This window comes from Sebastes umbrosus, chromosome 16, assembly GCF_015220745.1.
Source record: "Sebastes umbrosus isolate fSebUmb1 chromosome 16, fSebUmb1.pri, whole genome shotgun sequence".
In the NCBI taxonomy this organism is placed as follows: Eukaryota; Metazoa; Chordata; class Actinopteri; order Perciformes; family Sebastidae; genus Sebastes; species Sebastes umbrosus.
In genome coordinates this window covers 866,882-1,155,239 of record NC_051284.1, presented here as the reverse complement: position 1 = coordinate 1,155,239, position 288,358 = coordinate 866,882, and the positions used below count along the sequence as shown (strand labels likewise).

Below are 288,358 nucleotides of genomic sequence, written 5' to 3'. Positions count from 1 at the left end.
ACAATGGTTACTGTACAATACCCCCAATAATCCCATTTGCCTGCAATACAAATATCAGAATACTGTGTGGGTGAGTATGAGGGAAATGCATGCACAAATGTCATGAATATCAAACAATGTCGTTGCCACGCCGACAGTTGTCACGGTTGACCTCATCTAACTCCCGGTGCTAAATGGTACAATAGTGGATCTTAGAATTGTGTCTCAAGGTCAATCCGTCTGTTGCCTGAAAATAAATAAATAAGATGTTGAAAGAAGCACATATTGCACGGAAGAGCACAAAGGCTTTGTACAGTCGATGTGCTTTAAATGGATGAGGTATGAGCGACATGGTCAATGGCCTCATTACTGAATGAGTATCAAGCTGTGCTTCCTATTGTTTTCATGGTTATCATTTTGTATATGTAGAAACACGTATGTTGGAGTGGTTCAAAAAGTACACAAATTAAATGTAAGTCCTACCAGTGGCGTAAATATCGGCGGTGCAACCGGGGCCCAGAAGCTGTCAGGTCACCTTCCTACACCAGTGTCCACACTGAATAGGTTAAATGCACTTCTGTTACGCCATTTAAACAAACCACGTAGGCCTTAACCCGCCCTGTCCCCATCAGCTGTGCGATTGAGATCAGACTGGAGATGTAATCACGTATCTTCCTTTGTTTGCTCTTTTAATTGTTCAGTACATAGGGACATGGCTTGGGAACCGGAGGGTCGCCGGTTCAAGTCCCCGCATGGACCAAGTACTGAGTGTGAACTGGTCGCTGGAGAGATGCCAGTTTGCCTCTTTGGCACTGCCCGGGTGCCCTTGAGCAAGGCACCAAACCCCTGACTGCTCGGGGCAGCCCCCTCGCTCTGACATCTCTCCATTAATGCATGTATATAGGTCCTGTTTGTGCATGTGTGTGTATTTCGAGCCTGTGTGTACTGTGTAATATTGAACTATAACAGAGTGAAAAATTAGAATTTCCCCTCGGGGATTAATAAAGTGCCTTTCTTCTTCTTCTTCTTCTTCTTCTTCCTCTTCTTCTTCTTCTTCCTCTTCTTCTTCTTCTTTCTTTCTTTCTTCTTCTTCTTCAAGCAGAAAACACACGTTTAATGACGTTTAATTTACTGATAATGACATATAATATAGCCAATGTAGTGATGGCTATATATAATATAGCTATATAATATAGCCATTGTAGTGAAATGAGGAGGTATCATGTGATAACTCCTCATTTCAACTTCACTAATCAGCTGCTCCTGGTCCATTGAGGCAATTTCAAGGGAGCGACAGGAATAAATAGAAACAGCTGGGCGTCTGACAAAAGTTCAGCCCCCCACGCCGTGCCACGCCGCGTCGCTCATGGCCAGGACATTCCAATAAAAAAGGACATGGTTCTTAAGCAGTATTGTTAATGACTTTGCGGAGCACAAGTCCTGTAGGATGAACTTCTAATGGGTGAGTACTGGTTTCTCTTTGTTATTATGGAGTGAGATCAGGGATTTCAATCTGTAGCACTGTAACTGTTACATCTCATATGTTGGAAGATGTGCAGCTACTGTAATCTGTGTCTCTGATAACATTTGGCTGCTGAGTCCAGGGCAGACTGTTAAATTAGTGTTGATAAATGTGGCTGCTGTCCGTGGTGCTGATCTAAGGCTGGTTTGCAGTATGGGAGTTGCATGGTGACTCTCTCCGTGGTGGCATAGCAATTGTCCTGAGTGGCTGTCTGTGTTTTTCTCCAAAAGGAAAGTATCTGAACAAAATGTTGTAATGTCCAGTTCACACTACACGTGAACACACTACAGTCCTCAGATCGTTGTACTGTTCACAATACACAACTTGCAATTGGGAGTCTTTAAGTTGTTGTGGTTTAACACTACATGACTGACTGGCGACAGGTCACACACTACACAATCTTTCACCACGAGGAATATCCAAACTACATTTAGTCACAAAAACTCACAAGAAGTGACACGGGAAATGACGCAATAGGGTCGCAGCTAATGGTCCTAACAGTGCAAACAGAGGTGATAGTGCTGACAGAGATAACAGTGTTAACCTTAACCCCTAACCCTAACCCTAAAACTTGAAAAGTTTCAGATTCAAAATCAGTTTGAGTTATCTCAACTCTTGTTTTCATAGTTGAAATGCTCAAAATCGATGCAGCAGAACCAGGGATATTGTCCTATTTATTCCATGCATTCTTTTTCCTTGTCACAGCCTGGCACCTACATTACCAACAATGCAACTCGACTGACAGTTGTGTGTCACGTTAGTGGCAGCTAGCCTCAAACAGAGATGAGCAGCGGGTTACAAAGGTCTGAGGCCTGTACTACGAAGCAGGATTTGGCGTTATCGAGGTAACTTCAGGGTTAACTCTGGGTTTTCGGTACTACGGAGCTGGTTTACTTCTTACCGGGGTAGATCACCATGGTAACTTATGCTGAACGGCTAACCTGGTCCGGAGCAGGTTATGTTCCAGATAAGAGATCAACTCGTATAAAAACACCTCCTACTGACCAATCAAAGCTCTGTGCGGTGATTGTATGATAACATTACACACATACGAAGATGTTTAAGTCATAATCCAGACTAAAATCAACACAGTTTAAACTGACAAATGCAAGAAGGACAGCTGGATTTATGTTGTGGGTGTTTACCGCTTTGAATTATGTTTTTATATTTATTTGTTTTTACTTGCTCTCGAGTCCGTTTCACACCGTCACAGAGGGGGAAAGCAGGTGAAAGGATATTTAATACTCATTAACGCAACTACATCTTCGCAGGGTAAGAAGATGAGTTATCCTATCATCTTTTACACTCTGAAAAGCTATCGAGCTTAAACTTATTTAGACGAGTATATTCGACTTTGAGTGTTCCGTTAAATTAATAAGTCTGTTAATTTACGCATTCACACATCGGGAGTTTTTTCTTTTTTTCCAGCTGTTCTTCCTGCATTTAGCAGCTTCAACTGTGTTACTTTTAGCCTGGATTCTGTGTTTAACTCTTTCGTATTTGTCTAATATAGTTTACTCTTTGTTAAATCTGCCTGTCTGCCTGTCAGTAGACTTGTTCATGTCTGTGATTGGTCAGAAGCTGCAAACACCGCCTCGTTCATGTGAACGCGCTCATAACGAGATTGGAAAACCTGGGTTGATTTACTGAGTTGATAACCAGCTTCGTAGTACCGTTTAGCCGAGATCTCGTTTGTTTGGGTAAGTGAAGCCAGATAACGAGAAGATACCCTGGGTATGTTGAAACTCGCTTCGTAGTACAGGCCTCAGGTAAGATCACTTCTTTCCAACTCCAAATCCCCAGATTGGTTTCATTTTAAAACTTGTGGTCTTCAGAGCCAACTGGACGCTGACTCAAGTGACATCACTTGGGGCAATTTATCAGACTTCACACAGCTCCTGTGTACAACTTTTTTCCACATAAACAATATTACTCCCTAACAATTATAAACAAACTTTGATGTGTAAAATGGGTGAAGTTCCCCTTTAATAACTGACTAACATAGCAGCAAGGTGAGAGGTTAATAGTTACCAAGATTTCAGCTGCTGATGAATTGCTCTCTTAAGGCTCCCAAATGGAGATATTCTGATGGATAAGTGTCAGATATTCCAAGTATGCCCACATTTATTTACAGTGGTAGGATTTGACTAAGCACAGTACCTAGCGTTGCCAGAATGAGTTTTGAAGTGGGGGGGTATCCAGCTTTGGATGACATGATAGCATTATTTTCCGCATAGAGTTTAGTGAGACAGTGGTGGGTGGACCTCAGACCCTCTAGGGGGAGTCCTGGGGGCATGCGCCCCCAGAAGAAATGTTGTGCATTTAAAGTTGAATGTACTATCTGGTGCATTTTGAGAGTCAAAATTAAGAGGGCTAGATCTATGAAGAAACTTCGTGCTCTTGTAAATAACTTTATGCTCCAGTAAACAATTTAATCAGACTGGGTCAGCGCTTCAAGATGGGTCGGGGTGGGGTTGACAATATTGCCGCTGACCCCTGAAGCACCGAGGACAGTCTGCCCGGTTGAAAAGACACACCGGATCTCCGACCCTCCCCGTCCGGAGAGAGGGCGCACATGCGCAGCGAGCATTCACAGCCCCGGGAAGCGGCGAGGGAACTCACGGTTGGAGCTGTGAGCCACCTTCAGCCTGGGCCTTTCCAAGCCGACTGCACCAACTGAGAAGTGGAAAATATTTTTGGTTCATTCTGAAACTGTAGTGGGCTGGATGTCAGAACACTTGATTCATTTGAACCAGGCTCCACAATGGTTGATTGGATAAAAAAGTCCAACGTGTTTACGCCATATAGACATTATCGCCAGCGTTCTACCTGGCTTAGACCACTGTAATTTGATAACACCTGAAAATGTGGGGACAAAAACTCTTGTTGTCCCCCTATTCCCGGTTTCTAGGACAGTAACTGGTCTTTATTTTCATCATGCTCTTCAGCGCTTTCTTTACCCCTCTAGGTAGATGACACCATTCACAGGAAGCTCAGAAGTTACAGCATCCAAGTTAAAGCTGAAATCATGAAGACAAAGCGGTGATGGTGGACGCTCACAGCGATGCAGCTGATTACCTTTCCACCGCTCCCGCAACCGGCCATTCCTCCCTTATCACCAGCACGATGCTCCTCCTTTTCTCATTCCATCTGCAGAGGGGAGGAGCAGCTGGACGGAGGGGAGGTGGGGAAACCGTCCATCAGAGGCGGGCCGAGCCGGGACAGACTGGCCCATAAGGAGCAGCACGAAGGCCTGCAAGTTATTACCCCTGCTGCCCGGGCCCATTTTGTCTTCATCAATTGTTAAACTCATAAGACTCCCTGCCTCTCTCCTTTTCCAAATTGTACCATACTATCAAGCCCGCCGCTACTCTTGCTACCTTTCCCTTCTTCCTCTCTTGCCTTGTGGTTTCGTCTCTCATGGTTCTCGCTCTCACTGCAGAACAAGGCAGGCGGCGGCGGATCGTCAAAATTATCCCCCGGCATGAGGAGCTTTTTTTTTTTTACAGGTGGTATTGACTACAGCACCCTTCCTCATTACCGCTTTCTTCCTTTCTATCTTTCTTTCTTTCTTCCTTTCTTCCACTGTCCCCATCTCTTCCCATTATTCCCTCCTTCCTCTCCCCAACACCTCCTTCCATTCAGCCCCCTTTCCATCTCACTTTATCTTCCTCCCTCCACTTTATCATCCTCCCAGCCCTCCTCCCCTCCTCTCCTCCCCTCATCTCTCTCTACGGCATGTCTTTCTTTTATCTTCTCCGTCTCGCTGCTGGTTTCTCATTGTGGTAGACCGGCTGGTCTTCTTGTCTCTCTCCCTCTTCCCTCTCTTTTCTCTCCATCTCTCTAATTACGTGCAGAGAGCAAAGGCGTCTGATTTCTGCCTCCTCCCACTCAGAGCTGTCAGGCCTGGTGTGGGAGAGAGTTTAATTTCACACTTACTGCATGCTTTAATTAAAAAGGGGTGAGGGGGGGGTGGGAGAGGGAGAAAAAACAAGAAGGGATACATGCGCTCAGTCACACATCATACAAAGGGTTGGACTGTGTAGTGTGTGTGTGTGTGTGTGTGTTGTGAACATGCATCATATTTGTGGCTTGTGCCTACAGGTATGTGCGCACTGAGCCAGGTGTGTGTGTGTGTTTTTATATCTCTTTAACTGTGTAGGTGGTGGCAACGCAACACGTGCACAGTTCACTTCTTCGCTCCTGAGGTGGATGACACACGTACTGTCTCTTCCTTCCCTCAGCGGCAACAGGCTGTATTTTTAGCCGGAGGCTTTAATGAGGAATCATATCGGATTGTAATGCCTTGTTTAGGAGGGGGGGTGCAGTCACAACACACACACACAACACACACACACACACATACACACACACACACACACACGCACACACTGGCATCACTGCTTTGGATCCTCTGCATTGGCAGCTGGAGTGTGATGTTGCACACGACACACACACACACACATGCAAATACACAACATTTCACACATACTTGAGCATGTGCAAAAACAAACAGCACACTCATAAATACAGATATGAATTACAAAACATGCACACACACACTGTACGGTACCACTCCCACCCCTACAATATTCTCACCACAGCAGCAGATGAATAACCCTTGTTAAGCTATTGAGATATGGATGATAGTGGTTACACCCACCATTGTCAAATCGGGTAATTTATCACCCTCATCCACTGCATGTAGCAGCGAGACAGTGATCTAAGCAAGACGTACACATGCACTATTTCACATATCCCTCTCCGCTGGCCGGTCATTGAAATTCTTCGGTGATATGATGTACTCTATTGCAAACAATACTGTCACCCGATTCCTTTATTTCTCAATGCAGCTTTGCATTATTTATCTCCCCCCACCTACAGGAGATAGTGTTGATGTGGCGCAGTGGCGTCGGTTGTGCATATACAATGAGGACATCTGTGTGTTTTGTCTCTAAGTGCTTGTGCATACGTGTTTGTGTAGACCTGCAGATGTGTGTTTGATTGACAGGACACGTTGTCATAATACACCTGTCCTGGGGCCCCAAACATCCGAGGGCCTCATAAAGCCCAGGTTCACTGTGTGTTTGGGTGTGTCAATTGTTTTTCTGAAGTGCAATCAGGATATGTGTCAATAATATTTTTCCATGGTGGGGGGGGCTGCTGCATGTGTGGATGTACAACATTGGTACTTGAAGGCAAAAACGTAGACAATGCACAGAGAATAGGAGGAACAGTGGGGGCCCTAGGGGGTTGATTCAGCCATGGTGACAGGGTTGGTCAGGTTGAACACCTGAGCATTTATTAACATTGTCAGCTATTAATGAAAAGAACTCCATGGAACTACCTGTAATGAACTACAGTGTGTTTACACTGTAGTTCAGCTGTTTAGCTGCAGTGAATAATGTAATGTAGAGATGGAGGTGCTGAGGCACAGTGAGGACAAATTCATAATGTTGTACAATTGGTTAGATAGCTTCTCCTTCTTATTTTCTTGAGGGGCGTTTCAGCATCATTAATAAATGCATCGCTGAAGAGATCTGCTTCATACATGGACAACAGCTGCACCAGTACACCCCCATAACCTTACATATAGCAACGAAGCAGGCATCCGGCAGATATTAGAATAAGCTCAGGGAGAGGCGTGCTGATTCCAATTAGCAGTCTGTTGTTTCACACTGTGGGCGATGGAGCTTGTTATTCCTAGCATGGAGAGAGTCTGAGGAGCGGTGCTCTGTGCTCCCACCGTGCAATCAGCCTCTATGACTCTTTCGTACCCACCAAGCACTGATTGCCACATTCATCTGGCACTATTCTCACTCTGTGAGGTGGCTGCAGAGGTGCTGCAGAGGGTGCATTTGTTAGAACTGTCTCGGACACCTGTGGAATGAGGTACAAATGGCCCGACTTGAGGGCTGATGTCATATCGCTGAGAGCTATAAGGAGCTATAATGAACCCGGGCAGAGAAAGGGTTAGATCCAGGAGAAGGAAATAATCACAATTTCTCTGTGCAATCATAATTTAGGGTATGAGTACTAATGCTGTATTATAGGCGGTAATTATATGCCTTGATTAAAAACTAGGGGATTACAATGGAGGATTCAATTGGCAGGTTGACGACGCGGACTCTTGTTTTGCTCTCTCACTGTTCCATGCATCGAGGGATTCAGAGAAGGATCCAGGTGCTGCATCTAGAACGGCTTGATTGTGTGCTTGTCAAATAATTGTGTTTGGGTGGGTCTGATTGTTCCTCTGAGGGAATTATTTTTACTGAACCCAGTCCACAAGTGCGCAAGACACTTTTAATCAGGGTTTGTCTATTTATGTTAATATTTGCCAGTATCCATCATTGTGAAAGCATAGATTCAGATATAATAACAAGCAAAAGGCTAATGCTAGGTTAGCAAGCAGATATCTGCAATAATATCTGAATCATGCCATCACAATGTTAAAAATGCTGCGTGATGTCAAATTGATGTTTGTGTCGTCAAGTTGGTGAAGATGTTCTTCATTGCTTGTGTTGTGTCTGTGTGCACGTGGGCACAAGGCACCCTTGAGCGCTGGTATGAAAACGCACCGGGTGTTCCATTAAACTATAATGTAAACCCATCCGCGGCAACAGTGAACGCTAAGAGAAAGTGCACCGGGAGTTTGGTCTCGTAGTTTTAAGAGTGAAAAGACACCCTGGGCGGTGGGGAGGGAAGGTTGATGGGTCCAACAAACACAGGGCTTTCATCCAGGAAATCGCTGTTAGTGCCCCATGCGTCACGCTACAATCAGCTGTTTGTTCGTGTTCACAACGTTCAGCGTCATTTTCACTCTACAAACATCGCAGTTTTAAGCCCAACCATGTAGTTCTTTCCTAAACCTAACTATAGTGGTTTTGTTGCCTAATCCTAAAGTGACGCCAAGGGGCGTGACAAACAGAAGTATGTGTCCAAGTTGGGATGAGAATGTGTTGGTAATTTGTAGTGCGTTGAGCTCTCGGGTCCACTGTAATAATCCACAGACGAGTGTTGGGCGAATTACAAAAATCCTCAATATCTCCTTGACATTGCGTACAGTTGCATCAGCACAGAGGCATTAAGATTTGATAAAAAATACAGTAGAAACAAAATGCTCCATCAAGTAATGTCGATGAATAAATATATGAGAGCATTAAAGGAATAGTTCAATATTTTGCTTCCTTGAGTTTGAGATGAGAAGATTGATATCAAACTCATGTCTGTGTGTTAAATATAGAGCTGGAGTATTGGGTAATATGTTTGCAAATGTTTGCAAATTTCCCCCGCTATGGGACTGATAAAGTATTATCTTATCTTATCTTCTATTACTTATTGATTACATTTAGTTTATTACTTTTGAAGACAAAATTAGTTAGCCACTACTCTTTACATTGATTTTGTAATTCAGTCCGGCTCTGTCAACTCCAAAGTTTACACGTCACAATATTCTATATTTAACTGTAGAAACAGAAAACCAGACAATGTGGTTTAAACAGGTAGTCAGTCCACAGTTTTAGAGGTATTTTTGGACCATCAACAGCTAGCTTAACGTTAGCCTCGATGACTGCACATAGATCTCCAGAGAGGACTCTCAGTAAAGCAAGCACTCCATCCAGCTGTGAACAAAACCAGGTGGTTCTTGAATGTAGCCTTAGCAGTGGCTACTTTCAGGAAGCCAGCTAAGAACACACAACATGTCAATAAAACAACTCTGGAGTCACATTTCTGGTATTTTGGTTTTGGCAGAGGTTAACCTCCTCTGAGGTACTTGTACTTTAGCCTACTTGGGTTTTTTCCATTTTTTGCTGCTTTACACTTCTACTCCATTATAATTCAGAGGAAATATTGTTTTTACTCCACGGCATTATTCTGAAATGGGCACATTCTGCAAAATGAGTATTTTTACTTTGGTATTGTAAGTATATTGTGATGCTAATACTTTTTGTACTTTCACTTAAATAAAAGATCTGAGTATTGTGGATGAATTGGTAAAACATACCATGGCATGTAACCTACCAACAGGATGGGAGGGGTAAAATGAGGGATGTCAAGGAGGACATAGGAAGGGAAGGAAGGGAAATAGGAAGGTAGGGAAGTAATAATGGAAAGCGGAGTGCGGAATTGCTGAAGGTATGGAGAGAGGAATAAATGCACTGATGGATGGAGGAAGACAAGGCGGATGGATGGGTGGCAGGAGAAATGGTGAAGGAGGAGGACGTGTTGATGGATGGACAGGTGTAGACGGGGTGAGTGAAGTATTTAAGGGAGGGGGGCAGATGCACGGATGGTTCAGGGGTAATGGAACGATAAGCTAAAGGATTAGGATTTTACGGTCTGCTGACAGCGGAGATAGACAAATATGTAGAAGTCAACATCAGATAGGCTAACAGAAAGACAAAGTATAGATGTTCAAATGTGTGCTCGTTTTAGATTGTCTAGCAGTATGGAAGAAAAATACATCTGATAAGCAACCAAATACCTAATTATCGAAATTAACCATTGCTTAATATTCAATGTTATTTGTAGTATTAAAATGCTTTACTTATAAAACCATCTATCTGAATTTATGTGGTTTTGAATTCCCAGATTTCCAGAATTCAGAAGGTAATTTCAGGACAGGACAGGACGGAGGTCTGATCAGTTTCATTCAGGCTCAGATGCTCGATTGCTTATCCTTGGTAGCCCTGATCAACTTCTACATATTCTTAGCCACGTTAGCGACATGGCTCTATGGACGCATTGTCGGTCGGTCAGTCCACCACTAGTGATCCAGACTGAAATATCTCAAACTATGGAATGGCATGGAATTTTTTTACAGGATTTTAATTTGTCCAATACTTTGGTTTATGACCAAATGCCTGCAAAATAATGACATTCCATCAGCCTCAGCTGTACTTTATGTTTAATCCTAATAAGCAAATGTTTAGAATGCTAACATGTTAAACTACAAAACGGCGAACTTGGCAAATATTGCACCTGCTAAATATCAGCACGTTGACATTGTTATTGTGAGCATGCTAGCATGCTGATGTTAGCATTAGCTCAAAGTACTGACTGGGCTTAAAAGAGACATCATGGCGGCATCTAGCGGTGAGGTTGCAGATTGACAGATTGATGACAAACTTTACTAAACAGTTAAGTTTAGGCACAAAACGACTTGGTTGAGTTTAGGAAGAGATTGTGGTTTGGGTTAAAATAACTACGAGAGTGGCATAACTTAAGTATGGAAGTTACGTGACAAATAATCAACGTTGACTTCTGGTTTCACATTGGACATGAACCAACGGTCTCCTGGTGAAAGTCTGGTGCTTTTTGACCCATCGATCCACCCCGACCTCTTCCCTATGCAGCGTTTGTCGCTCTTTATACGTTCTTGTTCAAGATTACGTGGATTCATTTTGAAACAATTTTGTGGGATATATACGAATTACAGTGCATTGCTTTTCATAGGTATAGCTACCAACAGTGGTATGAGACCAGATTGCAACCAACTGAAACTTCTCCCGTGTGCCCAATAGGAGAACCACGTGGCTGATGTGAAAACGCAAATGGCCATCTCTAGAGCCAGTGTTTGGTTTGTCCGTTCTGGGCTACTGTAGAAACATTGCGGCTCATTCTAAGCTAACAAAAACACAACTATTCCTTTGTTCAGGTGATTATACACTAAAGAAAACATACTTATTAATATTATGTTACATTTCTGCCAATAGGTCCCCCTAAATCCTACACACTGGCCCTTTAAGTAAAGCTTCACAGAGCTGCTAGCATATGGATTCAGACGCATAGACTCCATTTACGTTGGGTATTAAACATGTGATTTGAATCTACATACATTATTGAATAATGACATCTGATCCATGTGTTACCTTTCCAGCTTCGTGGCTCCGAAACGTAGCTGGAGACACGACCTGGTCCTCAAGCCCATTGCTGAGGCAAGTATGGATGTACTGTATAAAGAGAACGTGATCCAGCGTTGGAGGCGGCTCCTGCTCATTTCCTATGAGAGTGTCTCAGTGGCGCATGAAGCAAAAATGGCTCGACTGCCGAGTGATAAAGTACCCAGATCTACCGGCGATCTTCCTCATCCACTGGGCCCCATAGAGCAGGAGTCAGTACGTTTCCTTTAACTCACATGAAGTGAGGAAGGGAATAACTCTGGATTCAGCTATTGCGTTTACAACTTTTAGGACATAATGATTTAAGTAAGGACTATTAGAGTGTTCATACTGGGGAGTTGATTTACATAAAAAAAAAATATCCGCTGAGTTACAGAAGTCCTCTTTCCCAATCTAAGTTTATGGGTGAAAGTCTTTTGGGCCCAATGGCATCACGTGACGGACACAGAAGCTGTAGTACCGCCGTTGGCCACTATGAAAATTTGAATCAAAGCCAGACACACTTCCTTGGGGCTTGAAGACGATCAGCAAGGTGCTCAGCACCAGCAGATATGCCCATGCTGCAGCCAATATGATCGTTTTGGTCAAGGAGGGAGAGTGGCTGAAGAAACAACCCAAGAACTGCTCTGTTGGTCTGCTGTCCATGGCACGAGACTGGGTGATGACAGTTGACTTGGAGAGGCAGCTGAAAATTCCACCACACATCACCCAGTCTTCGTTGAGACGCAGACATCATCTTGGTCTCTGAGGCCATAAGACAGCTCATGCTGCTTGAGCTAACTCTGCTCTGGGAGGAGAGGATGGAGGTGGCACAAGAGAGGAAGACGGTGAAAGACTTGAAGTTTAGGTATTTGGTTGCTTTTACGATTTTAAATCATTACAGCCTTTATACTTCAATATTGCAGATACTGACATTATGATCTTAGCACAAATTAAACCAAGAAAGTGCTAAATAGAATCAGTAAAGTGGGTAACATTTTACTGAATTGCCATGTATTTTGAGTTATGACAAATTAATTTCAATTGCATTGCATTTCCTCCTTACTGTTGGACCGTTAATTGTTACCTACAGTAATGTGACTTTTCTACTTGAGCCCACCCTGTCAAGAGAATGAATGGATGCAGAGAGAAAGTAAGAGGTCCACATGGAGGGGAATGTCCAGAGGCTTAATCCACCCTGAAAGCTATGGGACATTACTGATGCTGGCGGGTGCTCCAAATCGCTCCCCTCGGGATCAAGGGAGCGTTGCACCGCTGGAAGACCCCATGGCTCATTGAAAGGGGTCAGAGGCGAGGCGCTCTGCTCCATTTAGCAGCCCACTCATGATGGATGAATGGAGGGAGGGAAGGATGGAAGAGGAGGATCAGTGCCCTACTGAGCGCATGGGGAACAGGGTGCCACCAGGGACCTCCTCTTGGGACGGCGAATGGTGATAATGGGTGGTAATGGGTGGTAATGGGAACAGACACAGGTGGAGTCAGAAGTGATTTTAGGTCAGCATTCCCATACGCTTTTGGCTCTTACTGATGCAGTGCTTGTAGAAGCTTTGTGTGAAGGCAATGGAAGGGGATTTCAAGATTTCACAAATATTTTATACATGTTTTAAACATTTCCAGTAATGAATTACATGATCCAATCTGGGGTAGTGAGGGAGGGTACAAGTCCCAGGGCAGCACCAATTGTCTTGCTCCGCAAAAAGAATGAGCAATTAAGATTGTGTGTGGATTTTTGGAAATTGAATTCTGTTACACATAACGATGTTCATCCTCTTCCTAGAATTGAGGAAGCCCTGACAATACTGACAAAAGCCAGCATCACGTACATGTCTCTCTTTATTTTGTGCATGTTATCACTTTGTTTTTTGAGTTTGATCAGGATCCAAATGTGAGGTGCGTGTAGCATGAAAATTACCCCGACGTGAAAATGCAGAATGAAGGACGCCTCCCACGCACAGGTGTTAGGTAGTTCAGTTGCAACTATCTCGCTGGTGTGAAGTGTTGGGTGGTTGGGTGGCTGTCCCAAAGCCTGACCTGTTTCTTTTTACCTCCGCCAAGGCCAAAGGCCTAGGAAGGAGGTTATGTTTTCACCGCCGTTGGTTTGTTTGTTTGTTTGTTTGTCCGTTAGCAGGATTACTCCAAAAGTCTGCGATGGATTTGAATGACATTTTTTGGAGGGGTGGAGTGTAGCACAATGAACAATCCATTAGATTTTGGTGGTGATCCGGATCATGATCTGGATTCAGGAACATTTATAAGGATTCCGATAAGCCTGAGCATTAAGGCCACAGGGTATAACACATGCGCAGTGTGACTGATGACGTGTTGATGACGCATGACCCCGTCTCCTCCTGAGAGCAGAGAGATACGTGTGTGGATGTGTGTGCGGGCGGGAGCTGCTGTCCGTCCGCGGTGAGAAAGAACAAAGCGGTAGATGACAGGATGAGAGAAGAACGTTATACAGACATAACAAGGCTGCTGAATGAGAGAGGCATCCGCCGATACGTTACACGGAAACACACCGTGTTAACAATAAGCCGACCACCTCACGGTACCGCCAGCTGGGAGCTGTGATCTGTTTTTAAAGTCAGGCGTTGGTGGAGGTCTGCGCTCTACGAGTGCCATTCTAGTTTTAAACTACAATTGATTTTAAATAGAAGGATGGACTTTTAAGAGTGGATGTGGACAGGATTAGCCCTCAGTTGATTTTATGTGAATTGAACAACAAACTAGCAAGAACATTCTGCAGATTTCCTGCCAAAGGAAGTCCAGCAATTAAAGCAGCAGTGGGGAGAAATGGAGCAAATATGATAAAAAAGTTTTTATTTTTAAACGGTCACTATATTCTGACAGTAGTGCATGAGACAGGTAATCTGAAAAAAATCATGTGCCTCTGTGTCAATCACTCGCAAACTCCAATCAAATGGTCAAACTAGGCAGCGCTGATCAAATATAAATCAATATTCTGTTACTGTAATGACTATTTCTCTCCTCAGATGTTTTCAGAATCATCTTGTAGTGTACTGTTTAGCTGTAAAATGAGAAAGTTTGTTACCCGGCAGCCATGTTGAGATCAGTTGAGGAAATACCAAGCACCGTCCACCAGCCGGAGCACAGCCAATAGGAACGCTCCCTCTCTGAACTAACCTGTGATTGGTCAAAGTCTCCCATCACGGGCTAGATGTTCTAAAGCCTGTAAACAGAGCCATGAGGAGGAGCAGAAGTCTAGTTTTCTCTCAGAACCCTTGAATTACAATATGCTGAAAGGTTATTATGGAATTTTTGTCCAATGATGTCAAAAATGTACTGCCTACCCCCACTTTAACAGGAGCCACTACGGCAAGGTTAACCAAACTTTTCCCTTGGAGGGCCAAAACTGGAACTCAATGGAGGGCCACGGGCCAAATTCAAACACCTATTGTATTGTATAGTTAAGATGCAAAATGGTACTAGGATCCCAAGTTCCCATGTATACTGCATTCAAAAAACTGTATGTTTTCCCCAAAACTGCATAGGATTATTATAAAGTGGGCATGTTTGTAAAGGGGAGACTTATGGGTGCCCATAGAACCCATTTTCAGTCACATATCTTGAGGTCAGAGGTCAAGGGACACCTTGACAAATGGCCATGCCAGTTTTTCCCCCACAAAAATTTAGCCCAACTTTGGAGTGTTAGCCTCATTCCTGACAAGCTAACATGACATGATTGGTATAATGGAGTCCTTAGGTTTTCTAGTTTCATATGATGCCACTATCTTCGAACCATAAACCTGAGCCTGGTACGGCCTCCAAAAGACAGTAAAGTCGGTTGGGCCTTTAAATAAAAAAAAAAAGAATTTGCTAAAATCTTGCGGGCCAAATCAAACCTGATGGCGGGCCCCACTTTGGGCAGCCCTGCACTACGGCATACAGTCGTCCTGTCTAAGGCAACCAGCTGCTGGTGAGAGACACTCTGCCCAGGACTACCAGACACCTGAGTGTAAGTCCTTCCTTCTGCAGACCAGGACCTGCCCAGGTGGGTCATAGTTTTTATGGACACAAGTAGAGTGACTGAAAATAAATACATTGAAGCTCTTATCTAATCATACACTCTCCCTGCGCCATAGAGCCTGTACCAGTTGGAGTACAGTCCCCCCCACCCCCAAACATCAAATCATATGCTGATGAAGACCAAAAGATCTGGATGAAGGTTCTGGAAAACCAAGTAAGTTGACCTTATGATAACAGTTTTTGGTCAAACTGCTTCAAGCTCAAATATTACAGGAACAACAACATAAGAAATAAGTTGAGATTTAGTTTCTACTGAGGCAGGAGTGTGTTCTTTGGTATTCTATTAAAAGTCTATTTTATCAGCCAATTTGAATGAGGAAGCAAGATCAGCAGTCATAGTCTGCATAACCATCAAATGAAGTTTAAATATGGCACGAACACAGAATAACTCAATGACACACTGCCATGAAGGGGAAGCTTGGCTCTCAGCCCAGATTTTGGCTATATCCAATTTATTGTACCAGGTTTTGGGGTCTCTCCAATATTGCTAAAATATATATTCTAATGTTGTTTTTTTTCCTGGTCCAAGATGCGTGATCCAGCGGTATGAGTAATCAGATAAATGGGAACCATCTCCGAGGAGAGCAGACAACATGGCTGACTGGATCAAAGTCCCGTCGTCTGTGTACCATGACGCTTATCTCTGCTAGCCTCGCCACCAGATAGCATTGCTAATTTGTTGAGCCACTGGCGACGTCACAAGGTGACTCTTTACTTCTGTCGTTTGAAGGAAAACTACTTCAGAAACTGTCTGACTAGAAAATACCACTAGGGTTAATCATGAAGTATGCAACTGCAGCGTGCAGGTAGTGTGCACAAAGTGCAGCCTTCTAGCCCGACGTGCTAGCATAACTAATGGTGGTACTACAGTGTGGATTCCCTGGCTTTATGGCTGAGAGGACGAGCAGGAGTGTGTGCGCCTAGACTTGAGAGAGTCTAAGAGTGTGTGTGTGTTATGTGTGGTTTAGGAAGAGGGAGGGAAGGAGACAGAGAAAGAGAGAGGCTGTGTGGGAGGAGGCAGCTATGCTAGCTCCTAGGAGAGACTGAGAGGGCGAAGGGTCATTATTGACTGAATGAATTTTTAAAGAGGGCCCTCGTCGGGGTTGGGAGGGGCCGTGAGTGAGTCTGTGTGTGTGTGACTGTATGTGTGTAAAGTCATACTATTCAACAACATAGCACTTCTTTCTTCTTCTTCTTTCCTCTCTTTTCATTGTGCCAATGTACATAAATGCCCACATACACCTCCTCAAGCCCCGTGACCAATTTAGACCCTCCTGCTTTTCCATATAGGCGCTATATTTTCAATGCACACCAGGCAAGCCTTATTGATTGCCCTTTCACACCCTTTAACAATCAATGGCAGACCTGGTCTTAGGAGGACAGCCTCTGGGAGGACAGAGGGAGCGAGCAGAGGTGAGGAGTGTGGTCGGAGAGGAAAACAACAGCAGTGAGTCCTTGGTTCTTTTCCTCGGGTGGTGGTAAAAGGACAGACAGGGGGGCTTACTTAAGGCCATAACATCCAGCTCTCTGGATGTTGGCAGCCAGGCCAGCCTCGCTGTAAGAAGTGCCCAGAGGCGGTGCATGTTTTGCGGGGAGAAAGATAGGGAGAGGGTGGGGGGGTGGATGTTGTGGTGGGTTTGGAAATACTCTGTATGTTCACTGACCCTGGCAGATAGCAGATGAAAGAGGGAGGGGGGTATTCAATCATACTAATCCCCCCCCCACCACCACCTCCCCACCCTCACTGCATCAACACACACACACACACACACACACACACATGCACACCGAGAGCAGCCACACTCATTAGCGCCAGTGAGACCCGCACTTGGATGGAGCTGAAACACAGGCTCAAAGCTCCCCTCTTTCTCTCTCTCTTTCTTTCATTCTCTGCTGGTGTCCCTCGCCCCCCTTGCTCGCCCAGTCTCCCCCTCTTGTCTGTCTCTGCGCTCTTTCCATCGCTGTTTTCACTCCATCCTTCTCAGCCAATTTGGCCCTCTGTTGTTTCGCCTTTCCTCTCCTTTGTGTTTGTTCCCCTAGCTTCTCCTTTATCACTTGATTCTCTACACAATGCTCAGCTCTCATCCGTCCATCCTTTATCTTCCCTTTGTTTCTTTCTTCTTTCTGTCTTCCTTATCCATCCATTCGTCCTCCCCACTTTCCACCCTCTCCCTTGTTTCCTTCCCTCCCGTCTCCCTATACATCACCCGTCATTTGATTCCCTGCACAATCCCCCCCTCCAATCCTTGCTTGTCTCTGCTCCCGTGGTGGAGGGGTGATTTGGAGGATTAGGCCGGTGGCAGGGTTGTTGCTGTGTCAGTCTAACAGGCAGGGATCTGGACCAGAGCTCAGTCCAAATCCCTTCCTCCACGCCTGCCTGCCTGGCCACCGAATTAGCGGCTTCCCCTCTCTTCCATCTTTCTTCCCGCTCATCCTTTTCTCTTTCCAAGCCTGTCGTCCCCTCCTCCTGTATGTTCTCTGTCAACGTGTTTGAATCTTCCGGCATATTACACTGCCACTTTTGTGAATATTGTTTTCATTATTTATGGCTCTTCTATCCTACATATTCAGAAAAAAGAAGGCACAAGTTTTCTTGCTGAGGGTATTACATTTTGATACCTCAACCAAGAAACATGATGGCATCACCCCTCATATAACTAATATATCAAACCAATACAGGTGAGCCATGTCTCCTCTGACAGAATAGTTCATTATTATATCGACACTGCAAGCCAAGGCACTGATTCGTCATGGCAATGTTAGCTTGAAAGTTAGCTTCTTGCCAACTTAATTTAGCCAATGTCATATAGCAACACGCCGGGTACCGGTGGTCTTTACTTAAACATCCTGCTGAAACCTTCATTCCAGTTGCTGTATCCCTCTGGATTATTTCGGGGATCTTTACAGAGGTACAGTATCTGTCATTATTTGATTGTTTCAACACTTACCTGGGTGCACAAATCAAATGTTTGTACCACTTCGCCAAAGCTAGCTCTCCTCTATCTTTGTAGCTACTATTTTCCGTGTTCACCCTGTGCGTGAAGTAGATCATACCGTCGTGGGGACACGATCAGGTGATTGGCTGAAAAGGAGGGAAACATCTGATTGGCTACAGATAATTCCCTGTTGAAAAAAATGCATTTGTGAGTCTCAAAAAAGCCACACACAAACACAGTGAAGTTCACACAAGACAAGCAGTTTGTAAATGCAGGTTCAACAGTTTGTATATAAATATAACATCCAACTATGTTTTGATGAAAATTGAAAAATACCTATACATACAGTACATTCATACTTCTATTACATTTATCAAAAAAAAGAAATATTTGTGTGTGCATCAGAAATATATTTATGAACCTAATTTTTTTTATATGTGGATTCTTTTTTTTTTACATTTATGTACAACGATAACTATTTTTGTGTGCAGTGGAAAATATATTTTGTGGATAGAGTCATTCATATATAAATGACAAAATACATTTGTAAATCCTTCTGTGTGCATTCATTAATTTTGAGACTGATCGGACTCCATTCACGTCTAGTCCTTCACTGCAACATTGACCTTTTAACCTCAAACACAATCAGAAATCCTTAGCAAAGGTATTTGGATCCATGTGAATGACCAGCTTTAAATCCAATGATGTTGCAGTGTTTCTATAAGAGCTCATAGTCTTTGCAGTAAGATGATGGGAATCTGTGAGATCAATTCCAGTTCTACTCCTCCAACCCTTCAGTTAGAGTAATACATTTGGTGATAGCCCTCTTTGTATGCCAAGAAAACACCTACTTTTAAAAATCCTTAGCAGGCTTAAAATGTCACTCTTCGTCATAGCCCAATCCTTCTTACAGTAAAATATCAGGGGGCAAATGCTCTTTTTTAATTGCAGCTCTAGGGAAGTATACAGTCAATCCTCTTGGATAAGTGACTTCTTCCTTTAGCAGCTGTAAGGAAGCTAATGGAAGCAGGTTAGCTCCGCTTTACTGAGGATTTTCAACATGCAATAGGTCATAAAATAGGGATGTTTGGCAGGCATCCTTTGGGCTATTTCTTTAAAAAAAAGGTGGAGACTGAGCTGAGAGAAAAGGATAATTCTGGTTTACTGTATTTCAACTTGGATCTTATTTTCATAATTCATTTCTATCCATTACGTGATATTGTGCTACTGTACGCAACAACATTTCCATGTCAGACGGGGTAAGACACACTGATGATCACACAGGTTGTAAACGAGTCAACACTTTAGCCGGAGAATTATAACCAGAGATGAACACTACTGAAAGGTCAGTAATAAGCCCTTACTTCACAGGAAACCTGCGTGTTGCACATTTAGCCCAGAGTGGTTGAATGATCAATCAGCAATAAATAAATAAATAAATCTTTGAGTTAATATTCAGATCGTCATGGATAATCAGCAATACATAAACAGATACATCTCTGAATATTCAGAACATCATAATATTGCACTAAAAATAAATAAACCTCATATACTGTATGTTTAAGATAGTAGGCTCGTTCAAGATGAACTGTGCCTCGCCTGGAAAGTAGACGAGCTCAGGAGGCAGCAGCAGCGGGGTGGTGACAAAGAGCTGCTGTCAAGTCGGACAGTTTCCAGCAGCCTTCACGTAATTTACAGGAAGTCACAGAAAAAAGTTACTTCCTGTTTGATCCGATCTGTAGGCCACTTGTAGTTTTCAGACCACGTTGGGATTTATTTATATTTGTTTGTAAATCTATGTGGAAATGTGCGTGTGTCTGGCGTTTGATTCTATCCTTCATTATTTTTATGTCCACCTTGTAAAGCACATAATGAGCACTCGTTTTGATAAGTGTTATATAGATAACCTTCATTATTATAATAATTATTATTATCAACCACACAAGATGTGTTGGTTAACAGATGAAACCTTCTTTGCAGAGCATGAGACTAATACAATCTAGCGTTAAATATTACAATAACACAGAAAGATGTGACTTTCTACAACACGTGGTGTTGCTGTCAAAACTAAGAGCCAATCAGCTCTTTGATCAGGCGTTTTCCCATAATGCCCTGGGTCTTGCAGTCGATGGAGAGCAACTGTGGCACCTGCACACGCCATTTTGTCACAGCGTGGATAAAATCAGAGAGAGAGACAGCTTCGTTCGACCTAGCCATGGATGTATTAAAAGAACTGGATCCAGCGTTGGAGGCTCCGGTCATTCCTGTGAGAGTTGCTCATTGGTGCATGAAGCCTAAATGGCTCTACTACATCTGGAAAAGTACTCGGATCTTGGCGGATCTTGGCCATGACTCGGTCACGGGGTCCCAACGTCACGCCGTCGTCACGGCTTGCGCTCCAGCCTCGGTCTGGGTCTCACTCACATGAACCGAGGAAGGGAAATAACTCTGGATTCAGCTATTAGTGCGTTTTACAACTTTAAAAATGTAACTTTTTAAACAAGGACTATTAGAGTGTTCGTATTGGGAAGTTGATTCACCTCAAAAACATTATCCGCTGAGTTACAGACGTCTCTTTCCCAATGTTAGTCTATGGGAAAAAGTATTTTTGGGCCCAATGGCATCACGTGACGGACACGGAAGTTGTAGTACCGCCGTTTGACCACTACGAAAGTTGGGATCGTCGTCCGATGCCATTCCTGGGGGGCTTGGTCCTAGCGGGTGCACTGAGGCCTGACGCCATTTTCCGTGCACTTGAATTCATTGCACTGGTGAGTCGAGCAAACTGTTGACATGTAGCTTGAAGTCCGCTAGCCGTGATGCTAATTTTTGCTATGTTAAACTCCATTAACTTATGCTAAACGTTAGTGATATAAAGTCCGCTAGCTTAGAGGCTAATTAATGCCGTGTAGATCCCATTTGGTTCGGCCAAAAGTATTAGTAGTTTGAAAAGTTAATGTTAAGGAATACTGCTGAGAAGTGGACATGTTCTGCCATGTTGATATATTGAAGAAGACTGTTTTATGTTGCTTTATATGTATTTGTTTGGATTATTGTGTAAATTGCTGCAGTTTAGCTGCTGACTGGGATATAGTTGCTAGTTAATTTCACATTTAGCACTAGTATCTGTGCAGCTCACAAGAGTCTAATACATTGACTATAATTGAGTTGCTATTGGTGTTTTTTCATTATGCACCTTAACCAACACTACACTTGAGTTGTACTAAAGGTATTAGCTCTCTGAAATTATTTTGGTGGTTATTACTGAAAAATATAATTTTTGAAATGTGAAATTGAAATGACTTACTTCCTGTATGTTGTACAACAGTAATTGTGAATTGTACTATGTTGATTACATCAGCTTTATCCTATGATCAGAAATGCTCATGGAATTAGCATGAATTCAATTTTATTCTGACCTTATTTATAGGTCAACTTTTTCAGTGGGGTCATCTTTTATGACGGCCCGAGACATCAGAGGAGATTTCAGAGTAGAGATTCTAGAGAAACCCTTTTCCAGTACTGGATGGCAAGCCCAGCCCACAAGATAAAGAACCTGTTGCCTTCAGCCAGCGGGCTGTGACTGAAGAACACTCACGTATTTCCCACCTTTTTCTTACTGGAAATTTCTAATTGAACGTTGTAGTTGGATTTGCATTGTAACTTGAACTTACCTTGGGTCCCACCTGATTATTACCTGGTTTACTTTTCAATACATGCAGTTACAATGTATAGCTGTGTCTGTGTCTCTGTTTCATTGTTGTCACTCATCCTCTTGGCTCCTGATGATCCTAAATTCTTCTGAAGCTGGACCAAATCCTTAAAGTTACTTATAGCTTATAAAGCCTATTATTTTTCACACTGAGCTTACTGATAACACGTACTGGTTACACACACAACTAGTAATGTACATTAAGTCATTTTCATAATTTATCTTTGGCGGAGATCCACTGATAAACATCACATAAGAGTAGAGTTACTCCAAAAACAAATGACAGTGACACGTTTGTCATCTCAAGCTTTTCGATTTATTTTCATGTGAAGGTGTATAAACACTTTTAAGGACAATCCACTTGTCATGATTACACATTTTAAGCCGAGGTTAATGTGAAACAGCTTTTCACGTGTCATTTAACGCCACGTCATTACTGTGAAACAGTCGCGGTTATGTTTAGGCAACAAAACTACGTAGAGTTAGGAAAAACATCATGGTTTGGCTTGAAATAAGTACCCAAAATAAGTAAAATATGTATGGAAACAATGTAACATAAGTACGGAAAACACATATAATAAAATTAACATCACTAACCTCACTTCAAATAAGTCCAACTAAACTTTTCCGTTTCACATGAGCATGAATATCGGTCTCGTGGGTGAAAGTCCTGTGTTTGTGTTTGACCCCTTCCACCTACCCTCCCATCTTGAGAAAGTTTGCTCCGGCTGGTATGCGGTGTTTGGTATTTCCTCAACTTGGCTGCCGGGTCACAAACTTTCTCATTTTACAGCTAAACCGTGCACTACAAGATGATTCTGAGAACATCTGAGGAGAGAAATAGTCATTACAGTAACAGAATATTGATTCATATTTGATCAGCGCTGCCTAGTTTGACCATTTGATCAGACCGTTTGATAGTTTGGATGTTTTTGAAGTGGGGTTGTATATGAGGTACTTATCCATAGTAGGTGTATAACTTACAGTAGATGACAGTTGGTGTGTTCTCAGTTTGGAGAAACGGACGGGAGCACCGACACCGGAGCAAAGGCAATGTACTGCTGTGGATGGGGGCAGCAGCTAAACATATTTTAGCCACCTAAACAGGCTCATCTAAAAAAATGATATCAGTTTAAGTGTACACTATATTAAGAACGTTTTCACTGCTTTATCAAGCTGCCAGACAAGACTTTCCTTCTCCTTTCCGACAGGGAACTGAACTGAAAGTTCAGAGAAACTCATCTATGCTCTCTCCAAAGCCAGCTGGCTCAGATGATAAAAACAGTATAGATAGGTTTCATTTTCAGTTCAGTTCATCATCTGAAAATATTCTAAATATAGCATACACTTAAACAGATATACATTTTTTTTTTAGGTGAGCCTTTTCTTTTAGGTGTCTAAAATATGTTTTGCTGCCTTCCCCATCCACAGCACTGTATTGCTTTGCTCTGGTGCCAGTGCTCCTGTCTGTTTCTCGATGCTGGGGGCACGCCGGACCGCCATACTGTAAGTGATACACCCACTATAAGTACCTCATACAACCCCACTCAATGCACCCGAACTATCCCTTTAAGTGACAATGGCCCAAACATACAAAAATAATATCCAAGTTGTAATAAACCAAAATGATCCTTTACTTTACAGTGATATTTTGATTTATTTTACTTTCAGTTAAAACTCTAAACTGCATTGGAAGAAAAGTGACGTGAGAGTGAGTAGTGCATACGGTATGCATCAGTAGTCTGGTCAGTTGATGTCCATTGTCAGTAGTTTTGCTGCTGTATGATTGAGCTGAGTGTCTGACTGTGGCCCAGCGGTGGAGGGACTTACACACTCATTTCATGGTGCTCTGTTACCGTCTCTGCCTCTCTGTGTACGAGCCTCACCGGGCCGGGCCCAGGGGAGGGGAGCAGGTTACACTGGTGCTGTCTGAAGGACACTGGGACACTGTGGAAAAGTGAGTGTGTGTGTGAGAGAGAGAGAGAGAGAGAGAGAGACAGAGAGACAGAGAGAGAGAACGGTTGCTTTCTCTATGCGTCCCTATTCATGTATGTGTATGTGCATCTGTGACAACCTGCCTGTATTACTGTGAAAATCCTATACTGCTACCCAGAACTCAACAGACAGCACAATAGGCTTTAGGTGGATAGTGACAATGGCTGAGTGGAGAGTCCACAGCTTTGGAGTCCCTTTACTTGCACAGCAGAATAGTGGGACTGATACAATACAGCGGTAGTCACATGAATAGCAGCCTGATCAAGGCCAGCACCGCAGCACAAAGAGACAAGTCTTGACAAGAATGTTAAACAGGTGTGTGCTCACACACACAGCACCGTGTGTGGGTGAAATTATATTTCTGATCTTTTTTTATGTAACATGTGCTTTGTGTGGAAGCACACAACAAAGAGACGGGAAGACAGAAGAAAGATAGAACATGGCATATGACATACTGTAGGTCACACTTTAGTCGAACATTCAGAGAAAATCATTTCCACCACAAAACAAGTTGTTTTTAACTTAGAAATTTGTTCCAAGTTATTCTTTGAAATCTGACACAGATTTCACCAAAATCTACATTTGATTCCATATTTCAGAAACATTGAAGTCAGTTTTATGCATTGCACAGTGGTCATAATGCACCATTAGTGCTTATGTTTTCATTCCTTTAAAAATCATACTAATATACATTTTAGTGCCGTGATGTGTTATGAGGCAGGCCTGGTATCACCAAATAACGTATGAATAATATGCCAATTTCTCAAGTAATTTTGCGTATCATTTCATCCCGCAGCAGTATTAGATGCTTTATTTATTTATAATGCAAAGGGAAAATTGTGCAGAAATAAATGTATAAATACATAAATTAATACAAACATTAAAAAATACATATAAAATAAATAAAATTGAATGCACATATAAATAAATAAATAAAAATAAAAAATAAATAAAATGGAAGAAAATTAAATATTAATATAAAGATAAATATATAAAGAAGCAAATTAAAACAGAAATATCAATTCATGTCAAATTTTATTTATTTTATCGAATCATTTATTTATTCATTTATTTTTTATTTTGGCAGGTTCCGTCCTCCATACTCCGGAAGTCAGATGACGTATTACAAAGAGCAAGAAAAAGCACATAGGGAGGAGGTTGGGGTGAATCTATGGGTCAAACAAACACACGACTTTGACCCAGGAGACCGCTGTCCATGTCCTGTGGGAAACAGTCATGGTTGACTTATTTACGTTTTTATTTACACATGCAACTTAATTTACAAAACAAACGTCCCTATTTTAACTCAAACCACAATCTTTTCCTAAACCTAACCAAGTAGTTTTGTTTGAATTCACGATCTTAACCACATGTTTAAAACTACGACCGTGCGTCTGTATGTGACCGTTTACTTTGACTACTTCGGAATTAAATTACATAACTAATGTACTTATTTAACCCAAACCACAAGCTTTTCCTAAACCTAACCAAGTAGTTTTGTTTGAATTCACAACATGTGTTTACAACTGCGACTGTGCATCCGTATGTAACGAATTAGGAATGAGAATGGGATGTTAAATGACACGCAACAAGCTTAAAATACTTAGAAATGACACGAGAAATGTCCTTAAAAGTGGTGTGATATTTGTATGCCTTGCTATGAGATCACGTTGGACATTGCATTGTGGAAAACACTGGTTGCAGTGAAAATGACACACTACCTTATGTGACCAACGGTGAATTAACTTATTAGTCATTCCGAGCAACATCCTTATTGAATTGAACCTTGCTATTGATAAAATGTAAATCAAACAACAAAAAAAAACATAAAAACATCTCACTGATCAGTGATGTCAGAGCGAAAGTTCTCTTTTCAACACATCAGTTACCACTTTAATATAAGAGCACCGGCTTGTATACATTCTTATTAGGATGCAACCTCAAGCTCTATAGACTTCTAATTGTCCTAGATTTCTCTCACTCCATCATATGTATACTGTGTAGTGTTCTTTGGGTGGGTGGGTGTGTTTCGTTCTTTTATCTTCAGTTTTTTTCATTTCTAGAAAATAGTTTTACACTTAGATTTGGCATTGTGCTCTATGAGGAGGCTCTCAAAGAATGTGAGCAGCAGCAAGGATTGTGCTGGGAGAACTGATCCCCCTAACAAACACATACATGAACAATAAATATTATTAAAGACAACAATAAAAAGCTTAGGATATAAGGAGTAGGTTGGGGCTGCGGAGGGAGCTGCAAACAGCTTTGACGTGAGTGTACAGTGGTGGGAAGTGTAAGGTTATAATTGCTGTGCTGGACACTTGCATGGATGTGATTGGACGTTGCTAGTCAGCTGATAGCAACAGAGCTGGTGAATGTGATTGTGAAGCATGAATGAAACTGCAGATGCTAATCAACTAGTGCAAGTGCAACTTAAGCGGTCTGTCTGAACTAACTATAGCTGTCAAATAAAGAAAGACTGGTTACATAGAGGTAGAAATGGAGGCCTAATCCAAATGAAACTCAAGCACTACTTAACAGAATCAGCTTTTTTTAATTCTCAATGTTGACTTGCTTTCACCACTGGCATTATTTTTGCGGATAACAATATGTGTCTTTAATCAAAGTGACTTCGGTGTGAAAAAGGTGTGAATGCATTTTTTTAAGAATACTTTAGTACGTTAGCATAATCTCGGGTTAGCATTAGCTAGGCTACATACTGTATAAACATAACATAACGGAAATGGACATTTTTCTATGGAGTCAGATCAGTCTCAATATCAATGAATGCACACAGAAGGATTCACACATGTATTTTTATGTGTTTATATGTCAATTACTCCACAAAAATATTTTTCAATGCACACAAAACCATAATATATATTGTTATTATATAAGATATAATAAGTTTAAAAAAAATCCACATATAAAAAAAAATTCACTAATATGTTTCTGATGCACACAGAAATATTTCTTTTTTAAATAAAAATAATAGAAATCAAAAATATATGTATTTAAAATAGGGCTCTTAATCGATTGAAATAGTTAATCGCGATTAATCGCAAATTAGTCAAATTCTTTATTTGTTCAAAATTTACCTTAAGGGAAGATTTGTGAAATATTTAATCCTCAACATGGGAGTGGGCAAATATGCTGCTTTATGCAAATGTATGTATATATTTACTAATGGAAATCAATTAACAACACAAAACAATGACAGATATTGTCCAGAAACCCTCACAGGTACTGCATTTAACATAAAACAATATGCTCAAATCATAACATGGCAAACTGCAGCCCAACAGGCAACAACAGCTGTCAGTGTGTCAGTGTGCTGACTTGACTATGACTTGCCCCAAACTGCATGTGATTATCATAAAGTGGGCATGTCTGTAAAGGGGAGACTCGTGGGTACCCATAGAACCCATTTACATTCACTGATCTGGAGGTCAGAGGTAAAGGGACCCCTTTGGAAATGGCCATGACAGTTCTTCCCCGCTAAAATTTGGCGTAAGTTTTGAGCGTTATTTAGCGTCCTTCGCAACAAGCTAGTATGACATGGTTTAAAACTGTGTCCGCTACAACCTAAAAATTGCAAGTTGCGTTAATGCGTTAAAAAAATTAGCCATTAAAAAGTCAAAGTTATCACGTTAACTTTGACAGCCCTCAAATAAATGAATAAATAAAGAAAAATGACGAGAGTTGAAGAATCCCCCTTACGTGTGACAGGCCTCTACACTGCAGCCCCAACAGGGGTTTGTTAAAGGGCATACGGAATGTGAGCCTGGCATTTACTCACACGGCCAGCAGCCCCGCTAGATATACAGGAAGAGTCCGTAGATCAGAGAGAGAGAGAGCACGGAGCAGCGTCAAACAGACTTTAAAGATGATGTTGACTTTTCTCACACCACACATGCCAGTATAGTGGGGGCACACACACACACACAAAGGCCTGCACACAGTCAAATCCATGCATACAGATTCAGTTGAGGGAGCAGGTACACACACACACACACACATACACACAGATGCCCACAGGCACAGACTCACTAGCAAACATACAAAGCACATAGTCACCCATACACATACAGATATACATGATAGGAAAGTAAGCTGGTAAAAGGTGACAGGCACACACACACACACACACACACACACACACACACACACACACGCACACACACACTCCTTTCTGCATGCCAACAGTTGTTTGATCAGAGCTGCTTGCCGGCGATAGAATGTGCTCTCCATGCATGTGTGCTCCAGCGGAAAGCCCAAAGACGAACAGAGGAGCGTCTCAAAGCCCACAGGCTGGAAGAAAGAGAGTGCTGACAGTGACAGAAAAACACCCAGATGGTAGCTTCAGTCTACCATGGGATCACATGTACAGAATTAGATCTGGAAGTAGCTGGCGGTAACAAGAAATGATGTCACCATTGCCGATAACAAGACGTGCATATGTGTGTATTGGTATCCTTTAGTGAATGACTATTTCCACATGTACTGTGTGTGTCCTTATATACCAAGTTGTGTGTGTGTGGTCCTAAATCACAGCAGTCTGAGTCATCAGTGGAGCTCAGAGTGTCCCATCGTCACTATAGAGTTGGGAAGTGGGTTGAGCTACTGGTTCTGGAAGTGCTTTTCTCCACTGTAAAGTTTTCTTTTACTGACTCTGTATCCTCAACATAGAAATACAGGGGTCTCCTGGAGAATTTAGGCCTTTTCAGATCAAATCATGTTTTTTTCAACCAACAATATCATGAGCCTTTGCCGCTGTAGCGATGGACTAGAACACAGAGGGGTGAACCAGAGCCTTTGCTGCTGTAGCGATGGACTAGAACGCAGAGGGGTGAACCAGAGCCTTTGCTGCTGTAGCGATGGACTAGAACGCAGAGGGGTGAACCAGAGCCTTTGCTGCTGTAGCGATGGACTAGAACGCAGAGGGGTGAACCAGAGCCTTTGCCGCTGTAGCGATGGACTAGAACGCAGAGGGGTGAACCAGAGCCTTTGCCGCTGTAGCGATGGACTAGAACGCAGAGGGGTGAACCAGAGCCTTTGCCGCTGTAGCGATGGACTAGAACGCAGAGGGGTGAACCAGAGCCTTTGCCGCTGTAGCGATGGACTAGAACGCAGAGGGGTGAACCAGAGCCTTTGCTGCTGTAGCGATGGACTAGAACGCAGAGGGGTGAACCAGAGTTGTAGAAAATTCTAAATGCTGCAATTGCGCACAAACACCACACCAGATTCATATACAATTGACACAGTATTTGACAGAGAACTGATTGAGGCCCTGATCAGACAGAGAGCGTTTTGCAGTTTATTTGAAGTAAACTGCTTCTTTTTTTTCTTTACTATTGTTGCTAGGCAACTACTGAATGAGTGCTAACGTTAGCTTAACACAAACCATAAACTGTATGCTACCTAATAGTTAATAGTAGGCTAGTTTAAATGAATGAAAACAACTTACCCAAAATCTCAATCTACTGTACTAGTGTGCCTCAAGGCCTGCTGCTTTCTGTTCATGGTAACTACGGTTGGTAAAGTCATATAGCTCCGGGTATCCAGTAACAGTCACCACAATGAGAAAAAAACGCTAATGACTGATAGTTAAATTTTTTTTCAACATGAGGCGTTCAGGGCGCTCCTGTAAAAAAACGGAGCATAGAGCGGAAAAACGTGGCGCGCTCAGCAGCGCAAATGCAGCATATAAAACACTTCACTCTCATTGAAAACAGTTACAGTACGAAAACGCTAAAATGATACGGAAACGGCCAGGGCTGGACTGGCCATCTGGCACTTTCCTGATGAGCTGAACATAAAACAGGTAGTTCGGCCATTGTTTTCTGAATTGACACTGTGGGCTGATGATGATTGAGATCTGTCTCTATCAGTACCGCCCCCAGATGCTCTATAGGCTACGAATGTGTGTGTTTGGACTTTTACGGCCCAAATTTTTCTCCCCCCAGGTGGCTACTTTTTCCCATTGGCTAGCTACTCCATATCCCTGTTGATAGCCTTGTTCATCACAGTGGAGTATACAATTTTGCAATGCCAGTTGTTGAAGGAATTTATCATATTCCCTCTCTCTTAAACCTTCTGTGATTCCCTCTCTCTCTCTCATTACACCGCTTTAGTGTTTTTAGGGAAAGTGGCACAGCTGGTATTCATAGGGAAGCGCAAAGATGGATGGTGTGTGTGGGCCGGTCTGAACCAAAATGCCAGGGCCGACTTTTTTGTCCCAGTCCAGCCAAACAAAGCATTAACTTCTCACGATGAGCTTCTGCTTCTGCTCGCCGTTACGGTGGACACAACTGGATTTTAAGCTTGGAAATAAATGGTCTTTGGAAGTCATAGTTAACCTTGCTCAGGCTTTGACGTTTTATTAAAGCTGTAATCTTTGATTATATTTTTTTGGCCACTTGGAGGCAGTATGATATTGCATAGCCAGACCTATCTCCACAGAGCTCTGTATGATAGCATTATTGAACCCATCCTCCTGTACTGCGCCACCTGCTATTTCACCGTTCTCACCCTCACCAATAGAAACGAGCTCCTGAAATCACCGACATATCCTCTAAAATAATTGGCCTCCCCACTCCCAACCTGCCGGCCTTCATTGACACTGACACCAGAGCACTGACCATAGCACACGACCCCTGCCACCCCCCTCAACCCATGCTTCACCCTACCCCCCTCTGGTCGCAGATACAGACAATGACAACTGAAAAAAAAGAATGGCTTTGGGAGGAGTTTTGTGCCCTCAGCCATTACTGCCTTAAACATCCTAGGTACACTTTAACAGACTCGTGTAGTGTTATGTTGTCGTGATGTTCTTGTTGCTTCTACCCTGTCTGTGGGTGTTACTTGTCATGAGTGTCTGATTGTGTACGTACTGCGAAAACAAATTTCCTCTACAGACAATAAAGAATTAATCTGAATTTGTGTCAGCAGTAAAGAAAGGTCTGGCTCCACCCATTATCATTCAGGTATAGGGGGAAAAAACACTCTGGCTTCTTTGTGATTAGTTTAAAGAAATACAATCGTCTTGGGCGACGCTGAGCACAGGATGCGGCGACGGTGCACTTACAAAATAGATAGCGCAGATAGAGGAAGGGGAGGAGGATGGCGGCTGAAATAGGGGGACAATGGCAGACTTATACCCACAGTCTACATCCGGTGAGTCAAAAAGGTAACCCACAATTTGCAAAAACATGCGAAAAACTCTTGCGAGACTTGCTGCCCTACAACCTATACTAAACTTAATTATTGAAGGTCAATGCCTAACCTTAACTATTCAAGATTAATGCCTAACCTTCTCCATCCAAGGTCAATGACTAACCTTAACTATTCGAGGTCAATGCCTAACCTTAACTATTCAAGGTCAATGACTAACCTTAGCTATTCAAGGTCAATGCCTAACCTTAACTATTGAAGGTCAATACCGAACCTTAACCATTCGAGGTCAATACCTAACCTTAACCATTCGAGGTCAATACCTAACCTTAACCATTCAAGGTCAATGCCTAACCTTAACTATTCAAGGTCAATACCTAACCTTAACCATTCGAGGTCAATACCTAACCATAACCATTCAAGATCAATACCTAACCTTAACCATTCAAGGTCAATGCCTAACCTTAACTATTCAAGGTCAATACCTAACCTTAACCATTCAAGGTCAATGCCTAACCTTAACTATTCAAGGTCAATGCCTAACCTTAACTATTCAAGGTCAATACCTAAACTTAACCATTCAAGATCAATACCTAACCTTAACCATTCAAGGTCAATGCCTAACTTTAACTATCTCGCGAGAGTTTCACAACTTGTGGGTTACCTTCTAGACATAACCCAGACTAGAGGCAGGTGACCACTAGAGCAGTGGTTCTCAAACTGTGGTACGCTAGCTCTCGGAGGAATCTCTGAAATATATATTTTTTTAATTAATAAGAAATAGGGCTGACCCATAACTCGTATTTTCATCGTCATCGTGATATGAACATGCGCGATGAACACATCGCAAAAGGCTGTCTGGAACGCGATGAATCAGAACAATCATTATATTTATGGATGGTTAACGCTGCTTCCTCTCCTCTGCTGCGCTGTCGGAGCTCTCCACTCACATCAACACACAGTCAGTCAGTCTGTGAACAGCTGATCAGAGAGGCCGCGGTGGAGACGGCTACAACTACTCCTTACTGTAAGTTAAATAAAACTTTGCAAGTGTAAAGCCAAGATACGTCATTACACCTGTTCAACAAGCATAAACATGATGAAACGGTTAAACATGGAGGAAAGCAACGTTTTCAATATGCTCTGTCTGCAGTCTCTCATCCCTCCACCGCTTTAGACAGGCACAGTGCGTTAGCTAACAGCTAACAGTAAACACGTGTAAGTTATTGAGTTGAGTTGTGACTGACTTTAGTTCCCTGGTCAGCAGTGATCCAGTGTTCAGTGTCTGGGGAGTTTATTGTGAAGGAACGGAAGGCGTGAAGCGGTGATGCGCTGCAGAATGAGCCTCTGTGTTATTCATTTATTACCTTCATAAACTATCGGAGAAGCGTCACCCTCGGCTACACCAGCTAAAACTAAAGCTGGCAGCAGGCTGTGTAGTCGGACTGTTTAGGTTAGTTTGTCATGTATCTTACTAGTAAACTCATCAGCTGGCTGAAACCAAACAGACCCTCTTCCCTCTATCAGCCCTAATGTTACCTGCAGCAGAGGGAGGAGGATAGAGGACAGGAGGACAGAGGACAGGGGGACAGAGGACAGAGGAAGGACTGATACTGACTGATGTCTGTGTTCTTCAGTCTTTATAAACTTCACTCAGTATTTTCATGTCAGGAATCTGATTTATGTTATTAACATGTTAGATTGTTTCCAGTGAGATATTAAGGAGTTGATATGGTGACTTTGCTGTTGTAAACATTACTGTTGCTGCTCTAGAAACAACATTCAGCCTAGTTATATATAAAATACAGTACATGTATATGTTTAGCTAATATGCACACGTATTTGTTTATTTATCACAAGTCATATTGTCATCGTAATATTGAACAGTGTTATTGCACATGGCAGATGTTCCTCATATGGTGCAGGCCTAGTGTGAGAGGCTGCCCCTTGCGTAGTAATGAGAGTTGTGTGGATGAGTTACAGTGCCAGTTCTAGTGCTCCCCCTTTGACAAAAGTCAACAGTAAGTAATATTCTTATTAGGAATACATTTGCCTCCTGTGTGAACTGTGCATTGCTGAATAGGGTAGGCCTACGCTACTGTATTTTAACATCGGTCAAAATGGTGGTACTTGGAGAACCAAATATTTTCTGAGGTGGTACTTGGTGAAAAAGGTTTGAGAACCACTGGTCTAGAGGATGGTGAGCTTCTTAGTAAACAGTTGCTTATTGACACTTCCAGCAGACATTGAGCAACATTAGCATTCATCTGGAGATATGTTTTAGGCCACCTGATGAATGTAAGTTCAATATTCACTCTCCTTTTAAGCTCTGTTTTTGGTCTCAACCAACTCCTTAGAAAAAAATATGTCTCTTTGGCTGATAAATGCTTCACCATGTTCACCAGCTACTCACTAACTGTGTCTGTCTGCTGTTTGGTGCTTGGCGGGTAGAGTACAGTGGGTTTAGAGGAGCTGCCTGTTGCTGCTGGAAACAGTGCTGATGAGGGCTCTGAGAATGAACTAAAACCAAAACAATGAGCTGAAAGATGCTAAAATGCTCCGTAGAGTTGAGGGAACTGCAGAATCGGTTGATAATTCTCTGTGGGTTTGAGACTACAAGTGACTCTGTTGACATTACACATAATCATTTGATCCATTGTTAATATGAAATAAATATTGAGTGCAGCTTTAAAGACCCAGGACAGTTCCTTTTGCACTGACGATGCAGCCATGAAAGTTTTCAAATCTCAGTCTTATGGTTTGAGCATGTTTTAGCTGTTTTGTGGACCTACGTTCAGTACATGATATCTGTACAGGATTTCTGTACTGAACGAATACTGAGCCATTGCTGTTGTTAAGGCTCCGGCATGCTGCTGCTCAGTGAGGGTTTATTGTGGAAATTTTACAAAATGTTCCGATTTGCAAAGCACTTATTTTTTTTTTGCACAGCACCTCACAAAATTACCCGTCAATCAAACTGTGTAATCAAAACAGTGAAATACAAGACAATGCAATTTTCCACCATGGTGGAATTGTTGTTTTTTTTTTTGCTCCAAAGGGGCATAATTACAGACAAATACAGTACTATTGATTTGTGCACATCAATTCGTCATTTCATAACACAATGGCATCAAATTACCAATAAATATAAAAAGAAAAGGTTAAAAATCTTTATTTTATTTACTTACTATTTCATTAATATATTAAATTTCTTGCTTTTTAGAGATCTTTTTCTTTGTCATTCTTAATATTTTATGAAAATATAGATTTATATTATTTGAAGGTGTTTCATTTGTGTTTGGAGGCATTTCGTCAGCCGCTCCAGTAGATACAAGGCTCCTGTGATGGAACAAACGAGGTAGGCCTTGTGTTGTATTCAATAAGATGAATTGGCATTGCCATTTTGACCATGTGTGGTCCCCACCCCAGGCCTGTACTCTTGATCTATGGGCTAATGCTATCACTTATCTCTCCCCTCAGATCACAGACATGGAGGGAAATAATCCCTGGTGGTGGTGTTCAAACTCCTACAGATGCACACACACCTGCAGCCACACATGGACACTATCTCACTCTTACACACACACACACACACACACTGATGGGACGGGTACACATACAAATGAAAAACAGTCCAATAGACAGACAGTTGCATGTGTTAGGCACAGATGTTCACATGCTTTTCAGGCATATTCAGAACAGATGTGCGTGCTGTTTATGCGCTCCTTAAAGGCGGAAAACACACCTTCTTACACTTCATGGAAAAAATGTAATCCGCACACAAAGCACATTATGACCTCCCCCTTTACACACACCACACACACACACACACATAAATGAATGCATTTGGATACGTGTTTCTGGATGGATGGACATCTTATACAATGCATGAGCCCTGTTTACATGTTGGTACATACTGAAGCACTTGAACTTCATTATACAGGAGGATCTGGTTGATAACAGAGCTATCGTTCCTGTCCATTGATCTTTAAAGGGCCTGTGCATTCAGCATACAAATTCTTCTGTACTGATGGTAAAGGTTGTTAAAGGACAACACTGGGAAGTTTTAATTTGGAGAGGTGTCCAGTCTCCAGGTTCACTGAAATCATAAATTAAAGTCTGGGTTCACGCAAATTATAATACCATATTTTCTGTTCTGGTACAAGAGTTGATTCTGAGATGTGTATCTATGGAAGTTTTTTATTGGACGTTATTAGTTGTAATCCACGGAAGACAATCCACAAATGATACCATGATTTCCAAATATTTCACTATCCACAAACATGTATTTTTGTATTTGTGTTGTGTTAAAGTTCACATCCACAAAAATAAAGGGCAATTTGCAAATACGCATAACTTACTCTGTAAATACGCTATTTTAAGGTTTACATGTTAAGTGATAAATAAGCATTTGTGCATCTATTTCTACACGTGGAATGATTATATTTTGCGCATTTTCAGATCGCTTCGTGAGGATTTATGGGTCACGTGACATTTGTAACTTTCCTCCTGTTTGTATACGGAATTTTGTCCGATTCGTACCGCAGCAGATCTGTAGATAATAGTTGTAATCACAGAAGACAATCACAAATATTCAACCATGATCTACAAATATTTCACTACCCACAAACGTATTTTTGTATTTGTGTTGGGTAAAGTCACATCCGCAAAAATACAGGGCGATTTGAAATAAGCATAACTTACTCTGAGAATACGTATTTTAATTCCACATAAAATGTTATAGGTTTACATGTAAAGTGACATATACGCATTTGTGGATCCATTTCTACATGTGGAATGATATTTGCTCATTTGCAGAACGCTTCCTGGACATTTATGGGCCACGTGACATTTGCAACTTCCCTCCTGTTTGTTTACGTAATTTTGTCCAATTGGTACCGCGGCAGATCTGTAGAAACAATCTGTAAGTAAGAGGTTGCATTTACTAGCTCCACCAGGAGGGGGCGACCATTCCCTCACATGAGCTGACGGAACTACAGTCTAACGCTATAGAAGAAGCTGCGCAGCGTGTGTGTTTTGTCAGATGCCCTGTTTCTATTTATTCCTTATTTCAAAAGATGAGGAACGGCTGATTGGTGAAATTGAAATGATATAAATATATATAAATGCTGTTATTTGATACGATACCTCCTCATTTCACTACAAACACCCTAAATAAGGGAACTTATTACTTATTACTAAGTACTTTACTTTTACTTCAGTACAATATTTCTAGTACTCTTTCCAGCAGATCAAACCAATGGCACCAGACAGGAATATATGGGTAATGTTATAATGTTGTAATAATGTTAATTAACTGTTTCCTCTTTGTTTCCTCTCATTGCATTGTAATTACAAAGCAAACTGAAAGAACTTCAAAGGCAACAAGCAGTCCTATAATAGCATTTTGACTGGCCTTTAATTAAGTGCTGACACTAGTTTTATATTGGGCCAAAACAATTAGTGACGTCAGTTCTATTTACAACTGATGATATAAATTGTACTATTTCAGCGATGTGTGTGAAGGATGAGTGTGTGCTGCTTGACCCAAGATGCACCTCTGTTCCTTCTTTTCAAGGCGCATACACACAAATACATAGAAAAATATAATATCACACACAAAAATACACAATATTCCTACATATGCAGGAACACAAATGCAAAGAGAGAGAGAGCAGGGCTGACCGCAGGCTGCAGAGCTCTGCCAAATGATGGGGTTCCTAAGAGGCTGTGGCTGTGACCTTGGCTGCCCTTGTGTGTGCCTGACTCCAGCTGGGCGTCCATTAGAGGGCTCTACAACAGACGCTGGCCTCTGCTGTGAGCCAAGGGTCGGATGCTATACACACACATACACACACACACACTCACCCTTGTACATGTGCCACATGAACGCACACACCACACACAGACAGACACACAAAGTAGCGCACCAACGCACAGTTAGGTATAGACGGCATGTGTGCATCTATAAGCATGTGTTCGTGAGGGCATTTCATAAACACGCTCCAATGTAATGTTCATGCTGTGGGTAAACAAACACACACACAGCGTCACCACATGTGTGTGTATTTACCAGTGCGTGTATGATGGAGAGTGACAACGAGTGGGGAGCGAGGGATGGGAGGTGTGACCAGTGATTTGGAACCTAAGCTTAAATGCTTAAATTGAACAGGTGTTGGGATGGGATCTCATAATGTGTCAGGAATTTCACACAAATAAACTGTAACTTTGCGAGATGCCCAGCTGATTGTGTAACTCAGACTGTTGAAGTCTCGTAATAACTTCAGAATAAACTTTGCATGTATAATATGTTTTTACTAGGGCTGTCAAAGTTCACGCGTTGACGCAAATTTGTTTCAACGCCACTAATTTCTTTAACGCTTGCGATTTTTAGATTGTAGTGGACTCAGTTTTTAAAGCTAGAGTGAAGATACATCATCATCATGTGAAACTAAAAGACCTAATGAATCCATCGGTACCAACCATGTCATACTAGCTTGTCGCAAAGGAGGTTAAATAACGCTTTAAAGTTGCGCTAAATTTTGGCGAGGAAAAACTGTCATGTCCATTTCAAAGGGGTCCGTTGACCTCTGACCTCCAGATCAGTGAATGTAAATGGGTTTACGGGTAACCCACGAGTCTCCCCTTTACAAGACATGCCCACTTTATGATAATCACATGACGTTTGGGGCAAGTCATAGTCAAGTCAGCACATTGACACACTGACAGCCTGTTTGTTGCCTGTTGGGCTGCAGTTGCCATGTTATGATTGGAGTATATTGTTTTATGCTAAATGCAGTACCTGTGAGGGTTTCTGGACAATATCTGTCATTGATTTGTGTTGGTAATTGATTTCCAATAGTAAATATATACATACCTCTGCATAAAGCAGCATATATGCCCACTCCCATGTTGAGGATTAAATACTTCCCAAATCTCCCTTTAAAGTACATTTTGAACAAATAAAGAATTGACTAATTGCGATTAATCGCGATTAAATATTTTAATGGACAGCCCTAATTTTAGGGATAGTGTTGTAGTGGCTGTCTGTGGCAAGGCTTCAACGGTGGTGCAGTGGTTAGCACTGTCACCTCACAGCAAGAAGTTCGCAGATTCAAACCCGGCTTGGGGCCCTTCTGTGTGGAGTTTTACATGTTCTCCACGTGTTAGTGAGGGTTTTCTCTGGGTTCACAGGTTTCCTCCCACAGTCCAAAGACATGCAGGTTAGGTTCATTGTTGACTTCTAAATGTCCCGTAGGTGTGAATGTGAGTGTGAATGGTTGTCTGTCTCTATGTGTCAGCCCTGTGATAGTCTGGAGACCTGTCAAGGGTTTACCCCCCCCCGCTGCATGGATGGATGGATGTCTTTGGCAATATTCGCTAATATTCACTTACCTCAAAAACAATAATAAAAGGTGGTCAGCCAGATCTTAGCTTTGGATGGTAACAGTAGTTTTCAGGCAGCTCCTCCAGCTGGCTGGCCTTTCCCTTTCTCCTGACAAAAGAAGAGGAAGGCTAATTTTACCCTGTCTGCTGTCTGCAGTGGAGCCACTGAGCCACAACACTGGAGCGCTGCAGACACACCACCTCACAGCACGCCATCTCCCTCTCCCTCTCTGTCTCTCTTTGTACGCCGGTCAACTCCGGCCACCACAACCATCATTAAAGCGTTCTGGCTGATCACACCCTTTAATTGGACCGTACAAGCGGCCCGGGCAAAATGGCGCCTTGTTAGCTCAGCTGCAGAGCAGAGCGAACGCACAAACAAATAAATGAGGACATAAACAAACCCCACGGAAGCTCACTTGGAACGTGGAAACCTGGTAAGAAGCAACGGCGAGGACATGGGAGACATGTCAGGGGCTTTCCTATCTACTACCTTTACTTTCACTCATGTTTGATGGTTCTGTGGAACCAGTTTATATTTCATTAACTAAGTACTAACAGAACCCCTGATATACCTTAACACAGTTGTCATTTGGTAGCCATTTAGAGGCAAATTGGAGTCAAATGAGAACCAAGCATTCATCATTAACATGGGTGTGCCCCAATGGGAATTCTAATGTATGCAGTAATGTTGTGGTTTCACACAAATCTCCCTTTAAGGTATATTTTGAAAAGATAAAAAATGTGTGATTAATTTAATCAATAGGACAGCCCTACCATCTAAACGTAATAATCACATACCTTTCTACATAACTAACACATAGCTTCCACTAAATACTGAACAATAGTTTGCTCTCCTCCTCCTCCTCTTCCTCTCAGTGGTGTTTACTTTGGAGGCAGGAGTGTGTTCATTGTAATATTTCCCATTTAGCGCTGAGGGACTTGGAGAATTCAGTGGGTCGTTTCACTTTCACGCTTTGCTGAAGAAAAAGTGAGGACCATCTGACAATAGTTGCCACAAGTCACCTTGGTGCTGCCTTTACGCTAACGGGGTGGCAGAGAATTCATGATTGTTGATGCCGCACAGTCACCACTACATTTAAGTCCAATGCAGCTGCGCTAATCCACTGACAGCGGTATGATGTTGATGCTTCACTGATTTTACAGATAAGAGTTATGATATCCACACATTGCTGATTCTAGCTGTAGGAATCTTAAGAAACCTGTCAGATCAGGTGTTGTATTATGACGAGCTTCAGCATGTTGATCAGTACCAGTTGTAAAATGGCTTCATGAAGGGGTCCAAGTAAAAAAATGTGTCATGCTAAATAATGTTTAAATGTTTTAACTTTAAAGCTTAAAGGGACAGTTTGTAGGATTTAGTGGGATTCATAGGCAGAAATGGAATATAATAGTCAGAACTATGTTTTCTTTAGTGTATAATCACCTGAAACTAAGAATCGTTGTGTTTTCGTTTCTCTAGAATGAGTCCTTCATATCTAACATAGGGAGTGGGTCTTCTTCACAGAGTCCTCCATGTTGCTCCTCCATTTTCTACAGTAGCCCAGAACGGGACAAACCAAACACTGGCTCTAGGGAGAGCCTTTCATATTTTTTACGTCACCTGAAGGCCACCGTAGTTCTCCGACACGCTTGAAAAGGGAGGAGTAAGGGGTCGGGGGCGAAATTCAGTTGGTTTCAACTTGTGGTCTAAAAATGGAGTCCGCTAATTCCAACAAACAACCAGCCCCCCACCACAGCTCAGACAAAACAGGACTGTGACCGACGTCGGAGGAAAACTAGTGTTGTGGGAGACATAGCAGAGTCAGTTGGAAGAGTGTGTGTGAACGTTAGAAGTGAGTGGTGAAGCGAGAGAGAGAGAGCGGCGGTGGTGGCGAGTGTGTGAGAAAACGAGCGAGCAGTGGAGCAGAAGAGAGTTAGTTTAGCTTTGAGAACACCAAGGGAATGTTCAGTGGAAGTTGCAGTTTGTGCAGAAATAAATGCCGCAGGCTCCTCCAGACCAACAGAGGTTTCCTGTGTCTTGTTTCCTGCTGCTGAGTGGAGTGACGGGGGTGAACTCCGGAGCGAGTAATGTTATCGACTTCGGCCCAGGAGACCAAACTACGGTGTCTCCCCTGTTCCTTCTGACCGCGGTCGGGTGGCTGAAGCAGGAAAAAGTTAACAACATCGACATCGATTCATGGAGGGACCTTTCGTTTAGTAAACTAACATTACTGCCAAGCATGTGAAATATATAGTGATATTGTAGTTTTAGCTGCTAATGTGCTAACGTTGGCTTAACATGCAGGCTCCTTCTGCTAGCCTATGCGTCTACAGCTACCCATAACACCCTTCTATGTGTAGGTTCGCAACATTTACGTATACCTTCAGAGAAACATAATTACAGCTTAATGACATTATTGTCTTGTTTTTGGTTGTAAAAAAGGTTGTGAGTGGACCGTTCACATATATGGTGTTGTCCTTTCCACATTCAGTAAAGGTCTGCCTGGATTTCAATTCTGTCTCGTTGATTTTCAACATTCGGACCTCACAAGAACCAACATGGCAACACATTCTCACTACAACCTGTCAAATACCTGCTCAGTCGACGCACAGGGTACCCGTCTTGTGTTACTTGGGACAGCGTGTCAAAATAAAAGCACCAGCACATCCGTTTTTTACAGGAAGTTAGGTTTAGGCAACACAACCACTTAGTTAGAGATAGGAAACGGTCGTGGTTGACGTTAACTTCACTGAATAGCGATTCACGTGACTCACATGACTAAGACTGACGTGACAAAATAAGTCAACTTTAGTTTTGCACGGGACACAAACAGCGGTCTCCTGGTTGAAAGTCTTGTGTTGTTTGACCCATCCGCCCCACCTCCGGCCTGCCCTGAGCAGACTCTCATGCTATTAATACTACGGCACTTGCTTGGACCGTCAAATAACGCTGCGAGTGGGTTTACATTGGAGTAAGTTGAAAGCTCGTGAAAGTTCGTTGGTTTCCAAAGCCGAGAGGATCGTACCAAACGGCGGTATTTGACGAGTTGGGAGTGAGAACGGGTTTGCCACAGGAGGTGAGAGGTTTGGGTGGCACAAGACTTGTAATACCAATAAAAAAGAGCACAGATTTCATAATTGAAATGTTGTTCAGTCACAGCTATTTAAAGATGTATAACTACAGTGGAAGTGTTGTTAATAATTTCTTGGATTCAGTTGTTAGAGGACCATACTGTCCCTCAGTGTGTGTTTTCAGGAACAGCCCTACTGGTGATCTGAGTCATGACAAGCTCTACAGTGGAGTAAGTAATGAAACACCATCGATTGTCATATCTGCAACAACTAGAAAAATAAGGCCCAAGTTGAAAATGACTGTAATCATCCCGTGAGCACACTCGGTAGTTGAGAGGTGTGTTGTTTGGTTGGGAAAGGTTGCGTTCAGGGCTCGGCTGTAGTGCTCTCTATGTAGTGCACTAAACAGGACACCTTATTGAGGACAAAGTGAGAGAGGAGAGGAGTGATCCCTCCCTTCGTCTGACTCTCTGACCTTCTCAAAATGGGTTAGAGCAAGAGAGAGCAAGCAGAGGGAGGAGTGGAGCGAGGGAAGAGGCCATTTATCTCGCTATCCCCCCCCCCTGCCCCCCACCACCAAGTGGGGCAGTGAAGCTGAAGGTGAGAGTGGCTCAACCCTGCTGCCAACACCACAGCTTCAAAAGCAAACCTGTCCCGTCTTAGCGCTGTCATTCTCCACCTCATGTACACCTGAATTTACACTCTACACACATTCAAACATGCAACAGCATTAACACAGAGCAGATTAATCCTCAGATTGAAGATCATTCAACACATACACACACACACCATAACACTTGCCCATCCATCACAGCCACCCTGGGCTCTGCTGATCCTCCTCCCGGCAGCCAAATGTGTGTGTGTGTGTGCGTGCTGTGTGTTGTGTGTGTGTGTGTTGTGTGTGTGTGTGTGCGTGTGTGTGCGTGTGTGCGTGTGTGTGTGTGTGTGTGTGTGTGTACACGGAGCTGCATAGAGCAGACATGCCTGGCCGATCACACTGCGCTAGGGCCTCCCAGACGAACTGTCATCACCAATTAGCACACATACTAACAACTGACAGGCCATAATGTAGACGCAGTATCATGGCAGAGCAGACTTAACGGCTAGTTTTTAATCTACAGAAATACCACCATACGTTAAAAGTAGTAAATTTAAGTACTGACCTGTACAAATGTGAGGTATGTGCACTACGGGAGAAGGAACCTGCTAAAATAAATGCATAAATAAATAAATTAATAAATAAATGACTTGATAAATAAATAAATAAATAAGTATGCCATTAAATGTAGCAAAAATAATATTACAAATTAATGTAGCCATTAATTAATTGATAAAATGTCACATAAATTGATATTTTTGTTTTAATTTGCTTCTTTATTTATTTATCTTTGTATTAATTCCTTTATTTATTTACTCTTCTGTTTAATTGAGTGACAGCCCCACCATTTGCACAATGAGGCAGAAATGTAAAAAGAAAGGTATAAAGAAATGTATGAAGAAATGTATAAAGAAATGGTAAAGAAATGTATGAAGAAATGTATGAAGAAATGCATAAGAAAAGAGGAGAAATAAATAAGTTTGGGAAAATAAATAAGAGGTGAAATGCAAGGGAAAATCATGCATACATAAATAAATAAATGCATAAATAAATGACTAAATAAAAATAAATGCATAAATAAATAAATAAATTAAAAATGAATACAAATAAATACATAAATAAATAAAAGGTATACAAAGATAAATAAAGAAGCAAATTAAAACAGAAATATCAACACCCAAACACTCCCCTTTAAGGTCCTCCGTTGTCATGGTTACAATAACAACCACGTGCTTAAGGTTATGAATCGGTTAGTCAGGCTTTTTTTTAAAACAAACGTTGACTGTCTGTTGGAAACGTGAAACAATCAGCAGAAAAACACCATGTTTTGAAATACTCATTAAGGTTAGTGGACCTGCGTCGTCATGGTTACAATAATATCTCTTGCTTGATTCAAGATTCAAGAGTTTTATTTGCCATTTTGCACCTAAGTACATTGGAATTCTGAGCAGTTTACTTGAGGGTAGGGAACGATTGTGGTCAGGAACAGTGTGCTAGGATGTGTCGGTATTAGGGGTGAGGTTGCAGAATTACAATTTCTCCCGGGTGCCAAGCGTGTTGGAGAGCTATGGTGGCAACGTGAAAAAGTGAATGGGCCCTCTTAGAGCCAGTTGTTGTATGAGTAGCACAGTTCATTTTGGAAGCAGAGCCAATGCGTAGAGTGTGTGTGTATGTGGGAAGTGAGTGGTGAAGCGAGATGAGAACGGCTGTGATCGGAGTGAGTAACGTTATTATCAGAGTTTTGTTTGTCCGTTCTGGGCTACTGTAGAACACATGGTGGTGCAACATGGCGGACTCTGTGAACAGGACCTGCTCCCTATGTAGATATGAATGACTCATTCTAAGAGAATGAAAACACAACAACTCTCATTATCAGGATACACTAAAGGAACATACTTATTAATATTATATTCATTTCTGCCAGTAGATCCCTCTAAATGTTACACACGGTCCTTTAAAGAAAGCAACATTGACTATCGGAAGGAAATGGACAGCAAACAGTGGTCTCCCTGAGGTTTAAGCCCAACATTGATGTCAACGTTGTTGACCATTAATCCACCTGACTAGACTTGTCGGTCACTGCAAAGACATCAAAGAACTCCCAGCAAGCATGTGGGTGCTGTGTGATACCAACGCCACGGGCATCGATCACAGGGACGTCCCACACCAACATACATGACGTTACTGAGGAGAGATGCTGAAGAGTTGGATCTCTAAACTATAGAGTACGGTTTAGACCTGCTCTATATAAAAAGCGTATAACTTCTGTTATGATTTGACGCTATATACAAATAAATTTTAATTTGAATTGAATTGAATCTTTTGAATCTCCTCCCTCTGTGGCCTTTGTGGCTCTAATGTCACACTACTTCCTCCTTTACGTGTCCACGGCCTTCGTCCTTTCCACGCTTCCCATTCATTGTCTATGCAAGCAACCGTACAATGCATTCTGGTAGCGTGGCGGCGCTATTCGAGAGACGGGGCGTCACGTGGGCCGCTCATCATTTGCATAAAGTTGAGGTTCTAAGGCTAACTTTAGCAAATCAGGGCATCTGGAGCAACTCGCCACTCTGGAAACTCCCTAGAAACTTTTAAACTAACCTCTGTCGATCCAAAATGAAGACAGATTCATCAACTGCAGGCATTATTTCTGGCATAAAATGTTTTCAGAAACATTTCGGTGAACATTTTTCGTGATATAAGAGAAGAAAGTTTCCAAACGAGCCGCCATGTTGGTTTTCGCATTGAAAGCTGGGAGCAGCAGCTCACGGAGGAAAGGGTTCGTCCAATCAGGTGCCTAGTGTCTAGTGTCTAGTGGCAGTCCATCAAGCGTCCAATGCTGGGAAACGAAGCGATTCCTCGCGATAAAACACCGCCCCTGTGGACACGTACCATAGAGACTAAGGAGCACTGAAGCTGTTCTGGAGGCTTTATTACAGAGACACTTTCTGTTTATTTTCCTTTTTCATTCATCAGCCATTACTGAATCCATCTCATTTAATTTCACCAAACCATAAATAGAACTTTACCATCATCAGGGTTGCTCTGACTGTGTTGACATCCAGTAGGTGTACAGCACAAGGTGAAAGAGGAGCAAATAAGCTGTAAGAGTAATCGGCGTAAAACCATCGCCCCCACATGCCATCAGCTGCAGCGCTCTCTGCCACCAGAGCTATCAAACTGTGCAGCTTGGCTTAATTAGCAAACAGTTAACTGTTACAATCCGCTTGAGTGGTCCCCTCGCAGAAGCTCACATCTCTCCCATTTTGATGCTTGGACGTGGCCCAAACGCAGCGACATGGAAAATAATAACAATACTGGGCTCTGGACTTGGATGTGAAACCCTCACACTGATGAGTGTCTGTGTTAACTTGTGCTGTTAATGTGTGGCATTGTGTGTGGGGTGAGGGAGTGTGTAAGGGGGCTTGAGGCCATTGGTGCTAGATAAGACTCCATCCGCACTGCAATGTATAAATAGCTTTGCCCTGGTTTGGTTGCTGGCACCCTCTAAAAATCACATACACACACACACATCCCGTAACCATGATACAGCTGCCACCGTGCAGCCGTTCTGTGGGTTTGGCTGCCCTTCAAGAAGAGTGTGTGTTTGGGAAGGTGTGTGTGTGTGTGTGTGTGTGTGTGTGTGTGTGTGTGTGGAGCTGTCTCTATCTGACCCTCTGCATGTGTGAGTGTGTGGGAGTGTGTGTCCGCGAGGGTCCATGTGTACACTTTAATACCCTGTTTGGCTCTCTCTGCAACAGATGGAAAAAAAAATGGGTAACTGCTGTAAATTACGATGTGGACGCGTAGTGTTACACCTGTATTTTTCTGCAGCAATGGGCTCGTACACACACACAACAGGTACCCCTCCACAAACACACCTACATACACGTGCAAATGTCAATTAAAGGGACTGTATGTAAGAATCAGAAATGTCTTGTTAACAGCGAAACCTGTGGCCGTTAAGTCAACTAAAGTCAGCGTCCTGTTGCTGGCGCTTGTGCTCGCTCACATAGACATGAAGGAGCATCGCTCAAAACAGTGAGGAGACACACGTCAGCTAAAAGCACAATATCACTCTATATTTCAGCTGCTTGGCAAATGTTATCTGACCAGACGAAGGTCTCTCCATGAATCAATGCTGATCCTAGTGTTGGCTTTTCCTGCCTCAGCTTCCCGACCGCGGCCGGAGGGAATGGGGGAGACGCCGGAGTTTTGGTCGGAGACGATAACGTTTCTCTCTGCGGAGCCCCGTCACTTCACAAGACACGGGAAACCTCTGTTGGTCTGGAGGAACTGCAGCAGTTATTTCTGCACAAACGTCCACTGTACATTCACTAGATATTCTCAGAGCTAAACTAACTCTTCTGCAGTGTGGAGTGTGAGCGCATGCACGTGAGAGGTGGAGCGAGAGAGCGAGAACGAGCGCGGTGTGTGAGTGAAGGCAGGCAGAGGAGCAGAGGAGCAGAGTACAGCAGAGACTCCGGTCCTGGAGACCAAAGCTACATCTCCCCTGTGTCTTCTGACCGTGGTCGGGGGGGCTGGAGCAGGAAGAGTTAACACTGTTTAACAGACGGGCTTCACTAGATACAACTTTGAGGTTTTGGTGTTTCCGGGTAGTTTGTGTTGGAGTCTGAGTCTGAACAGCGTAGCCACACGCAAACACGCATGGCACACCGACCCGCAATGATTTATGTACGATTTATGATTTATGTGTACGAAGTTACAAACAAGTACCTTTAATACAAATGCATTTCCCCAAATTTCAGTCTCAAATGGATTCTAACTTTTTCCCTTCCTCATTCAAACTTTTTCATCTCTCTTTAGGAAGGGATGTGAAATTCTGCTAAATCTCCTCTAATCCCTAACAGGTTTTCTGTTTCCTCCTGCGTCACAGCCATATTGTCCTAATCTTAAAGCCTCTCACCGGACTGCTGGAGTCTCCGTCTCACACACTGAAGGGCCAGTAAACCACCGCAAAAGACGCAGTTTTAGAGAGTCAGACAGGGAATCAAATAGTATGAGATCACTTCAGAGTGTTCTGAGAGACGGTCACAGTAACTGTGCAGCTGTGGAGAGTGCAGACCAGACCGAGTCCTAATCCGGAACACCACCACAATGTGTTGACTGCAGCTGAATGTCAGAAAGAGATGACAGAAGGCGATAGATTTATAACCCATTTTTAAAGCGTCTTGAGATAAATGCTGTTGTGATTTGACGCTATATAAAAATAAATTGAATTGAACTGAATTGAATTAAATAACTTGATTTCTTGTGAACAGATCATGTGACCATTAAAAAAAAATAATAATAATTAATGTGAATGTTCATTTTATTCTAATATTTGCATTTATCTTGTTTTTTTATATACAGCTCTGGAAAAAATTAAGAGACCACTTCAAAATGATCAGTTTCTCTGGTTTTACTATTTATTGGTATGTGTTTGAGTAAAATGAAAGTTTTTGTTATATTCTATAAACTACTGACAACATTTCTCCCAAATTTCAAATATAAGTATTGTCATTTAGAGCATTTATTTGCAGAAAATGACAACTGGTCAAAATAACAAAAAAGATGTAGTGTTTTCAGATCTGGAATAATGCAAAGAAAACAAGTTCATATTCATTTTTAAACAACACAATACTAATGTTTTAACTTCAGAAATCAATATTTGGTGGAATAAGCTTGATTTACAATCACAGCTTTCTTGCGTCTTGGCATGCTCTCCACCAGTCTTTCACATTGCTGTTGGGGGACTTTATGCCACTCCTCAGCTGGGCTTTGTTTGAGGGCTTGTGACCATCCATCTTCCTCTTGATCACATTCCAGAGGTTTTCAATGGGATTCAGGTCTGGAGGTTGGGCTGGCCATGACAGGGTCCTGATCTGGTGGTCCTTCATCCACACCTTCACTGACCTGGCTGTGTGGCATGGAGCATTGTCCTGCTGGAAAAACCACTCCTCAGAGTTGGGGAACATTGTCAGAGCAGAAGGAAGCAAGTTTTCTTCCAGGACAACTTTGTGAAGGACGCATGAATCAAGTCAAAGTACAAAGACAAGGCTTGAAGGCCTCTCGAGGTCTCCGTCTAACCATTAGACGACCAGGTGTTGGGCAAAGCTGAAAATTGGACTCATCAGAGAAGATGACCTTACTCCAGTCCTCCATGGTCCAATCCTTATGGTCTTTTGCAAACCTCAGCCTGGCTCTTCTTTGCTTCTTTGGTGCTCTGACAATGTTCCCCAACTCTGAGGAGTGTTTTTTCCAGCAGGACAATGCTCCATGCCACACAGCCAGGTCAGTGAAGGTGTGGATGAAGGACCCCCAGATCTGGACCCTGTCATGGCCAGCCCAATCAAGAGGAAGATGGATGGTCACAAGCCCTCAAACAAAGCCCAGCTGAGGAGTGGCATAAAGTCCCCCACCAGCAATGTGAAAGCCAACACAAATTCATACAACAGAGCAAAACAAAAAAGATATCTGTCTAAAAAGCTGTCCATTGCATGTAGAGATTCTTGCTCCATTGTAATAACTTTATTGATCCACTGACTTTTCATCTAGCGCCGTCATCTGGCCAATATTTCAAATTGTCTTATACCTTATGACCCAATGCCCACAGTGTAACCCACTCAACATACCCTATAACAAGGATGTTTTGATTTCCAGACTGTTTCTTATCTGCAGTAGCTACTTTAATCCAGCAGGGGCAGTGGCTGCAGAGAGAAAACAACAACAGCACTTCCTGGTTGGGAGAGTAAAGCCTGGAGCACACAGCCCGCTTCATGCTCGCAAGACGGCAACGTCGCGTGTTGTTTTTTATTTCGGCGTCCATGTTAACAGGTTAGAGTGGACACACTGCCCGCATGAGACGCGCGTCAGACGCGCGTAAGATGCACGTCTATTTTATAGAATAGAAGGCTCGCCTATCTTACACGCGAGCCGCTTACCTCTCGGCTGCGTCTCCCAGCAGCAACAGACAGTGAAGGTGATCTATTGACAGTATATGAACATCATACCAGCAAGATTACTACAGTTTCCATGTCTAGACATCTGTAGAATATGTCACTGACCATCAATATTTTACACTTCCTATCTAGATTTCAAAATAAAAGGCCTCTAGCGTTTTTAGTGCACAGAATCATGCATTCGTTAACACAATGCTTTTATTCTGAAATACTCTAAATAAAGCAGTGGTGTACTTGCAGGTTTCCATCAAGTTAATATAGTACAGGCTTTTAATTTTGTAAACACTGTAGTAGTCATAGCAGAAACCCTACATATGCTATAAATATAATAGACTGGGTTAATAGGTTATAAGAACATCAGGTGATGGGCAGTATTTTTTCCGATGCGCTCTCTTTCTCTCTCTCTCTCTCTCCCGCTCTCTCTCTCTCTCTCTCTCTCTCTCTCAACAAACACTACATAACTTTATTGTTCTTTCTTTTAGAGGTGTTATTTAATTTTTTTTTAAGATATTTAATAATAATTTTCGTTTTCTAAAGGTTAACAAATAACAAAACTGTTTATTTTGCTTTGTTTTATAATAATACAAAAAAACACTTTACTTATATTTACTCTGGTCTTTATTAATACAGGTCCATAAATTGAAATAGTTATAATTACCTCAGTGTGATGGCAAGCCGCTGTTTCGGTTCAATGGCAGCCCTGTAAGTTGTTGTCTGCCTGGTCAGGTCAGCTCCAATCAATGAAAGTAAATTGTCCATTTGTTCAGCGCTCATTCTGAAATACTTCAGGTGTTTTTCTCCATCAAGGCGCAGTTTTTTGTATTAATATATAGCCCACAGAAATCCCTCTTCACTGTCAATGAAGAGGGATTTATATATATATATATATATATATATAAATCCCTCTTCCCCTCTAGCCCATAGAAATCCCTCCTCACTGTCAGTGAAGAGGGATTTATATATATATAAATCCCTCTTCACTGACAGAAAAGAGGGATTTATATGGGCTATATATTAATATTTATGTATGAATTTATTTACTTGTTTTTAATAATATTTACAAATTACCACATAGTTCTTACCCTTTTTTGTCTTAAATAAATATAAATCACATTTATTATGAAGTTAAATGGCCATTAAAAGGCAAACTCTATGTAGAAAGAAAGGGCTGTCAGCAACAGCAAAAACACAGCAGGTGGCTGAGACGCTCCCGAGACGTGGGTAAACTCGCGTCTAGTGTGAACACCCTAGGTGGGCATGACGCGGCCACGACGTGACGCTGCCGTCAGGCGAGCCTGAAGCGCGCTGTGTGGCCCCGAGCGTAAGACAGCAGGCAGGTGGCGTTAGCAAGCAAGAACAAGTAGAGAGGAAACCAACCACGCACAGTAGAACGTCTGAACACAACATAAGAGTTAGTTTCAAGGTTCTTCTGAGTGAAATCCGTCCTAAAACGGCTTACAAGCAGCAACCGGTCCAAGTTCTACAGAGGATTTAATGATTCACGTAATTCATTCTCTGGTTGTGTATTTACCATGCTGCGCTAGCTAACATAGCTAACACAGCTAATATAGCTAACATAGCTAACATATGTAGAGTAATCTTGAAGGTACTGTACATTCATTCATTTAGATTTTTGAGTGGTATCTGGTAATATTTCATCATTTAAAAGAGAATGATCAGATGTTGCCCTGCTTATGGTTTGTTTTGCACCTGATGATTTGTGATGGACTTTGCCATGGAAAAATCATCGATGGACATACAACAGACTAGCAGAGGACTTAGGACAGAAAAGCTGAGGACGTAGAGCGGGTGTGCGGAGGAACGTCTCACCAGTCAAGAGGACTGGTTGACTCCGCAATCTTCATCACACCTTACAGGTAAGAGCTGCGATCGCACCACATTCCATTTAAAGGGTAAGAAATCACCCTACATGATGAACATAGGTTTTGTTTGATTTGGTTTGTTATTTAGTGGAGATACTCAGATGGGGGAGGTATATTCTAATGAGCCTGCATGTGACATAGGAAGGGCAGCCAAAATCTGAATGTTGTTGAGCTTGTAGAGTCACATGTTTTCTGATCTAGACAGCCCACAAAAACTGACCGGGGTTGTCTTATTTCACAGTTTGTGGGTTGGTAGGAACTTCAGATACCCACATGTATGAGCACAAGCACTGAAAAAGTGAGTTTTTCATGATATGTCCCCTTTAAAGGACAGCATAAGGGAAAAATGAACAGAGAACTGTACTGTTTAGTGTTACTGTTAAATAAATGCCAGCGATATGTTCTGAGTCATATTTATCACCCCATAGTAGGGGTGTGACGATTCACTCAGCTCACGATACGACACACGATATTGGGGTTCCCGATCTCGGTACGATATTATAACAATAATTTGAACAAAACTTGAATGATGAAAATATACTGTATGACTAAAAAAGTAGCCTTTTTTTCAAAAGACATACAATGCAAAACAATGCTGTTGTTTGCCCTGTAGTTCCATTTTCTATGGTATCAGTCCTTCCTCCTGTCTTCCTGTCCTCTGTCCTCCATCAGTCAGTATAAGTCCTTCCTCCTGTCCTCTGCTGATGTCACTCACTGCTGCAGGTAACGTTAGGGCTGGTGGGGGTGATCAGTTTACCAGTAAGATACATGACAAACTAACCTGAACAGTCAGATTACACAGCCTACTGCCAGGCCAGAACATATTGAAACGTTGCTTTCCTCCATGTTTAACCGTTTCATCGTGTTTATGCTTGTTGAACAGGTGGAATAACTTATCTTGGCTTTACACTTGCAAAGTTTTATTGCACAGCAACGAGTGTAGCGTCAACTCGTCTCTCCACCACGGCCTCTCTGATCCGCTGTTGGATGTGTGTGGAGCTCCGACCAGGCCTATGAAAGGAGGTTGGGTCGCGGGCGGACATGGCTCTCAGGGTATGACACATGCGCAGTGTAACTGTAGCTGTGTCCGTGCGTTGCGATTGTTCAATTTCGGCAAGGGCAGACCAGATTTTACTGCCCATGTGTTGTAACCCAAAGATATGACTTGTACTCAAACTCCTTCCATAGGCCTTGAACAGCAGCAGGAAGATGCTGCAGCTTTGCTTTAGCCCCGGAGCCTGTATGTACGAAGTACCTATTATGCCTTGATATCGCGATTCAGCTTTTTGTAACGACGATGCATATCGTCACATTTTTATATTGTGATATTTCGTGGCACGATATTTCGTCACACCCCTACCCCATAGTGTGCTAATAAAGTGCTTACACCTGCAAAACTAATGCCATTCTCATCAACCTCAGCTGTACCTTGCCTTTAGTGCTAAACAGCAAATGTTAGCATGCTAAAATGCTAAACTAAGATGATAAACATTACAGCATGTTTGCATTGTCATTGTGAGTATGTTAGCACCAGCATGCTGACTTTTGCATTTAGCTACAGCCTGGTTGTAGTATGGCTGACTCTTAGCCTTACAATATTCACATTTGATAGATGTGTAAATTACAAAGTAGTAACAAAACTATGATAAATACGGCGGATAACTTTTGGTTTCACACGAGACACCTGACAGCAGTCTCCCGGGTGAAAGTCCTGTGTTTATTTGACCCATCCATTGCCCCTGATTGCCACCCTAAACGGACTGTGCTGCCTCTTTATACGATGTCAACTGACTTTCACATTTGCTCCGTCATAATTATTATGGCCACTAGAGGTCGGCGTCATCTTCTTTAGTTCGTATCGGTGATCAACCATGTGAATAGATGATCTATCTATCTATCTATCTATCTATCTATCTATCTATCTACAGTATATACCTACATGTCTATCTATCTATCTATCTATCTATCTATCTATCTATCTATCTACAGTATATACCTACATGTCTGTCTGTCTGTCTATCTACAGTATATACCTACATGTCTGTCTGTCTGTCTGTCTGTCTATCTATCTATCTATCTATCTATCTATCTATCTATCTATCTACAGTATATACCTACATGTCTGTCTATCTATCTATCTATCTATCTATCTACAGTATATACCTACATGTCTGTCTATCTATCTATCTATCTATCTACAGTATATACCTACATGTCTATCTATCTATCTATCTACAGTATATACCTACATGTCTATCTATCTATCTATCTACAGTATATACCTACATGTCTGTCTATCTATCTATCTATCTACAGTATATACCTACATGTCTGTCTGTCTGTCTATCTACAGTATATACCTACATGTCTGTCTGTCTGTCTATCTATCTATCTATCTATCTATCTATCTATCTATCTATCTATCTATCTATCTACAGTATATACCTACATGTCTGTCTGTCTATCTATCTACAGTATATACCTACATGTCTATCTATCTATCTATCTATCTGTCTATCTGTCTGTCTGTCCGTCCGTCCGTCCATCCGTCCGTCCATCCATCTTATCCTTATGCAACCCTCTGCACCCTCAGCCTCATTCTTTTCTATACATAAATATATACTGTACAACATTTTCCTGGTGAGCACACTCTGACCCCAGTACAGAATAAGTGCCAAGTGTGTGTGTGTGTGTGTGTTTGTGTGTGTGTGTGACACAGACTCGTCTGTCCCTGCAGCCGTCTGGCACCCCTGCCAATGACATGACCACTGCTGTTGCCAAGATACTGGATCTTGTGTGTGTGTGTGTGTGCGTGTGTTTGCGTGTGTGTGTAGACGTCTTTTTCTACATTCACATACAGTCTTTTTCCATTCTACGTTTTAGCCTATATGTTTGAGCTCTGAACTTCCACACACTCTCTGTCAATCAGAAGTGTACACCCACACAGTCAAATCTAGTGCCTTACCACTGCTGAGGGGATCATTGTGAATTCCTATCATGGGGTGGCATAGTGAGTCATGGTCATGAGTCAGAAAAAAGTGATTTTTAAAAAACTAATTTCCTGCAATTTTACACTCCTCCATGTGCATTTCGCTGTTTAGACTGCTAATCCATGAAATAAATAATTCACACAAGTCAAAAGAAAGCAAAAAGCTACCTGACCTGTGGGGGGAGCAGTTCACTGTGCACAGAGACGATGATCTAAAGTTCCCTGCATGCATAATATCATAGGAGTGTACTGGAAATATCACAGGAGTTTATCAGTTTATTTCATAACACTTTATTGTGAAAATTTACTCAAAATAAAACTGTTTTAACTGAGACTCTTAAAGGAGCACTCAACCAATTTTACATACCAAAGTCAATTTAACAGTGAGTATTTACCAGGCAGGGATCCCTATGATGAAAGATCATATTGAGTTGCATGCAAGTGTAGGATCCAGTGTCTTTGCTGCTTGACCCATACTACTGCTCAGGGCTCCAGAGTGCGACCATTTTGGTTGCATGTGCGACCAAAAAGATTTGATCCTCATCTGAAAGGGCTAGTGTGACCTGCAGCAGGACTTCCTTAAGAGCTAAGCTTAAGAGAGGGGGATACACTGTATGCATAAATACAATAAGCATGTGCAAGACAAGTAGTCTCCCTAACTTAACTTTTGCCATATGTAGACACACACACACACACAAACTGCCTACTCATGGAAAGATGGACTTCCTGAAACACAAAAAGTCCAAACTTAACTTAAACAAACAGTATAAAAACCTAGAGGATTCTGTTACCACCCACATGCCTGCACACATACAAAACTCAGTAATAACTACAAAACTTGTTTTCCAAACCACTATAGTGCTGGAGGTGGCATCCCACTCAAGCACATTTGACATTTAAATGCATACAGTCAAACCCTCATCTCCCACCACACTTATTGCAGTTTGCAACCCTACCTCAAACTTTCATAAATATGACAATATTATTTCTGAGGAACATGTGAATATATTCACTCAGATGTGTGCAGAGGCGAGCCCCCGATATCCAAACAGAAAACTCAATAATAGCACTTTACTCTTATTTGATGCACAACACACATGGATCCATGTCAGGTAAAGTTTGACTTTAACAACAGGGAGTGCACGTATGGTTGTAGCCGTTTTTCCAGTGTCCCCAATAGTTCCAAACAAACTTTTACTAAATTCCCGTATCAGTGCAAGAACCTTCCTGTGAACCAGGAAACCTTGCATTTTGTAGAGGAAGTAGGGCTGTCAATCGATTCAAATATTTAATCGCAAATTAATCGCACGTTTTTCTAGTTTCTAGGGCTGTCAAAGTTAACACAATAGTAACACGTTAATGCTAATTCATTTTAATGCCACTAATTTCTTTAACGCATTAACACAACTTGCGATTTTTAGGTTGTAAAGTTTTAAAGCTAGAGTGAAGATACTGGCATCATATTAAAGTACAACCTAAGGAATCCACTGGTATCAATCATGTCATACTAGCTTGTCACGAAGGAGGTTAAATAAAGCTCCAAAGTTACGACCTCTGACCTCCAGATCAGTGAATGTAAATGGGTTCTATGGGTACCCACGAGTCTCCCCTTTACAGACATGCCCACTTTATGATAATCACATGCAGTTTGGGGCAAGTCATAGTCAAGTCAGCACACTGACACACTGACAGCTGTTGTTGCCTTTTGGGCTGCAGTTTGCCATGTTATGATTGGAGCATATTGTTTTATGCTAAATGCAGTACCTGTAAGGGTTTCTGGACAATATCTGGTTCTAAATTCTTGAGTTTGGCAATTTTGGCAGAATGATATGACTTCGGATTAGAAGTTGTAACAGTGTGAGGAGTTCTGCAAAGGGGGCGTGCTTGTTAGCAGTTAGTAAAACTAACAGCTGTTTCCTCTCTCTCCTTTTGTTTCCTAAATGTTTGTAGTCTTTATGTGCTTTGGAAAACAAATTATTCCACTGCAGCAAGTTGGACTGAACTGAAGTGAACTGAGGGAGAGGATAGTTTTTGCATATGGGTATCACTGTGAAAAAAGCCTGCAGAATGTGCTGTAAGCCGGCGTTGAGCTTCTGGGTCTTGTTGGAAATCAATAATAAAGGTGAACAAGCAGTGAAGTGTAAATAACAACAATCTTTCCTTTAGTGTGCCATTTACTAAGAAGCAACCAGCTGCTGACAATGATTTATGAATTCTTTGTGTGTGTTGGCATGTTCTCCTTTTATGTGTGTGTGTGTGTGTGTTTCTCTGTGTGTATGTGTCTGCGTGTGTTGGAGGAAATGAGGTGACCTGCTGCGTGTGAACGCGCTCTGACAGAATGCCTCGTCAGATGTCTGGCAAGAGTCGGCCAATCGGCTCTCCTGTCTGTCTGCTAGCCCAGCTATGGCCCAGACACACACACACACACACACACACACACACACACACACACATACGCGCACCAGGATGAAATATGTGTGTATGAACACACATATTCAAGATGAAACACACAAGGAAGGACGCACATTAGAGCTGTGGGCACATGTGATATGAAATACACATATTATATATATGCAGCTTATACATGTCCCGCCCCACACACACACACACACACACACACACATAGAAGTGACTCAGAGACACTCTTCCCTGACAGAAGCCCACGTTCTCTATTTGTTTGAACATCATATGGCTTCCACTGATGGATGCCTGTGCTGGAGTCATTAACTGCTCTCCTTTCTGCATGTGTATGCGGTACGGGCGGCTGTAGCTCAGTGGGTTGAGCAGGTCAACCTGTATCCACAAGGTTGATGGTTCTATCCCCGGCTCCTACTAAATATTCCCTAATAACCTTTCAGCATATTGTAATTCAAGTTTTCTAAGAGAATACTATACTTCTGCTTCTCCTCATGGCTCTGTTTTCAGGCTTTAGAACATCTTGACAGGAGACTTTGACCAATCACAGGTCATTTCATTGAGAGAGCGTTCCTATTGGCTGTGCTCCGGTCATGTGACCGGAACTTGGCGTTCCTTCACCAGATTTCACAATGGCTGCCACGTCACAATCTTTCTTATTTTACAGCTAAACCGTGCACTACAAGATGATTCTGAAAACATCTGAGGAGAGAAATAGTCATTACAGTAACAGAATATTGATTCATATTTGATCAGCGCTGCCTAGTTTCACCGTTTGGTCGGAGTTCGTGGGTGATTGACAGCTGGCTCTCATAGACAGCAGCTGGACAGCAGACCTCAGGTCAGCTCTGACTGCTTGTTTTCCTGCGGTCTGTGAAATCTGGCAGATGCCGTTAGGAGCACCGGAGGACACCGGTGGACACAGAGGAACATGATGTTTTTTCAGGTTATCTGTTTCATGTACTACTGTCACGATATAGCGACCGTTTTATAAAAATAACTTTTTTTTAATATATTTTTTCCAATTTGTCTACCTCAGCTTTAAGTTGTTTTGTTTCAATTTACAACGTAACTCATGTGTTTAAACTGCGACCGTAATCCGGGAGAAAAATACATTCCCTTGAAACGTGATTGAGAATGCAGTAGGGATGCTAATTTTGACATTTTTTTTAAACCGATAACCGACCCTCGTTAACCGATTATTAACTGTTAACTGACAAGATTAGTGCGTGGCATGCAGCGGTGTGCAAGCTGCAGTGTATGAGCACAACAGACAACTGAGTCCCCAGTTCACCTGTACGGGAGAGTTACTGTATTTTACCTATCTACTGTATTTTATGTTACCTGTATTCTGAGAGGAGAGAGTCCTGGTTGGAGTATAAGGTTTATGTAGATCAGACAAGTAGAAGGGGCGTGACCATTTACAATTTTAGAGGTCATCAGAAGCACTTTAAAGTCTGATCTGACATGGATCGGGAGCCAGTGTAATGAAGCTAAAACTGGTGTAATATGGTCACATTTTCTAGTTTTAGTTCAGATTCTTGCTGCAGCGTTCTTCTTCTGGTACTACAACGAGGCAGAACTGAGAGCAAAACATTACAATAATCCAGTCTGGATGATACAAAGGCGTGGATTAGAATCTCTGGATCAGCCATGGATAAAGAAGACTTGATTTTAGCGATGTTGCGTAGGTGAAAGGAGGCGATCTTTGTGATGTCATTAATGTGCTGGTCAAAAGAAAGAGTTGAATCAAACATGACGCCAAGATTCTTAACTATTGAAATCTGGGATATCACACAGTTATCTAGAGTTACTGTTGCCTGGTCAAACTGATGTCTATGTGGAGCTGGCCCAATGACCAGCATCTCTGTTTTATACGAATTTAGGAGCAAGAAATTACTTGACATCCAGTTTTTCACCGCAGACAGGCAGGCCTCTAATAAACCTCTTAATAATTTGTGATCGGTCCTCCGCTTTTATCGGCAAAAACAGCTGTGTGTCATCAGCGTAGCAATGGAAATCAATTCCATAACTACTTATAATTTGACCAAGAGGTGTGATGTATAGGGAGAAGAGCAGAGGGCCAAGAACTGAGCCCTGAGGTATGCCATATTTCACCTCAGAGAATATCAATGTCGTATTATTAAAGGAGACACACTGTGTTCTTTGTATGTGTGTCACTGTGTCATGTCTCCATGACTTCATCCATCCATCCTTTGTGAATTTTCAGTACAAAGTAGTAGTTTGTTCATGTTTGATTGCGAGAGATTTTGCAAGATTTCCGTTTTTTTAGTCAGGGCTTGTCTTGTTCATGAATGAATCTGTGTGTGGTGTGCTGTTTTGGCCAAAATCGTTAATCGTTTTCAAAATCTGTTAAGACTTGAAAAATCTTTTAGTGTGGGCCAGCCTTAACTTAACTTACGTATATAACTTAAAATAAGTCAACGTTGACTTTTGGTTACACACAGGAACATGAACAGTGGCCTCCCGGTGAAAGGCCTGTGTTTTTATCTCCCTAACCTCTTGCTTACTCTGACTTTATCACTGTTTATACCACGTCATCTGACTTCCTCCTTTACTCCCGCAATAACTACGACCATGTAGAGCATCATAGTTTGATGCGTAGGGCCACTGATTAAGCTGCTGTATTTGACAACTTGAGATGAGAATGGGCTGCCCAAACACACACACCCACCCACCCACGCACACACACACACACACACACACACAGCAGGCCCATCCAGCAGTAGCAGATCAGGAGCTCCCCCTGAGAAAGCCCAGCAGGCAGACTCTGCAGACATTACAGCAGTAGCATAGCAATACACGCACATGATTACACAGCAGCTTAACAGTCTGGAACAGCTGCATACAAAAACAAAGACCCTCCTTCAACCTCAGTCCTATCTACACAGCAGAGCTTCTAGATACTGTCAACTCAAGTAGATAATATCATAGCATGGTAACAAGTGGGGCAAGTGGGCAAATCACTTAAAAAAATCTTATTATTCATTTTTTAAAAGTAATTATTTTATTTTAATATTCACAAAACAGTAGAAGTAACAAGTTACATTATTTGTTTTTAAGGCTGTCAAACGATTAAAATAGTTAATCACGATTAATTGCAAATTAATCGCAATTAATCGCACATTTTTTATCTGTTCTAAATGTACCTTAAAGGGAGATTTGTCAAGTATTTAATACTCTTATCAACATGGGAGTGGACAAATATGCTGCTTTATGCAAATGTATGTATATATTTATTATTGGAAATCAATTAAGAACACAAAACAATGACAGATATTGTCCAGAAACCCTCACAGGTACTGCATTTAGCATAAAACAATATGCTCAAATCATAACATGGCAAACTGCAGCCCAACAGGCAACAACAGCTGTCAGTGTGTCAGTGTGCTGACTTGACTATGACTTGCCCCAAACTGCATGTGATTATCATAAAGCGGGCATGTCTGTAAAGGGGAGACTCGTGGGTACCCATAGAACCCATTTACATTCACTGATCTGGAGGTCAGAGGTCAAGGGACCCCCTTGAAAATGGCCATGCCACTTATTCCTCACCAAAATTTGGCTTAAGTTGGAGTGTTTTTTAACCTCCTTCATGACAAGCTAGTATCACATGGTTGGTACCAGTGGATTCCTTAGGTTGTACTTTAATATGATGCCAGTATCTTCACTCTAGCTTTAAAACTTTACAACCTAAAAAATGCAAGTTGTGTTAATGCGTTAAAGAAATTAGTGGAGTTAAAACGGATTTACGTTAACAAGTTATTATCGCGTTAACTTTGACAGCCCTAATTACTAGTTCCCGCAGCTTGTGCTTGCAACCCTGCCCGTACTACTTTCTGTCCCATCTACTTTTTCCTAAACCACACGATTACATTTCACGTTTTTCTCTATACTTTATACAACTCTCTCCACCATCACAACCTCCTTGTGTGTTTTGGTATTGCTGATTTAAGTAAGATTTAATTTTCAAGAGTCCTTTCTACCAAATCTAACTATAGAACCAGAAACTGAATGAAACTAGATATCGTCTTCAATTTGGATATGGTAATATCGTAATGAATGTTGTCTTTTGCTGGTTTTAAAGGCTACATTACAGTAAAGTGATGTAATTTTCTGAACTTACCAGACTGTTCTAGCTGTTCTATTATTTGCCACTTATTCATTATATCCACATTACTGATGATTATTTATCAAAAATCTCATTGTGTAAATATTTTGTGAATGCACCAATAGTCAAACTTACTATATCGTCACAATATCAATATCAAGGTATGTGGTCAAATATATAGTGATATTTGATTGTCTCCATATCGCCCAGCCCTAGTGTATAAATAGTAAAGGAGACATTGCGGTTTAACAAGCAGCCAGCCTTTGGGCTGGAGGTTTTTATTGACCATCAGCAAACCCCCCCCCCCCACAGTGAAGCTACAGGGTTCACACTCTGCAACTGTGAACAAAGCCTGGTGACGTTGGGATGGAGGCTTACCACTAGACAGCAAGGAAAGAATTGAAGACAGATACTAAACTGATATAAATCCTTCCATCAAATTCCCAGTTAATCAGAACATAAGACAACCCCCCAGAAATGTAGTGATTTCATTTCAAATTGTAATCCCTACTACTACTACTACTGAAAAAGGTCATTACAGTAACGTTTTATTTGACTAATATGTTACTGCTCAACACTGATGGTAACAGAGGTGCAAGCAGGGGTCATTATGAAAACACATTATGAGTTATTTTCTAAGACAGTCAGTCACTGAAGACTAAATGTGACTGTGGTCATTTCTTGGGCTGCATGATTATGACCAAAACGATAATCACGATTATTTTGATCAATATTGAGATCACAATTATCTATCACGATTAGTCATAGATTTTAGGGACAAAATATTTTTACATTTGAATAAACAGAGTGCTGCTTTCACTTCCATGTTGTTCTACATTACAACTGTCAAAACTACTTTGTTATTGTCATCTATAGTGGTTGTTTGCATAAAAACACACAAATCAAATAATTAGGAATTAAATGATGGTATTTTTATTTAAATATTTTCTTTGATTAAAAAAAACCTTAGCATCAGTAGTCTTGATTATGTATTATAAGTTGCTTTGAGCTAGTGTTAAGCAGGAAGTTAAACGGGTCATATTTCTCTCTCTCTATTATAACATCAACTTCAAACAACTGGATTTATTCAAGTTTCTCGCCCATAACTATATTTTACAAGATTACATGTGAACTCATCATGATAGCTTTATAATTTACCATCGCCCAATACTTGATTGTACTGAGCAGAGCATGAACGCACCATAATGTCACTGAATGGAACCTCCGTTAACGTGGCTCTTCAGCTCTGTACTGTTGGCAGACGAGCCCAGTCACTGCGATTACTCTGATTCCGCTTGGTTTATGCAGTAGAGTTTTCTGTGATTGGAGCATTTCAAACATCAATACCGCAGTCGATCATGTTCATTTAATTGTGGGAAGCCAAAATCGTGATCGCAATTAATATTCGATTAATTGTGCAGCCCTAATCATTTCTTCCTAATTATTTCCAGCTGTAAAATCTCCGATTGTCCTTTCACAGTTCTCAATATAGTCCCTGCTCACAACTGCATCACCACATCAACAGTTTGGGACAAAATGTATAGGACAAAAATGCTCACAGATGAAGAATCGCCTATGACAGGGGTTTCCAATGACCCCTCATAATCATAATGGTAAATGGACTTGCTTTTATATAGCGCTTCCGACCACAAAAAAAAGCACTTTATGCTGCATGTCAGCATTCACTGATGGCAGAGGCTGCTAAGGTGCCAACTTTGCCCATCAGGATCTAATATCTAGATACTAATTCACACACCGATGGCTATGCCTTCGGGAGCAATTTGGGGTTAACTGTCTTGCTCAAGGACACATCGACATGTGACCTGGAGCGGCCGGGGATCGAACCACCGACCTTCCGATTGGTGGACTACCTGCTCTACCCTCTGAGCCACGGCCGCCCCAATCATAACACCGATTAAGCATAATGCTTTCAACCATTTGTACTCTTAGATGCCATTGGAACTATTTGTATTCTAAAACTTTTCAACCTAAATACTTGAGACTTGTTTGATAGTGATGAACAGAAACACATTTCAATGTGAATCATGTTAACACCACTTTGTTTAGCTCTGATATTCCGGGTGCTTTGTAATCAGATGTCTCTTTAGCTTGGCCGGCTTCATGGCTTCGTTCGCTAGCACCTGAAGACACAGATTTTAGTCTCCCGTCGCTGTCGCTCGATATAACTGTCGTCATATTTTCTCAATTTAGCTGGTTTGGTCTTAGTATCACTGGACGATGTGGACTGACTGAAATATTCCTCCATGCTCACCAGCGAGCTAGCTGGCTAATAAGCTAAGCTAAGCAGCAGCAGGGACGGTTCGTTGCTCCCTGAGTGAAGTGACTGATTCATGACAGGTTGACGTGATGTGTCATAAACACATCAGAGTTTCTGTTGGCCCAAAGCTAACGTGGGTGGGAGTAATGGACACGATGTGCATTTTTTATTGGCACAAATCATCCCCATCTGTAGATATGTACTTTTTAATGATACAGCACAATTTTAAACTTATAGGTTATTATTTCGTGGACGCCTGGGGGTCCCCGGACCCCACTTTGAGAATCACTGGCCTATGATATGCACGTCTCTAAGTCTGATTTCTACATTATGTATAGTGAAATAAATGGCAACCAGTAGCTGCCTTGATGGGTGGACTTCAGTCTAAAGCCTTTTGATGGTCAACAGTACATTTTACATGTGTGTTGTTTTATGTGGGCTAAAACATGAAAACCACTGGAATAGTCCTTTAATGCTGGGTTAACATGCTCATAGTCCTGGGGTACTGACTGACCCCAGAATGTACAGGTCAACATAAAGTACAGTTCTGTCCCCAATTCTCCACAGAGCATACCCACCAAAGCAAGAAGAGTCAACATAATATGGTTTTATTAAATAAAGTCATTAACAGTCTCAGAATGACAAGGGGCCCCGTGCAGCATGCTGCGCTGTAGATCCCCTGATCTGTCCTCTAAGAAATCCCTGCCGCTGATTCTGTCCGACGTCACGCAGAGACCTTATGTTTCTAACCCCCACTGCAGCTGCAGAGAGTAAAACTTGCCCTTCACTTTCTCCAAACTCTGCAGTAGAAAACACAGCAGCATCCCACCCTCCTCCTGCCAGCCTTCTGTCTCAGCTCACAATCAACAGTAAGGGGGGGGGGAGCAGGAGGCTCCTCCACTCATGAATAGTTGAATATAGGCAGTGCATCCAGGATTTGACTTCAGGAGAGTCCGTCCTGCTTACCCTACCTTGTTGCTTTGTGTTCATAATGCTTGCGTGCGTGGAATAGCTTAGCCGTCCACAGAGTCGGGACTCTGTACCCCTACTTATGTAGACCAGGGCAGACAGCAGGCTTTCAGTGCTGAGGTTTAGATGTCCAGGATCATTAGAGAAGCTCAACTGATAGCTCTACTTCAAGCCAACAGCCCTCCTCAGAAGAGCCAGCGCTAGATCCCCTAAGCAGATGTCTGCACAGCATGGCATCCTTTGAGGTGCCTGGAATGTAAAAGCTGACACCCTGCACTCGAGGGCCACCAGTCACTGCCTATACTGCAGGGCAGAGATTGAACTACTGATCCTTTTTTAAAGGACAGGGTAGTGCAAAGGTCAAAAGAAATGTTCCCTTTTTTGATTTGGTTCCAGGGATCTCCTGAATGATCCTCTCTGTCCCCATTGCTGCTTCTATTCTTCTTTATTTCAGCTAGGGCTGTCAAAGTTAACTCAATAATAAAGCGTTAACGCATATTCGTTTTAACGACACTAATTTCTTTAACGCATTATCGCAACTTGTGATTTTAGGTTGTAGTTTTATAGCTAGAGTGAAGAAACTAGAAACCTAATGAATCCATTGGTACCAACCATGCGAAAGGAGACTAAATAAACAGCACGATGGTACATTTTAACTATAAAAAAATGTGAGTAATTTGCAATTAATCACGATTAACTATGGACAATCGTGAGTAATCACAATAAAATATTTAATCTAGTGACATCCGTAATTACAAGTTATTCAATATACTTTCAGATAGAAGAGTTTCAGAAGTCCTTCATCCAATGTCTTATACAGGGCAAGGACGCAAGTACCATTTTAGAAGCTACTGTCTGTTATATATATAATTATAACAAACAATGCCATGCAAATTGTCAACCACATGGACACATACAGTGGTTATAGCAAAATTATACAGTATGGACTTTGCAGCCCTTCCAGAAACTAGTGCATTATGCCTTTTCTCCTCCAACACAAACATAACAACAATGCCTTATGGGCCCAGTTAACATTATCAGAGGAAGCACTATATACTTTATACCTACAGGTTGTTCAGGCCTGCAGAGGACCGAGGCAGTCGTCTCATAGACAGGGACAGTGATGGCTGTAATTATCCCCAGTTCTGCAGCCTTCACTCTGCAATTTTTCTGTGCAAAAGATAAGTAGACGCCTGATAGCTACAGTGCATATCTACCTCAATAGCTCGGACCCCCCGCGAGAGCGACAGAGAGGGAGGAAGAGTGGGAGAGATGTCGGAGGTCTGCGGGAGATGAGGAGGATGGAGGGAGGAGCAAGGGAGGAAACACAAGTGAGGAGGAGAGAGGCTATGATTGCCAGCCAGCATGTAGCCGGTAATTACAATTTGTGTTCCCTCACTCACTCACTCTCTCACTCTCTCACTCACCTCACCTCTCGCGCTTTCTCTTACTCTCCCAGCCATTCACAACCTTCCTTTCTTACATGCCTATGTGTTCAAGGTTAATGGGAAGTTAGGGGCGATTGGCTAAATTAAGACACACAAGCACATGACATATACGGGGAACCAGACACTTCTGTGTGCTTGAAAGTACAGGCAGTGTGACAGCATTAGTCATAGTCACTGTGGCAGTTTCTTTATGCACCTAAATTATGTAAATGTAAGAATTAAGTGTGTTATCGAGTGAAATAATGGTTTATTTTTCTCTTTTGATAGATCAACCCATTCTCATTCCCAACTACTGTCAAATAACCGTCGATTGGGCAGCGCCCATAGCATTGGGAAACTGATGTACGGAGGCACCCTTAGCAACAATATGTGACCTGGCCCTCAAACTAATTCCAATGTAAACACACCCGTGGGGTTATTCGAGTAGTATTAGTTTATTAGTAGTAGTATTATTATTCATAGAGTCCGGTCAGGGTGGGAGGAGAGGCGTGGTGGATGGGTCAACGAACGCAAGACTTTCAACCTGGAGGCCGCTGTCTGTAAATCTTAACTGATCAATATTCTTATATAACTGTAACAATGGATCATTTTACTACATAAGCATTTTAGCATCCTTCAGCTCATTGTTTTGGTTTTACGGTTCACAACTTTACCGTTCTGGTTCACACTCCACGCTCTCCGCCAAGAGATTATGTATTTGGTGCGTGAGTGTGTGTGTGTGCGTTCTCTGACCGTCTGTCTGTCCACGGCTAATCTCGCATACTGCTGCACCCATCAGCCTAATAGTTATTGTGCTCATTTATGAATACATGCTCAATCACCTGTCGTGATTGCAGTGATTCACACATTGTGAAAATCTATTTTATTGATTTTTATACCGTTATTGACTGCTGACTCCTCAGCAACTCTTAACTGGCCAATGGGGACCGCAAGTGATCAACAACTGCTTCAGTTTGGTCTCTTGTTTCCATTATGGATTACAAATTGTTCTTAACTTGATTAGCACACCTAGATAAGACAATAGCATGTTGTATGTATGTATGTATGTATAACTACTACTACTTAGCAAATGACAAACTGAACAGCAGCAGGCAGCAGCAGCTGCTTCAGTGTAAAAATCTCTGATAAACCCACTACTACGATACACTACCTTCCCTGAACCAAACGGACAATCATCGGCAGGACACATTGCATGTGCTTCCTCAATCATACAAAACAGGGACCCGCTCATAAAAACATTACTACATAGATAGGCAGAGGAAGTCGATAGAAATACTATAAAAAAAAAGAACAACTCTAATACTCAAACATTAGCACTCCTCTGAAGTCAATGTTTCTGGCCACTTGACAAGGTAAGTCCAAGTTACTTGACTTTTATCTCTGTTATGATCTTTTACCAACTTTTAGAAAGTGTCCAGGTCTTTAAGTTGCTAAATGCTCCACTTTCACAAGCTTGTCTGCTGGCTTTATCTGAAAACAACTGACTCTGCTGCTGCTTAAGAGCAGAATTGGTGGCCTGCAAAACAATGAGCTAAAGAAGTCTAAAAAGCTCTGTAGGGCTGCAGAGTGATAATTCTCTGCAAATCATACTGCTAGCAACCCCTGCTACATTACATCTTGTCATTTGATCCATTGTCAATATAGAAAGTATTGATCAGGGAGCTGTAATTGAGTGAATCTTAGATTAATCACAAATTTGGTTTATGACCAAAGCAATTTGTATTTGTGTGTTTTTTGTAGCACAGACACACTTTTTGGTTAATTATTGTGCTATGCCAAAGCCTGTCAAACAAATCAGGTAATGTTTTCGAGGTGAGCTACAAGGCGAAATGTGTGCGTGTGCGTGCATTAGGGGTGTCACGATTTCAGAAATCAATCAGAAATTAGCCTTCCAATCTCCATCCATCCATCTGCAACCGCTTATCCCGTTAGGGGGTCGCGGGGGGCTGGAGCGATCCCAGCCGACATTAGGGGACGAAGGCGGGTACACCCTGGACAGGTCGCCAGTCCATCACATCAGCCTCCAATCTCGATAATCGAAAATCAAAAGCAAGGAATGAAGGAAAATCCAGCTGTACTCAAGAAATGTAACAGCCTTCTCACTCATGGTTAAAACTACACTGCTCCAAAAAATGAAGGGAACACTTAACCATCCCAGTATAACACCAAGTCAGTTAAACTTCAGCGATATCAATCGTGATTGTGAATCACTTCAGCTGCTTTGTGCAAATGAAAGTGACAACAGGTGCAATGGAGAGGCAACAGCAAGACAACCCCCATAAAGGGAATGGTTCTGCATGTGGTGGCCACAGACAGCTGCTCTGTCCTCATCCTTCCTGACCGGTTCTTCTCTAGTTCTGTGTTCTGCTGGTGTCCTTGCACTACTTGTAGCATGAGACGGTACCTGCCAGCCCAATCAGGTTGCATAGGTGGTCCGCTCCTCCAGATGGCACATCCATAGGGTGGACGGTCGCAAGAAGGGCTGGATGGGGGCCGTAGAAGGGCATCGACCCAGCAGCAGGACCGCTATCTGCTCCTTTGTGTGAGGAGGAACAGGAGGAGCACTGCCAGAGCCCTACAAAATGATCTCCAGCAGGCTACCGGGCACTCCATTGGCATTCGCCAGAGAACACCAGAATTGGCAGGTCCGCCATTGGCGCCACGTTCTCTTCACAGATGAGAGCAGGTTCACACTGAGCACATGTGACAGACGTGAAAGAGTCTGGAGACGCCGTGGTGAACGTTATGCTGCCTGTAACATCATCTAACATGACCAGTTTGGTGGTGGGTCAGTGATGGTCTGGGGAGGCACATCCTTGGAGGGTGGAACAGACCTCCATGTCATAGCCAATGGTATCCTGACTGCTGTTAGGTACCAGGATGAAATCCTCAGAGCGATTGTCAGCCCTTACGCTGATTGCAGTGGGCCGTGGATTCCTCCTGGTGCAGTGGGCCCTGGGTTCCTCCTGGTGCAGTGGGCCCTGGGTTCCTCCTGGTGCAGGACAATGCCCGGCCTCATGTGGCCAGAGTGTGTAGGCAGTTCCTGGATGACAAAGGCATTGATGCCATGGACTGGTCCTCACGTTCCCCTGACCTAATCCAATTGAGCACCTATGGGGCGTTGTGTATCAGTGCATCCAACGCCGCCAAGTACTGCCACAGACTGTCAAGGAGCTCACTGATGCCCTGATCCAGGTCTGGGAGGAGATCCCCCAGGACACCATGAGCCGACTCATCAGGAGCATGCCCAGATGTTGTCGGGTGTGCATACAAGCATGCGTTGAGTATGAGTACAAGTATGAGTATTAGTACAAGTATGAGTATGAGTACAAGTATGAGTATGAGTACAAGTATGAATATTAGTACAAGTATGAGTATGAGTATGAGTATGAGTATGAGTACAAGTATGAGTTGCTGTGAGAAAATTCCCGCAAGTTGGATCGGCCTGTGATTTAAATTTTTTACTTTGATTTTCGGTGTGATTTTGAATTCAGCCCTCAATGGGTTGATGATTTTGGTTTCCATTGACACATTCAAACAAATCATATAATGTACATCAGTAAAGGGCGGCACGGTGGCAGTGGTTAGCACTGTCGCCTCACAAAAAGAGGGTTGCAGGTTCGAATCCGGCTTGGGGGCCCTTCAGTGTGGAGTTTACATGTTCTCCCAGTGTTGGCGTGGGTTTTCTCCAGGTTCTCCGGTTTACCCCACAGTCCAAAGACATGCAGGTTAGGTTCATTGTTGACTCTAAATGTCCCGTAGGTGTGACTGTGACTGTGAATGGTTGTCTGTCTCTATGTGTCAGCCCTGTGATAGTCTGGAGACCTGTCCAGGGTGTACCCCGCCTTTACCCAATGTCAGCTGGGATCGGCTCCAGCCCTCCGGCGACCCTGCATAGGATAAGTGGTTACAGATAATGGATGGATGTACACCAGTAAAGATTTCCAACTTAAATAACTCGCTCATCAAGATCTGAAGTGTGGTTTAAGGTGTTTTGCGCAGTGTATAAACCAGCATAGAAATCACAATTACCAACATAAGTCACCATGTTCTGAACAGATACATTACATTACAAACACTAATAAAATTAACATTTGCATTGTGGAACATAAAATAGCAAAAAACTACTCAGTCCAGCACTCGGAACTAGGCAGGCATGATGGAAAATGTGGGCCGTACTGTCGCTACGATACTCAGGGCACTTCCTGCATGTCTACAGGGAGGGTGAAAAGAGGAGAGGTCACGCGTCATCAACGCGTCATATTTTTGGGGGTACACACATGCGCAGTAAAATCGGGTCTGCACTCGCCAAAATCGAGCTAATCGCAACGCACGACCCGCATGTGTTATACCCCATACCCCAAGACCCGTGTCCAGCCTCTTTCAATAGGCCTTGCATGCCTGTGGCATTTTACACTGCATGAATGAGCCTAGCGGCTAGCGGACTTTAGTAAGTTAGTTAGTTACTTTCATAGCTCTTCAACTCTTACTCGGTTTAACATTAAAGGTCACCTATTATGCAAAATGCACTTTTCCATGTCTTTAAACATCAATATCTGTCCCCAGTGTGTCTACAGGCCACCATAGTATCATAAATGACCATCCTCTCTCTTTTTCTCCTGCTCCGTTTGTCCGGAAATGGGTGTAGAAAATCACTTTGCTTTTTTTCCTTCTCTTCTGACGTCATTAGAGAAATGCAAGCCATGTAAGGGTTTCCTGGTCGAACCAGAGAGAACCTTCAGTAGCTGACCCCGCCCCACAGCACGTCACTGTCTCTCCTCCTCAACCGAACTTGAGCAAAGTAGCTCCTACTGTTAGTCTGCAAGAACCAGCAGAACAGGCTTCATGTACTCCCATCATCTAAATATAACATGTTCTTTCACAAAGGCTTTATGTAATTACACTGTTTAAACAGGTGATATTTATATATTATATATTTGATGTCATGCATGTAGAAGAGTACAGGTAGTAAATAGTGACTTGTAAGCAACACAACACATTTCTGTTTCACAGTCAAACTTTATTTGAGTAGACAGATGACAATATTAATTATTCACAGCATTTGTAATCATCCCACCTGTTAGTTAGTTATGTGACATGGTACAGGAGAAAGTCTTTCAGCTCCAGTACACTACGGTAAACTAAGCTCCGGTGGTCTGTAGTCATGATAACACAGAGACAGCTCCTACAGTAATTAATATACCATTACTCTGATCTTCCATATATTTATCAGGTGTCTTTTAGCAGAAATAATGAACTGACTACTGTTTCACATCTTCTATTTTCCACCCTGATGGTCGCTGTGTTTACACACCGTCTCATAGCGGTAGCATGTAGCTAACCCGTTAGCATGTAGCTACATGCTAACGGGTTAGCTCTGTATCTCCCATCTGCTCACAGCTATCTGCTCTCAGCTGTCTGCTCACAGCTATCTGCTCTCAACTGTCTGCTCTCCTCTGGGATGATTCTGTCGGTCATTTCTCACAGATGGACCTGTGAAGACAGACGTAAAACAGAGTGTATGTTTACGGTTTACAGAGTTGATGCAGAAGGTAAACACTGAGCTAACTAACAGAGATATAAATAGTATTATTTACCTGAGAGAAACCGTCAGGAAAACCTGGAATCTGGACCGCAGATGTTGTTCATTTGTCGCCGATTTCTGATCAGATTCCTCCGGTAACGTGCGCTGTGTGAAGTTTCTGGTTTATAAACTTTAAAGTGGTTTATAAGCTCTATTCTAGCTGCTTCTCCCTCTCCTTACTGTCAGAGCTACAGGTTGCTCTATCTCTCTATCTGTGATGTTGTGTTGTTGAGGACGTTTGATTGACAGAAACGCTGACCAATCAGAGCAAAGTGGGAGGAGACAGGCTGTAAATCAGGATCTCTCAGACAGAGGCTAAATGCAGGCTGAGTGAGAGAGACGCTATGAGAAGAATAAAGGTTTTTTTGAACATTGTAGCATGTAAACATGTTCTAGTGCAACATTAAAATACATCTATTAACCTCGAAATGAGCATAATATGAGACCTTTAAGTCTCTGCATCTCCCGACAGAACAACACCACGGTTGAATTTCAGCCCACCTGCAGGTTCTTTCAGCCCAACATTGTTGAATCAGAGCAGCTGATAGTAGCAACAAGCTAACTGGACTGCTGAGTGCCATATCTCAGCACACACAGACTGTGTCCAAAGCTCCGCCTCCACCCTCAGTGACAAACAGTGATCAGAGGAAAGAGGACAAAATGAGAAGAGAAACAAGCACGACCGTATATTACAAACAAACCCATATTTTTGTAGATTACAGCACACTTGTGATGCACTACAGAAGGATTTCTGTTGTGTTTTTGTAATGATTATGTACTGCGGTGGGTCACACAGACACTGGTATTGAAAAGATGCAACTTTTTATATTGCAGACTGTTGTAGTCTAATTTATGTAACAGTTTTTTAAATAAAAAGGGAGCTCAGTTCTCTTTTTAAAGAAGAATTTGAAAGTGTAAATGACAGTTGTCAGAGCATAAAACCAATGATCTGTTGATCTTTACAAATCAAGACTCCACAGTCTAACAATGGCATGTTTTAAATCAAAAATTTAATTGAATCGTGACCTTAAAATCGAAAGTGGAATCGTGAATTTGGAGAATCGTGTCAACCTAGTGTGTATGTGCGTGTTTGGTCCCTCCAGCCATGAGATTAATTATTTATGAGTGGTTAAAGTAGGACAGCCTGGCCTTCAAAGCTACCTCACTGAGAAGCCCTGCTATCTTCTTGTGTCTTGCTCTCCCTTCTATCACTCATTTTCCTCTCTCAACCTCTCTAACCCTAGCCCTCTCCTCCTTCCTCCATCCACCACTTCACACCACTCTGTTTTTTTGTCTGCCTCTCATTTTCTCAGCCTCCTCTCTCCTGCTGTCTTGCATCATTTCTTTCTTTTTCCCCCCTCTCATCTTTCTTTTCTCTCTCCCACTGTCTTGCTCATTGCCTTATCTCTCTGCTTTGCCTGATTCATCTCTCTCTCTGCATTGCTCTCTCCATCACACACACACACACGTACACAAGCTGCTCTACATGAGTGTGTCCTCTCCTCCCTCCTTCTCTCCTCCCACTCGTTCACCCCAATCTCCATCTCTCCCCTGCCCCTCACTCATTTTTATTACTGTCACAGGAGCCTTTCTCTCACCCTCTCAGCTGGCCTCTTTCCTCTCTCTCTGTCTCTGTGTTTATGAGCAGAGCTATATTGAGATCGTCTGGCTGGCAGACACAGAGGAGAAGAGGGGGCGAGAGGGCATGATGAGGCTAGAGGAGAGAGGGAGGCAATCTGAGGCAATAAAACAGAGACCCAAATAGGACAAATATGGCAAATAGCTGGTTTCAGACTTGCAACAATTCTTACAAAAACTGGCGACTTGGCACGAAAAATAAAGGAGCCCCTAAGGAAAAAAAAAAAAAAAGATAAATACTTTTGCGTTTTCCCGAGAAAACTTTTGCATTAGGGTCCCCATGTCAGCTAGCCGTAGGGCTGGGGCTATACATCTATCTCCCGATTTAATACTATCACAATACTTGGGTGCCGATTCGATATGTGTTGCGATTCTACAAGTATTGTGATTTGATATTGTGATTTATTGCAATTTTTGCTAACTTTTTTAACACTAAACCATGGGAAAAAAGTTGAATCATACACTTTTACTTTGGAAAAAAATCTAAATTAATACAGTAAGAATGTTTGATTTTTAGCATGTATATAGTCAGAGAAGTCAAATATATCAGTCATTGTCAGAAATTACTTATTGAGTTTTTTCCAGTAACCCAAAAATCAAAGAATAAAGACATTTCCCTCACAGATTAGTGGTATTTTCTTTTAATTTATAAGGGACATGTAATGTTTTATATACTTCTAGTGAATATAATCAAATCAATCTTATTTCCATAGATGTATTTATTATCTACAGTTTCCCTTTGTTAACACCTTATTTTGAAACCGAACGTAGTCCCACATGTCTACTTCCCATGTGTCTACTTCCTCTAACTTCTCAAGGTGGTCTCTAGCTCTCCATTCAGCTCCGTTCTCTTTATCCATCCATGGTCAGCTACATTGGGGCCGTTTGAATGCAGAGAACAGAAATGTCAGTATCTGGGTGTTGTACAGTTGTAGCGTCGGCCCATTTGACCACGGAGATTGAGAGCGACGGCCGGCTCCACCGCCACGTTACCGCCATATGCTAACGTTTCCTGTCCATGACAGAGTTAGCATCAGCTTTAGCTGTGATGTCTAAGCTCTGCTTTTCCTGTCAATGTGTGAAACCCAAAGTGTTTCCATCCTTTACTGGATGTTTCGTGTTTACCACGCTGGATTGAACATGTGAGGGTGCAGGTCGTATTAACGCGGATCTCCGCCGTTTTCTACTTTTTTTGTTTCAGCTGGCTGCGGTTTGTTTTGGTTGACAGATACGGAACGGATATGACGTCACGCTACTTCCTACTTCCTTCTACCTCTGCATTGACTCATATGAAGCAAATATGTTGATTCTGGCATAAAAAAAATCAATTTCAAAATCGTAAAAAGAAAAATTGCGATACATAGGTGAATCGATTTTTTCCCCCCCACCCCCACGTAAGTTACGTACTTAACTAATGCCACATGTGTAAGTTTACGTAACAAAAGTGAGGTAAAATAAGTCAATGTTGACTTGGTTTTCACACGGGACATGAAGAGAGGTCTCCTGGGTGAAAGCCCTGTGTTTGTTTGATCCACCAGACTTCCTTGAGCTAAGTTCACACTATACGGCTTTCAAAGTGGGCAGATCTCTGTACTGTTCCACACTACACAACTTGCTGTCTTGCAAACGGGAGTCTTTAAGTCGTGGTTTTCACACTACATGACTGACCGGAGGCATTGTGTGACCACACACTACAATATCTTTCACCAAGAAGAATCCCAATGACGTCTCCAAACTACGTTTTGTCACGAAAACACATGCAAGAAATAAACGGTAAATGACGTGATACCATACATGAGACCCATTGATGATGTTGTTGTTGGCACATGTTCACAAAATAGCCTGTTTCCACACTCTTTATTCCTCTCGGTGCAACACAACTTTGGCTCCCATGTTGCAAATGGCAACACATACAGTACTTCCTTTTGTTGCAGGCGACCCCTCCTTCCCCAGGTGTCCCCCTCAACATGTGTCTCGTACTCTCATTGGCTGTAGCTCCCTGATAGACTCCCAGACAGGAATGTGTCTGTGAGGCATCAACCTCGCGTCGGCGAGCCTCTCGGTCACGTCTTTAAGCAGCTCGTATGACGCTTGAGCGCTGATGTGCGAGCCAAAACGCCATTTGCCTCTGATCTGAGGCTTTTGTCAGGGAGCTCCAAAAACTATTGGGGAGCAGAAAATCTGGGCTAAAGTCGTGTAGTGTGAACTAGGCTTTAGCGGCAGCACTGCACGTCCTGGCTCTCGATTACATGGATTATATACAAATTACAGTCCATTACTTTTCATAGATATAAGTGTGGAACAGTGAATGAGAACAGCCGGACTAGTGGCTAGACTCCATCGAGGGATATATTCTTTTACACCTCATTGGCATGACTAGGCCAACTAAGCCTTGCTTTCAATTAAGCATCTCCTGATTGAAATGAGGGAACATGACAGCCAGTGCAACAGTGTGGCTCACTCGTGTGTTTTCATTGGACGATAATGGAGCTCTATGACACAGAGGAATAAGATCTTTGGATACTTGTTAGTAGGATCAATTTGATGCTGGTTTGGGTCTTTTAATGGGATTTGTTGATAATAAGAAAAGTATCGAATATCACAATCTCACTCATGCAGAAAGTCCTTGTATCTGACGCCATAGCACAGACGCATAACTGGTTGAAGGAGCTCAAGACCTGGAGCCCTGAGCAACGGAAAATCATCTGATGAGTTCATCCCTCCATCCAGATGGGTTTATATTTGGAGAAGCCCCCGGCCCTTAGCATCTATTAAAGTTGGAGGTGGGGTGTGTAATGGCAGCAGCTACAGTGAATCATTAGCTTAGAAGTTTTTTGTCTATGATTACCAGAGCCACACTTCCCTACAGGCAGACTAGAAGCCATGACTGGAGGCCGTTTTACAGAGGCCGGCTGCATCCTAAGATGCAAATACAGCTCCCTTTTCATGGTCCTATTATTGTTGAGTTCTCCTAAAGGTCTCATGAATGGAGACAAAACGTAGATGAACACCAACAAGGCGAGCCCGACCAGAGGGATATGAATCTATCACTTTAATTGTCTTGTTGTGACCTCATAGCCTGGGCTCATCATTTACATGTGTCCCAGTAAATAGTTTAAGTGAGCACATAATTATCCCTAAAATAAAATACAAATAGATATGCAACCCATATTATGGTAACGATAGACAATCATTTGATATGAAAATGTAATTCTGGGGGTGACCTCTAGCTCACTCGCTAGAGCATGCGCCCCATAGGTCCTTGGCAGCGGCATAAAGCAGCATATTTGTCCACTCCCATGTTGATAAGAGTATTAAATACTTGGACAAATCTCCCTTTAAGGTACATTTTGAACAGATAAAAAATGTGTGATTGATCGTGATTAACTACGGACAATCAATGCAAATAATTGCAATTAAATATTTGAATCGATTGACGAGCCCTAGTTTTAAACAAATGTTATCATGCTAACATGCTGAACATGGTGACTATGATACAGCTTACACCTGCTAAATATCAGCAAGTCAAAGCTATACTCATCAAAATTATTATTTTAGAATAGGGAAAAAATGACAAGGTGTCAATCATAATGATGAAACCACAGAGACTTTCCACCCGACTTCCACTCGACAACTTTACTGTTTGTTCAGTCTCGCCGTCGGACTCTCATCAGCGTCATTTCCGGCAGCAGCAGGCAGCTGTTTTTAGAAAGAGAGCTCCTATAAACCCACAGTACACTACTTGCCCAGGACCCGACAGCAGAGAAGTTAGTGACTAGCTGGTGAACACAGTGATGCATTCAGCAGCTTAAGTGCCAGATAGTTCTCTCAGGAGTTGGTGGTTACCAAAACAGAGCTAAAAGAGTGGAGATTGGCTTGTGAACTACTTGGATGTGTAAATGAGCAACTGTTTGTTAACATGATCACCAAATCAACTTTCTAAAGTTATGAAATGTGGTAGTAGGGGCCCATATGAATAAACTAATGCTTAACATTTATCATTTCATCATCTTCTCTAACAAGACTTGGTCAAAACTATTTGTTTGTTCCACTAATAGTCAGTGGTCATGTCTATAATGTTAAATCCAGCTCCACACGTCCACCAGGTCCGACGAGGACACTAGGGGGACACGCTGCTTCACTCAACTGGCCGTTCAAGCGGTGATGTACCCTCTTGTGGAATCTACCTGATTGGTTCCTGGTTCTCCGCTCGTCGTTTCAAACAGGAAAACAACATGGTGGCCTGCTCGGTAAACTTTCTGTTATTTCGTCTAAACAATCCACCAAAATCTACTTCTGAAAACATATTAAGGAGAAACAGGGCGATGCCACTGCTGAATCTGGTTTCATTTTAGAACTACATCGCCTAGTTTTGACTGCTTGGTCCAGGTTTTGTGAGCCGGACACGTTGCGCTAGATGGACTGAAGGACTGTTTCCGCCTTTTCGTTTTGAAAGAGCAACGGCTAATGAGGAAACTCCAACACTCAGCAGACTAATCGTGTAACTTCATCACTCAGTCAGTGACAGACATCTGCGTTTGTAGGACTGCTAACCCTCTGCGGTCCCAGACAAAAATGTTATCAGATAGAAACCATTCAAGATATGTTATATGTCTTTTATGTACAGTTAGTATATGAACTTCTAGACAAATTTAATTGCTTTATTAATCGTATTGCTCCTCCCAGCTTCTGATTGTACATTTGTTTTGTCACTTTTATCTGATTGTAACTGTAATGGTTAACGGCTGATCCCACGTGGAAAATGAAATACAACCAACAGAGCATGTGAGCTCACCTGAGCCATGTATTGGTAGCCACGGGATGGCCTCATTAATCAAGTGTGTCCCAGTAAGCTCTGATTACGATCCACACACTTGCAGTCTTAACAGCACTTGGGCACCGTGGCAGTTACCAGAATTATGTCACACAAGTATGCACTTGACTAGCCGCAAATACTGCAAGTGTGCGTACTGGGATGGAACACAGTCTTGTTTGACAAAGCGTGAGGCAGAGGAGCCAGACACCTTACTACTGCTACCGATAGTGAAACATGATGAAACTGGAGTGGCATTCCAAAGTATGTGTAAATAAATGACACTGCATGTTTCACAAAGAAAGGTACAGGTTTCTGTGCTTAACGTAAATAATTACATGAGCCTGAGAATGGAAGGTGCTATGGGCAAAGCTGTGTCCATTTACATGAGTCAGTTGGTTGCATTTGCCAAAAGGGTTTGTGAAAAATCCGAAGAGCTCCTTGCTCTGACACCAAATCATTCTAAGTCCAAGTAAAATTGAAGTCAACACAACATGACACAGAGACCTCAAGTTGTGCATTTGAGGTGAGTCAGACTCAAGTACCAGACATGGCGATGCCCTCTTATACCTGCTGCTGGTGTCATCATCAGAAACAGTGCAGACAACTCCTTCAACGGGGCCTCTACAGTCAGCAGATCTAAACATCTTTCACCCTTTACAGGAAGCACGGAAGGATGGATTTCCACTTCCTTTATCACTCAAAGAGCTGGAGGCTTTTTTACTGAAAGATCCATCACACACAGTTTCAGACTGCAGTGTGACAGCAGTACAAAAAATAGAGTAACAGGTGAACTACTAGTTTATTGATACTTCATATATTAGGACGTTGACAGTTTTTTATGTACATATATAAACGAATCAGCTTAGAGAGATCTAGTTACAGGCAATCCTGCAGCGACAGGAGAGAGAACGGGTCATTGACCAATGTGTGTTTGTGGATGAGTGTTTGAGCAGTAAAGAGAGACAAAGGCACAATCCAGGCAATAGAGCAACCGTATGGTATCCGTGCTTGAGCAGGTGGTCTGCTGAAGCGAGGGGACGCATGAGTACTCAACAATATGTGATTGAGCAACTGGTCAATAAAGAGAAGATGATGTTGAAAACACTCCCAAGGTCACATTATAAGGAAATCACACCGCCACACTTCTACACATCTCAGTCTCCCTGCATCTTTTGAACAATTCCTCTCTTATTCTGAGCAAGTGAAAGTTCAATTCCCCAGCCTGGCCCATACTTGGGCGATGATCACTGTTTTCATCAAGACCAGTGTGGCTAGAGCTTGAGATTAAATAATGGAGCAAATAAATCAGCTCTGTAATTAGACAAACTGTGGTGCAAAAAGGATTGAGCTCCAAACTCGGTCTCATTTTCTCTGTGCCCCAAAATCGCCTGGAATTTACAGATTCAACTATTCCTTGAAGGAGGACTCCTTTCGCTGCTTAATGGCACACTAACTTTTGTCCGCTGCCTTAAAATGAAAGGAACAACACATTTGATTGAATGTATATATACGCTGGCTCAGCTGTATAAATTCCATAAGTTTAAAGTAATATAGGTGTACTTGCCTCTGTCAAACCACTCTTTTCAATTAAATCTGGTGCACAAAGTGAATGAAGCTGCTTTCAAGAGTGGGTTACTAGATTGATCTGATCTGCATTAAAGCAGCAGTGGGTAGAATGGAGCAAATAGGATTTAAAAAAGTTATTTTTATAAAACGGGTCCCTATATCGTTGACAGTAGTGCATGAGACAGGTAACCTGAAAAAATAATGTGCCTCTGTGTCCTCCGGTGCTCCTAACAGCATCTGCAAGATTTCACAGACCGGAGGATCACAGCTGATCAGGAGTCTACCGTCTCTGAGTAGCTGTCAATCACTCATGAACTCTGATCAAACAGTCAAACTAGGCATCGCTGATGAACTATGAATCAATATTCTGTTACTGTAATGACTATTTCTCTCCCCAGATGTTTTCAGAATCATCTTGTAGTGTACTGTTTCGCTGTAAAATGAGAACGTTTGTGACCCGGCAGCCATGTTGAGATCTGTTGAGGAAATACCAAGCACCGCCCACCAGCCAGATCAAACATTCTCATTTTACAGCTAAACAGTACACTACAAGATGATTCTGAGAACGTTGTGAGGAGAGAAATAGGCATTACAGTAACAGAATATTGATTCATATTTGATCAGCGCTGCCTAGTTTGACCGTTTTTGATCGGAGTTGGTTGAGTGATTGACAGCTGCCTCTGACGAATGAAATGGAACAGCCAATAGGAACGCTTCCTCTCTGAAATGACCTGTGATGGGTCAAGTCTTGTTACAGGCTAATGATCATTGTATTTTACATTGTTGGAAAGGCCTGTTTATTTACCTTCACAATGATGTCCAACTTGTAAGGATCATGCATTGTGGGATGAGCAGCACAGCTGATTATGTGGGTAGCGCCCAAGAAAAATTTGCCAAAATGCCCTGCCAATGGTAACAGTTGTATTCTCCTGTTGGTGTGTTGACTCTTGTTTTGAGTTGTTTAGTGGTATGGATGATTAACTCTCTATCAGTAACAAGGAACAAACAAGACATATTGACTATTTTACACTTTATTCATTTAATACACCGTCAGGAGCCTCAGTAGCGGTGGAGGAAGATCCATACGCAGCCACAACAGCCTGCACCTCCTCCCATCGCTGGTCACCAACCTGGTCACACGTTGCTGTGGGATGGCGTTCCATTCCTCAACCAGGATTCATTGCAGGTCAGCCAGCGTGGTTGTGTTGGTCACTCTAACACGTACAGCACGCCCAAGCTGATCCCACAAAGTGTTGAATTGGGTTGAGGTCTGGACAACTATTGGCAGGCCCGTTCCATTCTCTCTACTCCCACATTGTGGAGGTTAGTCTGTGATAACCCTGGCTCTGTGGGGGCGAGCGTTGTTTCTTGGAGGATGAAGTTAGGTCCCAGATTGTGGAGATATGGGATCAACACTGGCTGCAGAATCTCATCCCGATATCTCACTGCATTGAGATGGCCTTCAATGATGACAAGCCATGTTTTGCCAGTGACATCATTGAGGGAACACATAGCCACGCTGGCTGACCTGCAACGAATCCTGGTTGAGGAATGGAACGCCATCCCACAGCAACGTGTGACCAGGTTGGTGACCAGCATGAGGAGGAGGTGCCAGGCTGTTGTGGCTGTGTATGGATCTTCCACCGCTACTGAGCTCCTGACGGTGTATTAAATGAATAAAGTGTAAATTGCCAATATGTCTTGTTTGTTCCTAGTTACTGATAGAGAGTTCAATCATCCAATTCCACCAAACAACTCAAAACAAGAGTTAACACCAACAGGAGAATACACTGTTTACCATTGACGGAGCATTTGGCAAGTTTTTCTTGGGCGCTCCCACATAATCAGCTGTGCTGCTCATCCCCAAATGCATGATCTTACAAGTTGGACTCACGTCATTGTGAAGGTAAATAAACAGGCTTTCCAACCATGTAAAATACAATGACCATTAGCATTGTAACAACAGAGAAATAATCCGCCACCACACAAATTTCCAAACTTTTCTTTCCAAGTTTAGATGTTTTTTCTTGCATACAAACATTACTGTGTGTGTGCGCATTCAGGGAAAAAAATGCTTTGGCAGCCAGTCACAAGATTGTATTCAACCGTTGTAATCAACGTAGATTTCGCATAGTTTGTTCATTCTTGTTCACCTGTTATGAAATGGTTACTGTTAGATCAGACGTACTGTAAATGTGATGTGACTTGGGGGACTAGGATCTGTTTGGTTGACACTCCGGTCGGAGTTCAAGTTACGTGAGTCCCTCTTGATGGACGCCGCCAGACACTTTTTCCTCAGCGATTCCTCAAGAGGTTTAACATTAATATAAAACTTGGATTTAGTCTTGTTATTGGTACTTAGTAGTATTATACACAGCCGCTCTTTGTATGTCGGGCAGGTGACATTAGACATTGACATTAGACCAAAATGTAACGTTACGGCATACCAGAGTGAGCTTTCCCCGCTGTAGTCTCGTGACGTTACAACAATTTAGAGTCGTAATGAGGTCTTGCATCACTTTTAAGTTTTTAAGGCATAGTCGCTAAATTTATCCAAATATTTACTTAGGTAGTGGGTTGATCACCCGGTTGTTGATCAGTTCATTTTTATCGATCTGTGGAGCATGACCAGCTCGCCGTGACCACCACCGCTGCTCTGCTAGCGCTGTGTGACCTAGAATGCTTTTACCCCATCAGGCCTGGATCCATAATCTCCTTCTGTTTTCAGCAAAGTCATGTGATCCCCTCGAATATTAAACATTTTCACTCCATCTTTTCTGCGGTTGGTGCAGTTTACTGCACAACACACTCTCGTCATCTCTGCTCTGCCAGACATGCCGTGCCTTTCCTGCCCCCTAGCTGTGCTCACATCTCTGTGACGACCGTCACACAGAAACCCGTCAATAAAGTTAAATGTTATAAAGTCACAATCAAATATGGCTTTATTGAATCCCCTGAACACTTGGTTTGAACATTGTAAGTATTTCAATGTACATTCTATATTTATGACTTAATAAGCAACCCATTGAAAGTTAAAGTTTGGAATACGTATTATTCAGTCAGAAACTCAGCTAATCTGCTGCAGCTAATCAGACTTGTGTGGATGTTTTGATCAGATTTTGATTGACAGTGGGCTGGTAACATTCACAAACTGTCATCAGATTCAAATACTGCTAAGCTCTTATTGGTGCACACTGGCATCTCTCATGTGACACACAGCAAAACTGTTCTAACTTACTGTATCTATGGTAGAACATTTGTGTTCATGTATCAATCAGTCAATCAAACTGTATTTGTATAGCACCTTTCATACAGGTTATTGCAGTTCAAAGTACTTCACAGATGACTGACAAGAAGAAAATAAGACAGAACAAGGGTGGACCATGAAAACAACAGAAAAGACAAAAACAATTAAGAAATTTAACAATTTGACATTTGTGACCAATGGACGTGAGACAACACGATACAAATGTAGTAAATAGAATTAAAGCTATAATAACAGTAATAGTAGTAAAACAGCGTGAAATAAAAACTAGATTAATGGAATAACAATAAAATAGAATAAAATTATACAGCTAAGACCCATAATAAGATGCTGATTGAGAAAATAAGTGTTCAGGGCCTTTTATAAGCCAGTGATAAATAAACTAGTGGGTTGCAAGGTTGTGAAAATCCCTTTGGCTGGGCTTTATCCTCCTTATTTATGACACTTGATTTTCCTTCTTGTTGCCACAGAGCAACCTGAACCAAATCAGTTTACTAACAACTAGCGCTGTCATATCGATTAAATAGTTAATCATGATTGATCGCGTGATGGTCCATAGTATCATCACGATTAATTGCAAATTAATCACACAGTTTTGTATCTGTTCAAATATACCTTAAAGGGAGATTTGTCAAGTATTTAATACTCTTATCAACAATGGGAATGGACAAATATGCTGCTTTATGCAAATATATGTATATATTTATTATTGGAAATCAATTAACAAAACAATTGACAGATATTGATCCAGAAACCTCACAGGTACTGCATTAGCATAAAACAATATGCTCCAATCATAACAGGGCAACTGCAGCCAACAGGCAACAACAGCTGTCAGTGTGTCAGTTGTGCTGACTTGACTATGACTTGCACCCAAACTGCATGTGATTATCATAAATTGGGCATGTCCTGTAAAGGAAGAGACTCGTGGGTACCCATAGAAACCCATTTACATTCACTGATCTGGAGGTCAGAGGTCAAGGGAACCCCCCCTTTGAAAATGGCCATGGACAGTTTTTCCTCGCCAAAATGTAGCGTAAATTGGTGGAGCGTTATTTAGCCTCCTTCACGACAGCTAATATGACATGGTTGTAAACCGATGGATTCCTAACTTTAAAAACTGAGCTCACTGCAACCTAAAATCGCAAGTTGTGTTAATACGTAAAAGCAATTAGTGGCATTAAAACAAATTTATGTTAATGCGTTATCGCATTAACTTTGACAGCCCCACTAACAATTTTTCATAACATCACAGGGTTATAAACAGTGATGTGTTATCACTTAACCGATGTACGTCCTGATATTTGAATGGTTAGCAGTCGCTTAGCTTATGAAATAAGTGAATAAACTACATTAGTCCTAACTGTGATTTCTGTGACCTGAACTGAACGAACCGATATGAATCAGCTAGGTGAATCATAATTTTCCACCCCTAATTGTTGGATTTCTCACCTTCTAATAAGCTATGTCTGCAGTTATATACGTTAAAGGAATAGTTTAACACAGACATTTGGGGAATTATACTTATTTGCTTAATTGCCAAGAGTTAGATGAGAAGATCAATATCATACTTGTTTCTCTAAGCTAAATATAAAACTACAGCCAGCAGACGATCATGCGGTTAGTCTGGTTGTCTAATAAGTCCTGGTGTCCCGTGTGGAGCCAAAAGTCAACGCTGACTAATTTTTTCTTTACGAATGCAAGTTAATGTTACTTTTGTTTGAATTCACAACGTTAACCATGTGTTGAGTCTATCGGACTACCCTTGCATGTTGAAAAAAAGACGCTAAAGGTACCCAGTGTGTTTAAAACACAGGTGACACCACAGGGCCCTGACTAAGCCTCTGTATGTGAGACGAGTTGGGAGTGTGAACGTGTTGGTATAAGCATCGTGAAATGCGATGAATGGATTACAACAGTCCATCAGTGTGTGTGGTTGTAAATGTTAATAAGCCGTTGATAAACAGATTGTGGTCTGTCCAGTTTATTCGCAGCTCTTTCTTTGTAAGGTGAGGGGTTGAACAGTTCATTAGAGCGGTCAAACATAATCAATTAAAGACGTTTAAGCAAAGCACTTTGTCATTTCGGAGGGAGATATAAACAGGAAATGAGATTTTCACATCCCGGCAACCCAGAAGTTGTTCTTATTAATGGCATTGACCTTTCAGGATGGAACAGCCCGGTCGTACGAAAAAGCGTATGAATGACACGGTGACACGACAATGCGTAAGTCAGTAAAGTCAGTCAACAAGAGAGTCATACAATATCGGCAAAGCGTTTCACAGATGGAGAGAAATGGTTGCCAATAATTTATTTTTTACTTTTACTTTTCTTTATTGTTTACTCACTTATTAATTCTAATCTGTTCTGTTTTTTACTGATGCCTCTTGTTATTTGCATTTTGCTGCATGTAATCCTGCAATTTCCCTGCTATGGGACTAATAAAGGATTATCTTATCTTATTTAGCGTTCTCTTAAACACAGCCAATGGCTCACGGCTAAGGTTAGCAGAAGGCTCAATTATTAGCAACATTTTCTCTCCATCTCTGAAACGCTTCTGAGTATTGTAGCTCGCTAGAGCCTCGAATCAAGTTTGTCAGCTCAAATGTATGTGATATCTGGATTCTGGCACCCAACACACACAGCAAGATGACATTTTAGATGTTAGTGTTAGCCTCCAGTCTTTCCTTTGTTTTGCCTCCAGCTAACACCGTGACATAATCATGAAGTTCGGCTGTGAAAAGGTCTATATGACCAATCATTGTTGCTCTCGGTGTGTCATTTGGAGGCCATGTACTCTGTACTGACTGCAATGTAAATGCATCCGCGTAAATATGCTACGCTCAGAGTTAGTGACTTAGAATAAAAAGTGAGAAAGACTGCTTATGCTGGGCGGGAGGGGAGGTGGGATGGCTCCAACAAACACAAGACTTTCAACCAGGAGATCGGTGTTCAACACCAGTGTTTTGTTTTGTAGGTTATGTTATTGAGTGGTTTTCCATATTTATGTTACGTTGTCCTCTAGAGATGTTTATAATGAACGCGTTAACCGACATTAGAATTTTAAACCGACTAATGCTATCGCTTAAACTTTAAAAGAAATTTTTAAAATATATTAAAAAGCTGAGCAACACTCAGAGGAGCGCGTAGTCACTTTAAAGAGAAAGCTGTGCCACCTTTAACAGCCCACCTTAAGTGGAGCCTGAGCCGGTTTTGCAAGATACAGGAAGTTGGCTTCGGTCTTGAGGAGATGTGGCATTTATTCACTGACAAATAAACTGTACACACACTGCTACTGACTACCTTCACAGCTATAACACCACTGACAACCCCTCCACTCACCGCCGCCACACACACACGGGTCTGTCGGACCACTCGCTAACGTTACGCCGCGCTGACAGACCGTACGTGTGTGATGACAGAGAGCACGAAGCCACCAGCAACGCTACATCTCTGAACGCAGAACAAACACACACGGTCTGTTGGACACTCAGTATCGTTACGCAGCTCAGAGTAGAGGGCAGACACACAGCTGAAAACCTCGCAGCTAAACTAAATGGTGTGGTGGGGACTTACTGGGACAACACCAGCAGCATCGTGGCCTGCTACAGTAACTCACCCAGACGGGTGAACTGGAACTGCACTGCAGTCGGCGCTGACGCACGCTGCATGCGACGCCACTAATCTTGTTGGTTTAACGGTTAATAATCAGTTAATGAGGGTCGGTTATCGGTTAGACAAAAAAATTCAAAATTAGCATCCCTAGTTTGTTTCTGTACGTATCTTTACTAGTTTACATGCAGTACTTATTTTAACCCCAACCATGACTTTTTCTTAAACCTAACACATAGTTTTGTTGTGAAATGCCTAACTGCGGTGTGTTACCATAGTTTTGTTGCGTTGCGTACAAATGACACACAAAAAGCGGCGTACAAATGACACGCAAAAATCCTAAAATGTGTCCTCATATGACACGCGGAATGTCCTTGTAATGTCGTGCTATATATACGAGATGGGGTTGGATGGAAGTTAAAAGCCATTAATAAGAACACACGGTGATGTTTATAAATCATTTACTTATGCTTATAAACCTATATAACGGCTGACTTAGTAGAAAGTAATCCATTAGAAAACTATTGACTATTGAAATACTGATAGTTGCTCTATTAAGCAACACCAGCTCCTTTTGTAACTCAAACGTCCAGCCTCAGCAGACCTCCCACAGTGCCCTACAGAGTCAACCAGAACTTTCTGAGAGACTTCACACCCCCCCATGCCCTATCCCATCATGGGAGGTTTTGATTCACAGGACTGACAAACCTTTATTATGCGGCGCACTTATTATTGATATTACGCCGCAGAGGCGCGGTTTGCCATGGTCACCCGAGCGAGAGACATTTAATTTTCTCTCCTCCATCATCATTATCTATGGGGCCATCTGTTGTGGCAAAATGAATTCAGCCTCATTTGCATGACTGATAAGCACATTCTTTATCTGTCCCACAGAAGGTCATATGCCATGGATTTGGGGCTAGAGGAGATGAGAAAGAGAGTGAGGGGGTGAAACGATGCGTGGTCTCACCTCTGATGAACGAGGTAATGGGGTGGCATGTGTGTGTTTGTGAGTGTCTATTGGAGCTTGGATTGTGTGCATGTGTCTGCATCAATGCATGGACATGTAATGTTTATGTATGCCCTCTTGTTTATACCCATGCCATGGCTTTGTTCTCATGTGGATGCTGTTGAATTTACATAAGCACGTGCCTGTGTGTGTGTGTACCCACCATCCATTACTACATGCAGTCATTTGTGTGGTGAAATGCATATATTTCCACAATGGTGGTGTGTGACTATTGTTTTGTCTTATAGGTCTGGGTTGTGGGGACTAGTCGGTATTTTGAGGTTTAGACCTCAGGAGAGAGGGTGTTTTTTTAAAGTATTAATTTAGTCCAACTTCTTCAAGGGCTACGTTTTGGGCTTCGGTTTAGTGCACATGACTTGCCAACTATGGTGCAATGCTAGAATAAAAGCTGCATTCCAGCAGCCCATTGACTGGCCTGGTTGTCATTCGTCATTCCTAGGGCGTCAAATACCCCCAAATTTGTCAAAGCTGTTGGCGTTCGATACTGCTGCACAAGGCACCCTTTAGCGTCCGGTATGAGACGCACAGGGCTTTCCATTAACTGCAATGTAAACCCATCCACGTCATATTAAACGCTGAGAGAAAATGCTGTGGTGATGTAGTTTAAAGAGCGAACCAACAAACAGACCTCCTGTTTCCCGTACGCGTGTGTGTGTGTGTTTGTGCCGGTGGAAGAGTACTGCTGGCGTTGCTTGACTGCGCTTCTCCCTCTGTCAGCTGTCTTTTTTTTTCGTTATGTTTCGTTGTGGTTGCTGTTTCTATCCTGTCCTCCTGAGTTTTGTTGTCTTCTGTCTCGATCCCTCTCTTGTTTTCCGTATTTTGGTCCTGCTCACTGAAACCTGGCAACAACCCGAGCAGTTTCCTCTCCCTTAACCAAGCATCCCCCCCAACTTTGGCTACCTCTGTAAACCCCGCCGCTCCCGTCGTGAGAGGGATGTGTTATTCACACCGGAACCTCAGGGACCACAGAACTCACTTTCCCTACAGTCACCCAATTCGAATTCCTTGCCTTTAAAACCTGCTCCACCTCAGTCATCCTCATTTATCGCCCACCTAAACCAAATTCATCCTTCCTCTCTGATCTGTTCCGAACTCCTTACCCTAGCATCATCCACTTACCCGTACTGCTACATGGCAACTTCAACATTCACATAGACTGCCCTACCTGTAAATTTGCTTCTGATTTCACCACTTTACTACAACTTCAACCTCACCCAGCACATCACCTTCCCCACACACAATAAAGGCCATATTCTCGATCTTGTCTGCTCTGTCAACGTCCAGGTTCTCAACATTCACCCATCCTCCTCTCCCCTATCTGATCACAAACTCATCTAATTCACAATCCTGTTCCCAACACCCCGTCCTCAACTCTCCAGAGTCATATCATTCCGTAACACTAAGGACATCGATCCCTTCCATCTCTCCGACCTGCTATCTACTGCCCTCCCCCTGGACCGACCCCTCACCTCACCTGATGATCTCACCAACCACCTCAACTCCACCCTGTCTGCCTCCCTCAACTCACTGGCCCCCCTAAAAATCAAAACTGTTTCCTTCAACACCTCCTCCCCCTGGTTCACACCCCACCTCAGAAAACTCAAACAGACCGGCCGCCAACTAGAACGCCTCTGGGAAAAAACATTACTCACTGTTCACCTCGAAGCCTATAAATCTCACCTCATCACCTACACGGACGCCATCACTGTTGTCAAGTCTGCCTACTTCTCCAGCATTATCAATGACCCCACCCGTAACCCCCGAACCCTCTTCTCCACTGTCAACACTCTCCTCAAGCCTCGTGCCAACACCCTCTCTGCCCCTTTACCCGATCTATGTAACTCATTCCTTCAGTTTGTTGCCGACAAAATCACAAACATCAACAACTCACTGTTCCCCGTGTCTGACCCAGCAGCAACAACACCGGCCCCTTTTCTCTCCATCCCTCTGGATCCCCTGACTCCCCCCCCCCATCACCATCTCTCCTGGTTCGACCCAGTTGACTCAACCACCATTTCAGCTCGTCCAAACCCACCACCTGCTCCCTGGACCCCCTCTCCACTCCCCTGCTGAAGTCCTGCCTCCCTGTCCTATGCCCCTACCTCGCCAACCTCTTCAACTCCTCACTGTCCCACGGAACTGTCCCCTCCGCCTTCTAAACCGCTGCTGTCAGCCCCATGCTCAAGAAACCTGGTCTTGACCACTCATGTCTCAATTACTACCGTCATATCTCCAACCTCCCCTTCCTCTCCAAAACCCTCGAACGCCTCATCACCTCACAACTCCAATCCCACCTGCACTCCAGTAACTTATTTGAACCCCTTCAATCCGGTTTTCGCCCCCTCCAAAGCACAGAAACTGCACTCCTCCCACTCCTCAATCACCTCCTCACTTCTGCCGACACCGGAGCCCTCAACATCCTTGTCCTCCTGGACCTGAGTGCAGCCTTCAATATCGTGAGTCACAACATCTTACTCACCAGACTCCAAGACATCGGTATCGAAGGTACTGCACTCAGCTGGCTCCGGTCCTACCTCACCAACAGATCACATTTCATCTCCCTTCAAAACAACTCCTCTACCACATCTACAGTCACACAAGGTGTCCCCCAAGGCTCTGTACTCGTCCCACTCCTTTTCATAATCTACATATTCCCCCTCGGTCAGATCCTCCACCCATTTCAACCTGGACTTCCACTGCTATGCCGATGACACACCGATATATTTCAGCACCAACTCCCCCCACAACCCACCCCTGTCCCACATCAACTCCCGCCTCTCTGCAATAAAAACCTGGATGCAAGAGAATTTTCTCAAACTCAACAGCGACAAAACTGAAATCCTTCTCATCGGCTCCAAATCTACCCTCAGCAAACTCAACAACCCCACACTCACCATTGATGGCACCACTGTTTCCCCCTCCTCCCATGCACGCAACCTTGGCGTGTTATTTGATCCCAGCCTCTCCCTTGAGCCCCACATCCGCCAAGTTGTCAAAATCTCCTTCTACCACCTGCGCAATATTGCCAAGATCAGACCCTCCCTCACACCCCCTGCTGCCGAGAGGCTTCATCTCCTCCCGCCTCGACTACTGCAACTCTCTCCTGTACGGCATAAGCACTACCTCCATCGATAGACTCCAACTGGTCCAGAACACAGCTGCCCGACTCCTAACTCACACCAAATCCTGGCACCACATCACCCCAGTCCTAAAAGACCTCCACTGGCTCCCTGTTTCTCACTGGATCACCAGAGCCCTGCACCAACTGGCATCCCCCTACCTCTCTGACCTCCTCTCCCCCTACCAACCCTCACGGTCCCTCAGATCCACCTCAGCTCGTCTACCCCCACGTCCAGCCTCCGCAGCTTTGGGGACAGAGCATTCTCCAGGTCAGCTCCCAGGCTCTGGAATTCCCTCCCACAACACATCAGAGACTCTGAATCCCTCAAACTATTTCAGTCCCGCCTCAAGACCCATCGCTTCTCATCTGCCTGCTCCTAGCCTCCCCCCGCCCTTACCCATTTGTCTGTCTATGAGTGTGCGCATTTATTTTATTAATCGTCTTTGAGTTCCAGAAACGACTATATAAGTTGAATTTATTATTATTATTATTATTAGGCCGCCGTTCGTGTCCCATGCGTTACGTTTCACTTTCACTTTACAATCATCTGATCATTCATGTCCCGTGTTCACAACATCAAGTAACATTTTCACTGTACAAACGTAATAATTTTAAGCCCAGTCGTGATGTTTTTTCCTCAACATGTCCACAAGGACGTTTTTTATCGCGAAGGATCGCTTCGCTTCCCAGCATTGGATGCCTGATGGGCTGCCACTAGACACAATGCACTCGGCACCTGATTGGACGAATGCTGCTCCCAGCTTTAAAACCGGAACTAACATGGAGGCTCGTTTGGAAACTTTCTTCTCTTATATCACGAAAATAGTTCACCGAAATGTTTTTCTGAAAACATTTTATGCCAGAAATAATCCCAGCAGTTGATGAATCTGTCTTTATTTTATTTTTACAACGGTTAGTTTAAAAGTTTCTAGGGAGTCTCCAGAGGCGACGAGTCACATCGGACGATTTGCATAAAGTAGCCTAGACCCCAACTTTATGAAAATGAGGAGTGGGCGATGTGACAGTCCGTCCGACAGGCCGCCACGCTACCAGAATGCATTGCACAGCTGCTAACATAGACAATGAATGGAAAGCGTGGAAAGGACGGAGGTCGTGGACTAGTACCATAACTGAGTGATTTTGTTCCCTGAAACTAAGGAGTGTTTTTGTTTAATTCACAATATTAAGCACGTGTTTACTGTGACCGAAAAGTGACGCCGAGAGGTCTGACAAAGCGTCAATAAGTGATGAGTTGGGATGAGAACATGTTGTGGGGGCAGATGAACAAGCTGAATAAACAGCACCTGACATATGATCATCAAAGTTGCAGCCCGTTCTCATTCCCAGGTCGTCAAATATCGATGCTTTGTCACGGCCGTCGGCATTCCACCGCACAAGGCACCCTTGAGCGTCGGTATGAGACGCACCGGGTTTTCCATTAACTACTATGTAAACCCCCCCGCGGCAACAGTAAATGCTCCGGGAAAGTGCGCCAGGAGTGTGGTGACGTAGTTTAAAGAGCGAAAAGATACACACTGGGTTGGCGGTAGTGGAGGTGGTGGGTCCAACAAACACAAGGCTTTCATCCAGGAGACCGCTGTTTGTGTCCCGTGTGTTACGTTTCATTTTAACTTTACAATCAGCTGATCGTACATGTCCCGCGTTCACAACTTCAAGTTACATGTTCACTGTTCAAACGTAGTCATTTTAAGCCCAGTCATGTTTTTCCTAAACCTATCTGAGTGGTTTTGTTGCTTGAACCTAAGCAAGTGTTTTTGCTTAATTCAAAACATTAAACACGTTTACTTCGACCGAAAAGTGACGCAGAGGGGTCTGACAAAGCGTCAATGTGTGACGAGATGGGATGAGAACGTGTTGTGGGGATTTGTCACTCTGAACTATACCCTTCTCACATTACACATAGCTTAGATTAGGTATTGGCTTTTATAGGACTGGGGATAGGCATGTAGTCGTGGTGGTTAAAGTTCTCATAGGTTTTGGGGCTAAGAACGGATATAGTCACTGCAGGTCCTCACTAGTATAGTAAAATAAATATGTGTGCGTGTGTGTGTTAGTGTGTATCCCCTGAAGCCACTGTTGTGTATATGTTGTGTGCTGTTGCTTTGTGTGTATGTGTGTTTATGTGTGTGTGCAGGTAAAGTGGCTCCCTAAGGGTTTGTATGTGCTCTGGTCTTTCATGTCTGGCACATTTGTCATCCCATTCCAAAGACAGAAGTCTCTCTCTCTCTAACACACACACACACACACACACACACACACACAGAGGGAGAGAGAGAGAGAGAGAGAGAGAGAAAGACACCGTACTGTACATAAGTAGGCTGAAGCTTGTTATTCCTCTGCTCTCTTACTCCCAATACGCCAGCAATGCAACCTCTCCTCCCTTATACATCTCTTTCTGCTCCCTTAAGGTATCACTCTTTCTCTTCTTCCTCCTCTCCTTCCCCCTCACCCCACCCGCTCCTCTCCCTCGGTCCCACTGAACAACAAGCCTTCACCTTCTCCCACGCTATCTTCTCGAGTCCCAAAACACACCGATTCTCTTTTTCCTCCTCCTTTGGCTCCCTGGCTCTAGCTTGCTTCCACTCTGCAGCATCAACACCTCTAACCTCAACAACATCCCTCTCCCATGCTCCCTCCATCCCTCCTGCCGCTGTGGGTTTCCCTTCATTTCTTTCACTCTGTCTCTACTCACTCACTTCATTCTCACTCTTAACTAAGAAGTTGTACTTTGGTTTTAAATTTACAAATGCATTTGCAGTATGTGTGCACAGTTCCCATGTCTGCTAGAGTACATCCCTCAAAACATTTTGTTTGAGCGAGAACATTTCTCTAAAAAAAATTGTACTGTAGTGCATATATGCATGTGTGTTGCATATGTGAGGTTGTAGCCTGAGAAAGCAGTTCATGCCACATACGCAAGACTTTCATGCAGAGGAACATGTGATTTAAAAACGGCCTGCAAATAGTTGAAGTGCTTTAATTTCAGCTGAAGGGTTTAATTCAAGAAGGTATTCACGTTAAGTAGACTCCAATGTAATTACATCCAAAGATGATTGAGAAGATTACCTGAAGTTCAAAAATATTTTTAACGAAACTGCAACTTTTCAAGCACAATTGTTAAAAACCTATAAGTGATACCTTCAATTACTCTACTTTTTGTAACTTTTATTTTGAGATCGTGCAGGTTTGTTGTGTTTACTGGCAGATTGAATCTCACGGTCCACTTACCCACTTGTTTCCACAACTTTTGACTAAATACACAATGCGTCATCTGCAGCTGAAATTTGCTCAGCTGTCATTGGAATACTAAATATTTAAACTTTCCTTTGTCCTAAAAATTTTTAGGACTTCTTTTCATGTTGGCCTAAAAGTTGAGCATGACAGTCTCAACCCCTTACTTAGCTTTCGACTGTATCGCGCAGTCTTCCTCTGCAAATGAATGGGTGCTTTCACATTAGGGACCTGGGCCCGGATCCGAGTCCACTTGTCCACAAAAAGTCCAGTTGGTTTGATTAGTGGTGGAACGCTCCGTACCGTACTCGGACACGTTCGGTAGATCCGTACCCGAGTCCACTTGAAAAGGTGGTCTGAGTACGGATCATGTGGACTCGGGTATGGGGTTCACATCAGGTATGTGAAAGCCAACCGTACCCAAAACACGGAAGTTGACCGCTATTTAGGTCGAGTACGTTAGCAGTTAGTCGAGTAGTTTTGAAAGGGCAGGCTTTTTTCAACGGCGCCGGTCTCCTCCAAAATCTGTATACATAACAAACTGTTTCATATCTATGGTCTGTGGTCTGCGCGCATCATGCACCGATCTCATCCTCAGTACTGTACAGCCGTGATGATCAGCAGTTGTACAGAGTTTATTTCGGCCAAACCAGAGTTGGTGATTGGTTGGAAAGACTAACGACGGGGTTTAGGTTGAGTTTTATTTAGTTTCTGTCTGTCTGTTCTACAATGCTGCGCTACGTCCAGCTGATCTCAAATATAAACAAATACACGTGTTGATGACGCAGTGTACTCGGGTAAGAACTACTTTACTAATGTGAAAGCTGACCAAAGAGAGGGGGGGCAATGGTACTCGGGCACGGTACGGATCATCGTACCTAATGTGAAAAACAGCCCTAAGTTCGCCCTGCCCGTTGAGATAGTTTTGTCAGTTTTTGGTTTCCAAGGTCAGAATTAACTGTCAAGCTCATACCATATGTTGCTTGTTTGCTGGATAAATCTTATACATAATTTTATTCCATCAATTTCATCCAGGTGTGTGAAAACGTCAATGCTGTTCCAGATTTACTGTAAAAAAACATACAGTATATCTTTATGAGTGTGCCAAATAAACACAAATGTGAATGAAAAGTAAAATCCTTCAAAATATATTATCATTGACGGTATAAATTGTCCAACATACGATAACTACAGTATTTTCTACACATGAAGTAGCAAAAATGGTGATAGGAATTGGTTTCTCAAATGTTTAAAGGTGAGAAACGTGTCCAGCCGATTACTCTAAAAAACAACACACTGTACTATTTTAGTGGATTCTACAGTCACATTCATTATTACACATAGTACTGTACTTCTTTGTAAGAATAATGGTCAGCTGGGTCTTGGGCTTTAATAAACAAGTGTATTCACTGACCACTATCTGATTTTTATTTTCTTGCCGTGCCTGGGTTGACAGCCAACCGTTCAGTGATTAGACTAATTCAGTATTAATTTTGGCACTGAATTGTATCTGTTTGGTTTCGTCCAATTTTCAGCATGCACAAAAAAAGTGCATTAAAAAATGAGCACTGCATAATCAGCCTTTAATTTTCTAAACCAGTGGAACATAATGATGTAGGCAAAATATTGTTTAGCTGCCTGTTCAGGAAGCAACAAGAACCTTGTTGACATAAATGATTTTTTGAAAGAATTTGAAAGAAAGTCTCGAAGCTTGCCTCCATTCATTTACATCTCTAGCTCTCCCCCTTCAGGAACACCATTAGATGACGTTAGCTGGTCGGAGTGTTTAGAGCACGTGATGATGTGTGATAGTATTCGTATTCATATGTCAACTGCAATTTATTTTGACTTGTTTTGTTTCAATTTCAATTTACCCTTTCATTTTACGTCATTGATGTAACTCTATAGCAAGCTAATGTTAACATAACATTAGACTGTTTCACAATTAAAGCTATTGTGTATATTTCATCAGACCCACTGACGGATAGTCAACTTATAACTTAATTTTTCTTCTTTTTCATTTAGTTTCTGTTGTCGTGTGAGGCTTTTTGAAGCGTGTTTCTGTATTGGTTGTGCTTTCTGATTTGCAGCTATGTGTTGTCAAATTGGGTGAGAGTGCGTAGAGCTCTCCAGGGCACTGTATTACTGGCATTCATCTATCAACGAGTTGCTGTAACATTAGCGGTACAGTGTCCGCAAAATATCACATTTAAGACAATTATAAGCTGAAATAGTTCATAACATAGCTTAAAATAAAAACAACACATAGCTTCATAACATGCATAACACATATAGCTTAAATAAAAACCAACCACACATAGCATTAAATAAAAAACACACAACACATAGCTTAAAATAAAAACACATAACACATAGCTTAAATAAAAAACACATAACATACATAGTTTAAAATAAAACACATAACATACATAGCTTAATAAAACACATAACAATACATAGCTTAAATAAAAAACACATAACAAATACATAAGCTTAAATAAAAGCCATAACAATACATAGCTTAAATAAAAACACATAACACATAGCTTAAATAAAAAACACATGACAATACATAGTTTAAAATAAAACACATAACACATAGCTTAAATAAAAAAACATAACACATAGCTCAAATAAAAACACATGACAATACATAGCTTAAATAAAAAACACATAACAATACATAGCTTAAATAAAAACACATAACATACATAGCTTAAATAAAAACACATAACACATAGCTTAAATAAAAACACCATGACAATACATAGTTTAAATAAAAAACACATAACACATAGCTTAAATAAAAACACATAACACATAGCTTAAAAAAAAACACTTGACAATACATAGTTTAAATAAAAACACATAACACATAGCTTAAATAAAAACACATAACAATACATAGCTTAAATAAAAACACATAACAATACATAGCTAAAATAAAAACAACAAATACATGCTTAAATACAAACACATACAATACATGACTTAAATAAAAACCATAACAATACATAGCCTTAAATAAAAACACAATAACATACATAGTTTAAATAAAAACCATAACACATAGCTTAAATAAAAAAACACATACAATACATAGCTTAAATAAAACACATGACAATACATAGCTTAAATAAAAACACATAACCATACATAGCTTAATAAAACACAACAACACATAGCTACGTAAAACAAAAGCTTCATAACAACACATTTCAGGGGTAGATAAAAGTCAACAGTAGATATCACATAGAAGTGGTGTACATCATCCTGAAAGCTGGAAACCCTGAAAGATTATTTGAGATGCAGCTCACACTGTGTGTCAGTTGTGTCTAGTCATTAATAAGAAATAAAAAATAATTATTAAATAAATTGTGAAAGTATATCAGGGCTTAAGACATGATGATATGAGTTTGTGATATGCTATATTATTTCAGGTTTTATATGAATTTGAAAGAAATTCATGTAATAAATTAATTCATATAATACATTATTTCTCAAGTTAAACGATTTTAAAAAAGCAGCCCTTAACAACAAATAGGGAAAAAACATGTCTGTGATCTTCTGAAGTCTGATCTAATCCAGCTTGAACACACCTTGGAAATCAACCAAGAGTCCTAAAAATCAGTTTTCTGCAACACTTTGAAATATTAAGCCCAAAATGTCTGCAACGCCCTCAGGCCTTAAATTAGTAGTGCCCCAATATCTATATCTTTCATAACATATAAAACATACATCTGTGCCAAAATGTGTTGCTTATATCACAAAAATGCCCATTTGTTTGTGCTTACTGCCCCGCTAACTTGTTTCTTGAAGAGAACTTTACCCTTATAACTGGTAGGTCATCTTAACTTAGCTAGAGAAGTACCCTTACTAATGCGATCCTCAAACAAAGCATTATTGTGCAGTAATGTTAGCGTTAGTTTTCCATTTATTTGGTAGGTAGGCTAAATTAGCTAACTGAATATATTCTTGAGAAAAAGGATAGACAAGAACTTTGACATAAACTCAGTTTGGTTAGTTTTAAGTCTAAACCTTTTTTTGACACTTACATTGCTGTAAAAAAATCCCTGTAAATATTGCGATTTAATGGCTGTTTCATGACATTGCTATCGGGTTTAAGCTAGTTTTTGTTGAGAGAACTTAACGTTAGTTGTCATACACCTGGTACAATACAACATTGTGTTAAAAATGTATTCTTAATTGGTCACAAATATGCTGCAGTCTTCATGCACCAATAACAACATTAAAGCTTTTAAATGGGCCTTTCTCAAATGGCGGACATTTTTGGCTCGCATATGCGTAAAAGATAAAAAGCACAGGTGTAGCTTTAAACTGAGCCAACAGGCACATAGCAGGGCCCTGGCTCTTGCACACATAAATGGGAATGCAGCTATTATTGATATCAGTTACACCTTGTGTTTGACAGGGGGCAAATGGCCCACTGTGAGAGAGGGTTATATAGTTTTGGATTCATGTAAAAAAAGAGTAACACCAGCTCATATTCATCTAAATTACAGACTAAAATGTGGGCCCTAGGGAAACCATATCAGTGAAAGTGGAACATAGTGCACCTTTGTTTATAAGAAACTCATTTTCTATTAAAAAAAAAAAAAAAATGCAATTAAAAGAGGATATTCTGTTCATTTTCAAGTTCATACTTGTATTTTGGGTTTCTGCTAGTACATGATTACATGCTTTAAAATTAAAAAAACACTTGACTTTTCTCATACCAGCAGCACCTCCTTTTCTCCCTCTGTTCGAAAAAAACCCCCCGTCCACTGTTGTGATTGGTCAACCAACCAAACTCTTCAGACTCCGCTCCATCTCCGCTCTACTAGCTTGTGGTTGAGGGGAGACTCGTGGGTACCCATAGAACCCATTTTCATTCACATATCAGGAGATCAGAGGTCAAGGGACCCCTTTGAAAATAGCCATGACAGTTTTTCTTCGCCAAAATTTAGCGCAAGTTTGGAGCGTTATTTAACCTCCTTCACAACAACTCTGTCGGATTCCGATTCATCAGGTTTTCTAGTTTCATATGATACCAGTATCTTCACTCTAGCTTTAAACCTGAGCCCGCTACAACCTTTGAAAGATCAATGGCGTTAATGCGTTAAAGAAATTAGTGGCGTTAAAACAAATTTGCGTCAACGAGTTATTATCACATTAACTTTCACAGCCCTACTTTTAATGTGAAAACCTATGTATTGAAATTAATAAGAGCAAATACATTAATGCACGTAGAAGTTTCTAAATTCCTAAGTGGTGGAATTTTCTGCAGCCATTCTAACCACCGACCGATTCACATTGTTATCACCTGAAAACTGAAGGGAACCCACTGCTTAAAAAAAAAAGCCTATTCACGTCCAGGGTTTTATAACAGTAAGCAGTGCTTCGGCTGTATTAGTGGATAAAAGACCTCTGCTGATACATGATTCCTCAAATTACCGACATTTTCCTTCTTCATGACAAGTTGTGTATTTGGTTTAAGAGATGTGGGCTAAAATTAAATTGTGCTTGATTGCATTAACATAGCCAAATAAGGAATTTGAAATTGCTAATGTTGGACGCCCCGAGGGCATCTGTGTCCCAACCCACCAGAGTACTTATCAGTCATGCCTTCCTCACTGCCTGGCAGCATTGTTGGAGAGAGCGGTGCTTGTTGGTTCTGTAAAATACTGCTGTATGGCATTTGATTTGTTTGCTGTTGTAGGAAGAAGTCAAAACAATATGCCCCGTATACATGTATACTGGATCGGAGGAGCACAACACAAGGCCCGTGTCATTTGAATGGTAGTCTGAATATTTACGTGTAAATATGAATTTATTTGAATATGTTATTGCTTGTACGCTGTCAGATATGAGAGTCCCCATAGTCTCTTCTGCCTATAGGGTGGCTGCTGCATTCTCCAGCTGAGCCTCCCCCCCACCCCCCCCACCAGTGGAAAATGAATGAATTTAGCACCTCTTGTCCGGTAAGAAATGAACCTAATTTATAATCTAATTATGATGATGTCTCAGTGATGAAAATTAGCATTCTCTGTTTGCATATCTGGATAAATATGGAAAATCATCACGTTGTTATTCCCCATTTTCATTCACACAAGAGTGCGCATGATGTCACCCTCTTTATGGTTGGAACTGATTATATTGTAAATACTGTCTCCTGTTTGGGAGCCAGTGCTCATCACTGACACATGGCTACAACTAGCCTGTTTCAATACTCATTCATCTTCTAGCGCTCTTAATTCTGAGTGCTCAGCCAGCCTCGAAGCTTGGAATGGGGGGGTTGGAGGGTGGGGACCAGTGTTAATTAAAAGCAAGGCAGCGAGACTTCCTTTAAGTTTGCATCCTCGTATCTCTCATCAGCTCTCTGAATGATCCCAGGCCAAATAATGTGCACTGAACCACGAGTGGAGCTCATTTCGCCTTTTTTAAAGGCACAAATTTGTGTCTCTCCCATTTGAAATAAATGCACTGCATCATGTTCCACATGGCTCACTATCACCCCCATCCTTCCTCTATTTTCCCATTCCCTCCTCCCTCCCTCCCTCCCATATCTAGCCGGGCCCGTGGGAAGAACGACCTCTGGGAGCAGACAGTCTGCAGCCCTGAATAAATGTATAGAGGTGAGAAAGGGGAAAGGGAGGGCACGATCAGCAGGCAGAGAGAGCGCAAGGGCAGAGGGAGAAGAGAACGTATTGAGTGGTTGGAGGACATACATGCACAGTGTACAGAGAGAGTGAGATACACAGATAGAGGGAGAGAAAGAAACAGAGAGAGAGAGAGAGAGAGAGAGAGAGGAGGAAACCAGTTCAGCTTATAGGGTCCTGAGAAAGGAGAGGTTTTAGCTTCCTTCAACCGTCTCCTCCTTCGCCTCCCACACAAACACATGCTCATACACACTCCCGACCCTTTCTCCATGACACTCACACACACACATTGCACGCAAACACACACACACACACACGCACCGCACACACACGCACACGCACGCACACACACCACACACACACACACACACACACAGACACACCACATACACACAGGCACATTGCTTTAGGGTATACCAGTCGGCTTTGGCAAGTCCTCTCCTTTGTTGTTTTTTGCTTTTGGTTAGTCTCCAGCGGCAGCGCGGCGTGTGCCTGTATCGCCGGGGTGGGTGCGTGTAGCATATGTGTGTGTGGAGTCTGCGAGGATGCCACTAGCAGTACCCAGGTAATCAGTTTCCTTCCTTCTTTCCCCTTCCTCTTTTCTGCTTTCTCTGTCTTTTTCTTTCTCTCCTCTCTGATCTGCACTTCCCTCCATCTCGCTCGGGATGCTCTCCTCTCTCCACACTTCCGCGCACACACCCGCTACGCACACTCTCTCTATTTCTCTATGTGCTTTCTCTCTCCCTCGGCGTCTTTCTCGGTCTGCGTTACACCGTCTCCTCCCGACTGTGCTCTCGCCATCCCTGCTTATCCCTTGCCTGTTTCCTCTCTCTCTCTCTCTCTCTCTCTCATCTCTCCTTCTCGCCTCTCTCTCCAGGCTGCGCCTCATTGGTGTGTCCTGATTCCCTTTTTCCATTAGGCTCCAGGCCCATTGTCGCCTGCCTCCCAACCATTATCTCTACTCCTCCACCCCTCTGTCATCCTTTCTCCCTTCGCTCATCCCTCCTTCCCTCATTCCAGTCATCTCTCAAGTCGTAAAAATGATTTGCATGCAGGAGGAGAGCAGAACTTTGCAGCGAGCACAGTAAGTGAGAATCGGGAGAGAGTAAGGCAGAGAAGTAAAGGAAGACTGAAAAAAGGAGAGGAAGCGCATTCTGGAGGGCAGGAGGAAAAGTTTACAGAGAGACTGCAGTGGTAGGTAACTTGTACTTGTTTAGGGCATCTCATGCCTTTGCTTTGATGCGTTGATTGAAGATATAAGGTACATCTACAGTCTGGCAAAGATGATATTTGAGTGGAATGACCCAAAAAAGATATTTCCTGCTTTAAAACTGCAGGTAGATGAAGAAAATTAGGAGTCTTAATTCTTCACAGTTTTCTTGTAGCGTTCATTGCTCTAGTGTTACTAATTGTTCAGATAGGTTTAGCATGTGATCTGATGGTACTTGGTGCAGTAAGTGAGTAGAAGTAACAGCTGGTTTGAGGTGATTTGGTTAGTTTATTGTTCAGGTGGTTGTGCTCTGGATGGCTAATAGTGTTGTTCCAGTGTATTTAACTACGCCTTAGCAAAATTGCTTTACTTACTGAAAATGAATATTTTTCCCTCTTGAATACAATTTCATTCCACAAAGAAGCTTGTAAGTACGGAATATGTGAGCACCCATTTAAAAGTTTGCTCTGTAAGTTTGGTGCTCTTCCTGTACAGTAGATATTGCTGCACATGCAAAACTTCAGCCTGTGTAGGGGAAGAGGATCATTTCTGAAGGTATTAGTTATCACTATACATTTGTTTAACTGTCAAATAAAAGCAGTTTTTTGTTATTATTATCATAAAATAATAATGAAAATGTTAGTTTTATTTGGTTGTTCCTGAATTGCCTTTATACTCAGCTAAAATGTGCTCTGTTTGCTGTCCACTCTCTGAGGTCTAGGGGTAGCGAGGACACTGTTTGCATCCGGGGTAAGGGAAAGCGGCGTGACTGCCAGAAAAACTATCACAAGTAGTGACAGTAAGAAGAGAGTGAGGGGAGGGAAAAGGAGAGATTTGAAGTTGGAAAGAGTCCTCATCTTTAAATACAGTAAACTCTTTTGGTTGAGTTGCATGTATAGAAACAATCACACACTAGTCCCTTCGGTCTGTATGTCATCTTACACTCAGTATTTTCCCTGACTTGCGTGTAAGAAAAGACATGCAGATGTTGTCGTGCGCGCCCGCCCGTGCCTCCCGTGGGTGCGTGTACTGTATATACACAGCAGAAAGCAGATGCGCCGCAACATGTTTCATTCTGTCAAGACAAACAAAAGCTCTGATACAAAGTGATCTACTGTGTTCTGCTCTCCCTCGCCCAAGTGTGTCAAAATGACTGTTTCTCATGTCAACAAATGATGGAGACGATGTTTGGGTGACATCTGGGGACACTGTGAGGCATCGTAGCAGCGCGTTCCCCATACCAAGGAGATGCTTTTATGACAACCTACAGGATGTAAGCTGAGTAAAAGTCTCCCAGTATCCATCTCTGTGCACCTTTTAGTTTTATAGATTCAGTCTGATCTCAGACTTTTATTGTAAACAGAGAGAACTGGTGAACACTGCAGCCATTCAATCCTCTCACCATTTCCACCGATAGTTAATGTTTTCACTGCAGTTTCTGTCACGCTCTTGTATTTAGTAGAAGTGTCCTTCAGTGCCCTGCATGTGTCAGAGGGGTTGTGTCCACTTTATTGAGGCGGTCAGGACAACACCTTGCCACGAGGTGAACTTCTGTTCTTCGGAGGTTCCTTTAGCTGGAAGAGGAAAGGAGAATGTCTTGCTCGTTAGGGGGAGAGTTGTGTCGGTGTGCCGAGACTGTGCGCCGACCGTGCGCGTGTGCGTGCCACCGTGGTGCCTGATGTGCTTCTCTGCGCGAGCCGAGGACAGGGAGACAGCTGAAATGTGATTAAATTATAAGGGAAAGCACGCTAACCCGGGTCCTTGCTGCGACACATTGCGGGACTCCCCCCCCGTCCCTCCTCCCATCTTTTCTCTCTGTCTCTCTTTCTCTCCCTGCTTTGAAAGTAAAAGAAAGCCCGAGCAGCCCTCCATAATCACAAACAGTCTAGTCCAGAGCTGGAGGTAGAGGGAAATTGGGTGTTGATGGGATTGCTGAATATGGACTGTAAGGTCATAAGAAACGTACTGATGCACTGTACTTAGGTACTGTAATGTGTGACAGTTAGATATTGATCACATCTCTGTCTAAATACAGTATTATAATGTGATGAAAAAAATGCCGATTTTTCAAAAACCTGTATGTCTGCAGACTGAGTCTGATGGATGGATGGATGGGTGGGTGGGAGTCTTTGCTCCAGCCTTGCGTGGGAGATACTGTAAGTCCCCTTATTCCTCAGCAGCCTAATGAATGAGCAACAGAAAGCCTCCTGGGGATCCCCTGCATGCAATCGGCAGGGCTGGGTTGCAGGGTGGGGGCGGCGTTGGGGGGCAGCCATGCGCTAATATTAGCCTCCATGTTGAGTGCTACGCTTAGCCATGTCTGAGCCATACACCGCCATAGCATGACTCTGCTTCTGCTGGACTGTCTGCAGGGTCTACTGTAGTAGTCACTTTTGCACGTGCCTTCACATATGGAAACACTGTGTACACAAAACATTACATTTAATCAATAAATATTCTGGCAATAAATATATATACATTAGGGATGTAATGATGATATAATTTCAAATTAATCACACATTTTCTATATGTTGGAAATGTACCTTAAAGGGAGATTTGTCAAGTATTTAATACTCTTATCAACATGGGAGTGGGCAGATACGCTGCTTTATGAAAATATATGTACTGTATATATTTAGTATAAAAAATGAATCAACAACACAAAACAACGACAGATATTGTCCAGAAAACCCTCACAGGTACTGCATTCAGCATAAAACAATATGCCCAACAGGCAACAACAGCTGTCAGTGTGCTGACTTGACTATGACTTTTGCCCCAAACTGCCATGTGATTATCATAAAGTGGGCATGTCTGTAAAGGGGAGACTCGTGGGTACCCATAGAACCCATTACATTCACACATCTGGAGGTCAGAGGTCAAGGGACCCCTTTGAAAATGGCCATGACAGTTTTTCCTCGCCAAAATTTAACGTAAGTTTGGAGCGTTATTTTGCCTCATTTGCGACAAGCTAGTATGACATGGTTGGTACCGATGGATTCATCAGGTTTTTCTAGTTTCATATGATACCAGTATCTTCACTCTAGCTTTAAAACTGAGCCCATTACAATCTAAAAAGTTGCGTTAATGCGTTAAAGAAATTAGTAGCGTTAAAACGAATTTGCGTTGACGCGTTATCACATTAATTTTGATAGCCCTAGTTTCAATACTTGTAAATTGTAAATAATAATACACATATAATATGAATAAATAATAATACATACATAAATATGAACATATTATTGAATTTTAATTCTGAGGGAAACAAGGTGCAGTATACGAGAAGTGATGTTAAGATGAACTTTTAAATGAAAAAAACACCAAGCTAATAAGCAGAAATAGTTTGTGGGTGGGAAGTCGGTGAGGGATCACATCCTCGTCGCTGCGCTAGCAACTCCTATTCGTTGGTATGTTTCCTCATAGAGGGGGATCGGATCAGGGGGGAACAGTGTAAACCTTGTGGAGCTCCTTGCTGCTTGTGAAAAGGAAGCAGCTGCTGACATCACGTGTATCAGAAGAAATGATGCATTTCAAACTAGGGAGAAAAGTTGTCAAAAATAAAAATAGATATATACAATGCAACAATGACAAAAACTACGTAATTTAAAATTATATTTCACCAACAAACTGGTGAAGGTGATTTAACCTTGGATTGCATCCCTGTATACACCTAGAACTTGTGGCCAGTCTCTCAAAATAACTTTGATCTGCAGTCTCTGCTGTGCAGGATGCAGCTCCCGGTAGATCATGCTACCTCCAGCTCCACCAGGAGCATATCTCCCCAACACAGTGCAGATCACCCTCTCTCCCTGCGGTGAAGGCTAAGACGGGCTTTACAGGCTGGCCTTCTAACATAACCTGCCCTTGACGCCAGACTGTGGTGCACCTACAGAAGTGCTGGCCTGCAGTATATTTGCCCACGCCATGGAGGCTGTCTGCTCTCTCTTCATACGATGAATCTTAGCACGACACAAATCGATTAAGCAGCAGCCGGGATTATTTTAAACATTTCCTCTCAAATATTAATTTGAGTAGAGTTTTATTTTTCTCTTCCTAACTTGTACAAAATCCAGAAGGCTCAGGCTGTGGCTGCGTTGTAAACGTGTATCCTTGAATCGGTGTGAAGATACCATAGGGAATCAATGTGTTCTTCCAATCAGCCTGCATGACGTGGTCAGGCTAGGGCAGAGAGGGGATTGATCTATTTGAGCAGACACAATGTCAATACTGCCGTCTACTCAGTGTAAGATGTAGCTGCTCTCGTGTCCTTCACACATGCATCCTTGCTACGCTTGCTGCTACGGGCTATTAATTATGGCACATTCATCACTCAAATCATCGTTCAAATTCATGGTTTTTAACAGCCACTGGAAAACTTAACTTTGGTCATATTGCATTTTGAAACAACTGTATGAAATAACTAAAATGTCTGTCTTGACAGGGACTAGGTGAAACTAGACAAAAAAAGACACAGAAACATCCCTACTGGGGAGAACCCAAAAAAAAAAAAAATTCTGAATCAGGGCTGGAGACTAACGCGTCCCATCATCCCAGGGACAATAGAACATTTCTCTGATACGCTGTGACAACAAATCTGCGTTGACATTGGCAGGAGGAGAGCTAGTAACGTTAGCTGTTAGCAGCCAGCGGCCAGCACAGTCTGCTTTGTTAAATAATGCAGCTTACAGCTAACATACGGAGGTTACATTGAGTTACATTATGATAAGTTCAAGCTCTATTCAGTAGAAATTAGATTTTTAAATCATCAGTTTCATCACGATATGATATATCTATTTAATGGATGACGATACAATATTTGCTGATATCACAAAGTCTGCCACGATATGATTTTGATTTGATTCAGGGACCTGCGATTGATACGAGACAATATCATATGCCCATTTAAAACAATCCTTTACAGTTATATCAACTCACAAAAAGCAACTAAAATATGACTTGACAATTTTATTACTGGGCTCTGTAGGAAAGAAGTGCGCTTGGACGGAAATGGTGACACAGACGTGCCATGGGAATTTTAAAATAAAAGCGTATCTTAAAGGTGGCGGTATCTAGTGGTGAGGTGAGGAGATTGCAACCAACTGAAGCCTCTCCCGTGTGCTAAGCGTGATGGAGAGCTACGGTGTCCAAGGCGAAAAGCGAATGGCCTTCTCGAGAGCCATTTGAAGCAGAGCCAGTGCGTAGAGAGTTTGTGTATGTGGAAAGTGAGTGGTGAAGCGAGAGAGAGAGAGAGCGGCGGCAATGGGAGCGAGTAACGTTATCAACTCTGGCCCAAGCAGGAAAAGTTACAGTGTTTGGTTTGTCTGTTCTGGGCTACTGTAGAAACATGGCAGTGCAACATGGCGAACTCCATGGAGAGGACCCGCTCCCTATGGAGATATAAACGGCTCATTCTAAGCTAACAAAAACACAACAATTCTTATTTCAGGTGATTATACACAAAAGAAAACATACTTATTAATATTATGTTACATTTCCATCCCCCTAATTGTTACACACTGGTCCTTTAAAGATGATATGTATCGATGTTTTCACTTTGCATTGATGACATTGGATTGTTGACTATTGAATCAATACATCGATGTAGCGTTACACCCTTAGTAAAAATGAGTATTGGGCGAAGGTAAATTATAACGTTATCATGATGTGTTCAAATGGAATCTTTGAAATACGCAAGAAATAGTATGGAAACGGTAATAAAGGAATGTAAATTGAAGTACATGGGACTTTTTTACCGTTGTATCGACAACTTAATTTCTGATATCCCTAATCCCTCCTACTTCAAAACCAATTTCAATCTGGTATGTAGAGGGATGTGCTTGTATAATTACTGGCATAATTGGTAGCTGTCATGTCACCACTGAAATTTTCACTTGTTACTGGCAAAAGTAGTAATATTACATGTGACAGGTGACCACCTAGATCTGATTGTTCATCCCTCCTGTAAAATAGATGCATAGAGAGAATTTGAGTGTGGGTATCCCTCCAGAGATAGCTCGGGTACCCCCCACCACACACACACACACACACACACACACACACACCTCCGTGCCTTTCCTCGGGGAAAACATGATCTATCTCCTGGCGGGCAGGCCAATTAAAAACCAATCAGCCTGCTCGGAGTGCGCTGGTAATGGGAAAGCCACGGCAATGGAGGAAGTGGGGCTGATTAATGGACATTTTCACCTTGTGGCATAACAGCCTCCCACAGGGATCCATCACCCCTGGGGACAGCGCTCACCTACACCTCAGGCCCCACACCTATCCAGCACTGTCACACATAGTGTATGAGTTGCAAATGTCTGAGCATAAGATTATGAGCATAAAGTGCCAGACTAGGTTATTGTAGCTTTATGTTAGCCTGTCTGACCAGTAGGCCACTGGGATCACTTATTGTAACTAAGGCTGTCAAAAGTTAACGCGATAACGCGTTAACTAAATTTTGTTTTAACGCCACCAATTTCTTTAAGGCATTATCGCAACTTGCGATTTTTAATTAACCTCTTAAAAATCCACTATTCGTTCTTTCGGAGGTTGTAGCATTAGGCTCATTTTAAAGCTAAAGTGAAGATACTGCCATCATATTAAACTAGAAAGCCTAATGAATCTATCGGTACCAACCACGTCATACTAGCTTTGCCAAACTTAGGCTAAATCTTGGCGAGGAAAAACGGTCATGGCCATTTTCAAAGGGGTCCCTTGACCTCTGACCTCCAGATCAGTGAATGTAAATGGGTTCTATGGGTACCCACGAGTCTCCCCTTTACAGACATGCCCACTTTTTGATAATCACATGACGTTTGGGGCAAGTCATAGTCAAGTCAGCACACTGACACACTGACAGCTGTTGTTGCCTGTTGGGCTGCAGTTTACCATGTTATGATTGGAGCATATTGTTTTATGCTAAATGCAGTACCTGTGAGGGTTTCTGGACAATATCTGTCATTGTTTTGTGTTGGTAATTGATTTCCAATAATAAATATATACATGCATTTGCATAAAGCAGCATATTTGTCCACTCCCATGTTGATGAGAGTATTAAAGTTTCAGTAGGCAGTATATTTTTGGCATCATTGGGCAAAAATTCCATAATAACCTTTCAGCCTATTCAGCGCTGCCTGGTTTGACCGTTTGGTCGGAGTTGGTGAGTGATTGACAGCAGGCTCTCATTTAAAGTACATTTTAAACAGATAAAAAAATGTGATTAATGGTGATTAAATATGTTAATGGACAGCCCTAGTTGTAAGGTGGCGTCCTAACTAAATCAGGGCAGCTTTGCTCTACATCTTTTCATGATTAGACATTAGAGGCCATTTCAGATGGAGGTTATGCTGGTCAACTACTCTGGAAATGCAGCTCCTGGAATGTTCCTAATAGTATTAATAGCTAAACCTCTGCCCTGGTATTTACAGGCTTTGGAGTTGATGTCTATAGCCTATTTATTTGTTTTGTCAGCTAAAAGCTGGACTTTCCCAGAGGGTGCAGACACATTTTTAACAGTAGGGTCAAGACTTGCTAAGGAGGAGTGGAGAAAAGTGTGTCTGTGTCTTTCCCTCAGGTGCCATTGTAAGGCAGCGAGCATTCAAAAAGAAAAGTATTAAACGGTGCGAGCGAGGTTCGTTCCATTTCAGGAGCCGCTGTGACCTACTTCACACAGCCAGGCAGCTAGCTGTAAATAAGGATTTTCATAACCTGGTTTGGCCTTTTCCCATTAGAGGCACAACTGTGTCTTGAAGAATATTACAAAGAGCACAGGAGCAGCTGTTTGGAGCGCTGCTACGATATCATCAAAGCACTGACCTTGAGACTGCTTGTGTTGTTGTCATGCCATTACAATTAGCTTCGGTACTACATTTAGTACGGACTGAAGGTTGCGTATGCAAACCGTGATAGAAAGGGAAGGTACACAAGCAGGCAATTCAATCTCGTGCCCCCTGCCAAACCTTTTGTTTTCTACGTCCAGACCCCTCCCACCCTTCATACAAACACCATCAGCTAGTTTACTAAACTAAACCTCACATCCATCAAGTTGTAGCTGAAAGTCGACAAGAAGTTCAATGACGTGCGCAACTGTTAGATGTTTGCCTGATATGTTACTGAACCGGGTCTCACAGGAAGCCGTAGAAATACCACGACATTACACAGACATTCCACGTGACATGACTACGCATTTTGGCGTTTTCGCATGTCATTTGTATGCCACGCAAACGTCCGCAGTTGGGTTTAGGCAAGAAAACCACTTAGTTAGGGTAAGGGAAAACATCATGGTTGGGCTTAAAATAAGTAAGTATACTAAGTAAAACACAAAATCAAGAAAGGCATACTTATTGCACGCTAAACGCCTTGCGCATTATCGTGGCATTTATATGCGGTTTTGTGCGAACGGGCTGTGTTACTATATGTGTACAAGGGCATTATTAGATTTCTAAGCATGCAGTATTTTGATAAAACATGGCAAGCATAAATATTGATTAATAATTCAGAAATATAGTTTGTCTGTCACACTTTGACTTAGATGCGTCTTTGACATGGCTCATAATTATAAAAAGTAGAAAGGCTGCAACCATTGGGATGGGCATGTTTGGATCAAGCAAAGCATAGCTTCAACATAACTTTACTTTGTTTACGTGTTACTGTAAAATGAAATTCACTTGCTGTAAAGTCAAATTTATTTATTATAGGTTCAGCCTGCTTATTTTGCATAAACTTGTACAAATTGAATCAACTGTAACATCCGCACCTGTTGACATTTTCTCTCTGGAAACAATGACAAGATGAATCAGAAAACTAAATGTTTCGATCAAAACAACACCCGCCTCCTCAGTAGTGACGCTAGCACTGTAGCGTCACTACTGACGGTCAAGAACGTCCCCACATACATTGGGTCAAAGAGACAAAGACTTTGTCCGTATGTCTACTTAAATCTTCCCATCACAGCATATCAAGGTATACAGGAATGTAGGAGAAAAGAAAGAAAGAAAGAAACAGGAAAGAAAAGAAAAAAGAAGAGGACTGCTAGGCCGGTCTAGGGGAAAGTGGTGTGATATTGGAAAATGATTACCAAACAGGCATCCATTATTCAACAGGGCAATCAGGGAGGGCACAATCTCCTTATTTATGCTAGCTCTGTAAATCAGATTTGTCGGTTTTGATCACTCTAAAATCTCCCAGTCACACGCCGGCAATATTGGGGGAATATTACACTGTCTAATGGGTAATTGATGACGGCATGTGACACCGGCCGAGACGAATGGACGGCCTACAGGAGCAAGGAGGGGGGAGGTTGGAGGTGTGGGGAGAGGAGAGGAGCTGACTATTGAGTGTAGCGTTGCATTCAGCAGGCGTATTCCAGGTCTCCTCATATACAGGCTGCATCCTGGTTTCTGCACTGATGTGCAGGACAGAATGAAGTGTATGTGCAGCTGACGAAAGAGGGCATTGTATTGCTTCAATCAGGACTCGCGGCTGGTGTTTGGAGTTTATGCAATCTGGATGTGTGTGTATGCGAATAAATGTGTGGGATTGTTTTATGCATGTGTGTGTGTGTATGTGTGATGGTCCGATGCCTATACTACAGTGTTGGGAGGCAGGCAGGCAGACATGATGTGCTCTGAGTCACAGCGTCTCTTTGAGGGTGGCCTGACCTCTGCCTTCAGCTCCGCTTCACAGGACAGCAGCAAATAAGAGGTGTCATCGCATGACAGCAGCATAGCCCCTCTTTAGGACTGACGGCTCATCGAACGCACACACACACAAACACACACAAACACACACACACACACACACACACACACACACACACACACACACACACACGCACACATACACACACGCGCGCACACACACACACACACACACTTATGCGGTACCAGACATTCGCCAGTGCGGGCAGGGATATGTGTACACATGCATGCAAGTCTAGGCAACAGTTGGAACATAAATAGACATAGATGCCTAAATATTGACACGCACACACATTTCCACACAAATTGCCAGGAAAACACAGCGCAGATCAATAAGTTTGTTTTGTGAACATACAGCTTTTGTTTGGGGAACAATGATTTGGATTCAGTTTTGACCACTTAGTGCTTATGGCTTGCTTTGACTAGCTCCGAAAATCAAACTCAGATGCAGAAAGGATTGTGTCAGACAACAATCCGAGAACACTCATTTTTGATTTGGCTCCTTTTTAAGGGGTTGTCAGTAGGGATGTCACCATACCACACATTTAGTAGTCAATACCAATACCAGTGAAACTGCATGATGCTCGATACCAATTCCATACCACGGTAAAAAACTCTAAAACTCTAAAACATTAAATGGCATGTACCTCAACATCCACTCCTTAATTACCGTTTGCATACTGGTTCTTGTTATGAAGTTAAACAGGTCATAATTCCCTCTCTATTATTTATTTTAAATTGCTGTGAAAACATCTCCTTCAAACATCTGGATTTATTAAAGTTTCTCACCAAAAACTACATTTTATAAGATTACATTTCAACACGTCATGATGGCGTTATAATTTACCTTCGCCTCATACAAATTTTTACTGGATAGAGCCTGAACGCATCAAAATGTACATCAATAGAGTGCTCCAGGGATGAAGTATTTTCGTAGGCCAACCAGGAAGTTAGCATCACCTCGACAAAAAGCCAACCGGATTGTTCCATTGGGTTTTGGATTATTGCAGAAAATCAGCTCTGAGGCAAACACACATTTATGATGCTTATATGTTTTGTTCAGCAAGATAACCTTCACAAATGAACACCACTTTTATGATTTTTGAAGTGTGAATGCAATCAGCAGAAGTAAAAAGCTAACGTTAGGCTGTAAACCAGCTACACCACGGTCGCATGAACGTGAGTTTACACAACGAGGCTGTAAAGGAGGACGAGTCGGCGTGATGACGTTTAGTAGTCTCATTTAGACACTTGTTAGCAACCGCCTTTTTTAAGACACGTAAAAGCTTCAAAAATCACGACTGGAGTATTTACTAACGCATTTTATATCGTAGAACAAAACATTAAAATCTCTTCAGCTTGTGTTAACCACAGACCTGATTTCAGGCATCTAACTAAAAACCCTCTGACGTCTAGACGAGGGAACCAGAAGTGCTAAAATGCTAACTCATTTCTGGTTTTAGGACTCATTCCTGTAGCACTCTATGGAACCTCCTGTGTTTAAATCATTAGCAGTTAGCAGTCAATTAGCAACACAGTCCTGCACAGAGTTAACTGCTAACGTTACCTAGCTCTCGTCCTGATGATTTCAACACAGATTTGTTGTTCGCAATATAGCATTATCAGGGAATAAATATGGTGTGTCCCCTGGATGACAGGACTCCGTTAGTCTCGAGTCCTGAGGGTACCTACTGTAGAAAAACGAGTACCGTCATGTTTTCAGAATTTTGGCATTGACTTGGTAGTAGTGCGTCATCACTAAGTTGTTTGTTGCTACTTTTAGGGAATTACAAGAAGCAGAGTGAGATGAAGTCATTATCCTGTTTTGGACAGGGATGCAATTTATAGCCTGACATTTACAAAAAAAATATGGTATGTTGAAAACAACAAATAAAGCTTTTGATTACACTTAATAGCACTGTTCTAAGAGGAATAATACATGATGAGGGCTGTGCTCTGTTACTACATGTACTTTGGCTAAGTAAGGTTGCAGGGACGTCAGTGTTAATAATCAGTGTGATGAAGGTGTACGAGAAGTCTTTATGCACACGCCTCCTGTGTATGTGTGTTTTTGAGTGTGTTAGTAGGCAGAGGCGCCGCTCCTCAAACTAGGGCATATTCACCTGCTACCTGGAGGCCTCCTCAGACACGGCCCCCTGAAACCGCTGACAAGGCACCTCTGGGCCTCCCTGCTAACTCCCCCCAACACACACACACACACACACACACACACACACACACACACACGCACACACACACACACACACACACACACACGCACACACACACACAGTCTCTCCTCATGTACCCTCTCCCTGTCTGTCCTTCCTTTGCTCTCTCTGTCATTTCCTTTATCTCAGCCTGTCTCTCTCTTTCTGTCTCTGCACTCTCTCCAGCCCCTCCCTCGCCTGTCTGTCTCCCAAAAATGTTGTCTCTCCTCCCCCCGTCCCCTCCCTGTGTCTACGGTTTAGCTCTGGCTCTGACTGCAGTGCATCTCTGTGTCATTGTTATCCCGGTGTCTGTAACAGGATTTTCCCTCCTAGTGGATGATTAGTTCAAATAGAACTGCGAAGAGGGGGGTGCAAGTTTTGCCTTCACTTCTTGATCTCAGTTCAGCGGTTAACGAGGCGGATGGATCACATATTTGCTGTTAACAAGGAGGATGCCGTCGTTTCTCATTCTCCCCTCACCAATTGCGCCCCACAGTCCCATGCATAATAAATCAGACTCTCTGTGTCAGCGTCGGTCTCTGCATACAGACAAGAAAGTCACAGTGTGATCTGCAACAAAATGCAGGAGGAATTCGAAGCTCCAGATTTTTGTTTCCCTTCCATCGCTGCAATGTATTCAGGTCATTGCCAGGTCTCTGTTAAAACGGTTCTCTGCTTTGCCTGTGTTAGGCTCCCGCATCTTGTTCATTTTTACTACAAATTTCTGCACCCCCTGCCCTGAATAAACAGCGCTACACATTTTTATTTCTTTAGTCTTAGCCCTCGCCACCGCTCCGCTTCCCGAAAAGAAGGCACTGCCCTGCTCTTGTAAATGACCTAATTTTCCTGCTCGGCCCAGCGTTTTCTGATGTGAGCCGTTCCAAAATAGCTTGGCTACAGCAAAGCGTGGCAAACTCATTTCCATCTTGCATAACAGGGACCAAACATCCCCCCCCCCCCCTCTCCTTCCTAAGCTCATTGGCGAGATGGCACATACTCTCACAAGCTGAATGTCAGCTTCCCACCTCATTGTATGAGGATGTGATATTAGGCATTTCACTAATTCATTTGCATCCCAGTTTGTGCATTATGTCTCTTCAATGCAGTTTGTATTGAACATATTGAACTTAAATGATCAAACTAATAGAATGTATGGCTTTGTCCAAAATCACATACTATGCTCTACATACCCAATAGGTGTACTATTGTTCAACATACTTTTGTGTGAATAAACAGTAGTATTTATCTTTTTGGACCCACTGACCAGTAATGTACGTCGTCACGTCCTAAGAGCCTCCTTGCCGGTTGAGATGTGTAACCATGGTAACCCGTGCCAACCTCATGTGGCCAAAATGACAATTTGTGAGAATCAAAGTCTGAATTCATTTAAAATATATATATTATGCCTAGCAAAGTGAAATCTTATACGTACAGTTAAATTGAAGCGTTATTGATGTTACAGAGCTGTCCCTCAACGTCTGTTTTGAACGTTGTCATCACTACCACATTGCATTGTGGGATATTTATGCCGCCGTAGTGTCCAGCATTGTATACTGTAATATTTCACCGGAAATAGTACTCAATTCGCGTACTATTGGTTTCATAGACCTACTAAAATATCTCACATTGTTTTAGCGTACAAAATAGCATTTTAGTGTGGAATTTAAGATGCAACCAATGTGTTCGGTCCAAAATAAAGAATAAAGGAATGGAAAAGGACACATAGTAGTCGCACTGCAAAGGTAGCAAAACAGAATCAAAAGGATTCCAGAAGGATTCAGGGCAACATATTCAGACTATGATCTATATTTTATACCATAACATCAAAATAACTGTTCATGCTATAAAAAACCCATTACAGCACAGTACTGTACATTGCAAGCCCTGCATAATATCACAGTAAGACGGCATTACAGAACAGTATAAGGACCGTACATGCAATTGGCCCATATCTACTCCCTGTCATTGAATTGGCTTTGGATGGAGATAATGAGGAGTAGGGGGTTGAGAGAGGAATCATTATTTTACCCATGGCTGCGGCGCTTCTTAACGGGGTCTGTAGGGCGCCTTCACAAAGCTAATGTAGAGAAATGGAAACAGATGGAAGGCATGATTATTTGATCTGCAAAGAGCTCTTGGTGGGCTTTGTAGTAACTGGACTAGACTGCTTAGAGGCAAGAGAGTGGGTTGTATACGTCTGTGGGGGTGTGTATGTGTGTTCTGAGGGAAGTGCGTTAATGTGCCTTGGTTTGTGGGTGGCTATTGTTTGTGCGTGGATGCCCGCATGCCAGTGTCCATCTGTTCCAGTGCTTGAATGCATCTCACGTGCCCGCATACTCCTCTAACGATACGATTATTTGTTTCACACATCAAACATATGGCCTTCTAATTAGGATTGAGCAATGAGCGGCGATACAGGTAGAAAACGCAGTATATGCAGTGTACAGGTCTGTTGTTTGGTGCTGAAGGCTGTGTGTGCGTGTGTGCGCCGCTTTGCTACACACCACCTTGCCATGCTTCCTGTTAATTTGGTAGCTGTGCAGAGCTGTGTACCTGAAGGCAGAAGCAAGGCTGAGTTTGTGCAAGAAGGACGCTCCATTCTGTTCATTCACAGATACACATGCGCACGAATACAGTCACAGAGTGCAGGTCTCATCTGCTTCACTCCTACACACTAGGGGTGGGAAAGAACACTGATTCAGCTATGCATCGCGATTTTTGTTTTTACGATTTTTAAATAGATGTTTTAATGCCAGAATCGATATATTTGCTTCATTTGAATCTATGTGGAGGTAGAAGGAAGTTACCGCTTTTATTGTTGTAGTCTGAGTAACGTGACGTCATATCCATTCCGTATCTGTCAACCAAAACAAACCGCAGCTGGCCGCAGTGCGTTACATACATGCTGAAAATCAAACATTCTTATTGTATTAATTTAGATATTTTCCAAAGTGAAAGTCCCTAGAAGTGTACGATTCAACTTTTTCCCGTGGTATAGTGTTAAAAAAGTTAACAAAAATCACAATAATTTGTAATATCGAATCGCAATACTTAAAAATCACAATACATATTGAATCGGCACCCAAGTATTGTGATAGTATCGAATCAGGAAATAGGTGTATCGTCCCTGCCCTACTACACACATGCTGTATATACTGTAGATGTGTATTTATTAGGGCTGTCAATCGATTCAAATGTTTTAATTGCGATTAATCGCATGATTGTCCATTGTTAATCGCAATTAATTGCAAATTAATCGCACAATTTTTAACTGTTCAAAATGTACCTTAAAGGGAGATTTGTCAAGTATTTAATACTCTTATCAACATGGGAGTGGACAAATATGCTGCTTTATGCAAATGTATGTATATATTTATTATTGTAAATCAATTAACAACACAAAACAATGACAGATATTGATCCAGAAACCCTCACAGGTACTGCATTTAGCATAAAACAATATGCTCCAATCATAACATGGCAAACTGCAGCCCAACAGGCAACAACAGCTGTCAGTGTGTCAGTGTGCTGACTTGAGACTTGCCCCAAACTGCATGTGATTATCATAAAGAGGTCAGAAGTCAAGGGACCCCTTTGAAAATGGCCATGACAGTTTTTCCTCACCAAAATGTAGCGCAAGTTTGGAGCGTTATTTAACCTCCTTCCCGACAAGCTAGTATGACATGGTTTCCAATGGATTCATCAGGTTTTCTAGTTTCATATGATACCAGTATCTTCACTGTAGCTTTAAAACTGAGCCGCTACAACCTACAAAATCGCAAATTGCATTGATGCGTTAAAGAAATTAGTGGCGTTAAAACGAATTTGCGTTAACTTTGACAGCCCTAGTATCTATGCATAGACACCACTGTCAGTGTCTGTACTGTAATGGCTGTCAAACCCAAAAAGAGCATTCCCACTGTGATGAATACATTCACACACATCAAACATACAGAGGCATATGGCTCTATATTGTACAACCCGCACACAATAGAGAGAGAATTAGTCAGGCTCTGTATTATTCTATTGATCTTGCTGCAATGCCAGAGCTGTCTCCATGCCTCTCTGCACAGTATTCACAGCTACAGCTGCACTCCCCATATACTAGCCCTGTGTGGATTGGCTGCACAGAGCGGCACACACACAGACATCAAACTACTGTATGCAAGCAGATAAACCCAAGACAGTACAGGGACACACACAAAACATACAGCCTCTCGCTTCATCCCGACACACATTCACCGAGTGGGGTACATTATCACATGTGGTTCCCCGTCAGGCGAGGGGTTGGGGGACGTGACTGGCTGGTATGTGTGTGTGTGTGTGTGTATGCGTGACTGGCGGGCCACACCTGTCAACAGTACTCTATAGGCTGGGTGCTGATGCTATCTGACAGCCTGGCTGCCATGGCAGTGTGTGTGTGTGACCGTTTGGATGAGTCATTGTTATGCCCCCACTGCTATTTTCCCCAGAGGACCCTCCAGTGTCTGACTGGTGGTTTCAATGTGTGTGTGTGTGTGGTTTTTGTCTGGCTGTGTGTTCAGATCCTATTAACAGCTGGCGTCTTACTCACACGGTAAACAAACACGTTGAACCATCAAAATTTGTAGTGATCTAGTCTCTAGTAGTGTTTGCACCGTGCCTCTGCAACACATTCAAATCTGTGATGTGCTGCAACGCTTGTATCTGTAACACATCAGTCTGCTTGCATTCATAGGAAGGATTTACATTAAAGAACAATACCTTTTCACCAAATTGGCTCATTGTAATGCAAATCACGTCGCCTTAAACTTTATGTTTCAGCCCACTTCACATTGTAGCAAACGACTACTTTCTGGATGCGACTCTCAGACACCATTCTTCAATCATGGCCGCCACAGACCCAGCATTATGAAGCAGCTGTACCCTCCAGTGCCTCTCAGCAGCACATGCATTTGGCTGAAATATTCAGCCCAGCTCCCAGCGTTACCTTGCATGTATAATTACCGGATATGCTGCCTGCCGCTGATAACTCTCCCAAACAATGTTTGAAGGGGGAAGGCGGCGATGAATTCCCAATGAAGTGTGAAAAAGACTGATTAAAATTGCCGTGGTCAAAAGCCAGCGCACCAGTGTGTTCTGCTCTCGCGGACCAGGGGAGATGGGGAGACAGGTTCTGCAGTCGAGATAGCTAGCTTTTTTTTTTTTCTCTATACTGTGCTTGGGATTGGTTTTTGGTTTCTATTTTGGTCCACAGTGGAAATTATATTGGCATATATTTTTATGTTTTTGGCTGAGCTCGTCGTTATGAAAGAAACGCATTTGGTGCAATCCTTGAGCGGTTCCATTCAGTAAAGGGTTGGTTGTACAGCATAAATTCTCAGAGTGCAAGAGGTTCACAGGTTCATGTTGTTTATAAGGAAAACAGAAGAGTAACAAAGCTATGTCTGCTGCTAAAATCAATCAATCATTGTTGTTAGCGGGATGCAAGATTGGCAGGAAGATTGTCCTCAAAGACAATCGCTTCATGATCCCCAAGATGAGTGTGTCTCTGTGTGTATGCTTTGCAGCTGTATGTGTTGTTAATTGTTAATGTATGATTTAGGGCTGTCAAAGTTAACACGATAATAACTCGTTAACACAACTTTGTTTTAACGCCACAAGTCTCTAACGCATTAACGCAACTTTTAGGTTGTAGCAGGGTTTAAAGGTGGAGTGAAGATACTGCTATCATATGAAACTAGAAAACCTAATGAATCCATCAGTACCTGCCATGTCATACTACCTTTTTGCAAAAGAGGCTAAATAATGCTGCAAACTTGCTCTAAACTTTGGTGAGGAAGAATTGGCATAGCCATTTTCAAAGGGGTCCCTTGACCTCTGACCTCCAGATATGTGAATGTAAATGGGTTCTATGGGTACCCACGAGTCTCCCCTTTACAGACATGGCCACTTTATCAAGATACAGGAGGTATAAAACATCACAGAGACAAGAATAGAGCAACCTGAAACTATTATAAACAGCAAAACCTAAAAAAAATGTAAGGCTGTCAAAGTTAATGCAATAATAACACGTTAACGAAAATACATTTTAATGCCACTAATTTCTTTATCACAACTTAATATTTTTAGGTTGTAGTGGGCTCAGATTTAAATCTAGAGTGAAGATACTGGCATCATATGAAACTAGAAAACCTAAGGAATCAGAACCTGGCAAAGTTTGTCGTGAAGGAGGTTAAATAACGCTCCAAACTTGCATTCAATTTTGGAGAGGAAAAACTGTCTGTCCCTCGACCCCTGACCTCCAGATCAGTGAATGTAAATGGGTTCTATGGGTACCCACGAGTCTCCCCTTTACAGACATGCCCACTTTATGATAATGACATGCAGTTTGGGGCAAGTCATAGTCACGTCAGCACACTGACACACTGACAGCTGTTGTTGCCTGTTGGGCTGCAGTTTGCCATGTTATGATTGGAGCATATTGTTTTATGCTAAATGCAGTACCTGTGAGGGTTTCTGGATCAATATCTGTCATTGTTTTGTGTTGTTCGTTGATTTCCAATAATAAATATATACATACATTTGCAATAAAGCAGCATATTTGTCCACTCCCATGTTGATAAGAGGATTAAATACTTGACAAATCTCCCTTTAAGGTACATTTTGAACAGATAAAAAATGTACGATTAATCGCAATTAAATATTTGAATCAATTGACAGCCCTAGTATGATTACATGTATTATATGACGTTTGTGTGTGCGAGTTCTTCTTGTGTGCTTGATGATACAAACTGTATATACTGTATATGTGTGTGGCTGTGTACCACAGCTGAGGCGCCCGGGAGCCTATTTGCAGAGGGGAGGGAGGGATGGATGGCGTCTCGTTCGAGGCGTGTGGGCGTCAAGCTCAGGGCACCTAATTACAGCCCCGGCTCCCACAGCCTGCCTGCGTCTCCCTCAGCCCCCATGTTTGGGTGCATCTTTCCCTGGCAGAGTCAGACGATACGCTCCTCTCGTCTCCAAAGCTTTGGTCTCAGGAGGGCTCCACCTTAGCACAAAGCACGGCTGTGTCTGATTAGCCGCCTTAAATGAGATCCCTAGCTAGCCGGCTATATTGTCATTCTCTTTGTTGACAGTTATGAGACGGGCTGCCAGACAGACACCCGGTGCATTTAGCGCGGTAGCTTGATCAGGATATTTCTGTATCATGTCTTTGGCATTACAAATCTGAGGGGACCTCATTTGGGCTAGTTGAGAAACTAGTTAGCCAGCTAGATAGCTATGAGCCTCAGGGCTAACAAGCCCTGACTAATATAGCTTTTTTTTTATTTTTCTTCCATTCTCTTCTTGTACAGTTCAATAATTGGTAGTTATTAGTGAGCTTGCTGGAAGCGGAGCTGGGTAGCTGGTTAACCCCTTCCTCCCTAAAAGGACGGCAGCTGTCTTTCATCTCATTTCAGAGGATTAAAAGATGGATAGAGAGAGTAGGAGAGAGAGAGAGACAGAGATGGATGCCTATAGTGGGGGTTGGTTATTATTTTTTGCCAGCAGCAGATGCCAGGCACAGTGGTTTCAACCGGGCACACTTTAAAACACAACGCAGCTGCCTGCTCTGCATCTGGGCACCGGATAGAAAGAGGAGGGAGGAGAGGAGAGAAGAAGGAAATAAGAATGAGAGAGAGCAGGAGACAGACTGTGTAGGGAGAAATAGATGAGGCTAGAAGAAGGAGGAGAGAGGGGAAGAAACAAAGGCTGACACAGATAACATCTATCAGCGCAGCAGAAACATGGGCCGGGTATACCATTCTAAATAGAGAGATACCCACGTCCCCCCTCCCACCTCATCCCCAGTTTAGTATTCCCTTCCAAAAGCTGGGAACCACTAACTGGGCCAATCCACAACAGGGATTAGCTATCTCGCTGCAGAGGCATTTAAATGTGCTCATAGCAAACTCTGCGCTTTATGTGGGAGTGACTGTAAACACAAACACATACTGAGGTGTCAGAGAGAAGAAAGAGAAAAAAGAAACACACGCTTTACTATTGTTTTTACTGTTTTTTAAGGGATGTCACATAGAATTTTAATACTATAAAGAAGACATGTTACAAAGAGAATGCAATATTATAGCATTACATTCAAATATTGAGATGTAATGCGATGTTCTCATGAAACAATCGGTAACAACAGGACACTGCACACAAAGAAAGAAGGAATATCAAAAGCAGAAAAATGGACCAAAAATTGACAATGGATGCAAAATAATCATGTGAGTGAAAACTTATGAATATCCAACACATTAGAAAGATCAAAGTCTGTGGAGACAAAGGCTGTATTCCAAACCTCATACTATACTAGTGGTACAACCTCATACTATACTAGTGGTACAACCTCATACTATACTAGAAGTACAACCTCATACTATACTATTAGTACAACCTCATACTATACTAGTATTACAACCTCATACTATACTAAAAGTACAACCTCATACTATACTAGTAGTACAACCTCATACTATACTAGTAGTACAACCTCATACTATACTAGTAGTACAACCTCATACTATACTAGTAGTACAACCTCATACTATACTAGTATTACAACCTCATACTATACTAAAAGTACAACCTCATACTATACTATTAGTACAACCTCATACTATACTATTAGTACAACCTCATACTATACTAGTATTACAACCTCATACTATACTAAAAGTACAACCTCATTCTATACTAGTAGTACAACCTCATTCTATACTAGTAGTACAACCTCATACTATACTAGTAGTACAACCTCATACTACACTAGTAGTACAACCTCATACTATACTAGTATTACAACATCATACTATACTAGTATTACAACCTCATACTACACTAGTAGTACAACCTCATACTATACTAGTATTACAACCTCATACTATACTAGTAGTAGGCTACAACCTCATTCTATACTAGTAGTACAACCTCATACTACACTAGTAGTACAACCTCATACTACACTAGTAGTACAACCTCATACTACACTAGTAGTAGGCTACAACCTCATTCTATACTAGTAGTACAACCTCATACTATACTAGTAGTACAACCTCATACTACACTAGTAGTACAACCTCATACTATACTAGTAGTACGTACTGATTTGGCCAACATGTAGCATGTAGCATGTAGCATGCAGTATGCGAACAAAAGCAAGATCTACAGTATGCCACAAACACCCGGATGTCGTACTGATTTGGAACCAGTCTACCTCGCCTACTGTATCCCACAATGCAAAGCTCTGGACCGCTACAGGCTACCATTACAACAACAGCAGCCCAAAACGGCTAGTTTTTTACATTTTTCGTAGCTATTTCATCACTGAATCAACTTCTGAGAATTTTTGAGGCAAGAAATAAACTGTGTAGATTTAGAATATTGAGAGTTTTACAATATTAGATGGCGACTCGAACATTTGTTCGGAGTTTAGAAGCTCCACAATCTGCCGTGACAGCTAGCTAGCGCCTGCTGGGTTCACTAGGTATCCAGCCGTGCAGCAACACTCACAGACCGCTATGAGCTGCTGGAGCTCTCTAGAGACCGGTCTGTAGACAAGAGGCTTTGATTTCATGTTGAAGGATAGTTTGTTTAAATATCACAACTAGGGATCAACCGATATGGGTTTTTTAGGATCGATACCGATACCGATTATTAGTAGTCAAGGAGACTGATAACCGATATTTTTAACCAATATATACATCTGCAGTAAAAATTAAAATCTTGGTGTCAAAAATGTGAATAACACAAAACTTTGTTGAAATACCTTAAAGTATATGTTTAATTTAAAGAGAACTTTTCAATAGCATCTTAAAACAAAAAGGGCAGGGAGCTCCCAGCTTCTTATAAAGTTACCTGAACAGTTTAATAAATAAATAAATAATATCTCTCTGAAGTTTTATAAAGTGTAAAAATAAATAAAACTTAAATTCAACTATTCAACTCTGATAACTGTACATCATCTATGCAGTGTCAGTATGGATTAACACAGGCCTTATACAGTATGCAGTTCCATTACATTACATTACACTGGGCCTCTTTAACAGCAAGATGTGACCGGTACTGGTTTCTATTTATTTATAAAGCCCTTAACTTGCCATCATATATCACATTACATATTACTGATATTATAACACAACTGAACCAATATGTCAATTTAAAACCATGTTAATCAACTATTCTACTCTTTAATGTAACTGATTATAACTGTGTTCTGATTTTGTCTGTTTGTTTTCTTGTTAATTATTTTTTTTGTGCGTGTGTGTGTGTGTGTGTGTGTGTGTGTATTTATGCAGTTCTAATTGTACTCTGAACATCATTGAAAACGAGGGTATGTCCTCAATGATTCCTCGAGATTTAAATAAAAGTTAAATGAATGAATTACGTCTAAAGTCGCTAACAACAATATCCAGCACAAGACAGCCTCCTGGTTTAGACTGAGAGGACCAGCCTTGATAAGTGACGTGTAAGAAATAACGTTACAACCGATCAAATGTTTTTCTAGTCAGCTGGCTAAATTATGGATCAACAAATGAACTTGTTGACATTTGCTACCGCATTCAAGCTCTACGACGCTCCACATCAGCTCACGTTGTTCATGTAAACGTACATGTAAAAACACCAACACATCATACGGGCGAGTAATGGTACATTCGCAAATTAGCAGCCAAAGCAAGTTTCAGTTGCACCGCCACCAATATTACTCAGAGATATAACTAACGCTACTATATTAAATAAATAAACGCTATTATCTCATTATAGTTGACTGAATATCACTGCAACAACGTGCATTTTTCAGACATTTTCAGCGGTGTAACTGGTAAACAAGGCATGCTTGTCATCATATAAATAGATCATAAGATCGTGGTGTTTTTGAAACTTTAGCATAAAGGATTGGGATGTTTATTGGAACTTGCACAACAATATCTTGTGTCTTACCGAGAGGACTCCGTTCCGCTCACCGGAGCTGAGTCTGTATTTTTCTCTTCACGTCTGAGGCATGGTAACCCTCTGTGTTAATTGGTTATTGCTGATGCCGGTAACCAATCAGATAGTGCTTTGGGCGGGACATTGAGCTAGACTGCCCAGTGGAGACTGAGTGGAGAGCGCTGACAGAGAGGAGGCTGATCAGAGCAAAAGTACCGCATTTATAAATTAATTTATTTTATCGGTTATCGGTTTAAAACAATGCCAATACCGACAAAATGCTGAATATCAGCCGGGTCGATAATCAATCGATCCCTAATCACAACACAGATGTCCATTATAAATTAACAGGAACCTGTTTATTTGACTTTTTGGAGTTGAAAAGCTCCACAATCGCCCGCGGGTGTAGTTCGCTGGAGAGCCGGCCACAGAGCAGCAGAGTGGAGAGGGAAGAGGAGAGGGAAGCGGAGATAGAAGAGGAGAGAGAAGAGGAGAGAGAAAAGTAGAGGGAAGAGGAGAGGGAAGAGGAGAGGGGAGAGGAGAGAGAAGAGGAGAGGGAAGAGGAGAGGGAAGAGGAGAGAGAAGAGGAGAGAGAAGAGGAGAGGGAAGAGGAGAGGGGGGAGAGAGAAGAGGAGAGAGAAGAGGAGAGGGAAGAGGAGAGAGAAGAGGAGAGAGAAGAGGAGAGAGAAGAGGAGAGAGAAGAGGAGAGGGAAGAGGAGAGAGAAGAGGGGAGGGAAGAGGAGAGAGAAGAGGAGAGAGAAGAGGAGAGAGAAGTGGAGAGGGAAGAGGAGAGGGAAGAGGAGAGGAAGAGGAGAGGGAAAGAGCAGCCTCTGACGGTGCAGAGAGATACCTGCTGAGACAACATGACCAACAAACAAAAAAATCAAAGTTGTATTTTTCGATAATATTGCAATAGTGCTACGAGTTTGTTCTTTGTCCAGTGCTTTAAGAGCTGCTTTAAAGGCTAAAGCCTGGTCTAGCATACTGCAAAATATATCGCTTTAACTCTTCCATGCTGCATACTACTGAGGAACGCAGTATGCAGTATGTACTGTGTACTGCATACTGCGTTAGTCAGTAGTATGAAGTAGGCGGTTGGAATACAGACAGTGTTGACCTTACATATATTTAGTTTAATGAATATACTGTATACAGCTGTGTATGTGCTTGATGCCCAGGGGAAAATGTGGTGCGTCGCTCTTTGAAAGCTTCCTATCGAGCTGTGTGTGATATGCAAAACAGGGCTAGATTGAAATTTCCTTTCTCTCGCTCCCCACCTGTGGACAGTGGTGCAGGGCAAAAATCAGCGCCACTGAAAAAGGGAATTACACACTATTATTATTTTACGACATGTATAATTTCAAAGACCCTTGCACCACAGTGTGCTTGTTTCTCTCCGTAGGTCTCTCTCTCCCCGTCTCCCTCTCCCCTTTTCTTTTGTTCTACCTCTATTAGAGTTGTCCTTGACTGCCGAGCGTGCGCGCAGTGCAGCCTTTGGTTGAGAGGAGCCAGTCAAACGCTCTCTTGCTCTCCTGTTGAGACAAGAATAGGAGAGGACATGGGAGTGGGAGAGACAGAGAGGATAGCGAGGAAAAAAAGCAAACATCTTCTGTGAATGAGACAGGAAGAGCATTAGCAGGAAGTTGGCTTGATGACTAAGCGTCTAACGACAGGGGAGAGCTTGTTGAATGGATAGACGTTGTCTGCCAAGAAAGAAAGCCTCAGAAATTGTGGTGCATCATCCCTGGAGATGTAGATCTTTTGGTCCTGAAGGACCTGCTCCCCATCGTGGAACGGCAAGATGGCATCCATTAGACTGTTCGCATCCAATATGTGTACTTATAGCTACGGAAGGTAATGCACTGTAATTTGTATATTACCCACGCAATCATGAGCCAGGAGGTGCAGGGCTGCCTCTAAGGAAGTCAGATGATGCAGTATAGTGAGGAGTCCGCGTATAGTGAGGAGGTCCGGCTGGATGGTTGGGTCAAACAAACACAGGACTCGAACCCAGAAGACCGCTTTTCCAAAGTCAACATTAACTTATTTTACCTTAAGGCTGGCCCACACTAACACATTTTGAAAATCTGTCCTTTAGTCGCGATATCAAAATTCTGACTTTGATAAGATACCCTGCCTAAATATCTCAATACCGATACTGAAATGATACCACGGCAAAAATCTAAAACATCAGGAAAAGCAATGGAATAATAGATGACAGAACATGGAACTTCAACATATTTCTTTATTAATTAAAAATGTTTGAATGTTTGAATGTATTATTTAATTATTATTTTAATATTTATGATTTGAGATCGCGCGGCCAGGATGGACTTCTGAGTCGATTGGGGAATGTATAAAACACTCTTAAAATACCTCACACCACAGGAACATCTGGAAGATCATCTTTAGAACCATCAAACAATCAGTGCTTTGCTGACCGTTGACGGGGGGGGGGGGGAGTTATTTTAACCCATACCACGATCTTTTCCTAAACCTAACCAAGTCGTTTTATTGCCTGGTTTTGCACTGCAGGAGCTTGGACAGACGCACTGATCGCTCGTGTTGTTAGACATTCGTAGGTAAACGCATGCAAAACGAGAAATAATTTTTTGTAAAATACAGTGGAGGAAATAAGTATTTGATCCTTTGCCGATTTTGTAGGTTTGCCCACATACAAAGAAAAGAACGGTCTATAATTTTAATGGTAGGTTTATTTTAACAGTGAGAGAAAGAATATTAAAAAAAAAATCAGAAAATCACATCATATAAAAGTTATAAATTGATTTGTATTTTATTGTGGGAAATAAGTATTTGATCCCCTAGCAACCAGCAAGAATTCTGGCCCCCACAGACCGGTTAGATTAGTCCTCTCGCTTTAAGAAAGTACTCCGAATCTCAACTCGTGACCTGTATAAAAGACAACTGTCTCAACTCATTACCTGTATAAAAGACACCTGTCCACAATCAGATTCCAACCTCTCCATCATGGGCAAGACCAAAGGGCTGTCTAAGGACGTCAGGGACAAGATTGTAGACCTGCACAAGACTGGAATGGGCTACACGACCATCAGCAAGCAGCTTGGTGAGAAGGAGACAACTGTTGGTGCCATTATTCGGAAATGGAAGAAACACAAAATGACCATCAATCGCCCTCGGTCTAGAGCTCCACACAAGATCTCGTCTCGTGGGATATCGATGATCATGAGAAAGGTGAGGGATCAGCCCAGAAATACACGGGAGGAACTTCTTAATGATCTCAAGACAGCTGGGACCACAATCACCAAGAAAACCATTGGTAACACACTACACCGTAATGGTTTAAAATCCTGCAGCGCCCGCAATGTCCCCCTGCTCAAGAAGGCACATGTACAGGCCTGTCTGTTTGCCAATGAACACCTGAATGATTCAGAGAAGGCCTGGAAGAAGGTGATATGGTCAGATGAGACCAAAATCGAGCTCGTTGGCATCAACTCGACTCGCCGTGTTTGGAGGAAGAGAAATGCTGACTATAACCCCAAGAACACCATCCCCACCATCAAGCATGGAGGTGGAAACATTATGTTTTGGGGGTGTTTCTCTGCTATGGGGACAGAACGACTTCACCGCATCGAAGGGAGGATGGACGGGGCCATGTACCGTGAATGTTGGACGACAACCTCCTTCCCTCAGTCAGGACACTGAAAATGGGTCGTGGATGGGTCTTCCAGCACGACAATGACCCAAAACATACGGCCAAGGCAACAAAGGAGTGGCTCAAGAAGAAGCACATTAATGTCATGGAGTGACCTAGCCAGTCTCCGGACCTTAATTCCATAGAAAATCTGTGGAGGGAGCTGAAGCTTCGAGTTGCCAAGCGACAGCCTCGAAACCTTAAGGATTTTGAGATGATCTGCAAAGAGGAGTGGACCAAAATCCCCCCTGAGATGTGCGCAAACCTGGTGACCAACTACAAGAAACGTCTGACCTCTGTGCTTACCAACAACGTTTCTTCACCAAGTACTGAGTCATGTTTTGCTAGGGGATCAAATACTTATTTCCCACAATAAAATACAAATCAATTTATAACTTTTATATGATGTGATTTTCTGGATTTTTTTTATATTCTGTCTCACACTGTTAAAATAAACCTACCATTAAAATTATAGACCGTTCTTTTCTTTGTCAGTGGGCAAACTTACAAAATCGGCAAGGGTTCAAATACTTATTTCCTCCACTGTATCATATGGACGGTTGAATGAGGATACGTTGCATTATACTGTACCAGATGTGAATACAAACGATGAATACAGAAATAGATCTATCAAATACGGCTTAAGCTTCTGGTGACAGTGTGGTGGCCTCATGATCAAATATGAATATTACTCACTAATCACTGACTACGTTTACATGAACACTAATATCCCACTATTATTCCAAAACAGACAATATTCAGAATTTGATACGGGTCATGTAAACATGTATTTCGTCGGGATATTCTGAATAAGGCCATATTCTGAATGGAGCATTTTCCGATTAAGACATGGGATATGGCCATATTATTCTGGTTTTAGGAGCATTCTGTGGACATGCATACAGCTCATTCACAATATGAGTCTCAATCGGGGTTTTTATGGCCTTTTGCGACACACGGCCTCTTGTCTTGCCTGTTTACAGCCAGCTCTGTGCATTGTACACAAACCAATTAGCTGACAGTTTGTGGAGATGCATGCCCAAAAGAAAAGCCCATATTTCCGGTCTGAAGTAGGGATGTGATGGTGAGGAAATTTTCCCACCGGTTAATAAACTCGTGACAACACCGGTGTTACAGTTCACACCAGACATTTGACAAGAAAAGATGACGGTCAGTACGTGTAGCGTGCTTACTTTGATCTTTACCGTCGGGTGGCGGTGTGTCTGGCCTCTCCGGTCCAGCTTTCGCTGCGCTGCAGCGCAGGTTTACACCCTGTGCTGCACCGCCGCGCACACCGTCTGTGACCGCTCCGTCCTCCTCGCGGCGAATACCTCATTAATGTCATGGTTCCCTTATAGCATTGAGTTTAAATCTGAAATATTGCCAAATAGGCACTTTTGCTTTTCGCTTCGACACCAAATCCTCCGCCATCTGTCTGTCAACTCTCTCTCATCCTGTGTGTGAAATCTGACTCCTCTGAGCTGAGACTCCGTACGGAGCAGATGCATTCACTTTCAGTTTTTAGCGTCTGTCGTCCGACTATGTATTGATAACACGCTGCTGATACGCAAGAATTAACTAAATGGGTTTTATTTCTGTAAAAAAAAGCAAAATGACGGTGGGGGACGGTGGGGACGGTGGGGACGGTGGGTATGTAATGTAATCAGTGTGTAACACTACCGCGGCAAGCCTAGTCGGAAGGAGAAACTACCTTTAAACATTATGAAAGACTTGGATATCAACAGGTTATCGCCACACCAACCTTTTCACATGATGTTAATCGGATGTATATATTAAAATGTTACTGGAATATTCAGTTTCATTTGCCATGTAAATAGCATAGAAGGGATATTGTCTTTTTCGGAATAAGGGGAAAAAAAATAATATTTTGTGCATGTAAACGTAGTCAGTGATCCAATTGTGTCATTTTGTTAATCCAAGAAGGTTTCAAAGTGTTGCTTGTGTGTTGAAAGGTCATGTAGTGTCAAAGTGAGATGAGATTTAAGCTCCAGTGAATGCTTCTGAAATTGAAGTGAGCACTGGCTACTATAGAATGGGGTCATGGGTTCATGTTTGGCGTTTTACTAAGCACCTCGACGCAGTCACAGACGGGCGAATAAGCAGATAAGAGACAGATGGACAGACAGACAGGTAAACAGTCAGATAGGCGAGCAGGCAAACAAATAAAGACACAAACAGATGACGAATAGACAGGCAGATAGTCAGGCAGATTGGCAGAGCGGCTGACAGCCTGGCCGCTTTCCTGCAGAGAGGTATTGGCTGCAAAGAGTGGCTGGCAGGCAGACAGGCAGATGGACAGGCAAGCACCCATGCACACGGAGAGACAGAGACACAGACAGAGACACAGACAGACAGGAGGACTGGAGGAATAATAGATAGAGAGAGAGAGAGAGAGAGAGGAGAGAGAGAGAGAGAGAGACAGACAGACAGAAAGGCAGGCAGAGAGGTTGCCAGACAGACATGCACCGTTGGTAGCAGGACAGGCAGTTGGCGTAGGAAGGAGACATGGGGACAGCAAGTGCCTCTGGCAGAGAGGGAGAGTGAGATAGAGGGAGAGAGAGAGAGAGGGATGAGGTCAGTGCACGGCTGGCTGGCTGACTGTTGATCTGTGGCACTGGGCTGGCAGAAGAGGGTCCTCAGGGAGCGAGCAGCTCCACACAGCCTCCGTCTACATCCCCCCAGCCCTCCACCCAACCCTCAATCCCTCCATCCCTCCATCCCCCAGCTGGGACAGAGAGACAAGCCTAGGAGAGGAGAGACATTTAGCAAACAGTGGCACAGACTGGTGGAAGAAGGCAAAATTAGGAGTCAGATAGGGATGCTCATTTTAAAAATGTTCTTAACTGATAACCGTCCCTCGTTAACCGATTATTAACCGTTAACCGACAAGATTCGTGCCTCTCATGCAGTGGTGTACCAGCTGCAGGAGCACAACAGATATTGGTTGACGGGAGTCTCCAGTTCACCGTCCGGGAGCGTTAACTTAGCAGCTATGATGCTGCATCTAGTGTCACGGACATGCAGCCACTTTCCCAGTGAAAGTCTCCACCGCACATTTAGTTTAGTTCAGCAGGTTGTCAGCTGTGTGTCTGCCCGGCGGAACTTTAGCGAGTGTTCAACAAACAGTGTGTGTATTTGTGCTACGTTAGCAGCTCTAGCATTGTCGGAGGCTTCGTGCTCGCCGCCGCTGCACACGTAGTCTGCATAGCTTTAGTGAGTTACCAACAGACCGTGTGTGTGTGTTGGTGGTGAGTGTGAGGTTGTCGGTTGTCTAGCTGTGAACGTAGGTGTAACAGTGTGTGGACAGTTTATTTGTCGGTGAATAAATACTACGAAACTACAACTCCTCCGCTCCACTCAAGCGAGTCAGAGACCGGAGCCAACTTCCTGTATCCTGGACCAGCTTTTCTACTTAAAGAGACAAGATGCTCCTCTGAGCCGCTCAGCTTTTGAGTTAATTATTAACATTTCTTTTAACCGATAGCGTTAATCGGTTAAAATGCTTAATGTCGGTTAACGGTTAAACGGTTAATTATGGACATCCCTAGAGTCAAAGTGACGTATGCCATTCGGTAATATTTGGGAGAATGAAGACAGGTATCAGAGGCAGGAATACAGTGTAGCAACACAACCTCCTCTCCTCTGTAACAAACACTTGAAGGACATTCTGACAAGACTTGCTGCCACATGGGGCTCCACATGTACCCTAGGCTTTTAGAAAGGGGGACATGTGATATTCATTGTGTCTCCTGACTGATGATAAAATGGAAATATAAACTCTAACTCTACTCTGCAATAACGGGTTTTGACGCCACTAATGTCTTTAACACATTAACGCCATCTATCTTTCTGAGACCGTAGCGAACTCAGTTTTAAAGTCATAGTCATGTGATACTAGCTTGTTGTGAAAGAGGTTAAATAACGCTCCAAACTTACACTAAATATCGATGTGGAAAAACTGTCATGGTCATTTTCAAAGGGGTCCCTTGACCTCTGACCTCCAGATCAGTGAATGTAAATGGGTTCTATGGGTACCCACGAGTCTCCCCTTTACAGACATGCCCACTTTATGATAATCACATGCAGTTTGGGGCAAGTCATAGTCAAGTCAGCACATTGACACACTGACAGCTGTTGTTGCCTGTTGGGCTGCAGTTTGTCATGTTATGATTAGAGCATATTTTTTATGCTAAATTCAGTACCTGTGAGGGTTTCTGGACAATATCTGTCATTGTTTTGTGTTGTTAATTGATTTACAATAATATACATACATGTATTTACATAAAGCAGCATATTTGTCCACTCCCATGTTGATAAGAGTATTAAATACTTGACAAATCTCCCTTTAAGGTACATTTTAAACAGATAAAAATTGTGATTAATTTGTGATTAATCGCGATTAAATATTGTAATTGATTGACAACCCTAGTATTTTTCTGCATCACAAGTTCAGAAACAGACTTCTAAAGTGAGCTACCCTCAGTTTGCCATATTTATTTTTATATATAATATTTACTTTAATTGTACAAACTTGAAAGCATTATACTGATGCTCCTATCTAGAACAACGTACAGTTACGGCAACAGATCAGCAACATTTTAAACAAGCAGTACTGTACCAAGCGGCAACCTCCGGTGCTGAAAAATGAAGCCAACATTGAAGTGCCAAAAACTGCAGTTCCTCAAATGGCCACTTGAGGCTGGCTCCAAAAGCGAATCAATCCCCATAGAGCGGTGCAGGAATGACATATTTTTGTAGACCAACCCAGAAGTCAGCATCGCCCTGGTTCCCCTTAACAAAGAGCCAATGGGATTGTTCCATTGGGTTTAGATTATTGCGGAAAATAAGCTATACATATATAAATAAACAATACTTACCGTAAGATACTCTCCATAAACTTTATGATTTTTGAAGCGTGAATAAAATCCCCAGAAGTAAAAAGCTAACATTAGGCTATTAATGAACTACACCACGGTCCTGTGAGCACGAGTGTACACAACGAGGCTGTAAAGGCAGAAAAGTCAGTGTGATGATGTTTAGTAGTCTCATTTAGCCACTTGTTAGTAACCGCCTTTTTGTAAACGTAAAAGCTTCAAAATTCACAAGTGGGATATTTACTGACGTATTCTATATCGTAGACAAAAACTTTTAAATTTCTGTGTTAACCACAGACCTTATTTCAGGCATCTAACTAAAAAAGTCATTCAAAATACCGATTGACTTCCAGACGAGGGAACTGGAAGGGCTAACAAGCTAACTCATTTCTAGGGTTTAGGACTCATTCCTGTAGCACTCTATAGACCTCCATGTTCAAATGACCAACTACACAGCACAAATAAACATATTTACAGCCTGGTACAAAACAACAGTTTTGGTCTCTATAGCTAATTTCCCCTGTTCATGACAACTGTTCGGGGGTGAGGTTTTATATAACTCACCTGTTTAAGACTTAAAGTTCGGCATAATTGAGGGCGTGGCTGCTTTGAGTGACAGGTGGGTGCCGTCTCAGGTCGCTAGCCGCTACCTGTCTCCTCTGTTGCGTCACCAGGGCTATGGGTGATGTCACCAACAATACAGCCATATTTTATACAGTCTATGTACTTAACTAATAAAATGCAGCAGTGAGGGCCAATGAAGCAAACAGTTCTATTTCTGGAATCATCATATATTACAGAGAAGTGCAAAGAAAGTCAAAATAAACTGAAATGACAATGTAGAAGAAGAAGGTTTCACTTATTTGAACAGAACTAAGCATAGCTGTTATTGGTACATGTCATATAATATTTCCTGATCATATTTCCAGCAGGGTAAATTCATTGCATTATGTTGAAAATGCTTGAATACCAAAGGAAAAGTCTGTGGTTTGCTAAAAAGCCTGTGGAGGTATTTTCAGGACACAGATGAAATATTAGATTATTATGGTCGTTTTGACTTACCCCGTGTTTGGACAGTTGAAATATTGGATAAGTATGTCGATACGTGATTTGAGGTGCTGAGGATGTTTTTTTTATGGCTTTCTCTCGGCTAGAGTTACACAAGGTTAATGTTACAGCCGTGTGTGGGAGTGTGAATGTATGTGTGTGTGTGTGTGTGTGGGTGTGTTTGTACGTTTTGCTGCAGGGTGCAAAGCTGCTCCAAATGTCCATCTGCCGAGTTCACAATCCACCTGAGCCCACTCACTCATGCACATGTGCACCCACACACACACAAACACATGCAATTGCACCCATGCTCCCATACACACATTCACACAGGCGCATGCAGAGATGTAGCCTACCCCAGAACCTCAAACATTCAGTTCATCCTCCGCGTCTGAGAAGTGAAGCTAATGCGGTAGAGCCTTAAACTTGCATTCTCTCTAACAGCCAGCAGGGGGCGACTCCTCTGGCTGCTAAAAGAAGTCTGATTGTATAGAAGTCCATGAGAAAATGAGCCTACTACTCTCTTGATTTATTACCTCAGTAAACATTGTAAACATGAGTTTATGGTCTCAATCTTTAGTTTCAAGTCTTCTTCAATACAGCATGATGTTCATTTAGTAAATGATGGTCCCAATTAGAGTCAGATAGACTATAAATCATGCTTTAGGGCGGGGGTACCTTGTGATTGATGGGCGCTACCACGGCGTTGTCCGGTCTGGGAGTCGTCCATGTTTTCATCTTAGAACTTTAACCCTTTCACTAAAAATGTCTTATTCAGCGTTCAGTTGCACCCTCACGTGTCACTTCTGGTTGCAACAAAACAATATGGCGATGGCCAGAAACCAAGATGGCAGCTAAAATACCAAACTCGAGGCTTCAAAACCATAGTCCACAAACCAATGGGTGATGTCGTTCACTTCTTACATGCAGTCTATGGTATAAACCTGTACCGCTATGCTGAGTGTTTTACTTGTTTTAGCTCTAGTCAGACCTATCTTCATTCTCAAAGCCATTTGCATAAAAACATCCCACCTTTTCTCAAGCTGCCACCTTGATGTAGCTGCAATACGCAGTGTGATATCAACATAACAAGTTTTCTGACAAGAATCCAGAAATGCACATATACATATTTCACAACAGGTGTTAAGAGAAGTACGGGGAAGAGGAAAGAATGCAGCGGAAGGGGCCGAGCATAGTGTATGCCTGTGTGTACGTTTACATATACACACAGTTTGTGTTTGCAGATTATTGTTTTTTCAGCTTGTATTTCAGTGTGGGCATGTGTGCTTGGCACGCCGAGTGCCAAGCTGATAATTATTGAAACGAGCTTATGACTCGCTGTCGCTGGTATGACTCTGGCAAGATCTCGGAATCAGATTCATTTACAAGTGCCACATTAAGCACCTGTTTCTTTTCTGAGGATTTGGTATATGGTTTTCAGTGACACTAGTCATGGTTCAATCACTATATTCATCCATCCACTGAGTACAGAGCCTGCCAATATCAGCTCTGCAATAGCTCAACAGGTGCCATGTAGCTGACATTTTATAGGTCTCTGATAACGTACAGAAATTTAAAACCCTTTATTCCACTTGGAGTCTAAGATTTTCTCTTGGAGGGAGGGGTTTGATTGTTGGTACGCATTTATTTACACTAGGGCTGTCAAAGATAACGCCATAATAACACATTAATGCAAATTTGTTTAATAATAACTAATGTAACTAATTACTTTATCTCAAGTTGCTGTTTTTAGGTAGTTTTAAGTTTTACAGCTACATTGGTACCAACCATGTCATACTAGCTTGTCGCGAAAGAGGCTAAATAATGCTCCAAACTTATGCTAAATGTTGTCGAGGAAAAACTTTCATGGCCATTTTCAAAGGGGTCCCTTGACCTCTGACCTCCAGATGTGTGAATGTAAATGGATTCTATGGGTACCCACGAGTCTCCCCTTTACAGACATGCCCACTTTATGATAATCACATGCAGTTTGGGGCAAGTCATAGTCAAGTCAGCACACTGACACACTGACAGCTGTTGTTGCCTGTTGGGCTCCAGTTTGCCATGTTATGATTGGAGCATATTGTTTTATGCTAAATGCAGTACCTGTGAGGGTTTCTGGACAATATCTGTCATTGTTTTGTGTTGTTAATTGATTTACAATAATAAATATATACATACATTTGCAATAAAGCAGCATATTTGTCCACTCCCATGTTGATAAGAGTATTAAATACTTGAAAAATCTCCCTTTAAGGTACATTTAGAACAGATAAAAAGTGATTAATTTGCGATTAAGTGTGATTAATCATGGACAATCATGCAATTAATCGCAATTAAATATTTTGACCGATTGACTGATTAATTGAATCAGTTAGTGGAATACTTTCATTCGAAGAGTTATTCTGTTTAGTCTTATGATATGATTGTTCAAAGTGTCCCATAAAGAGGCATGTAGCTGCTAGTAGCCATGAAGGACACATTAAGTCCCTCCATTGCTCCTCAGACCTTTTTCACAGCAGACATTTTGACCTGTTGTAGTAAGAAGAGTACAAGTGTTACTAATAACTAACACATGGCTCTATTCTAGTCAGGTGTCCCAGTATAATAAGCCATCACAGTGTGACAGTCAACCAGTGGGCACAATACAATAGGTGTGTAAGAAAATATTGAAAATATCGAAAGAAAAGATATGCGCCATATCAGTGTATGTGCCCTCTCAATGTAGTTCTATGATGTTGATGTTACAGGGACTGTAAATGCAAATGCAGATCCCACTGTGCTGATTGCATTAAAAGAGTATCGCAGTATATTGAATGGTTACCCGTGTCATGATACGTATCGTATCGCCACATTCTTTCCAATATACAGCTCTACAATACCGGGACCCTGAAACTGAATCAACTTAATGGAATTCAGCATTTTTTTTCGCAATTTACATTCACATTATTTTCATTGTTTTCAACTGTGCTTTTCCTACTGTGACATCTCATAATGTCTTCCATGAAAAGGCCCATGGTGGACATTGTGAGAATTTATTTGACTTTGTTAAAAAAAGCTCAACAGAGCTTTATTCTTAAGAACTTGCTTAATATTTGATACTGGTGCCTTTTAACAAATTGAGTAAAAACACACTGTGAATGTTCAATACATACAAAATAAAATGCCATTGTTACTTGTTGCTTGTAATTTGTTATTTTTTGAGCTAATTTGCCTTTTTAGACAGCTAAAGTGACGGGAACAGGGCTGAGTATCAAACCTCAATACTTTCTGGTACTTTCCATAGCACCAAGTATCTAACTATCCAAAAGCTGGTCTGCACTCTGTGAGGGTACACATAGTTTATTTCTGTGGAACATCTTATAGATCGATATGTTGCCTTGAAAGAGAAACAGAGAAATAAACTATTTATTTGGAGCCTAACAGTGTGCAGACCTCCTTTGTTTTTTCTTTGTCTTGCACCTGAGTATCTTTGCCTGGATGTGAGCACACTTAATCCCTCTTCTTAAATATCAAAAGCTGGCATTGGTCAAATTCATAGACTTCTGTGCTTATTCTTTTCCCTCATAGTTCCTTATTTAAATCAGAGTTTTGACAATTTTAGAATATTTTATTGAAGCTAAGTTCTTGTAATACTTATTTTGTTGAATGACGACATGTTTTTGCAGAAAAGCCTCACATATATCCCCAGAGCAAATATTAATGACAAGTATTGTTTGGTATATGTTGGCAAAAGTATACAAAAAAAGGGGAAACATAGGGAGTAAGAGAGAAATGACATACAACAGACCATAGGCTGGACTAAACAGCATATCCAGTACATGGTGTGGACCTCAGACTACAGCCAAGTTCCCTTGTCTTTAGGGTTTTTCAAAAAAATCAAAAATATATAATCCATTAATGACACAATGGCTGTAGGGGGAAAATGTAGCATATGCATGTACAATTTTCACATCTTAATGAGAAGCAGCTTGGAAAGCCGAGCCTGGAGGCGTGACGACACAAAAATGCAAAATTCTCGCCTGCCAATATTTCGCATTAAAATTGTTTATATCGGCAGCAATGCAGTTGCAACACTTTTTCAATAAAATGTTTGAAGGGACACAGACAGAGGCCAAAACTGGGATCCTGTCTGAGGTAAATTGTTGCCTAAACTACTGTAAGCTATGTTATTGCGTTCTCTTTTAGCAAAATCCTCTGTGTGAATTTGAGTTCCCTCTGGTAAATAGTTACTTATGTCTAGGGCTTTTATTGTGAAAGGTAAGAACGGAAGGAGTGGATCTGGTCTGCCCTGCGTTTGTCAAGGTGGAAAGGAGTAATATAGTTTGCCGTCTTGGTTTGGACTACAGAGCCTCCGTGTTGTTGTACAATTGACCTTTGCTAAGTCCCACCCCTCGAACGCAGACTGGCCAATCATAGCGTAGCATCGGCCAGCTCCCACCAGGCTCTGCTCCATAGACTCTCATGCAATCCTTTCAGGTTACCTTCATTTTTAGGCTGGTTTAGAGGATTTGGAGCTACTCACAGTAAGACGTGTAATAGTGATACTCATTCTACGTAAAAACCTGTGGAGCTCACATTGGCAGAGTACGTTAGCCCATCATTAACTAGCATTAGCACTATGCTATGCTAGCTACTGAAGGTATCCTGAATGTATACACATGCTGCTTTTGCTTTGTAATGATTGTAACAGTGAATAAAGACCTACCCGGCCCTGTTGTCACTGCTGAATCAGTTTGACATCATGGATATATATCATGCAAACGAATATTGTAGACCCTTCTCTCTGCTTCGCTCTGAAATCGCTTTTTAGTTTTAGATAATATTTATGCAAGGAGTGCAGTTAGTGAATACAGTAGCTCAGATGGCTTGATGGAGTAGCAGCAGGGGGGCGGGGGGGGGAGGTCTGTTCCGTACAACATGATTGGTTGATGCCTTTATTTATAAAGCTCCAAAAAATCAGCCTCTTCCCAGAAATAAATTACGCCAACTTTTTCGTCGCATAATACTTACGTGTTGTGTGAAAGTACTGATAACGAAAACAACAGTTCGAAAAACTATATTGGAACACATGGAAAAAACGCCCTGGTCTGTAAAGGCCTTTAGATTATTGGGCGTATTATACCAGTCTCGATTAGCACGACTCTTTCATTTAAGTTAACACTACACAATATTTTGTTTCAGTTCAATGATTATAAGCTTATGAGACAAATAATAACACAATCAGAAGATGATAATGAATAATAACAAAATAACTAAATCAAGGAAAGGAAAAAATTCATATGCAGCTTTTCTGTTTTTGTTCAGACTTGTGGGGTGACTTGTGAATGGCTGTCTGGAACCTCCAGACAGGGCGGTAGGTAATAAAGAGGGCGCAGTCTGGGGCTTTTTGTGTGTCTACCTCTGTAAATGGTCTCTGGCTTTCGGGGAGCTGTTTTGAATTACCGTGTGATTCATTCAAATCGAAACAAATTCTGTCTCATGTTGTCCAATGCTTCTGACTCCCACACTGGAAATACAGGTCCTATTTGAGTAGAGAGTGAGGGGACATTTTCTATTCCGTTCTATTAGGCTGCTATTTTTGGTGCCACAGGATACCCAGTGACTGTGTAGAGCCTTGTCAGTGACGAATGTGTTTGTGTGAGAAACAGGGGTGGGGTGCCTTCCCACAGGAAGATGTGTGTGTGTGTGTGTGTGTGTGTGTGTGTGTGTGTGTGTGTGTTTGAGATGGATGGAATTGGGGGGATATTCAGTGTTTTTCTATCTTGCCTGCAGGACTGTGTGTGTTACAGAGAGAGAGAAAGAGAGAGAGACAATGTGTGTACAGTGGTGGGGTGTTCTCTCTCTCTCTCTCTCTCTCTATCTCTAGCTCTCTCTTTTTCTGGCTCGCTCGCCTGCGGTGATTCAGTGTGTGTGTGTGTGTGTGTGTGTGTGTGTGTGTGTGTGTGTATGCCCATTAGCTTGCCCGAGTGTGTGTATATCTCTGGATGTGAATGTCTGCAGTGATGTGTGTGTGTGTGTGTGCGCTTTCCTGCCTGCTTCAGTGCCTATGCTGAGATACAGCATGCCGAGCTGGGGGTACCTTTGTGTGAGTGTGTGTGTGTGTGTGCCTGCTGTCATCCTGGGGTAAAGCCTCAGGACATATAGGGTCATGTGACAGACAGCCCTATCTATCTATCTGCAGACTGCATCATTGGTATTCTGGGTAGACACTGGCAGCCAAGCAGGGTGTGGGGGGGGGGCAGGGGAAGTAAGGAGAGAGGAAAGAAGTGTGTGTGTGTGTGTGTGTGTGTGTGAGTGAGAGAGAGAGAGAGAGAGAGAGAGGAAAAAGGAAAGAGAGGGAGAGAAAGAGGGGGATTTTGTGGAGAGAGATCCAGGGAAAAAAAATAGAGACGAGAACAATAGAGCTCATCAGTGCATTGAGACCTGGATGCAATCAGACACACACACACACACACACACACACACACACGCAAGCAGACAGAGTCACACACACATACACAAATGAGTACATGTGTTTATACACTGTATACTGACCTGTGCACTCATAAGCATGCCTGCTCATGCACACAAACTGTCATCCAGTCATACATCAGTAACGTTAAATGCACGCATGCACACACATCCTGTAAACACACACACAGTGATGTCCTTGCCAATTCATAAGGGAGATCTGATATGAATAACGAGAAGGACGATGCAACGAGGACTAAATGTTGGAAAATGTCATCAGCGGCAACACAAAAGGAGCTATTTCATTAGCCGGGGCAAAGCACTCCAGCACGGCACAGTTTATCATAGCTTAGGGTTAAACTCTCATCTGATGCGCTAAAAGACAGCTAACCTTCAAAGACGCTTCGCCATCCTTTTTACTGCATAGATACTGCAAACTGCCTCTCCGGATTGATCCCCCTGTCTGTCTAGTGAGGACAGATTGTGTATGCCTTCGCTGTAAATAAGCATTCAGCCTTCATTGACAGGCGGCCACATGCAGGGGTATCAGTTCACTAACCAAACGGCCAGGATCTAATATCATTTGCCAGCAAAACATTCAGATCTGCTTATATTGGAATTTCCGAGGACAAGCGGAGGAATGAGTGACATGTATTATACCAGTCTCACACACAGGAGGAGATGTTATGTTTTTATTGGTCAGTCTGATAAATTGGTAGATATTAGGGTTTACATTTTTTTAGGGTCACTTGTGGTCCTTGATTAAACATTTTAGGTGCACTGACAAGAAGCTTGAGTTCAATAAATGTTTTGGAGAGATCAGATTACCACGTTCAAACAGCGTAGAGCCTGCTAATTGTTTAGAGGCTTTGCTAGTGGGTTTGGGGTTTGTTAGCATTTATCAAACCTGAATTAGAGGCCAATAACAGCGTGTGTGTTGGCTGATAAGTAACAAGATGATGCCATTATGTCAGTTTATTTTTCAACTGTAAAATGTTCCGTTCAGTGCATCTTGGTCAAAATTGTTAAATAACTAAATGTAAGGCATCCTTATTAAAACACGTTTAGGGTATGTGTTTATGTTTAACAATTATTATCTGCCATTAACTGTTTTTTTTAGAGTGTCATTATCAGCCTCAAAATCCATTATATGTTGGGTTATAATCTGAGTTGTATATCAAATCTGATAGTACCTGCATTGATTCAAATCCCTTATCAAATATAGTATTTTGGTTTATATTTCAGAAAACAGATGCTTGAGAGCACACACTGAGGCTATTATCATAGGTTTTTCTGTTTTACAGACAGCACATTGTTCAGACACCGCCAAGTTTCCATTTCAGCTTTTGTTAAGTCAATCACAAAATGAACCTTAATTAGCTACAGCGAATATAATCTGTAGTCGACCACTTTGATCATTCTAACCAGTGAAATCAACACCCAGTGCTGGGTAAAACTGAAGCTTACCACTAGAGCTGTCCCGAATACCATTTTTTGGGCTTCAGTAGTGATCAACTGTGAACAAGTATATTAACGGCTGCCCAAGAATATTTGGTGACCCATAGTAGCATTTTCTATTTTTATTTTTTTATCCGTTTGAGACAACAATGCCACCTACGATCAATAAACTAGTGGACTAGTAGCGCCAAAATGCTGGCAGGGAGCAGATAGAGAGTTCCACTCTGCTGGCGCAACCTTGGGCCTTGCTGCCTCAGCTGTCCAGGCTGGATCCACGATGGGACTATGGTGGCGTGCCGCGGCCCGACGAGCTGCTGCACTTCACTCATCCGGGACTGGATCTTGGTATGGACAATGGACTGCTGCACTCCACTCACCCGGAACTGGATCTTGGTATGGGCGATGGACTGCTGCACCCCACTCGCCCGGGACTGGATCCTGGTATGGGCAATGGACTGCTGCACCCCACTCGCCCGGGACTGGATCCTGGTATGGGCAATGGACTGCTGCACCCCACTCGCCCGGGACTGGATCCTGGTATGGGCAATGGACTGCTGCATCCCACTCACCCGGGACTGGATCTCGGTATGGGCGATGGACTGCTGCACCCCACTCACCCGGGACTGGATCTCAGTATGGGCGATGGACTGCTGCATCTCACTCACCCGGGACTGGATCCTAGTATTGGCGATGGACTGCTGCACTCTACTCACCCGGGACTGGATCCTAGTATTGGCGATGGACTGCTGCCCCCCACTCACCCGGGACTGGATCCTGGTATGGGCGATGGACTGCTGCACCCCACTCACCCGGGACTGGATCCCGATATGGGCGATGGACTGCTGCACTCCACTCACCCGGGACTGGATCTTGGTATGTGATGGACTGCTGCACTGTACTCACCGGGGACTGGATCTTAGTATGGGCAATGGACTGCTGCACTCTACCCACCCAGGACTGGATCTTGGTATGGGCAATGGACTGCTGCACTCCACTCATCCGGGACTGGATCTTGGTGTGGGCGATGGACTGCTGCACTCCACTCACCCGGATCTGGATCTTGGTTTGGGCGATAGACTGCTGCACTCTACTCACCCGGTACTGGATCTTGGTATGGGCGATGGACTGCTGCACTCCACTCACCCGGATCTGGATCCCGATATGGGCAATGGCCTGCTGCACTCCACTCTCCCGGGACTGTATCCCGGGACTTGATCCCAGTAGGGGGCGACAGACAGCTGCACTCTGCTCACCCCTCGTTGGACTGACAGGCTTCTATTGGCACATTACACACACACGAGGTTCATTCCCATCCTGAGCCTGCAATGATTGTTTTTAAGAAATCTTTTAAGCCATTGTTTTACTGCTACCAGCCGCTACTGGTTAAATCTTATTTAATTGTAGAGCTGCATGCAGTGCATTGATTCGCTCCCCAACCCCCCTCTTTCTCTGTCTCTCTCTCTGTGTCTACACACACGCACACACACACACACACACACACACACACACACACACACACATACACAACGGCACAACGGTGACAACAGATCTATCTGTGGAAAAAAAAATAAAACGAATATCCAAATCCTAAATTGAACATGAATACGTACCCAATGAACAAATATCCAGTCGAATACTCGGGTCTAGCCCTACTTATCACCTAAAGGTTTTGTACTTTGATCTTTTTGTTGGACACAAATCAGCCAGTGGTAGTCTGAGTCATCACCCACATCAAATGTTTGCTACATTAGGCAGCTGTACCTTTAATTGAGTGACTGAACTCATAGTCATTTGCAACATTTTTAAATCATTGTTCATGTTAACTCTTTCTAATTGTCATTCACATATGCAAGAAAAATGCTTGCACTTCAGAGGCCTGGACATACTGCAGCTCACCATGCTACATGCTCAGAGAGAATATCTTGAACACTCCCTCATGGCATTATGTACAGCAGCATGAATACTGTGGTTTTCTATAGGTGGAGGTGGCGTACAGCTCTGTGTTTTCCTGTGGCTATTTCAGATCTCGGCTCCCTCACTCCTCAACCTTGGTGTTCTATAGCTGCTGGGGATGAGAGATGGTGTTAACACTTCTAAAGGCGTAAATCACCTCTCTCTCTCTCTCTCTCTCTCCCTCACTGCAATGTTGTTCCCTTCACTCGCTATCTGTGCTGAGAGGTGATTGGAGTCTTCCCAGTCTGATAATGGGCACTCACACGCACACACACACACACATACACACACACACACCTTTTTACAGCCACAGAGCAGAGAGAGAGAAAGAGAGAGAAGGAGACTCATCAAGTAATTAAGGCCCTGGCTCTCCCTTGGAAATTAAAGGAATGGCCCTTTGCTCTCCTCTCTCCCTCTCTCTCTCTCCGTCTCTCTCTTCCTCTTCCTGCTGGGCTGATTGCTGTCTGGCTTCTCTCCTCACCTGAGTATTTCACTCTCTCTCCCAGGCAGCCAACCCATAGTGCATTGTGCTGGTGATTACCCCACTGTGGGTAATTGCGGCGGTGGTTCGCTCAATGTTATTTCCCCCACTCTCTGCCCTTACAGAGGAGGAGGCACCTCCCTCGAGAAAGCACAGGGGTGGGGTGTGCGCTTTTAGCCACTTGTGTCTATGTGAGTCTCATTGGGAGGGGGTAAGCTAATAATGAATGCACCGCATGTGTTCCATCTGTGCGTTATATATTTATTTAGTTTTACTTCCTTGAGTAGGCGTCATCTATTTGTGTGTGTGTGTGTGTGTGTGTGTGTGTGTGTGTGTGTGTGTGTGTGTGTGTGTGTGCTTGTGAGTACAGTGAAGCCCAGCAGGTCATGCACGCGGTCAGTTCCATCTCTCACGTCCTTGAAGAGAAAAGCGGGTCAGAAAACTGCTTTTACCTCGGCTCACTCTTCCTCTTTGATCGGAGTAGGGAAGTCATAAAGAGCCAGTCCACTTCACTACCTGACAGCTTCTTTCACCCTTGAACCTCAGTGTCTCCGCCATACCACATTTTGTGAGAGATTCAGAACAACAGGCAGATTCATTTTCTTTAGCTGTTGTTAAAAGAAGCACCCAAAGGTTACATTGTGATATGTGTTGATTTTATATACATCAGACCGGCACATACAGGTACTTCGCAAAAAGTTAAGGCCCTGCCCCCTTTTGGGGGATAGAAAACAGAAGATCTCATAGACTTCAATGCAATTTGACGAGTGTTTGGATTTTAATTTTGACAAGTTCGTATGCAGTTATCTCTTGTTATACAAACGTTTGTTTTATACACACGTCTAATAATTATTCTGGGATCTTGCCTGAACCTGAGCGTTAGTGATACCTTAATAAATGAAGGTTGATCACCGCCATGTCCCTTCAGTCTTCCCCCGTCCAACACAGTGGAGGATATTACTGATCCAGACATCTCTACATATCTGATTGAACCCTGTTAGGCTGAGTGTTGTCTGTAAATTACCAACATGTTAATAACCAACTGTTTGATCTATAGGCTGAGATTTAGTATGCTGCTATAACATTAATGTATGACTGTATTACTGCAGCAGCCTCACACTCAAGCTAACGTTAGCTAGCCATGCTAGTCACTGTCACCAGCATCATTTAGCCATTTTCCACACTTCCACACTCTCCTGTGACAGCGGGTGTCTTTCCCCCAAAAGAGATCGCAACCTCAGCGATGACACCATGCTGGTCTGGTCTATAGCTTGGAGCAATAAAGTCATGCTGGTTTGGCTCTATGAGATCTTTTTTAGGACATGGCAGGGTAACAAATCAGAGATCAGCGTTTTTGTTTTTATTGTTGGTGCAACCAACTACACAGCAACTCTTCAGCATAGCGTTATTACTATTAGTGGTTTGTTTAAAGTAGAAGTTTGAGACATGAGCTAATGCTAAACATGGAGCATAAAGTAGTAGTAAGATGGAGCGCAGAAATGGAGTAGTGACTTGTTAATTTGTGGCAACAACACAAGTGTTTATTTAACATGTCTCCATGTCTTCATCCATTATTTTTCTTTCCATTCAGTACAAAGTCAGAACTAACATCGCTAATTCTTCCTGCATGTCGTCCGCCATGTTTGTTTACTTTTGATCATGAGAGATTTTGCGAGATTTCCTTCAGTTTTTTTTTTTTGTCAGAACTCTTGTTGCTCATGAATGAATCTGTTAGTGTGTGGTGTGCTGTTTTGGCCAAATCGTTGATCTCCACACACTATAGGAACAAAGCTGTTAGATTTAACATAATATGTTGTTATGTGTGGGCGCTCTCACATTTTCAAATTCTGTTAAGATTTGATAAATCTTTTAGTGTGGGCCAGCCTTAAGAGGCCTGGCAACGGCACTGTCATCAAAAAGATTTTGACATCAGAAAGTCTATAATGAAAGCACCCAACAGTTAAAAACAGTTTTAGGGAACTGAATTTCTCATGCTTTCTGTTGTATTTTCACTCTACTCGCAAGAGGATTTGTTGGAAAAAATCCTGCAATATTAAAGTTGTCTGGATGCAGGGTCATGGGATTTCTTCCGTTGGTTTCTGCTGTATCACTGTTTTGACAGTGTGGTCAGTGTAATGCCTCAGTGGGATTTAGAGGGTTGGGGTGGTTTAGTTCAGGGATATAGTGGATCAAGTCTTTTTTTTTATAAACTGAAAGCTTTTTGAATTACTAACCTCTGTGCTGTCTGGGCACAAAGAGAACTCCTAGATATAGACACTCTGAGCAGTCTGCCAGCTAAAATAGCAAGGGAATAGTCAAAATATGGGTATGAAGCATGGCAATGGATATGGACACATGAAGACCACTTCCATAGACGGGTTTCTTGTATACATTACTGGGTGTGTGCGCATTCAGGGAACAAAACTGCCTTGGCAGCTGTTGTAATCAACGTAGATTTTGCATTGTTTGTACCTTCTTGTTGACTATACTAGACCCCTGCAGAGTCCAACCACCAGATACCATTATCATATGACATATTAGTATGAGATTTGTTTATTATTATCACCTGACGTTAGATCAGACCTAAGTGTGATTTGACTTGGGGGACCGAGGTCTGTTTGGTTGACACTCCAGTTGGAGTTCAAGTTACGTGACACTTTTTCCTTAGTGATTCCTCAACAGGTAGAATGTTAATATAAAACTGGAGACTTGGATTTTGGTCTTGTTATTAGTATAACCATCACACAGCAGATCTCTTTATGTCGGGCAAGTGAACATTAACATCAGACGACTCTCCATTAAATAGCGTGTTGCTGGTTGCTAGCTAACATTAGCGGAGTGAGCTTTCCCCCGCTGTAGTCGCGTGACGTTACAACAATTTAGAGCCGTAACAAAGTCTTGCATCACTTTGAAGTTTTAAGGCATACTCGCTCAATATATATATAAATGGTGGGTTGATCACCCGGTTGTTGATCAGTTCATTTTTATTGATCTGTGGAGCATGACAGCTCGCCGTGACCACCCGCTGCTCTGCTAGCGCTGTGTGACTAGAATGCTTTTACCCATCAGGCCTGGGTCCATAATCTCCTTCTGTTTCCAGCAAAGTCATGTGATCCCGTCGGAATATTAAACATTTTCACTGCATCTTTTCTGCGGTTGGTGCAGTTTACTGCACGACAACTCCGCGTCATCTCTGCTTGGAGCTTGGCTCTGCCAGACATGCCGTGCCTTCTAGTTGCTGTGATGTTGCTCAGAAACTCGTATAAGGAGACAGATGATATGTGTATACTGTTACAATGTACTGTACATCGTCCTAAAGAAAATTGGAGATGAGACAATTAATCGACCAGTCAAGGGGAAGGAGGGAATTGGCAATGTTCCCACTAGACAGAAAACCCCACTAACACCAACAATCTTCAGCGGGAAATATTATAATCAGCATTCGTTCCCAGGACAAATGACTCTGCAGTAGTCAAGGCTATTTATCAGCTCCAGCTGATGCCAGGTGACATGCATTGAAGTGAATATATAATAATAAAATCAACAGGATTTTAGACAATTATTATAATTTATTAATGTACAAAACACACAATTAATATTCTCTCCTTAAAGCCACCAGACTCCAGTTAGACAACAGTCATTTTACCTCGCTGATCATCGAACCACACTTCATTCAAACTTGAAACAAAATAAAACTTGTTTTAGTTTTCCACTGTTCAAACAATTACCAATTCTTGTTTGGTCGAAATAAACCCTTAATTCACCGAGTTAGATGTGAATAGAAACTGACTTTATGAGTGCTCCTCAAAGCCACCAGACTCCATTGAAAGTCAATAACCTTGGTGATCGTCATAAAACACACTTCATTCAAACTCGACAGAAACGACGTCTCGGTTAGTCTTTACAGTGTTCCAACAATTACCAACTCTGGTTTGGTAATAATAAACCCTTAATTCACCAAGTTAGATGTAAAAAGTGAGTTTTGAGTGCTCCTCAAAGCCACCAGACTCCTTTGACAGAAACAATAATTTTACCCCGCGGATCATTGTAAAACTCACTTCATTGAAACTTGACAGAAGCAAAATAAAAACATCAAAACCTTCTTGGTCAGTCTTTCCACTTTTACAACAATCACCACCTCTGGTTTGGTCGAAATAAACCCTTAATTTTACCGAGTTTCACCGCACGCATCTCTGTGGTGACGTTGCTCAGAAACACGTCTATTGTATCAAAATGATCCCTTTAAGTTAAAATTGAGATGTGTACTATTTCTTATCTTTTATCTTGGTCTGTGTTTGCAGTCCAGTCCATTGATTTCACAGAACAGTTTCAGGAGGAATAGATAAAGCTGCCAGCTGGCTGTATTATCAGACCAATCCCATCTCCTGCTCTCTGGCTAATCAGACCAGTAAACACACGTGTACACAAACACACATTCATTTCACTTCTCCTCGTCAAGTTATCTCGTTCTCTACTTGCATTCCATCACTCCCCTTCTCTCACTTCACCATTCGTTGCCCTGAGAAGTTGGCTTTTGGACTTGACATGCAGTATTTTTGGGTAGGGATGCACCGATACCACTTTTTTTCAGACCGAGTACAAGTACTTATATTTGGGTATTCGCCGATACCGAGTACTGATACGAGTACTTCTCTGTGCCAAAAGACCCTGGTTAACAGCCAGCTGGAGGGTGTGAGCGACACACGGCAGGCTGGGGAGTCCCGCATACGAGGTGGTGCGCCGCAACCGGTTCTAGGTCGGCTTGGAAATGCTCGGGGTGAAGGTGGCTCGTGCTCTCCGCCCGGACCTCGCCGCACCGTGACGGGCCTCCCTGCTCCCTCTCTCTCCGCCGGGGACGGTCCCCTGCTCCCGGTGCGACTGTCGACCGGGGCGGTCTTTCCTCAGTGCGCCCCAACCGCGTCGTGCCGCCAGATCAGGACTAGGTCCATATAAAAGGCGCCAGGGGTCTGCGGCGATGTCTGCAACCCACCCGACCCATCTTGAAACACGGACCAAGGAGTCTAACGCACGCAAGAGTCAGAGGGTGCAAGCAAAACCCCGTGGCGCAATGAGGGGCCGGAGGGGCCAAGTGAGGGCCGGTGCCCGCCGGCTGAGGTGGGATCCCGGCCCAGCGGGGTCGGGCGCACCACCGTAAAGTGGTATTGGAGCCGTTGTATCGGAGCCGTTTTGCGAGTACGAGTACATGAGCACAGTGTCGGACCCGATACCCAATACTGGTATCGGTATCGGTGCATTCCTATTTTTGGGGATGTAAATATTTTATTTCCATGCATAAAGAGCACAGGGTAGTTTGAGGATCTTCCATGTGCAGCAGAGGAATGACAGGATATACAGCAATCCTGTTCTCACCTCAGTCTGACATCCATCAAACACATGGAGCTGTACTCTTACAACGCTAGTTTCAGCAGCAGCACGAGGGCATTCAGGCCAAGAAATCATAGTCGCTACTTCACCTGCACTGTGTGTGTGTGTGTGTGTGTGTGTGTGTGTGTGTGTGTGTGTGCGTGTGCGTGCGTATACATGTGCGTGTGTGTGTGTCTAACAGGCACCAAAAAGAACACAGGATATGGAACAGAGAGAGGGAGAGCAATAGAGAGTGAGATTTCATCTCCTCTCTGCCTGTATACATATCTGCTAGAATGTAGGTCAGGCAGCCCCAGTCACTCTCAGAGCCTGGGAGAAAGAGATTACTGTGTGTGTGTCTGTGTGTGTGCATGCACATCACATGAATAACCCATGTGTCTCTCTTGTAATATGTGCTTATTTGTGTGTGCCCCTTGTCCTCACGTGCCATATGTGTGTGTCTTTATGTGATGGCTGTAATTTAGCTTTCTCTAAAATGCCTGTCATGTACAGTATATGTCATAGAAAATGTCACAGCGGACATCACAGCCCACTTTCCATACTGCAGTGTACATAACCATACAATAGGATTTTCATTACAGTGTGTATGTGTGTGTGTATGTGTGTGTGTGTGTGTGTGTGTGTGTGTGTGTGTGTCTACTTGTTCAGCTATATTTGTGAGGACCAATTTGAGTTTTAGACCTTCAGAGTGAGGACATTTTTGGAAAGTGAGGACATTTTGGCCAGTCCTCACTTTCGGACAGATCTTCAAAGGCCTGTTTGAGGGTTCAGGCTTGGTTTTAAGGTTCAGGTTAGAATTAGGTTTAGGTTAGGTTAGGTGAAGAACGTTGTATCCAAGTTGGGTGCACCGAGGGGCACGGGCACAGGGGGTAGTAATATGTCTTGTGGGCATTTAGAAAGGGTTCTTAATTGAAACCATAATAGTTGATTAAATCCCATTAGAAAAAATAAAAGAATATAAAAAGAATTAAAAAAGGCAAGAGAAGGTAATAAAATAATAAAATGAAGGATAAAAGGTTAAAACATTACAAAATGTTGTTAAAAATCCCCTCCCCCCCAAAAAAAAATGTAAAGTTGTGTGAGGGATAGAAGAACTTGTTCCCAAGGCTAGAGATGGTTAAGGTTAGGGTAAGGGGCTAAGGAATGCATTATGTCAATGAGTGTCTTCACAAAGATAGAAGTACACGGCTGTGTGTGTGTGTGTGTGTGTGTGTGTTTGTGTGTGTGTCACAACAGCCGGTCTTCCCAGACTATTTGCAATGTGCGTACCTTGGCTTTGATAGGAGCCCAGTAAAGGGCAGGCATGGACCCCTATCAATCTCCACGGAATAGACTGTGAGAAGCACACACACTGGTAGGATTCTGGGCTGAGAAGAAATCTCCCAGTCCTTGGTCATATATTCTAGCTTTGTAAGAAGAGGAAGAAGAATAGCTTGTGTATCTATAGATGTCTTTGTGTATGGGATTGTATATAAGACTTGAGATTGTGTGTTTGTGTGTTTGTGTGTGCGCGCGTGTGCTTGCCTTCCTGTGAGGGTGCTCCCATTGCAGTTGAAGACCTAGGCTGTATTCTAAACCTCATACTATAGTAGTAGTACGTACTGATTTGGCCAACATGTAATATGTAGTATGTAGTGTGTAGTATGCAGTATGAGAACAATACCAAAATCTACAGTATGCCAAAAATACCTGGAGGTCATACTGATTCGTAAAAAATCTCCAGTCTGCATCGGACGAGTGTACCTCACCTACAGTACCTAAAAGAGGAGAGAGAAGAGGAGAGAGAAGAGGAGAGGGAAGAGGAGAGAGAGAAGAGGAGGGGGAAGAGGAGAAAGAAGAGGAGAGGAAGAAAAGAGGAGAGAGAAGAGAAGAGAGAAGAGAAAGAGAAGAGGAGAGAGGAGAGGAGAAGGAAGAGGAGAGAGAAGAGGAGAGGGAACAGTAGAGGGAAGAGGAGAGAGAAGAAGAGAGAGGAGAGAGGAGAGGAGAGAGAAGAGGAGAGAGAAGAGGAGAGGGAAGAGGATAGAGTAGAGGAGAGAGAAGAGGAGAGAGGAGAGGAGAGGGAAGAGGAGAGAGAAGAGGAGAGGGAACAGTAGAGGGAAGAGGAGAGAGAAGAAGAGAGAGGAGAGGAGAGAGAAGAGGAGAGAGAAGAGGAGAGGGAACAGGAGAGAGAAGAGGAGAGAGAAGAAGAGAGAGGAGAGGAGAGAGAAGAGGAGAGAGAAGAGGAGAGAGAAGAGGAGAGAGTAGAGGAGAGAGGAGAGGAGAGAGGAGAGGAGAGGGAAGAGGAGAGAGAAGAGGAGAGGGAACAGGAGAGAGAAGAGGAGAGAGAAGAAGAGAGAGGAGAGGAGAGAGAAGAGGAGAGAGAAGAGGAGAGAGAAGAGGAGAGAGTAGAGGAGAGAGGAGAGGAGAGAGGAGAGGAGAGGGAAGAGGAGAGAGAAGATGAGAGAGAAGAGGAGAGAGAAAGAGCCTCCTCTGATAGGTCAGAGAGATACCTGCTGAGACAACATGACCCTTTTTAACATTCCTGAAAAAGCAGTTTGAGTAACGTAAATGTTGTGGATGAATATTTGATATTTCCCGTCTCCCCTCGTTGATGATCCTGTTTGTCTCACTTCACTAAGAGCTGTTAGAATAAATAGTTTAAACCTGCAGTATCGTATAAAGTAAACTAACAGAACATAAACAACAAAGTCAAAGTTGTATTGTTAGATAATATTGTAATAGTGGTACGAGTTTGTTTTTTTATCCAGTGCTTTAAGAGCTGGTTTAAAGGCTAAAGCCTGGTCTAGCATACTGCTAAATACATCACTTTAACCGTCACATACTGCATACTACGGAGGAACGCAGTATGCAGTATGTACTGTATACTGCGTACTGCGTTCCTCCGTAGTATGCAGGAGGCGGTTTGGAATACAGCCCTATACTTCCCCGGATGCGCTCTGTCTGTCACTGTCCTTGGTGCTGAAACTAGCACACTAGCATACCACCATGCACAAACACACATTGCCACAGTGTGCTCTATTGTTGTATTGTATATTCTTCTGTTGTCTAGTTAGACTCTTGCCATTTGTCCCCCCCTGGTTTTTTCCTGATCCGCAGAGATGTACGGGGGGAATGTGGGCTGTGTTCTGATGAAGAGTCAGAGAGCTGTGATTTGTCATCAGCCTCCACATGAAGACCTTCATCAGAGGACAGACCCATCACTTACACTCTGATTATAATGACCAATGGGCCAGGGATGAGCATGTGTGTGTGTGTATGTGTGTGTGCTTGTACTTTATGGGGTGAAAGCAGATGGAATTGACCCGTCGCTAAGTCCAGGCAGATTGGCCAATCACAGGGTAGCATCGGCCAGCTACGACCAGGGTCCGACAACTTTCCGGCTCTGCTCCATATAGACTCTATGTTATATTAACTCAGACTGGGGGGCGTGCAAGTGCAAAATATGTCTTATTTATTTATAGATCATGATCATGGACGTTTGTTGTTGTCTCTGTTGTTCTGTGTTCTAATTGCCCCTTAGGGGACATTAAAGTTTTCTAAGTCAAAGCGTAAGTCATGCAATCGTTTCACATTTTCTTCATTTTCAGGCTGGTTTTGTGGATTTGGAGCAAGTCATGGTTAAACATTGTGTGAAAGTGATACTCGTTACCTGTAGAGGTTGGAAGGAGATACACGTTTCTAAAAGCTTAGCATTAAAGCTGCAGTAGGCAGAAAGTTTTTGGCATCATTGGGCAAAAATCCCATAATAACCTTTCAGCATATTGTAATTCAAGTGTTCTGAGAGAAAACTAGACTTCTGCTCCTCCTCATGGCTCATGGACTTTGACCAATCACAGGTAATTTCAGAGAGAGAGCGTTCCTATTGGCTGTGCTCCGCCTTTCTCATTTTACAGCTAAACCGTGCACTACAAGATGATTCTGAGAACATCTGAGGAGAGAGATATGGCATTAAAGTAACAGAATATTGATTCATATTTAATCAGCGCTGCCTAGTTTGACTGTTTCATCGGAGCTTGCGAGTGATTGACAGCCGGCTCTCATAGACGGCAGCTGGACGGCAGACTCCAGCTCGGCTCTGATTGGTTGATTTCCTCTTGTCTGTGAAATCTTGCAGATGCCGTTAGGAGCACCGGAGGACACAGAGGAACATGATTTTTTCAGATTACCTGTCTCATGCACTACTGTCAGGATATAGTGACCGTATTATAAAAATAACTTTTTTAATCATATTTGCTCCATTTCCACCCACTGTAACTAGCGTTAGCACTTCTATGCTAGCTACTGAAGGTATACTGAATGTGTACACATGCTATCACATTTATATATTTTTTTAGGCTTTTTTCTCAGTAATTTTTTCTTTAAAGAGTGATGTTCATTTTGCACTCAATTTCTTAAAACAAGAAAATACTCAGTACTTTTCATTTATCAAATATTTAATTCACACAGGAGTATACAAAATATGATTTACCATGTGTTTTTGTCATATAGACTATTTATTTATTGAATTACCAGAAAACATGCTATATTGTGATGTATACCGTCATCGAGATGAGACGAAATGACCCATATCGTGATAGAAGATTTCGGCCATATCGCCCATATATATATATTTTAATGATTGTAACAGTGAATAAAGACCTACCCGGCTTCACAGGAACAGCGTTGCTCCTTAATTTCATTGTCTTCTGTCTCGATCGCCAGGTGATGGTGGTTCACTTTTACACTGTGATCTGTAGGCTTTAGCTTCTATCTTTATCTTTGTAACCTGTTTGCGCTGCTGAATCAGTTTGACTTCCTAATATATCCTCCAAACGCATATTGTAGATCCTTCTGTCTGCTTCTCCCTGAAAGTGCTGTTTTGTTTTCCAAAAAATAGATAATAGTTATTCAGGGATTGCAGTTAGTGACAGTGTTGACTCCATGGTATCTCTGACAGCTTGACAGAGTAGCAGCGGGGGGTGGGGCTTAGCGAAAGGCCAATTATGACACAAATTTGCTAGAAATTATTCAACCTGCTTTGGAATTTGTTTAATGTAAATGCAGTTAGAAATGATAGGAGTGTTCCATTTACTACCAGGGCCACTATGTTCTCTGAAATTATATGTTTGTTTGCAGCCGGTCGCAGCGAAATTAAACGAGAAAGTATATAAAATACATCTATGGAAATCAGAATGATTGGATTATATTAACCAGAAGTATAAAACATTACATATCCTTTATAAATTAAAAAGAAAATATCACTAATCTATGAGGGAAATGTCTTTATTCTTTGATTTTTGGGTTACTGGAAAAAATGGAATAAATAATTCCTGACAATGACTGATATATTTGACTTCAGAACATCTCTGACTACATACATGCTGAAAATCAAACATTCTTACTGTATTAATTTAGATATTTTCCAAAGTGAAAGTCCCTAGAAGTGTATGATTCAACTTGTTCCCGTGGTCTAGTGTTAAAAAAGTTAACAAAAATCACAATAATATGTAATATCAAATCGCAATACTTAAAAATCACAATACATATTGAATCGGCACCCAAGTATTGTGATTGTATCGAATCGGGAGATAGGTGTATCGTCCCTGCCCTACTACACACATGCTGTATATACTGTAGATGTGTATCTATTAGGGCTGTCAATCAATAAAAACTTTTTAATTGCGATTGGTCGCATGATTGTCCATTATTAATCACAATTAATTGCAAATTAATTTTCCAAAGTAAGCATTCCTAGAAGTATATGATTCAACTTTTTTCCATTGTCTGGTGTTTAATAAATCAAATCGCAATACTTGTAGAATTGCAATACTTAAAAATTGCAATACATATTGAAATAGCACCCAAGTATCGTGATAGTATTGAATCGGGAGATTGGTGTATCGTCCCAGCCCTAATTTCTACCTGCGCAGTTTGCAAGCTACCTTTGCGCCAAAGCACTTTGTCTTTGTTATACCGACATTTTTTTCTCTGAATGAAAATGCTTTAGGGGTGCACCGGTGGCTATAGCCTAATTATATTCAAACCAGCTTTTGATGCTGATTTCAAAGACATAAAAGACAGCAGGACCATAGTCATAAAATGAACATATAGTGTGAGTGGCCCATTGTTTGCGCTATCCCCTTACAACTTTACAGCCTGGCCACACTCAAGAGTCACACTACAGAGGAAGTGGATAAAAAAAGGTGGAAAACAGAGGTGTGTGTGTAATGAATGGTAAAAAAAGACCCCCTGCTGGTTCAAAGTAAAGTCCGCTTATGCACGTAACAACTACTGCTTCTTTTACATAACGCACAACAGGCACTCTGAGCACTCACTGTGTGCCTACGGTTGTGTTTGTCCTGAGGGAGCAGCTATTGTTTTGATTTAAGCTGCTTTGAAATAGGTTGGGAATAGCTGTGTGTGTGTGTGTGTGTGTGTGTGTGTGTGTGTGTGTGTGTGTGTGTGTGTGTGTGTGTGTGTGTGTGTGCGTGCGTGCGTGCGTGCGTGCGTGCGTGCGTGCGTGCGTGCGTGCGTGCGTGCGTGTGTGCGTGCGCGTGTGTGTGTGTGTGTGTGTGTGTGTGTGTTGGTGTGTACGTGTTATGGGCCGTCTGGTAGGCTCCCTATGGGGGCCTTCATTCTTTGTGATGGTCCCTATACACCATCAACACCTCATCTGTTCTCTCCCATACGTTCTCTCAATTAGCAGCACCGGATGGACAGAGACAAAGACAGGCAGCGTACACCGGCAGTGTTTGAGTGCATATGTTCATTCACACCTCCATCTCTTTCCCTTGCTTTCTTTTGTCGAAGGTTATTTTACCCTTTTTTACAAAGTAGGACATCGACCCCTTTACTCGCTCCTCCACCACCCTCCCTCCCCTTCCCTCTCCTCCTCTAACTCAGCAAAGGATGGAGAGCTGAGGAGAGAAATCATGGAGGCAGGCACGGATCATTAGCTATATTTGTCCCCACTTCCTGCAGAAGATGATAAATCTAGCTAATTACCCCATGTTGCCAAGCCTATCGCGCACGACAAGCGGCCGTCGTTATGGCGGAAATCAACGTTCGCTTGGCGTGTGCCGCATAGCCGATGCTATATGACTATTCATGAGCCTAGAGTCAAAGGAGAAGAGGAAATTTCAGATCCTGTCATGGCTGCATGCGAATGTGATTGTTCTGGAAATGATTTTAATGATGCATGTTCTCCGTCTTCTTCCCTCCCTCTGTGTAGAAAATGAGTTTGGGGGAGACGTGGTGAGCCGTTCCTCTCCAGTTGACAACAGTAGGTCACGGTGGAAGCAGAGGTCCGGACCAAAGAGCTGTCTCGACCCCCAAACCCTTTCAGGTAGTGTAGCACATCCTGTTGTTCACATAAACCTCTTCAGATGTGATGCTTGTTTTGATCATGTTCACCAACTGCTTCTGATGCAGGTTTGCGTGAAAAATGTGAATTGTACTAGTTTTTATTGCCACATTTTTCATTATATTTCATACATTTTATATTTCATAGCATAGCATCATCAGTATCAACAGCACTAGCACCAACAACAAAATAGAATGATTTTGTTTTTTAAAAAAAGAAGCAAAAAACAAAACAGCATTTGTCTATAACAATGTACTGTATATCGTCCTAAGGAAAATTTGAGATGAAACGATTAGTCAACCAGGCAAGGGGAAGGAGGGGATTGTCAACTTTCCCACAGAAACATAAAACCCCACTAACACCCACTGAAATCTGGCTTCTGTCTTCAGTGGGAAATGTTATAATCAGCATTCATTCCCGGGACAAATGACTCTGCAGTAGTCACGGCTATTTATCGGCTCCAGCTCTGATCGGCAGTGATGGAAACATGTCACCCGGGTGGACACGCTAATTGTTGTCCCTTTTCTGGCGCGATGCTATGTGACGCACGTTGAAGTGGATATATAATAATACCCCTGCAACAACGTAGTCGGAGGTATATAGCGCTCCGTGTGTCCGTCCTTCCGTCCGTTCAAACTCTGAAAATATTTCACTTAGAAACTACAAATTTGGTGTGATGGTTGACAGTGTGGTCTAGTTGTGCCTTTGGGGGTTAGAAGTCCAGGGTGCCAATTAGTGAATTAGTTAATGCACATTAATTCTATTATTTCCTAAAGGGCAAAACCTTTGGCCCTACCTTAGTAGGAGTCAAGCAGTGAGCGGGGGGATGTGAGCCATGCTCACTTTTACCTTGTAAATAAAATCACCGGGGATTTGAAAAAATATTATCATTTATCAACGTACAAAACATACAATTAATATGCTCTTCTCAAAGCCACCAGACTCCAGTCAGACAACAGTCATTTTACCTCGCTGATCATCAAAACACACTTCATTCAAACTCTACAGAAACAAAATAATAACTCATCAAAACCGTCTTGGATAGTCTTTCCACTGTTCCAACAATCACCAACTCTGGTTTGGTAATAATAAACCCATAATTCACCGAGTTACATGTGAAAAGAAACTGCCGTTACATGCTCTCCTCAAAGCCACCGGACTCCTTTGACAGAAACAATCATTTTACCTCGTGGTTCATTGTAGACGGAAACAAAATAATAACTCATCAAAACCTTTTTGTCTTTCCACTTTTCCAACAATCACCCCCTCTGGTTTGAGAGGGACTGAATAAGTAGCCTGGTTTAAAAAGAGAAATGACCACCGTAATATTTTCACTGTTGATGACGTCAAAAACATGGAAAATGTAGAATTTGTACGTTCAAAAACATGTGTTGTGTTTAATCTTAAATTATTGAAATGACAGGGGAACGCCTCTTTACAAAGGTCTCCAATAGTTTAAACCCCTCTTGTGTGTAAGTTTCAAATATAGATCCTCCTTAGCCAGAAAGTTTTGTTATTAATTATTAGATGAAAAGTTTCCTGAACCTGCATGTTTGGTAATATGAGATCAATGTGTTAAGATCATGTTATACTAACCCTTTTATTGACCTATTAGATTTTAGAAAACCACGGTATAACATAAGCCAATACAAACTAGTTTTTACAGCCTCCTGACACAACAGCTGACCTCCAATAGCAGTTTAATTTATTCAATGAATGCAGCAGCAGTGCAGTTTTCAGAGATAAAATGTTTTCAATAAAAGGCACTAAAGCTGAATAGAATCAAGGTTTTATGAAGGAAAAAGTATCCAACATGACCCACTCAGGCTGTATAGCAATCATTTAAGGCTACATCCAGACTTCCATATGTTTTAAAACGCATAACTTTTTCTACATTTATGCTTAGCGTCCACACTACTCCGGCATACTGAAAACACTGCTGACCCCGTTTTAGTTTTAAAAATCCGGGGTTGTGTTTAAGTCTGGACGGAGAGAAACAGAGACCTTTAAAAACGATCATGCAGATGCCCACGTTCGCTTCTTGATTGAGTCTCATCAGTCATGACGTGTCCTTCGCTGATTCGTCATGCCATATCACGTGAACCTTTTCCGGAAGAAAATAAACAACATGCAGCCTCGACCACCAGCAGTTCATTTCAACATGGATAACCAGTTACAGGCGTTGCTTACCTTGTTGTCTCTGCTAGCAGCAGTTAAATACTGCATTTCATAATACTACTACTGCCTAAATGCGCAGGAGGAAAGCTATTATTTTGAGCGCTTTGCATCAATTCACGTGTCCAGCGCTGCTTCCTGTTTACACCGGCATAAGCAAGCCCAGTGGTGTCATGTGGTATGTGGTTTCAGAAGTTGTAGTATGGACGGAGATTAAGTCTGAAACGGCCCTAAAACCCTCGTCTGGACGGAGATCGTTGGAAAACGTATTTGTATGGATGTAGCCTATAAGGCCCTGTCTACGTATGCAGATATTTCTAAAAACATACATTTTCCCTTCTGTTTAAAAAAAGAAATCAGTCCACACGGCTTTCGTTTTATAAAATATCTCCATCGACACTCGAACGCAAAAACGACCCCAAACTCCGCTCAATGTTATATTTACACGTCACCACAAGTTAAGGGTCAAGGAATTGAGTTACCGCCCTTCTCACTCCCTTTCCTTCAGCTTCATTACAGTCAGTTTGATAACAGTTATTGTTGGTGGGGGGGCTGGGATTCCTGGTCAAACTGCTGTCATCACTCTGCTGTCATCATCTGCACATGTCTAAATGACAAAAGGAAGGTCATTCAGGTTTATGTCCACAGCCCTTCTGAGTGGTCCAAACCTCACCTTCAATCGCCCAAAAGCTCAATCAATCACCATTCAGCCTCCACATGTTTAATGTGTTCCCTGCATTGGCCTCCAGTGACTGGAACCTGTTTCAAATGTAAAGTAGTAATAAGTAGGGGTGTCACGATTCTCCAATTCGATTGGACTTTTGATTTCAACATGTCATTGTTGAACTATGGACTCTTGATTCATAAAGATCAACAGATCATTGGTTTTATACCCTGACAACTGTCATTTACACTTTCAAATTCTTCCTTAAAAAGAGAACTGAACTCCCTTTTATTTAGAAAGAGTTTTAAAAATTAGACTACAACAGTCTACAATATAAATAGTTGCATCTTTTCAATACCAGTATCTGTGTGACCCACCTCAGTACATAATCATTACAAAAACACAACAGAAATCCTTCTGCAGTAGTGTGCTGTGATCTATAAAAATACAATTTGTTGTCATTTATTGTCGCGCTTGTTTCTCTCCTCTCTCTCTCTCTCTCTCTCTCTCCTCTGATCACAGTTTGTCTCTGAGGCCAGAGACGGAGCTTTGGACACAGTCTCGCTGTATTCCAAACCTCATACTATACTAGTAGTACAACCTCATACTATACTAGTAGTGCAACCTCATACTATACTAGTAGTGCATCCTCATACTATACTAGTATTACAACCTCATACTATACTAATAGTGCAACCTCATACTATACTAGTAGTGCATCCTCATACTATACTAGTAGTGCATCCTCATACTATATGGTATTAGGCCTGTCACGATATAAATTTTTATACCAAATTTATTTAGCACTTAGCTAGCTAGCTAACATAGTCATTCACTATCACGGTTGAAGCCGGGCAGTGCTGGCCAGCCGTGACTCGCCGGTGGTGACGGGTGGCTTGGCCGGTTGGAGCCGGGTGGTGTTGGCCAGCTGGGGCCTGCCAGTGGTGACGGGTGGCTCGGCCGGTTGGAGCCGGGTGGTGTTGGCCAGCCGGGACCCGCCGGTGGTGACGGGTGGCTCGGCCGGGGACCGCCGGTGGTGACGGGTGGCTCGGCCGGGGACCGCTGGTGGTGACGGGTGACTCGGCTGGGGACCGCCGGTGGTGACGGGTGGCTCGGCCGGTTGGAGCCGGGTGGTGTTGGCCAGCCGGGACCCGCCGGTGGTGACGGGTGGCTCAGCCGGGTTGGCTAGCATTGCTTGGCTTTATCTAGCCAAGCCAGCCAGCCAACACCACCTAGCTTTAGCTGGCTAGCTAACGTTAGCCAGCTAGCTCACGTAGTCATTCACTAACCAAGATATGCTAACATTGTACTCATATAACTCAACTGACATGTTTAGTTATGCTAACGTTACAACTGAGTCGCTCTACAGTGGTGAAATGTTCGGCATGATGATTGTGAAGGTGACTATGCAGCATGTTTGAAGTATTCCCTCTTTAGGCTACTGTAGCTCCACATTCCCTTCACGCTGGAGCAGTAACAAGAAGGACTTAGTTTTTCTTGTGCAACCCGAAGAATTCCCACACTGCAGAGTTTATGTTTTTAGCAGGGCGATAAAGTATCTCCTTTTCATTCGTCGTCATTTTGACAGAATCACGAAGACGAGACGTGCGCTTGCTTGTGGTGCGTTAACTTTATAGTCTGTTTGTGACGCACGTGTATGACGTCATGTCTGCAACAGGCTTTTATTTACTGCATGCGGGAGAACACAAAAGAGAAATAGCTTAACCAAGAGCTAAATTGAATTAAACACGATATATCGTGGCTGGATTATTTACACAATTTTACTATTTTCATGTTTTTAATACCGCGAAAAATCTCCAATATGCATCGGACCAGTCTACCTCGCCTACTGTATCCCACGATGCAAAGCGCTGGAACGGTACAGGCTACGGTTACAACAACAGCAGCAGCCAATAACGGCTCGTTTTTTACATTTTTCGTAGCTATTTCATAACTAAATTCACTTCTGAAAGTTTCTGAGGCGAGAAATCAACCGTGTAGATTTTGAATATTGACAGTTTTACGAAGTTAGATGGCGAATCGAACATTTGATCCAACGTTTTCGGAGTTGGAGCAAAAAGCGCCTGCCGGGGTCGCTACCTCGCCTCGCTCACGGACCGCTGACTAGAGCTCTCTCAAGAGACTCGCCTCGCAGACGAGAGGCTTTTATTTCCTTGTTGACGGGTGTTTTGTTTAAATATCACAACACAAATCTCCATTATAAAATTAAAAGTTAGTAATAAGTCAGAGCAGTGCTAACAAACCATAAAAAGCCGGTAGTCCGCCATCTTTGTTATTGTTTTACTACACAAAGCAACAATGGGCATATGCGAAATGAGGAGAGGACGTCATCGTTTCCTAAACACTTCGTTTTACACGTCCACACCAACACAAATTTACCACTGTTTTTAAAAATCTGCACCGTAGAAAGCGATTTCAAAAATATCCCTTTTTGTGACCCAAAACTCTGTTTGTGAGTGGACGAGGTCAAAACGTAGAGGGAAATATCCATTATTAAAAATATCTGCATACGTGTGGACAGGGCCTAAGTAACAAACACAATTCCTTTTTATCCTGCACTGTAACTGTCATCACTGGACCAGCTGAGAAATTGTCGTATTGTATTCTGATCACAGCTTTTCCCACTCTAACCATTTCACTGAAGCCATTTTCCGTACTAGTTAGGAATCGCTCTCCGGATTTCAGTCTCTCTTTCTGTCTCCATCACCCTCGCTCTCTTTCTCACTCCGACTGTCAGCGCCCACTCAGATGCTATCTCCACAGCCCTTCACACTCATTCAGATGCACTTAGCATCGGTTTGGCACACATGTTTACTGTCACTAGATGATGCACGGCGTAAATACCTATTTGCAGTGAAATTTGATAGTGCCAGCGCAGTTTTGGTGGCTCCCTACCGCTACACTGTACGGAATACCAATGTCAGAGTGTGAGTGTGTGAATGTATGTGTGTGTGTGTGTGTGTGTGTGTGTGTGTGTGTGTGTGTGTGTGCGTGTGCGTGTGCGTGTGCGTGTGTGTGTGTGTGTGTGTGTTTGTGGCGGAGGGCGGGTTGGGCGCCATATGCCTGAAACGCATTCTCCCAAAACTTCAAGGTGAAAACAAAGGGAAACTGATAACGATGTGAATTGTTGTGACAGATGTCTGAGCACCCCCCCATCCCCCCATCACCACCACCAAAATGCTAAACACACACACACACACACACACACACACACACACACACAAAATGCTAGTCTCAGTGCATATTACAATAATCACTGCATTTCTCATCATGTTTAATTCGCAGCAATATCCCGATTCTTCTCTATCAAACACCAAAAAAGCCCTCTTTTTATTTTTGTATGCTCTTTGTCTGATGGCATTCCTGTGTCCTGTGTAATGATGAAGACAATTTAATAGGCACAGCCACTTTAATTTCCAAGGACAATTTACATATTGGTTTTGATGCCGACTTTACAATCAATATTACTGACACAAACACAGTTGGCATTTGGACAGCTTCCTTCTTTCAATATGTACGCTGAATAAAATGTATAAAGTTTAGCTGCATTCACCATTCCATACTCAATATGCATGCTATTTTCAAAAGATGTTAGTCTTTGATAATTTATCTTGTGTTTATAGATGGTGTGTATTTGAAATGGAATGCAGCCATCTCATCCCATTTTCCCTTCATGCAGCCGTCTCATCCCAGACCTTGTGTATTCCGAAAGTGAATAAAATCCTTGCACAATATATTCTGCATAATACGCCACGTGGATTAAAATTCATGGATGCAAATTACAAAACATGGGGAGAACTTCTGTCATACACTTTTAGAGGCAATGAATGGTAAATAGGAATATGAAGTACAGCAGGCTTTTTACCTAATTACCTTCTGGCTTGTGCTTGGTTTTTGGAATATACCAACTGAATCCCAGTGGAGGTCATGTGTGAAATGGGGAGTTAAGTTAAAGGAACAGTGTATAGCATTTAGGGGATCTGTTGGCAGAAATGGAATTCATATATGATATTAATAACTATATTTTCCTTTATGTATAATGACCGGAAAATATGAATCGTTGTGTTTTCGTTACCTTAGAATGAGCCGTTTACAATTGCGATATCTATAGAAAATACGGGGGAAAAAAATATGTATATATATATATACCCATGTGAAAAGTGAGACGTTTTTCTTTTCTAACAGCAGCATTAGTTTAGAGAAGAAGGTGGAGGAACAATACCTTCCATGGCTGGACAGAGAAAGAAAAGACCGCCACCTACAGAAACTTAAAAAAAAATAATCATGAAATAAATGTAATAAACATTACAGCTTTACAACGGCCTGTTTTCGCTCCATAGAACGAAGCAGCTCAATTGCTAATATGAAAGCCGCAAGCAGCAATGAGCGGCTTTTAGGCTTCACAAAGTCACTTCAGTTAGAGTTAGAGTAACTGTACGCTCTAAAGTCCCGCCTGTCGTATTTATTGGGAAGCATTTTGTTTCCTTTTTCAAAAGCTTAATAAAAATATCCAGCAAGTTTGGGGATGTTTGGACGAATTGTAATTGATTTATGGCCAAATTTGCACCAAGCCCATGCACATTTTGAACTGATGGCGCCCCCTACTGAGAGATTTCAAAATAGTTTTACACACATAGGAGCGGGTCCTCTTCACGGAGCCAGCCACCATGTTTCTACAGTAGCCCAGAACGGACAAACCAAAGACCTGCTCAAGAGAGGGCCATTCACGTTTTTCACGTCTGCCACCGTAGTTCTACACGCTTGGCACACGGGAGAAGTTTCAGTTGGTAGCAATCTGCAACCTCACTGCTAGATGCCAACAATTCCTACACACTGCACTGCTTTCATTTAGGTGACGGATCACACTAATAACTGCTGTTAAATTACAATTTTAATAAATGCGGTAAGTTTAGAATAAATAAAAATACAAGTTAAAAATCATTACAAATTAGAAAACATACATATATTTGTAAAGCACTCTATTTTCATTGTCCTGTGAAAAAAGAAAATTTAACTCCAAAAGGAGAAACTCTAGCTTTTTTAACAATGCATTTCTCCGATATTCTAGTGTGTTTTTAAATGGTTTATTTATCTTATGAAAGATGATATGATATTTTTCTCAACCTGAAAAGAAACACTTTATCTGAAAAATGTAAAATCACTAAATGTGGAGATACATCATTTTCACTGGAAAGCAATGCTATGAATTTTGATATACAATTAATTTGAATTGATATTTAAATGATATAATGTAATGGTTGTGTGGAAATAGGAGCACATGCAGAATTTATTTTGGAGTTTGCTTCATTATACGTGTTTTCTTACAGCCACCCTGAAGTTTTGGTGCTTGACTCAACGTGACTCTGTGGTTATTCATCTGGGCCTGTAATGACATTGATCCAGGGTCTAATTGAGACGCAGACAGAGAAGGAGTGGGCCTCCTCCTAATCCTCAATAAGCAGGCTAACCTTCATTACAGCCGTGACATTTTCCCATGGGGTGCTAAGAGAGAGAAAAAGCCAGATAGAATATGAGGGCCCTCCAACATATGGTGAGCCGCAGAGGCGTGTGCATGCTTTCTGGGTCCAACGCTCACGAGGAGCCTTGAGGGAAGGAAGTGGAGGCGACGAGACTTTGTTTTTTTATTCTGCTCCTGGATTCACTCGTAGACGCCGTGTTCAGTGGCGATGCAGGCCGTGCTGAAAACCTGGGCCCTCAGAGAGAGTCTGACAGCTTCAGATAGTAGTGTGCACTGGTAGTGTGCACTGCAACTAAACATGTATGCATATCTTAGTCAACAGATGATATGTTTCTTTTAACATTCTGAGAGCAGGTTGAGACTATCTCTCTTGTTTTCAATATTTCATTAATTTCATGTTCAAACCTCGCTCGCTCTAGTAGGTTCAAGAAACTGCTGCAAAGAGATTAATATATATACACGCACACACACACACACACACACACACACACTAACACACACACTATGGCTGTTGAAGTTAACACGTTAACGCAAATTAGATTTAACGCTACTAACTTACTAACTTCTTTGACGCATTAACGCAACTTGCAATTTTTAGGTTGTAGCGGCTCAAAGCTAGAAGATACTGGTATCATATGAAACTAGAAAACCTGATGAATCCATCGGTACCAACCATGTCATACTAGCTTGTCTCGAAGGAGGTTAAATAACGCTCCAAACTTGTGCTATATTTCGGCGAGGAAAAACTGTCATGGCCATCTTCAAAGGGGTCCCTTGACCTCTGACCTCCAGATCAGTGAATGTAAATGGGTTCTATGGGTACCCACGAGTCTCCCCTTTACAGACATGCCCACTTTATGATAATCACATGACGTTTGGGGCAAGTCATAGTCAAGTCAGCACACTGACACACTGACAGCTGTTGTTGCCTGTTGGGCTGCAGTTTGTCATGTTATGATTGGAGCATATTGTTTTATGCTAAATGCAGTACCTGTGAGGGTTTCTGGACAATATCTGTCATTGTTCTGTGTTGTTAAATGATTTACAATAATAAATATATACATACACACGTAGGCAAAATTGTTGGTACCCTTCCGTTAAAGAAAGAAAAACCCACAATGGTCACTGAAATAACTTGAAACTGACAAAAGTAATAATAAATACAAATTCACTGAAAATGAACTAATGAAAATCAGATATTGCTTTTGAATTGTGGTTCAACTGAATCATTTTAAAAAACAAACTAATGAAACTGGCCTGGACAAAAATGATGGTACCCTTAACTTAATATTTAGTTGTACAACCTTTCGAGGCAATCACTGCAAACAAGCGATTTCTGTAACTCTCAATGAGACTTCCTCACCTGTCGACAGGTATTTTGGCCCACTCCTCGTGAGCAAACTGCTCTAGCTGTCTCAGGTTTGAAGGGTGCCTTCTCCAGACTGCATGTTTCAGCTCCTTCCACAGATGTTCAATAGGATTTAGATCAGGGCTCATAGAAGGCCACTTCAGGATAGTCCAATGTTTTGTTCTTAGCCATTCTTGGGTGTTTTTAGCTGTGTTTTGGGTCATTATCCTGTTTGAGGACCCATGACCTGCAACTGAGACCAAACTTTCTGACACTGGGCAGCACATTTCGCTCCAGAATGCCTTGATAGTCTTGAGATTTCATTGTACCCTGCACAGATTCAAGATACCCTGTGTCAGATGAAACAAAGAAGCCCCAGAACATAACCGAGCCTCCTCCATGTTTCACATTAGGTACAGTGTTCTTTTCTTTGTATGCTTCATTTTTGCGTCTGTGAACATAGAGCTGATGTGACTTGCCAAAAAGCTCCAGTTTTGTCTCATCTGTCCAAAGGACATTCTCCCAGAAGCTTTGTGGCTTGTCAATATGCATTTTGGCAAATTCCAGTCTCGCTTTTTTATGATTTGGTGTCCTCCTCGGTTGTCTTCCATTAAGTCTACTTTGGCTCAAACAGTGACGGATGGTGCGATCTGACACTGAAGTACCTTGACCTTGGAGTTCACCTCTAATCTCTTTGGAAGTTGTTCTGGGCTCTTTGGTTACCATTCGTATTATCCGTCTCTTCAATTTGTCATCAATTTTCCTCTTGTGGCCACGTCCAGGGAGGTAGGCTACAGTCCCGTGGACCTTAAACTTCTGAATAATATGTGCAGCTGTAGTCACAGGAACATCAAGCTGCTTGGAGATGGTCTTATAGCCTTTACCTTTAACATGAAGGTCTATAATTTTCTTTCTAATCTCCTGAGACAACTCTCTCCTTAGCTTTCTGTGGTCCATGTTCAGTGTGGTACACACCATGATACCAAGCAGCACAGTGACTTCTTTTGACCCTTTAAATAGGCAGACTGACTGATTACAAGTTTGAAGACACCTGTGATGCTATTTACAGGACACACCTTAGTTTAACATGTCCCTATGGTCAAATTATTTTACATCTTTTCTAGGGGTACCATCATTTTTGTCCAGGCCAGTTTCATTAGTTTGTTTTTTAAAATGATTCTGTTGAACCACAATTCAAAAACAATGTCTGATTTTCATTAGTTCATTTTCAGTGAATTTGTATTTATTATTACTTTTGTCAGTTTCAAGTTATTTCAGTGACCATTGTGGGTTTTTCTTTCTTTAACGGAAGGGTACCAACAATTTTGCCTACGTGTGTACATTTGTATAAAGCAGCATATTTTCCCACTCCACTGCCATGTTGATAATATATATATATATATATATATATACATGTGTATATATATATATATATACGTATATATATATATATATATATATAATATACAGATACAATTTTTTTTCATTAATTTGCGATTAATCGCGATTAGATTTTTAATCGATTGGCAGTCCTAGTATACTGAATATGTGTGTGTGTGTGTGTGTGTTAGAGATGTTAGGTGTGTTGGATATCAGATTTTCACTACACAGAACACAATAGTGTCATTGCATATCTCTACATAACATTTGAAGAACATTTTTAAAATATATATATATATATATATATATATACACACACACACACACACATATTGATGCAATTATCAGTAACATTTTCATATAAACAAATGGTTCTTTCTCATCACTGAGTATGATAGAAATGCTAATGCTGTTGGAAAAGTTTGTCTTTTCTACCATCAGCACTAGTTTAGAGAAGTGGTGGGAGGAACAATACCTTCCATGGCTGAACAGAGAAAGAAAAGAGCGCCACCTACAGAAACTTCATATTCATGACCACCCACACTGATTGACTGATCTCTGGGTATTATATTACAGAAACTGCAGCACGGAGCACACAGTAGCTAAAATAGAGAAAATATGACAAACAGAAACATATCAAAGCTTGGATTTTAAATGAATTGGACATTGAATTAATTGTGCCATTGATGTTTAATGTCTTTTTGAATGTGTGGCACAAGTGAGCTCTTGTCTAAAGAGTTAGCTACTGTGTCAAGGTATGCAGGCATTTAGGGCAAGGTGCTATATGTCTGCACCCTAGTGTTTAGACATTAAAGAGTCCATGTGCGACGTATGCAACATGATTTCTGTTCCACTTTAAAGTGGATGGCACATGTTGAAGAGACGCTACCACTCCTGCTCTTTCTGCAGATTGTTCCAGAGAAGCTTTGATAAAACAGACCAATGATTAGACCGATGAGAGATGCTCAGCGAGAGGGGACTAACTCCACTTTGCTCACATGACTACTTCAGAAAAAGTCAAGGTTATGCTCTCACATACGTACACTCACACACTGCTCTATGCTCAGGCTCTGTCTGAATGAGTGCCTGAAAGGGGAGAGGATTCAGAAGGACTTATTTCCCTTTTTCTTTCCTTTTTTTCTCGAGGAAGGATTTCTCTTCCATTGCCATAGTAACCACAGTTATGCTTCATGTACAAGATATATACAGTATATATACAGAATATTACATGTAAAGATAGTTTAGATCGCCCTCCCCAAAATACTCGGAGTCGTTCCCTCCCTGCTCCGCTAATAAGATTTACAAGGTATCCTCGCCTTTCATCATTTTATTTTTCTCCCGTTGAAACATTTATGGGCATTCATAAAGCAACACACCATTAGGGCTGAGGGGCTCTACAGTACAGTAAGTGTGGTGTTAATAAATCATGTTTAATAAAAAGAGACATCCAAACAGGGCCTCGGCCCCCGTCATAGTCCAAACCCAGCGAGCATGAATATTTAGGGACATCTGGAAATAACAGAGCGACGTTTAGGTTCCTCAACAATTTATGATGTGTTGGTGAGGGGATAGAGCTACCTTTAGAGGGATGATGTTGGTCTGACATACATGAAAGAGAGGTGGAAGGGAGGATAATGCTTACTCTGGCATATGAAGAGCTTGAAAGGCCTGAATGGCGAGGAGGAGACGGCATAAATGGAAACCATGCTGTTAATGTTGGATGGTGTTATGTCTGCAGTACATCTGTAACATGACTGATAGCTGGTCACACATTCATGAGTGAGTGCATGAACGGTTGGACAGCTGGAGAGCTGGATGGATGGAGAGGATGATTAATGAATGCTTCAGAAATTATGTTTTGCATCATTTCAAAATGTGAATTTTTGAAAATGAAATATATGATGCAACATATTCCCACTCCCACTCCGCCACTACCCCTCTAGCGTCACTTTGGGATGTGTCAGGGAAGGCATGTCAATTTCCGCTTGTTAGATGCATAGTGTCTTTTCAAAATAAAAATGTTTGTGTGTTCACAGGAAACGTACACTTTCACTCACTACAGTCTCTTTTCAAAATGTTACTTTAGGGTTACTTACTTCCTTTACTTTTGAGATTTACTTAATTTGGAGTAGGGCTGACGTGGTGAAGGAGTTTCCTCTGCTGTGACAATGGCTGAACAGCGCGATATGCTTTTTTCTTTTTCTTTTTCTTTTTTGCAAATTACTTTATTTATCCTGCTTTTCATGCTGTAAAAATAAGCTTAATTTGTTAAATGACAAAGAAGACCGTTTTAAAACAAATTAAATACTTGTTTGTTGTTAAATGCAGAGCACAGAGAGTCAATGAGCACTGTTTTTTCAGCTGTGACGCTTTGATTGCGTCTGGTTGCTATGTATGGAAGTAAAAATGTCGGCACAAGGTAGAGTGCATGCTGCTGCCGTTCGTAGCATATATGCGGCACTCCCATTGCAAAGAATTAAAAAAAAGAAAAAAAGGTGAACATAGCTGTTGTGGCAGTTGCTTGTCAATTGCACGGTATTGCAATAACCCTAGTTTTTAGTAAAGTGTGTTTTTTTCCGTAAAATAACTACGCTTGTTACGTAACTGGCATTAGTAAAGTAAAGTCAAGTAACAATACTACGTTAAAATAAGTCAACATTGACTTGGTTTCACATTGGACATGAACAGCGGTCTCCTGGGTGACAGTCCTGTGTTTGTTTGACCCTCCCACCTTACATAGACTTTCTCACTCTTTACACTACGTCAGTTGCTCTGACGTAACTCTGGGTTTACATTGGAGTTAGTTGAAAGCCCGGTGCGTCTCATACAGACGCTAAAGGGTGCGTCGGTATCAGACTCCGGGGGGCGCAGACTAAGTGGTGGTATTTAACAAGTTGGGAGTGAGAACGGGTTGGATTATTCATAAAACATTTCCTCAAACATTTTCACAAACTAACTGATCTGTTATTCTGTCTTGGCCAAATATGAGTCTTTGCATACTGTAAGTTGTGTTAGTTTTGAGTTATTCCCTGAAATATTGAGTACACTTCTGACATAATGAATGATACACTAAAAATTTACTTTTGATTGAAGAGATCCATTAGTATAAATGATTATGAATACAGCAGGACAGATGTATTGGCTGAGAGATTTTATACCGCGAGTCTCATTTACTCAGCGATGGTTTAACGTAACAAGAACAGGAGTCTTTAAACGACAGTGAGTCAGGCCATTATCTACAGTACAGTACCTGAAATGTTACATCTAAGTGTTCCAAACATCAGGTGTGAATTGCATGTTTGACAAGGAGGAACAAAGTACCCCGAACGTGAAGGAACGTGTATCCAAATTAAAGATCATTTTGCAATGCTGTGAGTTGTGTGTTGAACAGCTTGTTTGTGGCTTCTCTGCAGATGGAGGTGGATGCAGACGATAAGCGCCATCGAACACGCTCCAAAGGTATCTGCACGGACACACACACACACAAACACACAGCGCCACCGCCATTCAGGGTGACCTTCACTCCCCCCAACACAAACACACACATGCACAGACACAAGCACGCACATATACTGTACACACACCACTGCACAAATCCCAGACTGTCACAGTTGAGTTGCCTCTCCTCACTGCTCTCTCTTCCTCTGCCTCTATTTTTATATATCTTACAGAAACAGAATGACAAAGTCCACATTTTAAGGGCTTTGTTCAAAATGGAATATCTCCCACAGTGACATCTAATCCTACAAAACGATACGTAGTGCAAAGTGAAAACAAATGATGGAACTTTAAAAAAAAAAAAAAGAACAGGTGACTCTCAGTTTTAGCTGATAAACCAGAGACACTTTTTCATATTTTATTATTTTTTTATGCATCTGCTACAGCAACAGCCGAGGCCGAAAGCATTATGTTTTCGTCCATCCGTCCTTCCGTCACATTCTCGTGAACGTGATATCTCAGGAACGCCTGGAGGGAATTTCCTCAAATTTAGCACAAACGTCCACTCGGACTGAAGGATGAACTGATAACATGTTTTCGGCCATAAGTCAAAAATGAATATGCTCATTATGACAATTGTACACAAATGTCTAACAGGATAAAATGATGTGGAGATGACATTTTGGACAGACATGGATGTAAACTGCAACATTACTGGTTGATGGAGCCATACAACCACAAGGAGGTCATTCTAGTTTAGTGTCAACAAGACTTTGATTACATTAAATAGATCCACCTCAATAAGGCTGAAATCATCAGTCAGAACCAGGTTTGGGGGAGTAAAACCCTAAAAAAAATAAACCCACATTTAAAAAATAAATAAATAAAATAAAATAAAATAAACATTAGCTTGTTCCTGTACATTGAAAAACACCCGACCAGATGTGTTCATTTAGAGCAGTAACACAGAAAATAAATGACTTCAGACTCGACTTAGACGTGGAAGTTAAAGACTCATGACTTGAGATATGACTCGAATGACTTGTCTGTGTTCATTTTCAAAAAAAAAAAAACTGTCCTCCCCTTTCAAAGTGATTGGGGGGTGATTTTTTGGATTGAGAAGAAATTAAGAAATACATACGCTTTTATAAAGTTATTTGTTTTTTGTTTGATTACATTCATTGAAGTGAATGTCAATAATTAGAATACAAATTCAAATCATTGTCATACTTTTTGAATATGTTAGATACATTGGCCAATAATATTATAATTAGACTGGTACTAATACCTTGTCTTTTCTCTTTATATAGACCGGATACTGCAGGTAAGACTAAAGACTTGACTTGGGACTAGACGTGCCTTAACTACGGACTCGACTACACTTGATATAGCCTGTGACGTGACTTGACTTGCCCAAGAAAAAAATGACTTGGAACTTGCTTGAGACTTGGACATAATGACTTGGGACTTACTTTAGACTTGAACCAAATGACTTGGGACTTACTTCAGACTTGGACTAAATGACTTGGGACTTACTTCATACTTAGATCAAATGACTTGGGTCTTACTTTAGACTTGGACCAAATGACTTGGGATTTACTTTAGACTTGAACCAAATGACTTGGGACTTACTTCAGACTTGGACTAAATGACTTGGGACTTATTTCATACTTAGACCAAATGACTTGGGACTTACTTCAGACTTGGACCAAATGACTTGGGTCTTACTTCATACTTGGACTAAATAACTTGGGACTTACTTCATACTTAGACCAAATGACTTGGGACTTACTTCAGACTTGGACCAAATTGCTTGGGTCTTACTTCATACTTACACCAAATGACTTGAGTCTTACTTTAGACGTGGACCAAATGACTTGGGATTTACTTCAGACTTGGACTAAATGACTTGGGACTTACTTCATACTTAGACGAAATGACTTGGGACTTACTTCAGACTTGGACCAAATGACTTGGGTCTTACTTTAGACTTGGACCAAATGACTTGGGATTTACTTCAGACTTGGACTAAATGACTTGGGACTTACTTCAGACTTGGACCAAATGACTTGGGATTTACTTCAGACTTGGACCAAATGATCTGGGTCTTACTTTAGAATTGGACCAAATGACTAGGGTCTTACTTCAGACTTGAACCAAATGACTTGGGTCTTACTTTAGACTTGGACCAAAAGACTTGGGACTTACTTCATACTTAGACCAAATGACTTGGGACTTACTTCAGACTTGGACCAAATTACTTGGGTCTTACTTCATACTTACACCAAATGACTTGGGTTTTACTTTAGACTTGGACCAAATGACTTGGGATTTACTTCAGACTTGGACTAAATGACTTGGGACTTACTTCATACTTAGACCAAATGACTTGGGATTTACTTCAGACTTGGACCAAATTACTTGGGTCTTACTTCATACTTACACCAAATGACTTGAGTCTTACTTTAGACGTGGACCAAATGACTTGGGATTTACTTCAGACTTGGACTAAATGACTTGGGACTTATTTCATACTTAGACCAAATGACTTGGGACTTACTTCATACTTAGACCAAATGACTTGGGACTTACTTCAGACTTGGACCAAATTACTGGGGTCTTACTTCATACTTACACCAAATGACTTGAGTCTTACTTTAGACTTGAACCAAATGACTTGGGACTTACTTCAGACTTGGACTAAATGACTTGGGACTTATTTCATACTTAGACCAAATGACTTGGGACTTACTTCAGACTTGGACCAAATGACTTGGGTCTTACTTCATACTTGGACTAAATGACTTGGGACTTACTTCATACTTAGACCAAATGACTTGGGACTTACTTCAGACTTGGACCAAATTACTTGGGTCTTACTTCATACTTACACCAAATGACTTGAGTCTTACTTTAGACGTGGACCAAATGACTTGGGATTTACTTCAGACTTGGACTAAATGACTTGGGACTTACTTCATACTTAGACCAAATGACTTGGGATTTACTTCAGACTTGGACCAAATTACTTGGGTCTTACTTCATACTTACACCAAATGACTTGAGTCTTACTTTAGACGTGGACCAAATGACTTGGGTCTTACTTTAGACTTGGACCAAAAGACTTGGGTCTTACTTCAGACTTGGTGGTAGACCTGTGAGTGATCGTCAGAAGGATACAGAACGGCCAAAAATGTTAGCATGTTCTTGCAAACCATTTGCACAACCAGCACGAAGTAGCAGAAGCTCAGTGAGCGTCCAGTGTGTTTTGGAGTTGGTTTAGCAGTGAATATTGGAGAGAGAACATTAGCTTTCCTTTAGCTTTTGGAGGCATTACGCACTTGCACCTTACTTGGTCAAATAAAACTAAGCAAAAAACCTGAAAATGCTCACCAGCCCCCATCTTATTCCCAACAATCCCCCCCATTTCCACTCTCACAGGTCTAAAGCATCTAAAAAGAGGTGAGCATGTTTTAATCAGAGGACCCTCTTGATGCATATTTGATTTCCATTAACTTTAGAAAGTGTCTAACATCTTTGACTGAACAAAGAACGAGGTGGTGACCATTGACCCTACATCAAGTGGATCAAGCTCTGTGTAGTGAAGACTGTGACCACGAGGCCCTTGTTTGATTGAGTTACACGTGTCCTCTGCTAGTCGGCCAAAGAGAGAACAAATGTGTGAGTGGAGGACTGGCACTGAAATCATCTTTAGGGCTGTGTCCCAAATCACTCCATCATCCATTCACTCATTCACTACTTAGGTAGTTTACTCTATAGAGAGCAGCAATGTTTAACGATTTAATATACTCACCATGGACACTTTGTTTGTTTCATATGGCACTTGTCAAGTCAAAATGTCTGCTGTGGAAAGGGTTTATTTTTTAAGACACTATAAAGTGGATACATTTCACACTCAGAATTCAGACACTCTAATAAAATGGCGTAGATATAGTGCACTATACAGGCAATAAGAAGTGATTCCTATTTTGTAGCCTAAATATTTCTAACTTTTAAAAACAAAATCACAATCTTAATTTTTGGTGAAGCCCATTATAAAGTATTTCACCACTGCAGTTGTGTGTCACATTTTGTCTTCATTTTACCAACAAGTCAGTCCGGTTTACTGAACATGTCACTCAGTATTAACTGGACAGTGTTAGATCTCAACATCAACATGTTATCATTTATGAACTTATAGGATAAGGCTAATATATTGTTGTTCATTTAAAATGTGATGCTCTCAAACATGAAAAAGTGTCCACCAGAGTTGGAAAATTGTCTTTAGCTCACCAAAATATAAAAACATCACAAGAACATGTAACATATTGTATAGAACAAATGTGGGAACTAAATAATACATATAAAACAGAGTAGACTGGTAAAAAAAAAACACAAACAAAATACATCAATGTAATAATAACAATACAACAATAATAATGATAATATTTACAATAAACTGCAATATATTTCCACTGCAAATACCTTTCTTTAAAAGTATCTAATTGGTTTTTACCCACATTTTGCATCATTAATTTTTTTTAAACTATTTTTTAATCTCAAAATACAAAATTGATATACTAATAATGTCCTGATTTTTTTTAATAACACAAACAGAAAAACAATGAGCACAACATGCAAAGTCAATCCTCTAATCACATACTATACACCTTCCATATACACATACATATACTAAAAAACATGTACACAACTACTGTGTAAGCAGTTGTTCTCTAGTCACACTTTAAACTATTTCAGATAAAGGTTATTGAGAAATGGATCTTTTAAAGAAATGCATATAGCAGAATTATCTTTTAGAAGTACTAAATGATCAACATAAAGGCCGTTACACACCGGCGGGGATATTTTTTTTTAATTCTCACGTCAATAAGTTTTTTCGAACTGTTGTTTTTATTCGGAGTACTTTGACACAGACCGCGAATATTAAGTGACGAAAAAGCAATGTAATCTTTTCAAGGTTAATTTTCTGAATAAAGAACCAATCACAATGTGCGGAACCAGTTGAGTTGCGTCTATTTTTTTAAAACAACAACATGGAGGCTCTGTAGTCCGAACCAAGACGTCAAACTTCATTACTCCTTTCAACCTTGACAAAGGCAACCTTAGACATTTAATGTTTGCAGGCGAGTATTCTGCATTTTCGTGTCATTTATTTGTCACGTCTCTAATGTGTAAAGGCCTTTAAATCTCAACATCAACATTTTAAAATTAACTACCATATAAATAACTATATAAGTACCATATAAATGGTTATATACTGGTATATGGATATCCACATCAAACAATATATAAAAGCATGTAACATATTGTATAGAACAAATGTGGAAACAAAAACAAAACACAGTAGACAAATAAAAGACATCAACCTAATAATATATTTTTGTTTAAAAATAACTTAATATTAAATATCTGAAATTGTCCAATTGGATTTTACCCACATTTTGCATTTGCCACAAATAAAGGCATCAACCAATCACATTGTGCGGAACCAATTGAGTTGCACCTATATTTATGAAACTTTGTAGTCCAAACCAAGACGCCAAACTTTAAAACTAAACTTTTTTCCTGAGAAATATAATATTCACAGGCGAATATTTCGCATTTCCGTGTCATTTATTAACCACGCTCCCGGTGTGTAAAGGCCTTAAGGCAAAGATATGTTCTAAAATCAATATATGTCTTGTTTGCTACACAAATACAACTATGTTTCTATATTTTACTGCGCTTTAAGTGTTTCGCTGGTAATTTATTTCATGGTAAAGCTACAAATAAGTCACAATGATCAACTATTCAGCAGGTTCCTTTGTGTGTGTTATACAAAGAGTGTGTGGATTTAGCATGCACAAGTTAGGCCTGTTTCATAATATCTCTCTCTCTCTCTCTCTCTCTCTCTCAGTGCCTGTGGATCCAGCATTAACAGAGCTTTTCAGGTCAGTGGGATTGAAAAAATGCACTGCACTGATACACACACACACACACACACACGCACACACGCTCACACAAAAGCAACACAAATACAAATGCACAGACAGACAGGCGGAAAATAGCCAGAGAGTTACAAACACATACTCATACACACCCACACCCACACACACAACAGTTGGCCTGCTGTTGTCTTAGTGCTGAGGTAGAGACAGTCAAACAGTGCGTGGATCAACTGTCACCTTATTACCAAGCTGCTGTTTGATATCTGCCCTCTGATCAGCAGCCAGTCACTAAAGGGCGCTTTGATGACGCTTCTTTCTCTTTCTTGCTCTTCGTTGGGTTTTGCTCTCTATGTTTCTGTTCGAGATACTTCTGGATAGTTCTCTTTGTCTCTCCTCAGTCCTCGCTCTGCCTCCCTCCCTCTCTTCAGACATCTTCAGTGACACAAAAGATGGTAACAGCAAAACAGAAACAACAAGCACCCTTTCTTTCTAGTTCATACAATTTTCCCATATGAAATATTAAATAAGAGGGTTTCTCATCTTTTAATGTTGCAACTAGACAAGCTAAATAATTCTGTTTTTGTCTTATGTACTTAGTATGATAGACAATTATCAATTCATTACCCATGAAGCACAACTCTTTCTCTCTTTCTACGCCTACAGCCTTAAAGTTCTTGTTGGGTGAGTTGAGTGGGCGGAAGGTAGAACACAGCTTTATTTTACTCAAAGTTGAAGCTTCTCTTTGTCACTAGAAAAGTTTCTTCCCTGTTTCTTTTAAGAGCTGTTGTCATTTTTTAAGGAACGCAAAAGAGTGAGGAGGATAAGCTTAAATGGACTTATTGAATTTTATTTTCATGTGCATGTGGTTTCTGCTTACTTATAGATGGAATTTTTTAAAAATGTTTGTCTATATGATACTCAACTACAGATGTTCTGATACCATTTTTGGAGTACCGATCCAATACCAGCGTGTTAAAAATCTATAGTTATAATAATTATTATTATTAAAGATTTGATATGATTACTATCTTTGTTGTATGGCCTGGCTCAGGTTAAACCCTTTGTAAAACACAAACAAATACATGCAGAGAATGAATGCAATAGAAGTTGGCAACACTAGTGTCACCCCTGGAAACGGAAGCTGTACATACTGGACATATCGTCGTTTTACTTTTTGTATTTTCCACTGTGAAATGTTGCCAAACGGCTGACCTTTTCCTCGCTCTGACTACCGCTACACTCTCCACTAGCACTACACTGTGGTTGCTTGCTATCGTCACATGACAAACTACCTGCAATCAGTTCTTCTTCGTTGCTCTAAAACAGTAGTTACCTGTGGCAGCCATGATTCATCCAGGGCGACAGCACAGTGAAGGCTGCTGTTTTGGAGCGGTGAAGAAAAATTGATATCCGGTAGATTTGTTTTCTGGGTTAATAAATGATGGTATCAGATCGTAGCATAGACAGGCGTACTCGCCGATTCCCGATCCCGAATTTTGGGCAGTATCGGACGCATTTCTGATACTGGTATCTGTATCGGGACAACTCTATACTCAGCAGTATCACTGTTATTGATGTTGTTTTGCTAGTATCACACGTTACCTACAATTACGCGAAATATATTATTCACGGCTGCTGCCCAGTCACATTGCAGTCCAGTGCACGTGCGGAGCATCCACCTCGCACAAAACTTCAACAGGCTACATGTCACATCTCAGTGGTGGGAGGCTCTAGTTTTGTGTTGCCGCGATATAATAATAATACTCCATGTAGGCTTTACAAGTACAGGGCACACTAATTGTGACTAAGTGTGCTGGTATTGAGTGGAAGTAAAGAAATTTATGATTCATCATTTTTCATATAGTAATTTACACAAACAAAGATCTACCTTCTCCTCTGTATTTTGTATCATGGCAGTAGCAGAAATTAACTGGACACAATGAAAGTATTTAAATCAATATGTAAAGCAACGATTAAAGGAACTCTATGTAAGAATCAGAAATGTCTTGTTAACAGCTTCACCTGTGGCTGTTAAGTCAACGAAAGTCAGCGTCCTGTTGCTCGCGCTTGTGCTCGCTCTACATAGACATGAACGAGCATCGCTCAACACAGTGAGGAGACACACGTCAGCTAAAAGCACAATATCACTCTATATTTCAGCTGCTTAGCAGTAATGTTAGCTGACCAGACGAAGGTCTCTCCATGAATCAATGCTGATCCTAGTGTTGGCTTTTCCTGCTTCAGCCTCCCGACCGCGGCCGGAGGGAACAGGGGAGACACCGGAGTTTTGGTCGGAGACGATAACGTTTCTCTCTGCGGAGCCCCGTCACTTCACAAGACACGAGAAACCTCTGTTGGTCTGGAGGAGCTGCAGCAGTTATTTCTGCACAAACGTCCACTGAACATTCACTAGATATTCTCAGAGCTAAACTAACTCTTCTGCAGTGTGTAGTGTGCGCGCATGCACGTGAGAGGTGGAGCGAGAAAGCGAGTGAGAACGAGCGCGGTGTGTGAGTGAAGGCAGGCAGAGGAGCAGAGACTTCGGCCCTTGAGACCAAAGCTACGGTCTCCCCTGTGTCTTCTGACCGCGGCAGTACCTTTAACACTAACAAGCACTAAAAGCTATAGTATCCACTAGCGTTGTCACGATACAATAATTATGACTTCGATATGATACCTGCCTAAATATCTGGATACCGATACTGAAACGATACCGTGGCAAAAACCTGAAAACGTCAGAAAAAGTGATGGAATAATAGATGACAGAACATGGAGCTTGATTTTTTTTTATTATTATTATTTAAAGAAAGAACAGAAAATATTTTAACAATGTCAATGCAAGGCAGCGGAGGATGTGAAAAGAAGCCATAAATCAACGGGAGTGAATTATTGTACCATAGTGTGTTCATACATTTTATATCCACCTTCGCTCCACCTTTACACGTCACACTGCTGCGTAGAAAAAGATAAATCCTTGCCGAAATACAGTAAGTACAAGCATCTATTGTAAACTAAACTGGGAAAAACAAAGTTGGTAAACTTGTGTTTGGTGGATTATTTCTCTGTTGTTACAATGCTAATGGTCATTGTATTTTACATCGTTGGAAAGCCTGTTTATTTACCTTCACAATGATGTCCAACTTGTAAGGATCATGCATTTATGCGATGAGCAGCACAGCTGATTATGTGGGTAGCGCCAGAGAAAAATGTTCCAAAATGCTCTGCCAACGGTAAACAGTGTATTCTCATTAGGCTACCAGGAAGTCTGCAATGACTGCCCTTCACCGTCAGGCCTGTTTGCGCTGGTGTCGACAACTGAGACAATGGAACCTGAACATGTGGGGGAATGTCATGTTCAGTGATGAGTCCAGGTTCTGTCTGCCAAAGTTGGATGGCAGGGTCAAAGTATGGAGACGACGTGGAGGACGCTATGCTGATTGTTGAACCGATGGAGTAACAGCTTTTGGTGGGGGCAGTGTCATGGTGTGGGGGGGCAGCATCTCCCTCACTGGCAAAACAAGGCTTGTCATCATTGAAGGCCATCTCAATGCAGTGAGATATCGGGATGAGATTCTGCAGCCAGTGGCGATCCCATATCTCCAAACAATCTGGGACCTATTTTCATCCTCCAAGATGACAACGCTCTCCCCCACAGAGCCAGGGTTATCACAGACTACCTCCACAATGTGGGAGTAGAGAGAATGGAACGGCCTGCCAAGAGTCCAGACCTCAACCCAATTCAACACTTGTAGGATCAGCTTGGGCGTGCTGTACGTGTTAGAGTGACCAACACAACCACCCTGGCTGACCTGCAATGAATCCTGGTTGAGGAATGGAACGCCATCCCACAGCAACGTGTGACCAGGTTGGTGACCAGCATGAGGAGGAGGTGCCAGGCTGTTGTGGCTGCATATGGATCTTCCACCCACTACTGAGGCTCCTGACGGTGTATTAAATGAATAAAGTGTAAAATAGTCAATATGTCTTGTTGTTCCTAGTTACTGATAGAGAGTTCAATCATCCAATCCACCAAACAACTCAAAACAAGAGTCAACACCAACAGGAGAATACACTGTTTACCATTGGCAGAGCATTTTGGCAAATGTTTCTTGGGCGCTACCCACATAATCAGCTGTGCTGCTCATCCCACAAATGCATGATCCTTACAAGTTGAACATCATGTGAAGGTAAATAAACAGGCTTTCCAACCATGTGAAATACAATGACCATTAGCATTGGAACAACTGAGAAATAATCCACCAAACACAAGTTTACAAACTTTTTTTCCCCAGTTTATTTCGTTGAGTTGCCTCTTAGCAAAATGCTCTGAGTGAATTTAAGTTCCCTCTGGTAAGCATGTATATGTCTAGGGCTTTTATTGTGAAAGAACAGAGAGAGCGAAGCTGCAATGTGCCGCCGCTGTCGTTGACAAAGTGGGAGCAATGAAGAATTTGCCGTCTCTGTTCAGATTACGGAGCCTCCGAGTTATCATTTTGCCTTCAGGTGCAACTCTACAGTACATGTACTTTGTTGATAAGCGGTTTTAACGGCAGGGTATTGCAATACCTTTCTAGTATCGATATACCGTGCAACACTAGTATCCACAGGCTAATGAGTGTACTGACTCTGTTACTGTACATAAAGGAATTTGGCAAGCCCCAAAGCCCCAATTGGTCTCTTTGGTATTCTTTGTCAGTAGTTTGACATGTACTGGGAGTGTTGAAGGCATTGAGTATATACAGGACTGGTATTAGGAGCAGTCGAGTTGAGTATACAGGCCACCTGCATTGCCTAAAGCTGAACTTTGTCACACAATATACAAACGAGTTTGTCACACTGATTAAGGTTGGGGTGCTTCCATTTTGCTTATAAAATATAATAGGAGTAGGCTGGAAAAGGCAAGAGACTTTTCAGTGTCACACTCAGAGTGGGAGGCTGTGGCTATTTCCTGGAAGCAATCAGGGTACATACTGAACTTGAAAAAATCTCAGTAGAAAATATTTGTTAATTTTTTTGCCAGCACTAGCCTCACGTTTTAGTGTGTTTGTCATCTGTGAGGTGAAAACATCCGATTTCCACACAGTCAAACTAATAAACCCTCCCACACACTAGCCGTGTTTCCATGCACATATTTTTATTCGCATTTTGTTGCATCGCATTAGAAAAGCTGTATGAAAAAGGAAAATTCGATAAAACTTCAATTGCGAAAAAAGTTTTTATGCTCGCTTCAGGTGTATTTTTGCCTTTGTCCAAAAAGAGTTGATACCCTAAATGTATTATAGAAACGTCTTTGCCAAATAAAGTCTGACATAGCGAACATTTAACTTACATGACTGATCAGCTGCTTCTGATGTCGGCATCTTCTTGGATATTCTCATAACACGTGATTGCTTGTCTTTGTCTCCGGACAGCATGAAACATGTCCAATACTAGCTGACATGAAAGAACTATTAAAACTTGCCCAATTGAACCAAATTCCTGAAGACCTCTCCATATTTCTCTCGTAGATGGTTAGATCAAGTGTATAGAAGCAAAGAGGCAAAACTCCGGTGCTTTTAAGACAATGGCCGCCATTTTGGACTTTAAACGCCAATGGCCGTGGTGGTGCTGTGGCCGTGGATGTATAAAGAGACGTCTGTAAATCAGAGGATAATTCTTTTGAGGTAAATCATCTTCCCAGTACGAACACTTAAATAGCCCTCATTTAAATCATTATGTCCTAAAAGTTGTAAAATGAACTAACAGCTGAATCCAGAGTTCTTTTCTTCGTCATAATGAACGGTCATCAGACCCACGGGACTGCACCGCCCTGCACGCTCATATGACATATCGGGTTCTGCCAGCTTCCTGCTAGCTGTATGCGGCTGTAATAATGGATATATTGGCTGTAATTCATCACTGTTATTATCTTCTAATACACCCATGGGCTGTATGCTGTAAGACTGTACCGTGGTGGATGGATTATCGTCTCTGTTCCTAAACAACCGGCTATCGGCCAGTAGCTAGTAGTGCTAGTAGCTAGTAGTGCTAGTAGCATTACATCAACAGGATTTAATGGAGTTGTAGGCTACTACTACTAACACGCAGGGCAAAAGCACAGGACAAAACCTCTTCTTTATCCATGGTCTGTGGTCTGTTGGACCCTCTTCTACATCCATGGTCTGTGGTCTACTGGACCCTCTTCTACATCCATGGTCTGTGGTCTATTGGACCCTCTTCTACATCCATGGTCTGTGGTCTACTGGACCCTCTTCTACATCCATGGTCTGCGGTCTAATGAACCCTCTTCTACATCCATGGTCTGTGGTCTACTGGACCCTCTTCTACATCCATGGTTTTTGGTCTACTGGACCCTCTTCTACATCCATGGTCTGTGGTCTGTTGGACCCTCTTCTACATCCATGGTCTGTGGTCTACTGGACCCTCTTCTACATCCATGGTTTGTGGTCTACTGGACCCTCTTCTACATCCATGGTCTGAGGTCTGTTGGACCCTCTTCTACATCCATGGTCTGCAGTCTAATGAACCCTCTTCTACATTCATGGTCTGTGGTCTACTGGACCCTCTTCTACATCCATGGTCTGTTGTCTGTTGGACCCTCTTCTACATCCATGGTCTGTGGTCTATTGGACCCTCTTCTACATCCATGGTCTGTTGTCTGTTGGACCCTCTTCTACATCCATGGTCTGTGGTCTACTGGACCCTCTTCTACATCCATGGTCTGTGGTCTACTGGACCCTCTTCTACATCCATGGTCTGTGGTCTGTTGGATCCTCTTCTACATCCATGGTCTGTGGTCTACTGGAACCTCTTCTACATCCATGGTCTGTGGTCTATTGGACCCTCTTCTACATCCATGGTCTGTGGTCTGTTGGACCCTCTTCTACATCCATGGTCTGTGGTCTGTTGGACCCTCTTCTACATCCATGGTCTGTGGTCTGTTGGACCGTCTTCTACATTCATGGTCTGTGATCTACTGGACCCTCTTCTACATCCATGGTCTGTGGTCTATTGGACCCTCTTCTACATCCATGATCTGTGGTCTGTTGGACTCCATTTTGGATCCTTGACATGAAAAAGTTTGAAATTGTTCTCAAAATCTGTGAGCTGGATTTTTCTAACTTCCATTTATGTCCATCGCTCACTTTATGCTCCTCTGGGAAGCAGCCGGGCAAAAAGGTTAATATATAAATAAGAAAGTAAGTAAATAGTTATAATAGTATGCATATTTATAATATTTTTCTTGTTCAACACAGGCCATTTCAGTAGAGACATTAAATATGACAATAGATTAGAAATAATTTAGTTCTACTTTTGTTCTGACCTTTGTAGGCAGATGTTTTACTGGCGTCATTATGCAAGTCGACTCGATTACAGTCCAAAATGGCGGATAATTGACTTTCCCTTCTTAGCAATATTTGGCCTTTGGTTAGATGGCCTTGTTTTGTTTCCAAGTTCGCAACCTCTGCTTCTTCTTCTATGTAATTACATTACATCTATATTACAGCCATGCAGCCTATAGCACCAACTTTTGAGTTTACAGAGTTTATTCACTCCAAAACAGTTGATGGGAATGAACCTAATTTGTATTTCTTTTTTTGCGACATTTCAAAAGTTTGTTTAAAATTCGCTTGACAGTTGAATGGAAACACGCCTACTGTAAGGACCAAAATGATACACAATACCAAGGTCAACAAAAATAGCTTTGTTGTCATTCAAATGTACCAACCATTCCTGAGCATTGGCCCTAATGGAGCCCTTAAACCGGCGTTGTAACAGCTTATTGACTTATGTTCCACACAGTGCAACACAGTCTCTTGGGAGGATGAGGAGTGTAGCCCAAAGGATCTAACTGGAGTTCATTAATGTTAGCCACTCAGCTTGCCTGTCCAGTTCCAGTTCTGACTGTTAAATTAGCCATGCACATGGAGGTTAGAATGGAATTTACACATATATATATATATATATATATACATATATATATATATATATATATTTACTTTCTTCTTATGTCCACTATTATTTGCTTAGTGTACAGTACAACCTGAATTCAACGGTGGCTATTTCAGTGTCCTCTACTTGTCTTTGCAAGTTGTTTCCACCCCAGTAATGTGTGAATTTCATTTTGTCCTTGGCTGTGTGGTAGGGGGCGGTTGCAGCTAAGATAAGGGTTCCTGCCTACCTATATATCAATAAAATATTATTCCACCTGGAAGATTACTGTGTAGCCTTTAGCTGATATTCATAGATTGTACAAGGTGTACTCTCCCTCCTCTCTCTCCCCAATCCTTCATCCCCCTCCACTTTCACTCTTCCCCCCTTTCCCCATTTTCTATCATTCTCACCTCCCTCTCTCTCTCCCTCACTCGGCTGCTGCCTGCAGATAGTAATTAATCAGGGGATCGATGTGAAGCCTATCTCCAGGCTGAGGCGTCTATAATGTCGATAATGCTGCTCGATGGCCTCTCTCCCCGGAGAGCTGATAGGCTTCAGGACGAACACGCTTGACTTTGCATGGAGCAGCCTGGGCTGCGTCAGATAGGCTGTTGCTGTTATGCTTGTGTGCTTGATTGCATGATGTGTGTTTTTATGTACATACCCTACTTGTATGCATCCATGTGAGCCTTAACTCACATACAGCAAACACACACACACACACACAGGAATGGGTTGAGAACTACGTATGATGATATGGGTCGGATGAATGACAGTGAATGGACAGAGGGAATGCAAACTAACTGCACTCAGATGTAAATGTAACATTTTCTGGGAGGATCTTTTTAAGGGTGGTGGTTAGAAGGGAGCCCCCAAACTGGGGAAACTCTCGCGAGATTGTTAAGGTTAGGCATCAACCTCGAATGGTTGAGGTTAGGCATTGATCTCAAACAGTTAAGATTAGGCATTGACCTTGAATAGTTAAGGTTAGGCCTTGATCTCAAATAGTTAAGGTTAGGCCTTGATCTCAAATAGTTAAGGTTAGGCATTGACCTTGAATATTTAAAGTTAGGCATTGACCTTGAATAGTTAAGGTTAGGATAGGTGCATACCCAAAATCAGCTTGATTCTTGTGTAATGTGTTCCCAGTTGACTAGGGATCAGGTTAAAGACAGGTTTGTGATTGTGGTTATGAAATTAGCACTGCCCATCATAGACATTGAACTGGTCCCATACACAACACCAACAGAAGGCTCAACAGGAAGTCGTGGGCCCCATTCCTCATACATGATAACTGGATTAGTTTGATGTAATTGTTGAAGATTTCACATGAGTCTGGATTTTCCAGTTCTTCCAGCCTGGCTCAAAATGTATCTGACACTGTTGGAAGAGCTTGTTGCTATCTAATGCAAACTAAAACCTGCAATTTGAAGGCTTTTCTTTTTACAATTAGCTGGACCCCAGCACATAAATGAAGAATTTTTTTAGATACAAATGTTATCTTTCTGCAGAGGCACCAACAAAATAGTGTTGACATGATTATGATGAGAATATACATCATTGAGCAGTCATTATCAAAACTTAATTTTCACAATACACACTGAAGAACCTTTGCATGCTAAAAATTGCAATTAAGATAAAATCAGTATATTCAAAGGCAGAATTAGCTGGATTTATCTGTTGCGGTTTGTAAACACAACATTTAAAGTTGGCCCCTCCTTCCAGCTCACCAAGGGTTAGGGTGCTCGCCAGCGGGTGAAAGCCAACAAGCTGTGTCCGCCACTGACAATCTGGTGCCTGGTCGCTACATTTTTATAGAGGCAGAAACGTCCTGAACACAGCAAAGTAATACTTGCAATAATAATAATAATACTTGCAGAGTGCAGGGTCTCTGTAGATACAGACACCACCACATACTTCTAATGGGTCATAAGTGATTGAGAGAGATTATTTTCGCATGAGTATATATATTATTTACACATTCTGCTTTTAATGAACCTTTCAAACGGATTAGGGTTATCGGCCAAAAAAAAAAAATCCAGTATCAACTGAGCTCTAGTGTACATGTCGTACACTCAAATGTATTCATAAATAATATGTAAATCATTGTAGACAGTCAGATTTCAGATTGTAACACAAATATGGCAGTGAGGTGCCTGACTCTTCTGGCCTTAGACTTCTTTAGCAGTTCAGAAATGGATCTGTGGTAGACCCTCAGGATTGCTAACTGAAGTCTGTATATAGTGTGGCTGCTTAGTTGATTAGTGATGATGATGTTGATTAGTAGACTAATCGGTCATTTTGGTCTTAGTCGACTTAGATTTCTTTAGTCCATTAGTCGTTTTTTATGCTTTTTCATGCTGAATGACTTATTTCCAAGAAACTTCTGAGCTCATCTCTGGTAAACACCAGATTTAAAGTGGTGCTTTAATGTGATTCTTTGTGGAGAAACTCAGTTTCAGAAATCTGTCGATTAAATACTAATCGATTAGTCGACAAAATCGTATGAGTGTTAGGGCCCAGACCCACAACCCGACATCAAAGAACTAGCGGCGACGAAGTCCACCAGTTGCGTCGCCTCAGGTTGCCTTTGTCTTGGTCAAAAAGTTGTATTTGAACACACCGCAAAGACTACAGCCAACGGCCAACTACAACGTACGTTGTGCGCCTGCGTGAGAGGAAATAACTCTCCACACCAGCAGGTGGCGGTAGTCTGTGTTCATCTTTCAAAAAGGGAAAGCAGAAGACTGAGGACGGCGGATATACAAGCCGGCGTACATGAAACAAAGCGGCGTTTGACGACCATTTTCACACCACTCTCACTCACTTAGCTTTATTCCAGATGTTCGTGTCACTTTGAAAATACCTGTGTGTTGGAATGATCAGATGAGATGACGATGAAACATGAGAGGAGCCTTCTGTGTGACTTTACCCGTTGGCTTGCTTTCCTCACTTCCGTTTCTCTTCCCGTGCACTGATTCGCTTAAGCTGAACAGCCAATCAGAGTGATTTCTCTCACCGACGAGCGCCGCCACCGATTCAACATGCTAAATCAGCCGGAAAGCCTTTGACATGGGCGGAATAGAGCCGACAGTGCGGGACACACTGCAAAAACTAGGCCGACGGACGCTCACCAATGGCCCCAAACTGTCCGACGGCTGACTATTGGCTTGGTGTGTCAGGGCCTTCAGTCAACAAAGAATTTCTTTGGTCGATGACAGCCCTAGTATACAGTATGGCAGAAGTGTACGATAAGCAATGAGCTTTTGTGGGTTTCGCTGAATTGGTATTATTGGTGAACACAGTATGGGATACAGAACATGCATTCCTCACATAGAACAAAATTCAGCTTGAGGTCCAGGTTTGATGACATGTGGGAAGAGGCACTTTAGAGAGGGCATGTGTGTGTCATTGCAGCAGCCCCGTGATTGCACACGATCAAAGCAGCCACAGCAGCAGCAAATATTAAAGACATGGAAGGCAAAGGAATCCCTTTCCTTTCAAAGCTCCAATTACATGGTTGAATTTCTTTTATGAAAGCAAAAAAATTAAGATAGCTTTAACAGAAACCCCATCTCAATAAAGCTCATCAGGGTTTTCATATGCAAGGTGGGCTGGGGGAGGGGCTGTGCTCGTCAGAGAGCTCACAGCATAAACATTCCCCTCCACATCTCTTTTGTCATTTGCATATTTACAGTCTGCCATGCTAATCGTGTTTATTGGGGTGTATAAGCACTGCACATGAGCTCAATAGGGGAGGATAGCTTTGTGCCAGAGACTGCATGGTAGAGACACTGGGATAAAAATGGCCCCCGACCCTCCCACCCCCCACCACCCCCATTTCTGGAAATAAATGGCTCCTCCTGCAGTAATCCAATTTCAAAAGACAAAAAGAGCTGTCTTACATAACTAGGACAGCACAGGATTTTGCTAATTATGGTGTTAATGCACAGTGAAGAATTCCCCTGATTTTAAACAAAGGCCATGATTTGTGAAGATATTTTCGTGTTGTGTAGTCGAGAAAGTGCCGTTCTTACAGTATCACATGATAAAAGAGTACTGAATCCATCATCATGCAAGGTGATGGATGTCTGGCTTGAAGGAATAAGGTATTTGTTCACTCGACTGCTTATATCAGAAAAGAAAATCTAGAAAACATTACACACCAAGTAAAAGCTATCAATATGTAAAGGTGTTCAAGGTGGATGTCTCAGTGCCTAAGGCTGCCTTGCAAAGGTAAACTATTCACTCCCGTATTTGCATTAATCAAAAAACGTCCAAGGAAACCAAATCCAGATTTGCGCGATTTCACCTTGAGCTCGTAGATTTCATTGTCAGCCCCGGTGTGCTTTTGCACTGAAGTGTTGAGAACAGTTAAGTAAGGTGGATAACTGCTAAAGCCCCTCATTTTTCCCCTGTCAGATTTCTGCTTTCATATAAAAGACATAAGGTTGTCCTCTGTCGCCGACTGACCGAACGAGGGAGGCGTGCGGCCCTGGTCCAGCATGTCGGCTTTAATTGCCGGTGTCAGAGCTGAAACATGGCCGAACAGGAAATGATCGAGTTAATGAAACGTTTTAATTATTCAACATAATTGTGGAACGTGACGAGCGTGTCGGTGAATCCCCGGCCTGGATGTTCACACCAGGTGTCTCTCCAACACGCACACATCCATATACTCTCATTCCCTTTGTCTCAGCCACACTGAACACTTGCTTTCCCATGGTGCTCCCCCTCATCCTTATTATTCGCCATTCTCTCCAATGATAGAATGAGTGGGATCAGTCCGTGTTATAATTACTTGCCCTTGTCTGCTCGGGGTCGGTACTCCGAGCCGCCCACCTCAGCCCCCCTGCCGAGCCTGTATGCCCATTGGCCTGAGCCCCTGCAGCCATTCAGCACATCGCTGCGGGGCTGACAGCCACTGGCATATCGATCTGAGAGCAGGAGAGCACCCGAATGAAAAGAAAACATCTTTTCACCCATCGCTGTCTCTCAGTCTAACACTACACACATGTACCAACTGTGCACGGCAGATAATTAAAGACAACTAAAACAAACATGACGATATCAGCTCATCAGCACGCCTGAGACTCCTTTCTATCTCCTTTCTTCCTTCCTCCTGTTTCTTCATCTTGACATTCCTCTTCTCTTCTCCTTCCTGCCTCATTTAGTTCCCCTTTCCCCCCCTAACACCCTGCCCCTTCCTCGCTCCTTTCCTTCCTTCCTTTCTACCGTCCTCTTCCTCTCTACCCCTCCCATCTCTCTCAGCTGTCTCTGGCAGAGCTAATTCCCTCTTCAGATGGCGCGGCTCTCATTTGCATACTTATCAAAGTGTTTGGACTATCCGACAGAAGCTGTAGGAAGGTGGGGTCATTAATATGTTAATTACCCCCCCCCCCTCCTTTTTTTCTTCCCCACTCGCCTTTAGACGGCGGCGCACCATCCATATCCTCCACCTCTCTCTTTGCTTCACACGTAGTCTTTGAATGTTTGAATACCCTCAGAGGCCCTGCAAATGCCATAAGACTCTGTAGACACTCACACATGGGGGATAGGGTGGGTTTACGCCTCATTATAGTGGGTGTGTATTCACATGTGCATGTGCGCACCCTGTAAACTACCATCAGTTACATGTCTACGGTCATGGATTAGCAGCATTTGTAGGTATGTTCATTGGACATTTTAGAGCCATAATATGATCTGGTTGCACAATTGACGTTTGTGATTGTCCAATCACAGCCGTAGTAGCTGCAACTAAGGACAACAGACCTATCGAGCTTTGGATTTCTCTACATGCCCAAATATAGTAAGAGCGAAACATGTAAGGAATAGATTAAACAGTGTGTTTAGCTGCTCTAACGTAAGCTCCAATTGTTAACATGCTCGGCTAACTAGCATACTAGCTACAGTAGTAACCGGGTGTTAACACTACTTCCATAGCCAAAGAGCGTATCATTAACTAACTACATTAGTTTGTTGGATTACAGGTCATGATTAAAAAAAAGCCCCGTTCACGACTGGCCAGCACTTTCTCATCCCAACTCGTCACATATTCACGCTTTGTCAGGACCCCTTGGCGTCACTTTCTAATGCCCTGGGGTAGCCCAGCGTGTCAAACTATGACGGTCGTGGTTAACGTTGTGAATTCAAACAAAAACACTTTGGTTAAGCTTGATACCTGCAGTCACAGCCGCCTCAAACAACAGACGTCGCTGAATAGGCCTGAGTGTGTACTGCTGTCCGTCAATTTCTGTTGTTATCGCTGTTGTATTGCTGTTGCTGTTACTGTTTCTGTGTTATTGTGTGCTGTTGTATGTATTGGTGTCTAACAAGTACAGTGCTGTGGAAAAGAATCTCCCCTTTTGGGACAATAAAGTCTAAAGTCTAAATATTAGGAAAAAAGATTGTGGTTTGGCTTAAAATGACTATTTGTAAAGTGAAAGTAAAACTTAGCGTTGTGAACACAAAGACAAACAACATGTTGTTTGAAACGGGACACAAACAGCGGTCTCCTGGAGGAAAGCCTTGTGTTTGTTGGACCCATGCATGTTTTTTTCGCTCTTTAAACTACGTCACCACACTCCCTGACCACTTTCTCTTAACTTTTAATATGGACGCGGAGGGGGGTTACATTGGAGTTACTTTAAAACCTGGTGCGTGTCTTGTATGTCGTATCAAAGTGTGACAGAGTGTTGGTATTTGACGCCCTGGGAATGAGAACGGGCTGGACTAGCACACCCACCGTGTAGTATTTCCGCACTGGTGTGGAAGCTGGTCTATCAGAAGTTAGACTAACATTAGCAACTCTGTCTTGGTCTTTATTGTATTTGTTAACATCCCAGCAGCCCCAGTTAACGTTACTTAAGATAGCTTTACGTTTGCTAAACACGTCGGTTAGCCTTCACGCCTTTTTTCTTGTAACAACAAACAAGTAGCCTATGTAAGATAAGCAGCCAAATAGGGTAATGCTAGAAGGAATTAACAGTTTGATGTTGTATTTTTCCTTATACTCATAATACAAGGACTAACTAGCACTACTCCGCAATACAACAATAAAGCTGTTTGTTTATTTCCATGTTTTCTGCATGGATCAACTACTGGTTATAAATTATGTTAACGTATTGCTTTAGCTTCAGTCTCGGTCAGCACGATAGCATGTATGTAGCCATCAAGTGCATATTCAAGACCCCTTTCACAAGATTCTCTGTTTACAAAGAGTGACCTGGAAACTTTAAAAAAATCAGCCAGAGACAGTTTTCAACCAAGTCTTGGAGCCAATGCTATCTTAATTAGCTGATAAAAGCTGCCAACAATATCATTGTGAAATGCATATGAGTAATGCAAGTATATAAAGCTTGACAGGCATAGCCACAGTAACTAAGGGGCATGGCTAAATGTTCCTAATTGCTAACTCTAACCCACCTCTGAGTTTTGTCTGAAGGCATATTTTCATAAGACAGTTCCACAAATCTACATTCTGCTGTAGAGCACAGTCAATGAAGAATGTCTCCATTCAGTCCAAGGCTACAGTAGACTTCATTTGCGTACTGCACAGGATACTGTCCCCATGTCAGTTAAAGTAACATGATTATAATAACTGTCCTGCGTAAAGGTTGCAGGGTCAGTAGTGAAGTCACTGAGCTGAAGGAGTGGGACATCTTGTTAATTGTGACTTATCTGCTCATGAACAAAGGTTAATGGGTCATTTATCTGTTGGCATGGTTGGCAGTGCATTGCAGATCAGTCAACGTTGATACAGGTGATTGACTGAGGGGCCTACAGCAAGCAACAATGGCTGACATTAATTAAAAATGGCATGGGAAGTTGTAAGCCAATGGCATCTTGGGACTTGATGTCCTTAATCAAGCATGTTTTGTGGTTTGCTGTTTAAATGTTGTGGTTTTAATCTGCTGTATGGGAATGCCAAAATCCACAGAATGTATTCAGCAATATGCCGGCAAACAGAGGTAAATGGTTCCTGGAATGAAAGGGAAAATAAATCAACATTTTTCTGTGGAACAGAAAGGTAACTAGGGACTCGAGTGTTTTCTAAAGTAGGTTTCAATAATTTAACCAGGAGAGTGAAGGCAGAGGAACCGTTACAACATTCCTGCTCACCAGTTTTGATTTTAGCTATTCAAGGACTGTAACAAAATAGTTTATGTTGAATAGACTTTCTTTTTTAAAGATTATTTTTGGGTTTCTCCACTATCATTTGATAGTGATAGTGGAGAAGAACAGGAAATATGGGGAAAGAGAGTAGGGGAATGGCATGAATCAAACGATCCGGCCAGCTGGGAATCAAAAACAGGGGCTCGCTGCTCAGGGCATTTGTGCCCATGTGGTATGCATCCTAAACACTCGGCCATCGGGTTACCCACTAAAGCTGGGCATACATTGTATGATTTTAGCCTGTTTGGGGCCCGAGTTTTGAGGGCACGACTCATTTCAGAGTCGAACCAAATTTCAGCTTCGTCGGGGGTCATTTGCTGTACAGTGTACGGGGGGGACCGAGGACCGATTAACCCCTCCCAATCGGCCGTCAGATGAATTTCTGTCATGTCCGAAATTTTTAGGTCTTCCGTCCACAGGCTCTCACACAGTCGAAGCAGCGCTACGAGCCGATTCCCCAACGCCAGTGGCTTTTTCTACTACAGTAATCAGAGCGTAGCTATCAATATAACAATGTACAGTAGATATAGTAAAACGTAGCTAGCTTACCTCCAGTTCTCTCTGCAAAATGGACAAGCCATACTGTCCACGTCTTCCTCGCCACCTGCGAGTCCATATACGCCAGTGCCTCTTTTTTTAGACGTTTCAGCAGACAGGACGGTACAGATGATCTAGGCAGCACGTTTCTGCCTTGTTAGCATTGTGACCCGTGCAGACCTCTGCTAGCAAACAAACTTTACCTGCCTCGGATCTTTCAAACCAATCTTTATTGACAACTGTCAACAGCCAGAACGGTGAGCAGGGGCCGACGGGCCGTGGTATTTTTCTATTTTACACATACAGTGTGAGCACTCAGGTCGTGGCTGACGATTGGATCGCACAGTGTGACCACATAAATCGTGAGCTTTGGCTTTACATTGCAAACAATCTACTCGTACAGCAGGAGTAGGAGTTACACAACAACATTTCTAAAATCGTACAGTGTATGCCCAGCTTAAGTCAGTCTCTTGCTTTCACCTCTACTATGGTCTCTCTTCTTTACGTCGCTGTGCCTCTGCCAGCACGCCAAGTGGTGGCTGTCTAGGTTAGTATTATGTGTGGTGGATAGAATGAATGTCGAAGGGACTACAGTATGTTATCACAGAGCCATCTACAGTAAATTGGAGATAAACAGTGGGATTTTTACAGCAAGAGACAACACAGGCTACCAATGCTTGTTTTGTAACCCATTTTGTGAATGGTTGTCCTTTTTCTGTCCTAGGAGAGCAGTTAGAGCAGGTTGGGGAGTGCAACAGAGTAAAGAAGGGTTTGATAATCTTGGAAAAGGAGGATAGAGGAGGAGTGTTTCTATAATTGTATGAAAAAGATAGCATTGGAAACTGGGTGGAGGAAGGAGGACGGCAGCACAGGAAAGGCAAAGAGATTAGACAAGAGGAAAGGTGACATGAGGAGAGCCCTCACCTTGTTCTCTCAGCAACAATAAAAGCCTCACAAATCCACCTGGCCTTGCCTCCCAATACATATTTTTCTCTGTGCCAAACCGAGAGGGCGTTCAATTCAACCCACACAGGGCAGACTTAACAATTACTCTCACTTTGAACGCAATTTCCTGGCTGGGGGAAATGATTGACAGATCGTATCCATGGTGTCAGGGGGGCAGCCACGCCCCTCCTGACTAAGGCAGAAATTAGAGAACAGTGGGAGCTAAATTACACCTTAGCAAAGACCTCTGGCAAGAGGACAGGGAGGGAAGCATGATGAATGAGAAAAGGATCAGAACAGAAAGGTAGAGGGTGAGTCGCGTGGGAGCATGGAGACGATTGGAGGAATAGGGAGGAAATACATTTGTAGCCACACACAAGCACACACACCACCGCTGGTAGACACACAAGCATACGCACCGAGGTAATGGGTCTGCAGTACTATTGGAGTGCAAAGGGAGAGACACTTAAATGCCATCTCTACAGTTGGGATGCTATTTACTCCCTCTCTGTCTCTCTCACACACACACACACACACACACACACACACACATGCACACAGTCATCTCCGCTCTCTCTACTATGTCATGCTCTCAAAGCACTCAGACTGATATGAGAGCAGCAAGCAACCAGCAGAGAGGCACAATGAGTCTCAGGGTATCTACAGTGGAGGAGCTCATTGGTTTGAACACATTGTAAGGCAAAACAGAAGTGATGGACAACATCTACATGGTCGCTCTGTAGAAACTGTTTTCTTATCAGTCCATATTTGGTCTTAAAGTATACAGACGTAGGCAAAGTTGTTGGTAACGTTCCGTTAAAGAGAGAAAAACCCACAATGGTCACTGAAATAACTTGAAACTGACAAAAGTAATAATAAATAAAAATTCACTGAAAATTAACTAATGAAAATCAGATATTGTTTTTGAATTATGGTTCAGCAGAATCATTTAAAAAAAACAAACTAATGAAACTGGCCTATACAAAAACGATGGTGCTCTTAACTTAATATTTTGTTGCACAACCTTTTGAGGCAATCACTGCAATCAAGTGATTTCTGTAACTCTCAATGAGACTTCTGCACCTGTTGACAGGTATGTTGGCCCACTCCTCGTGAGCAAACTGCTCCAGCTGTCTCAGGTTTGAAGGGTGCCTTCTCCGAATGCATGTTTCAGCTCCTTCCACAGATGTTCAATAGGATTTAGATCAGGGCTCATAGAAGGCCACTTCAGAATAGTCCAATGTTTTGTTCTTAGCCATTCTTGGGTGTTTTTAGCTGTGTTTTGGGTCATTATCCTGTTTGAGGACCCATGACCTGCAACTGAGACCAAGCTTTCTGACACTGGGCAGCACATTTCGCTCCAGAATGCCTTGATAGTCTTGAGATTTCATTGCACCCTGCACAGATTCAAGACACCCTGTGCCAGATGCAACAAAGCAGCCCCATAACATAACCGAGCCTCCTCCATGATTCACATTAGGTACAGTGTTCTTTTCTTTGGATGCTTCATTTTTGCGTCTGTGAACATAGAGCTGATGTGACTTGCCAAAAAGCTCCAGTTTTGTCTCATCTGTCCAAAGGACATTCTCCCAGAAGCTTTGTGGCTTGTCAATATGCATTTTGGAAAATTCCAGTCTCGCTTTTTTATGATTTGGTGTCCTCCTGGGTCATCTTCCATTAAGTCCACTTTGGCTCAAACAGTGACGGATGGTGCGATCTGACACTGATGTACCTTGACCTTGGAGTTCACCTCTAATCTCTTTGGAAGTTGTTCTGGGCTCTTTGGTTACCATTCGTATTATCCGTCTCTTCAATATGTCATCAATTTTCCCCTTGCGGCCACGTCCAGGGAGGTTGGCTACAGTCCCATGGACCTTAAACTTCTGAATAATATGTGCAGCTGTAGTCACAGGAACATCAAGCTGCTTGGAGATGGTCTTATAGCCTTTACCTTTAACATGAAGGTCTATAATGTTCTTTCTGATCTCCTGAGACAACTCTCTCCTTAGCTTTCTGTGGTCCATGTTCAGTGTGGTACACACCATGATGCCAAACAGCACAGTGACTACTTTTCACCCTTTAAATAGGCAGACTGACTGATTACAAGTTTGAAGACACCTGTGATGCTAATTACAGGACACACCTTAGTTTAACATGTCCCTATGGTCACATTATTTTACATCTTTTCTAGGGGTACCATCATTTTTGTCCTGGCCAGTTTCATTAGTTTGTTTTTTAAAATGATTCTGTTGAACCACAATTCAAAAACAATATCTGATTTTCATTAGTTCATTTTCAGTAAATTTTTATTTATTATTACTTTTGTCAGTTTCAAGTTATTTCAGTGACCATTGTGGGTTTTTCTCTCTTCAACGGAACGTTACCAACAACTTTGCCTACGTCTGTAGGTCTGGTGATATGCTATAGTTTCGTTACTGTCAACAAATGCAATTAAAAAGTCCAAAACAGTGTAATGTATCCTCATACCACATCTCATATGAAATCTTACGAAAAGTTGTTCAGTTTATTATTCATGCATTCTCAAACAAATGTCCAGCAAGAAGAGCGATCAATGCGCCTGGTTAGGTTTAGGAAAAGGTTATGGTTTGGGTTAAAATAATGGTGTTTGAACTACTTGCTTGAGTTTAGGCCATAAAACTCTTGGGTTAGGTTTAAGAAAGTGTTGTGGTTTGGGTTAAAATAAGTATGTTTAAATGACTTGGTTAAGTTTAATAAGACCTTTTGGTTAAGCTTAGGAGAAGATCATGGTTTGGGTTAAAATAAGTACATTTGAACTACTTGGTTAAGTTTTGTCTATAAAACTATTTGGTTAGGTTTAGGAAAAGATTGTAGTTTGGGTTAAAATTGGTACAATTGTTACGTAACTTACGTACTAAGAGTGGGTTAAAACAAGTTAACGTTGACTTTTGGTTTCATGGGACAATAATGTCTTGTGTTTTTATTTGACCCATCCATCTTAGAGACTTCCTTAGAGACAGTCCTGCATGTCAGGGCTCACGATTAAGTGTTATCTACCGTAGAAATTATAGTACAGGTATAAGTATGAGCAGTGAATGAGAACAGCCTGAACAGTGACCTGATCCCACTTTTTAAGTAGTGTGTGTGTGTATCCAAACCCAGATACTGTATGTCTTATTCCTCAATGCCATAGAGTTCCACTGTTAACAACACATCAATGAGCCACACTGTTGTACTGGCTGATAATGTTTCTTCATTTAACACACAATGTGTTTTATTTTTAGTCAATCCCACATACACCATCCTGCTGCAGGAAACACTCACTAAATTAGAGCACCAAATGTGGATTATTTCTTATCTGGAGATGGTCCCAGACAAATGCACTATTTATTCTGGTTTGAGTAACATTTAAAGAAAAAAATCATGTTTTTACTTCTTCAGTAGGAGCCAATAGGCTTGGGGCAGTGTGCCACAGACAGATTTTTTTTTGTTGTCAATTTAAACCTAAACCTAAAACTTAGGTTCAGGCAAGAAAACCACTTAGTTACGTTAAGGGAAAATGTCATGGTTGGGCTTTAAATAAGTAAGTATACTAAGTAAAACAGGTACGGAAACAACTACGGAAAACACGTGACAAACGTCAATAAAAAACACGTGACAAACGTCACTAACGTAACTTATAAAACAAAACAGCGGCCAACAGCGGTCACGAATGCGGGTCTCCTGGTCAAACGTCTGGTGTTTGTTTTACCCATACTTTTTATACTACGTCACTTCCTCTTACCGTAGCATTTATATGCGTTTACATCACAGTCAGTACAGGATACATGGTGTACAAATGACTTGCGGATATCAAGAAAGGCGTACTTATCGCACGCAAATCGCCTTGCGCATTATCAAGGCATTTCAATCAGGAGAGACCCCGTATAGAATGAACAATACATTTATTGGTACATAATAAAAGAATAGTGCAAAGTCTTTGGCCATGAGACTCCATCGTGACTAATATCTAAAAGGGGGTAGTGATGCCGTGATGAGATTAGGATATATATTCCCCCTGAAGTACACTGGTGGTGGTGGTGAAGGAGTAGCTGAAGATCCAATGAAGGGATGTAGAGCAGGCCTGGGCACTGAATATGATGAAGCCTGGAGGTGATGGGTGGAGGCGGGTTGCATCGAGGCACACTGAAATTACAACTGACAGCAGCAGAGAGGAGAACAGTTTTTAAAATTTGATTGCAACGATATGATTGGCTCATGGAGAGCGTGATAGAATCTGTTTGGTTATCTAAGATTGAACCCCCCACAGTCAGTTCATAGAGTAGGAGCCAGTAGAGAGAGAGACAGAAAGGTTGTGAATGAGAGAGAGTGTACAGAGGGTCTTCCTGTCTGAACTTTCACTTTTAGCTTCATTTATACACCTTTTCGTGCGAATGGGCTGACTAAAACCAATGTTTTATTGAATTAGGCTTACTGTATAAGCATCACTGTTTTCTTACTTGACTGGTAGATTTTGGCAGACTTATTTATAGAAAAAACGATATTCCAGGAGTCAATGGAAGAATACGGTGAATTACTTGTTAATATGGATGTGTCTTGCAGTGTAGGGCGTTACTGCCTGCTGGTGCCAAACCACTTGTGGCTGCTGTCTGATGGTCCACTAAGTGTTTGCCGCTAAGACAGATGGCGTGTAGGTTTACCTCTATCTGGGTAGAGTGCTGCCGGCCCGGCTTCAAGGGGCCTCGACTGGAGCCGAGCCTTCAGAACAGGCTCTTCACCTGGAGAGAGAGAGGGGAGAGAGGGGAGAGAGGGGAGAGAGGAGAGAGAGGCAAAGGGCAGCACTCTGACACACACATTCACACGTCCATTCACACCTACGTAGGCTCTCTCAATGCGAACTGACACAAATGTAGACATGCAAGCCACACACACACACACACACATCTCCTAAACCCTCACACACACACAACCTACTTCACATGTAGAGCAGCGTTCACAGCTGAGTGCCTCTCTCCAACCTGGCAATTTCAGCGGAAAGAGAATCCAGCTAAAGTACACAGGGCGTCATGCTGATTTCACAACAGGGGGGTTGAATGGCAGAATGACCTCACTACAGCCCTCGTTACTGATCCGGCAAAATCCAACTCATCTATTTCAATAGCACTCTATCATTCACACTTGTGTGTGCATATACAGCTGGAGCTAGATTGCAGAAGTCTCAGGGTTTTTTTACAATCTTGCTGCAGCAGTGTCGGATTGTTGCTGTAAATACTGTTTATCTAATGTAAGACATCTTTTAGGGTGGACAGACCTCTATACACACACACACGCACAGACACAATTCATACACAGAAACATTATGTACTTGCTCGTACACACAGCGCCATCTGACAGTGATGTTTTGGGTGACATTTAGTTTCTAGGTTGCACAAGATGCTCCTATAAATGAATCATGAGTAAATCTGTGAGGTGTGAATAATAGATGGGAGGAGAGGTAAAAAAAAAACAAAGGAGTGCTGTTATTATTTGTTAATAAGACACTCTGGAGCATCACTAACTAGATCTCATTACCACAATACATGCAGGCATGCATATTACGCACACACACACTTCCAACCACCCACATGCACGACACACACCTTGTGCACACAACAACCCACATGCCAAACACATGCAGAAGTCTCTCATCCCGCATGACTATTTTTACCTGTGAAGCCTGTCGTTGCCTAGCGCTCTGTAATTACATCCCACACTCCGCCGACGAATGATTAGAAGCAATGATGGATGGGTTAACACCGTCACCTAAGGATGCCTCGGTGCAAAACTAATTACGTGACCATACATGTGTCATACGCCTGATACATGCGATAGCCCTCTCAGCCTGCTGCCATAACTGTGGAACTAGCGCGATAAAGGTGGACGGCGTGTCTCCTGTTAATCAACAGATAAGAGATGATGAACTAACTCCACTGTTGATTGATAGATCTTTGGAGCTCAGTGGTGTCTTAAATATAGACTACCAGAATGGCATAAAGAGTTCCTGTAGTGGCATATGGTTTAGATAGGGCTGTCAAAGTTAACGTGATAATAACACATTAACGCTAATTTAGTTTTAAGGCCACTAATTTTCTTTAATGCATTGACGCAACTTGTCATTTGTAGGTTGTAGCGGCTCAGTTTTAAAGCTAGAGTGAAGATACTTATCATCATGTGAAACTAGAAAACTTAAAAACTCCATCAGTACCAACCATGTCATACTAGCTGGTCACGAAGGAGGTTAAATAACGCTCCAAATTGTGCCAAAATTTGGCAAGGAAAAACTGTCATGGTCATTTCAAAGGGGTCCTTTGACCTCTGACCTCCAGATCAGTGAATGTAAATGGGTTCTATGGGTACCCACGAGTCTCCCCTTTATAGACATGCCAACTTTATGATAATCACATGCAGTTTGGGGCAAGTCATAGTCAAGTCAGCACACTGACACACTGACAGCTGTTGTTGCCTGTTGGGCTGCAGTTTGACATGCTATGATATTTTCTATGCTAAATGCAGTACCTGTGAGGGTCTCTGGACAATATCTGTCATTATCTTGTTTTGTTAATTGATTTACAATAATATATATATATATATATATATATATATATATTTGCATAAATGTACTCATGTCTTTCTTGAAAAGAAAAAAACAAGTACAACCTTTTCTCTGAGCCATAAAAAACATCTCCTTTACATCATTTTGTTTGCTTTGCACGGCTATATATCTTGTAGATGGACCTACAATCAATGCCCAGGTTGGTGTCGTCATCATCCTCCATGAAATCACTGTCATAAAATACTTTTTATTTATTACTATGCACTTTGGGGACATTTTCTGAGCTATTTGTTCTTTTCATAGCCAGGAAAGATAGTACTATGGATTTTCTGTCATGTATGGCAAGAAAGTTAAAGTCTCTGCATAGACAAATGTTGGTGTTATTTGGATCAGGAGAAGGGGTGTCTGCTTATACATGCATGCAATGTGTGTGTGCAGACGGGGATGCGAGGGGCTGCGTTTATGATTGCCACGGCTGCAGCTGGGGCTGTGGGCTGAGTAATTGCCTGTCTTGGTAGGGAGAGCGTGGTAGCGAGCTAAAAGTCAAGTGCTCTCTTCCTGCTGTAGACCTCATTTGGATTCCACATAGCTAGCTAGCAAGCTAACGCCAGCCTTGGGCCTGTATTATTCATAGCTTGACAGATAGCTCTCACTAAAAGCATTAGAAATGGGCCAGGTGGTGATGGAGCGACAGGAGGAAGCGGCACCGCGGCACCGCACACACTCCTAGCCTGGCAGGAGGACAGAGGAGAAGATACAGGACAGGGGTAAAGGATACCAAATTGAAGATGGAATGGACAGCAGGGAGATGAGCAGTTTTAACAGAGGCAGGGAAATGTCTAAGTGGGATAGGGAAAGGAAATAGGGATATAGAGATGAAGAGACTGGGGAGGTGAAGAGGGGACAGAGAGTCAAGAAGGGAATCAGACAGAATTATCAGGAGGCCATATGAAGTTAAAGAACTACAAGACGTTAAAGCACGGATTACATTCTAACAGAGATAGAGGATGAGTGCACCAAGAGGAGGCAGAAGCAGAAACGAAGAGCGAGTGAGTGAAACCATTTGAAACAGAGGAGAGAAAGAAAAAGAGAACAGGCAGCCATCCACCCCCGCCAAGCTCAGCAACCCCTCTGCCTCCATGTGCAGAACCAGATAAGGTCGCATTAATCAAAATCTGCCACTTCCCTTTCCAAAAAAACACCGTCTATGCCATCAACCCCCCTCTGTGAAGTATCTGTCACCGAAACGGAAATTTCCATATTTAATGGGAAAGCTTTATATCACCAAAAAGCCAGTGTGGGCTGAGGGTGAAAGGAACCGAGTTGGTTGGATCTGTCAGCTCTGTCATTAGCTTCTACTCTTTAGACTGCACGTGAAGCCCTGGGGTTCATTCAGTTTGGCTCTGACACCATTGTTATCATTTCAACAGAACCATGAAGCTGGACTCACATTGGTCCTTCTCTTGTACAACTACAATCACTGGTGTAATAATAGTCAATACATTCTCACGGCAGTTTGTGAAATAGTCACGAAATGTAATCTATTTGTTTTGGGTGCATAGACACAAATTTCCCCTTTTTTCATGTCGCTCAGCTCAACTTTCAACAACAGATTTTTCTGTGTGTTTTCTTACAGCAACACAACAAGTGTCAATTACTAGTCCAGTTTTTTCAAAATACAACAACTTGGTTAGGTTTAGGAAAAGATCTACTTGGTCAGGCTTAGGCAACAAATTACTTAGTTAGGCTTAGGCAACAAACTACTTAGTTAGGCTTTGGAAAAGATCAACTTGGTCAGGCTTAGGCAACAAACTACTTAGTTAGGCTTAGGCAACAAACTACTTAGTTAGGTTTAGGAAAAGATCGACTTGGTAAGGCTTATGCAACAAACTTAGTTAGTTTTAGGAAAAGGTTGACTTGGTTAGGCTTAGGCAAAAAGAAACTGCTTAATTAGGTTTAAGAAAAGATCTACTTGGTTAGGCTTAGGCAACAAACTTAGTAAGTTTTAGGAAAAGGTTGACTTGGTTAGGCTTAGGCAACAAACTACTTAGTTAGGTTTAGGAATAGATCGACTTGGTTAGGCTTAGGCAACAAACTACTTAGTTAGGTTTAAGAAAAGGTTGACTTGGTTAGGCTTAGGCAACAAACTTAGTTAGTTTTAGGAAAAGGTTGACCTTGTTAGGCTTATGCAAAGAAAACGACTTAATTATGTTTAAGAAAATATCTACTTGGTTAGGCTTAGGCAGCAAATTTAGTAAGTTTAAGGAAAAGGTTGACTTGGTTAGGCTTCGGCAACAAACTACTTAGTTAGGCTTAGGCAACAAACTACTTAGTTAGGTTTAGGAAAAATCGACTTGGTCAGGCTTAGGCAACAAACTACTTAGTTAGGCTTAGGCAACAAATTACTTAGTTAGGTTTAGGAAAAGATCGACTTGGTTATGCTTAGGCAACAAACTTAGTTAGTTTTAGGAAAAGGTTGACTTGGTTAGGCTTAGGCAAAAAGAAACTGCTTAATTAGGTTTAAGAAAAGATCTACTTGGTTAGGCTTAGGCAACAAACTTAGTAAGTTTTAGGAAAAGGTTGACTTGGTTAGGCTTAGGCAACAAACTACTTAGTTAGGTTTAGGAATAGATCGACTTGGTTAGGCTTAGGCAACAAACTACTTAGTTAGGTTTAAGAAAAGGTCGACTTGGTTAGGCTTAGGCAACAAACTTAGTTAGTTTTAGGAAAAGGTTGACTTGGTTAGGCTCAGGCAAAAAAAACAACTTAATTAGGTTTAAGAAAAGATCTACTTGGTCAGGCTTAGGCAACAAACTACTTAGTTAGGTTTAGGAATAGATCGACTTGGTTAGGCTTAGGCAACAAACTACTTAGGTAGGTTTAAGAAAATATCAACTTGGTTAGGCTTAGTCAGCAAACTACTTAGTTAGGTTTAGGAAAATATCAACTTAGTTAGGCTTAGGCAACAAACTACTTAATTAGGTTTAATAAAAGGTCGACTTGGTTAGGCTTAGGCAACAAAGTTAGTTCGTTTTAGGAAAAGGTTGACTTGGTTAGGCTTAGGCAAAAAAAAACTATTTAATTGGGTTTAAGAAAAGATCGACTTGGTTAGGCTTAGGCAACAAACGTAGTAAGTTTTAAGAAAAGGTTGACTTGGTTAGGCTTAGGCAACAAACTACTTAGTTAGGTTTAGAAAAAAATCCACTTGGTTAAGCTTAGGCAACTAAACTAGTTAGCTTCAGGAGAAGATGATGGTTTGGGTTAACATAACTCCAGAAGTGCTCTAACTTAAGTACGGAAGATACGTGATAGATAAATCAACTTTGACTTGTGATTTCCTGGTCTCCTGGGCGAAAGTCCTGTTTTGTTTGACCCATCCATTCACCCCGACCTCCCCCTCACGCCATTCTTTATACTTCCCGGTTCACAATTACGTGGATTACAAATTGTGCTCACCATCATGAAAAAAAATGTGAACTTCATGTCTATGTACTCAAATCTGTAAATTAAATTTCATGACTTCTTCAGGAACTGCTATGTGACTAGACCGTTATAGTATATTATAACAGTACAATAATGTCTTTTCTTCATCACAGTCTCTTTCTTAGCACATTAAAGAGTAATAGTGCTGTATTCCAGCAGTGTATTCTGTCCTCACATAAACTTCTAATGCAATTTAGAACACACTTTGAAAGCATCTCAAAACCAGGACCGCCAAATTTACAGTGGCATGCACGTTGCATCCCCTCGTCATGCCTTCTTCTCTAATGCCATTTGTTTATTTTTTCCCTTTGTAATTTCTCCCCCCTTATTTGCCTCCTGTGCATATTATGACAAGCCCTCAGACTACCTTTCCAACATTACCCGCCGTCAGATAAACAGGTAGTGTTTACGCTTTTTTTTTCATCCTCCTCTTTTTTCTTCTTCTTTTTTTATAACCACCTCCCAGAGGAAAGACATCAAAGGGAATAGCAGATCATGTGCGGTGAGCGGGGAGTGTGCCAGGGGGACGTGGGCATGATGGGGGATGGGGGATGGGGGGGGTGTTGGGTGAGGGGGCGGGCAGCTGCTTAGGGCCAGCTCCAGGCCCGGGCACATCCTGACCTCTAACCCCTGAACCCCCACAAGCCCTCCACGATCCCAACCTCCCCCTCCCACCCCCCGGCCAGCCCTCCCCTCAGAGCAGCTGCCAACTAAATTACATCAATGTCAAAAAGCCCTCCTCCTCTGCTGGGGAGATGGAGCCTGGTTAACATGACGCAGAGTGGGATCGCAATGTAACACAGGAAGGGCATACACTTTAATCTGCCAGAATTACAGTAAAGCATAAGGTTGGTTATATTCTAAATATTTGTTATTGTCAACAGATCCCATGAAAAGACCAAAACCGAAAATGTGTTGTTGTGTCTCTCAATATGTGCCACTTCCCCAGCTGGTCTGTGGCTCACAACCTCAAGCCCATTGGTTCCTACTGAAGACATCAATCGTTCAAATCATGCAAAACACACCTAAAACAGGTGGGTACTGTACTTTTTAGCATTACATTACTAAAAAGGAGTAAAGGATAGTATATGAGTATATGATCGACTCTAACTACAGTATGAGATTAGGGCTGTCAATCGATTTACATAGTTAATCGTGATTAATCGCAAATTAATCACACATTTTTCATCTGTTCAAAATGTACCTTAAAGGGAGATTAATCAAGTATTTAATCCTCTTATCAACATGGGAGTGGACAAATATGCTGCTTTATACAAATGCATGTATCTATTTAATATTTGAAATCAATTAACAACACATAACAATGACAGATATTGTCCAGAAACCCTCACAGGTACTGCATTTAGCATAAAACAATATGCTCAAATCATAACATGGTAAACTCAAAGTGGGCATGTCTGTAAAGGGGAGACTCGTGGGTACCCATAGAACCCTTTTACATTCACATATCTTGAGGTCAGAGGTCAAGGGACCCCTTTGAAGATGGTCATGACAGTTTTTCCTCAACAAAATTTAGCGTAAGTTTTGAGCGTTATTTAGCCTCCTTTTCTACAAACTAGTATGACATGGTTGGTACCGATGGATCCCTCAGGTCTTCTAGGTTCATATGATACCATTATCTTCACTCTAGCTTTGAAACTGAGCCCACTTCAACCTACAAATCGGCAGTTGCATTAATACGTTAAAGATGTTAGTGGAGTTAAAATTAATTTGCCTTTGACAACCCTAAATAAGATACATCAGGCTTTGGCTACAGAGGCAGTACTTGTTGAGATTAATCCATTGCACGTTTTGGTCTTTTCATGGTATTTGACAACAATAAAAAATATATAGAATATAACCAACCCAGTCGGCAGAATAAAATGTTGAATATCACTGTTTTTGAACCAAAAATATGTTTCATGTCAACATTTCTACATACGTGTATATCAACGTTATAGTATTTCTTTAACCGCTCGTTGTGCTTTTGCCGTTTCAAAACTGCATTCTCAATTACGTTTAGGCAACAAAACACTTGGTTAGGTTTAGTAAGGGCGCTTTCACAAGCCAACATTTAGATGGTTTTAATCAAACTCTGGTGCGGTTCAACTCCTGGTGCGGTTCGTTTGGGTGGACTTTGATTACATGTATTTGTGATGCGTCAAATACAAACATAATCCGGGGGAAAATACGTTCCATCAAAACGTAATTGACAGTTTTGTTGTATGGAAATGTAACTTTAAGGAGACCAGGCTGGAATGTCACCAGGCTTTTATATCTTTGTTGTGCTATTCAATATATGGCTGAAACAATTCAAGTCACTTGGTCGATCAACAGTAAACCAATTAATAATTTTTCAATTAAAAATGTCAAACGTTACTTAGTTATATCTTACCAATTGAGAGAATTTGCCTCTTATCTTATAGTAAATTGAATATCTTGGGGTTTTGAACTGGTGGTCGACCTAACAGCAATATGAAGACTTCACCTTGGGTTTCAGAAAATTGTGGTGGGCATTTCCACAATTTTGTTACATTTATCGGACAATCGATCAATCAATGATTTGAGAAAATAATCGACAGAATAATCAATAATTAAAAGACTAAATGAAGGGCGAAAGTATCATTTGCATTTTGCTCACCATCTAATTTACATTGGTCTTTCTATTCACTCACATGAGCTCTGAGAGCTCATCCAAATGAACGGCCATTATGACAGCCTACATTTTGGCTTACATAGACAAATGGACAAGCTGCAGGAAAGAAGTCCTTATCCAAAATGGCTGCTGGGCTAGCAGCTAACTAGCTGGCCTCTCTGTGTGTGTGTCTCTGAGTTGGGGTGATTGATTGAAGTCATTACGCTGGTGGAGAGACTCCTTACCTGGCTAATCCAGGAGTGAATTTAGCTGCAGCATGACAGATAGCCGCATTACGCCCCCAGAATCTGCTGGCGGATGAGCTCTCCTGCTCAGGACCTCCACTACCAAATGATCACAAATGGCTTGTAGGATACACATTATAATATTCTGCCAGATCCATCTTAAAATCCCCAACCTCAGTGTTACACTCAATTCAAGGAGTCTGAAAACAGAAATGCTCCATAATTTGACGTGTTACAGGGATATACGGGTGTTTTGAAGTTGGGTTGTATGAGGTACTTCTCCATAGTTGGTGTATCACCTACAGGAGATGCAGTTTGGAGAAACAGACAGAAGTACCAGCACTGGAGCAAAGCAATGTACTGCTGTGGACGGGGGCAGCAGCTAAACAGATTTTAGACACCTACAAAATTTACATTAGTTTAAGTGTACTATATATTTAGTTAATATGGGCTAATATTTTCACAGCTTTATGTTGCTGTCAGACAGCCCTTTCCACCGGGGAAACTTGGAAGGAAAACGTATCTATGCTCTCTCCAAAGCCACTACATTTCTAACAACAGTATAGATAAGCTTCACTCTCAGTTCAGTTCCCCATCGGAAAATATTTAAAATATAGCGTGCACTTAAACTGGGGGTGTGCCGACCATCATCTACAGTAGGCAATACATAGGGGTGGGAAAAAAATGTATTCACCTATGTAACCCTGTTTTTTTCCTAATGCCAGAATCAATATATTTGCTTCATTTGAGTCTATGCGGAGGTAGAGGGAGGTTACCTCTTCTATTGTTGTAGTCTGAGTAACGTGACGTCATATCCGCCCTGTATCTTTGAACCGAAATAAATTACAGCGGGCCGAAATGACAGAGCAGAAAACGGCGAAGGGTCATCGTGGATACAAGCAGAGCTAGACATCACGGCTATAGCTGCATGCTAACTCTGTCACGGACAGGAAACATTATCGTATCGCGGTAACGTGCGGTCGAGCCGGCCTCTCGTCTACGTGGTCAAATGGGCCGCCGCTACAACTGTAGAGCACCCAGATACTGACATTTATGTTAAATGCATTCAAACGGATACAAGCAGAGCTAGACATCACAGAGAGAGAGAGTGGCGATGACAGGAGCGAGTAACGTTATCGACTCCGATCCAAGCAGGAAAAGCTAACAGTGTTTGGTTTGTCCGTTCTGGGCTACTGTAGAAACATGGCGGTGCAACATGGTGGACTCTGTGAAGAAGACTTCTCCCTATGTAGATATAGACGGCTCATTCTAAGGTATCAAAAACACAACGATTCTTATTTTCAGGTGATTATACACAAAAGAAAACATGCTTATTAATATTATATTCCATTTCTGCCAGTAGATCCCCCTAAATGTTACACACTGGTCCTTTGACTGTCCAAAATCCAAAGATATTTAGTCTACTGTAATGTAAGACAAGAACAAGAAATCCTAGAAATTAAGAAGCAAATGTTTGATGGAAAATACCGAAAACGATAAATCAGTTATCAAATTAGTTGCCAATTCATTTTCTTTTTTTTCCAGATTCCCCAATATTGTGACTATGAAGATCTGAGTTTCCTCCGTCCGTCCTATCATATCACAGAATCTACAGAAGTGTCTCTCATGTGGTGCAGCAGAAAAAACAAAATAGCCCACTATCTGAGCAGCCCTGACCTGTGTCATCCCATCTTTAATGCTCTCAGCTCCATCCCCCCCGCCCGCTACACCCCAGCTCCTTGATGGGACAGTATCAGTACGGCGCACAAACAACTTGTGAGGAGGTGTTTTCCTCCAAGCGTATATAGTAGTCGGCAGATATGAATTAAAAGCAGCTAAAGGGGAGCAGCTGAGGAATCGGATGTGTTACGATAAAACGCAGGAAGATGTTGCTAGGTGTCCACTAGAGCCATCGCTGGCCTCTGTACTGTATCTCAGTCATGTTGAGGGCTTAGCGGGAGTATTTGACTAAAGTTGAGACTGGGTTTACTAGCTGCAGGCTACAAATGTTCGAGCTGGAGCGGTGAATGGGCAACAGCAGACTTATTGAACCAGTGAGCTGAACAGCATGTCTGTTGGCTACCGATGCCTCTGAGCTACTTCACCACTGCATTCGCTGTCTAAAACTCATCGCATTGTCAGGAAATGGTGATGCCTTGTTGGAGTGTGCAACCACACATGAAACGATTACATTTAAATGTCTTGTAGTATTAAGTCTTTAGTGTAAATCCAAGTGGACACGTTGCACACAAACATACATATACTGTATGTTTCACTGAGGATTATTTAGACGCCACAGCTATGAAGTAATATTTGATGAGTTTTACGTAGTGTGTGTGCATGTGTGTGAATGAGCCGTAGCAGCTGATATGCGAGCGAGAGCCTGAGACGACAGAAAACGCCCCAAATTGCAGCGTCTGCCGTGCGCCGAGCCTCCTGCACCAAGACTCCGTCTTTTGTTCTCCCCTGCTAGCGGGAGAAGCCTGACAGCTCGGAAATGATCCTCTCTCCTCTTTCATGCACACACACACGTCTCTCCTTTTCTTTTCCTCTTCTATATATTTCCCAATTTTTCGTGCACACAAAACAGGTATACTGTATATACACACACACACACATGCACTTAAACATACATCCTCCCGTGTGTCTCGCTCCCATAGCCTCTGTTTTTCCTCCTCTTTCTTTCTCATTTTTTCCTCACTGGCTTTGCTGTGAGGATGGCGGAATCCCTCATGGATTTCTGGAGGGTATCACCATGGAGACGGGGCTCTGCCACACGTGTCTATAGATCCTCCCGCTGGATAGGGGGCACAGCCAGAGGTGGTGCATTCCCTCCATCTCAAGTCGGCTCTGTGGAGAGCGAAGGGGTGACGACAATGAGTTGAGGTTGAGGGAGAGATAATGGGAAGAAGGGGTGGAAAGTGGTTGAGAGAAATTGGTGTAAGAGAGGGATTGAGGTAATATATACTCTGAGATATACAGTATACAGAGGAGGTGGATGTATGGAAGGAAAGAGAGCAGGTGAGGTTATGATGGGTGAGAAATATGAGGCGAGAATGTTGGGTGACGGGAAACTGAGGGGGAAGAAAAGCAGCAGAGGAAAAGCCAACAGCCGCCTCATCCCTGTGTCAGGGAGACAAATAGCGTGTGATGCTAATGACTGGCTAAAGCTTTTGCCCCTGCTGAGAACAGCCGCTAATATGACTGCTAATAAAGGCGCCGTGGAACGCTGTCGCATTCCAGCAGTCGCTCAACTGTCGCCCCAAAATTAGCCGAACGGGAGCTGTGCTTCTCCTGCCGCTCCGCTCTCCTGCCTCGCATTAATGCTCCAGAAACGGGGCCCTCTCTGTAACGTTTCCACAAGCTTTTTTTTCCTGCATTAAAGGGCCACTTGTTCACACAGTAATAGAATTTGTTCCATCTTATAATGGCGAGGATGCCCACTCCATAAAATATGAAGTGGTCTTTTTTTGTGATCTGAAGCTCTTTTCTTCTTTGATTGCTACCTCTCACACTGCTCACTCCTCTTGGAGGATTTTGAGATTCTGCCAGGGGACAAAGCAAAGTAAGGAACTTGGAATGGTACAGTATTTTTCTCATTTCCTTCCTTTCTCTGCACAATGTCTTTCCTTTTTTAATTTGAATGCCACCTAATTATTTCTGGAATTTTAATTGCCAAGCGCAGTGAGTGGGACGCGTCGCCTGCGATGACAAACGTCGTAGCCAAGGTCACACGGCGACAGAGCCAGGGAACGTGGGATGGCGGAGCTGCGGAGGCTTCCTGTGGCTTAGTCATCGCGGGGCTGGGGAGCGCCGGGGCAAACGCACCTCTCGCAGTGTCACAACAACCTGAGAATGCCTCTTAACACGAGCGTGATTAAAAGTCATTTACATGAGATGCTGTGCTGCAGGAGCTTTTAAACAGGAGCCAAATATCTGCTCCTCTGTAGGTGGAACTTTTAGCGTGGTCAGGTTTTAAAGCATGTTCTTTCTCTGCTATCAAAGGCCTCTTTGTTTGTACAATCATGACCCAAAATAACAGAGTGCACTTGACTCCTTTTAACGATACAATGAAAAAATACACAACCCAGCATGTATTATTTTCTATCCATTAGTTGATGTTGCAAAGCAATCCAACAACTTTCTTTAGAGTGATTCAGGTGTAGTCACATTAGCTAGGGCTGTCAACACATATTCTAAATTTGAATATATATTCTACTAGTAAAAAAACAGTTATTCAAATATGAAAATGAAAATTTGATTGTGAAAGAAAAATAATTAGCACTTCTTTAGCGGCTGTCTGCCTCACGCGCACTAAATGCACCGCATGATGGGAGTCACACAGCGTCACTTTCATTAAATTGAAAATGGAATGTAACGTTAGGTCAAGCTGAACGAGGAATAACTCAACAACAACAGTAATGATGGCAGAGAACTCGGCCGTAGAGGGTGACACCAAACCACGTAGCCTACCCATCACTGTGTGCTCCAGATCAGACTGGAGACGTAACCACTTAATAGATGGGTGAGTAGTACTTGCTATCTTCCGACATCTGTACTTTTTAAACAGAAAACAAACGCTTTATAAAGGTGGGAAAAAAATGATTCACAGATGCTGTCGCGATTTTTTCTAACGAATTTTGAAATCAAATCTTTAATGCCAGAATCGATATATTTGCTTCATTTGAGTCTATGCAGAGGTAGAAGGAAGTTACCGCTTTTATTGTTGTAGTCTGAGTAATGTGAGGTCATATCCGTTCTGTATCCGTCAACCAAAACAAACAGAAGCGAGCTGAAATGATAAAGTAGAAAACGTTGGATGGTCAGCGTGGATACGACCTGCACCCTCACATGTTAAATCCAGCGTGGTAAACACTACACATCCAGTAAAGGATGGAAACACTTTGGGTTTCACACATTGACAGGAAAAGCAGAGGCTAGACAGAGCAGAGCTAAAGCTGCATGCTAACTCTGTCACGGACAGGAAACGTTATCGTATCGCGGTAACGTGCGGTGGAGCCGGCCGTCACTCTCGTCTCCGTGGACAAATGGGCCGCGCTACAACTGTAGAGCACCCAGATACTTGACATTTTCTGTTCTCTGCATTGAAACGGCCCCGATGGAGCTGACCATGGATGGATAAAGAGAACTGGAGCTGACGGGAGAGCTAGAGACCACCTTGGAGAAGTTAGAGGAAGTAGACACGTGGGACTACGTCCAGAAGTATAAAACATTACATGTCCCTTATAAATTAAAAAGAAAATACCATTAATCAGTGAGGGAAATGTCTTTATTCTTTGATTTTTGGGTTACTGGAAAACAAATTAATAAATAATTAATAGACAATGACTGATATATTTGAGTTCAGAACATCTATGTTTACAGACATGCTGAAATCAAACATTTTTACTGTATTAATTTAGACATTTTCCAAAGTAAAAAGTCCCTAGAAGTGTATGCTTCAAACTTTTTTCTCATAGTCCTAGTGTTAAAAAAGTTAACAAAAATGAATCGTAATATTGAATGCCAATCCTTAAAAACACAAAACATATTGAATCGGCACCCTAGTGTTTGTTATAGTATTGAATCTGGAGATAGGTGAATCGTCCCAGCCCTAATATTTACTAGAAATGATATACATATAGCCAACAGCAAGTAGAACCTTTGAGGTGAGCTCCCTCCAGCCAGCTGCAACCTAATTCTTTTTTTTTGTGTGAAATGAGGAGGTATTGTCTCGATAACTCCTCATTTCAACTCGTCCATTGTAGGTTTTCAAAGCGAGCAGCAGGAATAAATAGAAAGGCGCCTGACAAAAGTTCAGCTCAAAACGGCACGCTGCGTAGCCGTCGCTCGCGGCCAGTTAGGACACGGTGTCAGGAACATAATGCGCAAAAACAATTTTAGAATAGTTGGAACCTATGTGTTTTGTAGAATTAATATTTGAATGTCATTTTTGGCCAATTTTGGCAGCTGAGCTACGCTGTGACTCAATGCTTGACAGCAAAGGCTGCCTTAAGACTGGATATTGTAAAGATATAGAGGTAGAGAGGCTGGACCAGAAGACAGAGAAGGAGAGGGGGGGTGAGGGCCTGTGTCTATGTGTCTTTCCCACACCACTTCCACCCCTGCTGCCCCTCCTCCTCCTCTTCCTCCCACTCACCTATCCTCCTCTCCTGCCAGCCCGCCTGCCTTGGCAGCCGCTAACCTGCTGGGACCGGCCCTTGATTTATTTGGAGAGGGCGCTGGAACGGAGGGGCCAGGATGAGTGGCATTTTAATGTGCTTTTGAGATGTTTGGTCACAAGCACTATTGATCACAGTGCTGCAGCGCACGCACCCCCTCCCTCGCTGTCCCGCAGACCCTTACGCTGCCCTGGGGGAGAGATCCGGCTGTCAGGCAGGGAATGAGTTTCCATGTGGGCTTAGATTAATGAAATGAGGCCCTTGGTTGCGGGGAGTGCAGGGGGTCAGACTATTAAGGAATCCCTGGGCTGGGCGAGATTGAGCCTGCCAGCTGACTGTACCCTGACTGACTGATGGACGTATGGGGCTGAGGGGAGAGGGAGAGAGAGGATGGATAGGATGTTGTACTGTGGGACACACTGACATGAAAAACCAACACAGGTCTCACGGGCGATTTCGTAAAATAGTCACTTCCCTTTTTTTTTGTGACGCTCAGCACGACTTTCAACAACGTATTTTTCATACATTTTCCTACGAATGTCCAGCAACACGAACACAGCACGTGTCAATTTCCGCTCCAGTCTTTTCAAAATAAAACTGCTTAGTTACTGTAGGTTTAGGAAAAGATCGACTTGGTTAGGCTTAGGCAACAAATCTACTTGGTTAACTTTAGAAAAAAGATCGCGGTTTGGGTTAAAACAATATCAAAAGTGGTGTAACTTAAGTACGGAAGTTACGTGACAAAAACAACTTAGTTAGGTTTAGAAAAAAGATCGCGGTTGGGGTAAAAATAACACCGGAAGTGCTGTAACTTAAGTATGAAAGTTAAGTCACAAAACGACTTAGTAAGCCTTAGGAAAGGTTTGGGTTAAAATAACACCGGAAGTGCTGCAACTTAAGTACAAACAAAGTTACGTCACAAAACGACTTAGTTAGCTTTAGGAAAAGGTTTGGGTTTAAATAACACCGGAAGTGGTGTAACTTAAGTACGGAAGTTATGTGACAAAAAAATCTACTTTGACTTGTGGTTTCACACTGGACACAAACACCGGTCTCCTGGGCCCTCTCCTGTGTTTTTCTTTATACTTCCTGGTTCACAATTACATAGAATATATACAAATTGATTTTGTGCTGACCATCACGGAAAAAAATGGGACATTTGTGTCTATGTACACGAATCAATACATCAAATTTCGGTACTATTTTCACGAACCTGCTGTGCCACTGGGCTGGAAAGCAGAGAAAAAGAGGGAAGAGAAAATAGGCTTCTGAGATGGGCATTTTAGCCGCTCCACCACAAAGGCAGCACACACTGGACTAACAACTACCATTTTCTTTGTCTCACACACAGCAGCCTTGTGCCATTCACTCAATCAGGTCTTACTCTAAGCAGCGCAGAGCCATGGAAACGTCCAGAGGTTGTAAAAAATAGGAGCCAGGGATATTTCACAGCCGACTGTGAAAATGCCCAAAGCGTGTTTAGCTCTCTTACGCTCCAGCCCGGGACAAGAGGTTTATTTGATGGCCAAAACACTCAGCAGAACTCATCATAATTCTGACTGAGTGGGTGCTTTTGTTCAAACGGTGCCAATAGTGTGCACACAGCCCACACATCATACATAAATGCACCAACAGCAGAAAGTCACACACATGCAGCGTAACACTGGGGGGGCAAGGTAGCAGCTCGGGGCTATCAAGAGGTTTGATGAGTGAAATGGATTAAGCCCCTGTGATCATAGCCTGAGCGAATACACAGATTAATCAGATTATCAGATTAGGATCTGTCCCCCTGCTGCCGTGGGGAGCCAGAGAATACATTAAAACCCGAGGTGCCTCGGCAAGATTCAATTAATCACGGCTACAGGTTGTCTTTTCCCTCTTACAGTCAATTCCAGACAAGCAGCTGTGTTTTGCTGCACTCGGTTCGCGTCAGAACAAGGGCATATCACTGTGGAACAAAGTGTTTGCGGAGCATGCATGGGTGATTTTCTTTTGCCTGGGAGAACAAATTGATGTTACCTGAATATAAATGAATGTGAAAATAAACCGAATCTTCTGCTTTGTTTGCTTCAAAGATAGAGATTGTAACCCTTTGTAACTGTTTTCTAAGAGAAATGGAGCATTTTATTATAATTGGCCAATAGTTAATGAGTACACGTCTAATTAAGGTTGGTTAAGCAAAGTTTCATATTTTTCCAGCAGAAGAACTTAAGAGGCATTGCTTTCCTTGCAGTAAGAGGTGCTTGTTCCATTGTGCATGGTATTGTAGTTTGTAAACCACGGCACATTAACACAGAGGCCTGATTGCCAATGAGCATTAGTATTTATGGCCAGGTGAGGCTAACAGCTAATGGGCGCCCTCTTATCTCTCCTCTGCAGTGTGTACGGCTGCCCCCTGGCCAAGAAGAGGAAGAGCCTAGACAGACAGACCCTGGAAACCTCCCCTAAGAGGAGCACATACCTAGATGACATGGACAACTCCACCATGGAGGAGTGCTACGAGACAGACGGAACCGAGGAGATGGACGACAGGGAGGAAGAGGAGGAGGAAGGGGCAGTAGAGGAGGAGGAAGAGGGAGAAGTGGAAGAGGAAGAAGAGGAGGTGGAGGGCTACATGGACTACAACGTCGAGCAAATGGAGCATGAAGAAGGGGAGGTGGAGAGAGGGGACGGAGAGGAAGAGGAGGATGAAGAGGAGGTAGAGGTGGAGCAAGAAGATGAGGAAGAGGGCGATGAGGAGAGGGTGGAGGAGGCAGAGGAAGAAGAGGAAGCGGTAGAGGAGGTGGACTATGACGAGGGAGAGGATGAGGAAGGAGAGCAAAGTCAAGGGCAAGGTGAGATCACTTTCTCATCATTTAGTACTAAAACACGTTGGAGGGATGTTTAAAACACAACCAATGCACTTGAACAACTTTTTCGAAATTTAAAGGAGTAGTTTGACATGTCTGGAGATGTGCTTATTTGCTTTATAATAACAGTCATTTATGTAAGGGATAATGTAAAGCGAGCCGGTAATTGTTGTGAAATAACCCCCCACAAGGCGATGGACCCTGACGCAAGATGTACATTATCCCGCTTATTATACGGCGACTTGCTTAAGAAAGCAATAATTTGACACAAAAAATGGTCCGCCAGAGTCCGACAATAGAACTGCTCCCATAGCAACGGTCTGCTATACATAGCTACAGTCTGTTATACATAGCAACGGTCTGCTATACATAGCTACAGTCTGTTATACATAGCAACGGTCTGCTATAAAGAAATAACAGACCATGAAACGCCATGATTGACCAATCAGAATCGAGTATTCAACAGTCATGTAATAAAGATGGTAAATTGATAGTTAATTAAACTTAGTTAATAGTTATTTTACTGTTAACAAACAACAAAATGACAATTAATAATGTTTAATAATTCATTATTCAAATTACAGTTTATTGTGGCACACATCATATTTGATATACTATATATACTGTATATATGTATTTGTCAATGATTAAGACATGATTTGTAAACCTTAAGGAAATTGTTGGTAAAACATCTATGAACATGACATAGATAGATATTTGTAAGACTTCAATGGTTAATGATTGGTTTGTAAACCATCTATAAACATGATTTGGAAGTTACAACTGATGATTATAATACCTTGTTAAATAGTTTAATTAATACTTTGTAAAGCATCTATAAACATTATTTAGATAGTTAATTAATACTTTGTAAAGCATCTATAAACATTATTTAGATAATTAATTAATAATTTTGTAAAGCATCTTTAAACATTATTTAGCTAGATAGTTAATACTTTGTAAAGCATCTATAAACATTATTTAGATAGTTAATTAATACTTTGTAAAGTATCTTTAAACATTATTTAGCTAGATAGTTAATACTTTGTAAAGCATCTATAAACATTATTTAGATAGTTAATTAATACTTTGTAAAGTATCTTTAAACATTATTTAGCTAGATAGTTAATACTTTGTTAATGGTTAATAACTGGTTTCTGGTCCATCTATCTGTAATGTTAGAGATGTTTTCATAAAGGTTTACAAATCATTTAGTAATCATTAACAAATACTTAGTATATAAAAAATAGTAACATATAAAACGTTATAATGTGTGCAACAATAAACTGTTAATAAATACTTTATTAATGTAATCAGAATGTAATTGTTATTATCTCTTATCAGCTATGTTACAATATAGAATTTATAAACTAATTATTTCATACTACACAAACTAATGATAAAATAACATAAATTACAGCATTTCTAATATTTAGTAAACATTATTAATTATCATTTCATTGTTTGCTAACAGTAAAATAACTATGAACAAAGTTTAATTAACTATCAATTTACCATTTAGAAATGATGGTTATTAGATAGATAGATAGATAGATAGATAGATAGATAGATAGATAGATAGTAACTTTATTGATCCCGAGGGAAATTCAAGTTTCCAGCATCACAGTTCCGTAGTGCAAAACATGTTAGTAAAAAGGCACAAGTTAGTAGTACAAAGTACAAAGTTTAAAAAATATACCAGATATAAAAATAGCAGGAGATGAAGAAAACTGTTAAAAATGAATATAATTATAGAGTACGGTCCTAGACCTGCTCTATATAAAAAAGCGTCTCGAGATAACTACTGTTATGATTTGACACTATATAAAAATAAATTGAATTGAATTGAATTGAATAGTGCAGGGGTAAACAACTGAGATATGGGACTATTAAAAATGTGAATATAGTACAAAAAGTGATATAGTGCTGGATAATAAAATATAGGAGATATAGAGACCATTATAAAGTGTTACCGGAAATTGATACCATTCTCATGTTTATACAGTAAATTTAGACAACAGCCAGCAGCTTCTTAGCTTAGCTTAGTTTAGCTTAGTTTAGCTTAGCTTAGCTTAGCTTAGCACAAAGACTGGAAACAGGGGAAACAGCTAGCCTGGCTCTGTCCAAAGGAAACACAACCCACCTACAGAAGCAGCACCTCTTAATCTCACTGTTAACATGTTATATCTTCTTTGTTTAATCCATACCAAAACAAAGTGTGTAAGTGGGGGTTGTGTGCCCGATTATTTCTTGGCTCAGTTGCCAGGCAACCAGTAGACACTAGAAGTTACTGTGCCCAGGCAAGAAATAGTTTGGCACATAACCTCGTGTTAAAAATGCAAGTTGTTGTAGGTTTTTGTATGGATTAAACAAAACGAGATATAACCGTGGTAATGAGTGAGCTTTACACAAGGGCCACACTGCCTGCATGAGCAGCGTGTGACCGCTGCCTGGCTAAACTGCTACGTCTCTCACACGTGTGATGTCCACACAGACAGCGTCGCTGCTACTGTGCTGCTACTGCCGGCCCTTTCTTTCTACAAAGAGTTTGTCTTTCATAATGGCCATTTAATTTTTATTACCTCCGCCGAGGCCAAAGGCCTAGTAAGGAGGTTATGTTTTCACCGGCGTTGGTTTGTTTGTTTGTTTGTCTGTTAGCAGGATTACTCCAAAAGTTCTGCGTTGGATTTGAAATGAAATTTTTGGAGGGATGGAGTATGGCACAATGAGCAAATCCATTAGATTTTATTTAGATCATAATGCGGATTCAGGAATTTCTTTAAGGATTTCGATCAGCCTGAGCATTAAACCACAGGGTATAACACATGCGCAGTGTAACTGATGACGCGTTGATGATGTGTTGATGATGTATGACCCCGCCTCTTTCCTTCAGAGAGAGAGACCGGGATGGGGGGGGGGGACAACTGTATATTCAGTATTTTTCCACATTAACCTCGGTGAAATTACAGTTGAGTTCGACCAAAGCACACTTGGTGATTGTTGGAAAGAGTAACGACGACGGTTTTGAATAAAGTGTTTTACGATGCTCCGCTACATACAGCTGATCTCAACATAAACAAAAATACAAGATGGCGCAAGCTGAATGGAGAGGGGGGGCAATCGTACTCGGGCACCTTGGCGGAGGTCTGCGCTCTCCGAGTGCCATTCTAGTTCTATTATTTTAGACAGAAAAAGGTTAAGAAGAGTCTGTTTTTGTAAATAATAATAATAATCCACAATTAAAAAGCGGTACTATTAATTCATGGAGCCGTGCAAGTCACTGCATTTTCCACAACACTGTCCGGCAAATATTTCAGAATAAAAAACCTCATGTTGAGAAATTAGGAATTTGTCCACAGAAAAAATGCTTGAGAGCTTTTATTTTGAAACCAAAACAGAAGTGTTGAGTTAAAAATAAGTGTTAACTTTTTTCATGTCTGTGACATATTCTAGGGATACAGACATTGAAACTAGTAATGTTGCTGGTATGATGTCTGTATACAGTCAAAAGATCATTTTCACTGTCTATCTTTGCTGTGAACCGCGCCGCACGCAGAAAAAATAAGCAGGCTCTTTAATCTCTAGAAGAGACACAGCCGAGCCGCGCTGCTGACGCAGGAGGTGTGGCTGCTCCAACCTGTTAACATGGACGCCGAAATAAAAAGCAACAAGTTCCACGACACACACACGCTGCTGACGTGTCCTGTGTGGCCCGGGCGTTAGAGGTGCTGGTGGCTGGGTTTCCCCTTGTTCCAGTCTTTGTGCTAAGCTAAGCTAACTGGCTGCTGTTTACCATACAGACATGAAAGTGGTATCAATCTTTTCATGTAGCTCTCCACCAGGAAGCCGAATAACATATTTCCGAAATGTCAATTTCCTTTAAACATTTCTCTATCTATTTAAAATATTACCATTATTATTCACGTGCTGCATTTGCATAGCTGTGGTTTATATTTCTATATTTGAGGGGCTGACTGAAGTAGTTTGGGGCAGTTGAATAGACAACCTGATTGTGTTTTGCATTGGAATGACATGAAAGACCTGAAACAACATAAACTGAATCCAGCATACACATACATACAAGGTATTATTCCTGCAGTGATTATTTAGTAACTTTTTTAATGTGATTCATTCATTCATTCATTTGCACAGTAGTCTAAGCCCGCCAGAAGCTGGAGAAGAGGTGCACAGGCGCCAAATTGTTTGCTACTTTCTTCTTTTTGAAAAAATATTTAGTACTTTAATTCCAGAGAAATTATCTAAATTGACAGCTAAAATCAGCAGGATCCTCCTTTGCAATTATCTCCCACTGAAACACTTTAGCCTTCTCCAGAAGACCTTTGCCAGAAGGAGCCATTAGGGATATGATTATTTTGTGTAAACAACAGAAAGACTACTAAGAAATGTATCATTTTTAATAACAAAGGAATCTCCAGTTGCCTGTCCCTTGATAAATATTCAGAATATTGACAATCAAAGCCTTACGTTAAGTAAGTAAGCCTTTCCTGAAGACGTGGTAGAACAACACCATCTCGTTTGGAACTATCTGGTGTTTGGCCCTTCCCGACTGTGCCCAAGACCAGATTTGTCAGTTTCTCTCCAGCAGATTCTGCTCTGCACCCCCCGCATCACGATGGACCTGACAGTGCCTTCAAGTCCAATTAAGAGTGAAGCTCTGAGAGAGGAGTGTGTTAACCCTGTTTGGCGCGTAGCTCTACCCACCCAAGTGTTGATGTGGCATCTCGCAGCCGCGCTCTTATTTTTTTTGCAGAATTGGTGAATCTCAACAGACTGGTGTTCATTAGGAGCCCACAGCCGAGGTCTCACCCTTACACTGAGAAGGTGGACTGTTGCCACTGTCTCTCCAGCCTGTCAGCAGCCTCTCTTTCCATGTGTAGTGGCTGATTAGCATGTTGTTGTCACTGGAAGGTATTCACTGATGAATCATCCGAATCCTCTCAATCATTGAGCTTTATAACCATTATGTTTTGCTTTATTGCATAGAAGGAATTTAACAGCATTTTAATCTGCAGCATTTTCCTGAGAAAGGCAGAAAAATCTCCCTGTATGCATCATTACCAATGTTCCCCGTTTCGCCCCACGACAGCGCTACTGGATGGTCGCTGGGCAGATTCCAATCTCCTAAATGTAATAGAGGTGACAAGCTGGAGCTTCTCTGTTTCTCAGTGGCGTGCACATCTCTGTAGCTAATCCAAGCCATTCAGGGCAGGGCAGTCTCTCTGTTCCCTCCTTAATCTGTTTCGCTTCCATATCTCTTTTGTGTACCTTGATTGCTCTTCAAATTGCCTCCCTGTGCCATGTTTCATACCATCAAAAATTAAACCCCTGGTGCACGAGGTTGCTGTAAGAAGGCTTCCACTGTCAAAATATGTGCCTGGTCATTCGTGACTGTTCCCTCTTCCCGCTCTAAAGCCCTCACCCCCCAAAGCACCAATATTGTGTTGCTCTCATTAGATTGGAGTGTGTGTGTGTAGAGTATGTGAGTGAGTGAAAGTCAGCGTGAGTGTTTGTTTAGACTATGTAACAAAATTAGGGCTGTCTGTCAATCAATTAAAATAGTTAATTGCAATTAATCCCAAATTAATCGCACATTTGTTATCTGTTCTAAATGTACCTTAAATCTCCCTTTAAGGTACATTTAGAAACAGATAATAAATGTACCTTAAAGGGAGATTTGTGAAGTATTTATACTCTTATCAACATGGGAGTGGGACAAATATGCTGCTTTATGCAAATGTATGTTAATATTATTATTGTAAATGAATTAAAAACCAAAACAATGACAGATATTGTCCAGAAACCCTCACAGGTACTGCATTTAGTATAAAAATATGCTCAAATCATAACATGTCAAACTGCAAGCCCAACAAGGCAACAACAGCTGTCAGTGTGTCAGTGTGTTGACTTGACTATGACTTGCCCCAAACTGCATGTGATTATCATAAAGTGGGCATGTCTGTAAAGGGGAGACTCGTGGGTACCCATAGAACCCATTTACATTCACTGATCTGGAGGTCAGAGGTCAAGGGGACCCCTTTGAAAATGGCCATGACAGTTTTTCCTCTCCAAAATTGAATGCAAGTTTGGAGCGTTATTTAACCTCCTTCACGACAAACTTTGCCAGGTTCTGATTCCTTAGGTTTTCTAGTTTCATATGATGCCAGTATTTTCACTCTAGATTTAAATCTGAGCCCGCTACAACCTCAAAATCTTAAATTGCGTTAAAGAAATTAGTGTCGTTAAAATTAATTTTCGTTAACGTGTTATTATTGTGTTAACTTTGACAGCCTTCAATTTTTTTAGGTTTTGCTGTTTATAATAGTTTCCAGTTGCTCTATTCTTGTCTCTGTGATGTTTTATACCTCCTGTATCTTGATAAAGTGGGCATGTCTGTAAAAACACTCACTGATCTGGAGGTCAGAGGTCAAGGGACCCCTTTGAAAATGGACATGACAGTTTTTCCTTGATAGAAATTTAGCTCAAGTTTGGAGCGTTATTTAACCTCCTTCATGACCAGCTAGTAATGTCATGGTTGGTACCAATGGATTCATCAGGCTTTTTAGTTTCATATGATGCCAGGATCTTCACTCTAGCCCGCTACAACCTAAAAAAGGGAAGTTGCGCTAAGTCAAACTCTTGTCTATTGTTTTGTGTGTTGTGTGTGTGGTGTGGGGGGGGGGGTTCTCTAGGCTAATTTCTCTGCAGGGAATGTAAGTGACAGAATGTGACGCCAGCGTGAGCGATGTGCTCTTGACGGCTCAGGGCGGAAATGTGAAAGGAGAGATTGGAAGTGCTCCAGGAGTGTGTGCTTGGAAATTACTGACAGAAGAGGTTCAGTAAACCTTTTGCAGCCTGTCAGAATCAATTAGGCAGTGAAGGAATTCTAAAGATACGATGAGATTGAATGAAAAAAAGAACTTTACTAGCAAACGATGAATAAGCTGCTGACTGGGGTTCATGGTGTTGCAGGTGGAACACCATCTCATCTCTCAGATTTTAGACTCCTGTAAAAAAAATGCTTTCTCTAATTCAAAGATGTGTTTTGATTCACACTGCTGAACAATGAATAAAATGTCATCTCATTTGCAACTATTTACAGAATTCTTCAGTAATATTATTAATCATAAGACCTGTGAATATGTTTTCCTAAAGACATCCAGGAAATAAGGGGCAAAAAATAAGACTTGCCCGTGGTTTCATAGATTCCCCATTTACCAGAGCATCTTCTCTGTAACTTTCCCCAACCGCTATATTTAACTTCCTGTGCTGATTCACAATTCAGAACACAAGCTGCTGTTAAGACTCTCAAAGTAAATTATTAGGGGAAGCAAAGAGTTCTTTATCCAATTTAGATGGGCCAAGCCCAGAAATCTGATTTACCAGTAAAATAGAATGACGGAAATGAAATTACAAGACGTGTGTTCTTTCTTTCCAACAGAGGACGATCAGATGAGGCAGCAGCGAGGGGGGCGAGGGCGATGGCGGCGGAGGTGGCGGCGGTAATGCCAATCTGGCCCGACGACAGAGAAGGCAACAACAACAATGACGAATACGAGAATTATGACGAACTCGTGGCCAGTCGCTCCTCAACCTGGGCAAGATCGCAGAAGACGCCGCCAACCGAGCTTTGACGGAGTCCGAGATGAACAGCAACTCCTCCAACAGCGCAGAGGAAGAGGAGGATGAGGATGAAGAGGAGGACGAAGAGGATGAGGAGGATGAAGAGGAGGAGGAGGACGAAGACGAAGACGAGGAGGAAGAAGAAGAGGGGGAAGGGGATGAAACCGCAGAGGGGTGGTCTGAGTTTGGACGTTGACAGTGATGTAGTTCGGGAGACGGTGGACTCCCTTAAACTCTTGGCACAAGGTCACGGTGCGGTATTGTCTGACAATTTAGATGGACAGGAGTTTGAGGACGGCGCCGCTGGGAATGACTGTACTCACAATGGTGGAAACGCACACAATGGTGGCAATGGACAAGTTAAGATCAACAGTAATGGACAACTAGAAAACAGCGACGAGGAAGTGTGTTTAAGCAGTCTGGAGGTGCCTACGGAACCAATGCTTTCGATTTGGCTCGGAAGTAAGCGAAACAAAGTCCACCGACCGAAACGGACCATCCCAGCAAAACCATTTTTCGTGCGGGGATCCCAATCAACAGCCCCAGCACCACAGCTACGGGGATTTCCACCACAGCCAAGACGACAGGCGAACGCTTGATAGGAACTACTCCGACATGGACAATCTCATGAAGCTGGAGGAGCAGCTGAAGCCCGCGGCTCCAAGGCCTTCTCCAGTTGCGCGCAGGACAACCGATATCACACCAACCTCCGGGACTTTGATGAGGACACAGCCTCCGTGACATCAGATCGATCGGAAGAAGTGTTTGACATGACAAAGGGTAACCTGTCCCTGTTGGAGAAGGCCATTGCACTAGAGTCCGAACGCGCTAAGGCAATGCGGGATAAAATGGCGGCCGAGGCTGCCAGGAGGGACGGGGTGAGGTATAACCACGAAGACCATGGCCCGCGGCATGGCTACGGCGTTGAACGTAAAGCCCGGCTTCCTGATGGCATGAAGAAGCCTTTCTACCATAAAGGTGAGTGGTTCTTTCACATAGGGATGCACAGATACCGGATCAGATATCGGGCCGATACTGACTCAAATAGCTGGATTGAATATCGGTGACAATGGTGCCGATCTATTCAATTCAACTCTGTGTTTATACACTATATACATTCTATCTGGAATTTCAATTCTTGTTTAAGTTTTGACTAATTTGTTGCTATGTTAAAAGGGTTTACAATTGAATTGTTAATTTCTGTTAATTCTGAAGATTTTTTTACCAAGTTGCTGGTGTACGATTTATTATTTTAAAGATAAATACCAATTCATTAAATGTATATCTATGTGTTTATTTGTTACATTTGTTTTACAAAGTTAGGAAAGCAATGTTTAAGTTGAAGCCTGATGTATCGACCAGGTTTCGCTATCGGGACTAAAAAAAGTCAGATCGCTGCATCCCTACCTTTAAATACAGACACGCTCCGATGCCTCCATTGGAAACCATATCTACACGAGTTTAGACATGCTTACCTCATTTAACAAGCTCAGGTAAAATGTTTGTCTGCCACTGTTTGGCTCTGCATTCTATCTATCCTGTACTGGAGACGAGACAGCCCACATGCATTCTGGGAACCTCACTATAACCCCAGGACAAGCTTTTTCAGCCAATTTGGAAATTCGCATCTCGGTAGCAGCGGGAGCGGCAGCAGCAGCTTATGTTGTTAAAATAGGCCAGCATGGAAACATCAGAGGGTAGGCTTGTCAGGCATAAGTAATGGCAATCTGCACGGCCTGTTAGGACCGCAAATCTCATCCCTGCGATGCAGCTTGGGGTAAAGCTGCCTATTTTTAAACCTGCGCAAGCACTTGGGAGAGGAAGCTACAAAACAGAGGCCTTCTGGATTTATTCTGAAGGGAACAAGGAAGTGTTTTTAGCCTTGTTTATGACCCTTATGATACCGTCCAGATTGATACTGATACCAAAGAAAGACAGATATTTATGGCTAATCATATAGTCCAAAAACTGCAGTATTCCATTAGTGGTAATTGTTATACTACTGGATGTGCAGAGACACTGCAGTGGCATTTACAGTGGTCTGATTTCAAGCTCCCTTGTTTAACTCCTAATTATTCCTCTCATCATATCCTTGACTGCAACAATATTCCGACTTAGTTAGGTTAAATAATTTCCCCCCATAAGGAAGATATCAGATGAGACCAACAAATAAGAGCACGCTAATTCACAGCAGGGTTACATTACACCTTAAATGCCACACAACTCACAGCAGGGTATATATTGCGACTTAAATGCCACACAAATGTTAATTTCCAAAGCCTTCCATGGCCCCCGTGTCTGGCTAATGTCGGAATAATGAGAGGACGCATAAGACAGTCGCGTCGCGATAACATCTTTCCCTCTGGCGAGATAGCAGCAGACACTCGTTGACCAGGGTTCCTGTGTGATTCATGAAACAGAGCATGGAGAGGGGAAAGGGGGGAACAGGAACGGGGGGGGGGGGTGCTCAGAGAGGCTCCCTAAGAGAAGCATGAGGCTGAGATGAAAATTGAACAGTATCAGAATGACCGATAACGAACGGCAGGCTAACTGACTGCACATTAATTATCCAGAGATGGTATGGTAATGGGGGCCATTTGCTATGCAAAGCGCAGACCGTCCTCAGCCACAATCAATATCCCCTGCTTTCTAATGTGCCTTCCACTTGGCTGCTCCCACTCCCTGCGATGGAAGCGCGGCGGGCAGAACACATGGGCTTCACGCATGTGTTTGTGTGTGTGGAAATTATTTCCAACATACTGTTCAAACACCGGCAGTCAATGTAATAATCTGCCCCAAAAGAAACCATTATTAACCCTCCGAGACCCACAATAGACCTGTTTTAGTCTTTTTTAGGGGGGTACAGGAGGTCTTTAGGGGGAAATAGCAGGTCAACAGTAGATGGCACATAGAAGTGGTGTACATCACCTGAAGCAGGAAACCTGAAGATTAATTTGAGATGCAGCTCAGCACTGTCTGTCAAATTGTTCTAGTCATAAATCAGAAATAAACACGAACTAATTAATTATTATTAATTATTATTATTATTTTAAATGAATTGTAAAAGGGTATAAGGGTTTAGAACATAATGATGGAAGTATATGATGGTCATCCCCATGCTCTATTATGTCTCATAAATTGTTGCAGCAATGTTTGAGTTGATACCATTTGTGACACAGATTTGGTGCTAAATTTAAGCATTTTTTACCACTGGAGAATCGATACAAATAATCAATAATCCCTCCAGAACACCACATTAAGACACAAAGACCTTGAGGAACACCAGAGAAAAAAGCCATGCTGTGATTTGGGATAAAAAACTTTTGACATTTTGAGATTTCTGCAAGAATTGTATTTTTCGGCGAATTGGATGGCGAGCACTTCTGTTGTGTAGACTGCTCAGAAACCCCCTTATTGTCAGTCCTAGCTAGGAAAAGCCATCCATCCTCTGAATGTTCTAGGTCTCTAGTTTGATCCATCCATCCTCTGAATGCTCTAGGTCTCTAGTTTGATCCATCCATCCTCTGAATGCTCTAGGTCTCTAGTTTGATCCATCCATCCTCTGAATGCTCTAGGTCTCTAGTTTGTGGCTGTAAAGTTTCATGAGGCTGTGATTATCCTAGAGGTCACCACAGGTCATTTTATACAGTGAGGTCAAGTTTCAAAAAAATGGTCTTACTACAATGAAATGTCTCCTATGGGGACTAAACATCATCACACATGAACACAGTTGGGCTCATTGGATCCACAAGAGTCTCAGCTTTACAAAGATACCCAATTTATGTAATTCTAAGACAGTTTATGGACCTCAGTATGCAGAAATATTCAAACACACCATTTTAGAATAGAAGAAAATAACATATTTATACTGCATGAAAAAACTGCATGTGATTATCATAAAGTGGGCATGTCTATAAAGGGGAGACTCGTGGGTACTCATAGAACCCATTTACATTCACATATCTGGAGGTCAGAGGTCAACGGACCCCTTTGAAAATGGCCATGCCAGTTTTTTCCTCGCTAAAGTTTAGCCTAACTTTGGAGCGTTATTTAGCCTCCTTACCGACATGGTAGCATGACATGGTTGGTTGGTAGGTTTTCTAGTTTCATATGATATCTGTAGCTTCACTCTAGCACTAAAACTGAACCTACTAGAGCATCTGAAAGACAGTAAAGTCAGGGGGTTAAGATGCCACATTTTACATGCAGACCAAGTTCTTTATCCACATGAAATGTCCCCGGCGGCAGACAGAAGAGCCAGACATGACATAGCAATATTGTACCAAACTCACATGCCCCTAACGTGACACAGATAGATGATAGCCACGGAGGATAATGAGGTGCTTTTCTCTGATGAATGAGACATGGGATTTCATTTGGTGGACTCACTTGTAACTGTATGAGTAGGTGTGCTCCATGCCACCTCTCGATTTTGTCCTTTCTCAACCCTCCTACTCCCTTCACTTGATTGCTCCTCTCTTTGCTCTTCCTCCTCAACCTCTGGTTTATTTCGGGTTGTCGGTAAGGGCCTTAGGTGGAGCTACTAAGTTACACAGGCTTGTAAAACTTTAATCAGTGGTCTGTCTTTCTGTGGCATGAGATAATAGCGGCTCCCCTGTCCACTTTGCTAATACTTGCTCTAGATAATGGTTTCTGTCACTCAAATGGCTCCAAATGGATTATACAGTCTGATACAACACTATACTCCTGTAACTCTGCTGTGAAAAGATATTAAAGGCTATTATTGCTTCGGAAATATTCATAATTTTCATTTAAAATGGTAATGTATCCTACAGGAGCCATCGCATGTTGGCTGTAAGAAGAATCCTTGACCTTGTTTGCGAGTCAAAGTGTTTTAAAGGTGGACGGCTGCAGAAACAAATGCCAGTTGGCACAGCTTGGCATCGCTGCTTTTTGGTGGTAACTCTATCTCATCATGGGTTTGGAAGAAACAGGAGAACCAGGTTTTGGGAAGGGAAAGACAATCTTCTCCGGTGTGTGTGCTTTCTGAACCCTCATCGTCACACTCAGCTCAACAAACTGTCATGTGAAGGCACGAGTGGTTTTTAATGAAGAGAAGTACGATACATTCTTAATCGAATCGAAACTGAAAGATGAAGCGTTTTTTGTTGAAGGTCACTAACACGAGAGTTTCTCAAATCTTCCCGATTTCATCACAGTAAACAAACCTCATGATCAAAATAGCTGTCAGCAAGCCAATTATTGCATTGTTGTCTTCACTCCATTACTTCAAATAAGCACAGCAATAAATAATGGCCCATAAATAAGAAAACTTCAAATTCAAATGTTTTTTGGTTGCAATAGTCAAGCGTGTAGATTCGGTTTCAGAAGTGGGGGGGGGGCACATGAAGTCAGAGGTTCTTCCACTAAAATGAAAAACAACTGAAAATACTATTTCCTGCATTTTACATATTTATATCAAACTATAAAAATAACACATTATCATTTTGCCATACTTTCTAAATTAATGGTAGTCAAATACAACAAATAGAAATGCTATGTAAATTGCCATAATATTGTATATACTTAAAATCACATTTAGTTTTCATTGATAGAGGCCATATACTTAGTCATGCATCATCACTAAAAAGAGCACATCCTTATCTAATATTTAAAGATCCCATATTGTAGAAAGTGAGATTTCATGTCTTTTATTATAAAGCAGGTCTAATACTGTGAAAGTATCAAAACGCTCAATCCACGGAGAAGTGCACACAGCCCGTATTCACAAACTGTTGTGAGGTCACAACTACACAATCACCAGTAGAAGTGCTGCTAAACTCCATGTAGTTCCTAGACAGTGAGTCTCCGGCTGCAGTGACACTATGAAGACAGCAACAGCACAGATGCAGAAGACCCGAAAACGCTGACCAATCAGAGCAGACTGGGCTTTTTTGGGAGCATTTCAGACAGAGTGTGAATACAGGTATATTCATACAGACAGTATGAGAAAAATAAAGTGTTTTTTGAACATTAAGCATGTAAACATGTTCTAGTAGAAACCCAAAATACAAGTATGAACCTGAAAATGAGCACAATATGTCCCCTTTAACTTATTGTCCTAAGTAAGATTTTGAAAAGTGAGGGAGACATACCCCCTAATAAAAATTACGCCCATAGCAGTAGGCATTGGAACATCCAAGAAATCCAGGACAGACTGACATATGTGAAATCTAACAAAACTGCACATCTTATGTTATTCAACAATCTGTTTCCTTATTGGTATAGCAGTGCGCAGCTCTCAACAGAATGTATATCAGCTTTTCCATATTTCATGTATTATCTGTTATTCACCTGTGGCACTTGAACTCCCTTGTAACTTACTTGACATCTGTGAGGTCAACCTGTTCTCACTCCCGACTCTTCAAATACCGCCGTTTGGTAAGTGTCCCTCGGCATCGGAAACCGGCGCACGGAGGCACTCTTTAGCAACGGTATGTGACGAACCGGGGCTTTCATCTAACTCCAATGTAAACCCACCCAAGGCGTTATTTGACAGTCGGAGCAAGTGACGTAGTATTAATAGTGTAAGAGTCTGCTAATAAGCAGTTACATGAGTCTTTAGACTCGTTGGTATCGTCATAACCCGTGAGTCAAGTCAGTCTTCAGTCACGCGACTCGTTGGTATCGTCAGTCCCGTGAGTCCCGTAAGTCTTTAGTTACGCGTCTCGTTGGTATCGTCAGTCCCGTCACTCCCCTAAGTCTTTAGTCACACGACTCGTTGATATCGTCAGTCCCGTGAGTCTTGAGTCACGGGACTCGCTGGTATCGTCTGTCCCGTGAGTCTTGAGTCATGCGACTCGTTGATATCGTCAGTCCCGTGAGTCTTGAGTCACGCGACTCGTTGGTATTGTCTGTCCCGTGAGTCTTAAGTCACGCGACTCGTTGGTATCGTCTGTCCCGTGAGTCACCTGACTCGTTCGTATTGTCAGTCACATGAGTCTTTAGTCATGCCACTCGTTGATATCGTCATTCCCGTGAGTCCTGTGAGTCTTTAGTCACGCCACTCGTTGATATCGTCATTCCCGTGAGTCCTGTGAGTCTTTAGTCACGCGACTCGTGAGTCTTTAGTCACGCGACTCGTTGGTATCGTCAGTACTGTGAGTCCTGTGAGTCTTTAGTCAAGCGACTCGTTGGTGTCATCTGCCCAGTGAGTCACCTGACTCGTTAGTTTTGTCAGTCACGTGAGTCTTTAGTCACCCGACTTGTTGGTATCGTCAGTCCCGTGAGTCCCGTGAGTCTTTAGCCACGCGACTCGTTGGTATTGTCAGTCCCGTGAGTCTTTAGCCACGTGATTCGTTTATATCGTCAGTCCCCTGAGTCTTTAGCCACGTGACTTGTTGGTATCGTTAGTCACGTGAGTCTTTAGTCATGTGACTCGTTAGTATCTTTAGTCCCGGGGGTCACTATAGTCGCGTGGGTTTTTAGTATTGTCAGTCCCGTGAGTCGCTAGTCAGTGAAGGTAATGTCAACCACGACCGTTTCCTAACCCTAACTAAGCCATTGTGTTGCCTAAACCTAACTTCCTGTGAAAATGGAAGTTTATTTTGAAAGGACACTACGCATGTAACAAGCTCATATTGACACGCCATCCCTAGTCCATCCCAAAGTAACGCAAGAGTGGTACCCCGTGCGTCGGTCTCCGATGCCGAGGGGCACTGGCCAGTCCCACGTGTGCTAACGTGTTGTACTGCAGTAGTACTGTAGTCCAGCATTTTGTCACGTGTGATCACCTCAGTATGACATTCTGCTTACAGACGCTTCACGTGCAGACAAGAAGGAGAGTCGGTGTCCGACACCCGGCTGCGACGGCACGGGTCACGTAACGGGCCTGTACCCCCACCATCGGAGTCTATCCGGCTGTCCGCACAAAGACAGGGTGCCACCAGAAAGTAAGCACAAACCAGCCAAACACCGGTTTGGCTTTTTTACCCAACCTGTGTCCTTCATGTTCTTTTGATGTTCAGGGATCGGCATGTTTCCCGCGATCACTGCTGCGTCTGGCTCGTCGTGTTTGCTGTGTACTTGCTGTCATGGGACTGTGTTTGATATTTCAGTCGGGCGGGGGGGTACAGTGAGTGGTCAGATGGGTCACAGCTGCACTCCTCTTGTGACCTTTTGCATGGGGCCGTGGTTTTGCTTGCGGATTGCCTGCCTAGTGTGCCGTGGTGATGAGGTGGGAAATGAAGCCTTGGTGATGCGCAAATAATGGCGAGCAGCAATTTGTGGGAGGGTCAAGAGCTGTCAATCAGTGACTTACTTGACTGCATGAGACTTTCTCCTCCACTAGATTGACTGACAGTGATTAAGAGCATATGATAATCCCATCCACTGTTGTTGGTTTCATCATTGTAGGGGTTGCATGCTTCTTCACAGCATGGTTTATTATTGAGTGTGTGACTGATAGGAAAAGGTTAAATGCCATGCTTTTGTATTTCATCAATTTGTGCAGCGTTTTAATGTTAATCGAGTATGAACATTTTTTTTTTTTTTTTTTTTCACAAAAACTTGAAAATGCTCACAGACCTTGATAACACTGAGCCTGCCTCAGTCACCCATGCCATAAACCCCATTCATTTATTTGTATTCCTTGCTCAATTAAGTTCCGTTGAATAGAAAGGCTGGATCATATCTCTAAGCCACGGATCAAGTGAAGTGGCAATAAACATTAGCCTTGAATGAATAGTGAGTTTTCCCTTTCAAGATTTCACCCCGGCTATTTAGTCTCATTCACCTTGTGCAAACTTCTCAATAAAAGCCCATTTACACGTTTCATTGACTGCAGCGTGAAAATCAAGTTATGATCGGTCATGACCCAGACTGCAATCAAAATAAAAGAGGGTTTTAATAATGGCAAAGAAATTAGTTGCCATTAAAGCCAAGCTTGTAAAGACCAGCAGTGTCACAGATGACTCTTGTTCTGCGGAGCGCTGCTCACACGAAGGTCTCTAACCTGAGATGTCTCCCAGAAATGTGAAATGACTCCGAGCAGTTGACCTTGTCTGGGATCAAGAGCCCCAAAATGGAATTTGGAATGGGTTTGAATTGATTGTTACTGGAGATTTTGGAATACGATGTCTCTGTTCCTCCTCCTGTGCCTTGCTTTGTGTTGATCGGGCTGACTTTTTGGGGAAATGATACCGCTAATACTGCACAGGATGCTTTGGATCACAAAAAGTTATCTTCTTAATCTTTGTGGCATCTTCATCATCTTCTTCCCAGACTTCAAAAGGATACTTTAGAGTGAAACACACAATCACAGTCGTGTTGCTGTTAAAAGGTGACCTGCTTTAGGTGGCTTGAGTATTGAGAATTGCATAGTTTTTTGCCCCTGGGAATATTGACATTTTCACCCCAGGCGGAAAGCCATTGTTAGGGTTCAATATCTTCAGACACATAACTCCTACAGCCATGACATTTAGTAGGGGCACAGACTAAATGCTGTACAACAGATCCAAATGATTGAAAGACACAAGCAGGTGTCATATTTTTCATTACTTGCCCTTGAAAACAAAAAAAAGTGCAAAATGGGTGGCTTTGGAGCCCCTGGCAGTCCCCCAAAGTATATACATATTGACGTTTCAATATTTTCTGCTAAAAAAAGTTTTTGATTGACTGTTTTGTCAAATTTTAGGGGCTCTAACATAAACAGAATCCAAGATAGGGCCTTGTGTGCTTTGATTCATTTTGCATGTCGTTAACACAGGAGTCATAATTTCAACCCAGTTACCAGAAAAAATGTTGGCATTTTACATTTCTGCAAACAACAAGAGGTTGAATGTCGACGTTTCAGAACTAAAAATAAGTTTCATAAATGCGTTTCATATCAGCCTCGTATCACACTTGCAGAAACACACAATGCCACATGGTTAACATTGTGAAATGACTGGTTAGGTTTAGACAACAAAACTACTTAAATTAAGGTTCGGGAAAAGGTCATGATTTTTGTTCAAATAATAGCTTAACAATGTAACATTGTAACGTAACATCGCAACGTAACGTAACATCGTAACATCATAAAAACAACACAGTAACGCAACACTGTAACGTAACACTGTAACGTAACACTGTAACGTAACACCGTAACGTAACACCGTAACGTAACACCGTACTATAACATGGTTACATAACATGGTAACGTAACATGGTAACAGAACATGGTAACGTAACATGGTAACGTAACATCGTAACGACATCGCAACGTAACATCGTTCTCGCTCTTTATACTTGTTATTATAACACGTTACTTTCAATAACGTCACTTGCGCTGCCCTTGCTAGTGTTAATGAAAACTCAACCCTTAGCATTTGCTCTGGGTTTTCTTCACCACTGTTTTGGAAGAAGGAAATAACGGGAGTAACAGACGAAAAAGCTTTGAAAGTATTTTCTTTCAAATAAGTGCTGTGCAGTGGATCTAATTTATGCCGATTTGAAGAGTGGTTCGTGTGGATTTCGAAAAGTAACTTTAAAGTGTTAAATTTGTGAACAGAATTTGGTGTGGTGGTAGGTGAGTGTTTAATTGGGTTGGTAAAACTCTTCACAGAAAGAAAGAGAATAAGCATGTCTCTCAAAATGTTGAATTCAAATTATTCAAATGATTTATTTTAGTAATTCATTTTTTATGGATGAATCACATGTTTAAATGTTATTTTTATATCTAACAATATAACTATAATTATAACATACAACATCAAACACAAGTTTAACACTACAATTTGTCAAAAAACACATCTTATTGGGTACCCACTCAAATGACCACCTGTGGGTCCCGGGACTCACTACATTGAAATCCTATCAACATCACTGGGCAAGTCTCTCCCCCCTATTAACACATTTGCTGTACTGAATGGACAATGTATTATTAATGGGGTGGCTTCATTTAATTGGCAAATCACACAGCGCAACCAGACTGTTCCTTGGGAAATGTGAAAAATGACGATTAAATTATATCTCAAATTCATGAATTCCCATTCCTGTTTGCTCATTGTGGCTCTTTTCTGTAGAATGCTAAAATATTTAATCAGCTCACATGGGAGTCTTTGTTTTTGTCTTTAAAGTGAATTACCTTTGTAACATGCAAGGAGCCTCATTGCTTCCTTGTATTGTTCTTTTCCCCAGCTCCCCTATAGTTCTATCTGTGCCCACTGAATCAGGCCCGCTGCTTTCATTCCTTGCCATTCTATCTGTGTCTTTGCAGAGGGCAGGGCAAAACTGGGATATGCATAATGTATTGGCTTGTGGCATGTCGAGGTGGCAGGCTTTGTCCAATTACCTGCACAGAGCGGCAATTAGTATGTAAGGGAAGGAGGATGATGAGGGGTTAAAGTTTAAGGGGGTGATAATGATGAAGCTAGTGCCGATGGGGTTTGGCCCTGCGCGCCACTGATTTGGAGACGACCCTTCCTCGCGCCTGCGCCCGCGGTGCTCCGACGGCTCCTCTCGGACAGCCATAGATCATTAATCTAATTGGCTGGTTGCCGAGGGGATCTGAGACAGTTATGGACTGTTTTAATGGTAAATGGTATTGAAGACTGCGCTATCTACCCTAACAACGCGCGGATGATAACAAAGCCCAGTCTATCAAGGAGCTGTATTCCACGTGTCTGCTTCTGCCATTGATTTCAAGGCTTGTGTTTTGCATGATTGCTAGCTGTTGGTCGCTCTGCTCCCTGCATGCCCAAAATTTCCCCTCCATTCCTGTCTCTTGGCAGCTTTGTCCTGTTAAACTTAAATGACATCTTTTTATTCATGACTGTCCCTATTCTATGAATACTAATTTGAAAGGCTGGATAAGTGGAAGCAATATGGTGGGAAACCTCGCCTGCCCTCTCAAACTAGTGTTCATTAAAATGAAGAAGAGGTCATTTGGGTTCACACAGGCTCATTTCTTAATGATGTTTATAATGCCAAGCTCCTCACACACTAATAGAGCTGATGCGTGATTGTAAGGGGCTCCTAACCTTCCCTGTCTTTCACTCCTGTCTCCTGTCGGCGTGAAGTTGTGGCTATGTATGAGAATGTTCTTAAGTGTCCTACGCCTGGCTGCACGGGACGTGGCCATGTCAATAGCAACAGAAACTCCCACAGAAGGTAAGTGACAGCCTGCCCATATGAAACCGGCACTGTCCATGTTGCACCCTCCTTTTTTCACCCTGGGACTTTTTTTTTTTATTGATGTATTGTTCTGAAATCATTTTTTCATCCTCAGTTTTTTTTTCATGTCATCTCTTTACTTTAGTAGTTTAGTTATTGTTGAACTAGGGCTGTCAATCAAAAAAAATAGTTAATCGCGATTAATTGCAAATTAATCACAAATTTTGTATCTGTTCAAAGTGAACCTTAAAGGGAGATTTGTCAAGTATTCAATACTCTTATCAACATGGGAGTGGGCAAATATGCTGCTTTATGCAAATGTATGTATATATTTAATATTGGAAATCAATTAATAACACAAAACAATGACAGATACTGATCCAGAAACCCTCACAGGTACTGCATTTAGCATAAAACAATATGCTCCAATCATAACAGGGCAAACTGCAGCCCAACAGGCAACAACAGCTGTCAGTGTATCAGTGTGCTGACTTGACTATGACTTGCCCCAAACTGCATGTGATTATCATAAAGTGGGCATGTCTGTAAAGGGGAGACTCGTGGGTACCCATAGAACCCATTTACATTCACTGATCTGGAGGTCAGAGGTCAAGGGACCCCTTTGAAAATGGCCATGACAGTTTTTCCTCGCCAAAATTTAACGCAACTTTGGAGCGTTATTTAACCTCCTTCTCGGCTAGTATGACATGGTGGGTACCAATGGATTCCTTGGGTTCCTTACTATCACTCTAACTTTAAAACTGAGCCTGCTACAACCTAAAAATTGCAAGTTTTGTTAATGCGTTAAAGAAATTAGTGGCGTTAAAACAAATTTGCGTTAACGTGTTATTATCGCGTTAACTTTGACAGCCCTGCGTTGAACACGTTCTTTTTGTCTTTGCAACACTTTATTTTCGGTGTGTGGATAAGTACAATCTTGTTGGGTAGACGGGAATAATTAAAGTAGTTCAGCTGCTTAACAATCCCACAGTGTAACCGAGACTGATTAGAATGCAGCAATTCACACCTTCCGCAGCATAAATCATTTATCAGCTCGTGGCGAAAAATGGCATCTATCAGGTGCAGGTTCGGAGGGAGGAAACTGAAATAGCAGGGCGCCGTTGCCAGTGCTGTCAGACGGGGCGAGGTGACAGTGAAAGAGGAGTGTCACCCACAGCAGATGCTCAGGGAGTCGGGCATAGCAGCAGCCATTAGCACCTTTCTGCCACTCAGCCAGGGTGACAGGAGAGGTGCAGACCTGGGAGGACCAGAATGCCTCAGTGCTGGACTCAGTGACACGGCTGCAGCGCAAAATAGGCACGCACAGTAAACTTTCACTTCTACTAGAAAGAGCTAATGTAAACCTCCATATACTAGCGCACACTTCCCAACCTGATACACACACTCTCCTACCTGCACACAGTCATGCACGTCTGATGACAGGTGCTCACGAACACAGCTCTATACTGGCTTCAGGCCATTGTCAAAGATAATTTTTTCAGCGCGGCCCGGCATACTGCCGTTGACAGACTGGATGGAGAATGATCGGGGTTAAGGATAACAACATGGACTTTTGTCACATTTGGTCAGTTAGTTGTCAGGAGGAAGTTTTACAGCCGCCAATGCTATTGGAACATAATGGAGGTGGAGATCCCGAGTGTATGTGAGAGTGTGTATTGTCAGCATGTGTTTGAAGGAAATAAATGTACATTTTTTTATGTGCATTTGTCCATATGGGAATATTTATTATGAGAATTATTTCAAGCTGTTCAACCAGAAACATGCTGTTGCCAATTGTGTTATTATTTTAAGTGTTAAAGGTATTGGCAGAAGTGGAAAATTATATTAATAAGTATGTTTTCTCTGGTGTCTAATCACCTGATAATTAGAGTTGTTGTATTTTCGTTCTCTTAGAATGAGCCGTTTATGTCTACATAGGCAGCGGGTCCTCTTCACAGAGTTCGCCATGTTGCACCACCATGTTTCTACAGTAGCCCAGAACGGACAAACCAAACTCTGTTAACTTTTCCTGCTTGGGCCGGAGTCGATAACGTTACTCGCTCCCGTCGCCGCCGCTCTCTCTTTCTTGCTTCACCACTCACTTCCCACATACACACAAACTCTCTACGCACTGGCTCTGCTCCAAATGGCTCTAATGAGGGACATCGCGTTTTTGGCCACCGTAGCTCTCCAAAACGCTTGGCACACGGGAAAGCTTCAATTGATTGCAATCTCTCACATCACCGCTAGATTCCGCCAGATCCTACACACTGGATCTTTAAAACAAAGTACGATGGCCGACAAGGGCAAATGCGCTGCAGCAGTCCAAAACAATGCCAATTCAAAAGACATAAATATCCAAAAACAAATACAATGGAAATGTGCTGCAAATGAAAAAGAGTGCTGCAGAAAGCCAAAACAAATACATTGACAGCAAACATGCTGCAAATATAGAAACGATGCAAAGTAAAAAAACGCACAAACCCCAAAAACAAATGCAATAGAAAAACGCTGCATATCTAGTCAGTTTCTGCATACGAAGAAAAGTGTAAAAGAGTAAACAGGCGATAAAAAGCTATGTGTTCTTTTTACATCCGTCCTTTTAGTCTTTTACAATATTATAAAAGAGCAACAGATTTACGTGACTATTGTAAAGATTCCATTTTTCTTTCCGCTTCAAAAACAATAGCAAAACTGAGCGCGCCCCCTACAGGCCTGGAGAACTTCCGTTGTATTGACTGGATATGCAACATTTTTCTGTTGCATTTGTTTTTGGAGTTTGTGTGTTTTAAAATTTGTATCGTTTCTGTATTTACAGCGAATTTGCTGTTAATGCGTTTATTTTGACTTCCTGCTAATGCTGTCACAGTGAAGGAATTTCATCTGCAGCGATAATGATTGGTTCAACAGTGCATTATGCGGTATTATTGCCAATTAGTTTTTTGCAAATCGCTTAATTTATCCTGATTTTAGTGCTATATAAATAAGCTTTATTGTTTGGCTATTGTTAGGTATTTTTTTGCTTTTTAAATGACAAAGATGACATTTTTAAAATTAATGAAATACTTTATTGTTAAATGGTTGCGTCTGTCTGCTATGATACAGAATATCCGCAATAGTAAAAATGTCCACACAAGGTAGAATACTTGCTTGGATATATGCGAAATATTCGGCGCTTCCATTGGAACGAATTTAAAATGAAAAAATGTGAACATAGCAGTTGTGGCGGTTGCTTTCCATCCCGTGCGGTTTGCTTGTCAATAGCGCGGTATTGCAATATTGCGGTTATTGCGACAGCCCTAATTTTTGCAGCACGTTTTTTTCATTTGCAGCACGTTTCTGTTGTTGTATTTGTTTTGAGATTTTCACATGTGTTTTTGAATGTAGCACGTTTCTCCTAATGGGAATGTTTTGGGCCCTCTTGGGCCACCGTACAAAGTGATGAAAATGAATGATTTTGCATTTTAAGCGAATTCTTTTCGAACTATAAACAGGCAGATATGTACTGGCTGGCAAGTGCTCTAACAAGTCAAACATTTTACAGCATGTGCATTCAATGTAACATTAACACTTATCAAAATGTGTCTCAGATGCATGTTCCAATATGGCTTTCTCATTTTCAGTCTGTCAGGATGTCCCATTGCTGCAGCCGAGAAGCTGGCCAAAGCCCAGGAGAAGCACCAGGGCTGCGACGCCCCCAAGTCCAACCAGGCCTCGGACCGAGTCCTAAGGTAGTATTCACTCTTCACTTTCATATACATTACGGAGGTTGGGGGTAGAAAAATATGCGATGGAAAGCACATAGCAAACATGTCGTTCTACAGCTTCTAGTGCATATTTAATATGTGGCCTATGGTCACAAGGTGTTGGGTGTAAAATAAGTGCATTTTGTGATAAGGTGTGCTGACTGTAATCTGATATAACACTTAGCACGTAGAGAAGTGTTATCAGTCATGTTGGAATGTTTTGTTCTTTTTTCCCCCTGCATTCTGTGAAGCTATTGAGTCTCCCCTTTTTGTTTTATGTTTATGTTCTCCTGTCCCCAGAGAATACTTCCAAGAGGCTGCATGTTATTTCTGAGCTCACTATTGAAGGCAAATCGTTTTATTAGATTCTGACAAAATTGGCCTCATTTGTCATAGCGAAGGCAGAGCTTTTTCAACGAGAGTTTCTTTGATAGTCATGAAAATGCTATGATGAAAAGTCATGAGTAATTGTACATTTTATATTTATATCTAACTGAACATCAACAGCTTACATTTCATTTCTTCCTGGTCTTAGATTGAGGATTTAAATGCATATCAAATGATGAAAGCACATCAGAAGTATGCAAGCGCAATAAAAGAAATGTAGAAATTCAATTTTGACCATTTTTTATTGACTAGACATGAAAAACACTTGTAGCAGAGTTATTTTTTTGTAAAGCAAGAGGAAGAAAACCTCCATGCTATGGTGTATAATAAGGATGCCCCACACCTCTACCATCTACCAGCATCATCTTCCATATTCTAATCCTGGAGTATTCCCATAACACTCTGCCCCTTCCCTTGCATCTGCCCATTTTTTAACCAAACCCCAAGTTCCCTCTCCTTCCCCTGGGCAATATTGAATGCCTCGGTCCAACTTCCACCCCCTCGTCATTTATTTTCCAGGCCTATGTGCTTTGTCAAACAACTGGACTATCCACAGTATGGTTACAAGAACAATGTTTCCACCAGCACGCCCCGCTCCAACCTGGCCAAGGAGCTGGAGAAGTACTCCAAGACCAGCTTCGACTACAGCGCCTTCGATGGCAGTAACAACCACCAAGTGTACGGGAAACGGGCCATCGCACCCAAAGTTCACGGACAAAGAGACAGCTCCCCCAAAGGATATGACGGTACAATTTTATGTCAACGTCTTCATTTCTCCCACGGTGAATTTACTGTTTTAATAGTTGTTAAAACAAGATGGAGTGCACACTAGGGCTGTCAAAGTTAACGCGATAATAACACGTTAACACAAATTTGTTTTAACGCCACTAATTTCTTTAAAGGTCCCATATTGTAAAAAGTACGATTTTCATGTCTTTTATATTATAAAGCAGGTTTAAGTGCCATATAAATACTGTTTAAGTATTGAAGCGTTCAATATACAGAGAAATACACACAGCCCGTATTCAGAAATTGTGCGTTTGAAACAAGCCGATTTCTACATAAATCTACAATATTTAGACAATTACACAGTTTTAGACATAAACATTCTAAATGTGTCCCAGTTTATTCCTGCTTGCAGTGTATGCGAACAACATCAGCTGACAGGAGGTAAACATGGACCCAAGCTGTTGCCTAGCAACGCAATTCTGTTGCAATTGCAATTCCATTGAATTCTACTAAAACGGAGCATTTCAGGCAGAGGGTAAATACAGGTATATTCAGGCAGACAGTATGAGGAAAATAAAGTTGTTTTTTAACATTACAGCATGTAAACGTGTTCTAGTAGAAACACAAAATACAAATATGAACCTGAAAATGAGCACGATATGGGACCTTTTAGGCATTAAAGCTGAAGTAGACAGATTGGAGCAAATATGATTAAAAAAAGTTATTTTTATAAAACGATCGCTATATCGTGACAGTAGAACATGAAAAAGATAACCTGGAAAAAAATCATGTGTCTCTGTGTCATCCTGTGTCCTCTGGTGCTCCTAACGGCATCTGCAAGATTTCACAGACCGGAGGAAAACAAGCAGTCAGAGCTGATCTGAGGTCTGCTGTCAATCTGCCGTCTATGAGAGCCATCTGTCAATCAATCGCAAACTCCGACCAAACAGTGAAACTAGGCAGCGCTGATTAAATATGAATCGATATTCTGTTACTGTAATGTCTATTTCTCTCTTCAGATGTTCTCAGAATCATCTTGTAGTGCACGGTTTTAGCTGTAAAATTAGAAAGTTTGTGACGCCGCCGCCATGAAATCTGGTGAAGGAACGCCAAGTTCCGGTCACATGACCGGAGCACAGCCAATAGGAACACTTTCTCTCTGAAATGACCTGTGATTGGTCAAAGTCTCCCGTCACAGGCTAGATTTTCTAAAGCCTGAAAACAGAGCCATGAGGAGGAGCAGAAGTCTACTTTTCTCTCAGAACACTTGAATTACAATATGCTGAAAGGATTTTTGCCCAAATATGCCAAAAAATACTGCCTACTGAAGCTTTAATGCAACTTGCGATTTTTAGGTTGTAGGTTAAATAACGCTTCAAACTTACACTAAATTTTGGTGAGGAAAAACTGGCATGGCCATTTTCAAAGGGGTCCCTTGACCTCTGACCTCCAGATATGTGAATGTAAATGGGTTCTATGGGTACCCACGAGTCTCCCCTTTACAGACATGCCCACTTTATGATAATCACATGCAGTTTGGGGCAAGTCATAGTCAAGTCAACACACTGACAGCTGTTATTGCCTGTTGGGCTGCAGTTTGCCATGTTATGATTTGAGCATATTTTTTTTATGCTGTGAGGGTTTCTGGACAATATCTGTCATTGTTTTGTGTTGTTCATTAATTTCCAGGTACATTTCGAACAGATTAAAAGTGTGTGAATAATATGTGATTAACTGCGATTAAATATTTTAATCAATTTAGTTTAGTTTATTAGAATCCCCATTAGTTGACGCCATGATGCCAGCTAGTCTTCCTGGGGTCCGACACAGAAATCACAAACAATTTTATATATTAAATACATTCAAACATCACAAAAAAAAAAAATTGACAGACCTAGTGCACACTTAACACTATGAAAAGATTCCTTTGAGCTGTATCAAGCAGGAACATTTCAGGGTCGCAAAACTATTTTGTGGGATTTTCTGATGCGGCATATTATTTTAAATTTAGATAAGAGTGTCAATTATATTACTAAACCTAATAGAACTTTCTTTCAGGCCTATATTTTATGCATCTAAAATCTATAAAAGTCTGGCAGGCTTGCAGGGTCTAAAAAACACACTTCATCAGGCATATACTGCTGGTTAAACCCACCTAAACTTAATTTACTCACCTTTATGAATGGAAAAATAATTTACCTGGGTTTTATGGCAAGTAAATATGGAGGATAGAACCTGCCAAAATCAAAATAAATGAATACGTAAATAAATGACTTGACAAATAAATAAATAAATAAATATGCCATTAAATGCGGCAAAAATAATATTAAGAGTAAATGTAGCCATGAATTAATTGGTAAAATGTGACAAATTGATATTTCAGTTTTTAATTTGCTTCCTTATTTATTCATATTTGTATTATTTTCCCTTTATTTATTTATATATTTATTTTATTATTTATTATCACATTGAGTGACAGCCCCCTCATTTGCATAATGACGTAGAAATGCATAAGGAAATGTAAAAAGAATTGTGTAAAGAATAGAATACAGAAATAAATGTAATGGTAAAAGTATGGGGAAATAAATAAAGGGGGAAATGCAAGGGGGAAATCATGCATATATATAAATAAATACCTATGTTTAAAAATAAATATAAAATAAATGAAAAGGGAATTAATACAAAGATAAATAAATAAAGAAGCAAATAAAAAAAAAATCAATTTATGTCATATTGTATAAATTAATTAATGGCTATATTTGTTTTTAATATATTGTTTTTTTCTACATTTAATGATATATTTATTTATTTAGTCATTTATTTTTTTTATTTTGGCAGTTTCCATCCTCCATAGATAAAGCCATATAATATATCATTGTAAGTATAGTAGCAAAATGCATTCAGCCCTCTTTTCGTTTTGAATTTCTTTAATTTGACCCGCAGCCAAACGCTACTGCAAGACGTCCAGCTCGGCCAGCAGCACCACCAGCACCTACGCTCCCAGCAGTAGCAGCAGCAGTCTGAGCTGTGGAGGTGGAGGAGGGGGCGCCGGAGGAGGCAGAGGGGGCGGGGGCAGCAGCGCCAGCAGCACCTGCAGCAAGAGCAGCTTCGACTACAGTCACGACATGGAGGCGGCCCACATGGCGGCCACGGCCATCCTCAACCTGTCCACGCGCTGCCGGGAGATGCCCCACGGCATGGGGGCGAAGCCACAGGACCTGTGCTCGCAGGTAGGAGGGATCATTTCATGTCGTACATTCTGTCACCGAAATGACAAAAAACAAAATGACATCAACAGATGTGTTGTGGTGAGTTTTTGGTTTGGTTGAGCAGGGCACTCTTATTTTTTTAAATGACAGGAAGTTACAAACATCCCCTGATTTGACACTGCAGCCTCACATGACTCCACTATATATTCACTTCACCTTTGTAAGACTTTGGCCTCCTGCTGCAGTCACAACAGAGTCCACTGACAGATTATCTCTGAGCTTCCTTCATTATACTAATGCTGGCAGTGAGAACTGACAAAGAGAGGGAGATTTCAGCTGCTCACACCATACGTACACGTACACACACATTCCGTTAAAGACCCAGGCTGTGTCTTACACTCAGGGCTCAGCAGGGCTGTTTTTTATTTTCCATCTGGGGATCAGATAGGAGCGGGACGAAGCGCCGTTTGACACAGCGTGAGCCCAGTGTGTCATTTCTGAGGAGATAAGGTGACGGTGTTTCCGTATTATCTGTGCCCAGATGCTGAGCTGGAAAATGGGGGCCAGAAAGAGAGCGCACAGCGGAGGGCTAATGCTGGCTTAATGCTAATGTTGACAGCAGAGGCTGCCAGAGAACGAGAGCAAGGGTGAGAGAATTGAAAATAAAGAAAGAGAGCAAAGGAAGCCTTTTTGGTGGGAGGTTTCTAAATGTCACAGTACAGAAGGTGAAGAGAGGAGGATACAGGAGAGAGAGGAAAGAGAGGATGACAGCAGAGGAAAGTATGAAAGCCAAAAGCAACGTACTTCCAAAGAAAAGTGGAACGGAATAAAGTTGGCGGGAACAAACGCCTGAAGCAGTCAGGACTTCCTCTGGTCCTACCTCATTTCATTGTCTGTCCTTCTCCTGCTTCAGGGCCAGACAGGCAGGATGCTCTCAGGGCAGGATGGGAAGACGGGAGACTTCACAGGCTTTTTTTTCTTCTTCTTCTTCCTCTTTCATCTCAACACCTCACCTCGTGGCACACACTGTTCCTTTCTATGTCTGAATGAAACTTCACACACACATCTATTCTCGCCTCCTTGTTTCTTCAGCCTGTCTATCCGTCTGTTTCTCTGTCTCAGTCTGCTCCTTGAATTTATTCAACCAAAGTGTCATTTTCTCCTCTACACCCCCGAGATTGTTTCATTTGAATAACCCCCGAATCAACACTCATTCTACCTCCTACCACCACTCCAAATACCATTCTCAATTTCACACTTTAAAGTTGGTCTAAATATTTACCACTTACTTTTCCAAAAATATATCACTTACTTTTCCAAATATTTATTCATTTCTTTCCCAAATATTTCTTAGTTACTTTTCCAAGTATTTATCAGTTACTTCTCCAAATATTTATTCATTTCTTTCCCAAATATTTCTTAGTTACTTTTCCAAGTATTTATCAGTTACTTTTCCAAATATTTATTAGTTACTTTTCCAAATATTTATCAGTTGCTTTTCTAAATATTTATCAGTTACTTCTCCAAATATTTATTAGTTACTTTTCTAAATATTTATCAATTCATTTTCTAAATATTTACTTTACTTTTCATTGCATTTTGTTCACCTCATGTAGCCTTTATTAAGTGTATATTTAACATGGTCATGTTTCTTGAAAGAAATAAACTGACAGAGAGAAAAACAAAGAGAAAAACGGGTTATAAACTAACACCGTGTCCTAACTGAATGCAAGCGTCCGACTATCGCGCCGCATCGGACGCTCTTTGTCCACACTGAATCCGTTAAATCAGCACATCTGTTACGTCATGTAAATAAACCACGTAAAAAAAAAAATGGACTTGGACTTATATAGCGCTTTTCTAGTCTTCCGACCACTCAAAGCGCTTTACACTACATGTCAGTATTCACCCATTCATACACTGATAGCAGAGGCTACTAAGGTGCCAACTTTGCCCATCAGGATTTAATCTAAATACTCATTCACACACCGATGGCTATGCCTCCGGGAGCAATTTGGGGTTAAGTGTCTTGCTCAAGGACACATCGACATGTGACCCAAGCAGCCGGGGATCGAACCACCGACCTTCCGATTGGTGGACAACCTGCTCTACCCTCTGAGCCACAGCCGCCCTGCCGCCACGTATATATCAGCTGTGAGCTCCAGATCAGACTGGACACGTAACCATTTCAAAGATGGGTTAGTAATACTTGCTATCTTCCTACGTTTGCACTTTTTAATCAGAAAACACACGTTTTATTTGTGATATTTACTGATAATAACATACGATATAGCCAACAGCAGGTAGGTTGTTATCTAGTGATCTTCTCCAGCCAGCTGCCACCTTATTATGGTTTCTGTAGTGAAATGAGGAGGTAATGGAAGCTACAGATAACTCCTCAGGCACACCCTGCATCTTGCTAGTGCCAGGGTCAAAATGTGCATACAGACAAGTGCCGAGAAAAACAGGGAGTTAAACAACACATTAATCTAACAGTCTGACTGATTTCTTCATAAGCACAATTTAAATTAATAAAGACTCAATGTGGATGTTTCACTATCCAGTTGTTGTCCCTGCTCAGCCTGCTGTATAACGTAACATTAGTCCTTTGTTTTATTCCACGATACTGAACAAAATAATCCAAACAGTAGAAGAAGTAAGATGTGAGAGGAGACAGGATGCTTTCTACTCTCTTGGTCCTTTAATGCACCAGATTTGTAGGTCTACTTTCTCTCATTTTTTCTATTGAGCTAGATTTAAAAAAACACACAAACGACAAACGGAGAGGATCAAAACGAGGCTTCTTACTGAAATATTGTAGTGACGGCTCATATTTCCCAGAGTTTCCATAGTTGTCTCTTTGCGCTGTGTGTTCGTGTTTTATTTTAACCATTAGTGAGGTGGCTGTTATATTTTTTGACAGGTAGCTCGTAATAAAGTTTCACTAGTGAACGCTACGCATATACAGTAACTGCGAGTGTCAATGCCTGTGCTAAAAGTGTCAATAATCAAGTTAATATCTTCATTTACATCCAGGACAACTGACCCGGTTTTCTCGGCTCATTCAATCTAAACTAATCAGCTGTTCCTCTCAATATGAGTGACAGGAAAAAATAGGAACCGTGTATCCGATGGAAGCTCAGACAAAACGTGGCGCCGCTCCGTGTTGCTCGCGGCCAGTTGGGACCCTCCAATAGAAAACAATGTAATCAAACCCAAGTACATGTCCCAGTTGTTTCCTAAATGCAAAACTATCACTGTTTTGTGCTGTATTTTGCATTGCAGTGTTAAGTCCTTCCATTACCAAACTGTATGACTTAATCTTACTTCTAGCCTGGCTGTAAAAGTATTTCAGTTTAGTTTTTTGTCAGGAGAGAATTCAGCTGAGGGGGCACAGTGACCTTTTTGGACGGGCCTGGACCCCCATTGCCCACCCCTAACGCCGCCGCTGCATCTGTTGCTCCGGTTATTTCCTTCTTCCAAAACAGGGGTGAAGAACACCAGGAGTTGAGTTGAGTTTTCATGAATTATGACTGGTGTGTTTACTGCATGCCAAATTAATCAGAGCACACAAGGCCAAATATGACCAGTTGCTGACAAGCAATGTAGCGTTTAAAAGGTTATTTTATAAACAGTTTTTTTAAACACCTATGCACTTTTAAAAGTGCTAAGAAAATATATTAACAACTGGCTAACAAGTACAACGTTTGAAACCTTCAGCCCTAGAGAAGCTGCATTTCCCTGAGAAAAGGTACAACAATTTGTCCAAATAAAATAAGAATACTGGTGTCAGCATACTACATAAATATCAGGCATCCATGAATGTTTGTTAAGTTGGGAAAACAGCTTGATTTAAGAGAAATTGAGCCGTCCTTCTCAAGAATCCATGAAGAAATGTTGAGCACAGTGAGAGAAAGAACCAATAGAGAGGAGGACAGGCCAGAGAGGAGGACAGGACATGATGCTGGTTTTATTTTAAGACCTGGAATAGGTGGGCAGAAGTAATGTGGCGAGAATTCACATGTGACCTCTCACGCTCTGGCCTTCTTCCTCCCAGCATCTCCATGGCAACATAGGTCAGGGGTTACGGGAGGGCCAGAGCGAGAAGGGGTGGTCTCTAATGAAGGAGGTGGGGTGCATCCTCACGTATCATCCTCGTTAATTCAATATGAAGGGGTGGGTCATGTTAATTAGACGCTGACATACAATACAATGGCTGACAAGGAGAGGGCGGTCCACTGAGCATATTCACGAGGACAAGAGGAGTTGTGGCAACACACGATGAGGCATGTGTGCCATTGGATCTATTCCTCAGCAACGTGACCTTTATTTTACAAAGACTGTTTCTATTGTTCTTACAGTCCTTTACTCATTACTCATCCTCTGCCTCCTCCTAGCCAAACCTACTATTAAACTTTTACTGAAGTTTTAATAGTGAGCGTGTGTGTTGATAGAAGCAGACATCTACATCATGGTATGGAAGCCCATAGGGGACTTCATTAAAATGATAATGTAAACTTAAAAATTAAAATGTAATTCCACAATAGCATTATAATTTCCCATACTGTATATGTATGTGTTAGTTGAGTAAAAATGCAATAATCCCATTTTAGTTTTCACAGATTCATATGGGTGTTCTATGACCATATTAAAATGAAAAGAACAAAATGAAAAAGTAAAAACAAAGAAAATGAAATGTCAAATGCGTTTTCATTTCAATTTTGACTTAAACATTGCTTGCATAAGTGGAAAATCAAGGTACATTGTTTATATTGAATTTCAATTTTCAAATTTGAATCAACATTTGAATATTGTCCACTGTACGGTGGGGTACGACTTTGAAAATTAAATGCCAAACAGCTTTTGCATTTTAATTTTAATATTGTAATAGAACGCCCATATGTATGTAAAAATGGAAAATGAAAATTGGATTATGGTATTTTTATTTTTACTAGGGCTGTCAATCAATTAAATATTTAATCGCAAATTTGTATCTGTTCAAAATGTACTGTACCTTAAAGGGAGATTTGTCAAGTATTTAATACTCTTATCAACATGGGTGGAGGGCAAATGTATGTACTCGGAGACTCGTGGGTACCCACAGAACCCATTTTCATTCACATATCCCACACATACCACATACCCCAGTATGCAGAAATATTCAAACACACCATTTTAGAATAGGAGACAATAACACATTTATACTGCATGAAAAAAACTGCATGTGATTATCATAAAGTGGGCATGTCTGTAAAGGGGAGACTCGTGGGTACTCATAGAACCCATTTACATTCACATATCTGGAGGTCAGAGGTCAAAGGACCCCTTTGAAAATGGCCATGCCAGTTTTTCCACACCAAAATTTAGCCTAAATTTGGAGCATTATTTAGCTTCTTTCGTGACAAGCTAGTATGACATGGTTGATACCAATGGATTCTTTAGGTTTTCTAGTTTCATATGATGCCAATACCTTCATGCTAGCTTTAAAACTGAGCCTGCTACAACGCAAGTTATTTTATTGCTTTAAAGAAATTAATGGCGTTAAAACAAATTGAACGAGTTATTATCGGTTAACTTTGACAGCCCTAGTACAAATGAAAATGAAAATTGGGTTTATTGCATTTTTATTTTAATTTTGCACTAATAACACACACATTTGTGGAAAATTATAATGCTATTGTGCAATTACATTTTCATTTTCACGTTTACATTATCATTATAATAAAGTCTGCTCTTCTAAAGGTGCTCTTCTAAAAACTCAGTTTGTGTTGTGTCTGCTCAGCCTTATAGGGCACAGTCTTTGTATTTAGCACCCCATCATCTCTGTGTTTGTCTTGCATGATTCCCAACTTTTTTATAGTACATTTTATTATTCATAGTTAGATATTTTTCTCCACTAATTACCCAGCAGTGATAGTGTTTCTCTCGGTCCCAAATCTATCACACCCCCCACCCCCCACCCCCGTCCGTTTGAGTCAACGTGCGTCACAGAGGTTTTGGCTTCAGACACCAGGAAAATCCACCCCTAGGGACACTGTCGGCTGGAATCAGCATTAGAGCGGGCTTTCCTACTCATGAAAGGAAGCAAGGAGGATGAGGAGGAGATGAGAAAAGGGAGTCAGAGAGAGCAAGGACACAAACATGCATATGCCTACCAAAACATAAATCTGGTACATACAGTATGTGCCAGATGTAGATTAAGGAAAAGGATACATAGATACAAGCCTGCATTCAGGAGGACTGCTTAAGCCAGCAGTCAGTCTTGTTGGCTGTGGCCCACTTTGTCCCAGAACACAGTAGAGTTCTGCCTCTATTTTTGGGATTGCAGCAGTCTAGTTCCAGCCACTGCTGCTCATCACTGCTCTCAACCCCACCCCTAACCCTCAGCCACCCCCCCCCCCCCCCCCCCCCCCCCCGTGATGTCCACTCACATTAGGCTCACACGCAACACAAAGTCATGCACACACACCCTTCTGACTGCACAGAACACAGTATAGTGGGATGGAAGGAGAGAGAGAGAGAAAGAAAAGGAGGGTTTTGCACTTGTCCTTGAGTTGTGATGACCTCTCCTTCTTTTGACCCTCTTCTGAGTGTCGCACTACATTGCTACTGTACACCGCGAGCGCCTAATGTTTCATCCCAGTCAGACAAAAAAACAAATTGGAGTATTGTTTCAGGTATTTGAACTGCAGGTGTTCTTGATCCATCTTTCCAGACATCTAAAAAACTTCAAAAGTGAACACATCACTGGAGAAACAGAAAATCCAAGCACTTTTCATGTACTTCTTTAGTATTCACCGTGTATTCAGCTACTGTTTTGCCCGGCTCTGATCCTGGAATATGAATTTGACTGCTATTTAATCAGAAACTCACTCTCTTTTATCCCCTTCTCTCCATCCCTGCCTCCTGTTCTGTGCATCCTTTTACCCTTCGTCATAATCATCTTACTGAAAACACACAACTCAACCAACACCCACCTCTTCCACATACACTGACCTGACTTCACCCCCACACATACATGCACAAAAAAATCCACATCCACTTTCCAGAGTCCGGGTCTAGATGTTGATGAGAACGGTACGTTGGACCTGAGTATGAGCAAGCGTCTGTGCAGCGGCGGCGGAGGGGACTCGGTGCTCACCCCTCTAGAGCCCATGTCCCCCCAGAGGCAAGCTGCCCTGCTGGGCTCCCGCTGCTACGGCATGGGGGACGCCGCCGACTGCTGGGACCTGCCTGTAGACTACACCAAGATCAAACACATAGACGAGGACGAGAAAGAGGTAAAGGAGAAAACAAGAAGGGAAATGTTGGGAATTCACTTGACCACTAATGTCTGGTTGTGGCCAGATATAATACATATATGTTATGGATCATTTTTTTCAAGGAGGGTAGATCGCTGCCTCAACTTAGTCAGTCAGTATCTTTAACCCTCTGAGACCCGCGACCCTGACCGGCTTTACTGTCTTTCAGAGGCTGTAGTAGGTTCAGGTTTATAGCTAGTGAAGGTCCATATATCATATGAAACTAGAAAAAACCTAAGGAATCCATCGGTGCCAACCATGTTATGCTAGCTTGTCATGAAGGAGGTTAAATAACGTTCTAAATTTAGGCTAAATGTTGGCAAGGATAAACTTGCATGGCCATTTTCAAAGGGGTCCCTTGACCTCTGACCTCCAGATCAGTGAATGTAAATGGGTTCTATGGGTACCCACGAGTCTCCCCTTTACAGACATGCCCACTTTATGATAATCACATGCAGTTGTTTTCATGCAGTATAAATGTGTTACTGTCTCCTATTCTAAAATGGTGTGTTTGAATATTTCTGCATACTGGGGTCCCTAAACAGTGTTAGAATTACATAAATTGGGTATTACTGTAAAGCTGAGACTCTGATGGATCCAATGAGCCCAACTGTATTCATGTGTGATGATGTAAGTCCCCATAGGAGACCATTTTTTGAAACTTGACCTCACTGTCTAAAATGACCTGTGGTGACCTCTAGTATAATCACAGCCTCATGATAGTTTACAGCCACAAACTAGAGACCTAGAGCATTCAGAGGAGGGATGGATCAAACTAGAGACCTAGAGCATTCAGAGGATGGATGGATCAACTAGAGACCTAGAGCATTCAGAGGATGGATGGATTAAACTAGAGACCTAGAGCATTCAGAGGATGGATGGATCAAACTAGAGACCTAGAGCATTCAGAGGATGGATGGATCAAACTAGAGACCTAGAGCATTCAGAGGATGGATGGCTTATGGTGTTCCTCAAGGTCTTGGTTTCTTAATGTGGTATTCTGGAGGGATTATTGATCATTTTTATCAATTCTTCAGGGGTAAAAAATGGTTAAATTTAGCACCAAATCTGTGTAACAAATGGTATCAACCCAAAAATTGCTGCAACAACTTATGGGACATAATAGAACATGGGGATGACCATCATATACTTCCATCATAATGTTTCTAAACCCTTATACACTTTCACAATATATTTTAAATAATTCATTCATTCATGTTTATTTCTGATTTATGACTAGAACAATTTGACACACAGTGCTGAGCTGCATCTCAAATTAATCTTCAGGTTCCAGCTTTCAGATGATGTACACCACTTCTATGTGACATCTACTGTTGACCTGCTATCTCCCCGTAAAGACCCCCTGGACCTCCCTAAAAATGACTAAAACTATTGTGGGTCTCAGAGGGTTAAAATATAGAAGAAGTTGCCTGTCAATGTTGAATCACCTTAAAAAGATCAATAAAATGGTGCTATATGAAGCAGAACATATTTTGTCATCATTTTTATGCATACTAATATTTATTTTTGATCGATCACGTATCCAGTCTCCTTTAAGATGTTCATGGCGATAACAGGATAGACAGAAATGATGACAAGGGATGAAGAGAAAATGACAGCTAGTTGTGCTGCTGATGATAATTCTAAAGCAGTAGTATATGATGCTTTGTGCTTTTGGAAGCTGATAGACAGTACAGTTGGCATACTGTCTGTTCAATGTGCCTCAGCCCAAATTATTTCCCTCCAAGCCGTTGATTCAACACACACTCTCCAAGTCAAACATTTGCATTGCCGTCTGATTGTCTTCTAGGTTTCGCACCTCCCCATCTTACTCACTGTTTGGAATCATTAGAAAGTCATATTAGGGATTTTTTGAGGGAAACCTAATGAATTGGCATGTTAATTGATGTTAGCGTTGCCATGCACAGAGGTATCTGCTCTGTTTGTATCATGCTCCCCGCATGCTGGCTTTCTGTTTTTACATTTCGCTCTTCTCCAAAATGAATTATGCAAAGTAGCACCTTGGGAGGGAATCGGAATAGCTCATCTCATCAAAGAACTGCTGGAAATCAATGCGCCACTGCTGGGCGCGCCTGTCGGTGTGTACAGGCACATGCATGCCTGTTGGTGTGTGTGTGAGATGTGAATATTCATATGATTGTGTGTGTGTACCCACGTGTCTTTGGGAGTGCGTCTGCGTGTATATGCCAGTTCCATCCCTAGCCTACTTTCCGCTCTGTATGCATGCATGTGTCGTTCTCCTTCCTGTCTGCCTCTCAGCCTGCGCTCCCTTTAATTGGAGAAGCTCGCTGGCTGACCCAGCATCACACTCTCGGAGACAGCTTGAGCGCTGGATAATTTGGGCTGTATCTGGACCTGTCTCTTTATGGGCATTACTGTATGTACACTGCGAGCACAGAAGAAAGGGAAGAGGATTTTTGCATCAACAGCCGTCGTGCCCTGGCTGCATGCACTGCAGACAAAGCACAGCACAGCACAGCACAGCATAGCCAGCAGCGGTCTGACACTACGCCGCAGTGCCATCTAGTGACCAACTGGTGCATTACACAAGTAGAAACCAGCCAACTGCCTGAATGTTCTGTTCTCGCACGCACACAAGAAAGCTCTATGAACATGTACAAACCCACGATTGAGCACACACACACACACACACATTGTTCTTTTGGCACTGAGTCATTATTTCCTCCCAGGGAATCTATTTCCTAGCCCTGTCAGACTGACAGGTGAGGCTCAATAGTCACACAGCCTCAACCATTAGCATTCAAATTGACAGGACTCTATGGTCTGACAGACGTGCGTGTGTGTGCGTGTGTGCGCGTGTGTGTGTGTGTGTGTGTGTGTGTGTGTGTGTGTGTGTGTGTGTGTGTGTGTGTGCGCGCGCGCGCGCGCGTGCGTGCGTGCACTTGTACTTGTACATATATCTTTGTGAGGACCAATTTGAGTTTTTTCAAAGGGTTCAGACTTGGATTTAAGGTTCAGGTTAGAATTAGATGTAGTTTAGGGTCAGGGTTGGAGTTAGGCATTTAGTTGGGATGGTTAAAGTTAGGGTAAGGGGCTAGGACAGTCATTCCCAAAGACTGGGTTGAATCCATGAATGTATTAATTGAACTGGATCCAGCGTTGGAGGCTCCTGTTCATTCCAATTAGAGTGTCTAAGTGGTGCATGAAGGCAAAATGGCTCGACTGCCGAGTGATAAAGTACCCAGATCATCCGGCGATCTTCCGCAACCATTTGGCCCATAGAGCAGGAGCAATAGTGTTTCCTTTAACTCCACCTCCCAGCCCTCAGTCGGGGTCTCATTCACATGAACGTAGGAAAGGAAATAACTCTGGAGTGGAACATCAAAAAATAAGAAAGTTCCTGGATATCCCACCAAACATGGGTAAACCATGCACACACACTTTAAAAATTAACTTGATTGATTTACATTTCTATAACAATTGCGGGGGCACCGATATTGGACCATTTACAGTACTGACAAAAGATATTCAAGTTTAATTAAGATGCATGTTTGACGTCACTATTCATCCTACTCTACTTTATCTTTAATAGTTTAGAGAAAGCCAGAAATGATTGTGTTCCTGTACAATGAACCTAAACAAGTAGATGTTGTTCAAACAGCACTGACTTTATGCAGTTAGTTCATAATTAAAATGAAATTATAGACCAACCAAGTGCTCGTTCTGGGAAGTTGATTTACCACAAAAAAAATGATCTACTAAGTTACAGACGTCTCTTTCCCAATGTAAGTCTATGGGGAAAAGTGTTTTTGGGCCCAATGGCATCACGTGACGGACACGGAAGTTGTAGTACCGCCGTCTGGCCACTACGAAAATTTGCTTCAAAGCCCGTCGCTCTTCCTGAGTGCTGGGTCAGGACCCAAAGGCAGGTCGCAGGAGACTTTATTATGATCGCCAAATACATTTTCAGAATTCTTCTAGTCTTTTACTTATCATTTATATCTGCAGTTCACCTTTGAGCCACATGAGGGAGCTTGAATGTTCGTATTGTTCTGATAATGGTAGCCTACTTATAACATTGAATCTAATGTGAAAGGCTAGCGTACATTCTGTTTGTTTTACTGATGAGAGGAAATGAAAAGAATGAGATAGCCTATTAACTCTACCTAAATGCATTATATAACCTGTGTATAGGTATTCAATAACACATGCATAAAACAAAGTTGTGATTCATCAAACGAAATGGCTGGTTTCCCTATTCAAGATAATATACTGTAAGTTGATGCAGAAATGGCAGTAAAAATGGTCAGGAACGTTCATTTACGCACAAATTTGCTCTTCTCATGATTTATAGATAAGGCCTATTGTGAATTGGGCCGCGATGGTTTGTGGGTGCTCGGAGAAAATGTGGGATGACTGGAGATCATTCACATATCTTCTGGGACAGTCTAGTTCTGCAGGGATTTTGGCAAGATATGAAAAGGGAGATTGAAAAAATAATGAAAACTGCTATCCCAATGGATCCTGTGTTGTTTTTACTTGAGGAGCCACCCCAAAATGTAGAGGGTAAAGACCAAGATCTATACTACCCATACCTCTACTGGTTGCTAGAAAGATGATAACTGTAAATTGGAGAAAAGCGCTGTCACCGACACAAGCCCGATGGACTCAGAGACTGAAACAAGTCTGCACAATGGAATATATGACAGCAAAATTGCAATTGAAAATGGACATTTTTCGACAAAGATGGACTCCAGTTATGACATACTGGATTAGATAAATGTTAGGATGTGGACAGATATACTATGGAAAAAAATGAATAAGATAATGAATGAATAAAGAAAAAAAAAGAAAAGTGGGTCCCCAGAAAAAAGTTTGGGAAACACTGAGTAGGAATGCATTGTTAGATTAGATTAGATTAGATTAAATTAGATTAGATTACATTAGATCAACTTTATTGCCATTGCACATACTACAAGTATAATGTCCAATGAGTGTCCTCACAAAGATAGAAGTACAGTTGTGTGTGTGTGTGTGTGTGTGTGTGCGTGTGTGTGTGTGTGTGTGACAAAGGAGTAAGGTAGGCGAAGGAAAAAGGCTGTTTATTAGAAATTCTCTAGATCTGAGTTTTCATCATGTGGCAGTTAACAAAATGAATTCTGACTGACTGTTGAGTGCATGTATTATATAACAGTGATTCTCAAAGTGGGGACTGGGGACCCCCAGGGGTCTGTGGCACTCTGTCAGGGGGTCCACGAAATAATAACCTATAAGTTATAAAATTGTGCTGCATCATTAAAAAGTACATATCTACAGATGGGGATGATTTGTGCCAATAAAAAATGCATATTGTGTCCATTACTCCCACCCACATTAGCTTTGAGCCAATAGAAACTCTGATGTGATTATGACACATCACGTCAACCTGTCATGAATCAGTCACTTCACTCAGGGAGCAACAAACCGTTCCTGCTGCTGCTTAGCTTAGCTTATTAGCCGGCTAGCTCGCCGGTGAGCATGGAGGAATATTTCAGTCAGTCCACATCGTCCAGTGATACTAAGACCAAACTAGCTAAATTGAGAAAATATGATGACCGTTATATCGAGCGACAGCGACGGGAGACTAAAATCTGTGTCTTCAGGTGAGAACGAAGCCATGAAGCCGGCCAAGCTAAAGAGACATCTGATTACAAAGCACCCGGAATATCAGAGCTAAACAAAGTGGTGTTAACATGATTCACATTGAAATGTGTTTCTGTTCATCACTATCAAACAAGTCTCAAGTATTTAGGTTGAAAAGTTTTAGAATACAAATTGCTCCAATGGCATCTAAGAGTACAAATGGTTGAAAGCATCATGCTTAATAAGTGTTATGATTATGAGGGCTCATTGGAAAATGTTCTCCCCTTTAAAGTGTCCCTGTCCCCATAAAGTTTCAGAACCCCTGTTATATAACACAGTATGTGGACATAAGCATGGTTTCTTGAAAATGTGTAATGATGGAGTCAGAAACAAAAGAAGATCCCTCTTCATCTCTCTCTTCCTCTTCCTTTTGTCTCCCCTCCCGTTCCCACCCAATCTCAGCCGGATGATCTGGACCCGTTCCATGACCTGCTGGAGGACCGCTCCTACACCACTGATGTTAACATGCCCAGCCCCAAGCCCAAGTATGTCCACTGCAAGGAGAGTAAGAAGGACCTGATAACGTAAGAGCACTCCTTCTCTTCCCAACACATCCACCTGACCCCACCTGCTTCTTCTCCCCACTCATGCTCTGCTCCCAACCACTGCCCCTTTTTCTCTCCTTTCCCCATCCCATGCTGCTGGCTTGCTGTATGACTTTTATTTAACAGCTTTATCCAACACATTCTAACTCCCAACTCATCAAAAATCGCCGCTTGGTCAGTGCCCCTCAGCATCGGAGACCGATACACGGGGTACCCCTCTTGCGTTACTTTTGGATGGACCAGGGATGGCCTGCCAATATATGCTTGTTACATGCATAGTGTCCTTTCAAAATAAACTTCTGTTTTCACAGGAAGTTAGGTTTAGGCAACACAATCACTTAGTTGGGGTTAGGAAACAGTCTCGGTTGACGTTAACTTCATGTGATTAACGACTTATGTGACTCAAGGGACTGACGATACTAATGACTCATGTGACTCACGTCATTAATGATAACGAGTCCCGTGACTGACGACTCGCGTGACTCACGGTATTAACGACTCATGTGACTCATGGGACTGACGATACTAACGACTCATGTGACTCACGGCATTAACGATAACAAGTCACGTGACTGACGACTCAGGTGACTCACGGGACTGACGATACTAACGACTCATGTGACTCACGGCATTAACGATAACCTGTCACTCGACTAAAGACTCATGTGATTAATGGGACTTACGATAATAACGACTCATGTGACTCACGTCATTATCGACTCATGTGACTCACAGGACTGTCAATACTAACGACTCCTGACTCATGGCATTAACAATAACGAGTCACGTGACTAACGACTCATGTGACTCACGGGAATGATGATACCAACAAGTCATGTGACTAACGACTCACGTGACTCACGACATTGACGATAACGAGTCACATGACTAACAACTCATGTGACTCACGGGACTGACGATACTAACGACTCATGTGACTCAAGTCATTAACGCTAACGAGTCACGTGACTAACGATTCATGTGACTTTCATCATTAACGATAACAAGTCATGTGACTAACGACTCATGTGACTCACGGGACTCACGGGACTGACGATACCAACAAGTCATGTGACTAACATCTCATGTGACTCACGGCTTTAACGATAAAAAGTCACGTGACTAGCGACTCATGTGTTTCACGGGACTGACGATACTAACGACTCATGTGACTCACGTCATTAATGATTACGAGTCACGTGACCAACGACTCATGTGACTCACGGGACTGATGATACCAACCAGTCGTGTGACTAACATCTCATGTGACTCACGGCTTTAACGATATCAACGAGTCACATGACTAACGACTCATGCGACTCACAGGACTGACGATACTAACGATTCACGTAACTCACAGGACTGGATATACTATTGACTCACGTGACTAACGACTCACGTGAGTGACGATATCAACGAGTCACGTGACTAACGACTCATGCGACTCACAGGACTGATGATACTAACGACTCATGTAACTCACAGGACTGGATATACTATTGACTCACGTGACTAACGACTCACGTGAGTGACGATATCAACGAGTCATGTGACTAACGACTCATGCGACTCACAGGACTGACGATACTAACGACTCACGTAACTCACAGGACTGGATATACTAACGAGTCACGTGACTAACGACTCATGTGACTGACGATATCAACGAGTCACGTGACTAACGACTCATCTTACTCAGGATTGACAATACCGACGAGTCATGCGCTCTGACCGTCAAATAACGTGGCGGGTGGGTTTACATTGGAGTTAGTTGAAAGCCTGGTTCATCAAAAACTGTTGCTAAAAGGTGCCTCCGTGCGGTGGTTATCGATGCCAAGGGGCGCTGCCCAATCGGCGGTGTTTGACGAGTTGGGAGTGAGAACGGGTTGATCTATCCATTTGTCCACACCAATCTCCAAGCTGCTAGATCCTACTGATGCCTTCATTGTCCTTTGATGCTTTATCTTTATCAGACACAACACCAGTTGTCAGTATAGAGCCACAGCAAGTGTAGCTGACCTCAGGAAGCACAATATTCATCACAGACAGTGAAGCTAAACTGGAAACAATGAAAACCAACAATGAAAAATAAACAGCCCCCTTTCTGTAATTTTCACATTTTCTTCTCCTTCCCTTTGGGCTTATACGTAAATCTGTCTATTTTTCCGGTGGCAGATGTCCCACACCGGGGTGTGATGGAAGTGGTCACTTGACGAGCAATTTCGCCTCACATCGAAGGTGTGACTTCCTTTTCTCCTGGTGGATTCTGAGTCTATTTCTCTTTATTGTTTTCAGCTTACCTCGACTATGCTGTCAAGCACCTGTAGGCACAATTCTCTCTCTTATTTGTTAGCCCTTTGACTATTGGCAACCTGACATCCTTCAACAAGGGTATCATGAAATAAGTAATAAGACTAAATTAATTAACGATTGGGTACATGCTCATTTTTAGGCTAAACCCTGGGATAAAATGATTTCTCAATGGGCCGGGTGTAAAGCCTTCTAAGCTGATGTTATTCAGTCCTCCAGGCCCTTCCCACAGTGCAATGCAGACTAAGCAGCATTTACCATTCAGAGTAAGAAGACTTAAACAGAATAGTTGAGTGTTGCAGTGTGAGGTGAATCTGCAAGGACTGAATGATATCAGTCTGGAGGCTGACACGGCTGCACATACATGAGATTTCCCCTGAACAAGCTCACTATTCCATCAAAGTTGTAGTCTTTGAAAACACCCCCTATAACTATGTTTTATTCACTCAGTCCAGCACAGAGCACACCACGCATGAAAACAACACTTCCTTGTTGTTATGTAGGAATATGAATACTCAGAGGGTTAACTCATTTAAATCAGCTCCCTGCACTTGCATCATGGCTTTTTTTTGTTTGCATTTCCTGGTTGATGTTTTATGTATGCATGTGTTTGTGTGTAGAGACGAGTGCTGTCTAAGAGATTATGGCGTGTTGCAGTGGTTGGGCTGACTTGTCATTCTGGTGTAACTAATGTTCAACTGGTGTATTTTTCAGTCTCTCAGGTTGTCCTTTAGCTGATAAAAGCATTCGAAGTATGCTGGCCAACAACGCGCAAGAGCTCAAGTAAGGCGTGAGATGATTCACTGATATGTGTATGATTTGTATGTCCTGCTCATTCTGGGTCAACCTTAGTGTTAGTGCACACAAAAGGTGCTAATGTAAAGTACAGTAGGCTGCTCAAATATGGAGTCACAGATCTTTATTTCACTGCTTTTTTAGGAAGGTCTGGTGATATTCTATACTTCTATATTGTCAACAAATACCTTAAAAAGATATATACTGTATACATATATATATACTGTATATATACACCGATCAGCCATAACATTCAGACCACTGACAGGTGAAGTGAATAATATGGATTATCTCGTTACAATGGCATCTGGCAGTGGGGGGGATATATTAGACAGCAAGTGAACATGACTATCTGACGAGGGCCAGATAGTGCTGGCTAGGCGACTGGGTCAGAGCATCTCCAGAACTGCAGCTCTTTTGGGATGTTCCCGGTCTGCAGTGGTCAGGACCTACCAAAAGTGCTCCAAGGAAGGAAAACCGGTGAACCGGCGACAGGGTCAGACCCGAGGTCATTGATGCACGTGGGGAGCGAAGGCTGGCCCGTGTTGTCCGGTCCAATAGAAGAGCTACTGGAGCTCAAACTGCTGAAAAAGTTAATGCTGGTTCTGATAGAAAGGTGTCAGAACATACAGTGAGGAGCAGTTTGTTGTGCATGGGGCTGCGTAGCCACAGACCGGTCAGGGTGCCCGTGCTGTCCTAATGTTATGGCTGATCGGTGTATATATATATAATTTATATATATATATATATATATATAGTTATTAAAATACATACATACATATATATGTATATATATATGTGTGTGTGTGTGTGTGTGTGTGTGTGTATACTGTCCTGCTGCCTAGTGCTGACATTTTCAAATCGCAGGAGTCACAATATTTGTTAAAGGCGACATGAGTGTCAGAATAGGATTTTAGATTAAATATTGTGGTGCTCCGGAGATGTCCCACTCATGATATTCTACAGACTTAAGACAACATCTTTGTTTGGTACAGATCCCCACGAACATCACGTGATAATTATTTAAATAAGGTTTTCAATGAAAATGAGAATAATGATGTAGAAATTATCGTTCGCTTTAATTTCGCAAATCATATCACAATTGCAATATCAGTCAAATGTGGATTCATCAGCCACTGAAAATAGTCCCCAACAAATTAAATTATTTTTGTATGAGTATGTTTGCTAAAACTACAGTGCCCAGCTCTTTTAGGAAATTCACTTTTTAATTAAACTATATATTCATGACCCATTTTAAAGATTTACGTCTTCAGTAGGAACCGATGGGAGTGCCACAGACAGGGTAGGGAAGTCAGAATGGACTAACACATTTTGGTTTTGGTCTTTTCATAGGATATGCTGATGATAAGAAAAATATAGACTATTGCCAGCCTCATTCTTATTTAATCTATTGATTATAACCAGTGTGTTAAAGATGTTGTGTCTCAGGGGCTCTCAGACCCCTTAAATTATGCCTAGGATCCCTTGAAAACCTCTAAATCACATTATTTGAAGGGTTTCAAAAACTTAAACAAATGAATTTCTATTTATTTATAGCATTATTATATATTATATTATATAAGTTATTTTAATGTCCAAATCTTGAATGGTCAGCAGCACAGAACATGCAACTGACAATGAACAGACAGCAAATGTACCATATATCTGCTAGCATGGATAATGCTGGAGTCACCTGTCATAGTTGTGCAAGTAAATGCATATGAATGTATCCTAATAATACATTATTTAACCTCCAGCCCCTTTGCTGTATATTGGAAAAGTCCAACAACATAAAACAGTCCATACACAAATGTTCTTATTCATCCAAAGGAAGAAAAAAAAGCTTTTAAACAGTCTTTAAACTACGGAAGCCCTGAGAGGCAAGTAAAAACAAAATATCATCTGTGAAAACAGTTTGAAAAAAGTTTTGGCAGTTGAATTGTTTTTTGTTTTTTTTTCGTCATTTTTTTGAGTGTTTGTTGTTGTAATATTTATTTGATCCACAAGATGCTGAAGTTCACTAATACCCCATGATCTAAATAGAACTAAAATCATTCAGGTTTTCTTCCAGGTTATAGCCAGATTTTTTTTTCTCACTTGCCTCTCAGGGCTTCCGTATTAAACAGATAAATAAAAATAATAGTGCTTCGACTACACCATATATGGACTATGTATGCTCACTTTTATTCTGGAGATAATCTTATAAAAGGTCCTCACATTTTACAAAAATATATATTTCTAATACACATTTTAAATAAAATTAAAATGAATTAAAATAAAAAATCTTAATAAAATGTATATCACAAAATATAAGATGTTTAATGTTATGGCATTGTTGGATTGAGTGACTGACAGTCATCTCAGTCCAGCCTAGCCTCCACACATGACACAGGAACCCTACCGATGGTCATATGGTGCCTTTAAATGAAACTAGTGAGCTCGTGTTTACAACAGGGGAAGTCATGTATACGATATGCTCGGCGTTCAAGTGATAAAGTTGTGAGAACACCGCTGCTAAGCAACGGCAATATTAACGTTACTGTCAATGTCTAGAAGCCACAGAGGATAACAATTTAGCAAGCTAGCAAGTGGGTAACATGATGCAGTAAATGCAAAGACATAATGACAGAGGAGAAAGATGAGGCCTTTGGGTATATCAATATTTTCCTCAGACCTATTATAAAATTACGAAGAAAACAATATAAGACTAAAATTACAATATATTAACTTATTATGTACCGAAAAAATAACTTCCATTGCCTCCAACATTTCTGACAATGTCAACAAACACGTCACAACTGGTGAACTTCCACTTACGAGGTCGTGATTACCACAAACTCGACCCCATATAAAGGCACCAATAGTGTATTTTGTACTCTAATTATAGTCTAACCATAGTGAAGCAAATGTTTGCATCTGTGTTGTCACCGTTAATAGACAAAGGACATGACAATGACTGTAAAAGCTATAAATCATATGTACGACACGGGGTATATTATCCTCTACATGCCCCACCTTTGCTGTAGGCCCTGAGCCCTTTTTGTGTTTTCTGCCCCAGGTGCCCGACACCAGGGTGCGATGGTTCGGGACATATCACTGGCAACTACGCCTCACACAGAAGGTACAGCACACATTCTGCATACGTGAACCAATTCCTCTCTTTTCTGTCTTGCATACATCCTACATTTACCTCAAGTAAACTTACTTTACTCTGCTTCTACATCGCTCCCCCTCTCTCTCTGTCTCACACACACCCATACGGTATGCTTCAACTTTGTAACACTGTCATTTATCTGCAGTCTCTCAGGGTGTCCGCGGGCCAGGAAAAGTGGGATAAAGATCATCCACAGTAAAGAGAACAAGGAGGACCAGGAACCTATCAGGTACAGTACAGACACTGATCATCAGTCTTCTGTCTCCCTTTAAAGCCCTGAAACTGAAACTCTTCCTCCTGCTACCAACACTGCTCACTGCCTATACTTCACATTTCCCATGTGAAATATAAAACACAAGTCTTCTATTTTAAAATAATGCAAGTACGCTGCGTGAATGGGAACAAAAGAGCAATGTGCTGTTTTCTAATCAGTACATGACGTTCACTGATGCAAGCAGGATTAAATCAGTATTGGCTCTGACAAGACAAATGTGTTTTATGAGAGTAAAGTTTCAACCCAAATGTGAAAGTGCAGGAGAAACTTCAGAAGAAGCAGGGTTGTAGCAGTTTAGAGAGGGGAGATTCTGCAGTCTCTGGTGAGCTCCTGCAGACACACAGGTAAGGAAAGACAGAGAGGGAGAGATGGAGGCAGAGAGAGATTGATTGGACTCTACCTAAATCCCACAATGGGCTTCTCTGGCCTCAGCCCTGCAGCTGCATTGATTTCTCTGGTGGTGCAGAGCACAAATAACACACTGTGGCCATTCTCCATCTAACCCCTTGTCATTCTGTTGTATTCTGAGGACAATTTGCCACAGGTAACCCTGTCAGTATGCTCTGTTGACTTTAAAATATCTTTGTCACATATTGTGATTCACTATTTAAGCTTTGGTAACCATTAAGGATCTCAAAGGGATAGTTTGGTTGTTTCTCAGTAGGGTTGTATGAGGTACTACACTGACCATAGTCAGTGTATTACCTACAGTAGATGACAGTCGGCGCGCCCCCAGTTGGGAGAAACAGACAGAAGTACCAGCACAGGAGCAAAGTAATGTACTGCTGTGGACGGCGGCAGCAGCGAAAACGCATTATAGACGCCTAAAAGAAAGGCTCACCTAAAAAAATCAATATCAGTTTAAGTATATTTAGAATATTTTCACTGCTTTACCTTGCTGTCAGACAGTCCTTTCTGACGTGGAACTGAAGCCGTTTTATCCATCTATGCTGTCTTCAAAGCCACCAGATTCCATTGACAAAACCAGTAATTTTACATCTCAAAACACAGGGGTTGCTGGCCTACCGCTGCCTTGATGGGTTAATTTGTTTGTGTTACTGTGTGACTTTGGTGAATCCAAACTAACCTTTTAAAACACCACTTGATTGGATCCCTAGCATTATTATATCAAAGAAAAGAGATCAAAATTGTTCCATAAAAAAATGGCTTTCATGTGTACCATGATATAGCCGTGTAGAAGGTCATTAAAATGATCAGTTCTGCAGGCATGTTTTCAGTCTACAGGCCATTTGGACCGTTCTTCCACAGTTAACCAAACTGCAAACTTGCTATTAACTTACTTTAAGAGTTGGGTCTCCAAGATTGACAGCAATGTGTTAAGAACATAGATAGACTAACTTTACAGAGTTAACTTGAATGCATCAGTTTTGGATACATTTTTTGCAGAGGTGTTCATGATACTAGAGTTTTTCTGGTACCGATACTAGTATCTAGCATTTGCGTCCGATACTGTCCAAAATTCGGTATCAGGTATCGGCGAGTATGCCAGTCTTTGCACTGATCTGATACCATCATTTATTAACCCAGAAAAAAATCTACTCCTTTAACCGTATATCAATTATTCCTCGCCGCTCCAAAACAGCAGCCTTCACTGTGCTGTCGCCCTGGATGTATCATGGCTGCCACAGGTAACTACTTTTTTAGAGCAGCGAAGAAGAACTGATTGCAGGTAGTTTGTCACGTGACGATAGCAAACAACCACAGTGTGGTGCTAGTGGAGAGTGTAGCGGTAGTCAGAGCGAGGAAAAGGTCAGCCGTTTGGAAACATTTCATAGTGGAAAATCCAACAAGTAAAACAACGATATGTCCAGTATGTACAGCTTCCGTTTCCAAGTGTGGCACTAGTGTTGCCAATTACACCAGCAACCTTCTAAAACATTTGAAGATGCATCACATGAAAGAGCACGACGCCTTCAAGGCAAACGAGAAAAAAAAAGGACAAACTGCAGCAGTAAATGTTGGAAACTACATTCCAATGACGAAATAAAGTCCACAAAGATAGTCCAAAAGCAACGAAGATATTATATTTATCACGCTGGTATAGGATCGTCCGATACTGCAAGTTCAGGTATCGGAATCGGTAAACAATGGTATAGGAATCCAGAGTTCATGAATGGTTAGTATCATGTATAGATATGATACTAACCATTCGTGAACTCTGCATTGATTCTATTCAGGAATTCAGCCAGCCGTCGTCTTCTCTGTGTTTCTCTTCTGGCGATAGCAGAACGAACAGATACAGACGGGGTAGAGCGAGGGGAGATTGTCCACTAGTTAATCGATAGCGGATGGTGTCGTTCTCTTGGACGGATAAAAAAATTAAAATTTCCTAAAAAAGAAATGCTAAAATGGGTCGCCAAATAGACTTTGGCAACCCTTCATATACCTGGGGGGGGGTCACCCCAGTAAAGTCTATCTGTGAGAAACACTCACTAGCTGGGAGGGATTTGTAGTTTTTTCCTAAATCAAGGGAATGGTAAAAAAAAATATATCAATTCTGCAGGGAAGGGTTTTGTAGTTTTAAAGTGTGAAACATAAGGTTCAGCCCCAGTTTGGCTCTCAGGTCACTGATGAGGTGTTGTGGGCTGATATCTGGTTCAGGCAGCTGAAACATGTATGGCTTGAACTGGTCTCCTAAGGATTTTGTGGAAATGGTCTTATTGTATTTTAACCCACTGTTACTAAATATTGAAACAAATTTAGAATAGCAGCAAATCAAACCTACACACAGGTGTACAATAAGAATTTCAAAAGTCATAGTAACCCCTCGACACAATTCTATAGTAGTGATGCTACCAATCACAATACCATGTATCATCTCTAGGAGGTAAAGTGATATAGTCTAGTGAATGGGAAGGGAAATACCAAGGATTAGATTATTAAATGATATTATATAAATTATATATCAAATGTTCTTTCATTTTAAATGTTCAAATGATCCAAATATTGTAAACTGACAGCTGAAAGAGCAGATTAGATTCTGTTCTAATTCATTTTAGAGAGGTCTGGACTGAAAACATGTATAGAAACATGAATAACTAGAAGTGCACTCGGAGAGCGCAGACCTCCGCCAGGGCAGGTTTCATGTATGTCGCGGAGATCTCTACAAAGACTATGTTTTTATCAAATGGAGATCCAATGAAACATTTTGGTCTAATGAACAAAAACTTATGATCTGTGTTCTGTACTTCCATAGACTAACGTGAAAACGGTAGTGAACACCACTAGAATTTTGGCAGAATGTGGCAAATATGTTAAGGAGGATAAAGAAACATTTTACATGAATCAAAATATTGATTAAAAAGACTGTAGAGAATGAAACTTTGTGCTCGGTTGATTTTTTTTGACCGAACAAAGTTACTCCAAACATTCTGGGTTAGAGCTTCAGTAATCAGTATTTTTGGCATCATTGTGCAAAAATCCCATAATAACCTTTCAGCATATTGTAATTCAAGTGTTCTGAGAGAAAAGTAGACTTCTGCTCCTCCTCATGGCTCTGTTTTCAGGCTTTATGGTTTTGGAGTCTGGGTGTAGGGCTGCACAATTAATCGAATATTAAAGCTGTAGTAGGAGAGATTGGAGCAAATATGATTTAAAAAATATATTTTTATAAAATGGTCACTATATAGTGACAGTAGTACATGAAACAGGTAACCTGAAAAAAAGCATGTGCCTCTGTGTCCTCCGGTGCTCCTAACGGCATCTGCAAGATTTCACAGACCGGAGGAAAACAAGCAGTCAGAGCTGATCTGGAGTCTGCTGTCCATCTGCTGTATATGAGAGCCGGCTGTCAATCACTCACAAACTCTGATCAAACGGTCAAACTAGGCAGCGCTGATCAAATATGAATCAATATTCTGTTACTGTGATGCCTATTTCTCTCCTCAAATGTTCTCAGAAACATCTTGTAGTGTACTGTTTAGCTGTAAAATGAGAAAGTTTGTGACGCGGCAGCCATGTTGAGATCAGTTGAAGGAACACCTAGTTCCGGTCACATGACCGGAGCACAGCCAATAGGAATGCTCTCTCAATGAAATGACCTGTGATTGGTAAAAGTCTCTCGTCATGGGCTAGATGTTCTAAAGCCTGAAAACAGACCCATGAGGAGGAGCAGAAGTCTAGTTTTCTCTCAGAACACTTGAATTACAATATGCTGAAAGGTTATTATGGGATTTCTGCACAATGATGCCAAAAATATACTCCCTACTGCCCCTTTAATCGCGATCAAGATTTTGACTTTCCACATTGATGTTTAAAATGCGGCTCCACTCATAGAAAACTCTGCTGCGTATCAGATCAAGCTGATGTTTTGTGTTTCACTTTTGGGGAGCTGTGGCTTTCCATAGCTGTCATGCCACTGCACGCGCACCCTACAGAGGCAGCCTGTGAGAAACGTTCCTAAATGTTGCGGCTGCAGTCCAGAGTAATATACTGCATAATGCCCTGAATTCAAGTGAAGAAGAACCTTATTTTAAGTCTTGATTTGATGCAAAGATTTGTATATTAGCAGTAATGTAGCACAACATGGAAGTGAAAGCAGTGCTCTGTTTATTTAAATGTGAAAGTGCAATACAAATATTTTGTCCCTAAAATCAATGAATAATCGTGATCTCAATAGTGATCAAAATAATCATGATTATCATTTTGGCCATAATTGTGCAGCCCTATCTGGGTAGATGGATTAGTTGACCTCTGACCTATTATTATGAGGGGAAAGATCTCAAATCAAACAGAAATGGCAGACAGCAGTCCACGTGATAACCCCTGTATCTGTTTTTACAGTCAAAAAGCTGCTGTTTGCAGACAGAACCGATACTTTCACAACTGTAGCTAGCTTTACCCATAATCCATTTTGTGAGCTGTGACATTTGGATTAATTTACTGCCTCATTGCATCTGATTAGCACTGGTGTTGATGCACTGTCAGCATTCCAAAAGTGTGATAAGGCTGCCACTGGGGCAGCTTTAAATAACATGATGGTATCTTTGTTTATATCAAAGCAGTAGAGATAGAGGGAAACAGAAAAATGATATTGGCTCATACAGTGTATGGTGTTTTAGTACTCACACTGTATGTACACCAGAGAGACTGTAGCTGGGACTCAGCAGGTCATTCAGCAGGAAAAAAAAGGTTGATGATGTCTCCAATGTGATAAAAAGATGATGCATCAACTTTGAATATGTAAACAAAGTGTGGTTGAATGGATGTGAATGTGCAACAATGAATTCAACTGTTGAGTGAGATCATTTCACTTTGTCTCCCCCCCCTCCAGGTGTCCAGTCCCAGGTTGTGATGGTCAGGGACACGTGACAGGGAAGTATGCGTCCCACCGAAGCGCATCAGGATGCCCCATAGCAGCCAAGAGACAGAAGGACGGCTACCTAAATGGCATCCAGTTCACATGGAAGTCTGGCAAGACGGAGGGCATGTCCTGCCCCACACCGGGCTGCGACGGCTCGGGTCACGTCAGTGGCAGCTTCCTGACACATCGGAGGTGAGTCTAGGGAACTCTGGGGGCTGGAGTACTACATATATCTATCTATATATATACGATTTGAGGAGTAAAATTTTCTTGTAAACAGACAAAAGTTATGTTTACATTCAGTGTTACTCACCAAAACACATTGTGTAAATGACGGGTGCTAATCACCAGAGGTCCCACGATATATTATCATTATACAATATTATCACGATACGATATTATCACAATATGATATTATCACGATACAATATTATCACAATATGATATTATCACGATACAATATTATCATGATACAATATTATCACGATACGATATTATCACAATACAATATTATCACAAGCTGTTTCTCCCTGTTTCCAGTTTGGAGTGCCGTGATATACTGGTACTGACGATAACCGTGATATTTAAAGCTACAATGAGGAACTTTAATTTTGTGTTGATTTTGGCGGTCCTTGTGGATAAAAGCAGTCGGTAGTGGTTCCGAGCACCAGAGTCCCTTTAGAAAACCTCTCTTATTACTGTAGCAGGGTCTGATAGTCTGCCCAGCTCAGTCCTAGTTCTGGTTCTCTCGTGCCTCCCTTTCCTCCAGCGGGTCCAGCAATACGGCCTGGGCCTCCAGCAGCGTGGTGTCGGTATTGGCTGAACGAGTGTCTGGTGAACCTGCATGATTTGGTCTGATTTTGCACGGAATCCGAACCGGTGGCACCGATGACAAGCATTAAGAATAGAAATAGACAATCTTTTCTCAAAATCTAAATTGAGACATTTTCATAACCAGTTTAAAGTTCCTTACAGTAACTTTAAAAAATGAAATATTGATATCATGTTAATAATACACATATGATAATATTGTGTAAATAATCCAACACCTCTTAAATCAGGCTTTTGTCCAGTTATGGTAACAGACTCTCTCTCCACATCCCTACACTTGTATTTTGAGTGTAATTCATTTGCCAAAAAGAGACAAACTGCACAATAAACAAAGTTAATGATGAATTTGACTGATAGCATTATACAGTATATAGTAGGGCTGTTAATCCATTCAAATATTTAATCGCAATTATTCGTGAATTAATCACACATTTTTTATCTGTTCAAAATGTACCTTAAAGGGAAATTTGTCAAGTATTTAATACTACAAATATGCTGCTTTATGCAAATGTATGCATATATTTATATGCATACGCATATTTATATTTAAAGGGGAGACTCGTGGGTACCCATAGAACCCATTTACATTCACATCAGGTCAGAGGTCAATGGACCCCTCCTCGCCAAAATTTGTTTGGAGCGTTATTTATGCCCATTATCTTCCCTCTATCTATCTATCTATCTATCTATCTATCTATCTATCTATCTAAGCTACGCTTTCTGTATTCCAACACAACAATCACTGGTTGCCACCATGGACGTATTCCAAGGTCTTCCAGCAACACGTCACCTCGCCAGATTTCACAACGAGACTTCTCCTTGAGTGAGACGCTTTCCATAATGTTGTCAGACACTTAAATAACAGTCAGAGCCTGTCATGGCAAAAACAAGCACTTTTAGTGGACGTAAATGACGGTGCCAGCTTGCCCCAATAGGACTACATTGCAGCCTGTGAGCAGCTGCCGTCTACAGCGCTCTCCCTCACTACTGGACCAATTTCAGAAAGTGTTGTCCCAATTAGTCCCTTAGACACAAAAACATGCGGAAAATGGGGTCCAGGTTGAAAAATGCAGAAGTGACCCTTTAAGGTGTCAGAAAATTTTGTAATAGGCTATAATAAGTTCTGAAATAAATGTCAACATTAAGTATTCAGTATTGATTAAGTTTCACAAACTTTCAGTTTCAGATTCAAATCCTTATGGCTTTTTTTTGCTTCCATAATAATGACAACATTTATAGAGGAAGTGAAAAACAATATTGAATCATGAACAAATCAATGATATAATTCATTGTCTTACTTGCTGGTGCAGCTGTAAGCAGCTGTTGTTCCTCAGAGGAGGCTCTTTGTGTGCCAGTGGTTTCTATGGAAGGAGAGGGACACATTTCTATTAGCTAGATTTGAGAAACTAAGTTGTCATTCATACATTTAAACACTAGGTGGCAGTATTTGATATACAGCCACATACAGGAGACCTCAAATTAACTGGGGAAACAGAAGCTGGACATAGATGAAGACATACAGGACAAACAGAGCCAAGCCAGCCCATGGTTACAAGGAGGTCAAATCCTAACTGCTTAAATGCATTTTACTCCGGCATCATGGACTGATCTGAACAAATGCTGAAATATAAAAGGAGGATATGATTATATGAATAGTTTGCCACTCAGACAAGGTTCTAAACTAAGGAATAATTAATATAACACCTAGGGCTGTCAATCAACGAAAAATGTAGTATCTGTTCAAAATTTTACTTAAAGCGAGATTTGTCAAGTATTTAATCCTCTTATCAACATGGGAGTGGGCAAATATGCATGTATATATTTATTATTGGAAATCAATTAACAACACAAAACAATGACAGATATTGTCCAGAAACCCTCACAGGTACTGCATTTAGCATAAAACAATATGCTCCAATCATAACATGGCAAACTGCAGCCCAACAGGCAACAACAGCTGTCAGTGTGTCAGTGTGCTGACTTGACTATAACTTGTCCCAAACTGCATGTGATTATCATAAAGTGGGCATGTCTGTAAAGGGGAGACTCGTGGGTACCCATAGAACCCATTTACATTCACATATCTGGAGGTCAGAGGTCAATGGACCCCTCCTCGCCAAAATTTGTTTGGAGCGTTATTTATGCCCATTATCTTCCCTCTAGCTTTAAAACTGAGCCCACTACAACCTAAAAAAAAGCAAGTTGTGTTAATGCGTTAAAGAAATTAGTGGCGTTAAAACAAATTTGCGTTAACGCGTTATTACTACTGTATATACAGTATATATGTGTATATATACATATATATATACACATATATATACATATACAGCATATGTATATATATATGTATATATATATACATATATATATATACTGTATATTACAGTGAGTATTTCAAATACAAATACTACCAATATTGTGATAATAATGATATTGTGAATTGGCCACGATGATCGTGCAGTGAACATGTGATATTGTGACAGCCTTAATTCCAGTCTTTATGCTAAGCTTAACTAACTCTCCTGGCTGTAGCTACATGTTTACCGTACAGACATGAGAGTGGTATGAATCTTCCCATCAAACTATTGGCAAGTTAAACTATGCCTTTAAGACTGACATTAGTGGAACATTTCTCACCATATACACTATAAACCCCAGCAGTTGTCTCATTGTGTGGAATATACTGAAACAATGCTCCCTCTCCTTGTTGCTGCCTTCAGTCTGTCGGGTTGTCCACGAGCCACCTCCGCCATGAGGAAAGCACGGCTCTCCGGAGTGGAGATGCTAACAATAAAGCAGCAACGTGCCAGCAATGGTAACTACAACTACCACTCACCTACACAATACAGCAACTGATTTCCAGTCATTGGAAATAAACTGCCATTCAGGGGTAGGATGTAAATAATGAACAACAGGGCTGGGCTTACTTGGCAGTAAGTAAGTTGAGTCTTAATTTGTGACCTGCCCCGGTTCTATTGTAGAGGTGAAGACAGTCACACACCTTGTCCAGCAGAACTCTTACTCAGCTACAGAGTCGTATTGTGTCATTTCTAATGACTCCAGTCCAACATAAAGGCTGTTAATCTCATGTATGACTTGTGTCACTGCTGCTCCTCTGTAGGACTGGAGCATGAAGAGGACATCAAACAGCTGGATGACGAAATCAAAGATTTAAGTGAATCAAATTCACAAGTGGAAGCAGACATGATCAAACTCAGAACACAGGTAAGTCCCCTCCGCTGTGCTGCATGTTTCGGCCCGTGTTTCTGTTTATCTGTGTGAATACAGAGCTGCACCGTAACATCCTGTCGCCCGCCCGTCCTCTCCTCAGATCACAACAATGGAGTCCAGCCTGAAGTCCATAGAGGAGGAAAACAAGGTGATTGAACAGCAAAATGAATCTCTCCTGCATGAGCTGGCCAACCTCAGCCAGTCACTGATAAACAGTTTAGCTAATGTCCAGCTCCCTCATATGGTAAGGGCCACCAGGAACGGCAAGCCGGCAAGTCGCAGAACATAGCTAACCGTAGCATCATAGCAGCTTATTCATTTATCTGTGCATTTAACCAAAGCCGATTGTGCATGCTTAGCCTAAAATGTGGAGCATTGCTTGTCTTTCCGAACAGTGAGGGGGAGTTGTGAAATGAGGTTTGATTGGGCATTTTTTAACAACAGAAATCTGTGCTACATTCAGAAGTACAAAAGTGTTTAAACAGTAGTTTATATTGAGGTTTTGTCTATACTTTTAGAAGGATATAATGATAACAGGCTTTATTGTGAAGTGTATACCAAATTAGTTGAATTGTTTGTTTGTTTTGTTTTTTTGCTTTTTTACTAAATATCCATGTGCTTCAGACACCTTCTTCTATTTGCTATCATTCTATCTTTCTTTTTTTTTTGCTCTTGAAGATACAGTAGTGTTTTGTAGTGATCACACATCCTGTTTTTCATCCTCCACCATGCCATTATTTCATGATATCCTCTTGCATAATAGATTAGTTATTATTAGGGCTGTCAAAGTTAATAATGCGTTAACGCAATTTCATTTTAACGCCACTAATTTCTTTAACGCATAAACGCAACAGTTTTAAAGCTAGACTGGTATCATATGAAACCAGCAAACCTAATGAATCCGTTGGTACCCATCATGTCATACTAGCTTGTCGCAAAGGAGGATAAATAACACTCCAAATTTGTGCAAAATTTTGGCGAGGAAAAACTGTCATGTCCATTTTCAAAGGGGTCCCTTGACCTCTGACCTCCAGATATGTGAATGTAAATGGGTTCTATGGGTACCCACGAGTCTCCCCTTTACAGACATGCCCACTTTATGATAATCACATGCAGTTTGGGACAAGTTATAGTCAAGTCAGCACACTGACACACTGACAGCTGTTGTTGCCTGTTGGGCTGCAGTTTGCCATGTTATGATTGGAGCATATTGTTTTATGCTAAATGCAGTACCTGTGAGGGTTTCTGGACAATATCTGTCATTGTTTTGTGTTGTTAATTGATTTCCAATAATAAATATATACATGTATATTTGCCCACTCCCATGTTGATAAGAGGATTAAATACTTGACAAATCTCGCTTTAAGTAAAATTTTGAACAGATACTAAATTTTTCGTTAATTGACAGCCCTAGGTATTATATTAATTATTCCTTAGTTTAGAACTTTGACTGAGTGGCAAACTATTCATATAATCATATCCTCCTTTTATATTTCAGCATTTGTTCAGATCAGTCCATGATGCCGGAGTAAAATGCATTTAAGCAGTTAGGATTTGACCTCCTTGTAACCATGGGCTGGCTTGGCTCTGTTTGTCCTGTATGTCTTCATCTATGTCCAGCTTCTGTTTCCCCAGTTAATTTGAGGTCTCCTGTATGTGGCTGTATATCAAATACTGCCACCTAGTGTTTAAATGTATGAATGACAACTTAGTTTCTCAAATCTAGCTAATAGAAATGTGTCCCTCTCCTTCCATAGAAACCACTGGCACACAAAGAGCCTCCTCTGAGGAACAACAGCTGCTTACAGCTGCACCAGCAAGTAAGACAATGAATTATATCATTGATTTGTTCATGATTCAATATTGTTTTTCACTTCCTCTATAAATGTTGTCATTATTATGGAAGCAAAAAAAAGCCATAAGGATTTGAATCTGAAACTGAAAGTTTGTGAAACTTAATCAATACTGAATACTTAATGTTGACATTTATTTCAGAACTTATTATAGCCTATTACAAAATTTTCTGACACCTTAAAGGGTCACTTCTGCATTTTTCAACCTGGACCCCATTTTCCGCATGTTTTTGTGTCTAAGGGACTAATTGGGACAACACTTTCTGAAATTGGTCCAGTAGTGAGGGAGAGCGCTGTAGACGGCAGCTGCTCACAGGCTGCAATGTAGTCCTATTGGGGCAAGCTGGCACCATCATTTACGTCCACTAAAAGTGCTTGTTTTTGCCATGACAGGCTCTGACTGTTATTTTAAGTGTCTGACAACATTATGGAAAGCGTCTCACTCAAGGAGAAGTCTCGTTGTGAAATCTGGCGAGGTGACGTGTTGCTGGAAGACCTTGGTGGAATAGTGGAATACGTCCATGGTGGCAACCAGTGATTGTTGTGTTGGAATACAGAAAGCGTAGCTTAGATAGATAGATAGATAGATAGATAGTAACTTTATTGATCCTGAGGGAAATTCAAGTTTCCAGCATCACAGTTCCATAGTGCAAAAACATGTTAGTAAAAAGGCAGTAAAAAAGTTAGTAGTGCAAAGTACAAGAGAGATGAAGAAAACTGTTAAAACTGTTAAAACTGAATATAGTGCAGGGTAACAGCTGTGATACACGACTATTAAAAAGTGCAGAAGAGACTGTTAAAAATGAGTAGGCTATAGTGCAGGGTAACTCCAGTAGCTTAGTCTAAAGTGCACTGTATGGATTATTATCTGTTCTGCAGACCAACAGTGTTATCTCAAAGATTTTTAATGTCATGGCTGAATATTTAGATGATTTCCACAATGTGGATGAGAAAAAATTGTTGTCCCCTTTAGTCACTCAGACACTAAAATAGACCCTTTTACTGCCGACGTCATGATTACGTCACGGTGTTAGCTGGAGGCTAACTGCAAGACTGGAGGCTAACACTAGCAGTGGGCCAAAGTTACACATCGAAAATGTCATCTTGCTGTGTGGTTGGGTACCATAATCAATATTGCAAACGTTTGAGATGACAAACTAGGATTCGATGCTCTAGCGAGCTACAATATCGGCGAAGGGTTTCAGAGATGGAGAGAAAATGTTGCTAATATTTAGCCTTCTGCTAACCACAGCTAATGGCTCATGGCTGCAGTTAGCAGAAGGCTCAACTATTAGCAACCCTTTCTCTCCATCTCTGAAACACTTTGCCGATATTGTACGACTGACTTTACTGAAGGATAGTTAACTATAGGCATCCAAAGATTTATACGCCCTCAGTTTATCTTTACAGCGCTGCTGTTGGCCACCAGCCTGCTGGTCGACGGCTGGCTACTTAGCTAGCTTGATAATTCTGCCATGGTGTCACTCAACACTGGTTACAGAAGATGAGCCCAGCAGCTGTGCTGGGTCTAACGGCCCCTCTGCCTCACTCCTCGCCACTAGGAGACTACTTTGCCAGGAGGAGAGCAGGTGTTAGCTAGCTAGCTTGTCAGTCGTCCTTTCCTCCTGAAATATCATTAGTCTGCCAGCGGCATCGGAGTCGGCTAATCTGGTCCCGTTGGTTAATGTTAGTTTTCTCAACTACCACTGGTTGTGAGTGACTGACCACCAATTTTCAAAACAAACTAATATTTTCTTCAGCCATTGTTAAAAAAAAAGCCAACAAAACTTCCTAGCCAACATTAGCTAACATGTTCAGAGAATTATTCTGCCTCCACTTAAAGGGACTATTTGTAACTTTCAGAAATGCTTGTTAACAGCAACACCTGTGGCCGTTAAGTCAACGACAGTCAGCGTCGGGCTCGCGCTTTGCTCGCTCTACATAGACATGAAGGAGCATCGCTCAACACAGTGAGGTGACACACGTCAGCTAAAAGCACAATATCACTCTATATTTCAGCTGCTTGGCAGTAATGTTATCTGACCAGACGAAGGTCTCTCCATGAATCACTGCTGATCCTAGTGTTGGCTTTTCCTGCCTCAGCCTCCGGGGCTGAAGCAGGAAGAGAAACGTTATCGTCTCTGACCTGCGCCCGCAGGGAGACACCAGCACCCGGTCAGAGACGATAACGTTTCTCTCTGCGGAGCCCCGTCACTTCACAAGACACGGGAAACCTCTGTTGGTCTGGAGGAGCTGCAGCAGTTATTTCTGCACAAACGTCCACTGTACATTCACTAGATATTCTCAGAGCTAAACTAACTCTTCTGCAGTGTGTAGTGTGCGCGCATGCACGTGAGGTGGAGCGAGCTGAGTGAAGGCAGGCAGGCAGAGGAGCAGAGTACAGCAGAGACTCCGGTCCTGGAGACCAAAGCTACGGTCTCCCCCGCGTGCTCCGACTGCGGCCAACACTGTTTAACAGACGGGCTTCACTAAATAGAACTTTGAGGTTTGGGGCTTCCGTGTAGTTTGTGTTGGAGTCTTGTCTGAACAGCGTAGTCACACGCGAGTGCGCATATGTGAGCGCGCATGGGAAACCGAGCCGGTAGATTTATACGTGTAAAAAGTTACAAACAGTCCCTTAAACGCTCCGCCCACAAAATACGTCATCATGTTTACGAACAGAAAAGGGGTCTATAGGGTCCAGGTTGAAAAATACCAAAGTTCCCCTTTAAATCCTCCCTCACCTCTAATAGTTCTCCTCTAATAGCTTCCATGTTGTGTTTTTGGTCCTGCAGGAGCCAATAAGCGAGCAGAACTTTGACGCCTACGTCACAACTCTAACGGATATGTACTCAAACCAGGACCAGTACCAGAGCCCAGAAAACAAAGCCTTGTTGGAAAACATCAAGCAAGCTGTTCAAGGGATCCAGGTGTAACCATTCAGCAAAGGGAGACTTTTGTTCGCCCAGCAGGTGAAGGCGATGTATCAAATCCACATACAAACAGGCAGTGACGGTTCGGTGCAGTATCTTATATAGTGTTATATATTCTAAATTCTGTTCTCTCAACGAAAAAAAGAGGTATGATGCTAAGAAAGACCTCGAAATCATCTTCTTTCTTTTCTTTTCGGGCCTTGCTTTGAGGAAGAACATAAAAGAGTAAACGGCAAAATAGTTTTTGAAGACATTCACATTTTGTACGTTTTCATATGAGCTGACATAGTGTCATGTAATGTTTCTAGCTGCTCATGTATGCACATTTTTGGTGTATATTTCTGAACAGTAAGCTGATGATAACGGGGACGCCAGTTCTTTTTATTGCTTGACGACAAAGCATTTTAGATGAACAAAAAAAAAACTGGACAGTGAAATAAAAATGAAAAAAAAAAAACTACAAGCAAGGAGAAGCTACTTATTTTTCTCCTCACTGGATGATTTTGGACTTTTAGATGTTTTTTTCTTCTTCTTCTTCTTCTTCTTCTTCTTCTTCTTCTTCTTCTTCTTGCGTGTAGATTGTTCAAGAGCAAGAACTGGTTTGCGAATCGCTTTATTTTCTGACAATGCTTGAGAAACGTTTGTGTTTTTGTTTCGATGAAGAAAAAAAAAACAGATGTGTAGCTGTAGGTGGGGGCATTTTTAACTGGTGCTGTAAATGAATCCGGAGAGGAAACTGACCTGATGTATGTATGAATGTATGTATGAATAGTTCTATTGTAAACATCATTACACGGAAACCCGATGGTGGAAATCCCATTATCTAGGAGAGCCAATTGATTCCTAGAGGAACACATCTGTGCGGTGCATGTTCACATCCTTAACTAATCTCAAATAGAAACGATGTGTAAAGACAATGACCTATAGACCACATTCTAGCCTTTCTAGTGTCAAATCTGCGCAATTTGGAGACTTGTGTTGCTTGGATCAAGAAACGTCTCAGCAATATAATAACTAAATCATTTGTTTATAGTGGGTACAGGATGCAATCTGCAAAGGATAAAAAAAAAGGTTGGGTATATGCAATTTCTTGTTTATAAGCATAGCGGGGTAACATGAATCTTTTTAATATAGCCTATGTAAAATATTGATTTTTATACAAATCTTTTAATACAAAAAGTCTTTTTAAAAAAGAGGAGGGAACCTGGACATTGAGTTTTAAGAGCGAAAGTATATGAGTTCCACTTTTTTTCTGTACGATTTTGCACAGGGACACCTTCGTTTCCATGTTTTGATGTTCTTACAGAAACTAAAAGCAGTTACCCGAGAGCCTAAAAGGAGGGTTTCCGAGGGTTTTGTAAAGAGTATTTATAGAGTATGACAGCGGGACTTACAGGGTCACTGTCCCCACTTATGTGCCAGTAGACTATTTGCACTTGTCCTTGAAGATATTATCCTAGCGTACGGCGGCGTGCAATTTTCCAGATGACCTCTTTGGCACACGATTGGAGCAACCAACTGCTTGGAGCCACTGCAGGCGTGGATTTAGTACCACTGAGAGAGGAAGAACAGGGACTTGAAATCAGAGAGGAGGAGGATTATAACCATAGCAGTTATACTGTAGGCTATTATCAAGTGTAAAAACATTGTTCTTTCATTTTTGCTATGTTTTAGGAAGATGAAGTTATCCCCCAGCAGCACTTTATATCTAATCACTGTACAAAGGATTAAATAGTCAATCAATTCAAGGTTTTAAAAAAGCTGAAGAGATGGTGAGACGAGACCTTCGAGGGGTGATACAATCCAGCGTCGCGCCCATATGCCTGACTGTATGCACCCCTCCATTCTGTTGTTCTAGTTGTTAGCGATCATGTTCAGAATTGCCTTTTTGAGAGCTAATGCAAAAGGTGCTTGTCGTTCACCTGATTGAATCTCATCTATTGTACTTTACTGTCCTCTTTCAGGACTCTACTACCCATCATCCATGACTGCATACGCCTTTTTCCACAGCACCGTGTCTGCAGCTTTTTGCCAATATAGTAATGCTTCAGTAGAGTAATAGCTAGTACCAGTTTTTGAATTAATTCTCATTATCAGTAAAAAGGGAAAATGGATTTTAAAGCACAAACCGGCTGCTCATCTGATGTTGGTACATAAATAACAAATCTGAATAGAGTTATTCGTGACTATCTATAGGGAACACAAACAGGTCGTCACATATTTAGAAAGCGGACTTTTCATAGAAATTATTGTGAATTCATCAGAGTTTATTATTTTCTTTGAGCCGATTCATTTCGAGATTGTTTTCAGTGACCATTAACAAAGACAGGATTTTGTATAAACTATTGTGCTCTCTGTGGAACTGAAGTTTGATTTATTTTTGTACTACACAGCATGGATTTGTTGACATTTTAATTTTGCTATAAATGTGTGAGATCACAAGTTGCTGTGATATTTCATTTATAAATTGTGAACTTTGTACAATTTTTGTCATGCTGGATGTTGACACATCTTACTCTGAATAAAGAAAAAAATGTGTTGCCAGAGGCCTGTAAAATTATTTATTTGTGTGCTCATTACAGATTTATACCCCATCTTCATTTATGGAGGACAGACCCTGCCAAAATAAAAAATAAATAAATAAATGACTCGATAAATACATAAATGTCATTAAATGTAGCAAAAGTAATATTAAATATACATGTAGTCATTAATTAATTGATAAAATGTGACATAAATTGATATTTCTGTTTTAATTTGCTTTTTATTTATTTATCTTTGTATTAATTCCCTTATGTACTTACTCTTCTGTTTACTTTCCATTTTTAATTATTTGTTTTATTTATTATTTATTTATACATTTATTGTCATTTATATTTGCATTCATTAATTTATTTTATATTTATTTTGAAATGTATGTATTTATTTATGTGTTTAAGCATTTATTTATTTATTTCTGCATGATTTTCCCTTTGCACTTCAACCCTTATTTATTTCCCAAACTTATTTATTTCTGTCTTCTATTCGTTATACATTTATTCATACATTTGTTTTTTACTATTATTCATGCATTTCTGCTTCATTATGCAAATGAGGGGCGTTGCTTTCATGTCATGTTATGCTTTCAGTCTTAGCAATCAAAATCCTCATGCAAAAATAAATAAATGCTTAAATAGATAAATATATTTAAAAATAAATATAAAATAAATAAATACATGCAAAAATAAATAAATAAAAAAGAAATGCAAAAATAAATACATAAATTCAAATACATTTAAAAATGCATAAACATAAATACATAAATAAATAAAAGTGGAATAAACAGAAGAGAGAATAAATAAGGGAATTAATACAAAGGTAAAAATAAAAAAAATTAAATTAAAACAGAAATATCAATTTATGTCACATTTGATCATTTATTTAATGACTACAATTATTTTAAAAATATTTTTTTGACACTTTTAATCACATTTATTTATTTATCGAGTCATTTATATATTCATTTATTTTTATTTTGGGAGGTTCTGTCCTTCATACTTCATGTTCGAGTACATTTTATGTATATAGCCCAGTATCACAAATCACAACTTAGCCTTCCAAGGAGCTTAACTGGTACAGTACACATATTCCACCAACAGATGTCAGCAAACCTAAACTACACCATAGTTGAACCTTATGCTGTGTGCCTGTCAAAGATGAATCATTCCAGTGACTTGCTGATGAAAAGGAAGTTCATTTTAACTAAATTAAATGGAGTTCAAATCATAACCACTGATTTGCAAACTATCCTCAGATGATCCTTTTGTTGTTGTTAATCACTGATGGAGCCGTGCAAAAACAATTAGAGCAAACTACAATTTTCCTCACTTTATATTGGAATACCTCTGTGTGACCGGCTCACTCATTAAGATTCAGAAGCAGCCAATTGAATTTATCATTTAGCCGAGATAATCTACTTCTTAATGGAGCCATTAAAGAAGGCTACACGCCCCTGTTCCATGTTGATCTCTTCTTCTCTCTCTGTCTCTCCCATTCAAGTGCACACCTCATCTTGAAATGGTTGTTGAAAATAACCAGCCTGTCAGTTGAGTGAGACCAGAGGCCTGTACTACAAAGCCAGTTCAACATACCCGGGGTATCTTCTCGTTATCTGGCTTCACTAATCCTAACAATCGAGTTCCCACTAAACAGTCCTACGAAGGTGGTTATCAACTTGGTAAATCAACCCAGGGTTATGATGGTACATGTCCACAGGGGCGTTTTTTATCGCGACGGGACGCGCCGCTTTCCAGCATTGGACGCTTGGTGGGCCGTCACACAAGGCTCTCTCCACCTGTTTGGACGAACGCTTTCCCTCCTTGAGCTGCTACTACTAGCTTTCAAACCGGAAAAAAATGGAGGCTCGTTTGGAAACTTTCTTCTCTTATTTCGCGAAAAAAGTTCACTGAAATGTGTTTCTGAACACATTTGAGGCGAGAAATAATCCCTGCAGTTGTTGAATCTGTCTTTATTTTGGATCGATAACGTTTATTTTAAAAGATTCTCTGGAGTTTCGAGAGGCATGACGCTACGTCTCTCGAATAGCGCCGCCACCAGCCTACCAGAATGCATTGCACTGCTGCTTACATTGACAATGAATGGGGAGCGTGGAAAGGACGGATCCTGTCGATACATACCATAACACAGTTGAAGCTGCCAAATGCAGGAAGGATCGAATGGAGAAGCGACATGGAGGACCAAGGAGGAGCGACATGGAGGAGCAAGGAGGAACGACATGTAGGATTGACATGGAGGAGTGACATGGAGGAGCAAAGAGGACCGACATGGAGGAGTGTCATGGAGGAGCAAAGAGGAGTGACATGGAGGAGCAAGGAGGAACGACATGTAGGATTGACATGGAGGAGTGACATGGAGGAGCAAAGAGGACCGACATGGAGGAGTGACATTGAGGAGCAAAGAGGAACGACATGTAGGAGTGACATGGAGGAGCAAAGAGGAATGACATGTAGGAGTGACATGGAGGAGCAAAGAGGAACGACATGTAGGAGTGACATGGAGGAGTGACATGGAGGAGCAAAGAGGAGTGACATGGAGGAGCAAGGAGGAACGACATGGAGGAGTGACATGGAGGAGCAAGGAGGAGCGACATGGAGGAGCAAGGAGGAACGACATGTAGGAGTGACATGGAGGAGCAAAGAGGAACGATATGTAGGAGTGACATGGAGGAGCAAGGACGAACGACATGGATTGGATGGTTGGGGTCAGGTTAGAGGGGGTGGAGAGCAGAGACAAGGGGTTGGGGTTAGGGTTAGAGGGCTGGGGGTCAGGGTCAATGTGGGAAGGGGAATAGGAGCTAGTGACAGAGGGAGGGGGGGGGAGAAAGAAACAAGATATGGTTAGGGTTTAAAAGGTGAGTTTATAAATAGAAATGGTAGTGGGTCAGTGGGCTGCGGACTGCCCCTTCACCTGGGAGTCCGAGGTTCAAGAACAGGTAAGTGTTAAAATCGAGGGTACCTGCACAAAATAAATGACTATGGTTAAAATTCAGCTTAGTGAGGGCCATACCAGGGACTGGAGGGTAAAATATTTTTTATTCATAATTAAAACTAAAGGACATAGATAAAACATTAATAAAGATAAGTCATATAATACATAAATGTATAGTGCTGGCGTAAATCCGCAAGTGCTGAGGCAAATGGCGGGCAAGTTGGACAAAAACGGTTATGAATATAATTACAAAACATGCATCTATATATAATGTGTGTTAGATAATAAATAATTAAATAATTAATAAATAGTAGAAGATAAAATAAATAATTAAATATTAACAATTTTTGAAGAGTCTCTTGTTGGCCCGTTAGAATAGTTAATCATATGAGGTGTGTGGGGGGGGGGGAGGGTTCTGTGCAGGTCATTCTGTTGGAACTGGGCTGGGGTAAAAAGGTGGGGAAAGTGAGGGGGATCCAAAGAGTGAGGGAGAAAAATGTAAATGGTTAGTTATCGTTGAGGTCTCTGGGTGTAGTTATGACTAGTTTCTATATCCATATGTTTTCTGCTCTCTGTCTCTGCCCCCTGGTCCAGCGATCATTAGATTTGAGTTCTGAAATGATGAGGTGGTCCGGGGAGTGTGTTTGGAAGTGTTGTACTAATGGGGTCTGTAGTCTGCCTTTGGGTTTTGGGGTTTTTACGGAAGGCTGAAATGGGTCTGTGGTTGTGGAATGGTGGTTGATGGGCAAGGATGTTCTGGAAGTTTTGTTTTATATTGTTGTGTAATAATGTGATTTGATGTGAAAAGGTCGAGACTAATGGTATGAGTAGTGGGGGGTAAGGTGGGTTAGGGTTAGGTACCTGGGTTGGGGGGTAAGGGTTACGGTTAGGGTTAGGGTTGGGAGGGTTAGGGTTAGGGTTAGGGTTGGGAATGGGATACAGACCCTGGTTCGGGAAGGGGAAGGGGTTAGGGTTAGGGTCAGGGTAACAGTTAGGGTTAGGGGTGGCATACAGACCCTGGTTTGGGTAGGGGAAAAGGGTTGTTCGTGAAATTGGGGGAGAAGGCCTATCGGAATTGAGGACCTGGGGGGGAGTGTGTTGGTTGTGGGAGCCAGTGAGAGCGAGGGAAGCCAATGTGTTGTTTTTGATGGAGTGGAAGTATTGTTTGGAGTATCCTCGCTGTCTGAGGCTGTTAAAAAGTGTACTGGTGGCTTGTTCAAAGTCTGATTGTTTGGAGCAAATGCGGTGGAACCGGATGAGTTGTGATTTTATTATTCCTTTAAATGTGTGTTTGGGGTGGTAACTTGATTTGTGTAATAGTGCGTGGTTATCTATGGTTTTGAAGAAGACTTTGGTAAGTATTTGGTTATGGCCGGATTTAGAATTTTAGAGAAAAACTGTGGTGTCTAAGAAATTGACCTGATGTGGATCTATGGTGTGTTAAATGGACTTGGTAAATGGACTTGGACTTATATAGCGCTTTTCTAGTCTTCCGACCACTCAAAGCGCTTCACACTACGTGTCAGTATTCACCCATTCACACACACATTCATACACTGATGGCAGAGGCTACTAAGGTGCCAACTTTGACCATCAGGATTTAATCTAAATACTCATTCACACACCGATGGCTATGCCTTCGGGAGCAATTTGGGGTTAAGTGTCTTGCTCAAGGACACATCGACATGTGACCCGGAGCAGCCGGGGATCGAACCACTGACCTTCCGATTGGTGGACAACCTGCTCTACCCTCTGAGCCACAGCCGCCCGTGTTTGGTTTTGATGGAAGAATGGTGATTATTGAGGGTGTCAAGGAACCGAGGGAAGAGTGATATGTCATGGTGCCAGATGTCGAAAATGTCGTCTCAGAAAAGGAGGTAAAGGAGGGGTTTGTGGGTGCATTTGGTTAAGGCTTCTCGCTCCCACTCGCTCATGTATATGTTTGCGTAGGAGGGTGCGAATTTTTGACCCATGGCTGTCCCACTGATTTGGAGGAAATGTTTATTGTTGAATGTGAAGTCTTTGTTATTTAAGCAGGTTTCCAAGAGTTGAAGGATGTGTTGGTCTGGTCTTTTGGTGTCCAACACTTTAACCCCTGTAATAAACCTTTCACCACATCCAAAAGCGGACAATGTTTTAAACAGGTACCCATGATCCACCCTGTCAAATGCCTTCTCTTGATCGAGGGCTAAAAGACCAAAGTTTACATTTGAGAGTCGAGCCAAGTCCAGCATGTCGCATATTAAATGGAGATTGTCTAACATTGAGCGACCTGGTACACAGTATGATTGGTCCTTGTGCACAATTGATTCCAAAAAGTTCTTGAGTCTATTGGCAAGGCTCTTGGAATAGATTTTAAAATCCGCACAGAGCAATGCCAGAGGTCTCCAGTTCCTCAAGTCACTCAAATCCCCTTTTTTCGGCAGAAGAGCCAGAACCACTCGACGGCAGCTCAGCGGTAGCTCCCCTGCTTCCACACATTCGCAAAGTACTTCAAATAAGCCTGTTCCAAGTATTCCCCAGAACTTTTTGTAAAAATCCACCGGCAGGCCGTCAATCCCCGGGGCCCTCCCAGGGGCCATTTGAGAGACAGCCTCACTCAGCTCCTGTAGGGTAATGGGCAAGTCCATACTAGTCTTTTGAGACTCAGAGAGTCTGGGTAGGTCCTCCAGCAAGGTTCCAGTACACACATTGTCACACATTTCAGCAGAAAATAAGTCCCCATTAAATTTTGTAACCCCCTCTCGCATTTCACCCATAACCGAGGTTACCCTCCCATCAGCCAAACGGTGCATCTGCTTATCTTCCCCATGTTTCCTCTCTAACCCAAAAAAGAACGCAGTGGGGGCATCCATCTCTCTCAGCATGGAAAACCTCGACCTCACAAGAGACCCTTTTGCCCGCTCTTGGAGATATGCCCCAAGGTCTCTACGCAGTTCAGTTAGATTTTGTTGCATTCCTACTGTGTTGTGACTTACCAGCTCATCTTCAATCCCTCTTATGCTACTTTCTAGCCCACCCAGAACACTCTTGACTTCAGCTGTGGAGAAAGCAGAGTATTGCTGGCAAAAGTGCCTAATATGGGCCTTACCAGCATCCCACCACAAACATAATGAGTCAAATTCTCCTCTCCTGGCCCTCCACCTACTCCAAAACTCCTCAAAGCTCAAGCAAAAGGAGGCATCTTGAAGAAGCTTGGTGTTAAGCTTCCAGTACGGAGACCTCAGAGGGCCTGGTGCAATGGAGAGGTGAGCCAGTGCCAGATGGTGGTCCGAGAAACCAGACGGTACTATGCTCACTTTAACCAGCTTGTTACTATGATGTTTCCAAATGTAAAGGCGGTCTAGCCGTGCTGCACTAACCCTATCTGACACGACCGTTAACCAGGTATATTTTTTGGCATCTGGATGATGGAGCCTCCAGGTGTCTATCAGATCTTTGCTTAAAACAATGTCTCTTAAAACCCCAGCAGCACCCACATGTGGCTCTTCCCCCCTTCTGTCTAAACAGGGGTTAATCGTGCAGTTCCAGTCCCCCCCCCATCACTAAAACCTCATCCATCCCCACCAAATCCAATTCCTGTCGCAAAGCCCCAAAGAGAGCCCCGCGCTCCCTTCCTGTGTTAGGCGCATACACGTTTACAAACACAAAGGATTTGTTCCTGATGTTTGCTCTGACCACCAACAGCCTCCCCTTGGACACTTCCTTATGGGAGGTGATGTTAAGTCCAAGACCTGGCGAGAATAGAACAGCAACACCAGCACTACGATTGGTGCCATGACTTAGAACCTGTGCTCCTTTCCACCAGACCACCCAGTCCACTTCATTTTCCACATCGCTGTGGGTTTCTAGTAAGAACAACACATTAAAATGTTTTTGTTTTACAAATTCAGCCAACACAGCCCTTTTCCCCTGGTCTCTGGCGCCATTGATATTGAGAGTGCCTATACGTAAAACTTCCATAAGAATAGGAAAGGAAAAGATCAAAAATGTGAACGAGAAGAAAAGCCCCACCGGCAGATGTGCATCATGCAACCTATTCATTCTAAACTGTGATCTATGGCATACCTTTCCTCACAGAAGTAGCCCATTTACTGAGCCTATACTTCATTTTGGGAGTCA

The 288,358-nt window shown here is 41.9% G+C and overlaps 1 protein-coding gene and 1 long non-coding RNA gene across 2 annotated transcripts; one reads left to right on the top strand and one right to left on the bottom strand.

The window, feature by feature from the left end:
- Positions 1-100,534: 100,534 nt before the first annotated feature.
- On the top strand, positions 100,535-281,296 carry myt1lb (myelin transcription factor 1-like, b). The gene is given in 23 exon segments (XM_037796754.1): positions 100,535-101,135; positions 156,568-156,681; positions 171,180-171,225; positions 177,122-177,155; positions 224,169-224,775; positions 224,777-225,007; positions 225,010-225,328; positions 232,129-232,263; positions 236,371-236,461; positions 240,088-240,195; positions 241,117-241,343; positions 244,270-244,556; positions 251,585-251,815; positions 257,903-258,024; positions 261,070-261,138; positions 264,209-264,271; positions 264,450-264,533; positions 269,872-270,093; positions 273,453-273,547; positions 273,854-273,957; positions 274,064-274,207; positions 275,721-275,783; positions 278,612-281,296. Coding segments are annotated over 19 exon segments (3,099 nt in total). The 5' UTR covers positions 100,535-101,135; positions 156,568-156,681; positions 171,180-171,225; positions 177,122-177,155; positions 224,169-224,412; the 3' UTR covers positions 278,753-281,296.
- On the bottom strand, positions 174,149-182,586 carry LOC119504542. The gene is made up of 3 exons (XR_005210585.1): positions 182,258-182,586; positions 176,946-176,949; positions 174,149-174,160 (listed from the first exon to the last, which is right to left on the bottom strand). It is a non-coding gene; the product is annotated as an uncharacterized LOC119504542 (long non-coding RNA).
- Positions 281,297-288,358: the final 7,062 nt, after the last annotated feature.